At 39.5% G+C, this 288,358-nt stretch overlaps 10 protein-coding genes across 14 annotated transcripts in view; 2 read left to right on the top strand and 8 right to left on the bottom strand.

Moving 5' to 3' along the window:
- The window catches only part of cbln18 (cerebellin 18), a 3,038-nt gene extending 1,009 nt beyond the window's left edge, over window positions 1-2,029 (bottom strand). Inside the window, exons 1-3 of the mRNA XM_063017372.1 lie at window positions 1,984-2,029; window positions 1,711-1,890; window positions 387-518 (exon numbers count right to left, since the gene is read on the bottom strand). Coding sequence (XP_062873442.1) covers window positions 387-518; window positions 1,711-1,890; window positions 1,984-2,029 — 358 coding nt within the window. The remainder of the gene's footprint in view (window positions 1-386; window positions 519-1,710; window positions 1,891-1,983) is intronic.
- A 3,099-nt stretch (window positions 2,030-5,128) lies between these two features.
- Window positions 5,129-8,738, bottom strand: cbln20 (cerebellin 20). The gene is made up of 4 exons (XM_063017370.1): window positions 8,732-8,738; window positions 8,410-8,514; window positions 6,795-6,935; window positions 5,129-5,556 (listed from the first exon to the last, which is right to left on the bottom strand). Exons 1-4 carry the CDS (start codon window positions 8,736-8,738, stop codon window positions 5,129-5,131), a joined length of 681 nt encoding a protein of 226 aa, XP_062873440.1.
- Window positions 8,739-45,631: 36,893 nt separating this feature from the next.
- On the bottom strand, window positions 45,632-56,344 carry ftr86 (finTRIM family, member 86). Its single transcript, XM_063016287.1, is given in 10 exon segments — window positions 45,632-46,117; window positions 46,803-47,005; window positions 48,116-48,169; window positions 48,268-48,372; window positions 49,741-49,833; window positions 49,937-50,096; window positions 50,960-51,193; window positions 51,949-52,078; window positions 52,080-52,575; window positions 55,923-56,344. Coding segments are annotated over 9 exon segments (1,776 nt in total). The 5' UTR covers window positions 52,541-52,575; window positions 55,923-56,344; the 3' UTR covers window positions 45,632-45,781.
- Window positions 54,321-60,976, top strand: nudt8 (nudix (nucleoside diphosphate linked moiety X)-type motif 8). The gene is made up of 5 exons (XM_063016289.1): window positions 54,321-54,347; window positions 57,436-58,125; window positions 58,741-58,873; window positions 60,248-60,325; window positions 60,440-60,976. The coding sequence occupies exons 2-5, from the start codon at window positions 57,437-57,439 to the stop codon at window positions 60,632-60,634; spliced, it is 1,095 nt and encodes a 364-aa protein (XP_062872359.1). The 5' UTR covers window positions 54,321-54,347; window position 57,436; the 3' UTR covers window positions 60,635-60,976.
- Window positions 60,977-63,152: 2,176 nt separating this feature from the next.
- On the bottom strand, window positions 63,153-71,516 carry mfrp (membrane frizzled-related protein). Its single transcript, XM_063017369.1, has 13 exons — window positions 71,472-71,516; window positions 71,274-71,379; window positions 70,112-70,246; window positions 69,023-69,178; window positions 68,472-68,691; window positions 67,610-67,740; window positions 67,009-67,134; window positions 66,362-66,438; window positions 65,681-65,829; window positions 65,447-65,577; window positions 64,816-64,950; window positions 64,158-64,285; window positions 63,153-64,071 (listed from the first exon to the last, which is right to left on the bottom strand). Exons 1-13 carry the CDS (start codon window positions 71,514-71,516, stop codon window positions 63,847-63,849), a joined length of 1,764 nt encoding a protein of 587 aa, XP_062873439.1. The 3' UTR covers window positions 63,153-63,846.
- Window positions 71,517-73,235: 1,719 nt separating this feature from the next.
- Window positions 73,236-88,034, top strand: si:ch1073-280e3.1 (complement factor B). Its single transcript, XM_063016761.1, has 19 exons — window positions 73,236-73,326; window positions 74,960-75,163; window positions 75,291-75,527; window positions 76,480-76,665; window positions 77,409-77,582; window positions 78,352-78,450; window positions 79,021-79,157; window positions 80,305-80,443; window positions 80,548-80,682; window positions 81,116-81,220; window positions 81,908-82,045; window positions 83,000-83,130; window positions 83,219-83,345; window positions 84,119-84,266; window positions 85,644-85,720; window positions 86,430-86,518; window positions 87,270-87,402; window positions 87,495-87,544; window positions 87,696-88,034. The coding sequence occupies exons 1-19, from the start codon at window positions 73,269-73,271 to the stop codon at window positions 87,867-87,869; spliced, it is 2,541 nt and encodes an 846-aa protein (XP_062872831.1). The 5' UTR covers window positions 73,236-73,268; the 3' UTR covers window positions 87,870-88,034.
- Window positions 88,035-88,373: 339 nt separating this feature from the next.
- ece2b (endothelin converting enzyme 2b) lies at window positions 88,374-156,730 on the bottom strand. Its single transcript, XM_063016351.1, has 19 exons — window positions 156,456-156,730; window positions 116,740-116,826; window positions 113,449-113,593; window positions 112,715-112,930; window positions 105,074-105,198; window positions 102,678-102,824; window positions 101,556-101,618; window positions 101,092-101,280; window positions 97,732-97,874; window positions 96,111-96,225; window positions 95,903-96,013; window positions 95,357-95,455; window positions 93,873-93,950; window positions 93,645-93,748; window positions 92,333-92,443; window positions 92,172-92,239; window positions 91,891-92,081; window positions 90,534-90,629; window positions 88,374-90,133 (listed from the first exon to the last, which is right to left on the bottom strand). Exons 1-19 carry the CDS (start codon window positions 156,486-156,488, stop codon window positions 89,957-89,959), a joined length of 2,298 nt encoding a protein of 765 aa, XP_062872421.1. The 5' UTR covers window positions 156,489-156,730; the 3' UTR covers window positions 88,374-89,956.
- A 7,738-nt stretch (window positions 156,731-164,468) lies between these two features.
- Window positions 164,469-176,800, bottom strand: LOC134334615 (E3 ubiquitin-protein ligase TRIM50-like). Its single transcript, XM_063017016.1, has 6 exons — window positions 176,374-176,800; window positions 172,967-173,062; window positions 166,864-167,094; window positions 166,383-166,405; window positions 165,869-165,999; window positions 164,469-165,037 (listed from the first exon to the last, which is right to left on the bottom strand). The coding sequence occupies exons 1-6, from the start codon at window positions 176,779-176,781 to the stop codon at window positions 164,469-164,471; spliced, it is 1,458 nt and encodes a 485-aa protein (XP_062873086.1). The 5' UTR covers window positions 176,782-176,800.
- Window positions 176,801-181,097: 4,297 nt separating this feature from the next.
- Window positions 181,098-213,051, bottom strand: atp1b3b (ATPase Na+/K+ transporting subunit beta 3b). The gene is made up of 7 exons (XM_063016330.1): window positions 212,813-213,051; window positions 193,417-193,545; window positions 191,380-191,478; window positions 188,133-188,320; window positions 187,744-187,794; window positions 183,646-183,732; window positions 181,098-182,049 (listed from the first exon to the last, which is right to left on the bottom strand). The coding sequence occupies exons 1-7, from the start codon at window positions 212,916-212,918 to the stop codon at window positions 181,882-181,884; spliced, it is 828 nt and encodes a 275-aa protein (XP_062872400.1). The 5' UTR covers window positions 212,919-213,051; the 3' UTR covers window positions 181,098-181,881.
- Window positions 213,052-219,549: 6,498 nt separating this feature from the next.
- On the bottom strand, window positions 219,550-282,396 carry tfdp2 (transcription factor Dp-2). 5 transcript variants are annotated; one of them, XM_063016675.1, is made up of 14 exons: window positions 282,338-282,396; window positions 257,255-257,318; window positions 257,042-257,093; window positions 249,452-249,540; window positions 242,301-242,431; window positions 240,920-240,967; window positions 239,942-239,974; window positions 231,092-231,254; window positions 228,229-228,375; window positions 224,867-224,935; window positions 222,666-222,817; window positions 222,289-222,455; window positions 222,149-222,191; window positions 219,550-220,768 (listed from the first exon to the last, which is right to left on the bottom strand). In XM_063016675.1, the coding sequence occupies exons 2-14, from the start codon at window positions 257,264-257,266 to the stop codon at window positions 220,648-220,650; spliced, it is 1,227 nt and encodes a 408-aa protein (XP_062872745.1). In that variant the 5' UTR covers window positions 257,267-257,318; window positions 282,338-282,396; the 3' UTR covers window positions 219,550-220,647. The 5 variants fall into 5 exon arrangements, with proteins under 5 accessions (XP_062872745.1, XP_062872744.1, XP_062872746.1 ...); XM_063016674.1 differs by having other exon boundaries at window positions 282,260-282,381; XM_063016676.1 differs by having other exon boundaries at window positions 219,550-220,765; window positions 282,260-282,381.
- Window positions 282,397-288,358: the final 5,962 nt, after the last annotated feature.

Below are 288,358 nucleotides of genomic sequence, written 5' to 3'. Positions count from 1 at the left end.
CACAGCTGTAATAAAAAAATTTCTTCCCTTTCGCCCTTGGTGGTGCGTCGCCCGATTGCCCTAAGGAATGAGTCGCCCCTGAATAGGACTCCTGTATTTTTAAATATTTCACTTTAAACTCATTGCCCAACAGTTAAATTAGAATTCAAGAGAATAAAATCACAGATTCTTCTTTTTCTTGCATTTTACAAAATGTCACAACTTTTCTGTAAATGAGGTTTGTATTTATTTAATTGGCTAATTGCAGATTCTCTGTTGCTGGTCTACTTGCATACTGGTCTACTTGGTTTGACAAAAATGCAACAAGAACAATAAAAACCATAAGGAGCAAATGCTTTACTTCATATTTTGTTTTATAGTGTATTTTAAGAAGATGCTGTGCTCACCCATTGCTGGATTATAACCATAGCCTTGGTTAAGTGAAACGTTCTGGTATGAAATAGACACATTTTTGGTAAAAGGTCCAAAGCATCCAGTTGTCGATGCCAGTGTAGCTGCAAATGCTATGTTACGTTCACCTGTTATAGATAAAAGAACATTTAATCTTTCAAAATAATGCGACATAAATGGCAACTCCAATTTGGAATCTGGATTCCCGCTACAACACCATCTGGATTTCAAGTCCTTTCAATTTCTTTCTCTTTAATAATCTGTTTATTGATTTATTAATATTTTGTGACCAAACACCTTGGTCAGGGTCATGGTGTGTCCACAGTCTATCCTGAAAACCCTGGCCTTAAAGTTGTAATAGACAGAGCACAAGCCTATGGCATCACACAGTTCTTCATATCCTATTCATTGAGTCTTATTTAAGTTGAATAAACTGTCTGTTAAGTTCTGTGTTGACTACAAAGCTCTGCTTATGTTCTCAAGAGCCTGTAATTATTAAGCCCCTGCAAATCTTACTGATATCTTTAAGCAAAATAGCCCCTCATAGTTACCTTGTTTAGTAAACACAGGACTTTTGTTAAAACAGACTGAAAATGTTTAGCTTGGCATGTTTGAATGGTCTTTATTAAATGTACAGTACAATTTGATATTTGACTACTGATTATGTATTTTACATGTTTTAGTGTTCTTTTTAATTGTAGACTAAATGTGACCAAACTTTAAGTTCTGGTTCTTATTAGGTCTGATAATCTGATGTCAATCGAGTTGTAGCTGTGCCCTGACAGCCAAATGTGATTGGTTAATTAATTAATTGCTGTCATTATACAGTAGTATGTTGCCTAGTTAACAAATACTTATTATATTTTTAATATATTTTATATCTATGCTGCTATAAAAAACCCTATGCTGCTAACTGTATATCAGTGACCCCACTTATCATTTACTCAGTACCATGTACAGGCCATCACTACACTGGTCTCTAGTCTAGTCTCCTTTAATTACTTTTTAGATTAGAAATGTCTTTTTGTATTTATTGTACTGTTTTTTGCACTGTGTATTGTATTGTCCTGTACTTTTTCTTCTATGTGGCACCCTGCTCCTGGAGGAACGTTGTTTTGTTTTAATATGTACTTGTATATAGCTGAAATGACAATAAAGCCTCTCTTGAACTCTCTTAAATAAGTGAACATACTAAAAAAGTTATATTATAAATAATAATGACATTGATCTTGATTCTGTTGAGTCAATACATAGCCACACCATGTTTATTCCAGTTTACATGCAGAGGTATTTGGACTAGTAAGAAAGAGTTACCATTACCTGTAACATTCTTGATCTGCCCACTGAGATTGTTCAGGTCTTTCCGAAGCTCCACCATGCGCATAAAAGTGGATTCTTCCAGCTGGAACAGAGGTGCAGCCACACAACAGCAACCTCTCGGTTTATTGTATGCACACTTACAGTCCCATTTTTCACAGGGTAAACTCCCTGTCCAGTTCTCTAAAGAAAAAAGTAAAGATATTATAGAGTGTAACTTTTTTATTTGACAATTAATATGATTAGTAATTAAATAATATAAGAAATGTAGTTCACCTGCGGCCTGGCGTACAATTTCCAAGTAACTGTTGGTTTGAGCCATTATGCATGGCCACAGAGTGCCGAGCAGGACCAGAACTGCTAGTGGAGCTATCTTCATCTTCTTCATCACTGGTATACAATGACAGGAATATTCCAGAATACACAAGTTACAATTCTGCTACAATATGTGTTTTGCATAACAAGTCCAGACCTTAACTCATTTAAGATAATGCTGTATGACCTGTTCTTAAAAGTATAGACAACCACTATTATTGCAATTGTATTTTTTCCAGTACAATGCTTTACAGTGATTTAATAGAAAAATATTTGTATAGATTTTGATCATGTGCATGTGTATATTTATGTACTTACTGTAATCTGAAGAGCTGTTGGTGTTGATGAGCTGAAGCAACTACAGAATCTGTCTGTCGATTGTTATTCATCTCTGAGAATACCTGGTCTTATGCACTTGGTCTTGTTAATAAGAGTCCAGTCTTTGTGCTAACTGATAGAAAAAAACACATAGGTGAATGCAGAAACATTAAACCTGTCCAACCCCTTACTGTGTCGAACATCTATCCAATAGATTCCTGTCAGCAGTGCACAATGACTATTTGGTGGGTCTATGCTTTTAGTCCTTGAATTTGATATGTCTTATCAGGATATGTAGGCCATGTTATCTAGGCTTTTTTGTCTATTTAAGAATTGCAAATAAAAGAATGGGTTCACTTTTTGCTGCTGTCACAATGATTAGCTTTATCGCATGATCATCATTTTAAGTGCTGCGGAAGGTGCAAAATTTATTAACCTGGTTCTCAGATCAGGGTGGAGTGATATCAATGGTTCCCAAATGTAAGATACCTATTCATATAGAGCATCTATTTCTTATGTAATAAACAATAGGATAACCTTTTACTAGGATACATTGCATGGGATTTAGTGTAGTTTATTTAGTGCTATTATTTAACTAAAGTAATTTGCCAAACATACTTTAAATAATTGAAAATGGCTAGGAGCAACAATAGCTAGTCAATTAGTCCTATAAACTTACAAAACCATACTGCTGAGAGCTAATCTATCTAAAAAATTTTGTTCTTGGTTTGCAAAATTTACTACTAAGTTACAAACTATCTTCTAAATCAATGTTGAAACAAGAACAGTTTGTCAAAGGCTTAATGAATCACTGTACCAAATGGCAAGTGTCAATGAAAAAATGGTATAAGCTTTATAGCAGCAGTAAATCCTGCATTTCCTGCATTTTATTGGCTTTGTACTTGTACTATGCACAATGACAATAAAGTTGAATCTAATCTAATCTAATCTATAAACATGCCATGCAAGCATTGGTTGAAGTAGAGTAAAGCATATCACAATTGAACTGGAGCAGTGGAAACACATTCTCTCACAAAAGATCCTCTGACAATCTGATAGCTGAATTTGTTTTGGCGGATGGTTTCCAGGCCATCTACCTGAATGCAACGTACCAACTGTAAAGTATGGTAGAGAAAGAATAATGTTCTGGGGATGATTTAATGATTTGGGTTATGTTCAAGTAAATTGTAATGCCAACATACAATGACATTTAACAGAGTTGTGTATAGATACTGTATATAAATATATAGATATATAGAATTGGATTGGATGGTCATACTTATGGAGGCCTTTTTGTACATGTTTATTGGTAAAAGACAAGACAAAGACAGAAAAGACCAGGAGCAAACTAAGCTAAGCCAATGTTATGCTAAACTAATGCTAATCTAATGCTAAACATGGAACAGACCCCTACACTATTTAAACCATAAACTATTAAAAAAAAGAATGCTAACCCCTAAGCTGTACAGCACATGGCTGTGATCATGGCAGGTTAAAAGAATCGTTAGTGTAGATGAATCACGTGAGTCATGTACCCTTTTGTACCTCACTCAAGGTTTTAATTCCAGGCATAACATCTTAATCATTTTTTACATTTATTTTTATTTACCTAAGATGTGCAGCTAAAGTCAAAAGTTTAAATAAATGTTGTATGTTATAGCACTCTTAAGATTTTAATGATTTCTGAAACTGGTGGAACAGAAAGTTTTATAATGTTATTTAACTTTGTGTCATGGCCTTCTGATTCATTGTTAGTGACAGCTTATGACTTATGACAGCTCATATATTTTATAACTTCTTTAAATTTTATACAACTGTAAGGAATAGGTTTAACAAACACAGAGGAAAACCATCAATGGTCTCAGAGATTAAAATTTAGTAATATATATAGTAAAAATATATAGTAATATAATAATAATATAATAATTGATCATTTTTAATATTATCTACTCATAATTTGGAAATCAACATTTAACAATAACACAGATTAGGCATAACATTATGACCACCTTCCTAACTCACTGGTCTGCGGCTATGCAGCCCCATACGCAATAAACTGCGATGCACTGTGTATTCTGATACCTTTCTGTCAGAATCAGCATTAACTTCTGCAGTCTGTTGGATCGGACCACAAGGGCCAGCCTTCGCTCCCCACGTGCATCAATGAGCCTTGGCCGCCCATGACCCTGTCGCCGGTTTACCACTGTTCCTTCCTTGGACCACTTTTGATAGATACTTACCACTGCAGACCACTACACCCCACAAGAGCTGCAGTTTTGGAGATGCTCTGACCCAGTCGTCTAGCCATCACAATTTGGCCCTTCTCAAACTCGCTCAAATCCTTACGCTTGCCAATTTTTCCTGCTTCTAACACATCCACTTTGAGGATAAAATGTTCACTTGCTGCCTAATATATCCCACCCACTAACAGGTGCCGAGATGAAGAAATAATCAGTGTTATTCACTTCACCTGTCAGTGGCCATAATGTTATCTTATAAGCAGAATTATAAATAAGAAAAGATCTTTTTTATATTTCTTTTTTATTTTAATTACATTTTAATAAACACATTTACTTGGTTATCACTAACTCATACAAACATTTATTGCAAAACTATTTAAAAAGAACAGCAAAGGTAAAGGAGGATGTCTATTTACATATACTGTTCGACTAAAAGGCCAAAAAACAAACAGATGATTCATTTATTACTGGGGTGCCGGTACAATAATATGATTCTAAAAGAATCCTATAAGAGAAAAAGTTTAGTGTTATACATAAATGGACATTTTTTAATCAGTAGCATAAAGCAGGAAGCCACTGAATGTATTAAAGTGACTGTTGTCATCGCACAGGGTACAGGTGGCAGGAAGAACCACATCAACCTTGTCCCCAGCCTGCAACTGCACTGCCAGGACGGTGGTGGCGCTATCCTCCTGGTCCTGTGTGTTGTACTCGTTGAGTGATGCTAGCACACGGCTGTTCTTGCGTAGACGCACACAAGCAGCTAGGAGAGCCCCAGGGGCGCCGGCGTCGCTGTACACCGTGAGAGCCAGTGCGTAGACCCCTGAACGAGGGGCTGTGAAGACACCTGTGGTGATACTGTAGCTCTCGCCTAAATTAATGAACACAGACTGGTATTTCACCACAGTGTCGTCCCGGGTGGAAGTCAGGCATCGACGAGTGTCAGTCAGAGCCACTGAGAAGGCACTGCGGCTGGCTGAGCAGAAACAGAGAGACTAGTCAGTTGCTAGAAGGAAAATCATTGTATGCACCAATATTGTGTGTAGCTTTAATATTGTAAGTAAAGCTGGTAGGGTTAATAGTATATGGACTATATTTTTTTCACAGAAAATAATTTTTCACTTTCATATGGGACTTTGGCGCATAGCTTGAGGGTCCTGGAAGGGTGCTATTAACTTTATCTTCAGTCACTGTCTTTAAAAAGTTTGGCATGTTTTCTTCATGTCTGTACAAGTTTCCTCTGGTTTACCTATTACCTCCTGAAAATGCAGTTAGATTGACTGGGTACTACATTGTTCTTGGGTTTGAATAAGAGAGTAAACAGGTAAAATGTGTGTGACCAAGGTTTATATCTTCCAGACCAACCACAGCCATTATCAGAATTAGGCTGTTATTGAAGATAAATGAATGAATAAACAATAGATTGACTTGGTAGTGTTCAATCTGTGGTTATGTGTAACTATCTTGTCGTGTGGGACTGATAATGCATTAATGCCAAGGAGAAAGCATTAAGTAACTGAACATATATAATACATAATAATGTATGTTATTGATGTATGTTATGTATGTGATGCATTGTTATTCTATAAGTTTTACTCATTTGCACGGGTGGGTTGGCTATTACTAGTATTAGTAGTACAGCCTTTACTCCCCACGTGCATCAATGAGCCTTGGCCGCCCATGACCCTGTCGTCGGTTTACCACTGTTCACTCCTTGGACCACTTTTGATGGATACTGACCACTGCAGATCGGGAACACCCCACAAGAGTCGTCTAGCCATCGCTCAAATCCTTATACTTGTCCATTTATCCTGCTTCTAACACATCTTTAAGGATAAAATGTTCACTTGCTGTCTAATATATCCCACCTACTAACAGGTGCAGTGATGAAGAGATAATCAGTGTCATTCACTTCACCCATCAGTGGTCATAATGTTATGCCTGGTCGGTGTATGTATAAACACTTTCATATCTTTATATTTTTGAAAGCTGCTGTAAAGTTGCACATTTTCCCCTGTGGGATAATAAAAGGCTATCTTATCTTATAAAAATTAACTACAATATTTTCTGTGTTTCTGTATTTAAAATGAATGTCTGTAATAATCAAACCATAACAACAAATATTCCCATTTTGATGTTAAAATCTGAGGTATTCCTATAAATGTGGCTTAGGGATTAGGTTCGGCTGGAGAAGCTAAGAAAAAGCACACTCACCGCGCACATTATTCAGAGCAGTCTGAGCTTTTTCCAGACCCCTCTGCAGCTCCTCCAGAGTCAAGTTGAAGTACTGCTCCATTCTTGTCATCTGTTTCTGCATCAAGCAGCAGCCACAGGTCTCCGAGTCCGAGAGACAAACTGCAGATGGAAAATAATGATGTTGATCGTATATATATAAAATATATCAAATCTACATCCAAGTGGATCAATCTAGTCCAGTCTAGCTCACTGTTTTGCTTAATTTATTGACATTATTACTTCTTTAATTAACATTAACATTTTACATTTTCAGCATTTAGCAGACGCTTTTATCCAAAGCGACTTACACAATGAGTGGAACATGATGAGCAATTGAGGGTTAAGGGCCTTGCTCAGGGACCCAACAGTGGCAACTTGGTGGTGGCGGGGCTTGAACCGGCAACCTTCTGTTTACTAGTCCAGTACCTTAACCACTGAGCTATCACTGGCCCTTATCAAATTAACACATTTGATATGCATTAGAATGAAAATAATTTCAGGCATTTTGCATCAGTCTCTTTATTCTAAACAGGGTCGTGGTGGGTCCTGTTAAATGGAAAACACTGGATGCAAGACAGGAATACCCTGGACAGGGCACCAATCCATCGCAGGACTTCGGCCATCCGAATCCCAAAGTGGTCACAAGGATAGTAGATATTTTCTGAGTTAGTGTAAAATGTTTCATACATTTTAATTGTAATTGTATAAAAGTATTTTGTCAGTTTATGACATTAAATATAATAAAATTGTCCTTAATTCTAATGAACAAATAACATTTTTCAATGTTTCATGCAAGGTAGACACCTAAAAGATCATATGCTCTAAGTGGTATTACAGTGGCACTTTGTAACTCAACGTCTCCTAAACTCAAAATCTTTGAAACTCAATGCCCTTCGTCGAGAAATTTGTACCCTTAAACTCAACGTTTCCCTTAAACTCAACGTGTGTGTGACTGCTGCTTTGTTTAGCGCTCGACTTGAGTGGTTGGTAAAACGACATGCGTCAAATTCACTCCGAAAGCTCCACATGTATGTGTTCAGCTGTGTTTCTCCTGTTTCACTTTTACACTTGTGTTACAGCTCGGGGTGCTGAGAAATTGTAAGAAGTAAAGAGCAGGTTTTATTATTATATTTTTAATTGATTTTTAACTGTTTTTTAATTGTATTTCAGTGTTTTTTTTTTTATATTATATTTGTGTTATTCTTAGTGTATAAGTGTCAAAAACAACCCCATTATTTTACATGAGCCTAAAATATATGCAGTTCCACAGGACCATGGAACGCATTAACAGGTTTCCCGTACATCCTTATGGGAAAAAATACCGCCTTTTAAACTACCAGAACCAATTGATGTTGAGTTTCAAGGTACCACTTTATTTATTTTGTGTCATTAAAGATTCTGAAAGATTAAAATGTATTATTATTATTACTATTATTTTTTTAAATTATTTATTATTATTACTAATATTTCAAAATTAATCTGAACACTGAAAAAAACTAAACAAAAAGCAAAATATAATGCATTAATCACACTAAAACCTTATAGATTATTTCATAATTAATTATTAATAATTGTTTTTCTTTTATTATTTTACCATTCTCTGCGCTGGGGTCAGGCTGACTCGGTTCGTTAGGGCCATTCCAAGAGTATGTTGTGTCATTTGCAAAGGTGCAGCCAAGCAGGCACAATAACACGAGACCTGAGTTAGAAAAAAACCCACAATAAGACCAGAAAGAAAACTGAAAAAAGGGTAACAATTACTATACCAAGTAATATAATTCCAATATAATTCTCAAATAAACATCATATCATTTAATTAAAAACTGGATCATTAAACATGATCTGAGCACAGATCACAAATATATGTTTGTTCACAGGACGAGCATTTGTTCATGTTCATCAGGTGTGTTTCTTACCTCTCATCCTGCTGTGTGCAGATGTTCTCCGTCAGTGATCTGTATATGAAGAATGGTTCCCTTCAGATTGTTGTGGCTTGTTTATAAAAGCTTGGTTGGGTCCGCCTCCAGCATTTTTAGGTTAGATGATGACCTCTGTATTTTGTACCAGTGTTGTTAATGGCATGTGGGACTTTTGTTGATGCTTTTCGACTTCTCAGCTGCATTGTGTTACAACCATTGTTCACAGACAGCTACACCCATCTATTGGGAGATGTCCAATTACTTATATGCTCACAACAAAGCATTAAAGAAAATGAAAAGCTCAGCAGGCTATTTGAGCTTGTAGGCCACGGAACTCCTGCTTTTTCATTGATTTGAAATTAAATCTGAGCATATTGTGGCAGTGTTTTATACTGTTGTGCAGCTCGAGATCACAATGTAATCGCAAGAAATTTAACAAATTCTCAGTGATGCTTTCAGGGCTTAAACGCAGCATTGTAACTGATGGACCATCTGAATTCTTCTCTTCAGCTTGCAGAAGTTTGGAAGACTGCATTGCCATGTATGAATGTTTAGCAAAATAGTCAAAAATAGTTTCAGGTTTTCCTTTGTGATCTATTGCTTCAGCTGTTACTATAACTCAAACTTTTAAATGGTTATATGAGCACTATAATAATACTGATAATTCATTAATCACGATCACAGTCATCCAATGCTGGTAGTCAACAAGTCAGAACTTCTAAATTAATTATTATGTTATTAAAGCTCCAAGTACTCAGTAGCAAAGCACACTTCTAACAATAGTCCACTGTACTGAAGCTATAGATTGACTACTGTAGAACTAAAAACCTTAGATTTCAACCCTAATTGAAACAGGATGACTGTTTAAAGGGTTTCCAAACACTCCCAAAATATAATAAAGTAAATATAAATGAATTTTACTTTGAAGTTAATGGGTTCTGAAATATTTTGTTTTAGCTTAAAACATTGATTTTACAATGAAAAAGTAAAATAATAATAATAATAATAATAATAAAATTAAAAACTAAACAAATAATTCAAATCATTAATAGCTCTGTTCTCCACAGTTTTTAATTACTTAAATATTTATTTATTTATTTATTTATTAGGGTTGTAACGTCATGTTTTACACTTTGGTTACATTCATGACAGAAACTGTAATTACTCGTAACACAAGATTCATCCGTTCACAAATTTAATGTCAAACACAGTCACGGACAATTTTGTATCTCCAGTTCACCTCACTTAAATGTCTTTGGACTGTGGGAGGAAACCGGAGGTTCCGGAGGAAACCCACACAGACACGGGGAGAACATGCAAACTCCACAAAAAAGGACCCGAACCGCCTGACAGCACCTTCTTGCTGTGAGGCGACAGTGCTGCCCACTGAGCCACCCGTGCCACCCCAATGACTTGAAAGAAATAGTAACGGGGGGAAGAGTTATTATAACCCTCTCTAATGTTAGTTCGAATAACACAGTCTGATTGGTTGAAAACTGACAACTCCCTGTCACCTGTTTATAGAATACTAAGGATCATTTAGAATATGATCAAAAGGAAGATTGATGGTCTTCAGCCATCAAACAATGCCAAACTGCTTGTATTATTGCAACAGGAGTGGCATAAAGTCACCCAAAAGTAATACAAAACACTGGAAGATATGATTAAAAACTGGGGTTATTCCACCAAGTCTTCCTATGTTAAATCATCAATTTTGTCTTTTTAAAAATATATGAACTTGTTTTCTTTGCATAATTCAAGGACTAAAAGACTGTATTGTTATTTTAACCAGTTGTCATTTTCTGCAAATAAATGCTCCAAATGATCAAATTTTTAATCAGAATTTGGGAGAAATGTCAGTAGCTTATAGAATAATAGTTGAATAACTGAATAGCTTCATCCTGGTCTGGGTTGCGGCAAGTACAGGTTAACTGGGAAAATATGAAACAGGGCATGTCCATCACAGCTCTAAAGACCCACCCACAACAGCAGGTCTCTGGCTGGAAGACAGCACATATGTATACGTACAGTGTATCACAAAAGTGAGTACACCCCTCACATTTCTGCAAATATTTCATTATATCTTTTCATGGGACAACACTATAGACATGAAACTTGGATATAACTTAGAGTAGTCAGTGTACAGCTTGTATAGCAGTGTAGATTTACTGTCTTCTGAAAATAACTCAACACACAGCCATTAATGTCTAAATAGCTGGCAACATAAGTGAGTACACCCCACAGTGAACATGTCCAAATTGTGCCCAAATGTGTCGTTGTCCCTCCCTGGTGTCATGTGTCAAGGTCCCAGGTGTAAATGGGGAGCAGGGCTGTTAAATTTGGTGTTTTGGGTACAATTCTCTCATACTGGCCACTGGATATTCAACATGGCACCTCATGGCAAAGAACTCTCTGAGGATGTGAGAAATAGAATTGTTGCTCTCCACAAAGATAGCCTGGGCTATAAGAAGATTGCTAACACCCTGAAACTGAGCTACAGCATGGTGGCCAAGGTCATACAGCGGTTTTCCAGGACAGGTTCCACTCGGAACAGGCTTCGCCAGGGTCAACCAAAGAAGTTGAGTCCACGTGTTCGGCGTCATATCCAGAGGTTGGCTTTAAAAAATAGACACATGAGTGCTGCCAGCATTGCTGCAGAGGTTGAAGACGTGGGACGTCAGCCTGTCAGTGCTCAGACCATACGCCGCACACTGCATCAACTCGGTCTGCATGGTCGTCATCCCAGAAGGAAGCTGACGCACAAGAAAGCCTGCAAACAGTTTGCTGAAGACAAGCAGTCCAAGAACATGGATTACTGGAATGCCCTGTGGTCTGACGAGACCAAGATCAACTTGTTTGGCTCAGATGGTGTCCAGCATGTGTGGCGGCGCCCTGGTGAGAAGTACCAAGACAACTGTATCTTGCCTACAGTCAAGCATGGTGGTGGTAGCATCATGGTCTTGGGCTGCATGAGTGTTGCTGGCACTGGGGAGCTGCAGTTCATTGAGGGAAACATGAATTCCAACATGTACTGTGACATTCTGAAACAGAGCATGATCCCCTCCCTTCGAAAACTGGGCCTCATGGCAGTTTTCCAACAGGATAACGACCCCAAACACAACCTCCAAGATGACAACTGCCTTGCTGAGGAAGCTGAAGGTAAAGGTGATGGACTAAACCCAATTGAGCACCTGTGGCACATCCTCAAGTGGAAGGTGGAGGAGTTCAAGGTGTCTAACATCCACCAGCTCCGTGATGTCATCATGGAGGAGTGGAAGAGGATTCCAGTAGCAACCTGTGCAGCTCTGGTGAATTCCATGCCCAGGAGGGTTAAGGCAGTGCTGGATAATAATGGTGGTCACACAAAATATTGACACTTTGGGCACAATTTGGACATGTTCACTGTGGGGTGTACTCACTTATGTTGCCAGCCATTTAGACATTAATGGCTGTGTGTTGAGTTATTTTCAGAAGACAGTAAATCTACACTGCTATACAAGTTGTACACTGACTACTCTAAGTTATATCCAAGTTTTATTTCTATAGTGTTGTCCCATGAAAAGATATAATAAAATATTTGCAGAAATGTGAGGGGTGTACTCACTTTTGTGATACACTGTATATGTAATTTACTGGCACTATTAGAAAAAAGATGCCGATAGGCCTATTTATCATTCGCTTTGTATAAATCAAAGCAAGACGGTGAGTCTTGTTTTTTCATGTTTTGTCTGCTCAACTTCATTAGTGTGATTGCCTATGGGCAAGCACACTATTGTTATTCAAAAGTCATATTATTATTATAAGTGTGATTGCCAAAAGGCAAGCACACTATTGTTATTCGTTTTTTAGTGTGATTGCCAAAAGGCAAGCACACTATTGTTATTCGTTTTTTCGTTTTCAATATATTATTATTATTCCACCCGTTTTTGGTCCGGCTTTCTTCGTCCGCAATTTTCCAGATATCGACCCCGTTCCAGCGCCAAATCGTCCGGCCCATACGGGAATGGACTGCTTGTATACAGCTTTTGGATCGAACCAACACTGTGCCGACAGTGCCTGTTTTAAGGTGCCCGTTTTGCCCCATTGACTCCCATTAATTTTGAAAAACATTTCGAGCTATCAACGCTATTCCAACTCTTCATCGACCGAGTCATTAATTAGCGCCCAAATCCAAAGAATCATTTGCATATGCCCATTTGTGTGGCATTTATGCCCGTTTTTGCCCAAATTTTTGGATACAAATCTTGACACTTTTGGGGTTCCATAATACACACGTAGTGATGACTGTTCAGAAGAAAAAACATGGCCGCCGACCCGAAAACGAACTTATTTTGGTCTGTAACTAAAGTATTAGTGATTTTTTAGGTGAAAACGCTACACAGAATGAAATTATAGGCAAGTTACTTTTGTTGCCGGTGGTTTAGACATTAATGGCTGTATATTGAGTTATTTTGAGGGAAGAATAAATTTACACTGTTATATAAGCTGCACACAGACTACTTTTCATTGTGTCAAAGTGTCATTTTGTCAGTGTTGTCCCATGAAAAGATATACTTAAATATCTGCAGAAATGTGAGGGGTGTACTCACTTTTGTGATACACTGTACACGGCCGGGCTGCTATAGCCAAACCTTTGGTCACTCGTGCCAATGCCAAACGGTTTCAATGGTGCAAGGAGCGCAAATCTTGGGCTGTGGACAATGTGAAACATGTATTGTTCTCTGATGAGTCCACCTTTACTGTTTTCCCCACATCCGGGAGAGTTACGGTGTGGAGAAGCCCCAAAGAAGCGTACCACCCAGACTGTTGCATGCCCAGAGTGAAGCATGGGGGTGGATCAGTGATGGTTTGGGCTGGCATATCATGGCATTCCCTTGGCCCAATACTTGTGCTAGATGGGCGCGTCACTGCCAAGGACTACCGAACCATTCTGGAGGACCATGTGCATCCAATGGTTCAAACATTGTATCCTGAAGGCGGTGCCGTGTATCAGGATGACAATGCACCAATACACACAGCAAGACTGGTGAAAGATTGGTTTGATGAACATGAAAGTGAAGTTGAACATCTCCCATGGCCTGCACAGTCACCAGATCTAAATATTATTGAGCCACTTTGGGGTGTTTTGGAGAAGCGAGTCAGGAAACGTTTTCCTCCACCAGCATCACGTAGTGACCTGGCCACTATCCTGCAAGAAGAATGGCTTAAAATCCCTCTGACCACTGTGCAGGACTTGTATATGTCATTTCCAAGACGAATTGACACTGTATTGGCCGCAAAAGGAGGCCCTACACCATACTAATAAATTATTGTGGTCTAAAACCAGGTGTTTCAGTTTCATTGTCCAACCCCTGTATATGTATATACAGTGTATCACAAAAGTGAGTACACCCCTCACATTTCTGCAAATATTTTATTATATCTTTTCATGGGACAACACTATAGAAATAAAACTTGGATATAACTTAGAGTAGTCAGTGTACAACTTGTATAGCAGTGTAGATTTACTGTCTTCTGAAAATAACTCAACACACAGCCATTAATGTCTAAATGGCTGGCAACATAAGTGAGTACACCCCACAGTGAACATGTCCAAATTGTGCCCAAAGTGTCAATATTTTGTGTGACCACCATTATTATCCAGCACTGCCTTAACCCTCCTGGGCATGGAATTCACCAGAGCTGCACAGGTTGCTACTGGAATCCTCTTCCACTCCTCCATGATGACATCACGGAGCTGGTGGATGTTAGACACCTTGAACTCCTCCACCTTCCACTTGAGGATGCGCCACAGGTGCTCAATTGGGTTTAGTCAATCACCTTTACCTTCAGCTTCCTCAGCAAGGCAGTTGTCATCTTTGAGGTTGTGTTTGGGGTCGTTATCCTGTTGGAAAACTGCCATGAGGCCCAGTTTTCGAAGGGAGGGGATCATGCTCTGTTTCAGAATGTCACAGTACATGTTGGAATTCATGTTTCCCTCAATGAACTGCAGCTCCCCAGTGCCAGCAACACTCATGCAGCCCAAGACTATGATGCTACCACCACCATGCTTGACTGTAGCCAAGATACAGTTGTCTTGGTACTTCTCACCAGGGCGCCGCCACACATGCTGGACACCATCTGAGCCAAACAAGTTTATCTTGGTCTCGTCAGACCACAGGGCATTCCAGTAATCCATGTTCTTGGACTGCTTGTCTTCAGCAAACTGTTTGCGGGCTTTCTTGTGCGTCAGCTTCCTTCTGGGATGACGACCATGCAGACCGAGTTGATGCAGTGTGCGGCGTATGGTCTGAGCACTGACAGGCTGACCTCCCACGTCTTCAACCTCTGCAGCAATGCTGGCAGCACTCATGTGTCTATTTTTTAAAGCCAACCTCTGGATATGACGCCGAACACGTGGACTCAACTTCTTTGGTCGACCCTGGCGAAGCCTGTTCCGAGTGGAACCTGTCCTGGAAAACCGCTGTATGACATTGGCCACCATGCTGTAGCTCAGTTTCAGGGTGTTAGCAATCTTCTTATAGCCCAGGCCATCTTTGTGGAGAGCAACAATTCTATTTCTCACATCCTCAGAGAGTTCTTTGCCATGAGGTGCCATGTTGAATATCCAGTGGCCAGTATGAGAGAATTGTACCCAAAACACCTAATTTAACAGCCCTGCCCCCCATTTACACCTGGGACCTTGACACATGACACCAGGGAGGGACAACGACACATTTGGGCACAATTTGGACATGTTCACTGTGGGGTGTACTCACTTATGTTGCCAGCTATTTAGACATTAATGGCTGTGTGTTGAGTTATTTTCAGAAGACAGTAAATCTACACTGCTATACAAGCTGTACACTGACTACTCTAAGTTATATCCAAGTTTCATGTCTATAGTGTTGTCCCATGAAAAGATATAATGAAATATTTGCAGAAATGTGAGGGGTGTACTCACTTTTGTGATACACTGTATATATATATATATATATATATATATATATATATATATATATATATATACAGTGTATCACAAAAGTGAGTACACCCCTCACATTTCTGCAAATATTTCATTATATCTTTTCATGGGACAACACTATAGACATGAAACTTGGATATAACTTAGAGTAGTCAGTGTACAACTTGTATAGCAGTGTAGATTTACTGTCTTCTGAAAATAACTCAACACACAGCCATTAATGTCTAAATAGCTGGCAACATAAGTGAGTACACCCCACAGTGAACATGTCTAAATTGTGCCCAAAGTGTCAATATTTTGTGTGACCACCATTATTATCCAGCACTGCCTTAACCCTCCTGGGCATGGAATTCACCAGAGCTGCACAGGTTGCTACTGGAATCCTCTTCCACTCCTCCATGATGACATCACGGAGCTGGTGGATGTTAGACACCTTGAACTCCTCCACCTTCCACTTGAGGATGCGCCACAGGTGCTCAATTGGGTTTAGTCCATCACCTTTACCTTCAGCTTCCTCAGCAAGGCAGTTGACATCTTGGAGGTTGTGTTTGGGGTCGTTATCCTGTTGGAAAACTGCCATGAGGCCCAGTTTTCGAAGGGAGGGGATCATGCTCTGTTTCAGAATGTCACAGTACATGTTGGAATTCATGTTTCCCTCAATGAACTGCAGCTCCCCAGTGCCAGCAACACTCATGCAGCCCAAGACCATGATGCTACCACCACCATGCTTGACTGTAGCAAGATACAGTTGTCTTGCTACTTCTCACCAGGGCGCCGCCACACATGCTGGACACCATCTGAGCCTAACAAGTTTATCTTGGTCTCGTCAGACCACAGGGCATTCCAGTAATCCATGTTCTTGGACTGCTTGTCTTCAGCAAACTGTTTGCGGGCTTTCTTGTGCGTCAGCTTCCTTCTGGGATGACGACCATGCAGACCGAGTTGATGCAGTGTGCGGCGTATGGTCTGAGCACTGACAGGCTGACCTCCCACGTCTTCAACCTCTGCAGCAATGCTGGCAGCACTCATGTGTCTATTTTTTAAAGCCAACCTCTGGATATGACGCGGAACACGTGGACTCAACTTCTTTGGTCGACCCTGGTGAAGCCTGTTCCGAGTGGAACCTGTCCTGGAAAACCGCTGTATGACCTTGGCCACCATGCTGTAGCTCAGTTTCAGGGTGTTAGCAATCTTCTTATAGCCCAGGCCATCTTTGTGGAGAGCAACAATTCTATTTCTCACATCCTCAGAGAGTTCTTTGCCATGAGGTGCCATGTTGAATATCCAGTGGCCAGTATGAGAGAATTGTACCCAAAACACCAAATTTAACAGCCCTGCTCCCCATTTACACCTGGGACCTTGACACATGACACCAGGGAGGGACAACGACACATTTGGGCACAATTTGGACATGTTCACTGTGGGGTGTACTCACTTATGTTGCCAGCTATTTAGACATTAATGGCTGTGTGTTGAGTTATTTTCAGAAGACAGTAAATCTACACTGCTATACAAGCTGTACACTGACTACTCTAAGTTATATCCAAGTTTCATGTCTATAGTGTTGTCCCATGAGAAGATATAATGAAATATTTGCAGAAATGTGAGGGGTGTACTCACTTTTGTGATACACTGTATATATATATTCGAGATAAATACATCATGCTTTATACCAGCCCAGCTTCGATGGTGCATGGTGTGAGTGTGCACTTCTGAAATCTAGAAAAAAGCACCACACATTACACACATATTCATATTCCAATGTGTATGTAGATGTTTTGTGCTTGCATATAACCTGTCCCTGTTTTTCAGAAACTATCCAGATGTTTTACACCTTTACAGCTGTGTGTGCGCAACTGGACTGGTTTTATGGGTTTGGTATAATGTACATATGTGTTTTTTCTTAACAACATAGTTTTTTTTCACAGTTTACAAAAAAACAAAAACAAAAAAAAATAGAAAAACAAAAAAAAACATTGTTATAAAGTTTTTATACACCTGTTCTGTGTTTTTTTTCCTTATTTTGTTCTTATTGGTAACATTATTATGCATGCTTTCGGTAAATGTGTATGCAGATGACTTGTGTTTGTAACCATGTCTTTGTTTTTTAGAAACTATCCAGATGTACTGCACCTTTTACAGCTGTGTGTGCAGCTGGACTGATTTTGGTATAATGTACATATGTGATTTTCTTAACAAGATTGTTTTTTACAGTTAACAAAACAAAAAAAAACACCGTTATAGAGTTTTTATACACCTGTTCTGGTTTTTTTTTCTTATTTTGTTCTTATTCTTAACATTATAATGCATGCCCGCAGGAAATGTGTGTGTTGTAGTGCCTGGTTTCTATTTTTCAGAAGTTTGATGTGCACCATGTTAGCTGGTCTGGTATAAAGGATGTAGAGTGTTATGTATTCATTTAGAATATTCTGGTAACGAGGGCGTGAGCTGGGATGGACAGTGATGATAAACAGACATAAAAGCTTGATATTCCTCAATGTAGGATGAATGATAGCTGTCTAGAGTCTGAGTCCATCATATATACATTCGAGATAAATACATTATGCTTTATACCAGCCCAGCTGCCATGGTGCAGCAGTGTGAACTTCTGAAATCTAGGAAAAGGCACCACACATTACACATTCATATATGTTTATACACCTGTTCTGGGGTTTTTTTCGTATCTTGATCAGGTTTTGTATGTGTGTGTGTGTGTGTGTGTGTGTGTGTGTGTGTGTGTGTGTGTGTGTGTGTAGATGTTTTGTTCGTGTGTGCTTATAACCTTTATTCCAGAAAACATCCAGATCGTGTACACCATTGCAGCTGTGTGAGCAACTGGACTGGTTTAATAGAAATAATGCATTGTTGTTTGCTGTTAATAGAAAATGCACCCACTGTTTTAATTGTTCTATGTTTGTTAATGTTCTTTCATGCTCTAAATAGATTTACAGTTTATTATTCTTGCAGGTGGTGCCTGGTTTTTATTTTTTGTTGATGAGAGTTTTATCTACAGAAATATGTTCTGAGGGCAGAGAGAATAATGACTGTATTAGAGTAATAACCAATTCTTTCTGACCTCAGAACACATTTCTGTAGGTAAAACAACCATGTGCCTATTTTTCAGAAGTTTGATGTGCACCATGTCAGCTGGTCTGGTATAAAGGATATAGAGTGTTATGTATTCATCTGGAATATTCTGGTAACAAGGGCGTGAGCTGGGATAGACAGTGATGCTAAACATATATATATATATATTCAAGATTAATACATTATCCTTTACACCAGCCCAGCTTTTATGGTGCAGTGTGAACTAGGAAAAGCCACATAATATGCCTATAAATGTACTGTATATACCTTTCTATTCTATTCACTATTTAACAGTTGTGGAAAAGGTTGTTATTGTAAGCAATAAAATGTTACAATTATTTAACTGTGCATTTGTGGTTGTGTGTCTTTATGTATAAAGTTTTAATGACATTAAGTATTTCAGAGTTATTTAACATTTATGTTCCGAGTTATGTATCATTCACAGTGAATACATATGTGTACTGATTTTAAATGATTCATGATTTATCATTTAGATCTGTCTGCATGGGTGATTTTGTGGTTCATGGTGCCCCTGTTGTGTATAGTTACTACAATTTAGTCTAAAGTTTACTTTTATTGGGTAGCTTATATGTTGTTTCCAAATTACTTCATTAAAATAAATAAGTACATAGCAAAGGTGACTATACCAAAAATCAGAGAAGAAAGACATTGTTATGTGTGGAACAGTGAATAATTTAGTCATGAGTTCCTCCTGATCATGGAGTATACTTATTCTGTCTTATTAGCTTTTATGCATTAAAAGAAATGTTGACATAATTTCTATGGATTTAATAAAGCAATAAGCCACGAGAGACTGCGATTTTATCACGAGGATGACGTTTTTGGCATGACGCGAAGCGGTCTCGAGTGGCTTATTGCTTTTATAAAACGGCGGTCAACATAAAATATAATAAATACAACAATGTTTAATTCATAAATGTATTTATTGTGTATAAACTTACAATAAAGCATTCTTCCGCGATGCCAGGTAGTTCCTTAAAAGTGTTGCTAGGCAACATGAGGGCGAACATAACATTCACTTTTACTTTTCAGTGGTGTTTGTTAGGACAAATCTTTTAGTTCAAGAGGTCCTGAAGAAAGCATTCAGAGAACCCAGAAAGTACTCTTCAGAAACACTTTATTAAGTGTAAAAAATGATCTGTGAATATATGCCAGAGCTAGGCCGATCGGCGCTCTTTTCTCCTGCAGTCTAGAAACACAACCACCAAAGAAAGAGAGCCCGCCTCTGAGCGCGCCGTTCTTTTAAACTAGTCTAGGCTCCTCCTCCGCCGCTGCTGTTGGAGCCAATGAAATGTGCTAAAAAGCCCAGGGCTCCGCCTCCCCCCCCCCTCGGTAGGAGTCAGGGAGGGAGCCTGGCCGGCGCCATTTTGAACAAAGGAAGCATGCTCGGCGCCATTTTGAACAAAGGGAGCACGTGGGAAAAATGCCGTAAAACTTCCCATATTGACTATGTTTAATAATGATGTTTAATAATGATGTTATGTTCCGAAAAACCTAACATGTATTAATATGGAATAATGTGAGGTGGTTGTAGGTGTGCATTTATCGGGGATTTTACAACGGCTTCGAACGCGGCTCAGCCAATCAGATTTTAGGACCGGAACTATCCGTTTTATAAAGTGTATTTTATACTGGCTGTTGAGTAGTATTAGCAAATCCATGGATTGTAATCTTTAAAAATGTCATTACCACAGCATGTGACTACCAACAAATAACCTGTTGATGATAAAGACCCATAATAATGGTATTTTCAGTTTCAGTTATCAGTAACTTCTAAAGTCTTCAAAATTAAATAGTGTGATTTTTATAATCAAATTAAAATATGACTATTGAATGTTAAGTGGTTTAAAAATCCTTCTTATAAAACGGATAGTTCTGGTCCTTAAATCTGATTGGCTGAGCCGCTGAGCCACTCGAGACCATGCGTTACTGCTATGATTTTAGCATGGGGAAAGAAGTTTTAGGCACTCCGCTTCGCGTCGTGCCAAAAACGTCATCCCCATGATAAAATCGCAGTAACGCACGGCCTCTCGTGTTCTATTGCTTTATTATAAAATGGATAGTTCCGGTCTTAAAATCTCATTGGCTGAGCCGCGTTCGAAGCCATTGTAAAATCCCCGATAAACTCACACCTATGACCACCTCACATCATTCCATATTAATACGCCACTGAAAAGAAAAAGTTAATGTTATTTTCGCCCTCATGTTGCCTAGCAACACTGTTACTCAAACTACATTGCGTCGCGGAAGAATGCTTTATTGTAAGTTTATACACAATAAATACATTTATGATTAAACACTGTTGTATTTTATTATATTTTATGTTGACCGCAGTTTTATAAAAGCAATAAGCCACTCGAGACCGTGCGTTACTGCTATGATTTTATCACGGGTAAAATCACAGTAACGCATGGCCTCTCGTGGCTTATTGCTTTATTATACAACAGTTAGTTCCGACCTTACAATCTGATTGGTTGAGAAGCGTTCTAAACGTGCTGATATTCGTGATAACGGCACTTTTCACACCACAATGGTATTACTCCGCTGACGCGTTGCCAGTAACGACAAGCTTCATGCACACAAACGCGCACGCAGGCGACACAGCCTTTTTTTTTTTCCCGGTCACGTTTTAAATCCGTTATCTGATACACAATCCAGTGCACCGTGTAGGGAACATAAATCAATTGTGTAATTCACTATCTAGTGCACTACGTAGGGAACATATATCCGTGATCTGATACACAATCTAGTGCACTATGTAGGGAACATTAATGTGTTTGTAACGCGAACAGTAAGTTAAGCCCTGTTAGGCAAGGGCAAGCTGTAGCCTAGTGGTTAGGGTACTGAATTAGTAAACAAAAGGTTGCTGGTTCAAGCCTCACCACTGTCAGGTTGCTGCTGTTGGGCCCTTGAGCAAGGCCCTTAACCCTTAATTGCTCAGATTGTATACTGTAACTGTACTGTAAGTCGCTTTGGATAAAGGCGTCTGCTAAATGCTGAAAATGTAAATGTAAATGTTAGCAGCTCCTAGTAGTTCTGTTTTCACCTATATCCTTTGGTGTGTGCGAGAGGTTTTTTTATTTCTTTTTTTTTCCCTTCGGAGGTTCTGGTCTTCTTCTTCTTGTTGTTCTTACCTCCCTGAAATGAGTTTTTGCAACTTGGGATGTCTGCTTTGTAGTGTTAAACTTTATATTTGTTGTGGAACTACTTTTTGGCGGAAGGTATTGTCAATATTAAAGCAAATTTATTATGAAATTCAGGGCTTCTTTGATTTATTTTTTTTCTTAATTTTGTAAAAACTAGCCGCTCAGGTGGCGCAGCGGTAAAAAGAAATGCGCTGCAACCAGGGCTGGATTCTGAGAAGCGTGGTATCGAAGCCTTGCTTTACCGGTTCGAAGCTGAGTGGCTATATGAGCAACGATTGGCCGGTTGCTCATGTGGGGGGTGGGACAAAGAACCGGATGTGGGTCTCTCTCTGTCAGAATGCGATTGCGTTCTCTGCCGGCTGATTGGAGGCGCTTACACAGAGATGGGAGAGGGTGCCCTTAGGGTGTGTCTCTCTGCATGCAACGCTAGGTGGCGCCAAACTCGTCAATGTGTGGGTGGCAAAGATGCATCTGGCTGCTGCTCGTGTTTCGGAGGGGATACGGGTTAGCTTCAATCACCTTCGTCAGGGCAGGGTTCGGCATAGACAGAGAGAAAGCACGATGCTAATTGAACAATTGGATGCGCTAAAAGGGTAGAAAAAGGGGGTAAAAAAAATAATAAAAAAAATTGTAAAAACTGTTGTATAAAAGCAATAGAACAATTATCAGCTGTGCTTTTGAACATACAGAAGTTTTTACATATACATGGTATGTACACGGCCTCTGCAGAGGAGATGCTGAGTGACTGTATCAGTATGGTAATGCAGTGATACATCAGTAAGGTAATGTGAGTAACAATAGAGATGTTGCTGCTTTATATAAACGGTGGTTTTGTTTATCATCATTATATCACAATTACATTTTAATGTTCATGTGAGATTACAGTGAGCGGCGTTTCCTACTGCTGCACCGCAATCACACTCACATTTTCTGCAGGAAATGCACATCTCTAGTTATTATTCCACCCGTTTTTTGTCCGGCTTTCTTCGTACGCAGTTTTCGAGATATCAACCCCGTTCCAGCGCCAAATCGTCCGGCACATACGGGAATGGACTGCTTGTATACAGGTTTTCGATCCGCCCACCCGTTCGCCTGCCACGCCCGTTTTTTTAGCGTTTTTTGGTCCCATAGACTTCCATTCATTTTCAAAAAAAATTTGCAATATCGACGTCGTTCCAACTCTAAATCGTCCGGCCCGTTAATGACACCGCTTCTTGAAGGAAGCTTTAGGATCCGCCCGCCCGTTCGCCCACCACACCCGTTTTTTACCGGTTTTGGCCAATCTTTCTGGCTTTTTTTCCTACAATTTTCGAGATATCGATACCGTTCCAACTCTAAATCGTCCGGCCCGTAAATTACAACAATGCTTGTTCACAGCTTTTGGATCCACCCGCCCGTTCACCCGCCACGCCCGTTTTTTTGTCAAATTCACTTCAATTCATTTGTTGGAAATTTTGAGATATCAACGCCGTTCCAACTGTAAATCATCCAGCCAGTTAATGACACCCCAACTTGAATACAGCATGGGCATACGCAGCCCCGCCCGAATGCCACGCCCGTTTTTTTATATTTTGAGATATGAACACCGTTCCAACTCTAAATTGTTTAGCCCACTGATGACACCCCGACTTGGATACAGCATGGTGATACGCAGCCCCGCCCACCTGCCACGCCCGTTTTTTATATATTTACAGATATCAACGCCGTTCCAACTCTAAATCGTCCGGCCCATCGATGACACCGGGACATGGATGCAATTTTTGGATAGGCACCCTCGCCCTCGCCCGTTTTTTTTCAATGTCGAGATATCAACGCCGTTCCAACTCTTAATCGTTCGGCCCACTGATGACACCGGGACATGGATGTAATTTTTGGATGGGCACACCTGGCCGCCCGCCACGCCCGTTCCAGATATCCAGATATCGACGCCATTCCGACTCTGAATGGTCCGGCCCGTTGATGCCGCACCCGGCTTAGAAACGGCGTTGGGATACGCGCGCACGCCCGCCCGCCGACCACTACACGGCAATCACACTCGCATTTTCTCCGGAAATGCACTCTCTAGTTTTATTTGTTATTATACCTCAATTCCTGCATTTCAGGCCTGCAAAACATTCCAAAAAAGTTGTGTATATATATATATATATATATATATATATATATATATATAATTTGGGTATGATTTAAGTACTTTCAAGCCATGATTTGCTTCAAATTAACTCAAAATTTAAAAAGAATGAAAACTTTTTAGTCAGTATATTAGGTGTTTAAACTGTACAACAAGGACACTTGTGTGATAAGATAACTAGTTAAAAAACTCCATTATTAATATAACCCTTGGCCACGTGGTTAAACTGTGAGTTTGAGTGTTTGTACATGACTGTGATCATTTACAGTGTACAGGCTTTAACAGCTGTATTAACAGTGGAATCTGCTCAGTGCAGCAGCTACCTTACGGAACATTGTGCACAGCACAGGTTTTACTCCGGGAAAAACAACCTGAAAAAAGCCGACATCAAACCTAAAGAAACAAAGGTTGTAGCCCAAAATGTTCTCATCACACCAAGAAGAACAAAAGAGGTAGATCCTCGAGAGGAGTTTGACAGAAAGCTTGATGCTCTACTGGATTCTGAAGTGGAGAAAGACGGTGAGAAGGACCTGTTTAAAACAAAAAAAGGGACAGCTCCTCTCCCAACTTGCAGTCCTTTGCCGATCTGCAATCCTCTCCCAGCATGGACAAAGACTGAACAAGGATCAGAACGTCGCATCCAGAACAAAGCTGATACAGATCAGCACAGATTTAACTTTGGGAAAAACAACCTGAAAAAAGCCGACATCAAACCCAAAGAAACAAAGTTTGTAGCCCAAAATGTTCTCGTCACACCAAAAAGAACAAAAGAGATAGATCCTTGAGAGGAGTTTGACAGAGAGCTTGATTCTCTACTGGACTCTGAAACTGAGAAAGATGGTGAGAAGGATCTGTTTAAAACCAAAAAAGAGACAGCTCCTCTCCCGACATGCAAACCTGATGGTGAGAAGGACCTGTTTAAAATAAAAAAAAGAGACAGCTCCTCTCCCGACATGCGCAAAGACTGAACAAGGACCAGCGCTTTGCATCCAGAACAAAACTGATACAGATCAGCACAGATTTAACTTTGGGAAAAACAACCTGAAACAAGCTGACCTCAAACCCAAAGAAGCAAAGGTTGTAGCCCAAAATGTTCTTATTAAATCAAAAAGAACAAAAGAGGTAGATCCTCGAGAGGAGTTTGACAGAGAGCTTGATGCTCTATTGGACTCCCTTTGACCTCAAAGCTCTGTGCACTGGTGGGCTAGCATTTCTGACTGATGTGGCACCCAAAGACCTTCAAAGTGAAGAAATTATACTCGGTCAACCCTCCACCCTATTCCTGAATGAACCTTAAATTTTTCCAGACCAGTTGCAGACCCCTTTTAATCTAACACTTCTTTTGCTGATTTCATCAATATATTATTCAATAAAATATAAAAGAAATGACTGTTGATTGATGACTGTTTATTGTGATTATTACTGAAAGTACGAACTGGTAGAAAAGTACAGTATTTAAACTAGATCAACCTGAATAAAAGCAAACAGTGAAACACCTTAAAATAGAAAACACATTTTCTTACGAATAAATAAAAATACAAAATGAATTTGAAGAGTCATTATTATTATTTGTTTGTTTGTATTTTAACGTCATGTTTTACAATTTGGTTACATTCATGACAGGAACAGTAGTTCACAAGTTTATATTGAACACGGTCTTGGACAATTTAGTGTCTTCAGTTTACCTCACTTGCATGTCTTTGGACTGTGAGAGGAAACCGGAGCACCGGGAGTAAACCCACAAAGACACAAGGAGAACATGCAAACTCCACAGAGAAAGGACCTGGACCACCCTACCTGGAAATCGAACCCAGGACCTTCTTGCTGTGAGGCGACAATGCTACCCACTTAGCCACTGTGCCGCCCTTATTATTGTTTAATAAAACACACAATTCACGATTTTTTTAAATTATTTAATAAGATTGAAACATTTCTCTTTTTATATGGTGTTGCACTGGCCTAGACTGCACTAACACTCTTGATGCATCTTTGTTCCAGAGTGGTGATAATGTCATAATATGGTTCTTATATATATTAAGCTGAACACTCATCACATTTACTCATTACACTTATCAAAGATGCCAGTGAGGTTTTCTCATAAACATCAACGAAAGATGTGATACAAAAGATTACACCAGCCAATTGCAGAAATAAGGTCAGCAAATCCACATTGGTATTTTATTTATTATCTCTGCCTATATAAATTATGTTTGACTCTCTTTATTCGTTTGAGTCTCAGACATTACAGTGCAGGAGGGAGATCATCTCTACAAACAATTATTTGGGTCAAATCTTTCCATATGTTGACCAAGTTTCCACTTAGCATATCACCCAAGAATGAACGAAAAACAGGTCTGCCATAAATTAGAAGCTGCTGGAACATGCCAACGTCCACAGTCAAGTGAGCGTTACATTAACATGAGCTTCACCGGCCAATAAAGAAAAACTACTGTAAATGTGTGTTGATTATCTCATTGACAAAAAAGCCTTCTGGACAGGAGTAGTGAAATGAGATGGATACACAGGTGATTTACCTGGTGGAAATTGCTGCTGTTGCACATCTGGTGGTGTTGATGGCTTAAAAAAAAAAGGTCAATTCTCATTAATGTTTTGCTTTGTTTGAATACCTCATGTAGAGCAGCTGGTCATAGGTTTCCTGCCATTACCTCTTCCTGTCATTTTCGCCTGTCTGACCTGCTGGTGCAGTGCAAGATTGCATTTAGTGATATCCCCCACACTTTTTCTTTCCCTGGTGGATTCGTAAGCCCCTGTAGGTTGTCACGTTGGACCACCCACAGCTGCAGCGTCGGAAGATTTTTTGGTCATTAGTTGCTGTCATGCTGGTCAGATTTGTTATATTTGTCCATTCTCTTGATGAATGTATGGGCTGTTTTGAAAACAAAGATAAAGTTGTTTAGACACAACGAACAATAGGATGTAATAAGGTGAAGTATTCAAAATCTGTAAACCAATGGTGGTGGTAGCAGAATGCAACAAGGTACAAGGAAAAAAGCACTCCAAAATAAGTGGTTTTGTAAAATGGTTATACAAACTTTCCAAAGTTTGACCTTAAACATACAGATAATACACTGATCAGCTATAACATTAAAACCACCTCATTGTTTCTACTCTCACTCTCCATTTTATCAGCTCCACTTACTATATAGGAGCACCTTGTAGTTTTACAATTACTGACTGTAGTCCATTTATTTCTTTACATACCTTTTGAGCCCTCTTTTACCCTGTTCTTTAATGGTCAGGACCACACAGGACCACCACATTTACTTAGGTAGTGGATCATTCTCAGCACTGCAGTGACAATGACATGGTGGTGGTGTGTTAGTGTGTGTTGTGTTGGTATGAGTGGATCAGACACAGCAGCACTGCTGGAGTTTTTAAATACCATGTCCACTCACTGTCCACTCTATTAGACACTCCTACCTAGTTGGTCCACTTTGTAGATGTAAAGTCAGGGACGATTGCTCATCTATTGCTGCTAGACCTTCATCAGTGATCACAGGTTGGTGGACTATTCTTAGTACAGCAGGGACAGCGAGGTGTTTAAAAACTCCATCAGCATTGCTGTGTCTTATCCACTCATACCAGCACAACACACACTAACACACCATCACCATGTCAGTGTCACTGCAGTGCTGAGAATGAGCCACCACCCAAATAATATCTGCTCTGTAGTGGTTCTGGGAGAGTCCTGACCATTGAAGAACAGCATGACAAGGGGGCTAACAAAGCATGCAGAGAAGTCAGTAATTGTAGAACTACAAAGTGCTTCTATATGGTACGTGGAGCTGATAAATGGACAATGTGTGTAGAAATGTTATTGGTGATCAGCGTATGTGGACTGTATGGAATACTAACCCTACGTCTAATGTTCACACTGGAAGTGTAATCATCACCTGTGGCCATTTGCTTGCCATGGTTTAAATGCACCAAGCAAAAAAAAGACAAATACCATGCCAGTACAGCGTACTTTACCGTATCAGAACAATCTGATCAAAAAACAGATTCCTTCTCACACAGTTTTTCACCACAAATGGGAAATTGCTTGTCTATAAATTTCACTTCTGAGTAGTCCATCACTGTCTGTGCAGTCAACATGAATTGGCAGAAGTTTGTCAATATGACATTGTGTTTCTCTTTCATCTCTAGTAGTAACTACTATGAATTAACCAAAAATGGAGTGTACCACTTTCTGGGTGTGGAGGTAATGCATGTACCACTCTCCTCAATGCTCAGTTCCTATTGATAATAGCCATATTGCTACACTTCTAACTTCTAAGGTAAAGTTTGTTTGACTTTTTTGCATCACTAACCCACTTTGCGTTGCTAATGTTTGCTCTGGCTACTGTTGCTGGAAATTTCCAGCTCTAATTGAAAATCAATGACAACCGGTCGCTTGCATGGCAGCTGGGCTGGGTAACACATTTGGTTGAATACCAATTCTGCCAAGTAAAGTTGAATATGTAACCAACCATCTCTACACTCACTGTCCATTTTATCAGCTCCACTTACCATATACAGTGTATCACAAAAGTGAGTACACCCCTCACATTTCTGCAAATATTTTATTATATCTTTTCATGGGACAACACTATAGACATGAAACTTGGATATAACTTAGAGTAGTCAGTGTACAGCTTGTATAGCAGTGTAGATTTACTGTCTTCTGAAAATAACTCAACACACAGCCATTAATGTCTAAATAGCTGGCAACATAAGTGAGTACACCCCACAGTGAACATGTCCAAATTGTGCCCAAATGTGTCGTTGTCCCTCCCTGGTGTCATGTGTCAAGGTCCCAGGTGTAAATGGGGAGCAGGGCTGTTAAATTTGGTGTTTTGGGTACAATTCTCTCATACTGGCCACTGGATATTCAACATGGCACCTCATGGCAAAGAACTCTCTGAGGATGTGAGAAATAGAATTGTTGCTCTCCACAAAGATGGCCTGGGCTATAAGAAGATTGCTAACACCCTGAAACTGAGCTACAGCATGGTGGCCAAGGTCATACAGCGGTTTTCCAGGACAGGTTCCACTCGGAACAGGCTTCGCCAGGGTCGACCAAAGAAGTTGAGTCCACGTGTTCGGCGTCATATCCAGAGGTTGGCTTTAAAAAATAGACACATGAATGCTGCCAGCATTGCTGCAGAGGTTGAAGACGTGGGAGGTCAGCCTGTCAGTGCTCAGACCATACGCCACACACTGCATCAACTCGGTCTGCATGGTCGTCATCCCAGAAGGAAGCTGACGCACAAGAAAGCCCGCAAACAGTTTGCTGAAGACAAGCAGTCCAAGAACATGGATTACTGGAATGCCCTGTGGTCTGACGAGACCAAGATAAACTTGTTTGGCTCAGATGGTGTCCAGCATGTGTGGCGGCGCCCTGATGAGAAGTACCAAGACAACTGTATCTTGCCTACAGTCAAGCATGGTGGTGGTAGCATCATGGTCTTGGGCTGCATGAGTGTTGCTGGCACTGGGGAGCTGCAGTTCATTGAGGGAAACATGAATTCCAACATGTACTGTGACATTCTGAAACAGAGCATGATCCTCTCCCTTCGAAAACTGGGCCTCATTGCAGTTTTCCAACAGGATAACGACCCCAAACACAACCTCCAAGATGACAACTGCCTTGCTGAGGAAGCTGAAGGTAAAGGTGATGGACTAAACCCAATTGAGCACCTGTGGCGCATCCTCAAGTGGAAGGTGGAGGAGTTCAAGGTGTCTAACATCCACATCCTCCGTCATCATGGAGGAGTGGAAGAGGATTCCAGTAGCAACCTGTGCAGCTCTGGTGAATTCCATGCCCAGGAGGGTTAAGGCAGTGCTGGATAATAATGGTGGTCACACAAAATATTGACACTTTGGGCACAATTTGGCCATGTTCACTGTGGGGTGTACTCACTTATGTTGCCAGCCATTTAGACATTAATGGCTGTGTGTTGAGTTATTTTCAGAAGACAGTAAATCTACACTGCTATACAAGCTGTACACTGACTACTCTAAGTTATATCCAAGTTTTATTTCTATAGTGTTGTCCCATGAAAAGATATAATAAAATATTTGCAGAAATGTGAGGGGTGTACTCACTTTTGTGATACACTGTATAAGCACTTTGTAGTTCTACAATTACTGACTGTAGTCCATCTGTTTCTCTACATGCTTTGTTAGCCCCCTTTCATGCTGTTCTTCAATGGTCAGGACTCTCCCAGGACCACTTCAGAGCAGGGATTATTTGGGTGGTGGATCATTCTCAGCACTGCAGTAACAATGCCATGGTGGTGGTGTGTTAGTGTGTGTTGTGCTGGTATGAGTGGATCAGACACAGCAATGCTGCTGGAGTTTTTTAACACCTTACTGTCACTGCTGGACTAAGAACAGTCCACCAACCAAAAATATCCAGCCAACAGCGCCCCATGGACAGTGTTCTGTGACCACTGATGAAGGTCTAGAAGATGACCAACTTAAACAGCAGCAATAGATGAGCGATCGTCTCTGACTTTACATCTACAAGGTGGACCAACTAGGTAGGAGTGTCTAATAGAGTGGACAGTGAGTGGACACGTTATTTAAAAACTCCACTCATACCAGCACAACACACACTAACACACCACCACCATGTCAGTGTCACTGCAGTGCTGAGAATGATCCACCACCTAAATAATTCCTACTCTGTGGGGGTCCTGACCATAGAAGAAAAGGGTGAAAGCAGGCTAAAAAAAAGTATGTAGAGAAATAGATGGACTACAATCAGTAATTTTAGAACTACGAAGTGCTTCTATATGGTAAGTGGAGCTGATAAAGTGAGTGTGACAGTGAGTGTAGAAACAAGGGGGTGGTTTTAATGTTATGGCTGATCAGTGTAGTTGTGCTAGAGGGTGTTTGATAGCAGTTAAAAGCAAACAGTACTAGGGTGAAAAAGCAGTAAATACTTGCAATGCTATTGAGGTTTTTGCCATGATGTGTATTCCAATGGTATTATTGTCATGGATGAAATCAGTTTTCTCTCAGGTATTAAACAGTAAAAGTTTAAAAATATGAATTGTATTGTGTTATGTGGGTATTTCTTGATACAATAAAATGCGTTTCAGAGAAATTTGATAAATATATTAAAAGCTATTGAGGTTTAAAAAAAGGCTAAATACTTGCAATGCTATAGAGGTTTTTGCTATGATGTGTATTCCAATGGTATTATTGTCATGGATAAAATCATTTTTTTCTCAGGTATTAAACGGTAAAAGTTTAAAAATATGAATTGTAGTGTGTAATGTCGGTATTTCTTGATACAATAAAACGGTTCTTTAGAGAAATTTGATGAATATTTTAAAAGCTATTGACGTTTAAAAAAGGCTAAATACTTGCAATGCTATAGAGGTTTTTCCTATAATGCACTGGGCCATCGCTGCAGAGATCTGAGTTCAAGTCTTAGCATTGCCACCAGCTTGGAGAGGAGCTTAGTTACGATGATGTGTTGTGTCTTAAGAAAGGACAGGTGGATACTAATTTACCTCTCCACTGATGCAACAGTGACTCTTGTCTGGTTAAGAATACTGTTCAGGGCAAAAACTTATTTAAGATGAGTACATTTGTTACTTTACCGTCTGCTTTGTCAGTGTCATCTCCAAGTAGTTAGGGCTTTCATGAGTCTTTGAAGAAAGAGTAGATTTGTAATCTTCATTAGACCTGCTGAAATACCTATTAACACTGTTCCTGTCCAGGGTAGACTCAGAATGCACTGCAAAAAAAATGACCTTCATTAAGTGGTAAATCAAATAAAAAGTGCTACTCCTTAAACAATGTTTACTGCAAAATCACTTTCACCACAAGGATCTGGTCACGTCTAAATGATCAATCGACATTTACAGATCAGTAATTATGTAAATTAATAGCACACTATTTTCATACCTGTCTGTCGGGAGGGAGCTTGCAAACCGGCAAGAAATGGGCTCATCACTGAAGACTGGGTATATGGTGCTCTTACATTTGCATCATTTACTACATAAAGAAAATTCATATTTCATTGTGGTTAATTACATTTTTCTGAGAGTATTATTATTATTATCTGTCTTAGGGCCCTTGAAATTGTCCAAACCTTTCCATTCAGTAGCGTCCACACTTAAATCCTTAAGGAGGCCGGCATTATCCTGCACCAGGAGGAACCCAGGGCCTTTTTGGGCGTTGTCTTGCTGTTGCCTCTCCGGTGCACCTGTTGTCACTTTAATTTGCACCAAAATAGATTAACTTGATTCACAATCATTTATTTTCTTTCACTGTTCATAGATGCAGGCGTAATCTGAGTAGCTAAATAATAAGCAAGCGTACCCTTACAAATTCACTCCAACTACTACTACTGTGCCAACCTACTGTATGTGATTTTATATTATGTAACTGATTTGTCTTTGTTTACTGGTGTCTTTAAATTCCTCTAAATATAAAAAATTTTTAATAATAAAAAAGAATGTACAGAATTAAACAACAATACCTTATCAGTAATGATGTAATTTAATAGCACACTATTTTCATACCTGTCTGTTGTGAGGAAGGTTGCAAACCGGCAAGAAATAAGCTCATCACTGAAGACTGGGTAAGAGGTGTTTCTGCTCTTACATTTGCTTCATTTACTACATAAAGAAAATTAATATTTAATTGTGGTTAATTACATTTTCTGCATTTTTAGACATTAAATTTGGCTGCCTTAATGAGAGTTAATTTTTGAAAGACTAACCCTGATTTAAAAAAAAAATTAAAGTTTTAGGGTTGAATTTAATAAGTTAAGTTCCTGAACATTTATCTGACTTACTGTATCTAAATTACCATGAACCTGAATTACCATGAACCTGATATTATTATTATTATCTGGCTCAGGGCTTTTGAAATTTGCACCAAAATAGATGAACTTGATTCACAATCACTTATGCCTCCTAACTGGGTAGATGGATTACCCTGAAGTTTAACTGCTGTTGTGTTATACTGTGATGATTCGGTGTTCCCTTCATTTCTTTAAGGAGTGTACATGAGCAGAATGTAAAATGTGGAATTTAAACTCATATTTTTGTATTAAATAGAGTAATACTGCTACTTATTTGTTTATATTTAAAGGATCTGGACACACTAAAATAAATTTTTTGGGCAGTGAGCAGGCATTGGATTAAACTCATAGAGTGTTGTGTTGAGACAAAAAGATGCAGGTACGTTTCTTTATTCCATTGAACAGATCTTCTGTACCCTTATTTTAAGAAAAATCTTAAAAAAAAAAAAAAAACTTTAAATCCTGTAGAACCAGATTTTGTTGCTGCTTTTTGAATTTGTCTCAGTGAGTTTCATGTTTGGTGGTTATTGTTTAAATTACAAAATAAATGTATTTTTTGGAGATTTACCTGATTTTGCCAGATTAACTGAAGACACCTGATCCACTACTGTAGGAAGAGCTGTGTTTTTAGATTTTCTGTTCATAGATGCAGGCATCATCTGAGTAGCTAAAGAAAAAAGCAAGTGTACCCTTTGTGTTTACTGGTCTGCCTTACAATTCCTCTAAAAATCTAACAATTATTAAAAAAAAAAAAAGTATGTACAAAATTAAACAACAAAACCTTATCAGTAATTATGTAATTTAATATCACACAATTTTAATACCTTTCTGTTGTGATGAAGGTTGCAAACCGGCAAGAAATGGGCTCATCACTGAAAACTGGGTAAGAGGTGTGTCTGCTCTTACATTTGCATCATGTACTACAAAAAGAAAATTCATATTTAATTGTGGTTAATTACATGTAAACTGCTTTTTTAGACATTAAATTTGGCTGCCTTAACAAGAGTTCATTTTTGAAAGACTAACCTTGATTTTCTGATCTGACTTACTGTATCTAAATGACCATGAACCTGAATTTCCATGAACCTGATATTATTATTATCTGGCTTAGGGCCTTTGAAATAGTCCAAACCTTTCCATCCAGTAGCGTTCACACTCAAATCATGGAGAATTGGAATCTTGTGGAACTCTCCACACTTGTTCTTTCCTTGGTGGATCCGTAAGCCCCTAAGTGTTGTCACCTTGGACCACCCACAGCTGCAGAATCGGAGGATCTGTTGGTCATCAGCTGATGTCATGCTGGTCAGTCTTCCTTTATTGCTGAAAACTGAAACAAAAATGATGTACTTAAATTACAAAACTATTTGGATTGTTTTTATTTTAACTGTACTGGTTATATTTTAAACATTCATTTGAGTGTGTAAATGCAGCTGTAGGCTGTTCTGCTTATTTACTTCTTTTATTATAGCAGTGCAACGCTGGCAAAGTCTTACAAGTGGATTCAGAAAGCATTCAGACTCCTTGACTTTGATTGATTTCCTTGTTGAATTGTAAATTTGATTGTTAGAATTGTTAGGATATGAAAGATGGATAGTCTGTGGCGCCACTTGGTGGTATCGGATGCACTAATACATAAAGTCCCAATTCTCAATTGGATTTGGGTCTGGGGAATGTGAGGGCCAGTCAATTGCATCAATGCTTTGATCGTCCAGCAATTGCCTACACACTCCGGCTACATGAGGCCGGCATTATCCTGCACCAGGAGGAACCCAGGGCCTTTTTGGGGGTTGTCTTGCTGTTGCCTCTCCGGTGCACCTGTTGTCACTTTCATTTGCACCAAAATAGATGAACTTGATTCACAATCACTTATTTTCTTTCACTATTCGTAGATGCAGGCGTAAGCTGAGTAGCTAAAGAATAAGCGTACCCTTACAATTTCATTCCAACTACTACTACTGTGCCAATCTATGTGATTTTATACTATGTAACTGATTTGTATTTGTTTACTCTAAAAATATACCAATTTTTTTTATATCAAAAAGAATGTACAGAATTAAACAACAAAACCTTATCAGTAATGATGTAATTTAATAGCACACTATTTTCATACCTGTCTGTTGTGAGGAAAGTTGCAAACCGGCAAGAAATGGGCTCATCACTGAAGACTGGGTAAGAGGTGTTTCTGCTCTTACATTTGCTTCATTTACTACATAAAGAAAATTCATATTTAATTGTGGTTAATTAAATTTTTCTGATATTACTATTATCTGGCTCAGGGCCCTTGAAATAGTCCAAACCTTGCCATCTAGTAGCGTCCACACTCAAATCATGGAGAATTGGAATCTTGTGGACCTCTCTACACTTGTTCTTTCCTTGGTGGATCCGTAAGCCCCTAAGTGTTGTCACCTTGGACCACCCACAGCTGCAGAATCGGAGGATCTGTTGGTCATCAGCTGATGTCATGCTGGTCAGACTTCCTTTATTGCTAAAAACTGAAACAAAATGATGTACTTAAATTACAGGACTGTTTGGATTGTTTTTATTTTAACTGTACTGGTTATATTTTAAACATTCACTCGACTCTCAATTTTATCTTTTTAACTGTAAGTCTTCTGGATTTGGGCTCCTATTCTTCTATGCAATATGTTTCACCATCAGTAATTTTTTTGCACTGAAATCTTCACTATTCAGCATGTGTAATGTAAGACGTGGTGGAATATTAAGTGAATTAATTATTGGGATCAGTTCAGGAAACAAAGTTGGAGTCTGTAGCAAAGGTAATAGAAAGCAGGCAAATACATGCAAGGGCTGCTGGTAACAGGGCAGAAGACATGACTAGAGGGCTTGCTTGAACTGGCAATGGGTGAAGCAATGTTCAGCAGGAACCGGTTGGAGAGAAATGCAATTGGAATGTTGACACAGCTTTGCCAAACCCACTGGGCAGATCTGTACTGTATCTTGAATTAAGAAATAAGTTGTACTGTAAACCTGTATATGTATATATGACAAATAAAGGCATTATTATTATTCCTGTGGAAGTTGGACTTAACCCTTATGACAGCATACCAGCCAACATGATGTTATTTTAATTTTACACAACTGCATTTATTTACATCACACTGCACTTTTTATTATTTACCTGATTTTGCAGTATTGGCTGTGGGCTCCTGATGCACTGCTGTAGGAAGAGCTGCATTTTTAGGTTTTCTGTCACTCTTTATAGATGCAGGTGTCATCTGGGAGGCTAAAGAACAAGCAAGTGTAATGTTCTCATAGCAAATTTGGTTCTTTTACTTTTTACATCCAAGACTAGTGCAAACCATACATAGCCCCAGGTACAGGTTAATTAAAAATAATTACAAATATTTAATTGTGGTGGAGGAGGCACTGTGATTTAGAGGGTAGCACTGTTGCCTCACAGCAAGAAGGTCCTGGGTTCAATTCCCAGGCAGGGCAATCCCGGTCCTTTCTGTGCGGAGTTTGCATGTTCTCCCCGTGTCTGCGTGGGTTTCCTCCAGAAGCTCCGGTTTCGTCCCACAGTCCAAAAACATGCAGTCAGGTTAATTGGAGACACTGAATTGCCCTATAAGTGAATGGGTGTGTGTATGTGTGTCTGCCCTGCGATGGACTGGCGTCCCATCCAGTTACTGTGTGCCTTGCTCCCATTGAAAAGCTGGGATAGGCTCCAGCATCCCCCCGTGACCTTAATTGAATAAGCGGATAAGAAAATGAATGAATGAATGAATAATTGTGGTGGATTACATTTTCTGCATTTCATACAGGTATGCCAAATTTGTTTACCTTTATGAGAGTAAAATTTCCCTGATTTAAAAACAATAAAGCTTTTAAGGAGTAATCTAATAAGCATTTGATTTGACATTTTCATTAACCTAATATTATATACAACAGATATAAATAAAACAGTTCTTGAGGCACCCTACCTGGTTCAGGGCCCTTGAAATTGTCCACATCTTTGCATTCAGTAGCAGCCTTATTCAAATCATGGAGAATTGGAATCTTGTGGAACTCTCCACACTTTTTCTTTCCTTGGTGGATCCGTAAGCCCCTAAGAGTTGTCACCTTGGACCACCCACAGCTGCAGGTTCTGAGGATCTGTTGGTCATCAGCTGATGTCATGCTGGTCAGATTTGATATGTCCATCGTGCCTTTTTCTTTATTGCTTAAAACTTAAACAAAATTATGTACTTAAATTACAAAACTATTTAGATTGTTTTTATTTGAACTGCAATGGTTTTATTTTAAACATTCACTTGAGTTTGTAAAAGCAGCTTTAGGCTGCTGATGCACTGCATGCATAAGCTATAATAATATAATAAGCTATACGACAAAAACTGGGTGCTTGAATTGCAAAAATAGAAATATAATATGTTCTGATTAGTCATTTTATACCATATTTATCCATTATGATGGATTTATGATTGATCCAGTGAGTGTTTTGAGGGCAAGCCGTAGCCTAGTGGTTAAGGCACAGAACTAGTAATCCAAAGGTTGCTGGTTCAAGCCCCACCACTGCTAGGTTGCTGCTGTTGGGCACTTGAGCAAGGCCCTTAACCCTCAGTTGCTCAGACTGTATACTGTAACTGTAAGTCGCTTTGGATAAAGGCGTCTGCTAAATGCTGAAAATGTAAATGTAAAATGTAAATGTTTTGCATAGTTGTTAGTGTATTGTCAAGCATGTTGTGGTGGATATGGTTTTACTTGAAAAATACTGGCCACACTTTTGTTGTACAGATCATGCAGTTACCTTTAAAATCCTCAAGAGTTGATCTGATCTCCAGCTGTGTACTTCCAACAGATTCTACTCCACTCTCTAAGACAAGAGTCTAACGTATGACAGAAAAGGAAGCATTAATCTACATTTGAATCCTCTCACCCAGTCACCTAACAAAAACAGCTTTCATAGCCCAACTTGATCATTTTAACTGTAGTTACAAACACAATAATCACTATGTGGTTTATATTCTGTAGTTGCCTGGTAGCTAATTAAACAACATTTATATTGACTTGCTTACTGAGAGGGCTGATGTGTGGCAGCACCACTGCCCCTAATGCCAAGTTCACACTATACGACTTTCCAAGTCGTCAGGTCGCTGTACAGTTCACACTACACAACTGGATCTCTTGTAATCGGGAGTCTTTCAAGTCTTTGTGTATTTCACACTACACGACTGATCTGCGACAGGGGGTTTCACACTACACGATCTATCACCACCTGGAATCTCAGACGAGCTTCTCTGGTCTCCCAAACTACGTTTTGTCACGAAAACAAACGCAAGAAGTGACGAGGGGTTTAATGATACCACGTCCAAAAATGCACATCAACAAGTAGCGAGAGATAAAAGTTTGTGCGGTAATATGCAGTGTAAGATCAAGGAGAAAAAAGAAATGAATCTGAGTGAATTTGGCTACGTGACCGGCAGGGATTGTTTTGTTCTATAGAGAGTTGGAGGTTAATAAATATTTTTGCAATGCAATGTTGGTGTTATGTTTTGTAGAGAGCGATAAGGTCAGAAATACTGTATAAAACGTGTGTGTAAGCCGATGTATTCTGATATAAACTATATTATGCCTCTGTCCCACCTTTTCACACTCCTACCCCTGCGTTTCCCCTCACAACGTATCTTACGTTCTCATTGGCTGTTCGACATAGCACTCATTGCCAGTCGGGCAACTCAGATTCAGATATCTGACATGCTAGAAATCTCGCTTCGGTCAAGTGGTTGGGTGGTTCACACATAGCGATCGAGAGTCAAGTTTCGATTGCCGAGCAAACGCGAAGTTGCTCCCGAGCCGGCAAATCTAGCGCCAACCAGTCGGCAAGCGAAAATCAGGGCAAAAATTGTGTAGTGTGAACTAGGCATAAGTGTCAGATAGATTGTGGGAAATGATGTCAGAAATACCAGGTCAGGATACCCTGATCTAACAAAGTGGAAAACAGCCACACGAACAGACATTCTTGGGAGTTTGCAGGAGCTTTGCAGCTAAGTAACATTTGGTATTGGTATCTGGGTAAATTATGGTTTGAAATGCTTGTTCAGTATTCATTTGGATTAAAAATTCTAAATTATAACCAGTGATGTCAACTATATGGCCATATGTATGTGGAAACCACATCTTAATAGAGATCCCATTCCAAAAGACTCCACTCTTCTGGGAAGTCTTTACACCATTTGTGCCCATTAAGTCAAAAGAGGAGTTATGAGGTTAGACAATGCAGTTAGGCCTAACCTCATAACTGCTCTTTCAACAATGATGTTAAACAATGATTAGGTGTGGTTCATATCATGTTTATTTAAAATTATATTTACAGAACTATAACTAGATTTTTTGAATATACACCGATCAGCCATAACATTAAAACCACCTCCTTGTTTTTACACTCACTGCCCATTTTATCAGCTCCACTTACCATATAGAAGCACTTTGTAGTTCTACAATTACTGTCTAGAGTCCATCTGTTTCTCTACATACTTTTTTAACCCCCTTTCATGCTGTTCTTCAATGGCCAGGACCACCACAGATCAGCTATTATTTAGGTGGTGGATGATTCTCAGCACTGCAGTGACACTGACATGGTGGTGGTGTGTAAGTGTGTGTTGTGCTGGTATGAGTGGATCAGACACTGCAGCGCTGCTGGAGTTTTAAAATACAGTGTCCACTCATTGTCCACTCTATTAAACACTTCTACCTAGTTGGTCCACCTTGTAGATGTAAAGTCAGAGATGATCACTCATCTATTGCTGCTGTTTGAGTTGGTCATATTCTAGACCTTCATCAGTGGTCACAGGACGCTGCCCACAGAGAGCTGTTGACTGGATGTATTTTGGTTGGTGGACTATTCTCAGTCCAGCAGTGACAGCATTGCTGTGTCTTATCCACTCATACTAGCACAACACACACTAACACCACCACCATGTCAGTGTCACTGCAGTGCTGAGAATGACCCACCACCCAAATAATACCTACTCTGTGGTGGTCCTGGGATAGTCATGACCATTGAAGAACAGCATGAAATGGGGCTACAAAGCATATAGAAAAACAGATGGACTACAGTCAGTAACTGTAGAACTACAAAGTTCTTCTATATGGTAAGTGGAGCTGATAAAATGGACAGTGAGTGTAGAAACAAGGAGGTGGTTTTAATGTTATGGCTGATCAGTGTATTTTACTTTCAATGACGTTTTATTGATGTATTTTACTTTCAAAGGGGTTTTTGGTTGTGAGATAGTTCTTAAGCATGTACTGTATATTTAGTGACAGTTATTACAATATGATATGAAGTTCATCAACTATTACAGATATAATAGTTATATCTGTAATAGTTGATGAACTTCATATCATATTGTAATAACTGTTTCCTGTAATATTATATCTGTTCTGTTTCCATTTTTCCCAAAATAAAAAAATGACCCATAATAATTGTCACCTTGTAATCTTGAAAATCTTTTGATATGGTTTGAATGATCTTCTCTGTATCCTGAATACTTCTTTGCTTTTGCTGGTTACCAGAAAACTGACATGTTAATAGTATGTAAATTTTAGGTAAGCTAAAACAAACTATGATTGTCAAACGATTCATACATACTGGCATACTTCATTAATGCTTTAAGTTAAAATGTCATTTAAATTCATTTCTATCTACTGATGGTTGATTTACATTTTAAAAAAGAGATGCAGATATTATGCACATTTTTCAGCATACCTACTTTCACATTACAATTACTTGCTGACATAAAATGAAACTAAATGATGAACTTAATATTTGAATTAGTTGCTGTAAGAGGTCTGTCAATAGTTTATTATCAATGAATAATGGTCAGTTACTAGTTAAAAGAATTTCACCAAATCTGCAGCCTCAATAATAAGTAAAATGAGTTACCTCATTTCCTTCGTCTGGTTGCACCATCTGGTGTCCTTTAAACTCCTTGATGCTACATGTATTAGACCCAGCTCTGGATTCAAAAGTTGATGTAAAATCATTCTCTTTCCCCGCTCTCAGTTTCTTCTTAGCCCATTTCAGCATGGTGCTTGTGTCCAGAGATGGTGTTGGGCTGAACACCCATCTGCATTGAGGACAGGAGTAGAAGCCCTTTGTAAAAGTATTATCCTGATACCTCTGGGTGCACTGGAGGCAGTCATTGTGGTCACAAGTTTTAGCAGGGTCATGCAACGTTTCCAAACATATGGGACATAAAAGATCCTTCAAATAGGAGTTAAATGAAGCCATTACATATTTTTGAAGATCACGGAACAAATCTCTCTGTAAAGACAGGCATTGAGCTTTGAACAATGGGTGGAGTCGACTACAGGTACCAGGGGTGGAGCTGATGACTGGTACATTGGGTGGAGTTACAGTTCTTGCAGTTAATGCAGCTTCCTATTAAAATCCCCAAAGCCGATCTGATCCAAAACTCAAATGACTCTATGTGAAAAATTTCCCAATGTGCAATACCACCAGATTCTCCAAACAGAGAGACAAAAGTCTAGCGTGTATGACAAGTTACAACACGATACTCAATGTGGTTTATATTTATGTAGTTGCTGGGTAGCTAAACCTAAAACTACATTTATATTGACTTGCTTACTGAAAGGGCTGATATATTTAGCAGCAACACTGCTTCTAAGTGTCAGATAGACTGTGGGAGATATTGTCTCTGGATGCAGTCAGTGTGACCACAAGTAATTTAGCAACATCATGCGACATATGGATCAGAAAATCCTCTAAATAGTATCTGGATAAAATATTATATATTTTTTTAAAATTACAGAACAAATCACTCTTTAAAGGACAGAATCTGTGTGTTAACCTTGGGTGGAGTAAATGACTGGTATTACAGGTCTGGTAGAATTTTTGCATTTGCATCACAGGATACCTATTAATAGTCTCACCTTTTTAAACAGAAGGTCACATACAGTGGGGCCAAAAAGTATTTAGTCAGCCACTGATTGTGCAAGTTCTGCTACATAGAAAGATGAGAGAGGTCTGTAATTTTCATCATAGGTACACTTCAACTATGAGAGACAAAATGAGAAAAAAAAAATCCAGGAAATCACATTGTAGGATTTTTAAAGAATTTATTTGTAAATTATGGTGGAAAATAAGTATTTGGTCAATAACAAAAGTTCAACTCAATACTTTGTAACATAACCTTTGTTAGCAATGACAGAGGTCAAACATTTCCTGTAAGTCTTCACCAGGTTTGCACACACTGTAGCTGGTATTTTGGCCCATTCCTCCATGCAGATCTCTTCTAGAGCAGTGAGGTTTTGGGGCTGTCGCTGGGCAACACAGACTTTCAACTCCCTCCACAAATTTTCTATGGGGTTGAGGTCTGGAGACTGGCTAGGCCACTCCAGGACCTTGAAATGCTTTTTACGGAGCCACTCCTTCGTTGCCCGAGCGATGAGTTTGGGATCATTGTCATGCTGGAAGACCCAGCCACGTTCCATCTTCAATGCTCACACTGATGGAAGGAGGTTTTGGCTTAAAAGCTCACGATACATGGCCCCGTTCATTCTTCCCTTAACACGGATCAGTCGTCCTGTCCCCTTTGCAGAAAAACAGCCCCAAAGCATGATGTTTCCACCCCCATGCTTCACAGTAGGTATGGTGTACTTGGGATGCAACTCAGCATTCTTCTTCCTTCAAACATGACGAGTTGAGTTTTTACCAAAAAGTTCCATTTTGGTTTCATCTGACCACATGATATTCTCCCAATCCTCTTCTGGATCATCCATATGCTCTCTGGCAAACTTCAGACGGGCCTGGACATGTACTGGCTTAAGCAGGGGGACACGCCTGGCACTGCAGGATTTGAGTCCCTCTCAGCGTAGTGTGTTACTGATGGTAGCCTTTGTTACTTTGGTCCCAGCTCTCTGCAGGTCATTCATCAGGTCCCTCCGTGTAGTTCTGGGATTTTTGCTCACCGTTCTCATGATCATTTTGACCCCACGGGATGATATCTTGCGTGGGGCCCCAGATCAATGGCCTTGTATGTCTTCCATTTTCTTACAATTGCTCCCACAGTTGATTTATTCACACCGACCTGCTTGCCTATTGTAGATTCACTCTTCCCAGCCTGGTGCAGGTCTACAATTTTCTTCCTGGTGTCCTTCGACAGCTCTTTGGTCTTGGCCATGGTTGAGTTTGGAGTCTGACTGTTTGAGGCTGTGGACAGGTGTCTTTTATACAGATAACGAGGTCAAACAGGTGCCATTAATACAGGTAACGAGTGGAGGACAGAAGAGCTTCTTAAAGAAGAAGTTACAGGTCTGTGAGAGCCAGAAATCTTGCTTGTTTGTTATTGACCAAATACTTATTTTCCACCATAATTTACAAATAAATTCTTTAAAAATCCTACAATGTGATTTCCTGGATTTTTTCCCCCTCATTTTGTCTCTCATAGTTGAAGTGTACCTATGATGAAAATTACAGACCTCTCTCATCTTTCTAAGTAGGAGAACTTGCACAATCAGCGGCTGACTAAATACTTTTTGGCCCCACTGTAACAATTCACCTCTTAACAGGACAAAGTTTTATACAACAACATGATAATGATATTGCAGCTAGGTAATACACCGCTCAGGTGGCGCAGCGGTAAAGTACGCTAGCGCACCAGAGTTGGGGTTTCGAATACATCGTATCGAATCTCAGCTTTGCCTTCCGACTGGGTTGGGCGGCAGCATGAACAACGATTGTCTGTTGTTCAGGATTAGGGGTAAAAAGTCGGATCATAGGTCCTCATAACTGGTGTAATCTGTACACAGTGCCCGTCGGTGTATGAACTGGACTCATGCAGGTGAAAAATGCAGTCTGTACTGACTGTACGTGCCGGAGGGGGCGTATGTCAGTTGAGAGGCGTCCTTAATCAGCGGTGAAGGGTCGAATCAGTATAGAGGACGCAATCAGGGTAATTGGACATGACAAGATTAGGGGGGAGTTTATAAGTTTTCCTAATATAATTTGAATTTTATCTTAACATAAATAGTAAGGAATAACATTATTGCTAGGTGGTTGCCCTGGTTTCATTTACATTTTCAGCATTTAGCAGAAGCTCTTATCCAGAGCGACTTACAGAAGAGCTTCCATAGTAAACATTACATTACTCTAGTTTAAGTATACAACAGTCCAAGAACACAAATCTGCTGAAACCCTGTTAGAACCAGAGTTGTTAGTAAGTAGGTACATGTCAGCTTTAGTGTTTAGTAAAGAGGTGATGAAGGTTTTTAATCGTTTCTTAAAGATAGCAAGAGACTCAGATGTTCGGACAGACAGAGGAAGTTTGTTCCACCACTTGATGCATGTCATCCTCGATTCCTGGATGGAGGATCAAGTCAAGCGAGACTAGTGGCTCGGAGGTTGTATGGTACAAAACGCGGTTTGATTAGACCTCGAAGGTAACTTGGGGCTGGTCCATTTTTGGGTTTGTAGGCGAGCATCAGTGTTTTAAACTGAATGCGTGCAGCTACAGGAAGCCACTGAAGAGAATGCAGCAGTGGGGTGATGTGGCAGTGTTTAGGTTGGTTGAAAACCAGGCGAGCAGCTGCATTTTGAATGAGTTGAAGGGGTTTAATAGTGGACATAAGAGCACCTGCCAGGAGGGAGTTGCAGTAGTCCAGCCATGAGATTACACGTGACTGCACAAGAATCTGAGTGGCTCCCATTGAGAGAAATGGGCGAATCTTCTTGATGTTGTAGAGGAGAAACCGGCACGATCTTGTCATGTTGGCTACATGAGAAGAGAAGATCAGCTGGTTATCCAGGACAACACCAAGGCTTCTTACATTATCGGATGGTTTCCAAGGGAATTGGTAGGTAAGTATTTTTATGTTAATCCAGGTGGTTGCTTGGGTGTTGCGGAATGGTTGCTAGGGTGTTGCTAGGTGGTATTTTAAGATGTTTATTGTGTGATGTTCCTAGGCGGTTGGTGTAGTATTTCAGGTAGTTGCTAGGGTGTTGCTTGCCAAGTGCTATGACATTTTAGGTGGTGGCTATCGTGTTTAGTAGTTGCTACAATTTAGCTACATGTCATTGTTGTATAGCTGGTGGTTGCTTAGGTGTTGCAAGCTAGTTGCTATAGTATTTTTGGTAGATACCATTGCATCCCATGTGGTTACTGGGGTGTTGTTAGTGTACCTTTATCCTGATAAAATAGGAGGTGTGTACTTACTTTGGCACCCAATTTATTTCTAGGGAAAAAATTGATAATTCAATGCCATCCGACAGGCTGGGCGGCTACATGAACAACGATTGGCTGTTGTTCATATAGGGTGGGAGCCAGAGCCAGGACCTCATAACTGATGCAATTACAACCTCTGCTGGCTCCTGCACAGAGTCGAGGAATAACGCGTTGATCAGGGTGTGGCTCTCCGTACACAAAGGTGATCCACATATGAACTCACTTCGTGCAGGTGAAAAGATGCAGTCGGCTGCTGCACACGTGTCGGAGGGGGCGTGTGTCAGTTCGCTCTCCTCAATCAGGAGTGGAGATCAGCATCAACAGAGAGGAAGCGTAATGCAATCGGGTTATTGGATACAACTAGATTAGGAGGAAAATTGGGAAAAATGCAAAGTTACAAAGTTTATATGTGAACATCATACTCTCTATACATACTCCATATTTCACACTCACCCCTAGGAAGAGTTTAGAGTAGCCAATTCATATAACGGCATGCTTTAAAAGGTAGGGGAAACTAGCAGACGTGAAGGTAATTTTTGGTTTTATTATGAAGATAATAAACTAGCAAACACAACATCAATCAAGCAGGATCACAAATTATCAGCTACCAAAAATGGTTTTGTGTCGATCCAAGACTTAGACGTTAGCCTGTGTTAATCTTCCTCTTGCAATATTCAGTCAAGCTGGCAAACGGTGATGGTGCAGCCTGCTCCAGACCAAAAACGGAAACCAGGAAAGAGAGCTCCACTGAATGTAGTCTCTACACAGCAGATCTGGTGGGCTTGGTTGTGAGAGATTCTGTAAAAAGCCAGCACTCCTGCCTGCTGATCCAGGTAGACCCCAATCCGTCTGGCTTTAGGAGAAGCTAAAGCCGTCTCCTTTCCCGCGTGCCATAATGAGAAAGCCGTACCAGACCAATACAAACTCCACGAGTGCTCATTATGACCAAGTCTGGAGCGGTCATCTGATGCAGAGCGGTTCATGTCTTTATATGCCACGCCGATGGTAACCTGCAGAGAAAAATAAACTATGACGTAAGTCACATGACATCTTGCTAGCCTTACCTATAATACTTCTTAGACTTAAGTTAATTTAAGATCAATTAAATCAGACCATCCAACTGTTACCAAAGCAACAATTTTTGTTGGAACATGCTGCTGCCATCAGATTTCATTGAAGCACCGGTGGTATCTTAGTGGGTGAGGTACTGGCTAGAGTAGTGATCAGAGGATCATTGGTTCATGCCCCACCTCTGCTAAGTTGTCAGTGTTGGGCTCCTGAGAATTTCAATTTCTTGCACTGTGTTGGTCATGGGCGTGCCGCTCAGTGGGTAGCACTGTCGCCTCACAGCAAGAAGGTCCTGGGTTTGGTCCCCAGACAGGGCGGTCCGGGTCCTTTCTGTGCAGGGTTTGCATGTTCTCCCTGTGTCTCAGGTTTCCTCCCACAGTCCAAAAACATGCAGTGAAGTTAATTGGAGATACTGAATTGCCCTATAGGTGAATGGGTGTGTGTGTGTGTGTGTGTCGACCCTGCGATGGACTGGTGCCCCTTCCAGGGTGTTACCGTGTGCCTTGCGGCCATTGAAAAGCTGTAATAGGCTCCAGCACATAAAAATAAAAATAATGCAAAAATAACCAAACTCTTAATTCTTAGTGTAAAAACTAATTTATAATTGGTAAATTTTGGTTACAGTACCTTCTGTCCAGTCCATTCCACTTCAAAATAGTATGGGCTTCCTGCTAAGGGCTCCTTACACAGCACCTGCCTCCAGAACAGGAAACGATCAGGGTGCTCTGGGTAGTTTTGATTCTCTGCACGGAGAGTGGCTTTGCGATCTTCATCAGACAAACGTATGTGACGATAAACACTGTTCCTGTCCAGTGTAGGCTCAAAACGATCTGGGAAAAACGTTTTTAATACAGCAAAACATTGTTAATCACTACATACTGAAGAATCACTTTTTCAATAAAGAATGACATTTCACTTTTGAAAATGTATTAATGTATATAAAGTATGTTATCTATGTCTCAAATAACAATTTATTCCAGATGGGTCATTTATGTACAAAGACCAAAAACCAATATAGGTGTAACGGTTTATGGTCAGAGTTTTATTGTAAGTAAAGTTGTTTAATTAGATTCTACTCAGATACCAGTAGGAATTCGGTGCTTTCTGAAAATTTCATGCAATGGGCACTAAGCTTTACCAAGGTTTAATGATACCGCATCCAAAAATGCACATCAACAAGTAGCGAGCGATCAAAGTTTGTGCGCTGATGTGCAGCGTAAAATGAAGGAGAAAAAAATAAATGAATCTGAGTGGATTGGGCTATGCGAACAGCATGAATTGTTCTATAGTGAGTTGAAGGTTAATAAATATTTTTTGCAATGCAACGATGGTGTTATGTTTTGTAAAGGTCAGAAATACTGTAAAACTTGTGAGTGTCAATGTATTCTGATATAAACTATATTATGCCCCTGTCCCAACTTTTTACACTCCTACTCTGCGTTTCCCCTCACCCCGTATCTTGCATTCTCATTGGCTGTTCAAAATAGCACTCATTGCCAGTTGGGCAACTCATATCCAGATATTTGACATGCTAGAAACATTTTTTCAAAGTAGTTCACACATAGCGTTTGAGAGCCGAGTTTCGATCCAGAGCCGGCAAATCTAGCTCCGACCAGTCAGCGAGCACAAATCAGGGCAAAAATCTAGGCACTAGGCATGTGAACTAGGCATAATTCTATTTTAAATCCCCCCATCCCCCGGTCCATGAAATTTTATCTTATTTGACAAAAAATAAGATGCAAAAAAGGTTGGGGACCACTGCAGTAAAGGATATTTAAATAAACCTGATTGTCATATGGAACGATTATAGATTATGCTTTAAAACCCTTAGTCCTATTATTCCCTTGTTAGGACACACCTGCTCAAATGTGTTACATTTAGTTTTATTTTTTTTAATGTGATCCATGTAAGCAATTACTTAAAAAAAATGACTTCCTTACATTTAAGCATTTCCTCCCTGGTTTTAGGTGCTGGGTTTTGCTCACTGAATGAGGCTGTTGAAAAGAAAGCAAAATAGATATGATCAGTTTACAAAACATAATTCATTTTAGATTACTCTCATAATACTGCATTTTATATTTTGCATATTTACCTGAGTTTGCAGAATTGACTGTAGGCTGCTGATGCACTGCAAAAGGAAGAGCTGTATTTTTAGGTTTTCTATCACTGGTCCTAGATGCAGGTGTCATCTGAGTAGCTATAGAAAAAGCAAACTTAATTTATTAAAGCATATTGTGTTCATTGTCATTTCCAGAGAACGGCAGACAAAGACTGTTTATAGGCCCAGGTACAGGTTTGTTGCATTCTTGATCTAAAGTGTTTATGCTAAATAAAAAAAATCAAGAGAATGTATGATTTACTCAAGAACTGGTTCAAGTACTGTTAACTTACTGTTTCTTATTTATTAGTGCTCACACTGATATGCCAACCCAGTTCACATCACACCATATTATGAAACTAACTAACCCCAAATACAGATTCGTTAGGACATATTGTGCAAATGTAACTGACAGAAACACAAGGAATTGACTTTTACTGTTTTTATCTGACCAACATTATAAATATAACAAATGTTAAATCTGACACCTGCAAGAAACTTTAATAGTGGCAAAATAAGAAATTTTAAGTTACAATATTTTTAAACATTTCACAACAAGCAATGATTTGTTAACAGGAAAAGAAAAGGAGGATCCACTGAAGGCACAAGCTTTGCCAGCAAAGATAGGCTGTTCAATTCATTCTCAAAGCAATATTGTAAATAATTTATGTCTTTTGCCATCTACAGTGCTTAATATCATGAAAAGATTTAGAAAATCCAGACAAATCTCAGTCAATGTATGGCAAAATCCATAAAACACTGTTGAATATACACTGATCAGCAATAACATTAAAACCACCTCCTTGTTTCTACACACACTGTCCATTTTATCAGCTCCACTTACCATATAGGAGCACTTTGTAGTTCTACAGTTACTGACTGTAGTCCATCTGTTTCTCTGCATGCTTTTTTAGCCTGCTTCCACCCTGTTCTTCAATAATCGGGACCCACACAGAGCAGGTATTTAGGTGGTAGATCTACAAGGTGGACCAACTACGTAGGAGTGTCTATTAGAGTGGATAGTGAGTGGACACGGTATTTAAAAACTCCAGCAGCGCTGCTGTGTCTGATCCACTCATACCAGCACAACACACACTAACACACCACCACCATGTCAGTGTCACTGCAGTGCTGAGAATGATCCCCCACCTAAATAATACCTGCTGTGTGGGGGTCCTGACCATTGAAGAACAGGGTGAAAGTAGGCTAAAAAAGCATGCAGAGAAACAGATGGCCTACAGTCAGTAATTGCAGAACTACAAAGTGCTTCTATATGGTAAGTGGAGCTGATAAAATGGACAGTGAGTGTAGAAACAAGGAGGTGGTTTTAATGTTATGGTTGATCGGTGTAAGTGCACCTTTGGGTCATCATGAAGTACTTTTGTCGGTTAGTTTTGTCAGTTTCAATATTTAATAATAATATAGAAATAAATGCTTTAATGAAATCAGTAATGCTAAATTACTTACCTGTTTGTTCTGAGGCAGCTTGCAAACTGGCAGGAACAAGACTCGCCTCTGAAGCTTGAGCATTAGTTGTTTCCTCTCTTCTCACATTATTCACTACATAAAAAATAATAAAAATAAAATATGACTACTGTAACATGTTCCCTGCTGTATATATTCTGGTGTACAGGCAGACATGTTGTATTGAACAGAGTCTTACCAACTTGAAAGATACTGGCTAAGCTTTTTTTGCAAAGGTCCTGCTGCTGCTCTTTAAAATTCCCAAGAGCCAATCTGATCCCAGAATTCACTGAGTCTGTGTGGAAACTTTCCATCTTTGAATTTCCAACCGGGTCCATGCCATTCAAAGTAGCGACTGTCTAGAAAAAGGTAATATAATAGGCAGCATATATTTAAAGTTTTTCACACTATAATAATAATTTCATTGCATGATTAAACATACACTGACTAGGCGTAACATTATGACCACTGACAGGTGAAGTGAATAACACTGATTATCTCTTCATCATGGCACCTGTTAGTGGGTGGGATATTTTAGGCAGCAAGTGAACATTTATCCCCAAAGTTGATGTGTAAGAAGCAGGAAAAATGGGCGAGTGTACAGATTTGAGAGGTTTAACAAGGGCCAAATTGTGATGGCTAGACGACTGGGTCAGAGCATCTCCAAAACTGCAGCTCTTCTGGGGTGTTACCGGTCTGCAGTGGTCAGTATCTATCAAAAGTGGTCCAAGGAAGGAACAGTGGTAAACCGGCGACAGGGTCATGGGCGGCCAAGGCTCATTGATGCATGTGGGGAGTGGGGAGTCCGTGTGGTCCAATTTAACAGACGAGCTACTGTAGCTCAAATTGCTGCAGAAGTTAATGCTGGTTCTGATAGAAAGGTGTCAGAATACACAGTGCATCAAAGTTTGTTGCTTGTGGGGCAGCAAAAGGGGGACCAACACAATATTAGGAAGGTGGTCATAATGTTATGCTTGATCGGTGTATATGAAATGTCTATACAATTGCGATCAGAAATGTTATTGCACTGTAGACTATTTATATGCATATATATTTATATTTAGGATATATGGCACTATACAATTACTTAAAAATGTGGTTATTTACCCACCAGTGCCAGTTTGAACCACATTAAGCTAATAGATGGGTGCCAGTCCCTGTTAACATCTAAAAAGTAGTCATCTTAGTACTAGTAAAATATCTGGAGCAAAGTTGCTCTTACCTGAAGGAACTGAATGGAATCCTGCATGTCAGCTAGTCTGTTTAGTTCCTCATGTTGTTTGTTTAGCTGGCTGATCTCTAGCTGTAGTTTACAACTCTGGTTTTCCATTAGATTGTAAGATGAGGCCTCATAGGCTTGGAGAAGTTCCACCACCTGGGAGCTCATCAACTCCATGTTCTTCATTACTTCACCAAAGGTCTCCAGATTTTCCCTCTGCAGTTCCTGAATAGTGGTCTATAACACAAGTAGCAATGGTTTAACAATGTAAGCAAAAGCTAGTTAAAGCTATGTAACCCAGTGGTGGGCAAACTACGGCCTGTGAGCCACATACTGCGAGTTAGGCTGTTTGATCCGGCCCGTTGAGCATTTACAAAATTGTCCTTTAGAGTAGGGCTTGCAAACTGATTCACTGAGTCAACGAGAAGAAACGACTCTTTTGAAACGGATTATTCATTGGAATCGAATTAGGGAGCTGTGCTCTTATCTATGGTAAAGATTCATTCGTTTTGCTCACTCTATTTCATTACGGTGTCGTGTTCAAACAACTCAATGAATCAGTTCATTTGTTAAAGAGATTCAGTTGTGGTCCAGGCCTTGATAAACAGATGTATAAACCAATCAAAGCTTCATTACAGTTGATTCCACTAGTCTGTGCATTTCAAACACTACCGATCTTTGTTAAAGTCGAGTCTATCGTCTATACACACAGACATTTCATTCTTTGATTACTTCACCCCCCATTTGCTACTGGTTCAGCCGGTCTGTCAAATTTTGAAACCCAACGTGGCCCTTCAGCCAAAAAGTTTGCCCACCCCTGATCTAAACAAATTATGGCCCCTTGTCGTATCTTGAGAAATCATGCCCCCTAAATACAAAAAAAAAAACTGACCACACTTAAATTCTAGAAAATGCTAGAAAAAGATGAAAAAAAAAAAAAAGATGAATGGGATAATTAATTATATATATTAAAAGTATTAAATTATTCTTACCTTATGAGCCTGAAAAACTTGTGGTAGAGTTTGAACGAGCATCTCTCTTTCTTGAATATTCCGTTGTATTAATGCCCTTTTTTGCTTCAGTTCTTTCTGCTCAAAAGAAAAATGAGTAATTAATAAAGTACATTTCACTCAAAGTACATTCATCACAAACACTCTGTTTATCACGGCTGCAATAGAATTCCAGTACCTGCTGGTGTAGTGGACATAGCTTGGGTGAGGTGGAAGGAAGTTGAGGATATAATCCACCCTGCACTGAGGCACTTCCATCAGCTCCTGCAGCTCCATCAGACCAGACCTGTGCTTGATGTGGCGAATCTATGGATATACCCATAGGTTTTTCCCCCACTTTCAGTTTCTTCATGGCCTCAATTAGCATGGTGTTTCTGCCCAGAGAGGGTCTGGGGTTAAACACTTGTCTGCATTGAGGACAGGAGTAGGAGCCCTTTGTTGAAGCTTTATCCCAATGCTTCTGGATACACTGGAGGCAGTAGGTGTGCCCACAGGGAATGGTAGCAGGGTCGCGCAGTATTTCCAAACAAACAGGGCATGAAAAATCCTCTGAAGCAGAGCTGGATGAAGCCATTATAGGTTTCTGAATATCACAAGACAAGTCGTCTCCTGAAAAGACAGACTTATATTTTCAGCCTAAGTGGGCAGAGTCTCAGACTAGTATAACAGGTTTTGGAAGAAGTTTCCACTTGGGGAGAATGTATTCATAGTCCCACTGGTTTCAATTGACTTTAATGATGTAGTCTAAGAGGAATTCAAAGAAGGTTGAATGACTGGTTTTGTCATCACCAAGTACCTTATTTACATGTGGATTTATGTATACTTAAGTATGCATTGTAAGGAAGACACATGGCAGGTACATACTGTCATACAGTGAATTGAACTGAGACATGTGGTAAGTCACAAAGTTTACAGGGGTATGTTTCTAATAAAAATGAGCAATGTCTGGAATTAGGATAGTTATACATGTACAGTGGCACATCAGACCATCCGGAGAAAGTTTATACAGGATCAGATTAATACTTTTATATTGCTAAATGTACATTTTGACAGAGCAGTTTCTGATGTATTATTGGAAAACCCACATTAAACCTGTGGACACTGTCTTATTTATTTATTTGAGAAATAAAGTGCCCCCCCCCCTAAAATGCCAAGTTTTTGTGATACAAGATTTGAAGCACTCAAGTGGGCAAAAATTACCAAGTCAAAATGTGTTATGCTGATAGATTCATACCAATCCACCCCCACACCAAACACAATATAAATGTATTTGTCTTGGTCTCATTTTTTTATCTCAAAAACCGGTCATTAAAACGGGTGAGAAGACTTTGGGTGTGTTCGAAAACCTAGGGAGCTCTCTACATAAACAGCATTTCACGTCATCCTGTGCGCGCTCCCGAGAAGTAGGCTGTTCGAAATCCTAGATGCCTTAATATGCTCTCTAGTAAGGTATCTTAAAATTTCAATGCTATTTTGACTCAAGAACGAGTGAGTATCCGATGCTGCCTTAGTGGTGGAGGCAATTCCAGCGTTCAATGCGGTACAACTTTTCTCACAATTAAATAAAAAACATGGCTGACGGTGCGGAGAATGAACGGAGTTATTTTCGAACGTAAATAAATAATTATTGATTTTTAATTTGCATAAACTTGTACAAGTGTCATTTATTTGCAAATTCGGGCGTGTTAGCAAATGTAACCGTTTTCGGTACACAGAGGGAGATGTTAGTTGACATGCTAGCGCATTGTGCCACCTCATCCCATTGGTTTAAATAGCATGAGGCTAACTGTGTTAGCTTAGTTAGCAAAATCTGATGTTATCGCTGTCTGAGTAGTGCGTTCGAATCCTTTCTACTTAGGCAGCTGCCTATGTAGACAGTAAGACAGCTCACTAGGTTTTCGAACACACCATTTTTTTATATCCTGTGAACATAAACCAGTGGTCCCCAACCACTGGGCCGCGGACCGGTACCGGTCCATGGGTCATTATTACCGGGCCGAAAAGAATAGATAAATAATTAGAGATCACTACAAGAGCAATAAAATTTCCAAAACTCTTCGGGTGTTATTGTCCCCAATCACCACTAGGTGGGAGCAGTGTCTTGTTGCAGCGAAAAAAACCTTAAGATTTACACGGATTTTCCATTCTATAGTTATTTTATTTTAAATCCCCCGCACCCGCAGGTTTGTGAAATCATGTCGTATATGAAACTGGTCCGTGGTGCCAAAAAAGTTGGGGACCGCTGACATAAGCAGTCTTAAGTTCATGTGTTCAAAATACACTGTGTGAACTTTGTATTACTCAACGCACAAAACGGAGTATTGATATATCTGGCAACCTTGACAGTTACCGGAACAGCTTGGTGTTTATTCGTGTTCAAGGTGAGTGACTGAAGTAAAACAGCTGTTTATTAGTTTTGCTTTTACGTCAGTTTGATTTTTATATGTAACGACGTGTTTGTTTAAAAATGCTACAGATAACGATCGCTGTTAGACCTGTTTATTTTTTCTAGTGCTTTTATTGTGCCGTTATGCTAACGCTAACAACAGCTTAGATTGTGGGTTATATTACTGGAGTAATATTTACTGTTTTATTTAATGTTACAGTTAATGTCGATGTAAGGTGAAACATGTAGTCTAGATGTAAACACCACTAATCATCTTTTGTATCTAACAGATTAAAGTACCGATGTTAACACTAAATCCGCTACTGAAACTGTTTTAGCGACTTCTATTAATGAAATCAACAATTCCTCTTGAATATGCCGATAATCATTAATGTTAGTTGCTCGAAGTAACCTTTAATAGTTGAATTCATAACCATGTCACCAAGTGTGAACATTTTGTTCCGGTTGGTGTTGTGTTGTGAGTCTTTAACAAGAGTCGATTCTCTGATTTAATATATTCGAAATCTATAATCGATTCTAAAGCTTTGGAGTCGATTCTGCTTAAAATTGATTCAACTCAGGTTTCCTCACAGAATAGGGATTTGTTTTCTCTATCTGACATGATATTTCGAAACAAAATACACGTAGTTTGGAAAAAAAAACCTGTTAAAGATTAATTACATCTTAAAACTTTCTACACAGCAAATCTACAAATAACCTGTTATTTAAAAAACTATATTTTTAGAATACCTAGAATACAATTATAAAAGTATGTTTATAGTTTGGACAAACGTATGTTCTGATAATTAAATGAGAAAAAAAATACTTGTAAAATCATCAAAATCCCACTGATCAGCCATAACATTAAAACCACCTCCTGGTTTCTACACACACTGTCCATTTTATCAGCTCCACTTACCATATAGAAGCACTTTGTAGTTCTACAATTACTGACTATAGTCAATTTGTTTCTCTACATACTTTTTTAACCTGCTTTCACCCTGTGTCCACTCACTGTCCACTCTATCAGACACTCCTACCTAGTTGGTCCACCTTGTAGATGTAAAGTTAGAGACGATCGCTCATCTATTGCTGCTGTTTGAGTTGGTCATCTTCTAGACCTTCATCAGCGGTCACAGGATGCTGCCCACGGGGCGTTTTTGGCTGGTTATTTTTGGTTGGTGGACTATTCTCAGTCCAACAGGGACAGTGAGGTGTTTAAAACTCCATCAGTGCTGCTGCTGTGTCTGATATACTCATACCAGCACAACACACACTAACAAACCACCACCATGTCAGTGTCACTGCAGTGCTGAGAATGATCCACCACCTAAATAATACCTGCTCTGTAGTGGTCCTGTGGGGGTCCTGACCATTGAAGAAAAGCATGAAAGGTGGTTAACAAATCATGCAGAGAAACAGATGGACTACAGTCAGTAATTGTAGAACTGCAAAATGCTTCTATATGGTAAGTGGAGCTGATAAAATGGACAGTGAGTGTAGAAACAAGCTTTAATGTTATAGCTGATCAGTGTAAATACACAACAGACAATATGGAACAGGCACATACCTCTTTCTTCTGTAGAGCCACTTCTTAAGCAGTTTTCCCTCTCCAACACACCAGATTCAATTTATCATAATCAGTGGAATAGTTGAGTCAGGTGTTCTTAATGAATGAAAATGAGAAACATTTTGACATTATACAATTGTTTACTGTAATGGTGTAGTAAACATGAAGCTTGGAAGTTTGGAGGAAAAAGAAAACACCCCCTTCTCTAAAAGAGGCTGCATTAGATTATTAGTTAGAATTAGATCCACATGCAAACCAATCATAGATTAGGCTCATCAGACCTAAACACAATGGCACACCCAAGGATAATTTGGCTTTCCAACTTTCTAGATGATTGCTTACACCTTTTGACCAGGTACATGCCAATACAAATCCAAAAAGCTTGATTGATATCAGATTTGACACTTTTCAATGTAATTTATGGTGAAATTGACTGTGACAACATGGTTCTTGCACACAGCAGTTGTCTTAAAGCATTTTGCAAACTTGCATATGACTTCCCTGTTAATTTGTAATGAGGACCTCTTGTTACTTTGAGAATATCTTGAGGCCCTGATATTGGTTAAAAAACTGACCACAATTAGAATCATTAGAATGGAAAACAGTCCTGGTAAAATACAGGTTTGTTTGTTTGTTTAAAAGGGTTTTAACGTCATGTTTTAAACTTTGGTTACATTCATGACAGGAACGGTAGTTACTCATTACCCAAGATTCATCAGTTCACGCAAGGTTATACTGAACACAGTCATGCACAATTTAGTATCTCTAGTTTACCTCACTTGCATGTCTTTGGACCGTGGGAGGAAACCAGAGCACCCAGAGTAAACCCATGCAGACATGGGGAGAACATGCAACATGCAAACTCCACACAGAAAGGACCTGGACCGCCCCACCTGGGGATCTAACCCAGGACCTTCTTGCTGTGAGGCGACAGTGCTACCTACTTAGCCACCGTGCCGCCCCTAAAATCCCCATTAAAGGATTTTTGGATCAAAACATTTTGGATTACTATATGTTAATGTTTAATCATCTATTATTAAATAACATATGAATAATGACTCCGGGTTGATTATACATTGTGTTTTTTGGGTCAAATTATCATTAAATTACATATATAACATTTTTCATTTAAAAATTAGTTTAGACTAAAGATAATCCTATTTTATTTGAAGCAGTATTTAAAATATTCTCAGAGACAGTGGTAGCTCATTGGTAAAGGTACTGGACTAGTCATTGGAAGGTCCCTGGTTCAAGCCCCACCACTGCTAGGTTGCCACTGTTTGGGCCTTTAAGCAATGGCCTTAACTCTCAAGTGCTAGGATTGTTTATGGTCACAATCGTAAGTTGTATCTATCTATCTATCTATCTATCTGTCTGTCTGTCTGTCTGTCTGTCTCACCAGATTAAATGTATCTGTGAATACATTACTTCACAGGGAGCGTAATTAACAAAAACAAGCTACAACTTTTGTGGAACTCAATTTAACTTAATTTATCTTTCATTTTCTAACCAGGATGTTTAGAAGTCCTCACTTTTTAACTTCAGCATGCCTACTGGGGACCCATAGATCACTGCTTATGACCTTCAACTCTCACAAACCGAACAAAGGAAGGCCAGCGTACAATACTCTGTCTAGACTTTTTTGTCTGGTCAGCAGGGAGACAGAAAAGCAATGGAAACAGCAGCATATACTGAAGCCATCAAACACATGTAACAAACTGTCCTCTGTATACTACTTGAATGACACTTTACCAGATCGTGTCAATCTGCGGAACTCTAATTGTTTACTATTTAAAAAACAGATAAACAACAACAGAAGATATGCACATACATTGACCAAAAGCTTAAAGCACAATATCGAAAATCAGAAGACCTACCACACCAGCATAGGCCAATTATTTAAAGGCAATCCACTGTGGACTTACTTTAAAGCAGGATGGAGTCAACATGGACCTCTGGTATCTCAAACCTGTGGTGTGCACAAGAGAATTCCACAGCAGGTAATTCGCGAAGACTGCCTATCTGCCGAGAACAAGGCACGCTGCCAGGTTCTTATGCAGCCCAACCCTGCACTGTATGAGAAGAACACAGGGAAGAGCTGTGCAGCTGTGCTTGTGTCTTTGTGCACTGTAGGAGGCGAGCCATCTTTCCTCTTCACCCTTAGATCTAGCAAACTGAGGGGGAGACACAAAGGTGATGTAAGGTATGTTGCAGAACAGTGGTTTCTAAACTGGTGGCTGGGGACCCCATGTTTTTACATGTGCCAGTTGTATATCTTCTATAATGTGGTATTTTAATACATTTGAAATGTAAATTATTTTACCCAAATGTAGTCAGTTAACATGGTGTCTAAAATTAGCTTTCATTTTGCTACAATTTTCCTCCTTATTCAACATATACAATTCCCCATTACAATTACAACCGTCTGTATACAGTATATGCCACCTAAGGTGAGTGTTGCAGGCTAGCAAACACCTTCTACAACACAATGCCAGCCAGCAGGAGATTCCTGTAGTGCCTTAATAAACACAGTAAAACTTGCTATTCTCTTTGCATGTCTCCTTTCATCCCATCGTGCCAGCACTTCGACTGAATAGCAGGCTTTCCAGTTTCCTTCCTCAGACATGGCTTATTGCATCTGTAGACCTCCAGACGTGAGACCAGGTCTCCACAGTGGTGGGCTTGTGTATTAGACATACTTGTTAGCAACATCTATCTTGTAGCTCTAATGCAAATCTAAAGATCACATTTAAGGTTGGCCAAATTGTGCATTCAAACAATGTTTATATTTGAAAAACTTACCTCCTATATGGATCAGTTTTGCAGGGGGGAAACAAGACCAGTCCGACAGGAATGTTGTGGAAACGGCTCTGCGAGAAGCCAGGGAGGAACTGGGGATCACAGTTAGTGAAAATGAAGTGTGGGGGGTTCTAAAGCCATTATCTGATATGGTGAGCATCCACTACAGGTTTTTTCATTACACACTAAAGGATTATAGCCACTTGGTGTTTTCTTTGGAACCTAACTTATTTTAGGTATAGCCCCATTTCCAAAAAAAGTTGGGACAGTAAGTAAAATGTGAATGAAAACAGAACAGTGATTTGTAAACTGTCATATGTAGACATTCCATTGGAAACAGCACAAATAAGAGATATTAAATGTTTTACCTTTTAACCTAATTGATTTTATAGGTATATGCTTGTTTCATGTCAATGTTGGAACAATCTTAAATAGGTGAAGCTGTTATGATTGGGTATAATAGGAGGTTTTTGGGCAAGGGTGTGTCACAGTTTGCTACTTGCTGCAAGAGCAAACAGTCCAACAGTTTAAATAAAACATTTCATCACGCAAAATTGCATGGAATTTGGGAATTTCACTATTTACAGTCCAAAACATTATTACAATATTCCGAGGGCAAAATACATAATCAGTATTAAATGGCCATGACCTTTCATCCCTCAGATCGCACTGCATTAAAAGCTGCTACTGTGATAAATATACCCACAGGCTCAATAGTACTTCTAAAAGACTCTACTACACAAAACTGCATAAAGCGGCACCCAGAAACACCTCCTTGTTTCTACACTCACTGTTCATTTTATCAGCTCCACTTACCATATAGAAGCACTTTGTAGTTCTACAATTACTGACTGTAGTCCATCTGTTTCTCTACATACTTTTTAGCTTGCTTTCACCCTGTTCCTCAATGGTCAGGACCACCATAGAGCAGGTATTATTTGGGTGGTGGATCATTCTCAGCACTGCAGTGACACTGACATGGTGGTGGTGTGTTAGTGTGTGTTGTGCTGGTATGAGTGGATCAGACACAGCAGCGCTGCTGGAGTTTTTAAATACCGTGTCCACTCACTGTCCACTCACTTAGATACTCCTTCCTAGTTGGTCAACCTTGTAGATGTAAAGTCAGAGACGATCGCCCAAATAATACCTACTCTGTAGTGGTCCTGAGAGAGTCCTGACTATTGAAGAACAGCATGAAAGGGGGCTAACAATGCATGCAGAGAAACAGATGGACTACAGTCAGTAACTGTAGAACTTCAAAGTGCTTCTATATGGTAAGTGGAGCTGATTAAATGGACAGTGAGTGTAGAAACAAGGAGGTGGTTTTAATGTCATGGCTGTTTCTACATGATCTGTGAACCTGAATAGGAAATTAATTGCCAATTAATACTTAATTAATTGCTAGTGATTATTAACCTACAACCTCATACTGCTTAAGAACTATGCAGATAAGTATGTCTACATTAAAGAACTTAGTGATAATAAACAAGTGCACCATCACATGAAAAAAATGTGCTTTTTTTTAGTCAGGATTGAGGATTGCTCCTGTACTGGCAAACCTCGGGCCACTGGAGACTCTGACGCTCCGTCCGAACCCAAGTGAGGTAAACGGTGTTAAAATATTAATCCTACGTAATAATTATGATTGTTATTGTTTTAATATTGTTAATTATTGTTGATTTCTTGCTTTGTTTTGCTTGTGTCTTTGTGTTCAAAAGGTGGAGGAGATCTTTACCCTGACTGTAGCTCATGTGAGCAACCCTCAGAACAGGGGCTACACACATTTCCGCACTGGCAATCGCTATGGATTCACTCTTCCAGTGTTCCACAATGATAAGTACAGAGTCTGGGGGCTGACAGCAGTAGCATTGGACTATACACTTAAACTCATCATGCCTGAGGAGCAGCTCTAACTCTTCAATCAGCTATTTACTCCGAGGAGATTTGGATTAATTGGTTTGTTGGTTTGTTAGTCAAGGTAAAATATTGCCATGGTTACAGTCACTGCAATCATGACCTGCTGATGGAGCAATTGGTTTTTGTGTTTAATGATTTTAAGTAGATACTTCAGGAAATGCTACATTGCAGTAATGTAAGCCATGGAGCCACTGTTGGGCCTTTGAAAGCTGAGGTCAGAGCACAGGGTCAGCTTTTGCACTGCGCCCCTGGAGCCGAGAGGTTTAAGAGCCTTGCTAAAACAAGCTAGTTTATGTGATAAAAGAATTTTATTGTACTATACACTTGTGTATGTACAGTGTATCACAAAAGTGAGTACACCCCTCACATTTCTGCAGATATTTAAGTATATCTTTTCATGGGACAACACTGACAAAATGACACTTTGACACAATGAAAAGTAGTCTGTGTGCAGCTTATATAACAGTGTAAATTTATTCTTCCCTCAAAATAACTCAATATACAGCCATTAATGTCTAAACCACCGGCAACAAAAGTGAGTACACCCCTAAGAGACCACACCCCTAAATGTCCAAATTGAGCACTGCTTGTCATTTTCCCTCCAAAATGTCATGTGATTTGTTAGTGTTACTAGGTCTCAGGTGTGCATAGGGAGCAGGTGTGTTCAATTTAGTAGTACAGCTCTCACACTCTCTCATACTGGTCACTGAAAGTTCCAACATGGCACCTCATGGCAAAGAACTCTCTGAGGATCTTAAAAGACGAATTGTTGCGCTACATGAAGATGGCCAAGGCTACAAGAAGATTGCCAACACCCTGAAACTGAGCTGCAGCACAGTGGCCAAGATCATCCAGCGTTTTAAAAGAGCAGGGTCCACTCAGAACAGACCTCGCGTTGGTCGTCCAAAGAAGCTGAGTGCACGTGCTCAGCGTCACATCCAACTGCTGTCTTTGAAAGATTGGCGGAGGAGTGCTGTCAGCATTGCTGCAGAGATTGAAAAGGTGGGGGGTCAGCCTGTCAGTGCTCAGACCATACGCCGCACACTACATCAAATTGGTCTGCATGGCTGTCACCCCAGAAGGAAGCCTCTTCTGAAGTCTCTACACAAGAAAGCCCGCAAACAGTTTGCTGAAGACATGTCAACAAAGGACATGGATTACTGGAACCATGTCCTATGGTCTGATGAGACCAAGATTAATTTGTTTGGTTCAGACGGTCTCAAGCATGTGTGGCGGCAATCAGGTGAGGAGTACAAAGATAAGTGTGTCATGCCTACAGTCAAGCATGGTGGTGGGAATGCCATGGTCTGGGGCTGCATGAGTGCAGCAGGTGTTGGGGAGTTACATTTCATTGAGGGACACATGAACTCCAATATGTACTGTGAAATACTGAAGCAGAGCATGATCCCCTCCCTCCGGAAACTGGGTCGCAGGGCAGTGTTCCAGCATGATAATGACCCCAAACACACCTCTAAGACGACCACTGCTTTATTGAAGAGGCTGAGGGTAAAGGTGATGGACTGGCCAAGCATGTCTCCAGACCTAAACCCAATAGAACATCTTTGGGGCATCCTCAAGCGGAAGGTGGAGGAGCGCAAAGTCTCGAATATCCGCCAGCTCCGTGATGTCGTCATGGAGGAGTGGAAAAGCATTCCAGTGGCAACCTGTGAAGCTCTGGTAAACTCCATGCCCAGGAGAGTTAAGGCAGTTCTGGGAAATAATGGTGGCCACACAAAATATTGACACTTCAGGAACTTTCACTATGGGGTGTACTCACTTTTGTTGCCGGTGGTTTAGACATTAATGGCTGTATATTGAGTTATTTTGAGGGAAGAATAAATTTACACTGTTATATAAGCTGCACACAGACTACTTTTCATTGTGTCAAAGTGTCATTTTGTCAGTGTTGTCCCATGAAAAGATATACTTAAATATCTGCAGAAATGTGAGGGGTGTACTCACTTTTGTGATACACTGTATATATGACTAATAAAGGCATTTTTCTTTATAAGTAACTTTGGAAAACCATGCTTATTTGATGATTGTTGGGTGGGATGGGTGGTTTTAAATGTCAAAATGACCAAAAATCTATTTTTAAATCACAGACTACAGTACATAATGGCTTTCAAAGATTTTGATACACACTAGTACAGGGTTTTTCAAACGCTGGGTCGTGAGAGAAAAATAATTATAATAAATCAATTTTAACAGGCACATAAACACAAAATGAACACTTACACCCCCTGTGGAGGCTTCACATTACATATTTACCAGATTGCCACCAATCTGTTCGTGTTGCCTGGGTTGCGGTAAATATCAAATTGTGGGTTGCTTGAAAAAAAGTTTGAAAAATGCTGCACTAGTGCATGTATCCTTTTTTTCCCTGTAGCACAACAGGCAAATAGCCTTATTATAGGCCAGTTCTCTCAGGTTAAGCGCCAGATCCACTCTTAACTAGAATAAAGCAGTTACTGTAGATGAATAAATAAATACCACAGTGCACATTGGTGGGGGCACTGCATCGTTTTTTGAACTTTATCCACCTTCTATAAGTATTTTATAAGTATAAAATGATTTACAATAAACGTTTAGGATCCACAGTCAGTATAAACAGTACCGGGCGACACGGTGGCTCAGTGTAGCACTGTCACCTCACAGCAAGAAGGTCCTGGGTTTGATCCCCAGGTGGGGCGGTCCGGGCCCTTTCGGTGTGAAGTTTGCATGTTCAAGACAAGGGGCTTGTCTGTGTGGGTTTCGTCAGGGAGCTCCGGTTTCCCCCCTACAGTCCAAAGACATGCAGGCAGGTTAACTGGAGATACAAAATTGTCCATGACTGTGTTTGACATTAAACTGGTGGGGCGGCACAGTGGCTAAGTGGGTAGCACTGTTGCCTCACAGCAAGGTCCTGTGTTTGTGTGGCCTCTTTGTGGAGTTTGCATGTTCTCCCCGTGTCTGCATGGGTTTACTCCCGGTGCTCCGGTTTCCTCCCACAGTCCAAAAAAATACAAGTGAGGTGAATTGAAGATGCAAAATTGTCCATGACTGTTTGACATTAAACTGGTGAACTGATGAATCTTGTGTAAGAAATAATTACCACATATGTCATGAATGTAACCAAAGTGTGTAAAAACATGACAGTAAAATCCTAATAAATAATAAACAGTACCACCATAAATCATGGAAACATCTGTCCTAGCAGTAGTATATTTTAGGGCAGCGAGCACTGTGTATCGCCATGCAAGTGAGGCAGCAGCTGGCAGTTAAAGGGCCAGCTTAAGCTAAAGAGCTCCACATCGCGAGCGCAGTGCTGTTCTGCTGCAGAACACACTGAGCTACATGGCTGCAACACTCCACCCTGAATGCTGCACTGTGGTACGAATAAAGCACACACAAGCTGGCGCAAGGGCTCGTAACAGTCCAGATCCATTAAAACCTAGCAAAAGAGCAAGATAAAGGTACATGAAGAAAAATGTTAACGTATGTAATTATCTAAATACAGAAAGTAATGTCATTGTGTACCTTGTATTGCAGAAGCATGTGGGCAGCTTCTCTCTGATCAGCAATTGAAAGCCATATGTTGGGGAAGGATGTAAGGTTATAGCTTAGACCTTGGCACATCTCTACCCAAAGAGGTTCACAAGATGAAGCTATGCATAAAGAATAAACAGTGAATGAATATAAAGCACATGTTTCTACATACACTGTGGACACCTGGTTAAGAGATTGGACATCCAGTTTAAAAAACATGGACAGTAATATACAAGGGTTTTTCAAAAAGTTTCCGCACTAACTCTATTTAACTCTATTTATTAAGAATTAAGATCAAATTACATCACTTTTCTACATAATCACCTTTCAATGCATTTTTCCCAGCGTCATAAGAACTTTTTAATGCCATCAGCAAACAATGTTTTTAGTTGAGAGCATAGCCACTGATGCACCGTTGCTTTCAAATTATCATCCCATGAAAATCTTCTTCCCCTTAAAGCTTCTTTGAGCGGTCCACAAACTTGGAAATCAGATGGCGCTAAATCCGGACTATAAACTCTCTCTCAGTCTCTCAGACACGACCAATTACTACTCCTCCCGCCCTCACCATTTCCAATGAAAATATGAACGCAAATATGCAGAAACTTTTTTAAGATCCCTGGTAGTTGTTCTTAATGGTTGTTCTTACTAAAGGAAGGGTAGGTCGCATTGCTGCAGTTTTGTTCGTCTGCACCATCTGTGCAGTCGTTCCAGCCGTCACAGAGCCAGTCTTGGTGCAGACATTCCCCTGTGGTGCAGGCAAACTGATCAGGACTGCAGCTTCCTTCACAGAGAACATAACAATAATATTAATAATAACGCAATCATTTTATTTTTAGGGCCGTCATGGTGGCTTAGTGGGTAGCACTGTTGCCTCACAGCAAGAAGGTCCTGGGTTCGATCCCCAGGCGGGGCGGTCCGGGTCTTTTCTGTGCGGAGTTTGCATGTTCTCCCCGTTTACTCCGGGAGCTCCGGTTTCCTCCCACAGTCCAAAAACATGCTGTCAGGTTAACTGTAGACACTGAATTGCCCTATAAGTGAATGGGTGTGTGTGTGTGTATGTGTGTCTGCCCTGCGATGGACTGGTGTCCCGTGCGCCCATTGAAAAGCTGGGATAGGCTTCAGTCCCTAACTGGACAGCAGTTCCGAAAGAGGTGTACTCTTGTTACATAATTGTCTTTTCATATGATGTAATATTCCTATTATTAATTGTTTATTGTGTCTAATTTAGTTATTATGAATTGATGGGACATCCACATACATCCACAAGCAATACTCACTTTGTAAGACAGCGATGACCTGATAGAAGGCATAAAACCCACTGTCAGCAACACCTTCATCAGCCACAAAGACCACAGTAAATACAGGCCCAGACGAGGTCAGGACAGGAGGAAGATCTGAGCCACAGTACCTACAGCACTCGTACAGCAATATGACACACATCAAGCCATGTCTCAATACATTTCAACAATAAAATCTTTATCTTTTTTTTTTTTTGGACATATCCTTCTCACCTCCCTAGCACACTGCCATCTTTAGCACTGGAACTGTCATGCACCTCGACGTAGTCAAACTCACAGTTATCTTGAGTCTCCAGGCTAAAGTTGTGAAAACTTAATCTGATAAGTTGACCTTCCTCTGCAAATATTTGCCATGTACATCTCTGAGCAAGAAAAGAGGACAAATCAGAATGATTGAGTGAATGATTTTTCACAGTTTACCACTGGTTGGTTGGTCACCTTGTCTCATGGTGTGAAATGAGTTGCTTGAGTTAAGCCCTGGCAAACCAGAGACAAGAGAAATATATAACTCTTTTTCTCACAAATAACAAACCCTCCTATAACCAGCTTTATACATATCAGTGGCTTGTTTAGACCCAACCTGCAGAATTATAGTGTATAATTGCTGTTATATCATTTGTCAAAATTACCAACCATCAACCAGTTTTGATCTTGATTTGTTTAAAGATGTTTATACTTGCAATCAAATTAAATTAGGTTAATATGGGTGGCACATTGGCACAGCTGGTAATACAGGAACCACACAGCACTTGGGTTTAAATATTGCCACGTTCTGGTCACCATCTGTACATAGTTCCCTTTGTTGTATCCCGTATATGATCCCATCAAATATTAAAAGTATAATTAACTATAATGTTTAAAATGAATCAATAACGTTTACAGGTGTTATTTTACCTGCTGGTTAGGATACGGCTTTGGGTGATTTGGACTGGACAGTGAACCACTAGGACCGGTCTTCTGACCTCCACAGTCTAGTCAGTAATACAAAAGATCAAGAACAAGCAGTTGTTAGTATGGTTTGCTATTTTTTTTTTTTTTTTACAACTGGCTGCTCTAAATTATTTCTAGGCATTAATAAGTGAGTGAGTTCGTTATGGCACGCAATAGACTGACTCCCTGTTCATGCCACTTTGCCCTGCACCTAAGGTTTCATAGTGGGTTCTAGACCTACCACCACCCAGCACAGGATTTGTTTGTTTGGATTTTAACACCATGTTTGAACACATACTTGTGTTATTTTATGGCATGATCTGTATTATGATTAAGTCTGCTAATTGTATCTTGTCTTTATTTTTTGGGTCCATTTTTATTTTTATGGCTATGAGGTTTTAGGATAGACAGTGATGATGAATGAATAAATAAGGAATATAACATTAACTTCTAAATAAGTTTCCAGCATTTTCTTTAAATAATTTGTAACCAGTCTGCTAGCACCTTTAGTGGTTGAAATGCCTAAACACGTTACTCATGTCAGGCCAACAGTTCACCCTCCTACCACATACGTGATATTCTAAATAAATTGTGAAGTTAAAAGCTCTTACTATTGTGTTCCTGGCTGCAGTTGGCTTCATCTGTTTGGTCCAGACAGTTTGGATGGCTGTCACAAACAGACACAGGTAACAAGCACCTGCCGCTGTCACACATAAACTCCTCTTTAGAGCAGCTTTCTGGCAAAAAAAACACACAATACAAATAATTATCATCCAACAAACCTCTTCTCAATGGTTAAAATACTAGACTAGTAATCAGGAGGTTGTTAATTCAAGTCCCACCACTGCCCTTAAACCTCAGTGACAACTGTCATTTGTCACTCTCAAGTTTCTCATTTACATTTACAATGTTGGCATTTAGCAAATGCTTTTTTCCTAAGCGACTTACAGTACTGTGACAGTATATATAGTCTAAGCAATTGAATGTTAAGGGCCTTGTTTAAGGGCCCAACATTGGCAACCTGGCAGTGGTGGGGCTTGAACCAGCGACCTTTTGATTACTAGTCCAGTACCTTAACTGCTAGGCTACAACTGCCCTACAACTGCCTTTCAGAAGTTTCTGGTAATGCAGAGTTTTAAGTAGAGTCATAAGTCAACTGAATTACTGTTCTAATAAGGCATTATTGTGTAACGTAATGCCTGGTGTACTTACTTTGCCACAGAAGGATGGCATGATACTGTGCAGTGAAGCCATTGCCGCCGATACTGCTGTCGGATCGGAACGACACCCATACAGTGCTGCTGTTTGTGTTTATTGTGGGGGGAGCCACATTGCCACAGTACCTAGCAGGAAAGATTTTAAGGTAATTATTTTATTTGTAGTTTATTTTTACAGTTAAAGTGCTAAAGTTAGAATACCCCTAAAACTTAAAAGTCTTCATTTAGATCATCAGATGGCTTTTAGTGGTTCAGGTTTTATCGATGCTCTGTCATTATTACAAGAAATAACACTGTGATAATGATATACTGTAATGGTGACAAAACTTTAATTTTCTTAATTCATTAGAAATTTCATAATAACTTGTATTTACTGAAATTTAAGGATTGTAGGTTTTATGGTGTGGTATGACCTGTGGTTTAAACATGTTGGTTTAAGAGATTAGTTTTAGCTATTTGTTTTGGAAAATATGTGTTTAAAGGGTGTAAAAAAGTTTCCTTTGTATTAAACAGACATCAGCCTTGTATGACCTACCTTATATTAAATATGTGCCTATGGATCAGCTAAGCTGTAATATTGCCCCTTGAATATTGGGAGTCATTAGGGAGTCAGAATATTGGAAGTCATTTGCCAATATTTATATTTGTTGATTCTTTTTGACATATTATTTCTAAAAACTGGAGAACCCATGATAAACTTTAATTTGGTTGGTAATCTAAAATTTCTTATCACTCTTTAAGAAATATTTATATTGTATTGAAATAGCCATATTTAAATGTACTACACAGATTACTACATGAATATAGTACATATACAAGTATAATGTTGTAAAGACAATTATTCGATATAGACCGACCTACTGACTGTAGTACTTTGCTCCATTTCTTCTCTAAGCTCCAGCCAATCAAAGAGGCATGGTGATGGTCCCTCGATCGCCAGGAAGGAGATGTGGAGCTGGACCACATACGGGTGAGACACCCTTATCACCCAGACACACATAGAGTCAGGAGGGTATGGGTTGGGGTGGTTTGGAGAGCTAATAAGGCCCTCTGAATCAGTCAGGACTCCACCACACACTGCAGAAGGAAAAGTACATCCTAAGAAACAAGTGAATCTGATAAGCAAAACGTTTTTCTAAAATTAAGAATGGTTAGGAATTGTGGCTTGCTGTTTATCATTAAAATGACCAAATTACTGATATTATAGCTGAGATAACAACAGCCTATTAGTAGTAAAGTCAAATCACTGTATGCCAATTTAATTTATTTGTATTTAAGTGTATTTAAAAAAAAATCATTAAAGAACAGAATGGTTTACAGTGGATCAGAAAAATTTATATTAATCATGACCTTATTCTCAGTATTGGATTGGTGCATAGTTCAAAGTGTTTAATGTTCAAAAGCTCACCTTTAAAGGGGGTGGACTCTTGCTCAAGACTTGGAGCTAGTGAGCTGTATTCAGGAGAAAGAATGGTAAGATTTGGGACTGGAATCTGTGGTGTAGTATCTCCACTCCATGAGTTTTGAGACAACATTCTTTCCTCAGACTGGTCTCCATTTATGTCTGTAAAAAATGATATATTGTAAAATATAAATATTAAAAATAGTCATATTTTCAATGATAATTATAGTTTTATATACTGTATATACACCAATCAGGCATAACATTATAACCACTGACAGGTGAAGTGAATAACACTGATTATGTCTTCATCACGGCACCTGTTAGTGGGTGGAATATATTAGGCAGCAAGTGAACATTCAAAGTGGATGTGTTAGAAACAGAAAAAATGGGCTAGACGACTGGGTCAGAGCATCTCCAAAACTACAGTGTCCAAGGCAGGAACAGTGGTAAACTAGCGACAGGGTCATGGGCAGCCAAGGCTCATTAACGCATGTGGCAAGTGAAGGCTGGTCTGTGTGGTCCGATCCAACAGATGAGCTACTGTAACTCAAATTGTTGAAGAAGTTAATGCTGGTTCTGATATAAAGGTGTCAGAATACACAGTGCATCACAGTTGCAGGGCTGTTTTGGCAGCAAAAGGGGGACCAACACAATATTAGGAAGGTGGTCATAATGTTATGCCTTATCGGTGGAAATCTGTGTGTGTATTAAATAATTAAATTAAATTAAATAATTAAATTTTATTAGTTAAATAAAATAAAAATAAAGAAATTATTAATCAAATTTTATATATATATATATATATATATATATATATATATATATATATATATATATATATATATATATATATATTTAAATTAAGAAGAATGCATTAAATAATAATGTAATTTCTTACTAAATAATTTAAAACAAGAAATATTAAAAAGAGAGATTTCCAATGTTTTCACTGATCATCTTAATTGTATTTATATTTGTAAATATAAATAAATTTACAATTTGATCATTGCAATGCAGTCAAAAAAAGAACAAGAGGCATAATTAAGCCAGCACTATCTCATCTAACACATTCAACAAATATTACTCACTCACGTTGGAGTACAAGAACTAATGTGAGGGCCAGGACAGCCAACAACAACAGAGCAGCTGCTATAACCACCAGCGCTCGCCAGCTGCACCGCTTCTCCCTCATACACACCACACACAGACTGATCACGCTGCAGTCTCCTGTAATATCAAAGTCAACAAGCAAGTGAAGTGAGTACATATCAGAGGTGGACAAGTCAGACGCTTACAGTTCCTAAAGTGCTAGGGGTTTAAACTCGCAACAAAATTTTTATTTACCCTTCCATAAAGACTGAATCATAGGTCAACTGCATCAACAGATGTTGCTGAAGTGTGCACATAATTGCACCTAACCATTTTTTTGTTGTTAATATGCTACAATCAACTGAGTGTGTAATTTTATAAAACACACACAGTATTTTATTAGTTTTGTCAATGCCATATTAGTTTTACAGCCATATACAGTTTTACAACTAGTAAATATGAGGTTAATAATTAATCTTAACAAGTGTAATTTCTTAGTTCTTTTTATACTTATGAAATATGTTTCTGGAGATGGGGCTGGAGCTTTGAAGATAGCTTCCATTACAATTCTCAAGTTCACCATTACTCCACAAGCTCATCTAATAACCTCCATACCGCATACTTTAGGACTTCACTAGGTCAGTTTGCCATCTCTTACCGAGGACCTATAATTTGGAACAACCTACCAACTTATCTAAATAAATGTAATAATATCAGTAACCTAAAACCTTTTTATTTTGTTGTTTGTTTGTATGTTTTGTAGTTATGTAATTTAAGAACTCTCACTTTTGATTGGTATGTTTTATATACATATATGTATATATTTTGTTTCTTTTTTTTATATGTTTTTTTTTCTTGAGGGAAAGTTTGTTTATATAAGCCGGCTTTTTTTTTACTTTCCCTGCACATTTTTTTTGTATCATTATGTTTTCTTTCCTTTTGTGTTCATATGTACAAATGAATAAATAAAAATAAAAATAAATAAAATAAATGTATGATTTGTCAAACACAGTGCATACTGGTGTTAACCATTAAAGGTCATTATGAAAATATGGAACTTTTTCTTTGAGGTTATATACATATTGCATAGTAGGGTGTTTTAAACATAAGAAGATGTCATACCTTATATGTTTTGTTGATATAGTTTATATTAACGCTTACTTACGAGTTCCAGAAGATTTGGTAGGTTCTGGGGATATGGCAACCATAAACACTTCTTTCATTTCATCACACTCATTGTCTGGCTCAAATGCTGGATTGCAAAAAATATTCTGGCAAAGTGAACAGAGAAATACAGTAATATTGAGACCAAAGGAACTTCATGGTCCCCATCTTAAATATATAAATTCAAATTTATTCTTACCTTAGACAAATCAGTGTCGTGGATGGACTTTTTAGATTCCGCCATTCTAAATTTAAAATAATGTTTTATCCATTCTTTAAAAGCAGCAGAGTATAAAAAGAACTAGTTCCAGTAGGAGAATGTTGTTAAATGTTAGTTTTAAGATATTTTAATTAGACATGCAGTATTTAGTAATACATCTTGCAGAAGGTTCTGTTTGGGAGAGTATGTTACAACAGAAGAAGTAAAGAACCCACCCAAAATCCTCCACAAAGCCAAGTCAGCTGAGAGGACTGAACACATGGAGAAGGGAGTTTAAGCATGGTGGGGCAGCTACAATGCTACCAAGGATCTTTCAATACTGACCACACACACATATTCACACACACATTGCTGTTTTGACTGCATACAGCTTCATATTAACTTGCAAATGTCATGTAATTCGTGCAGTCGTCACTTTTCTGTAACTAAATAATTAGGAAAACACAAACTCTCACCGTTTTTCTTTCTGTCTTTGACAAAGAGGTCAGTGACTTCTGTTAAACAAGAATGTTGATTATGAGCCAGTACATTTTTTCCAACATCAAGCTGTAAATATTTTTGACCAAAGAAGTATGTGTTCTAATTGTTTAGTCACAGTAAAAGAACAGTTGCAGAAATAAATGAAGTCCGGTTACTGCTATATCATATATCTCTTAGAAATGTACACCGATCAGCCATAACAGCCACCTCCTTGCTTCTGCACACATTGTCCAGTTTATCGGCTTCACTTACCATATAGAAGCACTTTGTAGTTCTACTATTACTGACTGTAGTCCATCTGTTTCTCTGCATGCTTTGTTAGCCCCCTTTCATGCTGTTCTTCAATGGTCAGGACTCTCCCAGGACCACCACAGAGTAGGTATTATTTAGGTGGTGGATCATTCTCAGCACTGCCGTGACACTGACATGGTGGTGGTGTGTTAGTGTGTGTTGTGCTGGTATGAGTGGATCAGACACAGAAATGCTGAAGGAGTTTTTAAACACCTCACTGTCACTGCTGGACAATAGAATAGTCCACCAACCAAAAATATATCCAGCCAACAGCACCCTGTGGGCAGCATCCTGTGACCACTGTTGAAGGTCTAGAAGATGACCAACTCAAACAGCAGCAATAGATAAGCGATCGTCTCTGACTTTACATCTAAAAGTGAACCAACTAGGTAGGAGTGTCTAACAGAGTGGACAGTGAGTGGACACGGTATTTAAGAACTCCAGCAGCGTTGCTGTGAATGATCCACCACCTAAGTAATACCTGCTCTGTGGTGGTCCTGACCATTGAAGAACAGCATGAGGAGGCTAACAAAGCATGCAGAGAAACAGATGGACTACAGTCAGTAATTGTAGAACTACAAAGTGCTTCTATATGGTAAGTGAAGCTGATAAAATGGATAGTGAGTGTAGAAACAAGGAGGTGGTTTTAATGTTATGGCTGATCGGTGTGTAAATACTGTACAGATAAATGTATTTGGCCAGGTTTGACTACTACCAAATAAAGTGTACCTAAAAACATGCAGCTTTGGGTAAAAACAGCAGGTTTAATTAAAATAAACTCAGTATTAAACAGTCCTTTTTTATTTGTTAAATAATGTGATTTCACTTTCTTTTTCGTTGTTTGAGGTAATTGCACAATGTTATTTTTTTTACATTTCCCATAAAAACAAGTTGCTCAATCTCATTTTTATTAGAAGTTAATGTTTAATCGCTCATCAAATACACTGCACACAATTTATCCATGCTCTCCACAGCAGAGACTAAGTTAACTGGAGACTGTTTACGATGTACTTCACTACTGCATGTCTTCTAATTTTTGGTTTGCACATTTCTACTGGTGAAGGTAAGCACTGCAAAATACAATAATGTCTTAAGTCTTAATCCTTTGCATTGCATTTTACATTGCATGGGACAATCATCAGTAATTGTAGAGAGAACTTTTGTATAATTTGTTTGCTGCATTTGTTAAAACATAATGCAGAGATCTTCAAACAAAAATTTGGAGCAATATATTAGTCAAGTCAAGTCAACTTTATTTATATAGCGCTTTTTACAATATACATTGTCTCAAAGCAACTTTACAAAATCCAGGACCAACAGATACAAAAACCCCTGTTGAGCAAGCCGAGGGCGACTGTGGCAAGGAAAAACTCCCTGAAAATTACAGGAAGAAACCTTGAGAGGAACCAGACTCAGCAGGGCCCATCCTTCTTGGGTGGCCTGGAGGATACTTTAAATAAATACACGATTTACACAAATCATACAAACACAGAATTAAATGATCTAAAAGTCATAACTGGTAATAAATAGATAAATAAACAATTAAATAATAATAGAGTTGTTATCCGCTCTAGTCTTCAATAAAGTCTGTAGTGATTTCTTGTCGTTGCAATTACTCCAGACCAGTCACATCTGACAGGAGCAGCATCGTTGTCCCGGCAGTCTCGACTTTAATCCTTAACCTCGGCGGGTAAACAGGTTTCCATCAGAATGCCCTCGGGGTTAAACAACAGAGAATGTAGTTAATAATGTACAATGCTAGTTGACAAACAGTTTTACAGAGAGTTTTAGACTCCGGCAGCCCTAATTATTACAGCATAACTAAAAGGGAGCAATATGTATAGAGCAATCCGTACATATGTAAATACAATTACTGGCTTTTGATCAAAAATTTTGCGCCTGTTTAGTCTAACACAGTCCTTATACGTATCTTTGCTCTCTGAGAGATAATTTACATGAGTGTTTGGTAATTTACATTTGCAGCATTCAGCAGACGCTATTCCAGCAAATCAGGGTGCAACTTGGTGGTGGTAGGGCTTGAAGCGGCAACTGTTTGATTACTACTCCAGTCCCTAACCACTGGACTAACACTTAATAGTATTAACATATGCATCTCCAACTCCAACATGCAATCCATCATCCAGCTACTTCAGCCATGTCCACCCACCTTTGTTAACAATATATGTATCAGGTAGAGCAAAATAGCAATACATCAATGTCAGATGCTATAGCAGCAGTAAATGTAAAAAATAATTAGGTATAGGTAATTGTTATTGCACAGTGCATTACCGGTGAAGTAATAAATAAAATAAAATGCCTGGTGTTAAATACTTGAGTTATTGCACATAATAAAAGAGTAGCAGCATGATGTAGGTATTTCCATCCATCAGCCAGGTCCATTTAAAGTACCTTAATTACAAATTAAAGTATTGTCATGCCATGTCCACCCACCTTTGTTAACAATATATGAGTCAGGTACAGCAATATAGCAATTAGTCTATGTTAGATGCTATAAGAGCAGTATATAGCTGCTGTGTTTTTCTTGTTCAATTGTTTAACAGTACTGTCCTTGGGGCTTAAGTTGCATTCTGTATTTCTGAATAGGTCATTCACAGTTTGTATGTTTTGAGACATTTTTGGACAGAATCATTTACTGTCCTGTATTTTTGAAAATATTTGATTCTTTTCGGTTACAGATTACTATGACTATGGGGAACCAAAAAACTGCGAAAAGACAGAATCCATCATAGGAGGTAGGGTGGACTATCCCAATGGAGTTGCAGTGGGCAGTGAGGTAACCTATCACTGTAAAGATGGATTTAAACCCTACCCAGTCTCCAAGAAAATCTGCAACTCTGAAGGAAAATGGGAGCCAAAAATATCGAGGGTGATATGTGAAGGTCAGACTAAGTTATGCATTACCTAAAGAAGTGTTTTCCTGTTTATAACAGTACAATCTGTGTTATTATTTGCTTATCATTTTTATCAAGTTTTATTAAATGGAATTTGTAATGATGGCTCAAATAGAAGAAGACGATTATGAGGATTATGATGAAACACCCCAAAAGAACTGCTCTCTGGCAGAGGTCATAAATGGAGGCCATGTGACCTATTCCAATGAAGGCCTGGAAGGCAGTGTGCTGACATATCACTGTGGAATTGGAAGCTACCCTTATCCATTCAGAAGAAGAGTATGCCAACGAGGCGAGTGGTCAGTAATGGTACTGCCTAATGGCAAGAGAGTGTCCACGGCCACCTGCAGAGGTATGCTTCAAAAGAAACCATTTGCAGTATAAAGCAGGGCTGGCAGAAGCATATTTGAAACACATGGCTATAATAAATTTGAATGTAAATCATGTGCAAATATGCAAATGCAAAATAAAATTAATTACAAATTCTGACCACAAATTTCCCCAAGGAGACCTTTTTTCTGTAAACCCCTTTTCAGAAAAGTTGGGACATTTTGTACGAAGCAATACAAACTAAATCTTACTTAATGTTTCAGCTGAACAACTTATTATTTTGTATATTTTTAATTTGATGTCTGCACGGGCAACCATACTTTAATGTGTGTGACTTCTGAGTCCTCAAACAGCATTGCATTAGAAACTATACTGAGATACATATAGCCTCGTGGGCTCTGGTCCTTCAGTACTCCAGAAAACTGTTGTCAATTAACACAGCCTACAGCTACTTGGTAAACACAACAGAAAATAAACTTTATAATTTAAAGTGTACCTCTGGTACAGTTGATGTCCTAGCAAATGGCAGGTAACTGTAATAACTACTTTGGATTCAAAACAGTATTAAGACCCCTTGGCTTTCTGTTCTAATTTCTTTTGGATTTTAAATGGATGTAACCGTGATTTTGTCCATCAGTTTACAACACTAGTTTACTAAACTGTCCTAATAAAAGTTTTTAGACTTGTTATTAAATCTTTAATTACAGTTGCAAGTCTTCTTGGATTTGTTTTTACATGCTTTACACACTTGGATTCATTTAGACAGTTCATTCTTCATTTAACTAAGCAGATCCTATCAAGCTGTCAGATTGGAATATGAGCATGTGTGAACTGCCATTTTTAGGTCTTATCACCCTATGTTTAATAGGGGTTAAGTCTAGGATTTGGGTCGGCCATTGTTTAATGTATATTAGGGTATATTAAAAATCAGAAATGACTGAATACATTTTTAAGTTTTCTGTTGCTATTTTCAGAAATTCTTTGCCCAGCACAACTTAAGCTAGACAGTGGAGAATTTTGGCCTAAAAAACAGTGGTTCAAGGTTGGAGAAGAACAGAGATTTTCATGCAAGGAGGGCTTAACACTGCTTGGTTCAGCACAGCGGAACTGCACCGAATGGGGTCACTGGACTGGTACCACACCAGTGTGTAATGATAAAAGTAAGCATCCTTTAGGTATCTGTGAAAACTAAATGTACTTTTTAAATAGCCAAACATTGTTTTATATTTAAATTCACAGTTTTACTTAGATCCCTGTCGGTAAGATGTATCAAAGTGATGAGGTGCAATGCAAAGTGCACCAAGGCTGTTGCATAGTGTAAGAAAACGGTAAAAACAGGTCATCAATATGGCAGACATGCTATTTAAGTCAGAGAAAAAAATGTTTTATAGCTTATAAAAACACAATAATGTAGGCCTTGTCAAAATGTGTAACTGTATTTTATTGTTTGTGTGGTTAATCATGGTCCTACATTAATCATATAATAATTTTGACTGTGCTGAATGAAATAATCCAGATATTTTAAGGTTACTTACTACATACTACTATTATCAGAGTTGCCAAATTTGTGTTATAAAACCAGCTCAAAAAGGCTTGATGAAAAACAGTATTAAAATTATGTCCTTTACCAACATAATTATGAACAATTTACCTGAAAAAGGGAGAAAACAAGTATTCAACCACTTAAAATAATTATCAAACCATCAATGGTTTTATCATCTAGATTATGTGTACTGTACACAAATGTCAAACATGTGCCTACAAATATTATTACAATGTATCAATTTTGCCAAGAATAGTGGACAAAAACTAATCTGCCAACCAGATTTGTGCTGGCTTTTTAATACTCTTTATTAACCCTGACTTTAGGGGGTATATAAATGGACTCACTTACTCCTTTCAGGTGACTACTGTGGAAATCCAGTGACTCCACCAGGAGCGCTGCGCTCTGGAGATCGCTTCCGCATTGGTGACAAAGTGAAATACAGCTGTCAATCTGGCTTGGATTTACTTGGACCTGAAGTAAGAGAGTGTTTGGATTCCAAAGAATGGAGTGGACCTGTCCCACGATGCCAAGGTAAATGGCATTTAAATGGCAAAAAAAAAAAAAGGTACACTACTGCAGCACAATTTGAACTGTGTTAAAACTGACATACAGGCCGCGCAGGTGGCGCAGCGGTAAAAACACACGCTGTTCACCAGAGCTGAGATCTCGAATACATCGTATCGAATCTCGGCTCTGCCTTCCGGCTGAGGCTGAGCGGCTACATGAACAATGATTGGCCTGTTGTTCAGATAGGGGCGGGCCTAAGCTGGATGGGGACTCTCTCTCAGACTAGTGCGATTACGACCTTTGCTGGCTGGTTGGTGGTGCCTGCACGGAGATGTGAAAGGAGTGCGGTAGAGGGTGTGTCTCTCCGTACACAGCACTGTACTGCACTGCACTCGTCAAGTGTAGGTGATAAGATGTTCGATTGCTGTGCATGTGTCGGAGGGGGCGTAGAGCAGCCTCGTCCTCTCCAATCAGAAGCAGGGACCAGCACTAGTGAGAGGATGATTGACGGGCAGAAACTGGATGCGCTAAAAGGGGGAGGGCAAAGGGGTAAAATACAACAAAAAAAAAACTGACATACAAAAGCAGGTCAGTTAACCACTTAACCAGTCTGGCGTTAAAATTTATTTTAAAAAATTAGATTTTTTGAATTAATAAGAACTAATTAAAAGGCATCTAGAGTATTGACTTTCAGGAAGGCTCAATTTTGTTTTGTTCATTCAATTTATAACACCATTAGCTTATCTATAAATGATCTATGATAATGTATGATCTATAAATTATGTTTCCCCAGCTCACTTTGCATTCGATTCACCTGAAACTGTGGCTCAGGCTATGCATGGCTCTTTGTCTGTTGTATTGGATGTTTTATCCCCAGAGTTCAAAATGAAAGGTAAGCCAGTACACACAATTTTTTTATTTCTATTTTTGGCTGGAACATGGGTAACACTGTCGACAGCCATGCAAACTTTATATAATTATGGGTTTTGGAGACAAATAAAGAAGCCCACGTCACTGCTTTTCTGTGTACGTGGAATCAGCAAGGACATTGTTAACCATGTTTTTTTTTTTTTTTAGCTTTTAATTCTAATAAATGTTCAAAAGAATGACAGTAAGTTTAAAATAAGTACTAAGAACTTAATAATAACTTTAATTTAATTGTATAGCTGTTCTGCTGTCTTGGAAGCTACATCAAATTACAAGCTGTACATTAAAAAAGTAATACCACCATTAGAGAGGACAAAGCATGAATATTTGAAAATAATCAAATATGAATATTAGCTCAAATGATTATAAGCTTAAATATTTATACCAGGGGTGGAATACCTAAAATCCCGAAATTACCAAAAAAAAAAAAAAAAAAAAAAATCACAGTTATTTCCCCAAATATTGAATTCTGAATACTAAAAACAACAGTTGAAATAAGTACTAACATTTAATAATGACTTATTTTTTAATCAAGCTCAGCAAGATTATGGTCGAACCTTGAAAGTAGCAGATGGTCGTCTCAACATTTTCATCCTGATGGACACGTCAGGAAGCATTTTACAGGATCAATTTGAAAATGCAAAAAAAGCCACTGCTAACCTTATACGCAAGGTTTGTATTGACGTACAGTAAATGTTTTACATACAGTTTATTCATTCTGCCATAATTTGTATACTAACCAAACACAACCTGAACAAGATGAACATACTGTAGATTTCCAAAGAATGAACATTATGCAACATTACCTATGATTTAATCCTGATTTTGTTATTTTTAGTTATATTACTGACGTGTCGTTTTGCAATGTTTTACAAAAGTATTGTTGTGGCTTTACACATAATGCAAGAAATATTTGCTGACGATGTACAAATAGCAAACCTTGATAGTAAATGTACTTCAATGCTGGTTTTAATTACACAGTAAAATAGTTTGCAGGGCGGCATGGTGGTACAGTGATGGGGCAGTGATAGCTTAGTGGTTAAGGTACTGGACTAGTGATCTAAAGGTTGCCGGTTCAAGCCCCATCTCTGCCAAGTTGCCACTGTTGGGCCCCTGAGCAAGGCCCTTAACCCTCATTTGCTCAAAATTGTGTTGTCATAACTGTAAGTGGATTGGTTAAATGCATCTGTTAAATGCTGAAAATGTAAATGTACAAGTGGGTAGTGCTCTGGCCTCACAGCAAGAATGGCCTGGGTTTGACTTCCCAACCAGGGAAAAGGTCACTCTCTGTCCATAGAGGTTTCTCCGTCTGATCAGGTTTCCTTCCAAAAGTCCAGAAACATGCAGTCAGGCCAATTCGAACTACTAAAAATGCCCCAAGTGTAAATGTATGTGTGAATGTGTCTGCCCTGTGATTTCCTGCTTTTCACCAAAGAATCAGACCTACCGTGAATCTGATCAGGACAAAGTAGTGATAACAAACACAATGAATGAATAAATGAATTCATAGTTAGCCTAACATAATTAGTCGAGTTTGCTAAAAAGCTACTTGATATCAAACAGTTGCCTTCATCAAACCTTTCTAGACTCCTGAGCAAGAAGGACCATGGTTAGAGAATACTCAGGCAGAACCTGTTGGAGGAACAACAATCTCTGCAACTTATGTCGCAGCAATAGTCGGCTAATGTAATTTACTGCTGTGTCACCTGTGCACCCTTAGATTAGTTATAAAAAAACATATTAAATGAATATATCCAGTTGAAAGATCTATCTTGTATATTGTTTTCTTGTTTTTTTACCAACACTCATTTTTTTGCAGCTGAGTAGCTACGATGTTCAAATGAAGTTTAATATAATTTCCTATGCCACTGAGCCCCGGGACATTATAAGAATTCAGGACTATGGCAGTGATAATGTGGAAATTGTCCTGAACAAGTTAACTGAGTTCAGTCAAACAAGTATGTTTCTTCTTTATTTAAACTGCATGGTTTAACACTTTTAACACTTAAAACATGTAATTTAGCTTATTGTTTAACTGATATAATTATCTTTTTATGCATAGCACATGGCCGAAAGACTGGTACCAATCTCTATAAAGCGCTCTACAAGGTATATGAACAACTGTCCTTCCTCGGTGCAAGCAAAAAGGAAAAATACTTTAATGAGACTCAGAACGTCATTCTCATTGAGACTGATGGTAATCAAAGGCTAATACATCACAACTTTATTTATGATATATAATGGCTAACTGTTTTTAGCAATGATGACTTACTATATTGTCAAGCACTTTACACTTTTTAATTGTTCTTTGTCTTCCCTTAAGTAAAGTACTACCTGAGGTAGCCAAAATAATATATACTGTATACATATAGAACATAACCCTCAGCTTAGTTTGACTATAATTTGGCCTATTTTACTAGTTAGAACATAATTTGCAAAAATAAAAACATAGAATATATTGAGCTGCTTGATAACCTACTGATGTATTTTAGATGTGTTTATAAACTGTTCTGTGTCTAACAAAGCTGTTTTTAAGATTTGCAAATAATTTATGGCATTCAGATCACTCTTTGTGGGACAATCTGTGTATTTATACATGCATATTTTTATTTTCAATTATAATTTTTTAGGCTATTCCAATATGGGAGGGAGTATAGAGCATGTTTTGTGTATGATCCGTGAACATTTGGGTTATAAATGCAGATCATTTGATAACACACAAGAGGATCTCCTAGGTAAGTCTAATTTAAAATAAATTTGTTCAATACAAAAGTACATCAATACTGTTGGTACACCTAAAGTAGCCAATACATCATAAATATCTATTACTAAGGTGATGTTTGATGGTAAACAGACTGAAGGCAGTGAAACAATGAATCAGTTCTAGCATCTTCTTTTTTAAAGCAGAATCAAAAGCACATACTGCATAGAATGTTTTCATAGCTTTTCAGTGCCAGTATTGTTCTGGAGTTGTGTTCATTCAATGTAACAATGAAGGTTACACCAGCGCCACTGCAAACATACTTTAAATTATTTACTGAAGATTGTTTTACAGATGTTAAAGGAAAATGTTTATCCTTTTTAAATGTTTATCTCTGTATGTTTTTAATTTACTAATAAATATATTATATATATTATATAGAGATTATTAATAAGTGGTCCTTACATAGAAAGACCCTGCTCTACGAAATAAGATTAAATGCTTTTCAGAAATTGCCTTTAAAATGTAATATGCTTTAACCAGAAGATTTAAGTTGAGAAAGGTCAGGGATCATATATATATACTGTATATAGATAGAGAAAGATTCATTTTAATTGTGTCTAATTGTGACTAATTGTGTGTGTGTGTGTGTGTGTGTGTGTGTGTGTGTGTGTGTGTGTGTGTGTGTGTGTGTGTGTGTGTGTGTGTGTGTGTCTTTAAGATATATATGTGTTTGGCATTGGAGAAAATGTTAAGAAAGATGAACTAAGAAACATAGCTTCTATGAAGATGAGAGAGCAGCATCTGTTTATTTTGCACACTTACAGTGACCTTGGAGAGGTGTTCAACAGGATGATCAGTATGTTAATCTATTGTTATTAAAATAGATATGATGCTTTTTATATTGGTTTTATAGGTAATGTATTATTTCTTTTGCAGCTTTTGGTGTATATTTACTTAAATATTATTAAACTTTTTTTATCTTTAATAAATATATGTGCATTATATATTTAATGTATTATTTGGCCATTAACAACTTGATATTTAAGAGAAACAAAATTTAATAATGAATAAAAAATTACAATGCATTTCTGCTATACAGTCTTTTTGTAGTTGTGTTTTACAACATACAGTAGTTAGTGAGTGTTGTAATTGCATTAAGATTTTTATATCCGCTGTGAAAGTTTGTGTAATGTTAAAGGTGTTTATAATTGCCCAGTAATTATTAACACACAAAAAAATCATTGGACTAGAATAAAGAAATGTAAAACATGCAGTTTAGTTAAAACATCAAGGTTGTATTTCAGAAGTACATTTAGGAATCTACATGTAAATGGGGAAAATGTGGTAGTTCAATTTCAACCTTTACAGCAAGAAATACATAATCTGTGCTTGGAATGAAATAGTGTAATGTTTATCCATGTAACTTTGACATAGCTGTGCCATTAAAATATTTGATTCCAAACGTGTCAATTTAAGAAGTAAAATGTAATAAAACACATTTGTTACTTAAAGATGTGATGATTTTAACAGTTATTTAATTGGATTATCCAGTGTTTGTTATCACATTCCCTGACCTTCTACCTTCACTTAAAACTTTTTATGCCCTTGATTGTGATTGGTTATACTGTATGGTTGATATATTATCTTCAACATGATCATTCTAAACCTAACATCATTTATAATATTTATGGATCGAATTAAAACTCTAAAGAGGTATCAAATCCCATTTTTAAATATGTGCATTTGCAATAGATCCTTAGTGACATATCCTTAGTATATAACCGATATACCAAATCTGTCTCTGTTGAAGATGATTCTGCTGTAACCAAATGTGGAATGGCTCAAGAGCTTGTTTACCCAAGAAAAACTCCAGAAACCCATGAGGATACTGAAGCACCTCAGCCTGCTTATACCAGACCTTGGCATGTCAGTGTTTACTGGGTAAGTGCACATGGCCAGTTTTCGCAGTTAGTTGACTTAAACTAACCAACTTTAAACTAAAAGACTGTTCATTTTTATGTTTAACCAGAAAATGAGGCCATGCAAGGGCTCCATTTTGACTGAGAACTGGCTGATGACAGCTGCGCATTGTCTGATGAAACTGACTGATGGGTTTGTGGAACATGCCACCACTAACGAACTACACATTGAGCATGGTCTGATTTTGTTTTTACTCAAGCAACCATTTATAATAATTCATAATAATTTCCAGTTTTAACTGGATGACCACTTTTATGACTCAGTAGTTCTTAATAGATACTGACACCTTTTATCCACAATAATTGGTCAATTGAATCTGATACAAAAAAATAAAGGTGAACTTTCTAGTTATGCAATTAATGGCTAGGCGTCCATGACTGGCTGTGTATTTGAAATATTCGAATCCCTAACCCTTTCTTCACATAAATAATTAGGAATTGTATAACTTTAACTTAATTTTTAAATGAGACACATTTGCACAATTTCATTAATGTAAGAAACTTAAATTTTACCTATTTTTGGCCAGTGTTCTACATATACAGTGAAGACTGATTAATTTGGAATTTGGCATGTATCTTTTAAAATACTCCTGACCACCAGTGTCAAACAAATCTGCAAGATAAAATTTTATAACTATTTATAACTATACTTGTAATGATTTTTAAATGAAAGCAACACATTCACTTTTAGGCTCATTTGCACTTGATGTACCAACAATATTTAAACACTTTTTACATTTACAAACAGAAGTTTGTAAATGTCAGTTTTAACTGCTAACCTACATGTACAAGGCAAGACACTTACACAGGTAGTTGTGTATGACTATTCTTTTAATTTCCTAAAATAGCTCCAAAAGATCGGCTGTTGCTTGCTTTAAAAATGCTTTAATGTAATATTAAACATCGAGAGCTAAAAAAAACACTGAGCAGCCTATTTTCTTGTGTCTTAGGTGAGGGTAAAGCAGCAGCCTCATTGCTAATCATTCATCCGCAGTTTGATGTCAGCGGACTCAAGGACAAGAACATCAAGGAGTTTTATGACTATGACATTGCGCTCATTAAAGTGGTCAATAGCATTAAGTTGTCCATAAAGGCAAGGTAGGACTTTACACATACTATAAACCTGAATTATTAATGGGTAAAAAGGTCGTCAAGCTGTGAAAATTTGAGTAAAATCTTTAATTAAAGTTCATTTAATAGGAAATGCATTTTCTTTGTTAATACAATGCCAAGATAGGGATTATTAACTATAGAAATAAAATAAAACAAAGGTGTGTTAGAAATCGTTCATAAATCAGGCAACATTCCTTCCTGGAAGAGGACACAAGTGTTTTGTTTCCATTCACAGTAAAGAGGGACGGTTGAGAGGCAAAAACAAAATGTCCAAAGATTACAGTTTTGAGGAAGATGACAGCATTTTACAGTCACCAAGTCTCTAAATCTATAGTTAAATGTTTCCATTATACATTTCATTCATATATCCACTTTTCACTGTCTAACATCATCCTGGTTAGAGTTGTAGTGGACATAGAGTCACTTAGGAAACACTGGATGCAGAGTGGGAATAAACCCTACGTTACATTTATGGCATTTAACAGACAATTTTATCCAAAGCAACAGACAATTATGACTGAATGCAATACAGCATGAGGTTTAAGGACCACAGTAGCCTTTGTCATGGTTATTTTAGCCCCTGACCTAAACCCTAGTATAGAAACCTGTGGGGAAAGTTAAAGAGAATAGAACCTGAAGCTAGAAACAGAATAGAAACCTAAAGCTCAGAGGATCTGATGATATATTTTTAATGGAGTAGGGCTTTTAATGTTATAGCTATGTTCTCCACTCTTATAAAACATTGTAATGTTAATGCATGTGAGGTCACTTTTGAAAAATCTAAAGGTTGCTGGTTCAAACTCCACTACTGCCAGGTGGCCACTGTTGGGTCCTTAAGCAAGGCTCTTAACCCTTAACTGCTAGGATTGTATACTGTCACAATTGTAAGTCACTTTGGGTAAAAGAACCTGCTATGTGCTGTAAATGTATATTGCTAACAATAATGTTAATGTTTATTTTGTCAACCAGAGGTTACATCCATATATGGAAATATTAAGAAACTACCATTTATGCCATGCTTTACATAAAAAAAATCGACAGTCTGTAAGGTCATATCTTACAAATGTACATTAGGTAGAATGTTAGGCTGTACCTACATTATCTCAAGTGATCCAGGTCAGCTGTTCAGCTATTCATCTGCTAAATGCTGTAAATGTAAATCCTGCTGAAACCTGTAATCAATAACGAGGCTATACAGAAAAAGAGGGCTCAGTTTTTACTCAATGTCAGAGTAGTTTATTGGATTATTACGGTATGGATGTAGAAGAAGCACAATTTAAAACACTGACTTAAATATTTTGTCTTTGTCCATTTATAATTCTGTTTAAAACAAAGTATATGCTCTTTTGTTGTGTTTAACAGGCCTATTTGTTTGCCATGTACAAAGGCTTCAAATCGAGCTCTCAGACTGAATCATGACTCTACTTGTGAGAAACACAGTAAGAACTTATAACAATGTCAAGTAAGATGTTTTAGCCACACCCATTTCTAACATATAAAAACTGAATTATTAATAAACTGCTTTAATTTGCCACAAAAGGGAGTGTAAACCATCAAAGCTGCAAAAGTGTGGCCAAATTTATATTAGTGGGAAGACCACCAAGCTCAAGTCAGATGTCCACATACTTTTAACCATATACTGTATGTACAGAGAAAAATGTCTTAGAACATTTTTGGGTCAGCACAGCTGCTAGATCAGTTTTGGTGTGTCTTTCTTTGGTGTGTGTATACACATCTTTGAAAATGAACTGAGCTGATGGGACACTATTATTTCCAAAGGATATCCATTCAAATAGTGTTAGGCTGATGTTAGTGCAGAGCACAGTCCTCCTAGATGGGGGCGCTGTCATCTTGAAAAAGAACACTCCTATTAGAAAAGAGATGTTTCATCATGTTGACCAGGTGATTAGTCAGAACAGTCGGGTATACACCATACCCTGCGTTCACTCACTTGGTGACGACTCATCTGGCCATCTTTGTAGATTATTACTTATAGGCTTTGCACCACTCTTCAATCACTCATCATTTATTACCCAGTTTAACTGGTCCAGCTGATATATATAAAATAAAATATATATAAATAAAAATAAATACATGATGTGCATTATATGAAACCATATGGTTGCTGCTGTGTATCTGTATGAACAGAAAGCGCCCTGATTGATCCGAAGGAGACTCAAGCCCACTTTATCCGTCAGGGGAAAATCAGATTGCAGACCCACATCCAGTCTGAAAAGGTGAATCATCTTAAAACATATTTCCAGTACACTACATCGGCAAAATGATGTTACCAGAACATGACCTTGGTTGATGTGATGAGGATCATTCCGAAACAGTTTGGATCAGTTGCATAGTATTGTATGCACTAGCTTTAAGTTTTTCTTCCTTTACTGAAACATGCTATCAAAACAGCCAATAGGCTGCCATGATTTAACCATCCAGTTTGCCTTTTATTGCTTCAGAGTCTTATGGCAGCACACTTTACAATACTCCAGCAGATGCCAGGCATCATTAGGGTTGACTCCTTCCCGATTTTCCTTCTTTTTAATCTTTCTCCCGGGACACTAAATGTCCCAGGTTTCAATAGGCTAGAGTTGCTGTTGTTAGACATCCCGTTGTTGCTTTCCGTGTCTTTTTTTTCATAAGGCAATTAGCTGCCCAAGTGTCCGAGTTGTGGAGTGAGGAGTTAACCAACAGTGAATTGCTCTGTATCTATTATTCCTAGCAATATGTTCTGATGTGTCCAGTTCATAGGTGGGCATCACACATTGTGATCTTAGGCTTGTGTAGGGCTGCTCATTCATGTAAACATAAAACTCCTGAAGACGTTTTTTATGAAGATGTTGCCTAAAGGCCACTGAGCCCTGCTGTATGCCTGATTTTACCCCCAATGTTTATCTATGGAGATGATTTCCCAACCCTACTAGCATTAAATGTAGCTGAAACTACATAATATTACTATTTAAGGACGTCCATTTACCTTCCCAGAGAGTAGAATGTATGGAGCAATACAAACCAGCCTTGGCTTCAAACAACCTGGTCGCTCTGACAGACGTGATCACAGAGAGATTCCTGTGTACAGGGGGATCCACAAAACACAAAGACGATTTTACCTGCAAAGGTTTTTAAAAACACAAAAAGTTAAACACCAAACATTTTATACACACAGGAGGCCATGTAGATACAATACAATATATTTGTAATACTTTACAGGTGATTCTGGAGGTGCACTCTTTCTTCGCAAGGCAATGCGCTATTTTCAGGTAAGTCATTTAAAATAATAATTTGAAAAACTGAAAATCAGTAGTAATGAATATAGCAGTAGTAAGAGATACAGCATTGCTGGCTAAATATTTAATATAATTTTTTTGGACAACTTTTTATTACCCTAGTTTTTGTTCTTTTATGTTTTAGGTGGGAGTGGTGAGCTGGGGGATAAAGTCATTGTGTAACTCTACAACCAAGGTTGTTCCTGACCCTCCCAGAGATGCCCGTGATTTCCACATCAGTGTGTTCGCCATTATGCCTTGGCTTCAACAGCATCTGGGCAAGGAACTGGAATTTCTACCTTTTGGAAACCTTAACTAAGCAAAAAAATATAAAAAATCTATACTAAAACTCTGTTCTGGCATTTAATTTAACATTTCAATGAAAACTAAAAACCGAGCCAGTGTGAAAAATACAATGATAACTTCTTATCAAAAAGCTGCTGTGTCCTGCTGTAATAAATACCAATAAAAATGAATTCAATTATTTAGATTGTAGAAGTTGACACGCCTGGTCAAATACAATGTTTCTAGGTTATACAAACTTGTTATACAACATGTTTAATTAAGCAAAATCATTGCTCATTTGCTTAATTTAACAGTTGTTAATAAACGTCCTGACCTATTTAATATTTTTTTAATAGTTTTTGTAGATTAAATGTAAATGTATTCATTTATTTTTATTTTTTAATAACTTGATTAATCTCCTGGAAAACAAAAGGGGAAAAATATGAATCAAAAGACACAATCATCAGGGTTATTAATTACATAACATTTTTCCTATTTCTCATAGCAAAGTTATTGACGTGAATAACAAACAGAGAAATGTTTTATAATATAGTTTTTATTTGAGATTCTTTGATAGCTTTCTATGCATTAAGTTGCACTATAGGCTGGGCAGAGCGTCCTCTCATAAATCCTGTTGGAACCATTAACAACGTACTTTTATTACAAATTTTTAAAAGATTTTTTACCTCATAAACTGCAGTGCCATTTAAACATAAAACGTCAGTCAGAGAAATGAACACTTAGTGAATTAAATAATGATGCAACATCACAGCATATAACAAAGGAATATGACACCTAAAAATGAACTTTACCCGAGTGAAGAAACTAAAGTAAATGAGAATACTTCTGCTAATGGAGAATTTTCTTCATGACACATGAATCAGAAACAACTTGGAACTCTTTGCTATATTGTGGTGATTCGGCAATTCTGTGTAAAGTCTGTGTAATTTTAAATCTAAGCATGTAAACATTTTCTTTCACCATGAATAACTCAATGAGGAACAATAGTGCTATGATAGTGCTAGTCCTGCAACCCAGACAGGATAAAAAAAATAGCCAATACACCTACTGCCATGTACTCATGGGTGAAAGAAAATGCCAAACTGGCATTTATAGTGTTTTTTAAAAAAAAGATTCTAATTGTGTTTAAATCACCTTAAATCACCTAAGCAGACTAAACATCATTTTGGTTCAAACAAGATGAGACAAATTTAGCATAACTTATACAAACAAAGGCAAAACAGACACAACAAATTTGCTAACACACACAGGTCAGATAAACATCAGAGGTCGTGACCAGTGTGGAACGAAAACAAATGTTTCAACAAATTCTAACACAGTAAACAAATGAAAAAACCCAAACATTCTTTGGCAAAAGCAGTTAAGAACCAGGTCACTTTAACTTTGTCAACATTAAAATAAGCTAAAGACAATATACACAGGTTGGATGGCACAAGTACTGGCTGTCCGATCACAAGTAACCGACAGCCTCTTTCACCCTCTTGAAATCTCAGTTCACAGATTTTCTTTACCCCCCATAACACTTCCTTGCCCTCGGCTCTGAAATGAAGCTCCTTTTCCTTTCCTAATGCTTCCTGCGAGGTCTTTGAAAAAGCATGGCACTTCCCGTGAGGTCAAAGACAGAACCAAATGTTTCCTGTGAAATAAAAAAAAGAACGAGGCACTCTCTCACCGAGACATCGCAGCGATTTGTCTTTTCTTCCTAGAGACCGAGACTTGACCAGATGTAAACACCACATGTGGCACAAAAAACACACAAGCCAAAAAAAAAAAAGATGACAGGCGATTTTTCTTCATCCTCATTGTATCCCACTAAAGTTCAAGTGCAGCGAATAATAAATAAGACAGCTCCAGTGGGAAGGGCGCTTTTGTGGGCGTGCACAGTTTAGGAACCGAGTTGCTGGTCCAGCACATCACACTCTGTGCATCTTCCACGTTTCAACTCAAACCATCAAAATATCAGCTTCATATCAAACAAGATATCGTTTTACGAGAAAAAAATCTAAAGAATAAGAAAAAGTCCAGTGCTTGAGAAAGATTATCCATCCATCGGACCAGTCAAAGTGATGCACGCCAGTGGAATTTGCACCCTGCCTGCACTTACCACACCTCACAGCGGTGGCCTGAGTTCATAGGTGAGCCCAGAGGGCACTGGAAATGCTCTGCAAACTCGGGCGAGTTGGACAGCGTCCCAATAACACGATATTTGGGTGGGCTGTGAGGGTCTGTCATTAAACCCTCATGAGCGCTTTCTGGTGTCCGTACTGAACACCAAACCTGCACCAAAAAAACATAAGAATGTTGGTTAAAGTTTTGATGCTTCCGTTTACTACATAATTGATAGCTGGCAGTGGTAGCTTAATGGTTAAGCTAGACTAGTATTCAAAAAGCTGCTGGTACAAGCCCCACCATCGGCGTGTTTCCACTGTTTGGCCTCTGAGCAGGTCCCTCAACCCTCAATTGTTCAAATATTTCTATAAAGAATTAATTGTCAATAATTGTATTAATTTCCCCAAATTATGTACATGTTGTCACTATAGGTGTAACAGCTATGAGTACTTGTGCACAATGATCCTAAGAATTAGGGATATATAGGGATTCTACTTTCAAATAAAGAACATTCAACCTGATGCACCTAACTGGTGAAAGAATAGGAGATTAACTGGTGGCCTCATACCTGTGCAAACCCCACAAAGAAGAGTTGGTCATTGGTCAGATTGACAGCTGGAAGTCTTTTCTCCACTCCGTTCTTCCTAACCCATGACCTGTAGGCCTACAAGCACAACAACTTTTCATTAACAAATCAACCCATTATTAAATTAAACATCTCTCAAACAAATCTCATATTCTGTCATACCTAGATCATTATATGCTAGAAGAGATCAAATGTAAATATATTGTACATTTTATAACAGAATTAATGGTAGTCTGGGTGATATAGGTATTAAAAAAAAGTTAAAATCATTTTAAACTGTTGATCTGAATGTTTTACTGTTACTGTTTGACTGTGGTATAAATATAAGGTGACACAAAAGCCAACATCAACACTAAACACAACATAAATCCTGGTTGAAGATTTGCTAAAGATGGTAGCACTTAGGGGGTCAACAAGAATCCAAATTCATAATTATATGTCACCTGCAATGCAGAAAATATTTATAATGTGTGCAAGAACAAAGACTTTTCTTTTATGTAATCATGAGCACCTGGAGTTCAGTGACTCGATCCTCAGAAATAGCTAGATCTAAACCCCACTGGTGAGCTTAAAATGAGAGTCCATAAAAGAAGTACTAGGCGCCAGAGCATCCAAAAAGATTTAGTATTAAAAATGGTACAAAAGGCTGCACAGGTTGGTTGGTTGGTTGAGGTTTATCGCCATTATAAGCTCTGTATTTAGAGCCATCTCTATGGCGTGCCATTTGTATGTTTTAAAACATTCATATTAAAAAATATGTTAAAACCATTAAAGGGGTTTTAGGATACAGAGATATATGTTGTTTACATGTGCATCAAAACTGTAGAGGTTCAAATTACAACAAATGTTTCAATTTAATGCTTTTCAGAAATTTTAAAATTTTTAAATGAGTAGTTTTAGGTCGCTCAGGTGGCGTAGCTGTAAAGACACACGCTGGAACCAGAGCTGGGATCTCAAATACATCGTATTGAGTCTCATATTGTGGGTTAGCTTTGTTCTCCTCAATCAGAGCGGGGATCGGCATTGGTGGAGAGAAAGCATGATGCAATCGGGCAATTGAACAAAATGGTAAATACTACTGGCTCATGTTACGCCATACAATTACAAAACAACATAACAGAACAGACAAAAAAGTAATTATGTTAATATTAATTACTATTGTTTTACTATGTAAGAAGAAACAGATAATTGCTGATCATGTTTTGAAGATATTTGGTCATGCACCCATATAAAAATTCAATTATTTATATAGAAAAATACTGATTGCCTGTAAAGAAATCAAATTTGCTTGTCAACAATTTAAAGTTTATTAAAAAAATTTTAATAGAAAAGAACTTGCATGATAGGCAGCCTTTAGACCTCCATTATCAGCGATGTTTTCACCCAGGGTTTGTTTTCCATTAATATGCTCTCCATTGATGGTGTACTGAGAGTACTGATCCACCATACACTCAGTTCGGTTCTTAAACGCCTCCACTGAGGAATTCTGCCACCACGGTCTGAGATTCCCATCTTTGTCATACTCTCTGCCTACACACGAAAACAAATATCAGTGACAACTTGTGTGTTTGGTGGTGTGTATTTACTTAGCAGTGTGTGTTTGTGTGTGCATTTACCCACCCTGGTCATCAAAAGCATGGGTAAGCTCATGTCCCATAACCACACCGATGCCTCCGAAATTCAGCGCTCTGTGAAACAACCACAAATTTAACTGTGTAATAACTCAGAGTTAACATACTGCATAAATGTAAGGTACTGAGTACAACAACACACTGACTTACTTGGGGTGGTCACGGGCATAGAATGGGGCCTGGAGGATTCCAGCAGGAAAGACGATTCCATTCTTGGTGGGCATGTAGTACGCGTTTACAGTAGGTGGCGTCATGCTCCATCTATAAGTTTACATAGACAAATCGACAAAGCACTTGCATTAGACCACATAACTAGGAAAGTTTTAACTCATCCCACACACAACACAGGTTTAAAAAAGTAAATACAATATTAGTACTGTAATAATATGTATTAAAAACAGTATGATGTGGATTGGGACAAAGCCAGAAAAAGTTACTGGCTTATAGTGCAATTGATAAGAACAAATAACAAAATGCTGTTACAAAAAAGCAAAAATATGCCAAAAGGTTACCAGTGTATATTGTAACTGTGTTACAGTAAATAGAAAATAGATTTCTAGCACTAGTTTGGATAAGTGTTAGTAGTGCGCAATTTGCTTTTCCATCATAAACACTTATGGAAATGATTAAAGCTTTGTCTCTGATTATTTGAGACATAATTATGCCAAGATAATTATGCCAAGACGTGTGCCATTTTAGTAATACATTTAAACTAATGCTGGATCATCACATTTATACATCCATGCAATATTGCCCATCATTCACACTTAAATCAGAATTAACAGTGCATTTTTGACAGTTGCTGAAAATTTCTTTGTAAACACAGTGCTGTTCTAAGCTAGTCTGGACAAACACACCAGCAGTGTTATACTGAATAAAAATGTAAAATTTTAATCACAGCAAATACTGATGAATACAAAAATATAAATCAAACATTTCTCTAGATTTTTCCAAATTTGACATTTTGTAAATTGCATTAATTCTTTGTGATAACTTTTTAACCTAACAACTGTAGATAGAAATTGTAATGTTTTGGCTGACCCAACTACTTCTATGTGGATCTAAGTCTTCCAAGTCTTGGCTTATTGCTTTGTGTCAAACTTTGTGAGAGAACTGTCATTCATTTCACAAAAACACTTAATGCAAGATTGTTTAGGTCTAAGATTAAATTTTAATAAGAACTTTATAAGATTAAGTTTTTCACCATCTGCCATACAAACTAGTTTAGAGAATCTAGAAGTTTCTTCGTTTGTGTAGGCCAAAGCCAGAAACCACTGTAGAATGTTTGTGAACTGAGCTCTTACACAGCGAATATAATTGATGTGACCATTCTTGTTTTTTTTTATTATTTTGTATTATTGTATTGCATATTCCTTAAACCCTTAAAATTGTCTCTAGCTTTGTTTAGTTCATTTTTTTTATTTAAAATTTAAAAGACACTGACACACAATGGAAAACTCACTGATCCTTGTTTGGAGGCTTGCGCAGTTGGTCTGCCATCACTCTTGCAGAGAAATTGTAGAAGTTGAGCATGTTCTGGAAGAAGTTATCATCTGTCACTTCGTACTGCAAACACATAAAGTATTAAATAAGTACATTTGTTTTCACATCATTAGATTTTCCCAAACATTTTCTATTTTATATTCAACTAGAAAAGCTTATACATGTGATTTAAATTAAGTATACTCACGCCATCATATACATCATCAAGATCTTTAGGATCCAGGATGAAGTCTGGAAAACCGATCATGTCATAGATGGCATCAGCCTTTAAAAAAAGGCAAGGCAAGTTTATTTGTATAGCACCTTTCATACACAGTGGCAATTCAAAGTGCTTTACATAAAGAAAACATTAAAAGCATTAAAACAATCCTGAGATCTACCTCAGGCTTTTTTGCAAACATTTAGTTACAATTAAAAGAACATGACATTAAAACAAGAGAGTGCTTTTAAAAAAAAACTTGAAAAAGAACAAAAATGTGATCTGTTATTAAGATAAATCAATGATGTAAAGAAACTAAAATGGAATCACAGATTTAGAATAGATTTACATTTCAGATGTCAACCTTTATATGCATACAACTTTAGACAGTTTGGGGAAGATTTCATAAATATATGCTAATTCTTATTTTAATGCCTGCAACATCTAACAGCTAATTGTCTGACCTTCTTATAATCCACTTTCTGTACTCCACCAATATTTGGATTTTCATAGTTGTTTACTTTGTGGTTCATTGTGTGGATCAGAGTGGTTGTTTTGGAAGTAATTAAGAGTTTTGGTAAGTAATAAATAGGACATGAACCTATTTATATATTTTCTCCAGAACAGTGCTGGCAAAGCAAAGATAAGGGATAAATTCTCCTCTGGCCATCTCAGAAAGACTGTTCATGACCCCTCTCAATAGCAGACCTATTTTTGTGGTTCTTGGATTCTGTGTCTATTCTGAAAATGTTACTTTCAGTATAATGAGACCACTGTTCCATGTACTTTGTACTTGTACAGCTGTTTGTAAAAATGATTCTGAGACCTGAAGTGGGAAAGTGAGAAATTAAAAGGCCATGCCACAAAATTAAATGACATGTACAGTAAATTTCGACCCCTGGACTTTTTGTGCACTTTGTGTTGTGGATTTTATTTTAAATGACTTTAAAGGCTTTTAAAAACTGAAATTTCTTATTTACAAAAGTATTCAGACTCTTTGCTGTGGCACTCCAGATTGTGGTCAGATACAGCCAGTACAGTCTTTAAATTGATCGGACATAGTTTGGAAAGGCTTTCACCTGGGTGTAATGTCTCACAGATAATGCTGTATTGTCAGAACAAAAAAAAACAAGCAATGAAGGCATGGATCAGGGCAAGAATATAATAGCGGCCACTACTGAGGAACAGCATATGACAATCTGTTTGGAGTTTGCAATACAGCATGTAAGAGACTCATGATGAGGGGATGAGAGGGAAAATAATTTGTGGTCTGAAGAGATATAAATTGAATTCTTTGGGTAAAAAAAAAAAAAAAGACTACTACTTCTAGTCCATTATCTACCATTATGCAGACTTGAGTTCAGAAGTACATACACTCATATTGGATTTATTTATTTATTATTATTAGGGTACACTTACTTTTTAACCACAAAGCATTTATTTGGGTTTGGACAGTACATGTTTATATTTACCTTATCCTTGGCAGCTTGTCGTGTCTGATCGTCCATCCAGTTGAGGTTGTCCAGTGCGTCTTTAAAAGCAGTTCGAATCTCATTGATCATTCCCTCTGCCTGTACGGAGAAAACATAAGTCATATTTTTTAATTTTTTTTTTAGCTCTGGATGTGTTGATCAATGATCACTTCTTATGTATAAAGGGGAATGGTATGGTGAAACTGGTAAAATGTTAGGCTTGATCAGCTGTGATGTACTTCTATGAAATTTATAACATATGATCTAGCAGTACTGGAGGACGCAAGCCATAAGGAAGACATACACACTGGGCTACAGCAGTTCTTATCCCCCAATTCACATACACACACACTCACTTACTAGGGACAATTTAGAAAGCCTATTTTTTATTTTTATATCTTGGTGGAGAGTACATAGTGCTTGAATGCCAATAATTTCAAAACTTTTTATTTTATAATAAAAAAGACTACAAAGCTAGGGTTACTCGGTGCACTTTAATGGTTGAATATAGAACTAAGGTCCATTCTGGGCCTCAGCAATACTCACAATTTCTTTGCTGTGCTTGTCAAAGGTGGCTTTAACAAAAAGCGCACCCAGAGCAAAACCTAGAGTATCATCAGTGTTCCCAATGCACGTTTGCCAACGAGGAGTACACGACTGTATATAAAACATATCAGATGGTTAGTATGTAGGAAAACATACACTGGTCTAATTAAAAATGATAAATGACATTTAACAAAGTTTTCTGATTTACTTTTTTGGTGCCGTAGAGACTTTCCAGTAGCTTATCCTGGGCATTTTCAAAGCGCTGATCGAGGCTAGATGCTCCTTTTTGCACCAGATTCCAAATCATGTAGTTATTTAGCAGACTGCATTAGAGAGAGAGAGAGAGAGAGAGAGAGAGAGAGAGAGAGAGAGAGAGAGAGAGAGAGAGAGAGAGAGAGAGGAAGAGAGAGGAAGAGAGAGACCAGAGCAAAAAAAAAAAAAAAATACGGCAATATTTCTCAACCTTTTTCAACCAGTAATGCAATTTTAATGACACATAATTATCAGTCCTAGCCACCACCAAGTGGAGTTACCCACCCGTTACTGTACGTAAGTATATATAACCCATTATGGACAGCATATGCATGAGTGGAACTTCACAACTAAGCGAATCTAAGTTAATAAACTTAAGATTTTAAACTACAACCCTTTTTATTTAAACTACAATTTAAAAATCTTATTTTCTTAAAGAAATGGCAGGAATAATTTAACTAGAACTTACTGTTTGTAGGAGAAAATAGCTAACTGCTGTTGGGTCATCTAGTTAGGTTTATGTAGCTTTACAATGTATAATGAAAAGCATGTGGAAACCCTTTCAATTTTTAAGTTCAGGTGTGGCACAGTGGCTCGGTGGGTAGCACCGTCACCTCACAGCAAGAAGGTCCTGGGTTCGATCCCTAGACGGGACAGTCCTTTCTGTGTGGAGTTTGCATGTTCTCCCCGTGTCTGCGTGGGTTTCCTCCGGGAGCTCCAGTTTCCACCCACAGTCCAAAAACATGCAGTCAGGTTAACTGGAGACACTGAATTGCCCTATAGGTGAATGGGTGTATGTGTGTGTATGTGTGTGTGTGTATATGTGTGTCTGCCCTGTGATGGACTGGCGCCCCGTCCAGGATGTTACTGTGTGCCTTGCACCCATTGAAAAGCTGGGACAGGCTTTTGTCCCCCCCCCCCCTCCCAGTTAAGAGGTTTGACTGAGTGACTGAGTGTTTCAGACATGCTCTTTGTTAAGAGGTGTATTAAGTATACATATGATTCTGACTTTGTGGGAACAGTTTCCTGGTTCAGCATGATTGTTCCCCTGTGTACAAATTAAGCCAAAGGCTTGCACAGAGCCCTTATCGGAATGCTACTGAATAACTTTAGGATGAATAGGACAGTCGATTGCAGTTGGGATTAACTGGAAGTCAATAATACAACTGACTTTTTTCCTAACATTAAAGCTTGGCTCCTTTGACTAAATGAGTGAAAATTCCCACAAAGACACTACAAAAAGTGTATAGTAACATCAAAGGTTAGTAATGTAAATGATCTATAGTTATGTAAATGATTTTGAAACTGAATGTCCAACAGGTTCATAACCAGTCGTATATATTGAGATTATTTTTTTTATATTTTGCAATCAAATTGGCATGACAAAATAAAATCAGAAATGCATTTTGGATGATTTGGCCTAAAGAGAGTAATGTTGACCCTGAAAGAAACCAATTTAATTTGTGGCCTTCAGTGCGGTAGAAAAAGAAAAAAATAATCAAATGTAATGTCAGGGTTAGGGTTGGGGTTAGGGTTAGGGTTAGGGCCTGGCTGGAGTCTCAGACACATGTGCATACTTGTGATCAGTCTTGTTGATGAGGTCTGACACCTGCTGCAGGTATTCCTTGGCATACACAACCACAGGCTCCGTGTCATTCAATTCCAGGGGTGAAAGAGTAGCAGTAAGGTAGTCCAACCAATCCACAGCAGGAGCCAGTGCCTAAAGAACAGATTAAAAAAAACAGATTTGCCACTTTGTATTATGCAAATAAAATATTGCTGCTTAAATACTAAAAGTGTTCATTATTAGTCATTTCTTTACGCTCTGCAATAATTTGTGTGGAACGTGCATACATTTGAGGAATGTTTTATATATTTATAGTTGCAAGATTGTGCTACAAAAGGTCAGGTTAACTTCTTTTCAGTCCAAAAATCAACAAAATGTATTTTAACTTAAACTGTTTTGCAGGGCAGCGGGATATTCCACTAGAGCACTAGCAATGGGATTCTAAACTCTCCAAGTTCAAATCTCAGCTCTGCTACCAGTCAGCTGGGTGCCTTCTTGCAGGAACAATTGGCAGTGCCAGCAGCAGATGAAATTGGCCACTAGTCTGCTTTGTAAGATAAGACTAGACTAAAAAAGAAGGTGGGGTCTTCGAAGCTGTGTAAGGATCCTGGTAATTGGCTGAGGAGCCTGTACAAAAGTGGAGGAATGTGGAAATCTGTGAGTGAGTTTCAGTTCATGAGACAAATAAGTGAATAAGCAAATAAGGGGACAGAGGACAGTGGACTGTGGACTGTGTTGGGCAAGTATCCCCTCCGTGGACATGATTGGTGTCCTAAGCAGTGGAAGACTAATTGGTTACACTAAGAGAAATATGTTAGATATAAATAATGTTAGAATAATAATAACAATAATATGCATGTTATGCAAAGTATTAAATATTCCAAACTTTTTAAAGTAATTAATGAAACTTTTGCCAAAATCTAAAATGTATTAAAATATAAATAAATAAATGATTAAAATGTCAGCTCAGGAACAAAGCCACTGTGCTTCTAAATCACATTTCATGAATTCAGAAAAATGAGGTCTGGTGAAACGCCCTTGGCAAATGTTAAGCGCTGATTTATGAAACTCAGTGCTCAGTAAAGCAGCCTCTTCACTCTGGCCTTCATCAAACACAAAAAGTTCAAAGCTTTTTGCAGAACGGCTGCCAGCTCAAAAAACCTTGTTTTACTGGATGAGTTCTGTTAACAATAAGACAAAAATCACATTAAGGAACCTTTAAAGCTATCGACTCATGGATCACGCTCAGAGAAGCAGAGACATGTAGCCGTAATGAGCCATCTCTGTTCTGTTCTGTGCTCTCGCTCATCCTCCCTCACTCACTCATACAGATCATAAAAAGTTTTTTTTATGTTGCTTGGCAACCGTTGCTATAACAACAAGCAGGCCTTGAAAAGGGTGCTGGCAGCGGGCTGAATGGAGAGGATGAATCCTGCAAATAATGAACTGATAATGGCAGATTACAGAGGAAGGTGTGAACAATAGTGCATCTGCTGAGGAGACAATAAGAGCACATGATGAACTGTGGATAGGACAAAATGTCTTATTTCTAAGAAACCGGTCAGGGTAAACAGTGAAGCTTGGGTTTAAAGGTGGTTTGAAAAAGTCACTCTGAAACGAACATCAGAACTCTATATTTACTTACTCAGAGACTGTAAAGTAAACTAGTACTGGCAGGATTATTCAGTTTATCTCACAACTGTCTTTTACATAATTGTAATTATTCAGTATATTATTTTATGCTGTGTTTATTATACCTTTATAATACTAAAAGCATTTATTATTAAGGTTCGAATCACACAGGGGATTGTGGGGGCTAAAGATCTGGCCATCCCAATCAATACTTGAAAGGGGGGACTCACTAGTAGGCTAAACTGTAACTTCAAGCTAAATTTAGTAACTAGCTGATGTTAGCATTATCAAAATACACCGATCAGCCATAACATTAAAACCACCTCCTTCTACGCTCACTGTCCATTTTATCAGCTCGACTTACCATATAGAAGCACTTCTATATTTCTACAATTACTGACTGTAGTCCATCTGTTTCTCTACATACTTTTTTAGCCTGCTTTCACCCTGTTCCTCAATGGTCAGGACCCCCACACTTAGTAGGTATTATTTGGGTGGTGGATCATTCTCAGCACTGCAGTGACACTGACATGGTGGTGGTGTGTTAGTGTGTGTTGTGCTGGTATGAGTGGATAAGACACAGCAGCACTGATGGAGTTTTTAAACACCTCACTGTCAATGCTGGACTGAGAATAGTCCACCAACCAAAAATATATCCAGCCAACAGTGCATCGTGGGCAGCGTCCTGTGACCACTGAGTAAGGTCTAGAAGATGACCAACTCAAACAGCAGCAATAGATGAGCGATCGTCTCTGACTTTACATCTACAAGGTGGACCAACTAGGTAGGAGTGTCTCCAGCAGCGCTACTGTGTCTGATCCACTCATACCAGCACAACACACACCAGCACAACACACACCAACACACCACCACACCACCACACCACCACACCACCACCATGTCATCGTCACTGCAGTGCTGAGAATGATCCACCACCTAAAGCATACATAGTCTGTGGGGGTCCTGACCATTAAAGAACAGGGTGAAAGCAGGTTAAAAAAGCATGCAGAGAAACAGATGGACCACAGTCAGTAATTGTAGCACTACAAAGCACTTCTATATGGTAAGTGGAGCTGATAAAATAGACAGTGAGGAGACAAGGAGGTGGGTTTAATGTTATGGCTGATCAGTGTATAGTTGACACAATCTAATTCAGAAACAAAGAGCAATAAAGTGTATTAAACAAGCTAGACAACCAGGTACATTAACATACAGTGCCTTCTCTGGCTTTCGCAACTTCAACCTTAATGAAAATGCAACCAATAATGGAGGTAAAAGAAGGCAGACGAGGCGAGAAACTAGCTGATCCACCCCCCATGCCCCCCCTCCCATTTGTCACTGTATAATTCGCACTCTGAACAGAAGTGTTATTATGCACGCACACTTAACACATAAGTAACTTACTGAATATCACAAAACATCTTTAATTTTGCTATAGCCAATCGGCATGTATTAACTTATTTGTACAGTGTTACAGTTACCGTCTGTATACTGTGGTGTGGTTACTCTTCTGTCCAACAGTCCTACTTGGTGTATAGTAGGTTTGTATGCAACCTCTGGTTTAAAGTAAATCTTCGGAAGATGCTGTGCAATCCAAAGTATCTTGCCCATTACTGTTAAGACTAGGTCTGATTCTATATCCTACTGAAAATTATGATTTTAAATAGCACTTAATGGGTGACGAATAAACAATAGTTGCTATCAAGGCTGATTTACAGTTTGTTACTCAGGCACACACCTGTAGCTCAGCAATGGTGATTTTATGATAGATTTTCTCCTCGTCCCTGCGCTCATCCTGGGGAACAGTGATATTGGCAAGCGCCGTCTCAAAGTCCAGAATCTGCTGCATCTGGCTCTGAGTGGAGTTTTTTTCTCCTCCCAGTAATAAGCCCAGTTCAACCATGTAGTCCAGATATGCCTTCAAAACCTAAACACACACACACACAAATTGAGAAACAAACGTGAACTACTCCACCAGGTTGGTAATAATTTAATTAAAACTATTTTTAACCTTATGCCATGCACTGCTTCTTTATTGTATGGATGACTGCCTGTCATGAGTCAGGCATCAGTATTTAACGTGCAATTATACATAGACAGCTGTGAGTAAACCCACACCCCAATACTATGCATATGCAATATGGAAATGTTAACCATCTGTGTACAGTCCTTTCAATTGTTCCACAAAAATTTGAATCCTACCTTTTCATTAGTCTTATTGAGGTAATAGTCCCGGGATGGAAGGAAGAGCCCTGATTGGTCAACCTGGAAACAAAGGTAAACAAACAAAAAATAAGTAGTTTAATTTAACACACCCTCAACGTGTTACCTGGGGTTTATATAGCTACAGCAATAGAGTAATACACCTGTTATATCTCCCTGCTGCCTTTTTATAAGCTCTCACCAGTATGTTCTCACCTGTGATGCCTTTTTTACTTTGTTTTTTGACAACCCTTTGTTTTTATTGTCCTGGGCTTAGTCTAGTTTACTGTACACACATCTTTAAGCCTAGTCTCCTAGTTGTGTTTCTTGTTCATAGGTCCTTTGTTTATGCTCACTGGCTTATCTTCAGTACTGACCTACATTTGTTTTCATTCATTGTACAGATTATAGATATTCCAGTACAAAAGTTATGACCAGTACGTTAAACTATGTCTGGCAGCTATTTTTTCCGGCTGTCGGGCGTGCCTGTGTGGGTTTGGTTTAGATGAAACACAAGTCTTTTCATTTGTACAGCCCTTGTCTAATTGGCTAAACACAATCCAGTGGTTTTTAACTACTCCTCTTCAGGAAGTGTTTTATCTTGATCTGGTTTACAGTGGGTCCAGCACCACCAGAGGTACACCATAATCAGCCTATCACTTAACTGTTCACATACTTACTCACACCTAAGGACAATTTTAAGCAACCAATACATACCTCACATGTGGTAACCATAGAATGAACACAGGAAGAACATGTTAAACAGCTCACAGACAGTAACCAAAGGCAAGGTTCGAACCTAGGGCCACATTGTCGTGCCACTATGCTGCCAACAAAAGGTTCGGAGATGCATGCTATGCTGTGTTTGCTCCTCCACTGCTCGAACCAGCACCTCCACCAAACAGCAGAAGTTGCTGTTGCACCTAGCCAGGTTGGTAGCACTGCTGGGACTCTTACATGGAAGCTTGATCTCCCCATGGGGTGGGCTAGGGCATTAGACAGCTATGCCTGATGGGCATTGAAATATGACCTTCCTTACAGTAATGCACTGGGATGGAATGTGGGGTTGTGGTGGAAACACCTGTGTAAGTCATGCTTAGACTAGGTTAGATTCAAGTGTACCTGAATGACATTGCTGTTGGAGTTTTTGGGGTCCACGCTGACCCCCACAGTGAAGAATGGCTGAGCTCTGTATGGACCTGACACTGTCTTCAGCACCTCCATGAAGTTATCCTTGTCCCAGGGTTCGGTAATGTTCCAACCTCCAGTCTGAAAAGATCCAGAGCATTAACAGCACAGCATTCTGTATGAATAGGTGTATAAATAGGACTAGTTTGTCTGCCGCTCATTGAAAAGTACATGAAGCAAGCCTCTTGCCAAAGATGGAAGAAAACGTCTGCTGTCCTTTTGTCCTAAAAGGAAATATGTCTGAATGGACATAATTACATGCTACTATTTTTGGCATAGTAGACATTAAGTCAATGGTGATATAAGATACGGTTGACTGATTCGGCTGGTGTCATTCATGTTCCATATTTTTAATGTATCATAGATTACAGAAAAAATGTCCCTTTGCTTTATTGGCGAACTATTTACTTTACTTCACATGGGCACAGAAACGTTGCAAACTATAATCAAGGACCAACAAAGAATTAGAAGGTCATGCTGTAATAACAGAGCATTCTACAACACTGAATTAATAATAATGCCTTTCTGTATATACATATTTGTTTTATTTTATTTATGCATTTTCTCCCCTTTTTCTCCCTTGTCGCGCGTCCAATTGCATCCTCTCCAACAATGCCGATCCCTGCTCTGATTGAGGAGAACGAAACTAACCCATGCCCCCTCCGACACGTGGGCAGCATGCTGTATGCATCTTATCACATACACTTTGAGGAGTGAGTGCAGCTCACCGTTGTGTACGGAGAGACACACCCTGACAGCACTCTCTTCCCCGTCTCTGTGCAGGCGCCGTCAGTCAGCAGAGGTCGTAATTGCATTAGTTATGAGAGAGACCCTATCCGGCTTAAGCCCACCCATATCTGAACAACAGGCCAATCATTGTTCATGTGGCCGCTCAGCCTAGCCGGCAGTCAGAGCTGAGATTTGATATTATGTATTCGTGTTTCCAGCTCTGGTTCAGCGTGTGTTTTTACCGCTGTGCCACCTAAGCGCCTGTATGTATATTTTTAAGTCAGCACATAAAAAAAAACTTTATAAAAGCTTTGCGCTGTTGTACTTTAACCTGGAACGTACTGTAGTATGTTAGTATCATTCAGTTACAGAAAAATAACAGTTGCAACTCGCCAAACACAAGTTTATGCCTTCAACTGTATTTATCATAAAGCATTTGACTTTGAAAAATAAAATGGGCACCCGGGTGGCACAGCAGGATATTCCTGGAGATCAGTGCATGACTCTCCATGAGCTAGACTGGTGTCATGCGCAAATCCCCCAAAGTATGAGCAAATAAGAATGCAGAATAAGAACAAATAAGAACGTGGACTGCATACGCGTCAGAGGGAGCATGTGTCAGGCAAATATACCCTCGTTCAGGGTCCCCAGCAGCAGAGAAAATGGGAGAAAATGCATAAAAAGCAAGATAAATAGAAAAGGATTAAGTAAGACAGAAGTAAAACTTGAATAAAATAGATTTTAAAAAATACACTGGTGATTTACAACTCCAGATATCTAAGGGCTGTGGAGACATAGTGGTTAAGGTTCTGGACAAACCAATCAAAAGTTTAAAGGCTCTGGAGCAGGGCCCTCGCCTTCCAGCTGCTTGGACTGTACCCAGAGTCAGATGTTTTGAATAGAAGAGTCAATTGTATGAATATAAATGTAGGTTCTGAAAGGTTTCTGGGTTTCCTAAGCTAGCTATGGTGAGTCACTGAGAAGACGTATCAGTTCTGCACTTCAGTTACTTATCAAGCCCAGCTTCGTAAACTGTTTATTCTACAGCGGGTAAAACTTTAAACCAGGATGTGCTGCGATTTTACTGGACTAAACAGACTGTTGGATGACACTGACAAACCACCCATAGCTTGCGGATTTGCTTATAAGTCTGTGCAATGTTATGTGGGTTTCTTTGCATCCTTTGTCAACCAACCTGAGTGAAGGTAATCATGTTATAGAAGACAGCAGAAATCCAAGTCAGTTAAATGTATCTCTCTCCTGAGAATACATGCTATATCTAAAGAGAGCCGAGCCATGTTATTCAATCACTATTACACCGCCAGTACAGAGAGAGAGAAAGAGAGAGCGAGGATAGTGACAGCAACCATCACAATATTTCTAGACACGCTTCTGTGTGGGGAAAAAGCTTTAAATTAGACAAGTGCACTGCTATTTAACACTCCCCGATGAAGAGTACAAATCACTGAAGAGAAGCAGTTTTACAGTCCACTAGGCTAAAAACGGCTGACTAAATGAAATGAGTCTTGCCAGTCAATAGCTAGTATATTCATTGCAAGGTCAGTCTGGATTCCTTGGAAAAAAAGGGGCAGAAAACATACCTTAGCAATGAGGTCGATGAGTGGTTGGGCTCCCAGCTCCTCGATGCGCTGTTCATTCAGACATGACAAGTAGTAAAACTGAGCTTTCTTCTCCGCTTCACTGCTTGAGTTGAAGGTGCCGTTTTCTAGAGGACAAACAGATGAGATGAGCAGATGAGATTTGTTTGTTCAGCTGGCCTGGCTATGCCAGTGCTGCACACAGAAATATGTTTATTGTGGTTTCATGGCATTTAGAGACATGTCTTACTCCTCACGACAATCAACATGTGAGGAGTAAGACATGTATTGAAAAAATTGAAGAGTCTATTTAGTCTTTTCCCCTGGATCACCACACGCTCCCTCCGACACGTGTCCAATCTGTGGCCACTTCTTATCACCTGCCAATGATGGGTTCCTAAACAGAGCTGTATTGCGTACGGAGAGCCACGCTAAGCTCCGTGTGACTACCCCCACTTGCTCAGACCAGTCCCGGAGATCACACATCGCAGCGGCAGCAGCAAGCATAAACACTGTTCAACCTTCCCACCCCAAAAATTAACAACTGTGTTTGTGTGGATGCTCATCCAGGTCAGTGGCTCTGCTGAGACTCCCAGTGGTGAGTTAGCGTGTTATACTGCTGTGCTACCAGAGTGGTAAAAGAGTCGGAAAAATTTATTTTACTCGTACTTGAACTTTATCCTAAATAGATTGTGGACAATCAAGGTACTTTTTGCAATTGATAATTAAGCATGGAGTTTTCTATTGGTTAGCACGCTTGCTATCCAAATGTATCTTTTTGTCTAGTTTCTGTTACATTATGTTGTCACTGACTAGAGCTGAGGCTAGACAAAACTGCAGGGATTTTCTTATGTTCTTACATTTCTTGTGACGTCATGGATAAGTCCTTGCTAAGCAATTTGAGCAGGCTAATCACTCCAAAATTCCCCAATTATATTTAAAAACAGCTAATTTAGAGTAAAAGTAAAGCATATAAATGTCTCTTTTGGCCAAGCTGGTGTTTTCTTTAATAACAGACAGAGAGAGAGAGAGCTCAGTGACCCAGTGGGATTCATCTCTGAGGTACACAAGCATAACAGCATGACGGAGAGGCAGCTCTGTGGTTAGAGCAAAGGGTCATGGGACTGCCTGCTGTTTTCCTCCAGGACAACTAATAATCCTTGATTGGTTCCCAACAAGACAAAACACTGTGCAGAAAAAGAAGGCTTAGTGAGCAATCATTAATCACCACACAGTGGAAACGTGTATTGTGGTCAGATGAATGAGCATTTCATGTCTTTTTTGGAAAAAAATGGACACCGTGTGCTCCGGATCAAAGACGAAAAGGACCATCCAGACTGTCATCAGCAACGAGTCCAAAAGCCAGGGTCTGTCATGGGGACATGTCAGGACTGCAGGCAGGCCAGTCCAGTACCCGTACCCCCTTCTTCTGCCGCCATGCCTCTGTAATGTATGCAGCATGTGGTTTTGCATTGTCTTGTTAAAAAATGCATGGACGTCCATGGAAATATGACATCTTGAAGGCAGCATACAGTGGGGCAAAAAAGTATTTAGTCAGCCACTGATTGTGCAGGTTCTCCTACTTAGAAAGATGAGAGAGGTCTGTAATTTTCATCATAGGTACACTTCAAGTATGAGAGACAAAATGAGAAAAAAAAATCCAGGAAATCACATTGCAGGATTTTTTAAGAATTTATTTGTAAATTATGGTGGAAAATAAGTATTTGGTCAATAACAAAAGTTCAACTCAATACTTTGTAACATAACCTTTGTTGGCAATGACAGAGGTCAAACGTTTCCTGTAAGTCTTCACCAGGTTTGCACACACTGTAGCTGGTATTTTGGCCCATTCCTCCATGCAGATCTCCTGTAGAGCAGTGATGTTTTGGAGCTGTCGCTGGGCAACACGGACTCCACAAATTTTCTATGGGGTTGAGGTCTGGAGACTGGCTAGGCCACTCCAGGACCTTGAAATGCTTTTTACGGAGCCACTCCTTCGTTGCCCGAGCGGTGTGTTTGGGATCATTGTCATGCTGGAAGACCCAGCCACGTTCCATCTTCAATGCTCTCACTGATGGAATGAGGTTTTGGCTTAAAATCTCACGATACATGGCCCCGTTCATTCTTCCCTTAACATGGATCAGTCGTCCTGTCCCCTTTGCAGAAAAACAGCCCCAAAGCATGATGTTTCCACCCCCATGCTTCACAGTAGGTATGGTGTTCTTGGGTTTTTCTTCTTCCTCCAAACACGACGAGTTGAGTTTTTACCAAAAAGTTCCATTTTGGTTTCATCTGACCACATGATATTCTCCCAATCCTCTTCTGGATCATCCATATGCTCTCTGGCAAACTTCAGGCGGGCCTGGACATGTACTGGCTTAAGCAGGGGAAACACGCCTGGTACTGCAGGATTTGAGTCGCTCTCGGTGTAGTGTGTTACTGATGGTAGCCTTTGTTACTTTGGTCCCAGCTCTCTGCAGGTCATTCATCAGGTCCCTCCGTGTAATTCTGGGATTTTTGCTCACCGTTCTCATGATCATTTTGACCCCACGGGATGATATCTTGACCCCAAGGGAGATTATCAATGGTCTTGTATGTCTTCCATTTTCTTACAATTGTTCCCACAGTTGATTTATTCACACCAACCTGCTTGCCTATTGTAGATTCACTCTTCCCAGCCTGGTGCAGGTCTACAATTTTCTTCCTGGTGTCCTTCAACAGCTCTTTGGTCTTGGCCATGGTTGAGTTTGGAGTCTGACTGTTTGAGGCTGTGGACAGGTGTCTTTTATACAGATAACGAGGTCAAACAGGTGCCATTAATACAGGTAACGAGTGGAGGAAAGAAGAGCTTCTTAAAGAAGAAGTTACAGGTCTGTGAGAGCCAGAAATCTTGCTTGTTTGTTATTGACCAAATACTTATTTTCCACCATAATTTACGAATAAATTCTTTAAAAATCCTACAATGTGATTTCCTGGATTTTTTTTTCTCATTTTGTCTCTCATAGCTGAAGTGTACCTATGATAAAAATTACAGACCTCTCTCATCTTTCTAAGTAGGAGAACTTGCACAATCAGTGGCTGACTAAATACTTTTTGACCCCACTGTATGTTGCTTGTTGTGGGAATTCAAAATAACCCTTAAAGATTGACACAGACAACCGGGATAGTGATAAAAGCAAATAATCAATTTATTACTCAGCTGAGGACCAATCTCAATGCAAATGCTCACACAGCTTTACAGAGGAGAGAGGTGACTACTGCCTTCCCTATCACAGTATTTATACCCCCCTTTACTGCCTCTTCAGGCTAACTCTGCTCAGCAACCCAGCTCAAGGTCAACTTTCCACACTAAACTTTATCATTTTAGAAGAATGGTCAGTTTGTTACTAACACGGCTGTGTGTGTGTGGGTGTGTTATCAGTCTTTGGAATTCTGAAACCTTCAAATGTCTCTTCTACCCCTGCTAATTAAACTAAGAAAGCAGAAACTTATGAGTTTAATGCAAATAACTAATAAAATATAAAATTTCTAGTCACATGCTCTAAGATCTCAATGTACTTTTCTGAATTAATGCTGCCATCACAGAAATGTAAATGACCTTTGCCAAGGGCACTGACATGAGACAAGTAATCAGGGGAAAAATTTTTTGTCTCTACGTCATACGGGGTAAGAGATATAGACCTTAAAGTTTGGGGCTACGCTATAGAACCACCATCAGGCCAATCGAGCTGAGCTCGAGCACCTAAGTAGTACGAGGGACTACTATATGTTGACCAAGTACAATGTCTGTATGACTTACGGTTTGGTCTGTGCGTTTGGTTTTATTGGAAAAGAAGGACGAGGAGAAGAACTAGAAAAAATCTGAACAAAAACTATAGGGTTTCAGCACATTAGAACCCCTAATTAACATTTTCCACACTACTGCTTTACTGTGATACATTAGCAAGACAAACCTGTTTGTTACTGGTATTACACTGATGGGCACCATATGCTATATGGAAAAACAGAATCCTAACATCCTTTCAGTGAGGAAACATTTAAACCCACCAGCACATCTGTCTGATCACCTGTTTTTTGAGTATTTTTTCCATGTCAATCATCACTAATTCATGTGCTTGTAGAATAGAACACGAACATTATGTTCGAAGCCAGCGGCAGCTGTTCTTTCCAGATCTCATCTCACTCCCTCTGCTCTTGTGTAATCATGTTAATAGACAGAAGGCAGAATATTCCTCTAATAAATTCCGCACAGTGGCAGGCCAATTACCGGTCAGCAGGTACAGCCAACTGAAGATGAGCCGGGGGGAGGGGAGAAGATGCAAAGATGAAAGGGAGCATGAGGGTTTGCACCAAACTGGAGTGCAATTCAATACTGAACTCGCAGCTTTACTGATATTTGCATGTTTTTTGCTTGTTCAAAAATGACAATGGACGCAGCCCATCAGCTTCCATATGTTTCTTAATCTCCAAGCAAGCATAAGGTACCGAGAGTGCACGTGTCCAAAACACTCACACATCCCTGAGTACTTAGTACAGTAGACCCTTGACTTACGAATTTAATTGGTTCCAACGGGCTGTTCTTAAGTCAACATGTTCATTAGTTAAACCTATTTTTCCCATAAGAAATAATGTAAATACAATTAATCCGTGCCAGACCTCCCAAACCACCCCCTTACCTAACATTTCTAATGTCTTACATGGTCTTTTTTGTTATAAATACAAGTACATTTTCCCTTAAATCTTAAATAATAGAATATACATTCCTGTAATAAACAATAATAAACAACAATACACAGTAGTACTGTCCTGTACATAAAAAACACACATCACAATTCAGTACAGTACGTGTGCTGTACCATACACCATAATACATTTCCTTCTTTTTTATAAAATGTATCTACCAGAAACAACAATAACTCTCATATTTCTCTATTATTTCCTTCTTTATTTTAAGTGTTGTATTTTGTAGGTGTAATTGCACGAAAGAAAGAATACTTTACTCAGTGGACTTCCTTCTTCTCTCTCACTCACTGTGTATCAGACAGAGGGGACAGTGACAGCTACTGCAGCAGGAGTAATTATACAACACAACAACGCTTTCTCTGCAGCTCTTTTATATATTTACAGGTATATATATATATATATATATATATATATATATATATATATATATATATATATATACAGTACAGGCCAAAAGTTTGGACACACCAGCCAAAAGTTTGGACACACCTTCTCTTCAATGTTTTTTCTTGATTATTTTTATTTTCTACATTGTAGATTAATACTGAAGACATCCAAACTATGAAGAATTATGTAGTGAACCAAAAAGTGTTAAACAAACCAGAATATGTTTTATATTTTACCAACTCTACCTCTGCACAACCCAACTGATGGTCTCAAACACATTAAAAAAGCAACAAATTCCAAAAATTCACTCTAGACAAGGCACAAACATTCATTGAAAACCATTCCAGGTGGAAACCTAATAAAGCTGGTTGAGAAAATTTCAAAGAGTGTGCAAATCTGTCATTAAAGCAAAAGATGGCTACTTTGAAGAATCTAAAATATAAAACATATTCTGGTTTGTTTAACACTTTTTTGTTTACTACATAATTCCATATGTGTTCCTTCATAGTTTGGATGTCTTTAGTATTAATCTACAATGTAGAAAATTTAAAAAAATTAAGAGAAACCACAGGAATGAGAAGGTGTGTCCAAACTTTTGGCCTGTACTGTATATATATATATACAGTGTATCACAAAAGTGAGTACACCCCTCACATTTCTGCAGATATTTAAGTATATCTTTTCATGGGACAACACTGACAAAATGACACTTTGACACAATGAAAAGTAGTCTGTGTGCAGCTTATATAACAGTGTCAATTTATTCTTCCCTCAAAATAACTCAATATACAGCCATTAATGTCTAAACCACCGGCAACAAAAGTGAGTACACCCCTTAGTGAAAGTTCCTGAAGTGTCAATATTTTGTGTGGCCCCATTATTTCCCAGAACTGCCTTAACTCTCCTGGGCATGGAGTTTACCAGAGCTTCACAGGTTGCCACTGGAATGCTTTTCCGCTCCTCCATGACGACATCACGGAGCTGGCGGATATTCGAGACTTTGCGCTCCTCCACCTTCCGCTTGAGGATGCCCCAAAGATGTTCTATTGGGTTTAGGTCTGGAGACATGCTTGGCCAGTCCATCACCTTTACCCTCAGCCTCTTCAATAAAGCAGTGGTCGTCTTAGAGGTGTGTTTGGGGTCATTATCATGCTGGAACACTGCCCTGCGACCCAGTTTCCGGAGGGAGGGGATCATGCTCTGCTTCAGTATTTCACAGTACATATTGGAGTTCATGTGTCCATCAATGAAATGTAACTCCCCAACACCTGCTGCACTCATGCAGCCCCAGACCATGGCATTCCCACCACCATGCTTGACTGTAGGCATGACACACTTATCTTTGTACTCCTCACCTGATTGCCGCCACACATGCTTGAGACCATCTGAACCAAACAAATTAATCTTGGTCTCATCAGACCATAGGACATGGTTCCAGTAATCCATGTCCTTTGTTGACATGTCTTCAGCAAACTGTTTGCGGGCTTTCTTGTGTAGAGACTTCAGAAGAGGCTTCCTTCTGGGGTGACAGCCATGCAGACCAGTTTGATGTAGTGTGCGGCGTATGGTCTGAGCACTGACAGGCTGACCCCCCACCTTTTCAATCTCTGCAGCAATGCTGACAGCACTCCTGCGGCTATCTTTCAAAGACAGCAGTTGGATGTGACGCTGAGCACGTGCACTCAGCTTCTTTGGACGACCAACGCGAGGTCTGTTCTGAGTGGACCCTGCTCTTTTAAAACACTGGATGATCTTGGCCACTGTGCTGCAGCTCAGTTTCAGGGTGTTGGCAATCTTCTTGTAGCCTTGGCCATCTTCATGTAGCGCAACAATTCGTCTTTTAAGATCCTCAGAGAGTTCTTTGCCATGAGGTGCCATGTTGGAACTTTCAGTGACCAGTATGAGAGAGTGTGAGAGCTGTACTACTAAATTGAACACACCTGCTCCCTATGCACACCTGAGACCTAGTAACACTAACGAGTCACATGACATTTTGCAGGGAAAATGACAAGCAGTGCTCAATTTGGACATTTAGGGGTGTAGTCTCTTAGGGGTGTACTCACTTTTGTTGCCGGTGGTTTAGACATTAATGGCTGTATATTGAGTTATTTTAAGGGAAGAATAAATTTACACTGTTATATAAGCTGCACACAGACTACTTTTCATTGTGTCAAAGTGTCATTTTGTCAGTGTTGTCCCATGAAAAGATATACTTAAATATCTGCAGAAATGTGAGGGGTGTACTCACTTTTGTGATACACTGTATATATATATACAGAGAGAGAGAGAGAGAGAGAGAGAGAGAGAGACGGTCGGAGTCAACTTGTTCGTGATGTCACGTGTTTCAAGAATGTCGGTTCGTAATCAGTTCGGTTCGTAAAGTTGAAAAAGATCGTTCGTAACCTGAAATGTTCGTATAGTAAACTGTTCGTAACTCAAGGGTCTACTGTACATACTTTAACATTTACTGCATTTTAAATGCAGAATGCAATTTTATTATTTAAGATATTTTACCTAGCAGATGTTTAAGCATGGCCTGATTCTGATCCCAGATGCTGTTAAAGGTGCTCCAGCGTGAGCGTCCATCAGGAAGTGGGTTTTTGCGGATCCAACCACCACATGCATACTGGTAGAAATCTTGACAGGGGTCGACCGTGCGGTCTAGAGCCTCGACTATCTTGCTAGATACTGTGACACATGCCTCTGTCAGACACAGACCACATGATGGATCTGTGTAAAAGGAACACAAGTCGTATTAACTACACTTCACTGTAATGAACACATTTCATATTTATGAAGTACAAACAGTCCTACAATTACAAAATTTTAAGAACAAATTAATAATTAGCAAGAACCTTATGAAAATAAAAGGCACTCTGTTGGAACGTATCTCCGTGCGTTATTTGCTTTACACACAAACAATGGCCTTATTTACATTAAGTGTTATTTACATTACGCAACAGTATCGGATCGGATTACATGTTTTCTTCCTTCCGATATCCGATCCAGTGATTTGGGCCAACATCAGACAGATACCAATACCGAGTTTCTTATTGGTGCCAGCCCTACTATATATTTTAAAACAGTAATAGTTTTAGTACCACTATGAACAGGTGATAATTGCTGGGATAAAATAACTTTAACAGTTATAAAATGTATTAATGTTTTTCATTACCCAAATTTACATGCTTACACACTTTACACACCTCTCAGCTGTATTCTGTACACTGTATATGTAATTGGCTCACCTCTGTTGAAATGAACTCCCAAAGTAATGACACATGCAAACAGTGCTAATAGAGATGCAATGAGCAGAGCAGCTAGCACCATCTCCAACTGAGTCCTCCGTCCCAATCCACCGAACAGCTGGATCCCACCTTTCCGAAAACCCACCTGCGAAACAAATACTACAGTAAGCAATAAGTATGCTATTAAGTGTTATTTACAAAATAAAGAAGCTTATGTTTCAAGATGCAAATAGGAACCATGGACATTTCATAAGGACATGTATGTATGTTGTTATTACGCTGCTAATTAGGGTAACGGTGGGTCTGAAGCATCACTCGAAACACAGAGTGATGGTAGGAATACACCATAAGTGGGGATCAGGTGGCACACCAGAACTGATATTTCGAACTCCGGTTCAAATCTCAGCCTGGCATCTATTCAAACAATAACTGGCTCGTCCATCAGTGCCAAAATACGAATCGGGTGATTGAATGCAACCAGACTGGGAAAAAAAAAATTGGGTGGAAAAGTATAAAAAAAATAGAAAAAAGGGAACAAGACACCAGCCTGAATGTGCATCTAACATTAAATACACTACTTTACTGGATGGTAGTAAAAAAATAACCTTCCTGACTCATGTCCCTACAACATGCTTTACTACTGGTATGTCATTCTTATGTGTGATGTAGTCGCAATATATGCTACCTGAAAATGTGTGAATGCTGAACATTAATGTGAAATTCTACAGGTTTGTGAGGCAGAAACTCAGTTGCCACGTTCCACGGCAGATTCTGAGAACATGAAAACTCCACACAGAAAGAACCCTGGCCACCCATCTGGGGTATCAAACTTCCAGGGAATCAAAACTTTCTTGATTTCACCTTTTGCTGTGAGGTGACAGCGCTACACACCACGCCGCCTGTCGCATACCTAATACTTCATTAAATTAATGTCTGTCGGCACCCTGAACTCCTCGGTTCAAAACTCGGTGTTGCCACCGGTCGGCTGGGCGCTATTTAGCGAGCGTAATTGGCAGTGCCTGCAGCAGACACGTGAGACAGACAGACATACAGACAGATGGACAGAGACAGACAGATGCAGACAGGTAGGTAGACAGACAGATAGGCAGACAGATAGGCAGATAGATAGATAGATAGACAGACAGACAGACAGACAGACAGACAGACAGACAGACAGACAGAAAGATTGACAGATAGATAGAAAGCCAGATAGACAGACAAACAGACAAGTGTTGATAGATAGATAGATAGATAGATAGATAGATAGATAGATAGATAGATAGATAGATAGATAGATAGATAGATAGATAGATAGATAGATAGATAGATAGATAGATAGATAGATAGATAGATGTTAAATAAAAATAAAATATGAAATTACATACAAACAATTAGAGCATGTACTTTATGAGCAACTAAAAGACAAGGTTAATTTTAAATTTCAACACCAGTTTATTAAACCCAGGATGCTCAAGCTGCTCATGGTTTCATTCCAAAACCAAAGGTGATTATGACCTTGCTCAGAAGACTCTGGGAGGGGTAAATTATTACTCTGTTTAGCTTAGGATCAAATCTTGCTATAAATCTTTGCAACAATATTTCTCAGGTATCTTCAGTTCACGACATGTGGTTTGTGTTAACTATTGTTCCTTCTTTTATACAGAATTATTTATAGGTGTTTTTTGCAGAAGTGGAAATTAACACTAAATAAACCTTGTGACATGTTAGTCAGTAGTCTGTGTTCTGATTCCCAAACATATTAGACTGGTATTATGTTTATTATGCTACCATGCTTGCTACCAAAGGCCCTTAAAAGATGCAGTTGTAGTTGTAAGTTGACCTATCATTTACTTTGTTGAGGTTGTTTACATTTACATTTTTAGCATTTAGCAGACACTCTTTATCTTACTTAGGGACAGTGGTAGCCTAGTGGGTAGATCTTTGGGCTATCAACCGAAAGATTGGCGGTTCAAATCCAGGCTCTGCTATGCAGCCACTGTTGGGTCCTTGAGCAAGGTCCTTAACCCTGTCTGCTCCAGGGGCGCCATACAATGGCTGATCCTGCGCTCTGACCCCAGCTTCCAAACAAGTTGGGATATGCGAAGAAAGAATTTCATTGTACTGTACATCTGTATATGTATATTTGACAAATAAAGTATATCTTCTTATCCAGAGCGACTTACAGAAGAGCTTCCATAGTAAACATTATCTTACGCAAGTTTAAGTAGACAACAGTCCAAGAATACAAATCCGCTGAAACCCTGTTTTGTTTTGTTTTTGCAGAAAAGTAAATGTCAGCTTGAGTGTTTAGTAAAGAGGTGATGAAGACAGCAAGCAACTCAGATGTTCGGACAGACAAGGGAAGTTCGTTCCACCACCTGGGTGCCAGTACAGAGAAGAGTCTTGATGCTTGTCATCCTCGAGTTCTGGGTGGAGGATCAAGTCGAGCGAGACTAGTGGCTCGGAGGTTGCGTGGTACAGAGTGGGGTTTAATTAGACCTCGAAGGTAACTTGGGGCTGGTCCACTTTTGGCTTTGTAGGCGAGCATCAGTGTTTTAAACTAAATGCGTGCAGCTACAGGAAGCCAGTGAAGAGAACGCAGCAGTGGGGTGATGTGGCAGTGTTTAGGTTGGTTAAAAACCAGGTGAGCAGCTGCATTTTGAATAAGTTGTGAGGGTTTAATAGTGGACATAGGAGCACCTGCCAGGAGGGAGTTGCAGTAATCCAGCCGTGAGATTACAAGTGACTGCACAAGAATCTGAGTGGCTTCCATGGTTGTTGTTGTTGTTGTTGTTGTTTAATTCTTAACGCCATGTCAGCTGGTTTGGCTATCATCATGACTAACTAGTAGTCTTTAAAAGTCAAAGTGGTGGGTCAATTTGCTTTCTTAACAATCTGTATAGTGGTTATAGTGATTATGTAACAATGTGGGTATAGAGTTTTAGTTGTTTTTTCTTTATCTTTTCTTTATATGGTGTTTGTAAGTGTAAGTGGGAGGGTACTGAGGTGAAAATTTCCCTGTAGCTGTTGGTTCTGATGGTGTCAATCTGTTGGCATGAATGGAAAATGTGTTTTATTAAAGTTTTTGATCCACAGAATGAGCAAGTGGGGGCTTATATCCCAATAAAGTAGAACTATACAGAAAAAGGTCCATCAGTCCACTGACTGTTGAAGAAAAGGTTAACTAGAACTAACTAGGACTAGGAGTAAAGTTCCCACCTCAGATTCTGTATGAGACATGACACTGTTAACTTTTGTGATTTTCTGGATGACCCCAGACCTCTTACTGACCTCTACGCTGTCAGGAGAGACGGTTCCATCGGCTGGAATGTCCGTCCCCTCCTCCTCCTCAAAAGTTGCACGCTTGTAGTTAGACATCTGTAGAGAGATGCACAGTTTTGGTCATCATTTGATCATCAACCTTTAAGTAAACTGACAATAGGAAGAATCAGAGTCATGCAGCATCATATCAGTTGAATACTCTTGAAGGACAGAACTTTCAGTTTATTCTTTAAACATAAATTAGAAGACATCTGAGATTTCGTCTGGTGTTAATTTACATGCACTAAATATCTTTTTTTTTTTATCTAAGCCATGGATAATGCAGAGCTCACATTTGCAATATTTATTTGAAACTGGCCCAAGCAATTACTGAACAGCAGGAAACACTCGAAAATTGTATTGTTCACTTAGCAACACTGCTGTGGACCCAAATCGAAAACTGAAAGGCATTTTTACTGCACAAAGAATGAGAGAGGTACAGTGTATCACAAAAGTGAGTACACCCCTCACATTTCTGCAAATATTTCATTATATCTTTTCATGGGACAACACTATAGACATGAAACTTGGATATAACTTAGAGTAGTCAGTGTACAGCTTGTATAGCAGTGTAGATTTACTGTCTTCTGAAAATAACTCAACACACAGCCATTAATGTCTAAATAGCTGGCAACATAAGTGAGTACACCCCACAGTGAACATGTCCAAATTGTGCCCAAATGTGTCGTTGTCCCTCCCTGGTGTCATGTGTCAAGGTCCCAGGTGTAAATGGGGAGCAGGGCTGTTAAATTTGGTGTTTTGGGTACAATTCTGTCATACTGGCCACTGGATATTCAACATGGCACCTCATGGCAAAGAACTCTCTGAGGATGTGAGAAATAGAATTGTTGCTCTCCACAAAGATGGCCTGGGCTATAAGAAGATTGCTAACACCCTGAAACTGAGCTACGGCATGGTGGCCAAGGTCATACAGCGGTTTTCCAGGACAGGTTCCACTCGGAACAGGCTTCGCCAGGGTCGACCAAAGAAGTTGAGTCCACGTGTTCGGCGTCATATCCAGAGGTTGGCTGTAAAAAATAGACACATGAGTGCTGCCAGCATTGCTGCAGAGGTTGAAGACGTGGGAGGTCAGCCTGTCAGTGCTCAGACCATACGCCGCACACTGCATCAACTCGGTCTGCATGGTCGTCATCCCAGAAGGAAGCTGACGCACAAGAAAGCCCGCAAACAGTTTGCTGAAGACAAGCAATCCAAGAACATGGATTACTGGAATGCCCTGTGGTCTGACGAGACCAAGATAAACTTGTTTGGCTCAGATGGTGTCCAGCATGTGTGGCGGCGCCCTGGTGAGAAGTACCAAGACAACTGTATCTTGCCTACAGTCAAGCATGGTGGTGGTAGCATCATGGTCTTGGGCTGCATGAGTGTTGCTGGCACTGGGGAGCTGCAGTTCATTGAGGGAAACATGAATTCCAACATGTACTGTGACATTCTGAAACAGAGCATGATCCCCTCCCTTCGAAAACTGGGCCTCATGGCAGTTTTCCAACAGGATAACGACCCCAAACACAACCTCCAAGATGACAACTGCCTTGCTGAGGAAGCTGAAGGTAAAGGTGATGGACTAAACCCAATTGAGCACCTGTGGCGCATCCTCAAGTGGAAGGTGGAGGAGTTCAAGGTGTCTAACATCCACCAGCTCCGTGATGTCATCATGGAGGGGTGGAAGAGGATTCCAGTAGCAACCTGTGCAGCTCTGGTGAATTCCATGCCCAGGAGGGTTAAGGCAGTGCTGGATAATAATGGTGGTCACACAAAATATTGACACTTTGGGCACAATTTGGACATGTTCACTGTGGGGTGTACTCACTTATGTTGCCAGCCATTTAGACATTAATGGCTGTGTGTTGAGTTATTTTCAGAAGACAGTAAATCTACACTGCTATACAAGTTGTACACTGACTACTCTAAGTTATATCCAAGTTTTATTTCTATAGTGTTGTCCCATGAAAAGATATAATAAAATATTTGCAGAAATGTAAGGGGTGTACTCACTTATGTGATACACTGTATTTTTACTAGGGATGTCCCGATCACGTTTTTTTGTTCCCGATACCGATCCCGATTATTAATTTTGATCCCGATCCGATACCGATTCTCAAACCGATACTTGTATTTTCTAGACATTGTCTAGATAAGAACTGGATAATACTGTTCACACAGTGCACACTTCAAGTACATTACAATTATTCAAATTAATCCACTGTATATGTTTAACAACTAAATAGCTCTGCAGTGCTGAAGGGAAAAATGCTGCATCCAAGCTATTGCTTAATGTTTTTGTATTTTTACAAAATCAATCAAAATGAGTGAGATAATTAGTTTTACTTTAAACTTTACATTCAAAGAAAACAAATGTTTAATGCAGTGATACACTAAAAATGAACAGAAAGCAGCTTAACTTGAATATAAGAAAAAAAGTTACTTAAAAGCATTACAGTAAAACCTGAATACCAAAATAAAATGGAAAGGCTCTTTTGTTATGAAGGAAAGCCAGTTCTTAAAGTGCTTGTATTGTGACAATGGTTTGATGGACGTTTGTACGTGAGTGTGTTTTGACCCTTTAGGCTTTCCATAGAACATGAAATAGCGTGCTTGACTCAACTGTCGGCTATTCGGTACCGTAACAGAAGAAGTTAATAAAGTGTTCTGCTCCCGACAATATGTGAATATACTGTGCATTTATTTCTTTATTAAACGAGTGCATTCACTACGTTGTTTCGTAAACCGGTGTGATCCTTGACTCACACACCAAATAAACAGTAAAATTCTACAGTAATGAACGTAGCTCTGCTACCACCGCCTCGTGAAACGCTCACACTGCAGACGTTACACTTCACTGTTGGACTTGTTTTACTTTTCAATTTAAAGTATTTCCACACAGCGGACATGCTGACGTAACACAAAAGATCGGGATTAAGATCGGGTTTAGTAAAGCCGATTCCGATCAATTAAAAAATGCCTTGATCGGATCATCCCTAATTTTTACAAATGTCACTTTACTTTTGGTACTTAGTCCGTTTTCCTATTCTTTAGCACTGTACAGATCTTACATCGTAAAAAAGGCAATTAAAACTTTTAAATACTAAGCTCACTAATGCCTGAGACTGATGCTTGACAGATAGACAGACATATGGATACATAGACAGATAGACAGACAGCCAGATACATAGGCAGACAGATAGATAGAAAGACAGGCAGATAGAGACAGACTAACACAGATATAACACAGATCTTCTTCTTTTCCTTGGCCTTTGTCCCGTTCGGCTGCGGGGTCGGCTCTCGGCAGATCATGATCCGCCTCGAATTGGCACAATTTTTACGCCGGATGCCCTTCCTGACACAACCCTCCCTATTTTATCTGGGTTTGGGACCGGCACTGCAATGCACTGGTCTGTGCATCCAGCGGCTAGGTATCTATAGAACAATTCAGTGTTTCAAATTAGCCTGGTGGCATGTTTTTGGAATGTGGGAGTGAACACGGGGAGCACATGCAAACTCCGCACAGAAAGGACCCGGACCGCCCCACCCGGGGATCGAACCCAGGACCTTCTTGCTGTGAGGCAAAAGTGCTGATGGATGGATGGATGGATGGATGGATGGATGGATGGATATAGATATATAGATAGACAGATAGATAGATTGATAGACAGACAGACAGATAGATAGTGAGACAGTCTGAGATAGTGGCCATGGCAGAGTAAACAAAAGTGAAACAGCATGTATTGAGACAGTGTTTTAAAAAGGACACAAAAACACAGCAGGTTCTCTCTAAATTTAAAAGTAAGGTCATGCTAATTAAGCTTTGATGTTCACTATTCATGTGTATACATAATTCAAATGAAAAATGAGTTAACATTTTGCATGACTGATGCTTCCTGTGTTCTCTGCACAGCAAGCAACCTGCACACTTATATAAAACACATTTATTATTTAAACGATCAAATTAGCAATAAAAAAAATATTAGAACATCGCTAGTTTGATGAGGAAGCTCAAGGTGATTATGAAAGAAGATACATTGATTCTTTTTTTTTAGGTTGGGTCAAAGTTGAAACAAGCAAACTGCTTGGAAACTGTTTCGTCAATATACACAGACATTGCAGAATTTCTGACCTGAGGTGCAGATTAACCACTTTTCAATCTGTTATTTTATCTAAAGTCAAAAAGAATGGCATCACTAAAGCATTCCTTATTTATACACTTGCTAGCCTAAACACAAAACCAACAGACCAAAAATCCACACATGCAATTTGACACCTTGCTTTCACAAAATCTGTTCCAACCTACAAAGACCAGCTCTGAACTGTACACACGTGTGTGTGTGCGTCCACTTTGCATGACCTTACAACTGTTTTTTTAAATCCACTGGCACAAATTCACACAGGCACACCTTGAAATCTTGTATAAAACCTTTCCTTTGCCGCTCAGGTGGCGCAGCGGTAAAAAGAAACGCGCTGCAACCAGAGCTGGATTCTGAGAGCGTGGTATCGAATCCAGCTTTGCTTTACCGGTTCGAAGCTGAGTGGCTATATGAGCAACGATTGGCCGGTTGCTCATGTGGGGGGTGGGACAAAGAACCTGATGTGGGTCTCTCTCTGTCAGAATGCGATTGCGTTCTCTGCCAGCTGATTGGAGGCGCTTACACAGAGATGGGAGAGGGTGCCATTAGGGTGTGTCTCTCCGCATGCAACGCTAGGTGGCGCCAAACTCGTCAATGTGTGGGTGGCAAAGATGCATCTGGCTGCTGCTCGTGTTTCGGAGGGGATACGGGTTAGCTTCAATCACCTCCGTCAGGGCAGGGTTCGGCATAGACAGAGAGGAAGCACGATGCTAATTGAACAATTGGATGCGCTAAAAGGGGAGAAAAAGGGGTAAAAATTTTAATAAAAAATAAAAAAATTAAAAAAATATATATGATAATAAAAATAAAAAAAATAATAAATAAAAAAAAACCTTTCCTTTAAGAAAGAAGCAACTTGGGATGTCCAACAAAACTGGACAGATGTTTGTATAGTGTATAGTGTGTATTTATATTTGTGTGCGTGTGTGTGTTTACATACTAGTTCTCCCACACAGTGTATAAGACTGATGACTAACAAAGATCGTCAAATACAAGCGGATGAACATCATTCAAACATTTACAGTCTTACACAACTTTATTTCTTTAAAGAGATTTGTCATGCTAAGTTTACACTTACAGTAACAAAACTGACCTTAAACATACACACTTGCAACACGAAACAGAATAATATAGCCCCCCTAACACCCATGAATCTTTTCTAACTTACCAGTCACACACTTCAGTCAGTTCCAGTAAAGCTACACCTAATAATAAAAGCAGAAGTGTACTTGCAGCCTTGTTACTTCAGAACAAGCCAAGTTGTAGTGAAACGAATGAGGTCCAGACAAAGTCAGTGCTCCCACTCTCTAGCCACTGAAATATGAGCAGAACAGATAAAGCACACTTCCTAAAAAGACACTCCCCTCCTCTCTCTGTGGAAACAGACCAACCTAGACGTGCTAAGGAGACAGATATCATTGCCACCAGTATCCACAATGTTGCACTCCTGATAGACAATGTAATTTCCGAGTGCTTACTCATATGCTATCAGGTACAAATGTATAACCTATAGCAATGCTGTTTAAAATAAAGTGACAACATGAGTAAATAAGTAAGGTCAGATTAAAAATCAAGTTATTTGGTCACAATGACTAGAAGTAGGATTGGAGAATGAAAACCTACCCAATTAGCCACCGTGCCGTCCCAGTATGTAGGTAGAAGAACAATTGTCCATAAATGTAAATTACATAGAACAGTGGTCTCATATGGTCACCATATACTGAAAAACATAGTTAAGAACTGTTAAATGTGTACTGTAAACTGAAAGCCACTGGAATACAAATGTCACTGTCCATAATCAAGCTAGTTTTAAATGACCATGGGCTAAAGGGCTGCCATCTGAAACTGGGACCTAAACACTTAACTGAAGTGACCACATGGTCGAATAAGTGAGGTCAGATGAAAGATCAAGTATGTTTGGAAAAAAAAAAAAGGTCAGATATACCAAGCAACACTGTACCCACTGTAAAGTGTGGTGGTTGTATTTTTTGTCCTATTTAGAATTTTAAAACTGCGGAAACTTAAAAAAATAAATGTCTTAGTTCCACTCATTTAGTCCCAGAATTAAACATCATGTTTTACACACTTTGGTTAATGTCAAACACAGTCACGGACAATTTCACAATTCACAATTTCACAAGTAACTCCAATTCACCTTACTTGCACGTCATTGGACTGTGGGAAACCAAAGATCCCGGAGGAAACGCATACAGACATGGGAGGAATATGCAAACTCCACACAGAAAGAACCCGGATCGCTTTACCTGGGGATCAAACCCAGGACCTTCTTGCTGTGAGGTGACAGTGCCACCCACTGAGCAACCGTGCTGCCCCTTTAGTCCCAGAAAAAAGATCAGTTGCAAAGGTCATTTTAATTACATGACTGCCACGGCATATGTCTCTTATGAGTTGTTATAAACTTCAACTGTGTAACAATAAAAGTATGAGTTTTTTTATGCTAAATAAATATTTTATAAAATAAATATTTTATAAAAATTATGTCTTTCAGAAACAATTCTTGTGGAAATGAACTTAAATCATATCTGCCATCTGCCAGACTTCCTTTCTGTTTCTCATTTGCTTATTTTTTATGTCACTATTTATCTTTGGCCGGTTTTGTTTGACAATTTCAGCTCTACGTGAAAGGATTTAAAGAGAAAATTTACTTCTGGGAGCAGAGCCAATGAAAAGCTGCGCAATCTATCAACTGCTGACCATCACATCCACTGTCAATGTCACTTAAAAAAAAAACTGTTTCTGCAAATTTTTTGCAAAGCTCTTTACTCCTGATGACGCTTTTCCTTGCATTTTCAGTTCCTTTCGGCACTTCAGAATCTTTGTTTATTTCTCTCTCTGCTTCTTTTATGTTTTTCCGACCCCCTTCCTGTGTCTCTCGTGGGAGAAAGCTGGTGTGTGACTCAATAATCGGTTCCTGTTTAGTAAATATTTCTGCAGAGAGGGATTCTCAGAAACACCCACAAACATTCACTACATTTATTGAAGGCCAACAAACAGCAAATTACTCCACATAAAAGCAGAAGCAAATAAGCAAATCTCATGTCCCTCGTCTGTACTTCTTCCCCTGACCTTATTCTCTTTTCCTTTTATATAAAATGTTTCCTTATCTTCACGCATCAGTATGAACTGATGGAACTGGTTACCAGACACTCTTGGATCTCAATAGTAAGCTTTGATTCTCATAACTTAAGCATTCTTGGATTTTAGCAAATGAATTGGATTTGATTTTTATATCTGTGCTGGTGTTTAAATACAGCTGGGTATGGAGGGGTTTCCAAAAACCATGACTTGAAGGTCATTTTTACACTTGGTACAAATACTCTAGTCAATGGGTGTGTTCGAAAACCTAGTGAGCTGCCTTGCTGTCTTACTGCCTACACAGGATTCTATTAAGCCATTGACTTATAAGGCATGTTATTCGAAAAACGCTATTTAAAAAGCGATTCCATCAGTTTTCGCTAACTAAGCTAACACAGTTAGCCTCATGCCATTCAAACCAATGGGATGGGGTGGCACAATACACTAGCATGTCGACTAACATCTCCTTCTGTGTACCAAAAACGGTTAAATTTGCTAACAAGCCTGAATTTGCAAATAAAAACACTTGTGCACGTTTATACGAATTAAAAATCAATAATAATTTATTTACATTTGAAAAGAACTCCGCACCGTCCGCCATGTTTTTTCTTTTTCTGTGAGAAAAGTTGTGCCGCACTGAATGCTGGGATTGCCTCCACTGCTAAGGCAGCATCGGATGCTCCCTCGTTCGAGAGTCAAAATAGTGTTGAAATCTTGATACCTCACTACAGAGCAAATTAAGGCATCTAGGATTTTGATCAGCCTTCTTCTCGGAGCGTGCGTGGGATGACATAAAATGCTGTCTATGTAGAGAGCTCTCTAGGTTTTCGAACACACCCTATATCTGGATTTGAGGGTGCAATTGGTGGATGGCATACTCACATCATGTTTGTTTTACTGCCACATCTTCATGTACAAAACTAAAGTCAAGTTGACTGTTCATAACAATAATAATAATTTAAAAAATATTAATAATAATAATCAATCATTTTATTTATAGGCACCTTTCAGGGTACTCAAGAACACTACAGATTAATTATGGTAGATTAATACACCATATATAGAATAGAAACAGAATAAATTACAATGCTTGTCTATATGTAGAAATTATAGAAAGGGTGGATAGAGTAGTATTGTTGGGTAGGTGTAAAAGCAAGCTGGACAACATGGGTTTAAAGAGAGGTACACACAGAAATAAAGAGGGAAAATATTCCATAATTGACATAAAAATGATCAATTTTTTATTGGGAGGAACATAGCATGAGGAGCAGACAGCAATTGAATGTCAGAGGACTGAAGAGTGAGCATAGGTGAGTATGGATGGAGAAGACTGGATAGATAAATAGGGCCAGACTATGTATTGGCCTAAAGACCAGATAAACAATTGTATACTCTATTTAGAAACAAACAAGGCACTAATGTCGATTTTTGAGTGTGGAAATTGTATTTCGATGGTTGTGTGGGTAAGAACTCAAGGAGCCGAGTGCTGCACATATTGCAACTAGTCAAGTCTAGAGGTGACAAAAAAATCTCTGGATCATCTGTGCCATCAAATGACATCACCAAGGGGGAGCATACAGTCTATTTCCTCGGCTGCTCCCGTTAGGGGTCGCCAGCGGTTCGTGATCCGCATCATTGATTTGGCACAGTTTTTACGCCGGATGCCCTTCCTGACACAATCCTCCCTATTTATCCGGGCTTGGGACCAGCACTACAATGCACTGGTTTATGCATCCTAGCTGCTAGGTACCTATAGGACAATTCAGTGTCTCCAATTACCCTGGCTGCATGTTTTTGGACTGTGGGAGGAAACCGGAGCACCCGGAGGAAACCCACGCAAACATGGGGAGAACATGCAAATTCCACACAGAAAGGACCCGGACCGCCTCACCTGGGGATCGAACCCAGGACCTTCTTGCTGTGAGGCGACAGTGCTACCCACTTAGCCACCGTGCCGCCCAATGGGGAGCATACGGTATATATATTAAATAACAGTGGACCAAGAACTGAGCCTTGGGGAACAACACAAAAGAAGCAGGACAAATCTATTATGACAGGACCTATCGATTATGACTAGGGCTGTCGCGGTGAAAGAATTTCCCCTTGCGATATTCAGCCTGTCTTAATATCGCGGTATGCGGTGATATCGACTTTTTTTGTTTGTTTTTAAAAATTACTTAATTTATCTGGATTTTAGAGCTATATTAATTGCTTTATAATGACAAAGATGAGACAGCTTTAAGACCAATGAAATGCGTGTTTAATGTTAAATACAGAGCAGGGATGCGCGTCTTTTCTCTATTAAAAAAAGGTTTAAATTGAGCTTCTAGCCTAGGCTAGATATGCACTGTGAAACGAAAAAAAAAAAAGAGTTTAGGCTAAATATTTTAAATGCACATCTAATCAAAATATGGTAAAAAATTTTTTTTACTAAAGAATAAAGTCTGTAAGAGTTTAAACCTGCGTTATCATGCGCGCTAGAAGAACCAACATGTTCACCTGATGTGGTTTAGAGAGGATCTGAGTGGGGTAGTGATGTTCCCGGCGTTACCGATGTTGCACTAATACACACGTACTGTACCTGCATGCGACTTTACACAGCAGAGGAAATCTAGCCTGGTTATCGCGCCACTATTAACTATCTATTTAGTAGGTATAATTAACATAACAATAAATACTACATTTTAAGTTATTATTTGTTTCAATACATTTTTATTCAATGAAAAAATTCATTTAAATCATTCCAGCAAGCCAGCAAGAGAATATTTGCAGGCTGCAATGCCATATTAACCGTCATTAAGTGTTTTAGTACGCCGAGGCTGTTTAAATGTAGTCTAAATTACAAGTATTTTATTGAGTGTGAACTCAATTTAATCATTAATAAACTTGCCTATAATTCATGTTGCGATTGTTTACATTTTAAAACAAAGCCTGAAACTCAGCAGCAACCGATGCGAACAGTTGGCAGGAAAATGACGCTCTTAGCTCATTTTCATTATGAATTTATTTAACATTTATTATGCCCGAATGTAAGCGTAAAACAAGATGGACCCTGCAACAACAACAAAAAAAGAGAAGAAAGAAAGAAAGAAAAAACGTGAATATCGCGGTGATGCGGTTGCTTGGCATGCCCTGCGGTTGGCTGGTCTATACCGCGATATTTCAAAATTGCGGTTAGCGCGACAGCCCTAATTATGACAGTAAATAACAATGTCAATGCCAAGAACTTTTTCCAAGTCGTTGCAGGAGTATGTTGTGGTATTATGATCAAAATATCATCTAGCACAACAAAAACGTTCTATAATGCAGAAACTTTAATTTTCAGATTATTGCTGCTAGTATTTTTATGTATCTTTTGTTCTTTCTATTATTTTAGCTGGGTGCTTAATTAATTAGTTATTTTCGGTCATTGGAGGAAAGCCTTGGTCAAAGTTAAGATATAGTAGTTACTCATGTAAAAGCCAACCTCTGTATTTACCCTCATTTAATACCCTACTTAAAGCACATGCACCAATAATTCATCCCCCTTGGTCTTTAATAAATCAGAGCAGTTGCACTGTGGCTCAAAAGTGGTTTCACACATGCACAAATATAACGACCACAATGTCCAAAAGGACTTTGGTCTAGAAAAATAAGGCAAGAACAAAAATAGCCCAAAGGACAAAATGTACTTATTCTGAAGCAGTGTTGAATACTTGAATAATTCATTAAACAGTGTTGAATAATTTTCGTTGGCCAGAAAGTGAGACATTACCCAGAACAGCTTGGATTTAACAAGCAGTTTCAGCTTCAAATGTATTTTGGCATTATTTTGTTAACCGGACAAGAGCATAGTCATCAATGTGACACAAACTATCCTGTGACCCATCATGCCCTGTGGAAAGCTACACCGTCAGAATAGGATTGTTCCATCATGTTGACTGCATTGATTAATTGGCTGACAATTTAATTAGCAGATGAAGAGTTGCTTGTCTGTTCGTCAGTAAATATCGCACAAGCATCATTTATTTTGAACGTGTGCTTTCAACTACAATTTAGCATTATTTCTGGATGTCAAACAAATATAAATGAAATGTCGTGTTACAGTTCCTTTAAAACACCATCTGTTTCCTAATAATGCTTCATTCTAAAGATATTCAAATCTATTCCTCTTGCTCTCTAGATACACAATCAAGGTCAGCTGAGACTGCTTAGCATTTCATTGTAGTAAAAGAGAAGCATCATAATAAGAGAATTAACCTATTGTATCATGTTTATTTCTTCATGCATTTTGTCAGGGACCATGTCCAAATTACATTAATCTCACAGAGCATAGATGCAATACACCAGAGTTAGCTAACAAGCTAATTTGCAATTGCTGATATCAACTTTTCAATTTGTAATACACCCATCTTAAAGCATATGCACTAAACATTAAAACCACCTCCTTGTTTCTACACTCACTGTCCATTTTATCAGCTCCACTTACCACATAGATGCACTTTGTAATTCTACAATTACTGACTGTAGTCCATCTGTTTCTCTACATACTTTTTAGACTGCTTTCATCCTGTTCTTCAATGGTCAGGACCCCCACAGGACCACTACAGAGTAGGTATTATTTAGGTGGTAGATGATCTCAGCACTGCAGTGACACTGACATGGTGGTGGTGTGTTAGTGTGTGTTGTGCTGGTATGAGTGGATCAGACACAGCAGCACTGCTACTGTTTAAATACCGTGTCCACTCACTGTCCACTCTATTAGACACTCCTATTTGGTCCACCTTGTAGATGTAATGTCAGAGACGATCACTCATCTATTGCTGCTGTTTCAGTTGGTCATCTTCTAGACCTTCATCGGTGGTCACAGGACGCTGCTCACGGGGCGCTGCTGGCTGGATGTTTTTGGTTGGTGGACTATTCTCAATCCAGCAGTGACAGTGAGGTGTTTAAAAACTCCAGCAGAGCTGCTGTGTCTTATCCACTCATACCAGCACAACACACACTAACACACCACCACCATGTCGGTGTCACTGCAGAGCTGAGAATGATCCAGTCCTGACCATTAAGGAACAGCATGCAAGGGGGCTAGCAAAGGATGCAGAGAAATAAATGGACTACAGGCAGTAATTGCAGAACTACAAAGTGCTTCTATATGGTAAGTGGAGCTGATAAATGGACAGTGAGTGTAGAAACAAGGAGGTGGTCATAATGTTATGGCTGATCGGTTTATGTTTCATAATTTACAGTGGTACCTTGTAACTTGACGTCCACTAAACTCCACTTCGTGGAGAAATTTGTACCCTTAAAATCAACAAGTTCAGGAATAACATTATGACCACCTTCCCAATATTGTGTTGGTCCCCCTTTTGCTGCCCCACAAGCAACAAACTGCGATGCACTGTGTATTCTGACACCTTTCCATCAGAAGAACCAGCATTAACTTCTTCAGCAATTTGAGCTACAGTAGCTCGTCTGTTGGATCGGACCACAAGGGCCAGCCTTCACTCACCACATACATCAATGAGCCTTGGCCGTCCATGACCCTTTCGCCGGTTAACAACTGTTCTTTCCTTGGACCACTTTTAATAGATACTGACCACTGCAGACCGGGAACACTCCACAAGAGCTGCAGTTTTGGAGATGCTCTGACCCAGTCGTCTAGCCATCACAATTTGGCTCTTGTCAAACTCGCTCAAATCCTCACGCTAACCCATTTTTCCTGCTTCCAACACATCAACTTTGAGGATAAAATGTTCACTTGCTGCCTAATATATCCCACCTACTAACAGGTGCCGTGATGAAGAGATAATCAGTGTTATTCACTTCACCTGATAGTGGTCATAATGTTATGCCTAGTCGGTGTACATGAAAGAACACCAGGTACATTTTCAATGCTGGTGGATTATTAAAACCCACTAAAGTCTACAGTCACCCTGAACTGAAAAGATTATAAATAAAGCACTGTGCATTGTGGGCAAATTTACACAGCACAAATAAAAGCCTAACACACTCCACACTCTAACACTTACTGACATTTGTAAATAGTTTACATTGTCATCTCCAACTAAACTCTGTTGAAATATGCAATCTGGTTCATTATGATATACTGTATTTATGTCACTTTAAACAGCATAGCTTACTCAAATTGTACTCCAACTATGTTTAATTAAGCCTCCATAGGGGTTTTAAAGTGCATTTTAGAAACAAGACAGTAAAAGTGTGACTGCAGCTTAAGAAATGAGGGAAGTGTTGAGTTTGGTATGAGACTTTCATTATCTGGAAAGCTTTACCACTAGATTTTGGCCAGGCTGTAATGTTTGGAGATGAGGCCTATCTGTGTTTTAAATCATTCCAAGGATCTTGGATTTGGTTCTGTGAAGAAAAGTCCAGTTCTGTCTACAATCCCCAAACCCAAAACCCACAACCCACAACCCACAACCCTAAAATCCACTAATTGCTTGTTTTGATGGATTACAACCAAGATTAAGATCTAGAAAAAAGTGTGACGGCTCTAAACAATAGCATTGCTCCGTCTTGTCTCTCTCCTGATCTGACTGAGCATGCCCTAAGGTTTCCACAGCAACAAAGAAAGCCCCTCACCCCCTCCCTCAACTCGAACGTTAGTGAACCAGGCCAGCGCAAATTAAAGCAACGTGTTCCGCGTTCTCTCCCAGGCAGCCGCTGCAGCTGAGGCCGAAACATCTGCAGAGGGATCAGTCTGTCCTGTGGGGTCTCCAGTGCGGGAACAGAGGAGCATGTGCACCACGTTATGGGAACAACCGACCGCAAGAACTATTAACGTGCGTCAGAGCAGAGTAAACACTAACCAGATGACGAGGCCTGTAGGAGTGCAGCGGTTCCCGAGTAATAACGAAGAGGAAGCCGAACAGAACAAACGTTTCCCAGCACATGTGCATCAGTAACGCTAACAAGCTGCAATTATAATTCATAAAAGTCCATTTTAGGCTTTGATGTAAGATGGCGCACGTAAGCAGGCTGGCAGCGGAGGGATGAGATTTATTCAAGATTTACAGTAAAGGCACAAGATGATTGTTCTCTAGAACAGCTGTGGCAAAATCAAAACAGAGGTATTGCTGTAAATACCATCTGCTTCCAAATACAATCCAGGAATCCTTAAAAGGCAGGGGGACATATGGTTCCCATTTTAGGTGATCGTAAGCCTAGGAACAAGTACGTTTATGACTCATGCAAGAGTGCTTTTACAGCTGAGGGATACAATAACATTGATTTATTCACCTCTGATAGCTGCTTCTTCTCATGGCTGTGGTGGGTCCAAAGACTACCTGGATACGCTGGGTTCAAGGCAAGTATACACCCTGAATAGAGCACCATTGCAGGACATGACTTGTTCACCCGTCCACTTAATCACTAGGGTCAATTTACAGCAAGCAGTCCACACTTAATTCATAAACTGGGAGGAAACCAGAGTCTCCAGAGAAAACCTCTGCACATATAGAAAGAACACATCATTCTCATCATTCAACGACCAGACGAGAGGATCAAAACCCAGGTTCCAAAGACCCTGGTGCTGTGTGGCCTCGACACTACCCTTCACACCACCATGCTGCCATAAAGCACCATGCAATAAAGCAATCCAGTTTATTAATAGGCAATAGTATCAATATCAAGGTTGAGACTAGAATGAAAGGCTGAATTAAACACACCTTTATCTGAAAGACTGGCACATTTCGTGTTTGTGAAAGATAATTAAACAGCACCATCACATTTCACATTCCTTGCTTGCAAAGTCAATGTGGTAATTGAGAGAATATCAGCGTGACACCAGTCTTAGGATCAGGAAATCAGACACTTTTAATTATTTCTTCTTAATTTATACAGTCTATGAAAATACTGGTAGGTGAATGTGTGCATAAATTGGATGGATGGATGGATGGATGGATGGATGGATGGATGGATGGATGGATGGATGGATGGATGGATGGATGCCTTTATTGATCCCGAAGGAAATTAGAGTCCCAGTAGCATTGTGCATCAAATCAAATACACACTATAAAGAAAAAAAATTACAACAATGAGGGATCAATAAAGGTTATACAATAACCATGGGTCCTGATCCAGTAACCCTTTGAGGCAAAGGTCAAACTCTGTTTCCAGCCGCTCAGGTGGCGCAGCGGTAAAGTACGCTAGCGCACCAGAGTTGGGTTTCTAGATACATCGTATCGAAACTCAGCTCTACCTTTCAGACTGGGTTGGGCGGCAGTATGAACAACATTTGGCTGTTGTTCACGGGCTTAGGAGCATGGGTCAACTGGCACCACTGCGGCCCCTGCTGGTTGACTGACGCCGCCTGCACAGGGCTGAAGAATAACATTGAGGGGGGTGTGACCCTCCGTGCGCAGTGTCTCTCGGTGTATGAACTCAGCTCGTGCAGGTGAAAAATGCAAGTCTGTACTGATTGCGTGCCGGAGGGGGCACAAGTCAGTTGAGTGGCGTCCTCAGTCAGCGGCAAAAGGGTCGAATCAGTATAGAGGACACAATCAGGGTAATTGGACACGATTAGAATAGGGATAAAAATTGGGGGGAAAAAGTATGAAAAAAAAGAAAAAAAAGAAAAAAAAAAACACTTCCAAGGACTCCACACTGAATGTCAGCAAGTGTTATAGTACTGTATAATACAATATAGTAATTATTAAATAATTAATGCAGCCGTTCAGGTGGCGCAGCGGTAAAACACGCTAGCACACCAGAGCTGGGATTTCGAATACATCGTATCGAATCTGCAATTTCCTTCGGCTGCAATTTCCTTCGGGATCAATAAAGTGTTATCTTATCTCTATCTTATCTTATCTCAGCTCTGCCATCCATCTGGGCTGGGCGGCTACATGAACAATGATTGGCTGTTGTTCAGAGGGTGGGTGCAATTACGACCTCTGCTGGCTGATTGATGGCGCCTGTGTATTTGAGGAGTTGGGGAATAATGCCATGCACAAGGCTGATCCACATATGAACTCGCCTCGTGCAGGGGAAAAAAGGCAGTCGGTATACTGCACACGTGTCGGAGGGGGCGTGTGCCAGTTGCGAAGCTCCTCAGTCAGCAGTGGAGGGTTGTATCAGTAGAGGTGAAGCGTAACGCAATCAGGGTAATTGGATACGACTAGATTAGGGGAGAAAATTGGGGGGAAATTGGAGAAAAAAAATTTTGTGCATACCACATTGATATACATTGATGTACATTCATTAACTGTCTGTTTTACCACCCATTTATCCTATTTAGGGTTGCAGTGGGTCCAATTCACTGGGTGACAGTTAGGAAACACGGTAGCTCATATACTACAATTGGAACAATACAGTGTATCACAAAAGTGAGTACACCCCTCACATTTCTGCAAATATTTCATTATATCTTTTCATGGGACAACACTATAGACATGAAACTTGGATATAACTTAGAGTAGTCAGTGTACAGCTTGTATAGCAGTGTAGATTTACTGTCTTCTGAAAATAACTCAACACACAGCCATTAATGTCTAAATAGCTGGCAACATAAGTGAGTACACCCCACAGTGAACATGTCCAAATTGTGCCCAAATGTGTCGTTGTCCCTCCCTGGTGTCATGTGTCAAGGTCCCAGGTGTAAATGGGGAGCAGGGCTGTTACATTTGGTGTTTTGGGTACAATTCTCTCATACTGGCCACTGGATATTCAACATGGCACCTCATGCCTCAAGAACTCTCTGAGGATGTGAGAAATAGAATTGTTGCTCTCCACAAAGATGGCCTGGGCTATAAGAAGATTGCTAACACCCTGAAACTGAGCTACGGCATGGTGGCCAAGGTCATACAGCGGTTTTCCAGGACAGGTTCCACTCGGAACAGGCTTCGCCAGGGTCGACCAAAGAAGTTGAGTCCACGTGTTCGGCGTCATATCCAGAGGTTGGCTTTAAAAAATAGACACATGAGTGCTGCCAGCATTGCTGCAGAGGTTGAAGACGTGGGAGGTCAGCCTGTCAGTGCTCAGACCATACGCCGCACACTGCATCAACTCGGTCTGCATGGTCGTCATCCCAGAAGGAAGCTGACGCACAAGAAAGCCCGCAAACAGTTTGCTGAAGACAAGCAGTCCAAGAACATGGATTACTGGAATGCCCTGTGGTCTGACGAGACCAAGATAAACTTGTTTGGCTCAGATGGTGTCCAGCATGTGTGGCGGCGCCCTGGTGAGAAGTACCAAGACAACTGTATCTTGCCTACAGTCAAGCATGGTGGTGGTAGCATCATGGTCTTGGGCTGCATGAGTGTTGCTGGCACTGGGGAGCTGCAGTTCATTGAGGGAAACATGAATTCCAACATGTACTGTGATATTCTGAAACAGAGCATGATCCCCTCCCTTCGAAAACTGGGCCTCATGGCAGTTTTCCAACAGGATAACGACCCCAAACACAACCTCCAAGATGACAACTGCCTTGCTGAGGAAGCTGAAGGTAAAGGTGATGGACTAAACCCAATTGAGCACCTGTGGCGCATCCTCAAGTGGAAGGTGGAGGAGTTCAAGGTGTCTAACATCCACCAGCTCCGTGATGTCATCATGGAGGAGTGGAAGAGGATTCCAGTAGCAACCTGTGCAGCTCTGGTGAATTCCATGCCCAGGAGGGTTAAGGCAGTGCTGGATAATAATGGTGGTCACACAAAATATTGACACTTTGGGCACAATTTGGACATGTTCACTGTGGGGTGTACTCACTTATGTTGCCAGCTATTTAGACATTAATGGCTGTGTGTTGAGTTATTTTCAGAAGACAGTAAATCTATACTGCTATACAAGTTGTACTCTGACTACTCTAAGTTATATCCAAGTTTTATTTCTATAGTGTTGTCCCATGAAAAGATATAATAAAATATTTGCAGAAATGTGAGGGATGTACTCACTTTTGTGATACACTGTACATAGATATACATTTTCCCAATGTTAAATTCAACATATATTCAAAACATAACAATTATTGCATTTAACTAAGAAGTTTTGTTGCTGTAGAGGATGTGTTTAATCAACAAAACACTATTTTTGACCGGGGGTGTCCAAATTTTTGCATGAAACACGCTAGCACACCAGTGCTGACATCTACCGGCAGCCCGGGCACCTATAAGGACAATGATTGGTGCAGGGGATTCTCATAACTGCTGCAATTACGACCTCTGCTGGCTGATCTATGGCGCCTGCACGAAGAGACGGGGGATAATGGAGATCGGTGCACGATACGGATCTCCATCTGAGCTTGCCATGTACATGTGAAAAATAAGCAGTGGCTGCTGCACATATACCGGAGTGGGAGCATGTTGGTGCGTCCCTCCTCGGTCAGAAGTGTTTACAGAAAAACTGTATGTTTGTCATAACGCTCATCAATATGTACAATTATTTAAAATGAAAAGCATGAAGACCATTTTAAAATGGTTTCAAAACCTCACCCCCCTAACATATTTAAAGGGGGTATGTGTGTACACATTTGTAAAGGCACAGAAGAGAAGTGAAGAGTAGCAGATTAAGAGAGACAGTAAGGGGGGGAAGACGGTGAGAAAGAGGTAAAGTTTTGTCTTGCAGGGGAAGGGAGAGGTTTTCCCAAGTTCCAGGAGTGGTGCTGAACTTTCTCTGCACAAAACGTAATTGTTTGAAGTGGCTTCCTGAGAAGTGATTTTAAAAGGAAGCAGTTTGGCGGGGGCAGGCTGGCAAAAAGCACAACCTCTGGCCAAAATGTTACAAATACCATAAACTTAAGTGCCCTAAAACTACCTACTGCTCAATGATCACTATAAACACACGCAGAGGGCTGGAGAGATGATGCACACACAGACAATCTGTATTGCACCATTGTTTAAGTGTGAAATCTTAAAGCTAAAGCATACAAGACATTGCATTGAATTGTGTCTCCATATCTGGAACAACAGTTTGGGGAAGGCTTGTTTTTTTCTGTTTCAGCATGTCCTGATACAGAAAATAAGGTCCATAAAGAAATGGTTTACAAATTTTGTTGAGGAAAACCCGGTCCAGCTTGCCCTCCTCAACCCTCCCTAAATGATTTGGAACAGATCTGAATGTTCCATGTGTCAAAATCTATTAGATGCTTTTCCAGGAGAAGTGATAAACATTCGTTCATGTTTAAAAAAACAACGAGCTCTTTAAGTTTGGCTTAGAAAGAAAATTGTTACACACAAACAAGCTAAATGACCTTCCTTCATCTTTGGATAATAGAAGTTCCTCTGTTTGAAAAAGCGTAGCATACACAACTATGTCTTTCTCTTGCATCGTGTACATGCGCACACTCACACGCTCACCTTTCTTAACCATTAGATAATAAAAGTGTATTCATACAGGCATAGCATACACAGTTATAACTTTGCGCTCCTGTCCACATCACACTGTTGTCTCTCATCACACTCCCTCTCTCCCTCCCTCACACACACACACGAGTATAAAAATATACGGTTCAGCTGCACATCATCTTAAGAACTGACCTGCAGTAACCTCCGCTCTTACACACACGCACCATCAGAGAAGCACAATCAGCACTCAGTAAACACATCATTAATCACCTGCACTTCATTTATCAACACCGCGCTAATGAACTGCCGCTACATGTTCCAGCGTTTCACTGTTGTATTAAGGTCAAACACGTCCAACACTACAGCTACATCGTTACTATGAGGGAATAAATTGAAAAGAAAAGGGAACAAGCAAAAAAATGAAAAGCAGAAAGTGTAAAATGGTCAAAATAAAAAAATATATAATAATTCCATAATAAATAACATGAAAAACATTTTTAAAATTAACATTTTAAAAGAAATTAAATTTCGAAAGAAAAAACAAAAAAACACAAATGAAATAAAGTAGAATTAAATGCATCCACAAAACATATGGGGAAAAATTTAAATAAAAATAAAATACATGACAAAAGGAAACCCAGAGACAAAACATATGGACTATGAGAGATCCAAAAACAAGGAAAGAAAAAGCACTGGCCTGAGTACACAGTGCTGACACGAAAAGGAAGTCGGGGTTTAGCAATCTCCCTTTCCTCTTTTCTTCAATTCATGACCTCTTTTCTCACCCCAACAATGAGACCCCGTCCCACACACATAGACTCACACACATACACACTACTAATCCCAGGAGCAATGTAGCTGTGTATAATGCTCACATTTTTGTTCAGGTAAAATCGAGAGTATAGACAGGATTACTGTACTCAGCATTATTTTGTTCAGTCAGCTCACCACTCAATCAACTACACCCAAACACCCGGATCTGCAAGCAAACTCCAGAGTATAAAAGCAAACACAGGTCCTCCTTAGGTACCTACCAATCTGCATTTCCTCCCCAGGTAGATGCATACATACTTAGCTACAGTTTCTCCCCAGGCATCTACAGCCTCTCCTCAGGTATCCACATGCTCACAGCTTCTTCTATGGTACCTACCTACCAACCCCTCCTCAGGTTCTCACTTACTTACTTACCTACCTACCTACAGCTCCTCCCCAGGTACTTACCTGCCTATCTACAACTCCTCCTCATGTTACTACCCACCTACCTACCACTCCTCCTCAGGTACCTACCTGCCTACCTACTTATCTTCATTAGGTACCTACCAATCTGCATTTCTTCCCCAGGTAGATACATACATACTTAGCTACAGTTTCTCCCCAGGTATTTACAGCCTCTCTTCAGGTATCTGTATGCCCACAGCTTCTCCTCTGGTACCTACCTACCAACAACTCTTCCTTAGGTACCTAATTATCTACCTACAACTCTTCCTCCTCAGATTCCTACCTCCCTACAACTCCTTCTCAGGTACCGACCTACCTACCTACCTACCTAAAAGTCCTCCTCAGGTTACTACCTACCTATCTACCTACAACTCCTCCTCATGTTACTACCTACCTACCTACCTATAGCTCCTCCTCAAGTACCCATCCACCTACCGCTCCTCCTCGGGTACCTACCTACCTACCTACGACTCTTCCTCAGGTTGCTACTAACCTACCTACCTACAGCTCCTCCCCAGGTACTTACCTACCTACCTACAACTTCTTTTCAGGTACCTACCTACCTACAACTCCTCCTCAGGTACCTACATAGCTTTCAGTCTTCCTCGGGTACCTACCTACCTACTTATCCTCCTTAGGTACCTACATACCTACCTACCTATAGCTCTTTTCAAGTACCAACAGCCAACAGGTCCTCCTGAGGTACCAATCTACCAACAGCTCCAACTCAGCCACCTACCTACAGCTCTTCCTCAAGTACCTCCCTACCCACAGCTCTTCCTCAGGTACCTACCTTACAACGGGTCAGCAAGCGATGTATAAAAAGTGCACTGCTGTTGATCTCTGCACTGCTGCTGGTCATAAACATAGTAAGCAGAAAGCCTTGGGAAAGCGAGAGCTAGTTTAAATGAGCCAGTGTGGGAGCAAAAGAGTAAGGGAGGAATTGTGGGAGGGACAGAGGGAGGGTAGATACATGCCTGCCAAAAAACAAATGAGTCCCACTGAAGAAGAAAAAAAAGGAGTTACAAAATTGTGAAATAAAAGGGTTTTTTTTAATTATCATTAAATGTTTTATTACTTTAAGTTACTCTGTACTAAATGATGTTTTAGATGGTACTGAAAGTGTGGACAGCTGAATACTTTGTCCACATGTGCTTATTAAATCATCCCTTTCCAAAACAATGGGCATTAAATAAAGGGACATAAAAGAAGGTCTGCATTTTACCGTTAAAGACCTCAAGTGTTCTGCCACATCCTTTCCACTTTCAGCTATGATTATTACTTGACTGAACTGCCTTGCAGTCAGTCCAATTCGGTTCAAAGATTTTGTTACTGTTAGTGCTCTGTACAGAATGTACACAATGAAGTTCTTATACACCAGACTCGTACCATTTCTTTAAGGACCTCACATACACAAGGGCAAATTCTCTAGAATGTTATTGTATTTAGCTGTATTAGGATTTTCCTGCCCTACGCTGAGCTATTAAAACAGGGCTGTACAATTATTCTTTCTCAACAAAACTTTTTGGCTTGCACTGTGCATTTGGCTAGATAGTGGTCAGCTTTGTCAGAGGAGATTTGTCAAGCAACCTGCAAGATGTTTAAACAGATCCTCTAGAGAATGTTTTTGGAGAAGTTTTTACGCAAGTCACCCCCTTTGTGTGGTCAAGGATATATGTCATGGATCTTTTGCAACAGTCTTATCCTCAGACTAAATTTTGGACCAAATACCACATTGTTAACCCCCCCCCCATGTTCTATAAACATGCTTTTTCAAAGATACACAGAGAGACAAAATTATGAATCTTACATCATCACCAACCTAATAAATAACACTGTGGCATGGTCTCCAAATTCTTAGTAAGTGATTATGACTGGTGAGACACAACTGTTCCATGTACGTTTTAATCCATCACATAGTCAGTCAGAAAAGATTCTGTGATATTTATCCAAGTAGTAAGATGATCTCCAAAAACCACAAACATGAAATAGAGGTGTCTGAAGTCAAGCTTACAATCATTATCAGCTTAAAGGCAACTGTAGAAGAAAGAAGCTCTTGTTCCTGCTTTTACTGGTCCATTTGATCAACAACTAATTTTAACCAAGCTTTGGAGCAGCGGCTTTTTTGTTTTGCTGCAGCCTCTATGCCTACTGTGGTGTTAACATTTAGTGGCTTACCATTCAAGAGCATACACCGATCAGCCTTTTAATAACATTAAAACTACCTTCTTGTTTCTATTCTCAGTCCAGCAGTGACAGTGAGGTGTTTAAAAACTCCATTAGCATTGATGTGTCTTATCCACTCATACCAGCACAACACACACTAACACACCACCACCATGTCATTGTCGCTGCAGTGCTAAAAATTATCCACCACCCAAATAATACCTACTCTGTAGTGGTCCTGGGAGAGTCCTGACCAGTAAAGAACAGCATGAAAGAGGGCAAACAAAGCATGCAGACAAACAGATTTACTACAGTCAGTAATTGTAGAATTACTGCACAGAGTGCTTCTATATGGTAAGTGAAGCTGATAAAATGCACAATGTGTATAGAAACAAGGAGGTGGTTTTAATGTTATGGCTGATCAGTGTGATCTAAAAATTTCTTTACTTTAAAAGGGCGCTGTTCCTTCTATGTGCAATATATGGCCAAATAAATGACTAATTAGTGAGTTTTGATGTTTGTCACACTATAAACAGGTAAACAAAATCAGTAACGAAATAAATTTTACGCTTTTAACTTTGTGGAACGCTTTTCTCTTTCCCACTGAACACCTTTGGGATTAACTGGAATGTTAATTGTGAGAAAGTCTTCTCGCACAACATCAGTGCCTGACGTCACAATTGCAAATGAATAAAGCATTTTATGAAGCAGTTCTGCTTGTAGCCAATGATACAAGATCACAAACATCTTCATTATCTAACAAATCTGCAAAGGGCCACAAGTTTTCTCTTAGTAATTTAAGAAACACTTCACAACATAATGCTGCCACCACCATGCTTTACAGTAGGAATGGACTATTTTAGGGGTGTGCTGTTTGGCTTTTTTCAAACACAGCACTTAGTTCAGTCTAATACTTTTAATCTTGGTGTCATCTGATGCTAAACCTCTTGCCAAATAGCTTTAGAATATTTAAGGGATTTTTATTATAATAAAATTGAACCCACTTAGAAAATAGGCCTCCAAAGAGACTTTCAGTGCTTTCCTACTCTGCTATATTAGTCTTTCTTTAGATACTCAGCCGTGATTATTTCAGTGTCCACTGACGCAAAATATCTTTGACAAAGGCAGTCATGACAACAGGAATCCAGGTCAGTGGTGTTGCCTTTTCCTGCCAAGAGGAAAACGGACCCCGAGATTGTGTGTGCATATATAATTACTAGCACCTCTTCCATCATCTGAAACCATTTAACAGAGCTCACAGTAACATCCAACATTCTGCCACTGTGCATAACCTGTAGCGCACAGATACACACCGTCCAGACAGCAAACACCTTTTCCAGTCTCCCTCTATCTCAGCTATTCATAAAGACTTCTTTCTGTTTGCCTTTTAGAACTAGAAGTGTTAGCATGCATCTTCCAGCAGAGGGGGCTTCCATTAGAGCGCATCAAACAGAACACTTCATTGTGGACGTACAAAGGGCCATTCTGCTCAGCGCTCACAGGCCAATGTGTCCCGATGCAGTTAGCCATTCGGACACACTTCACACAGACAGTCTGCACCACAAACCAGCAAGCACGCCAAGCAAAACTCAGCACAGAGCGCATCTTTTGTTACGGAACCATATGGGTAAATTCAGTAAAACAGTAGTACACTTTCTGAAAGAGTACAGCTTTAACATTAAGATTACGCCCTTTCATAACCCCATCTTTGTATATCATGTGATTACAAATCATGTGATTAGATGATTACATTTGTAATCGTGTTTACAGATCATGTGTTACAAATTACAGAGCAGTTGTAGCCTAGTGGTTAAGGTACTGGACTAATAATCAGAAGATTATTAGACAGCTGGTTCAAGCCCCACCACTGCCAGGTTGCCACTGTTGGGCCCTTGAGCAGGACCCTTAACCCTCCATTGCGTACATAGATTGCTTGTATACTGTCACAACTGTAAGTCGCTTTGGATAAAAGCGTCCACTAAATGCCGGGAATGTAAATGCGATCATGTTTAACAGTCTCAGATGGTAATGTGGCTTATTTGTTCTATAATGTTTAATTTCCTTGTAGCTATTTCCTGTAAACCAGTTCCACAGTTGTTTACTGTATTCCATTGACTTTGCATAATTAGAATTTGACTCACATTGTTTTCCACCGTAAAATACATTCTGTGGTAGTAGCAGGACTGATACTTTCTGGCCTCGATCATAATTAGCTTATATAACATTAGCTGGGTTCATGACTATGCTGGTATGGGTAGATCTTTTAGGACTTTTAACTGTATTTTCTCCAGTGTACAGACGTTGAATAAACCCAAATAAGAACTGCTTTGGTAGGGAATTCTAGGGTCATGTTCATGTCATTCAATCTAAATATTATCTCTGATAGTTTAATAATCGTAGTTTATAGTGTGCACTGTATACACTTATTTACTTTTTTATTAAAATTTTAACATTATGTTTTGCACACTGGTTAGATTCATGACAGGACGGGTAGTTACACGATTCATCAGTTCAAGTATTTAATGTCAAACACAGTTACGGACAATTTTGTATCTCCAGTTCACCTCACTTGCATGTCTTTGGATGAAGATGAGCAGATCCTTGACAGGAGGAATGCTGGTTCGAACGAGGAGTCAAATTTGAAGAGGGAACGACAATCCCTGAACCGAGGGGGGGGGGGCTTTCTCTCTATCTTACAATGCTGTGAGTGAAGCTATACCCCAATCATATGTGAAAGGCACACATGGCCATTGTAATTATTGAACCCTCGTCATGCAATGGGCCAGTTTCGGTCGTTATGCATATTGCCTGCATATAAGGTTGGGGTATTCACCACCAGCTCAGACTGAAGTCGTCACTTGGATGAGTGATGAAACGTATCTCTTCAACAAACTTTGGGCCAGATGTACTGATCCAACTTTGTGGATTTGTTCACCTGGATTATTAAGCATGCATAGAGAGTCTCATTAAGGTGTGCTTTCATGTCTGTGTACAACATTTGAGAACTTCCTACTTATGAAATCAACAATCCAAGCTTCAGGGTTCCTGACATTTAATTTGTTGCTCTTCTGAGTAAGCATATCACCAGCCTTATTCCTGTAGCAGTCAGGTCAGGAGGGTTCATGTTAAAAACCAATCTTATTTTCTATATTATTTCTGTGTATGTGTCTGTGTATGGATCAAAATGACTATCATTACCTTCTGTGAAGATCTATGGGTATGTGTATGTTTGTATACCTCTTTGTATAAAGATTCTGTGTTCATTATCAAACAGAACATCAGTACAGAGAGGGATTGTGCATGTGTGTGGGAGACAATGAGATAGAGCAAGAGAGATGTAAAAAAAAAAAAAAAGACAGAGAAAATCTCTCCTGAAAGGGAGAATGATGTAATTCATCTGCGTAACAAGGATACCGAGCTCTGCACATGGTTCGGAAAAGGAAGGAGGGAGGAAGTGATGGAAGAGAGATGGAAGGAAGGAAGATAGAAGAGAGAAAGAAATATTGCACAAAAAAAGAACAAATGTTGAACCTCAGAGCAGGATGGATGATTATAGAAGAGAATATCCATCATTTTACTGACAATGTCATTTACATGAAGTAGTTTCTGCTATTACGGTTGTTGTGTTTGACACGAAGATTAGCTTAACAAGAAGGAAGCGCTTATTACTCATATTAAAGCCTATCCCAGCTTGTCAATGGACGCAAGGCACACAGTAACACCCTGGACGGGGCACCAGTCCATCGCAGGGGAGACACACATACACACACACACCCATTCACCTACAGGGCAATTCAGTGTTTTGAACTGTGGGACGAAAGCGGAGCTCCCGGAGGAAACCCACGGTCAAATGTCTGAGTATACAATTACTAACTGTAAATGAAAAGTTTCAGAAATAAACAGTTTAGGATTTAAAAATTGTGTACCATTTTTGCAGTGCTAATTGTGTGCTGACATCATCTGCCGCAGGGGTGCCCAATACATTGATCACAATCAACCAGTCGATCGCACAGTGCACGCTGGTAGATCGCGCCTCATTCCAACAGGTCAACGTGATTGATATGAAATGTGTCCACTGTTTCATTAATTTGTGGTATGTTACCATAGCTACGGCTCAGCCCGCCTAAAGCAATGCTAATCTAGAACGTTTTCATTCATCAGTAGCCAGTTTGCACCATTTTAGCATTTTTCCTTTTGTAACCTACACTGCAACATGCAAACTCTGCACAGAAAGGACCCGGACCGCCCCACCTGGGGATCGAACCCAGGACCTTCTTGCTGTGAGGCGACAAGTGTTACCCACTTAGCCAGCGTGCCACCCCTAACCTTTTAATTCTCATACTTATTTTTGTTTGTTTCTATCTTTTGTTAAAAGCTCAGGCATGTAGAAATGCGTCTGCCACTGAACCTGGATTCCAGACCCACCCTGAGAGCAGAATGTACTGTATTTTATTTCCTTTCTGTTTCTGACCCTCTATGCTGATATACTAAAGAAAAAATAAATAAAACAATGAGTGACCACAGAGACAGAACAGGATAGAGAACAGAAATAAGGTGGAGGTGTAAGAAATGAAACTGGCTTCTTGAAAAAAAGTCTACAATTGTAAGATGGTTTGGGCATGTGAAGCGAAGTGATGAGTTATATCAGGAGAAGGATGCTGAGCACAGACACGCTAGACAGGTGGAGAAGAGGAAGGCCAGAGAGGAAGTTTATGGATGTGTTGAGGACATGCAGGTGGTTGTTGTGACAGAGGATGTCCAGGACAGGAAAAATAGAGAGGAATGATCAGCTGTAGCAATTCCTGACTGGAGCAGCTGAAGGTGGTGATGGTGATTCATAAAGGAATTTTATCACTAGATTAAATCATGCTGCATTAAACTAAACTAATTATGTTGCTTTTAAACAGAGTGCATTATGAACGTCTTAATAAGAGGAATTTAAAAAAATAGTATGATGAACTACTGCAAGTCACTCTAGATAAATGCTATAAACATACGAGGGTTCTTCAAAAAGTTTCTGCACTTTTTAAACTCTATTTATTAAGAATTTCACAAACAAATTGCATCACTTTTCTTTGTAGTCAGCTTCCGATGCATTTTTTCCAGGTTCGTACACACTTAAAAATGGCATCAGCAAAAAATGTTTTTGGTAGAGTGCATAGCCACTGATGCACCGCTGCTTTCATATTATCATCACATGAAAATCCTCTTCCACTTAAAGCTTCTCTCAGACACGACCAATTACTACCTCCCGCCCTCACCGTTTCCAACAAAATATAAAATAGCAGAAACTTTTTGAAGATCCCTCGATTTACAACCCCAAACCAGAAAAAGTTGGGACAGTATGGAGAATGCAAATAAAACAAAAATGCAGTGTAAATTACATTTACTTTGACTTTTATTTGATTGCAGACAGTTTAAATATTTCATATTTCATGTTTTATCTGCTCAATTATATTTCTTTTATTAATAAACCTTCATTACTGCATTTCAGGCCTGCAACACATTCCAAAAAAAGTTGGGACGGGGGCAATTTAGAGCTAGTAATGAGGTGAAAAAACTAAATATTGATGCAATTTTAAACAGGTAATGTCAACAGGTGATTGTAATCATAGCTTGGTACAAAAGCAGAATTCAGGAAAGGCTGAGTCTTTGATGAGCAAAGATGATCAGAGGAAAGATCGGAAGGGATTTGCATATTTCTCCCTCTACAGTGCATAATATCATTAAACTATTCAAGGAATCGGGAGAAATTTCAGTGTGTTAAGGCCAAGGGTGCAAGCTTAAGCTGAACGCCTGTGATCTTTGATCCCTCAGACGGCACTGCATCAAGAACCGCCGCTCAACAATAGCTGATATAACCACATGGGTGAGGGATTACTTTGAAATATCTCAGGTTCATCTTGTCTGACATCAAATAAAAGTCAAAAGTATTTGTTTTTTCCATGCTGTCCCAACTTTTTCTGATTTGGAGTTGTATTTAAAATAACTTTTAATTCATCTTTAGCAATACACTGAACATCTTTTCCAAACTGAGATATTTACTGATTGTTGTCACATAAAACTACTAAATAATTCTGATTAAAAATCACCAGTATATATAAAAATTGTGTCAAAATGTTAAAACTAGGTGCTGGAAAGGTTGAAATATGAAACAATTGCTATGGATAAAGATTTTAAATGCATGTCATGTTCACGAATGCAGGATTTAAAGATACCAGCACATAAACAAACTGAGCTGAATGTTAGCAGATAATAAAAGTCATGCCAGTTACATCCTCATTTTTGGCAGCAGGCACTTTAGCAAACAAAACACAATACAGGAGAAAAGTGCCAGACAGCCCGTCTCACACTCTCATTCTCACAACTCAGATAAATGCCTGATTTCTGTTTAATTTATTTTTAAATGTTCACTCAAATGTTTACTATGTGAAACTGTAAATAGCTGTAAAGTTACACATTATATAACCAAACGTGTGTAGACAACTCATGAGATGCTAAGACTTTCCAAACCATGGCATTAATATGCCCATTCAGTCATGCGTCATAGTTCAGTCAACCGTTGACAAACAGTTATTGATTAAAATAAATTGGCAAAACTTGCACCCCTAGTTTAAAACCTTAATAACAAATTGATTGGACAGTGGACCTTATTTACCTTGCGTAATGTCCTTGGCCAGTCTTTAAAGAACAATGTCACATTAGGGTCTATTTTAGTCCAGTCATTGCCAACATCATAGCAGCCAAACACACTACAATAAAATAAACACCACCAATTGTATGTTCACAACACTTATTTTTCAGTGAAGTAGATGGTAAGTGCAAGTAAATGCAGTAGATGTGGTAGACTACTTTCAATGAGCACTTCATTAGGAACACCTTTACATACATTAAAGCTACACCTATCATACAGATGAGCTTTGAGCTTACTCAGTTACTGACCATAGTCCATCTAGAATAGAATTGAATAGAATGCCTTTATTTGTCATATATACATATACAGACCTACGATGCCCCTGTAGCTGAGAGGGTTAAAGGCCTTGCTCAAGGGCCCAATAGTGGCTGCATGGCAGAGCTGGGATTCAAACTCTCAACCTACCTTTTATGCCAAGTTCACACTACACGACTTTCTAATTTGTCGGGTCGCTGTACAGTTCACACTACACGACTGAATCTTTTGCACTCGGGAGTCTTTCAGTCGGTGTGTATTTCACACTACACAACTGAACGGTGATAGGGGGTTTCACACTACACGATCTGTCACCAACTGGAATCACAGGCGAGCTTCTCTGGTCTCCCAAACTACAGTTTTTTGGGGATTTTTTACACAAAAACACACGTGAGAAGTGATGAGAGGTTTAATAATACCACGTCCAAAAATGCACGTCAACAAGTAGCAAGCGATCAAAGTGTTTGATCAAGGAGGAAAAATAAATGAATCTGAGTGGATTTGGCAACAAGAACAGTATGGATTGTTCTATAGTAAGTTGGAGATTAATTAATATTTTTTGCAATGCAGTGTTTGTGTTTTGTAGAGAACGATAAGGTCAGAAATACTGTAAAACGTGTGTGCGCCGGTGTATTCTGATATAAACTATATTACCCCCTGTCCCACCTGTTTACACTCCTCTCCTGCGTTTCCCCTCACACTGTATCTTGTGTTCTCATTGGCAGTTCGACATAGCACTCACTGCCAGTCGCACAACTCAGATCAGATATCTGACATGCTAGAAATCTCGATCCGGTCGCCAAGCACTCGGCGAGCCGGTCAGATCGAGTTGTTGGGTAGTTCACACTTAGCGATTGAGAGCCGAGTTTTGATCGCTGAGCGAACGCCGAGTTGCTCCAGAGCCGGCAAATCTAGCGCCGACCACTCGCCGAGCGAAAATCAGGGCAAAAATCGTGTAGTGTGAACTAGGCATTAGTTGATATCCCAAAGCTCTACCCACTAGGCTGTCACTGTCCACTGTCCCTCACTAGACTTAATTTATTAATGGGAAAGGGCCCCCATAGGACCCACCCTGACCAGATTATGTTTTGGTGTCGGATCATTCTAAGCAGTACAGTGACACTAACATCATAATGGCATGGTATTCTGTGTTGTTCTGGTATTTAGCAGTAGCAGCCATGTTGTTGGGATTTTTAACCACCTAGTTGTTGATGCTGGAAGAAGAAAAGTGCTCCAAGGGCCCCTACACAAACAATGATTGGCTGTTGTTCAAGGGGGGTCCTGGACAGGACCTCATAACTGATACAATTTCAACCTCTGCTGGCTGATTGATGGCGCCTACACAGAGAGGGGGGATAATGCGTTGATTAGGGTGTGGCTCTGTGGCTCAGACACAAAGCTGATCCGCATATGAACTCGCCTCGCGCAGGTGTAAAGATGCAGTCAGCTACTGCACATGTGTTGAAGGGGGTGTGTGTTGGTTTCGTGTCTCCTTAATCAGGGTGGAGATCAACATCAGTAGAGAGAAAGCAGATTGGGAGGAAAATTGGGGAAAAATGCAAAAAAAGCCAGTCAGTACTTACGTTCTTTATACTTATGTGGTCAAGTTGATTAAAATGTACATCCTTATCAGGTTAGTGTGAAGAGACAATGTGTGTCTTCTTCTCAAACTGCTCCATGAGTTCTGTGTCCATACACTAGACATCTTAGCCTAGATTTAAGGTTTAAAGGCCTCGCTCAGGGACCCAACAGTGGCAGCTTAGCAGTAATGGGGCTTGATTCTGCAACCACTGTGAACAAGGCACAAATTGTAACTGTAGGGCAAACAACTTCAGTCTGTTCACAAAGGTGTAGGACATCACCCGGAGTGTGTGAAGGTGTGAAGTTCGACCGCTGAGCACATTTATGTACAGACACATGTACAGATGCATACACACACACACATATGTGTACAGACGTGCACACACACAGGAAAGTGTGGCCCTCTCCCTGCACTCACACACCCTTAGGCAGGATGCACCAGCCCTCCCAAGCCCTGAGCAGCCCTCGAGGGTCAGGCAGGGGTCGAGGAGAGAAAGAGCACTCCACCTCCAGAGAGCTCTAAAAGCACTCTTTCCCACACCACCACACCCAAGTGGAGCTGCACTGACGAGAGCGTTCGGCCGGTTTGTCTCACAGTAGCAATGGACACAAATTGAGGATGTGGAAGCAAAGGCCATATGAGCTCAAAAGAATGGGGTAGTATAGCCTCGCCAAAAACTATAAAAAACCAAGAGTGTTACTAATCAGGAGAGTGGACCTTTTAAAAGAGGGGTGTGGCTGCTCATTCAGACCTTGTGTATCCACAGAACAAAGCTGATTTAGTTAATCAACACTTTATTATCTATCAATTTATGCACACTCCACAGACTAGTCCTAATAAGGGATATTATGATCACAGTTATACACTATAATGCAATATTTAGCACAAGTTATAGCTAGAATGGTAAAGACTGTACCATTTAATTTAACCGGGCACTCAACAGACACTTTGTCCATGTCAAAGGGAAGGGAGGCCAGAAAGGGTATAGCAAATATGGAGAAAGCAGCCAGGTCCTCAGTTTGTGCTGAGATTCTCAGCTAGTCCTCCTCAGCTAGTCATGCCATGATGCAGCCAATAAAGATCACCAATGAGCAAAACAGCGTGAGGCCTAATTACACCGACCAGGCATAACATTATGACCACTGACAGATGAAGTGAATAACACTATCTCTTCATCACATATGTTGGTTGGGATTTATTAGGCAGCAAGTACACATTATATCCTCAAAGTTGATGTGTTAGAAGCAGGAAAAATGGGCAAGCTTAAGGATTTGAGTGAGTCTGACAAGGGCCAACTTGTGATGGCTAGACGACTGGGTCAGAGCATCTCCAAAACTGCAGCTCTTGTGGGGTGTTCCCAATCTGCAGTGGACAGTATCTACCAAAGGTGGTCCAACAAAGGAACAGTGGTAAACCAGCAACAGGGTCATGGGCAGCCAAGACTCATTGATGCACGTGGGAAGCGAAGGCTGGCCTATGTGTTCCGATCCAACAGATTGCTGAAGAAGTTAATGCTGGTTCTAATATAAAGGTGTCAGCATACACAGTGCATCTCAGTTGCAGGGCTGTTTTGGCAACAAAAGGGGGACCAACACAATATAAGAAGGTGGTCATAATGTTATGCCTTATTGGTGTATTGTAAAACAGCTATCAAAATGTACAACTTTTTTTTCTCATATTAAAGGTATTTATTACATAATTTGGGTTAATAGCCCAATTCCGAGCACACAAAAAAGAAGTGCTAACCATAAAGTCAAAAATGTCTTTTGTTTCACCCCCAAAGCTAGTTTTGAAAAAAAATAAAATAAATAAAACGACCTATGATATTATGGTCTCTGTCTTATGGAGACTCCATCCTCTTTCTAAAAGACTGCCTTCCGTTAACAAAACTCGCCCTGCCATTAGCCATTTCCCAGTCCATCTGTTACTGCCTTTAGTACCAGACATTACCTACATGGACCTTGACATGGACTAATAAAGCTTATCTGCTTTGGCTGTGCACAAGAAACAAGAAATCACGGTATAAACAGGACAACACAAACTACAAAGCAAACAGTAATTTTTCATGTCCTGTTTTATTAAGAGCTTCTCACTGGCTGTCATCAGCTTTTGCTATTATCATTAACAATTACATTCACAGCATTTCGCAGATGCTTTAATCCAAAGCGACTTACAATTGTGACCAAATACAAAGGCCCAAAGGTGGCAATTTGGTGGTGGGGGTTAAACTGGCAACCCTCTGATTACTAATCCAATACCTTGACCACTGAGCATTTCCACAGGCATGTTATTAATATTCTGTCAGATAATGAAGTTATGAAAAATGGCCCTATAGCTATATGAGCACTAATCTATCTGATTTACAGCACTGACAGCTCTAACTGAAGCTCTTCTACCATAATTCACTCGCTTTTACAAATCCATAACATAAGGGAAGTATTAGTTAATAATTAATAAAAGTTCTTTTATTGAAGTAGATTTTGGGCCATTTAATAAACATTAACGCACAATGCATTTTGTACAACATGTTCATAAATTCTTCAGTAAAATATCTTTGTAAATTAAGAGTGAAATTGATGTTAAATTTTTTGTTACGTGATACCATAAGAAGTGGCATGGTGGCACAGCTATTTTCTATGCTACCCCAGTGTCTGTTTACGTTTTCTTCATGTACTTTGGGTTTCTCCCACCTGCCACATGTAGAGGGTGGTTTGTCTACACTAAACTGCTCTTAGTTTTGAGAAAGTGCATTAGTGCATGTTGCCTTCTGTTGTACTGATAGTCAGTCCTGATTTCCTGCCTTGTGCCCAGTGTTTCCAGGTGGCACTGGAGCCACTGTGACCAAGTCCAGGGTGAAGCGGCTTGAAAAATAAAAGAATGAATGGCACCAAGGTTACTGTGGGTCTAACTGCAGGATTTTTAATTTACAGTACTGTTCCAGTGTTGGAAAATAGGAATGGTAATTTAGTTGTATTTAAAGGCTCAGCAAAATAAACAAGTAACTAGCTGAACAGGAAACTCTGTCAGGGATCGAAGGCATGGTTTAAATTTAATGTTCAATTCTAGGCACAAGAAACATTGCAGAGGCAACAAATAGAAAAATCTTGATTTTTAATTTATTAGGACGTCATGTTTTACACTCTTTAGTTACATTCATGACAGAAACGGTAGTTACTCATTACACAAGGTTCATCAGTTCACAAGTTCAATATCAAATACAGTCATGGACAATTTTGTATCTCCAATTCACCTCACTTGCATGTCTTTGGACTGTAGGAGGAAACCGGAATTCCCGGAGGTAACCCACGCAGACATGGGAAGAACATGCAAACTCCACACAGAAAGGATGAAAGAAACCTTAAGATGTTTTACCTAAGGTTTCATATATATTGACAATCCACCAAGGTTACCTGCCAATTAAAAGACCTTGATCAACAGTGTCGAATGCAGCACTAAGATCAAATAAGATCCGGACAGCACAGTTACCAGAATCCACAGTAAGTAAAATATCACCTTTAACACGGCAGACAATGCACATGAACGCACAAGAAGTCATTGCTCGAATATTGCCACCCTAAATCTTAAGTAAGCTTTGTTGCTAAATACATGGACAAAACAAAAAAAGTTTTGTTGTCAGATGAAACGATAACTTGGCTCTCAGCTCTCCTCGGCCGCCATGTGGGTGGTACAAGTGACAAGTGAGAAGTCTTTGTCTGAGTAAATAAATATCCAACCAGAATGCCAGAACCTCGTTAAAAGTAGAAGCCTATTAAAAGTAGCTGATTAACACGAAAGGATCTAAATAATGTACCAAATATTTAGTGTGCTTATTCTAAAAATAAGTGTTCTTAGACAAAGACATGTGTTCCAATTATTCAGTCAAAAGAAAAAAGGTCACAGACTGCCATGACAAAGTTATCCCTTACAGCTGTATGTGGCTACACTGATATCGGGGGTGCACAGTCTGTGACACTTTTAAATATGTTTTGGGCTCTTCTATTCTTTATTTATTATTACTGTACAATAATAAAAAGGTTCTTTATATTCATAGACCAAGTACCACCCCTAATCAAACCAAAACGTACCTACAGGCACTACCTACAATTTATTTTACACAGAAATACACTTAGGACTCAGGAAAGAATTCCAACCATGGATGAGCTGTATTATGTAGTCATTTTCACACCAGCTAACACTAGCAGTGCTATGTTTCAGACGGCTAGCCATTCTCCCTACTGTAAACAGGTGTCCAGGCCATCAGAGCTGACATAATTCCTGCTGGCATCTTGTCGCCTTTTGCCATGACATCATTCTTGTTTTCGCTCGGGCATTTATTTTTCTGGCAAAAATGGTAGGTCTTGTATAATTGTACAGACCTCAGCCATGTCACCACGCCTATACACTACATGTCTATGCTTATGTGCAATACATTCGACTGCACTTGATTATTTTTATATCATATACGACCTCCTTAAGTTTAAGAACATACCTCATCTGTGACTGTAACTGTGATCTCAAGGAAAACAAAGAACTGGGATTTATTTAACCACACACACTTAGTACAATATTTATTTATCCTACCAGCTTTAAGCTTGATAAGTGTTCCAACATTGCTCTCGGCACCAGACACTTTATTATTTTGCTAGATTTGTAGTTTATAAGTAGGGCTGGGCGATATGACCATTGTATCACGGTACTACTAACACTACGGTATTACTGGGACTTTTTATATGTCTGTGGCTTATTCTACTGTCATAAGTACATAGAATATAAAAAGATTTAATTTCACCATGTACAGTGTATCACAAAAGTGAGTACACCCCTCACATTTCTGCAGATATTTAAGTATATCTTTTCATGGGACAACACTGACAAAATGACACTTTGACACAATGAAAAGTAGTCTGTGTGCAGCTTATATAACAGTGTAAATTTATTCTTCCCTCAAAATAACTCAATATACAGCCATTAATGTCTAAACCACCGGCAACAAAAGTGAGTACACCCCTTAGTGAAAGTTCCTGAAGTGTCAATATTTTGTGTGGCCACCATTATTTCCCAGAACTGCCTTAACTCTCCTGGGCATGGAGTTTACCAGAGCTTCACAGGTTGCCACTGGAATGCTTTTTCACTCCTCCATGACGACATCACGGAGCTGGCGGATATTCGAGACTTTGCGCTCCTCCACCTTCCGCTTGAGGATGCCCTAAAGATGTTCTATTGGGTTTAGGTCTGGAGACATGCTTGGCCAGTCCATCACCTTTACCCTCAGCCTCTTCAATAAAGCAGTGGTCGTCTTAGAGGTGTGTTTGGGGTCATTATCATGCTGGAACACTGCCCTGCGACCCAGTTTCCGGAGGCAGGGGATCATGCTCTGCTTCAGTATTTCACAGTACATATTGGAGTTCATGTGTCCCTCAATGAAATGTAACTCCGCAACACCTGCTGCACTCATGCAGCCCCAGACCATGGCATTCCCACCACCATGCTTGACTGTAGGCATGACACACTTATCTTTGTACTCCTCACCTGATTGCCGCCACACATGCTTGAGACCATCTGAACCAAACAAATTAATCTTGGTCTCATCAGACCATAGGACATGGTTCCAGTAATCCATGTCCTTTGTTGACATGTCTTCAGCAAACTGTTTGCGGGCTTTCTTGTGTAGAGACTTCAGAAGAGGCTTCCTTCTGGGGTGACGGCCATGCAAACCAATTTGATGTAGTGTGCGGCGTATGGTCTGAGCACTGACAGGCTGACCCCCCACCTTTTCAATCTCTGCAGCAATGCTGACAGCACTCCTGCGCCTATCTTTCAAAGACAGCAGTTGGATGTGACGCTGAGCATGTGCACTCAGCTTCTTTGGACGACCAACGCGAGGTCTGTTCTGAGTGGACCCTGCTCTTTTAAAACGCTGGATGATCTTGGCCACTGTGCTGCATCTCAGTTTCAGGGTGTTGGCAATCTTCTTGTAGCCTTGGCCATCTTCATGTAGCGCAACAATTCGTCTTTTAAGATCCTCAGAGAGTTCTTTGCCATGAGGTGCCATGTTGGAACTTTCAGTGACCAGTATGAGAGAGTGTGAGAGCTGTACTACTAAATTGAACACACCTGCTCCCTCTGCACACCTGAGACCTAGTAACACTAACAAATCACATGACATTTTGGAGGGAAAATGACAAGCAGTGCTCAATTTGGACATTTAGGGGTGTAGTCTCTTAGGGGTGTACTCACTTTTGTTGCCGGTGGTTTAGACATTAATGGCTGTATATTGAGTTATTTTGAGGGAAGAATAAATTTACACTGTTATATAAGCTGCACACAGATTACTTTTCATTGTGTCAAAGTGTCATTTTGTCAGTGTTGTCCCATGAAAAGATATACTTAAATATCTGCAGAAATGTGAGGGGTGTACTCACTTTTGTGATACACTGTATATAATGAAGGTTTTGTGTACTATAAGCTTTGCTTAGCCCCACAAAATGACGCAATATATGATGGAATCAGTACACGTAAAACAGCTGCAATAAATACAATTTTTATTGTTTATTTAATATTTAAGTACTGTACAATTACCCTTAGGTCTCCCTTTAACAAATAAAATGTAGTTTGCAAATTCCACCGTACAACTTGACCACTGGTCTGTTGTAGAAAAAATGGACAACTTATCTCCAACAATATATCTCCACTTCCAGTTTGCTTATAACGTTGGTTTAGCAACTGACCTGAAGTATTTTCTCCCCATAAGACATACCTGGAATCCACAGTTTTAATTATTGCTCTGAAGCCTTCTTTCTCGACTGTCTATAGAGGAATATTATATGATTTGCCTACTGAAGCCTACAGCTGTTGTATTAACTGTATTAACTGGTATGAGGAATGAAAAACTGTATACCGAATGTATTGTCATACCACCCAGCTCTATTTATAAGTGTTTGATTTTAAAATAATTTACCTTTAATTAAGCGTTTACAGTTACAGGTTTGCATGAACAACGATTGGCTGTTGTTCAGGGTTAGGGGTAAAAAGTCAGATCATAGGTCCACACAACTGGTGCAACTGCGGCCCCTGCTGGCTGACTGATGGCGCCTGCACAGGGCTGAGGAATAATGCTGATGGGGTGTGGCCCTCCGTACACAGTGTCCGTCGGTGTATGAACTCGACTTGCACTTGCAGGTGAAAAATGCAATCTGTACTGACTGTACGTGCCGGAGGGGCGTATGTCAGTTGAGAGGCGTCCTCAGTCAGCGGTGAAGGGTCGAATCAGTATAGAGGACGCATTCAGGGTAATTGGACACGACTAGATCAGGGGAGAAAATTGGGGGGGGGGGGGGGGTAATATAAAATTAATAATATTAATATTAATATTAATATTAATATTAATATTAATATTTTTTAATATTAATTATTTAAAAAATTAATAATGTTTACATTTTACATCGATTCCTTTTTATTTTATATGCACTTGTGTGGTCCAGTGTTTCATCTAAGTGTGACCCTGCTGTCAAAGAGGTGAGGAGGAGTGGAGAGCCTCTGATTGAGGTGATTGAGGATGATATTGCCATGCAGCATCTGTATATACCAACACACCCTCACAGAAACAGTGAAACTCGTACATCCAGTCTCCATGGAAACCGTGTCAATCATTTTCCACTTCAAACAGCCTGGCTTTCATGTGTAGCCAAGTAGCCAATAGTAAGCGCAGATTGCAGGACTGGATGCATACGCGGCCACCAGAGGAAGCGCACCTTTAATCACAACGTGTTCAGACTCCTTTACTAGCAACAAGTCAATTCTCCCAAAATAGATCTAAATTAAAAGAAAAATTATGTCTTAAGAAAAATAAAAAAACACGGCTTGGAAAAATCTGAACGAATATTATGTAGTTCGCTCTGCTCTGAAGCCCCGTGCCAAGCAAGATACATCAACAAAACATGAGCGTTCCTGTGCGTTGGTTGTCTGTTTTCATCCATGTGACAAAGTTAATGTTCAGATTTAGTTGTGATCTGTTATTTACAGCCTAATCACGTCTGTGAACTGAAGCAGGCAGGAAAAAACAAACAAGCTACGCGATGTGTTCAAGCTGCAGCGTTTCTGTCTCATGCATATTGACGAGCCAGAAATCATCTGGGCTTGAATACAGGAGGTCACGATTGCTCGGACCCGTGTTAGCTGTTCGTCTGCTTTAAACACGGCAAATCGGGCCACACACGGAGAACATGTGCTTAGGAGAATGAAGCGAGAGGACTCACGTTATTGCGCAGATCCTGCAGAGCTACACTCATGGTGCAGACACAGATCCGGGGAGAAGAAGCGAGCGGGCGAGGAGCGCTTCACCCTCCACCTCTGCATGCATGCGGCTTCACTGGCCGGCGTGCTAAGCCATGTCTTCTACCAAACTCAGCTAAAAGAAACGTGCAGAACGCATGTTTGTGCTCCTTATTCAAGCTCAGTTCAGATCCAGAATGCAGGCGTGTTGTCAGTACCTATCAGAAGGCAGCTGGTTTGGTTTTCTCCTCTTCTCCTGCTTCCGACTCGCTGTTGTGCAACATACGCTGATAGCTGGGTGAGATCACTGTGATCACCCTGCATACACTCTCCCTCCCTCTCTCTCTCACACACTCTCCCTCCCTCTCTCACTCATTTACTCACTCCCCCCCCGACTCTCATCACGCGCCCTTGTCCACACAACACGCAGCACGTGGGTCAGGTGGGAATCCTCATGAAGACCACACCCATTCATGGTGTCATTACAAACCTAAACAATTCATCAAATTAATCAATTTGAGCTGGCTATTTGCCCTGGTCAGGTTCGCAGTGGGTCAGGCACCACAGTGGATACCCTTTAGATAAAGCAGCATCCAAAATAAAAAATCCAAAAAATCATTAGTTTATTCATTTATTAATTTTCACTTAGTGCTAAATCCTGGTTATAGGGTTACAGATGCAAACTGGAACTAAACCCAGAACAGGGGACCTAACTTCTTTGCCCTGGTCAGGTTCGCAGTGGGTCAGGCACCGCAGTGGATACCCTTTAGACCAGGGATGGGGAACCTCCGGCCCGTGGGCCGTACACGGCCCCCCGCTCAATCAAATGTGGCCCGCCATATGTGTCCTAGATTTTATTGTCTGGGCTTTATGCAATTAATTAAACTTCAGACGAGACAACAGACATAACAAATACGAGTTATGACACGACGTCATTGCCCCCAGATATTCCACAGCTGGTCAAGACCAAACATTCACAACCATCACATTGAAATTATGATAAGGTAAGTCTGAGATCAAATATAAACACCACATACCATCAGCATTATGTATTTATGAAGCCTATATTATCTGGCTGTATGTTGCGTCATTGTAGTCTGTGGCCCGTGACCAGATATGTAATTATTAATCTGGCCCTCAGTGGGTAAAATGTTCCCTACCCCTGCTTTAGACAAAGCAGCACCCAAAATAAAAGTCATTTACATTTTCAGCATTTGGCAGACGCTTTTATCCAAAGTGACAGTATACAGTTTGAGCAACTGAGGGTTACGGGCCTTGTTCAAGGGCCCAACAGTAGCAACCTGGCAATGGTGGGGTTTGAATCGGTGACCTTTGGATTACTAGTCCAGTGCCTTAACCACTACGCTACAACTGCCCTAAATCCGAAAATCATTCTTTTATTCATTTATTAATTTTCACTTAGTGCTAAATCCTGGTTATAGGGTTACAGATGCAAACTGGAACTAAACCCAGAACAGGGCACCTAACTTCTTTGCCCTGGTCAGGTTCACAGTTGGTCAGGCATCACCGTGGATACCCTTTAGACAAAGCAGCACCCAAAATAAAAATCCATGAATCATTCATTCATCCATTGTTAACAGTGCGTACGATTCACTGGGTGAAAGGTAGGAAACACCCCGGACAGGTCGCCAGTTCATCACAGGGCAAACAAAAACACACACACACATTTACACACTCACAATAACTTTTAGTAGCTCCAATTAACCTGACTGTATGTCTTTAGACTGTAGGAGGAAACCGGAGCACCCAGAAGAAACCCAAACGGACATAGGGAGAACATGCAAACTCCTTACAGAAAGGACCCTGACCGCTCCACCTGGGAATCAAATCCAGGACCTTCTTTAAGGCAACAGTGCTACCCACCAAGCCACTGTGCCACTTATTAATAAATCGGTACACTGTAAAATGCTGTACAGGTACATTTTGATTCCAAAGTAAAAGCAACGTAGGCACACCTTGAAAGGTACGATAATGGCCCATTAAGAAAGACTTTAATGGCTTGTTGGTGCTGTCTAATGACTAGAACTAAAATGTAATTAGTTATGTGAAAAAGTAGTCCCACTCTCATTTCATTCATTATTGCCACGCTGAATTATTTCTATTCATGAAACAAAACATGATATTACACCAAGGGATCTTGTGTAGAAACATATTTTGTAAAGCATATATTAATTCATTTAAAAAACAATGTCATTTAACACTTATGACTAATGTCATCCTTGTTAAAAAGCAACAGCTTAGTTAAGAACTGGCTGGACCCCTCTAAGCAGCAATGGCCACACTTATACTTGTATTAATAGATTTTAATCCTCATTGTGAAGATATTTAAGACAATTCAGAATTATTTTTATGTACCCCTAATACCTTTGAAAAAATACTTTGAATAACAGCCAGGAAAACCTTATGTTTGGGGCACCAGAGAGCCCAACTGGCCAAACTTTTTATGATGACCTCTGAAGATGACATGACAGGTTTCTTGGATACTTCAGATCTATTTCCACACATTTCTTTGGAACGATTCATTACCCCTAACTAACCAAACCGCACCAAGAATCAGGAAAGTGACTGGTGCTAGTCAGGATCCACTGGGCAAATGAAGTAATGTCTGCACAGCCAAGGTAAAAGTGAAGCACTTCAGAAAGCCCAGTCCGAGTTAGGCTGTGAGAGTTTGTTGTTCATTTGAAAATATATAGAATGCTTGTTTTTCTTGAGTAATGAGTCAAGGTTAGGTTAGTCACAGTGCTGTGAAAAAGTCCCTCTCCTGATTTTCTCTCGTTTTGCATGGCTGTATCTAGCTTCCTCATGTTTGTACCCAGTTGCTCTTCAGATAAAAGACTAATGACCTAAATTCTTTGGATTCTCTGAAGAGCACAATTATGGTTCCCTGAAATATGGCCTGAATCAACAAAGCATCCTTGGCAATCACACTTCCACAACTATGTTACATTTTACATTTTCTGCATTTTACAGTGGGAAGGTTCCTGCCATTTAAAAACATTCCTGTCGTATCAACAATTGGGAACACAGACAGATCCTAACATTACACAAAGCTAGTGAGTGAAATCTGTTTATTTATAATTTTACATCGATATATTGGATGGTGTGTCCATGCCTTTTAAAAATTCTAAATTCCTGCAGTAATTAAGCCTGGGTGTGTATAATCTAATTTGTCTACTATGTAGACAAGAGCACTTGATACTGAGTGTTTTTATGGCACTGTGAATTAGTTAGGACCTCTAACTAAGAATTAAAACATGTACCCTGAGAGGTACCACCCCAGTGACAGTGTTTATACCCTGCCATTCTAATTATTATTATAACTTAAATCTAATATTCATTCCTACCAGTTGCAGTAGATTGAGAAGCTGGATTTATCAGAACATAAACTAAAATAATTGCCATTCTGTTCAGACAGACACAATGATCGGATGTTCAGTGACTAAAGTGCTTCCAACCCTCATTAAACATTTAAGGACTTGCACTTCACTAACAAACCTGAACAATATCTGATTATATGGACTAAATCACCTTAGTAGATGACCTATTGATTTCTCCACTTTAGTTAGCTACAGCTAAACAGACAATTAAAAGCCATAAGTTAGACTGACATGAAAGTTACTGTTAAGTGGTTCTTTTATTCCTGCATGTTCAATTTGACATCTGTATAAGCAAAGTTTCCAGTTAAGTAATTTAAGTAATTCTTTTACTGTTAAAACAAAAGAAAGAAAAATATATCTGACAACTAATAAATGAACTATAAATGTATAAAAATACAAGAATATTAACATGTAGGTTAACTGGATAGAACTACAATTATGCTGAGTTTGATATTACCATGTATTTAAATATAACCTCAACCAAGTAGTCCTAGAGATTCACATCTACTAAACTACAAGTAGTCTTAGAGATTAGCAGTAAGCCTGCCTTAGCTAACTGAAGAGCTCTGGTTGGGCTATACTGCTTAAGTAATCAGACAGATGTAAGAGCTAAGACATGCTCTTTGGAAAATGGTTGGTACTGGAGATGTCAGAAAAATGTTTGTATATTTGAACAAAACCAGTATTGCTATGAAACTTCAAAAATAGGGAGCAAAATATTGAAACTGATATTATAGTAGACACTGATTCATTAGAGTTAAATATTTATTTGAACTGAGTACTTCTTTTTGGAGGGGGGACAGCTGTGTTTGGGAGGTGTGTGAATTTTATATATGACTAAACATAATTAATACCTCAGTAGAATAATGTCACTGTTACTTTTGATCTATTATGGCTTGTTAAAACAGAGGTTGATTTTCTTTATAGCGAGCATCCAAACCATTTGTGCATCCACTCTCATTAGTGCCAGAAATGCAAGGTCATGAGACAGATAGCTTTGTTTATAGGCCTGTCTACTGCCATCAGCTAAGCTCACCTTGAGTAAGATCAAGGCCTACCAGGAACTGGAAAATCACTTCCACACACAGAAATACAAAAACACAAGCAGAAAAAAATACAAACAAAAACATATTGTATCCTCTCAAAGGATTTTCATGTTTATTCATCTCTCAATCAAACAGTGGTACACAAAGTATGACCCTGAAAAGTTGGGTACAGTGGGTCTAGAGCCTACCCCAGAAATACTGGGCTTAAAACACGACACCCTGGAATAAAGCCCATCACAGCATGTTTTATGGTAAGAAGAAATCGGAGGACTCAAGAGGACTTGGGAAAAGAAAATCAATAGTACTCATACTCAAATAAATCCCAAGACTGTTTGCAGCAGGGCGGCACGGTGGCTGGGTGGGTAGCACTGTCACCTCACAGTAAGAAGGTCCTGGGTTCGATCCCCAGGCGGGGCGGTGCGGGTCCTTTCTGTGCGGAGTTTGCATGTTCTCCCTGTGTCTGCGTGGGTTTCCTGCGGGAGCTCCGGTTTCCTCCCACAGTGGAGACACAGAATTGCCCTATAGGTAAATATGTGCGTGTATGTGTGTCTGCCCTGTGACTGGCGCCTTTGTCCAGGGTGTTACTGTGTGCCTTGCGCCCATTGAAAAGCTGGGATATGCTCCAGCACCCCCCTGTGGGTAAAGAAAGTGAGTGTTCGTAGCATCAACACAACCTGCATGGATACCTTACTGCCTTCTACTAATATGTATTCATTCTTATTATATGTATTTTAAAGGCTAATTATGTAAAATGAATGCATATATCGTAATTGATTTTCAATTTCTAAAACAAGATGAATCAATTTTAATGCTGTCGCCTCACAGCAAGAACTGCCTGGGTTTGATTCTGTCCTGTCTGTCTGAGTTTGCATGTTCTCCCTGCATACATGTTGGTTTCCTGCAGGTTCTCCAGTTTCTTCCCAGAAGTCCAAAGACATGCAGTCCATGTAGGTCACCTGTAGATACTAAAATTGCCGTAAATGTGTCTGCTTTGTGATGAACTGGCAACCTGTTCAGTGATTCCTAACTTTCACCAAATAAATCAGACCCAACCAGGATAAAGTGGTGGTAAAACAGACAATGAATGAATAGAATGTTTTTTCATTTATAATCTTATTACAGGCATGCTAATAAATATGCAAATCAAATAGAAGGCATGGGTGCCAGTCTGTAATTGTGCCTATCCACTACACTGTCTGTATGAAATGTAATGTTTGTAATGTAATAACTGTGATTTCTTTTTGTGTCTTTGTGGTGGCAGCAATAGGTTCTGAAATAAACACTGGGTTAGAGGCATCATAGTTCCTAATAAAAATCCTTTTCACACATTATGACCTATTATTATGGCTTGTTATCTTTTTATTTCCAATTATTTACACTCTGTAACTTTGATGTTCTGTACTGGTCATATTATCACCAAGGAGATGAGCTGAGGCGTTGTCATAGTATTACCATAGCAACTCTTCCAGCCTGTTGGAGGTCGCTGATCCATTATTCCCACAGAGAGGATGAGTGGGTGGAAAGAGGGAAGGTAGAAAAAACACTGGGCCTTGGGGGAAGGTCTCGCTTGTTCTGTTAATATATTGATCGGTGTTTCATTCTGAATATCATTGAACTGCTATGTGTTTGCTGTTCTGTTTTATCCAGATGAGGATTTGCTTACTACATTGATACATACAAGATGCTTTTATTTAAATGTCTGAGTCCTTTGATTTATTTATGTAGTGAAAAAGCTCCAGCTACGACTGTAAGTCAAAGTGACAGCTGATCAGGTAATTTAATGTTCTGGGTAAACAGAGAATCCTAAATACATCCTAAATAAATTCAGGAAATATGACCACATTACTCATATTCTGATTTACAGTGGTTTCCTAAAACAATTCACATCGATTTTACATTTCTACCTGGGTTATTAAAGTAACACTACAGCAAGATCTAAAAATACTTAATAAACTTGAATAAAGGGCGGCACGGTGGCTTAGTGGGTAGCACTGTCGCCTCACAGCAAGAAGGTCCTGGGTTCAATCCCCAGGCGGGATGGTCCAGGTCCTTTCTGTGCGGAGTTTGCGTGTTCTCCCTGTGTCTGCGCAGGTTTCTTCTGCTCCCACAGTCCAAAGACATGTAATCAGGTTAATTGGAGACACTGATTTGCCCCATAAGTGAATGTGTGTGTGTGTGTCTGCCCTGCGATGGACTGTCCAGGGTGTTACTGTGTGCCTTGCACCCATTGAAAAGCTGGGACAGGCTCCAGCACCAGAAATCGATCAGTGCTTGTATAATGAACAACCATTTTTGTTCATGCTTTGTCCACAATAGGATAGCAGATTCAATCTTCTCCTGTCTGTCTGTCTGTTTGTCTGTCTTTCGTTGTAATACCTTTAAATGGACAAATGCATACATCAAAAAAAACATAAATACATGATAAATACTTACAACCTAAAGTTGCTTTGATGCGAATTTGAGATTTTGTTCTCTCACTCCAAGGATGAGGATGTTTGTCTAGGGAGAGCAGCTCAAACTAAGCATAATGTTTGGCTGCAAAAGTTTTTACTCAGATACTTAGAATATGATCTATCTGACAATCTGAATCTGACAACACAGTGTCCTTTGGGTTAAGACATCTTATTTTAAAATCTTTAAATTTCCATTTTTACCATAGCAAGCACAATGAATACAACCATTCAGAGTATATTTGCTTTATTCCAAACAACTGAATAGTATTAACCATGTTTCACCATGTAACAGTTTATTTTGTAATAGGCTGTAGACACTGTAATATTTCACACCGAAATGGCAGGTATCCTTTTAAATATATATTTAAGCTTAAATAATATTGAGTCATGAATGTGAAATAATAAAAAGGTGAATCAAATAGAAAAAAAACTAAGAACTAAGATTGCAAATTCATTAAATTTGAAATCTTAGTCTAAAATAATACATGGGAATAGCTTTTTACAGCTTTTATTTACTAGTATTTGTTAGAAATTGCTTTTCATGTTGAAAAGTACTTAATTTGGTTGAGCTTAAGTTGGAATACAGTTTTTACACTTTAGTCTACAGTAATACAGAATGAAATTTGGGCCCTTATGGACCCAGGTGTCCAAAGTGTGTCCAGTCAATTTAAAAAGCAACAAGAGGACTACAGTTCTAGACACATCTCAAGAATAATTAAAGCAAACAGGATACTTCTGACAGGATACTTCTGTGCATTTTTATTCATATTTAACTGCATAGTCAAAATACTTGTGTGTAAAATTGTGGAAAGGTGAATAGATGTTTTGAAACAAAAAACCTAAGTGTATAAATTATTTTTCCCTTGTTGTATTTACAGCTCCCTAAATGATTACATGCCATGCTGTAAAGATATAAGGTCAAGTCGTAAACTATATCATTTTATGTATGCATGTTCAGCACTTCCTCCATTTATGATCTACTGCACCACAAAATGAATGACTGAACCATAAGACAATTATAAATTAAATAAAATAATTCTTTAGATTATTTTTTTTAGTTTTGATTTAATTTAGTTGGCAAAATCTAGTGTGATTTGGCTTTATGCCTCAGTGACTGACTGAGGCAGACAGACTGGCAGATTGTTGGCACCGCGCTCATGCCAGCACACATCAAACAGCGGGTAAACTTTACCCTGCAGCTCAGTCTGATATGAATAAATGAACCCGAGCTCGTCAGGACTGTCAGCATTATAAAATGTCATCTCTCCTTTCTCATAGTCCAGGAAAAGCCCCAAACGATGTGGCTGTGTCGTAAGGGGAAGAGTAACGCGAGGACCGGAGCTGGAGGAGAAAGCCTCATACAGCCGTCCCTCTTTCAGGCCAATCAGCCACACCCCACCCTCAGGGCTTTTAGGAAGCTTACTCTTACGGCAGGTGGTCCCTTTGATTAGTCCCAACCGCCACTTTGTTTTCCGTCCTACCTGGACCTCCCAGTAGTGTTTGCCTGAAGAAAAGCCACGACCGGCCAGCACACAATAGCTGTAGCTGAAACGCTCAGGGTTGTTGGGCAGGCGGTTGATAAGGACACCACACTCCACGCGGGTGTTGTTTTTACTCAGCTTTAGCAGGGGGTGAGCAGTGAGAGGGTCAAATTTTAGACATTCGGGAGCTGTCAAATGAGCAGAATGAGTTAAGGCATTATTATAAAATATTATAAAATATTATAAAATGTAACATTTTTATTTGACATTTACAATCAACTTTTTCTTTTACAGTTGCAAGAAATTGTTTGTGACCTGTTTGTACTTCTGCCATATACGCCATGCAAATAGACTGTAATAATTGAAAAACGAATATATACGCAATAATATAACACATTTTTTAACATGTTCATTAATTATTATGACAGTGGTAATCTAGTGGGAGTTGAGAGTTCCAATCTTAGCTCTGCCATACAGACACTGTTGGGCCCTTGAGCAAGGCCCTTAACCCTCTCAGCTCCAGGGGCGCCATACAATGGCTGACTCTGCGCTCTGACCCAAGCTTCCAAACAAGCTGGGATATACAAAAAAGAATTTTGTTGTACTGTACCCCTCTATATGTATATATGACAAATAAAAGCATTTTATTCTATTGTTATTATTGGAAGGCTGAAAAAAGCAGGTGAACTTCATGTATAATGCTCACAGGATCAATGGACAATATGATTAATTGTTCACATGGAGTAATTTTGGTACTCTTGTCACTCTCCATGTAAGTTCCAGCAAAGATCATCCAAAGAGCACAACAAGAAATTATTCTGGGAGGTTATAAAGAAATAGGGGGCATGAGGGAGGTAAGCACAACAGCAAAAAAAAACCTTTACAACTTGCTACATTTTGTGTATAAAAAAAAAAAAAAATGTATGCCTATTCTCCACTGTTAGGCATGACGGAGAACGTAGCATTTAGGAATGTCGTGGTTTTGAGTTGCTAAGCTGCTTCAGGGTTTGGACACTTACCTGGTAGAACTCTCCTGTGTAAACGCTTCCATACTGCAATCTTGACATCACTGTGATTGAAACCTGGTTTGAAGCTAACAGAGCTGTAGGTCCTCTCCTTTCTCTGTTCCTTTTGTTGGCTCTCTCTTAGCCTGGACCAACACATAATATATATATAAATATGTCCATGCTAAGCATCTCTACTGTCAAATTATTAAAAGTAACATGAAACTACCCTGGAAACTACTAGTGTAGAATATCACTCAGGTATATCTCAAGATTCAAAATTGTTACAACAATCAGTACTATTACGACCCCCTGAGTGCTGATGGTTCTTTCTGAGAGATAAGTCTTTTAAATTGGCAAGATATATCTGTGGAAACTAATAAGAACCGGTTTCATTGTAAAGAAGTCAGAGACAAATTCATACCAAACCCCTGGTAGAATATTCGTGAAGACTAAATTCAGGAATAGGCCTACTTCATACATTCAGAAACCTAAACATCTATAGTTTATATACTTTAGAGTTGCTTACCTTGGGGCAATGGATCCATATTTCTGTAAAAAAAAGAAAGAAAAAGACAAAGATAAAGATCAGAAAAACAAAACTTAACATTTTAGAACATTTTAAAAGTGCATATGTAATATAAAGGAATTTCTTCTGGCCCAGCAAATATGTTTATTTATGTTACATGCAGGTAGTAGGCAACATCATGTAACACATAAGGTCCCTGACCTATAAAGTGACAAATGTAAACACAGATCTCCACACAAATGCTCCACCTGGGAATCGAACCCAGGACCTTCTTGCTGTGAGGCGACAGAGCAACCCATCAAGCCACAGTGCCACCCCCATACCATTTATTTACAAAGAAACATAAATACATGTTTATCCTGTCTATAATGACACTGATTATCTGGTATTTATGGCTACACAGACTCATAAACACCATTCTTTATGTATTTACTGTATATGAACTCAACCTCTGATTCAAATACATCCTATTCTTACTCACAGTGATAAAGTCCAGATGACTTTCATTACTCAGAGATTCAAGTATGTTTTCAGCTTCCTGAAATTTTGTCAGATGTTGGCTGAGTTGGTCAGACTGGACTTGGATGGAGGAGATAAGGGTGGAGGTTGTGCTCTCCACTTTCTGCATGAATCTGGCCTCCTCGAGCTCCACATAATGCCGTATCTCTCCAAACTCCTTCCGCACCACCCACTTCAGCACATCAGACTCGTTCTAAACACAGAAATACAAATAAGAAACTCAACTCATCCAATATGATGGTGTTAAAGATGGTGTTAAAGATTTCAAGTACATGTAATCTTCCGGTGTAAAATCTAGTGAAAATGCTTGTAATTTGTTTTGTTACTAATTAAAACTAAGCTTTACAACAAGACTTTACAACAGAAAATACTTTTTGCCCCTTTTAATGAAATGTGATGTTAATGACTGTTGTTGATGTTAAAAACATACAAAATTGGACAATGCACTGTTATTTACACACTTAGTAGAGCAGTGGTTTATAACGTTTTTATTTCCAGGACAATTTCTGGAGGCAGTTTATTTAAAATACAGTTTTGTTTTAGTTTTGGTGCTGTAAATTGTTTATGTTTATTATTTAAGGTATGTATTTTCGTGTTTTTTTGTATTTGCTAAGTAGAGACAAATATTAGTAAAATATAGTTGGCGGGGTAAAATAGTTTTTAAAGCGACAGACACATTGAAGAAAAAAGGTCATTCTGGACAACAGACAAAATAAAATCAGCAGCCACAATGGGCGGAACATGTCATGAAGCTTGACTGGTCAATTTTACTGTCATTGGCATAAGTGGATGACCAATTATCAGCATTTTCTAGAATAGCAGAGGCAGCAAAATTTTGATTCTTTAATCTAACCCTTCACATTCCAATACAAAGGGAATAGGCAGATATGAAGAAGTGATTTGCTTAGATTTGTATTTGTTTAAATGTTAATTGTCAAATTATGAGTAGATAAAATACAATTAAAACAGCTTACGCTTTAAATATTATTTTTTAGAATATCTTGAGAGTGTAGAGAGTCATGACTGTTCCCCTCTGCTCTAAATGGGTCACAAACAAGCTGGGAATTAGTCGCGGATGTAGTATTTAATGTTGTGTTGTATATTAATTTATCTTTTATTTGTCTTTATCTGATAATGGTTTATGTACGTCTGGCACAACTAGTATACACTGGCTGTAAGTCGAGAAAACCACCTACACAATGAGCTAATCTATTAAATAGTAACACATTATCATGTTTCATCACCAATATAACATTTTTAAACAAATATTTATACGTGTCAGGCTAAATTGAATCGTAAGATGTTTATTTATTATGTACTGTACTTTATTCCACATGCTAGCTCACTGCGGCCCTGAACTTCATGTATAATGCTCACAGGTCCAATTAACGAGAAAAGAAATGGAAAAGCAGTCCAGCAATAAAATCACTTGCACAACAGGTGGAACATGTCATAAAGCACACTCATTTTGAGGTAAGATGTGATTGGTAAATTTTACCGTCATTTGAAATTTGTCTCTCATTTAATTATTATTATTGCTTGTCCCTCTGTAAAGTTATAGCTGGACAACCAATCACCAACATTCAGTAACAGTAATAGGCAGATATGAAGAAGTGATTTGCTTAGATTTGTATTTGTTTAAATGTTAATTGTCAAATCATAAGTAGATAAAATACAAGTAAACAATAAAATACAATTATTATTTTTTAGAATATCTAAGTCCCTCTCTGAGAGTGTAGAGGGCCATGACTGTTCCCCTCTGCCTTAAATGGGTCACAAACAAGCTGGGAAATAGTCACGGGTGCAGTATTTAATGTTGTGTTGTAGATACTTTTATCCTGTATTTGTCTTTAGTAACCACTTTATCCTTTATTAATAGATTAGCACATACACAAGGAGCTAGTCTATTAAATAGTAACACATTTAGTCACAGCGTTTCAAGATAACATTTTTAAACAAATATACGTGTCAGGCTAAATTGAATCGTAAGACTGTTATTTATTATGTACTGTACTTTATTCCACATGCTAGCTCACTGCAGCCCTCTAGTGTTCTAATTGGGATACACATCCTGATTTCTGTGAACACGTTAATAAAAGACATTTAGCACAGTAAATAAACAGCGTAGCTTTTGTTCATAATGTCACTATTAACATAGTTCATGTTTAGGTCTTCATTAGGTTATAAAAGCAGAACAGTCAGAGGTCTACAGAACACTGCTCATTTTAGAGGCAACTTTTAAACCAAAAAACATATGTACCCTCAGGTCCTGTTGTTGTGTGTTGTCTGAGTGTTGTTGTGATTATACAGATACTTGTTTGTATAATGTGAATGTCTGTAGTGTGTACTATTACTTTTGACTTTTGATTTATGTAACTTGCTACTGAGGCCTTAATTTCCTTTGGGATTAATAAAGTATCTGCCTGTCCGTCCGTCCGTCCATCCATCCATCCATCCATATATATACCGTCCATATATATATATATCCAGTGGTGTACAAAGTACTGGAAGGCCATACTTGAGTAAAAGTACAAGTATCTTACCAGAAATTTACTGTGATAGAAGTAAAAGTCACCTTTTAGAATATTACTCGAGTAAAAGTCTAAAAGTATCTGATGTTTAATGTACTTAAGTATCAAAAGTAATTTGATATTACATGTACTTAAGTATTAAAAGTAGAAGTAAAAGTAAATGCTGTTAGTATAAATGGAAGCGGTCATTTTAAATATAAAGATTGTTCTTTTAAGCCTGTAAACCACCTTAACAATTAACCTGTTTTCTTCCTTTCATCTGAACATGATTTGTGCCAATTCATAATCATAATCAACTGTTGACGTCACCTGTTTAAAATCATGACATTATTTAGTTGTTTTTTTAACTTATTACTAGTCCTAAATGTTCCTGTTCCAACGTTTTTAGAATGTGAGTCGATGTAAATGTAAGAAACACTGCATCTATTTTATTTGCATTTTCTATACTGTCCCATCTTTTTATTTGGGTAGTATATTTCAATAACAACAAAATAATTTTGGCATAATTAATCTAAAGCAAAAAAGAGAGTTTAACAAAACGTGTGGCACTTTTATCCCTTTAATGATCTGTTCAACCATTAATTTAAATCAAAATATTTGAGTAAAATAAGCTGTATTTAAATAATCTTTTTTGGAAATGGTAGGTAGATATCTGAACAATGTTAATGCTAATAATATGAAAAAACGCTGATGCTGCAGCTTTACTTTGTTAATCATTGTTAACTTACATCAGTGTGTTGGAGCTTCTGAAATGTCCACATTTGCGTGTGTTTGGGTGAACGACGCACTTTTAGAAAACTCCGATAGCTTTTAGAGAACGTGGAGTAAAAGTGAAAGTTGCCAAAATTTTTATACTCCAGTAAAGTACAAGTACTTCAAAAAACTACTGAAGTACTGTAACGAAGTATTATTACTTCGTTACTATACACCACTGTATCCCATCCATCCATCCATCCATCTTGCTTTGTGCTTTACTGTGAATCTGTGAATGTTCTTTTGAGCTCAAAAAAGGCTTAGATTTACTGCTAACTGAGCTCAGTCAGCCTGCTACACATAGTAGGATAGATTTACAAGCTATTTAACCAAGTATAAATCTATTTTTATAAATCTAGATTAGCAATAATCAGTAAAGTGCTTTAGCATATTTGTATTTTATTCCAGATGTTTTGTTTTAAATGTCAATAAAACTGACTGTAAATCTAACCTCTTTTCATTTTTTAAAGGCAGATGCTATTTGCACCCTGGTGTAAGCAGCAAAGTGTACAATTTACACCCTGGTGTAAACAGCAATTTATACTATTTACACCCAGGTGTAAATATCACTATTTTTTATATTATTTTCAGATTGTATAATATTTTCAGATTGTATTATTTACATTATACATTATCTACACCCAGGTGTAAAATAGCAATATATATTGACATGCCAAAAGTCTTGGTACAGGAACTAGTATCATGTTAGGTACCCCTTTAGCCTGGCTAAGTGCAGCAGGCATTGGTTCCACAAGTGGACGGAAATATCTGGAGGGGTGTTGACCCGTGCCATCTGGATACCCACCCACAGGTCAGTGGTATTTGTAGGTGCAGGATCTCTGGTCCCTCTATGACATATTCCCAGTACATGTGACACTGGATTAAGGAATGTTAAATGTCCCACCCGTCTGGTACCCACAATATTGCCTCACTCAAACGCCAATAATTTGCATCGCCTTGCCATGAGCACCAGTGGTCAGCCTTACTCACAAGATAATACCTCACAACTTATACAGATATGGGCATTTCCAAGCCGTCCCCAGATAACGCCACTTCATGATCAATTTACTGCTATCCCTTGACCTTTAGCATGTCCATGTATAGTGTTTATATATTGTTGGTAGACATGCGCAGTTGAGTTTGTTTGCTCTTTTTCTTTTTGGGGTACGAATAGCTGTACTGTGTGGGGAATGCTATATTGTTGGTAGACATGCGCAGTTGAGTTTGTTTGCTCTTTTTCTTTTTGGGGTACGAATAGCTGTACTGTGTGGGGAATGCTATGTGTACCCGGGTGCAAATAGACACTCCGTTTTTTAAAACGTTTTCCATTAAAAGAACAATTTTAGACTGATGTATGCTAGATGTGCAGTGGAGTCTTCTTGTAAGTACATTTTTGATTTTGTAAATGTCCATTATGTACACCGATGAGGCATAACATTATGACCACCTCCTTGTTTCTACACTCATTGTCCATTTTATCAGCTCCACTTACCATATAGAAGCACTTTGTAGTTCTACAATTACTGACTAACTGTTTGTTAGCCCTGTTAGCCCTGTTCTTCAATGGTAAGGACTCTCCCAGGACCACTACAGAGCAGGTATTATTTAGGTGGTGGATCATTCTCAGCACTGCAGTGACACTGACATGGTGGTGGTGTGTTAGTGTGTGTTGTGCTGGTATGAGTGGATCAGACACAGCAGCGCTGATGGAGTTTTTAAACACCTTACCTGAGACAAGTCCACCAACCAAAAATATATCCAGCCAACAGCTCCCTATAGGCAGCGTCCTGTGACCACTGATGAAGGTCTAGAAGATGAGCAACTCAAACAGCAGCAATAGATGAGCGATCGTCTTTGACTTTACATGGACAGAGAGTGGACACGGTATTTAGAAACTCCAGCAGTGCTGCTGTGACTGATCCACTCATACAAGCACAACACACACTAACACACCACCACCATGTCAGTGTCACTGCAGTGCTCAGAATGATCCACCACCCAAATAATACCTGCTTTGTAGTGGTGCTGTGGTGGTCCTGACCATTGAAGAACAGGGTGAAAGCAGGATAAAAAATATGTAGAGACACAGATGGACTACAGTCAGTAATTGTAGAACTACAAAGTGCTTCTATATATATAAGTGGAGCTGACAAAATGGACAGTGAGTGTAGAAACAAGTAGGTGGTTTTAATGTTATGGCTGATCGATGTACATGTAAACTCAAAAGTTTATACAGATTGTGACATCCTAAATTTAAAAAAACAAAAACAAACAAGTAACATCGATTTTAGTACTTTAAGACTCAAATGAAGCTTGTTGCTTATCATTGGATTAAGAAAAAGCAGACACAGGACCTTCTATCTTGCATGGCAGTTACTAAGCTCATGCCAATGTTAAATGCCCCTCATGTTCATATATGTGCAGTCAAACTAGCCCAAATAAAATGCCACTACACTAAAATGTACACTACAACTTTGTACACTACTAAATAATAAAAAAAACTGTAAAATTCCTTTTTTTACCCAGCAAAATAAGAAGTGATTTAGTCACAGCGATTTAGTCACAGTCATTAAACAATTGCAGATGTTATTGAAACCCCAGGACTGAAAAACAAAGAAGCATATGCAAACTTTGACTTTAGCTGTATTGATTCTGCTTTATGACAGAGCATGACCCAATGATCTAGTAACTCATTTGAACATCGTAATCTAATTATGAGCAAAACTGGAAGAAACTGTTTACTTGGCAGATGGAATAAATAAATAGAGCAATAGATCTTACTGTAATGCGAGACTTGTTGTAGGCCATTTTACAAATCTGCTCTTCCAGCTTTCTCTTCTGGGTCTGGAACTCAGTCATTAAAGATGAAATGTCCTCCTGAGAGCAAATAATAAATAAATGAAAATGTGCAGTACATAAATACACATTACTGCATCTCAATTTCATTAAGATTATACTGTAGTTCTTGCCATATGCAGTAAATGAAAGCAGCATTGTTATTGCAGAACTGTAGTCAATAAGGTTACGTTAATGTGGACCAATAATGAAAGGAAATTAAATTAACATGCTGAAAATCCAATCACAGTAGCAATAAAATGATTCTGGGCTTATTTTATTGAGCAAGGTTTCCTGTCATTTCCAAGCATAAATGACAAATTTGTATTTAGGTACAGACACAAGCTTTTGAATGACTGTGTATTGACTTCATGTTTATAATACTCATACTCAGTCTCATGAACCTGTAGGAGGTCAAATTATCAAATATTTGATTCAGCTCAAGTCCTAAAACAACAGAATGAGGGACAAAATAAAAGGCTAGGTATTCCTGGGTATTTGCTATTACTATGTAGTCTTTTTTAATAATAATAATAATAATAATAATATTAAATAATATTAAAAACTATAAATATATATATATAGTGTTTAATATAATGACTGTTTTTAATATTTTAAATATGTTTTTATTTATTTGTTTAGGTTAATAAATATGTAATAATAATAAAAACTTATTCTGGTTGGTAACCAGATTTCTTTTTTTTTTTTGTAATTGGGTATTCAGTGGTAACTTTACCATTACATTCAAATAAACATACACCGATCAGCCATAACATTAAAACCACCTCCTTGTCCATTTTATCAGCTCCACTTACCATATAGAAGCACTTTGTTCTACAATTACTAACTGTAGTCCATCTGTTTCTGTGCATGAATTGTTAGCCCCCTTTCATTCTGTTCTTCAATGGTCAGGACTCTCCCAGGACCACTACAGAGTAGGTATTATTTGGGTGGTGGATCATTCTCAGCACTGCAGTGACACTGACATGGTGGTGGTGTGTTAGTGTGTGTTGTGCTGGTATGCATGAATCAGACACAGCAATGCTGATGGAGTTTTTAAACACCTCACTGTCCCTGCTGGCCTGGCAATAGTCCACCAACCAAAAATATATCCAGTCAACAGTATGGGCAGCGTCCTGTGACCACTGATGAAGGTCTAGAAGATGACCAACTCAAACAGCAGCAATAGATGACGATCGTCTCTGACTTTACATCTACAAGGTGAACCAACTAGGTAGGAGTGTCTAATAGAGTGGACAGTGAGTGGACACGGTATTTAAAAACTCCAGCAGCGCTGCTGTGTCTGATCCACTCATACCAGCACAACACACACTAACACACCACCACCATGTCAGTGTCACTGCAGTGCTGAGAATAATCCACCACCTAAATAATACCTGCTCTGTGGTGGTCCTGTGGGGGTCCTGACCATTGAAGAACAAGGTGAAAGCAGGCTAAAAAGGTATGTAGAGAAGTAAATGGACTGCAGTCAGTAATTGTAGAACTTAAAAGTGCTTCTACAGTGGTGTTCAAAAAAATAGCAGTCCAACACTATTAACTTGATAAATCACTGTTTTTAGTAGAAATGCTATTTCTACATATCAAAAATTTTACTTGAAAGTGTAGTAGAGTAATGAAAACAAAACAAACCCAACAATTAGGACATGCATGCCACTCATTCTGAGTAATTGAAGCATTGATTAAAAGGGGGTTGTTCAAAATAATAGCAGTGAGGAGTTCAGTTGGTGAAGTCATTCATTCTGCAGAAGAACGAGTGTCAATTTTGGCCCTTATTTAAAGTAGGAGGGTGGCAAATGTTGCACAGGTTGGTCATAGCACATTTCCTTTTGAAATACTGGGTAAAATGGGTTGTTCCAGACATTGTTCTGATGAACATCGTACTTTGATTAAAAAGTTGATAGTAGAGGGAAAAAACATACAGGGAAGTGCAGCAAATTATAGGCTGCTCAGCTACAATTATCTCAAATGTCTTGAAGTGACAACTAAAATCTGAAAGACGCAGAAGGAAGCGTGGAACTACTGTTCAATTGGATCGAAGAATAGCCAAAATGGCAAAGGTTCAGCCAATGATCACCTCCAGAAAGATCAAGGAACATCTGAAGTTACCAGTAAGTACAGAAGATGATTAAGTGAAGCCAATTTACCAGCAAGAACCAGCAAAGTCCCATTGTTAAGAAAAAGACACTTCCTGAATGGGTTCAAATTTGCCAAGGAACACATTAACTGGTCCAAAGAGAAATGGCTCAACATTTGTGGACTGGTGAAAGCAAAATTTTATTTTTTTGGTCTAGTGGCCGTAGACAGTATGTCTGACACCCCTTGAGCACTGAATTCAAGCCACAGTACACTGTGAAGACAGTAAAGCATGGTGGTACAAAATGATGATATGGGATGTTTCTCATACCATGGTGTTACGCCTAGTTATCACATACGAGGGATCATGGATCAATTTAAATATATCAGAATACTTGAGGAGATCATGTTGCCCTATGTCGAAGAAGAAATGTGCTTAAAATGGGTGTTTCAACATGACAATGACCCAAAACATCTTGATTACAGACAAACAAGATTGAGGTAATAGAGTGGCCAGCACAATCCCCTGACTTCAATCCCAGAGAGAACTTGTGTTCTGATATCTGAAACGCGTTCTTTTGAGGCAAAACCCAAAATTGCAGAAGAACTGTGGAATGTAGTCTAATCATCCTGGACTGGAATACCTGTTCAGAGGTGCCAGAGGTTGGTCGACTCCATGCAACACAGATCTGGGAAACAATTGTAATGCCACTAAATATTCGTTCAGTAATTTAAACTAAAGTGAAACCTCAAACATTTTTAGTTTATAGATACATTTTTTGAGAAAAATGCTGGCACTGCTATTTTTTTGAACAGCCTAATATTCATTTTGTTAATGTTTTGATTTAGAATTGAAAGTGTAGTATTTTCAGTGCATTTGCATTCATGGAAATAAAAGTTATTAGAATGATTTTGTGCTTTATTCACTTTTTTTAAATCACTGCTATTTTTTTGAACACTACTGTATATGGTAAGTGGAGCTGATAAAATGAACAGTGAGTGTAGAAACAAGGAGGTGGTTTTAATGTTATGGCTGATTAGTGTATTTTATACATACATATATAAATTAAGAATTGTCCTTTGGCTTTTTTGTTTATTTTGCTTTTTTTCTTTCTCTGCAAAGTCAACATGTCAAAATCACACATATACTAGAGATGCAATACTGAACCTTTAAAAATATATTAACATGTAAAATTGCTTCATTTTTCTTTTAGAAACTTTGCAGGCTCAATTATTTCCCCTAATAGCCCAGGCTGTACCTTCATACGACTGTAGACGCTGCTGATGGGGGTGACCTTATGTGCCCGATGGCCTCCAATGCTGCCACACAGTCCGCAGATCAGTGCCTGGTCCTCCTCACAGTAAAGACTTAAGGGGTTATGGTGCTGGTTGCATGTCTCTGGTGGCCCGTGCCCAGGTCCACTGATCTCCTGCAGGGCTTCCACAATGCGAGCCAGTGCCACGTTGGGTGGAGAGTTGTCAACATCCACAGCACAGCGGCATATGGGGCACTGGAGCTGGCCAAGTGGGTCCATGGTTAGTGAACGCACGCAACCTCGACAGTACGAGTGACCGCATTGCAGCATGAGAGGTTCGGAGAAGACTTCCAGGCACACAGGGCAACGAAGATGCTCTTCAAGAGACTGTAGACTGCCACGTCTGGCCATCTGAAAGTCAGATCTCCGCAAGGGTGTTGAGTGCAGGGTCCAAGAGCGAGCTCAGAGAAGGCAGCAGGCCCATAAAGAGCATTTAAAATAAAATAGTCAAGGATGAAGATGACTGGACAAAGATTCTTGGATTCTGGAAGAGAGGCAAATTGTAAGCTGATATCTCAATACCGAGGTCTGAGAGGTCTTGTTTTTCTGCTCTTTTCATCAAGATATACTCCTTCGGTTGCTGTTCTTTCTTGAAGTGGCCACACAAGCTAGCCTTTGTTTAATGGAATGATGTTATCAGTCACATGCCAGCTTTAAGATAAGACTTGTTCTCACCTTGTTTTTTAAGAAATCAAGTGCAGTTGTTTCCAGTAGTGTTATTATATCTTTAACACTCCAACTAACTCATGGATTCTGGCTTTTCAGGGCATAAAAGCAAACTCGCCAACAAACATTAGAGGTAGAATGGGTCAATACTGAGCAGCTAAGTAACTGGCACCATTACAGGAAGACTGTACTACTGTTTTACTGTCCCAGTCAACTGGTATTGTAAAAAAACATCTAAAAGCAGCACAGCAGTGGGTCACACTAGTTCTTGTAGAGTGGCAAGACATGTTCTTGGTTGCAACACTCACAACTGAGTTCCAGATACAGGCAGAACAGGAAGGTTTATTAAGGACTTAATGGTTTGGATTTTGAAGGCCAAGCAGATGTACAGAACATGCCACACATTCCATGTGAATGGGCAAGGAAGAATAGTGCAAAGCACAATGCCATTGGACAATAGAACAAAGGAAACACTTTTCCTAAAGTGTTGAACTATAACTCATCGTCAGGGATTTTGATAGATATATCAAGGTTTGGCATATACCTCATACATACTGTATCTGCACAATTATAAACCCATTAAGACCCTATGTATAGTTAATTACTTTATATATCTACAGTATAGTTATTATAATAATAATAATTATTATTATTACATATTTACCTATTACCATTTTTATGCTTATTATTATTATTATTATTATTATTATTATATTGCTATGTTTATAGACCTAATACCATATATGTAAATAGTTATAGTTAGATATTAGATATTCTCAGTTTTTTACCCAATGCTACTATTTGCACTTCTGGTAGATGCTAACAGCAGTTCGTTGCCTTGCACCTGTACTGAGCAATAACAATAAAGTTGAGTATGTATGCCTGTCTGTCTGTCTGCCTGTCAAAGATTTCTGTCCCATGAAACTGCCCCCAACGCACAAAACATGGTCCACAATAGAAGGGTTTGTTAAGTGTGTGGAAGCATTTTACTGACCTGCGCAAAACTCATAACCTTGAGTGACCTTCACTTTTGGAATTAATTCAAAAAGCCAAGCCGTGAGCAGAAGTAAATCCCAACAGTCATTTTTCTAAATCTAGTAGACGCCATAGTCACTTCAAACATGGGTCACCTTCAGGGGTTGTAACTTTATCAGAAACACTAAGCCATGCCACATCCACTTCCAGTGCCTGATTACATCGGCTACAGGCTTTTAACTCACTGTACTAATGCTTCTGCTATCAAAGAACAGTTGGATTAAACTTCTAAAAACAAACCAAGAATTGTTAGGAAGTTCAGACACAAAACATTTTGTCCTGTTTTCTGGATCTAAACCAGTCCCACTTGCAAAAAAAAAGCAGGGCAACAAAATGTTTAGCAGAAATATTCATCCCAAAGTCTTGTTTCTAACCACTAACCCCCCCAACCCCATTTTCAAAGCTAATACTCTAAAGCAGGAGTGGGCAAACTTTTTAAAAACTGGGTTTTAAAAAATTGACAGACGGGCCAGACAAACGCCAGACTCATCCCATTATGTGCACGTTTACACATGCGTGAATGTGATTTTTTGAATGTATGTTTTATTATTTTTTATCTTTGATTCTACTTGGTGTATTGCCGTCTAAACAAAACCAATTCAGTGTTTAAAGCAGCACTTTCAACATAAGTTAATGGTTTATGTGTGACGATTTAAACCAGCCAAGTGGTTAGATCACGCTAGTTTAATAGGTGACTCCAGATGGGTAGTAGGGCTCAGTGAGATGGCAAATGTAACGAATAGTGGTGGGCAGATCGATCCAAATATCGAAAGTATCGATACCAACCTTGGTATTGGAATCGGATCGATACTAGCGTGATGGGATCGATACTTTAGTTTCAGTTTTTTCTCCGCTACATTCAAAACGTTCCTCCAGTTTTATCAAAAAGTAGATGCGTATGTGTATACAAACACCACTCTTTTACATCTAACATGCACACTTTGCTTTATAACTCTTTTAATTAAATTTTTTTTTTTAAGTTTTAATACATTTGTTCTCCAGTTACAATGTTGTACTGTACTTTGTTTTAAGCCAGAGAAGAATTGCAGTAAAAGGAATAAATTTAGTTTTATTTATTATTGTTTATTTATTATTGTTTATGAACAACATCCTTTCACAAAAAATTTTTTTGACATTCTTTAATATTTTGGTGGTTTATTTATCAAAAAGCCAGAGAGTGCAATGAGAGGGGGAATTATGTCTTCTTATTATATAATTGTTTCTTAACAAAAACCTCAGACTTATTTATTATTTTTATTCACCTAAAAACTGTAGTTGGTTTTCACATGCACATGATTAACTAATTAACACAAAATAATATAGTCGTCAAAGCATATTGTTGATACATTCAACTCATAAATCATGACACACTGCTCTTCCCTACATGAAAGTAAATAAGCTGCTTTAAAAGTAAAAAGTATCTGTATCAGTATCGGCAATACTGGCCCTGTATTTACTTGGTATCGGATCGATACCAGATTTTGCAGTATCGCACACCACTAGTGACGAATGAATATCTGTGTGTAGACCAGATCGTCCCGGCTTTAGCAAAGGTCGATAGTTTGGCGTGCGCCATCTAGTGGAATCAATTGAAACGCAGGGTACTGCAGGAAAAAGGTGAAATTAATGCGATTTTAGGACAATTTTGTAAATCCTCAGCGGGCCGGAACAAAGACTACAAACTGAGGTGGCATCTGGAGCACTTGCTGTGTGGTGGTGGTGCCACCTAGTAACAAAAGTTAAAATCTAAACGTCTGTAAAGAACAAAATACACAACAACTATGCTGCCTTTTAAATCCTTCTCGGATACTACAATTTATAGGTACGACTTGATGCGTATTGAAGTTGTATTGTTAGGAAACTAGAATTTTTTGACAATGAAAGGAAATTATGCTTACTACAATAAAACGTTCAACATTTGTAAATTACCCAAGCATGTAATTGTTATCATATTTTATATTATAGAATATTTTGTTACTATTGCTGTCACAATTATTCAACCCCTACATAATATTGCTGATCTTAAAAACTACTGCTAGTTAAACCATTAGTAACTCAATAACAAGCCCTAACTTGCTTTGATGTGTTACATAAAGACTATTTGGCCAGGAAGACCATCGACACAAACCAGTATGAATATTAATAAGAATCATATATATATATGTACATACATATATACACTGATCAACCATAACATTAAAACCACCACTGTCCACTGACTGTAGTCCATCTGTTTCTCTACATACCTTTTTAGCCTTTCACCCTGTTCTTCAATGGTCAGGACCCCCACAGGACCACCACAGAGCAGATATTATTTAGGTGGTGGATCATTCTGAGCACTGCAGTGACACTGACATGGTGGTGGTGTGTTAGTGTGTGTTGTGCTGGTATGAGTGGATCAGCTGAAGTTTTTAAATACTATGTCCACTTACAGTCCACTCCTACCTAGTTGGTCCACCTTGTAGATGTAAAGTCAGAGACGATCGCTCATCTATTGCTGCTGTTTGAGTTGGTCATCTTCTAGACCTATCAGTGGTCACAGGACACTGCCTATGGGGCACTGTTGGCTGAATATTTTAGGTTGGTGGACTATTCTCAGTCCAGCAGTGACAGTTCATCAGCATTGCTGTGTCTTATCCACTCATACCAGCACAACACACACTACCACACCACCACCATGTCAGTGTCACTGCAGTGCTGAGAATCATCCACCACCTAAATAATACCTGCTCTGTGGTGGTCCTGACCATTGAAGAACAGCATGAAAGGGGGCTAACAAAGCATGCAGAGAAACAGATGGACTACAGTCAGTAATTGTAGAACTACAAAGTGCTTCTATATGGTAAGTGGAGCTGATAAAATGGACAATGCGTGTAGAAACAAGGTGGTTTTATATACAGTATATATATATATTACACATTTTGAAAAGTGATTAGTCATTAAAGCATTTCGTAACACTACTGCAGTCATGTTTAAAATCTCCTTTATTTCTGTTTTTTTTCCATACAGCTCTTTAAGGCATCTGCACAAAGTACAGTTTCTGCAGAGGTTTAAAAAAAATCACTTCCCTTGGACGACAGATGGACTAAAGACGAGGTTAAAAGACATTTTTTTGGTCTCCCCCTCCCTTTAGTAACATTTGTCATTCCTTGAAAATCTTAAATTACAATTCTTATTACATATATCATAACCTTGAATTTCTTACAGCAGTCAGACAGTGAGTGGTGATACAGGAAAAGTGTCTTTAAAATCCATTAAATATGTACATAGACTTCACATCATGGCACTTCCAGACACGCGCACGCACGCACACACACAGCAGGCTGCACAACACTACAGGAGGGAATAGACATAAAACTGGATGATCTGACACTAATCTATTTACAGATCCCTGCTTACTGCACGATGTCTTTAGCTTTGTGTCTTACAAAGATGGCTTACAGGAGGCTAAATGTGCACTTATTTGTATTTATTCCTCAGTAAAAGGGGGAAAGGGGAAACAGGAAGAGGTGTTAAAATTAAAAATCTAGATTATATAGCGCACCGATTCTATTCGAGCAGCCCTGGCCCTGTTCTAAACCTACCTCCAGAGTACAGTACGGATAAACGGTGACTTCTGCTAAGGTGGTGGAAGGTAGACTGACATGGCTGGAGCAGGGGGACTGGCTCATAGAACTGTGTGAAAGGAGAAGAGGATTGGGAAAGAGGTGTGACTGATGAACATCGTGCAGCTCCAATGAACAATCCGGGCTACTTGGTCACTTGGATGCGGAAGGTGACCCGACCCAGGAACTTGTCGCGTTCGTCGTCGTTGCGCAGGTCCGAGCCCTCCACCTTGCACTCGATAGTCAGGGGCGTGTTGTAATCATTCTCAGTCAACAGCAGTTTCACGGCCACCAGTGGCTGTGTGTAGTTAGGCTAGGGGAAAAAACATACAGAATATAACATATGACGCAACGGTAAAGAATCAGAAGAGCTGGAAGCCATGAACACCGTGATGTGTATCAGATTCCTGTTTTCTTCTCAAGTCTTTGGAGGCCAACATAAAAAATGAGGGTTTTTATGTTTGTAGGAAAACGTACAGCCCTTCACTTCAACATAAACAAAGTAGTCAATAAAATAAATTGTATAATTGGTAAAATAAGACTATTTGATTGGGCTTTACAGTGTATGGATTAAACTAACATTCATTTTGCAAAGTCCTTTCTTTTAAGTAAGTCCAATTGCCCGAATGCATCGTGCTTCCTCTCCACCAATGCCGATTCCCGCTCTGATTGAGAAGAACGAAGCTAACCCACGCCCCCTCCGACACGTGGGCAGCATGCCGTATGCATCTCGTCACCTACACTTTGACGAGTGCAGTGCAGCTCAGCACCGTGTACGAAGAGACACACCCTGAGAGCACTCCTTTCTCATCTCTGTGCAGGCGCCATCAATCAGCCAGCAGAGGTTGTAATTGCACTAGTTATGAGAGAGACCCTATCCGGCTTAATCCCACCCCTATCTGAACAGGCCAATCATTGTTCATGGGGCTGCTCAGCCCAGCCGGATGGCAGAGCTGAGACTCGATACGACGTATTGGACCACAGCAGATCATTCTTGTCTGCAGACCTGATTTGGCTCAGTTTTTACACTAGATTCCCTTTCTGAAGCAACCATCCTATTTTTATCTGTCCCGGGTTTGGGATAGTCACTGACAAGTGCACCTCCCAATAGTTCCTAATAACATGGAACCCACCCGCCTGACAAAACAGCTCCGACCTGCCAGGACATGGTCCTCACAAGCCACATAAAGGAGTCTGTTATCTGGTGTTAACTCCCAATCCCCATAGCAAATGTAGCTGCTGATCCTGTTCTTATTTGGAAATTGACAAACTATGCTACTCTTGCTAAGAGGAAAAACAGCTCCATTGCCAATTGTTCTCACTATCAGCTAGATTTATTTTTGCTAAACTTGAAAAGATTAGTTACCCTCATTCGCAATTCCAAAACTCAACCGTTTTCCTTTGCCATACTGTCATTTATAGTATAAACCTTCTTATTAAAGCCACATTTAACACTGTGTGATGATTAAACCTAGTTTTAATGGTACATTTCGAGTATAACGCTAAACTTGCAGAGCTAGATTTTGCTCTAAATGTCTATCGGTCGAATGACACAGCAAATGAACAAGGAATATTAATGATGTCATATTTTAGAGTAGCAGTGTATTTTGTTATTATTTCCATGCAGACCCCTACATGATATCACTAATCATAGAACCTGCAGCTAGTTGGTGCAGGACTACTGGACTGGGTGGGTGGGGTTGCGTTGGACAAATGGAGGGAACGGAGAACAAAAAGTTTTAAATGTTTGTGTTAAATCTAAATACGGTGATATTAAAAAGGACCAAATATGGCAATGGTATTTATAGGATACAAGCATCAGTAAAATGTTTAATATTACACATATTACAAACACTAAAGGTACTTGTTTTTATTACCTGTATGTTGGTAATTTTGCTGAGGTACTTACATGTGCTTTTTTGCCATAGTAGGGGAAATACATCTTGTCAAAGCGGCCCTCAGCTGGGAAATACTGCATCTGCAGAAGAGTGTCTCTCTGAAACAGGACACAATAAAGGAAAAGTAAAGTCACATGCCTGTTTGAGGAAGGCATTTGATGTAAACTGCGCTGTTGCGTATGGCAAAGGCACTCTTCTCTTACCAGTAACATTATCAATAGTAAAAGCTCCTGAGAATTAAGTATGTTTAACATAATATCTTACTGGCATTTAACTTGTTTAGACAATTTAGATAAGCATATTTTGAAGTGCTCAGTATCAGAATTTCAAGAACCAAACCACATTAATCATGTTTATATGAAGGACCTACATAAACAAAATCTCTCCTCATCCTTTATCATCCATAAGATTTATATAAAGCTGCTTTGTACATTTCAGCTGATCTGTCTTCGTCATGGTATAGGCCAAACCCTACAACTGAGCTATCTAACTGATTATAAATGTTAGCAAGGACGACAATTCTTGGCACAGCAGTAATGCATATGGTAGTCATGAACTGGATGCATCATGGTACTTCAGTGTTTCTGGAATTTTAAACAACTCACCACCACTGCTGGTTTAAAAATAGCCTGAAAACCAAAATATTCAGCTGAAAGAATTTTGTGGCCAGAAACTGATACTGATAAAGGACAAAATGATGAATAACACAAATAGAGAACAGACAAGAAAAGCTATAGGATCAAATGTAAATCAATAAGCAAATCAGTTGTTCTGAGTCAAAGTCAACTTGAAGCAGAAGAATACCAGTAAAAATACCAAGCAGCATCTGTGTATCATATTCTACAGAGTTCCTAATGAGGGTAAATTAAAAGAAAGGTGGACTTAGAATGTGCTGAAAGTTTAAGTTTATTGTTAATGTCACCTTGACTCAACACTATATGACCAAAAGTAGCGACACCTGATGAGCTTGTAGGACATCCTAATCTGCCATCGTGGTCATTCATATGAAGTTGTGTTGTGTATTGTTGTTTAAACAGGAAGAAAAGCATATATGAGGTCAGGCCCTGATGACTAGCAATTAATGTTCCAATTCATCCCAAAGGGATTCAATAACAGAGAGGTCAGGATTCTGTTTCTTCACACCAAACTAGTCAAACCATGGGGGCAAAGTCGTGCTGAAACGAAAAGGGCCTTCCCCAAACTGTTGACAAAGTCAAGCATATAATTTACTTAATCTAATTTATGTAATCCATGCTTGTGGATAAAAGTGTCTGAACTCAATAATTAGGTGTCTACTGCACTGAATGACCAGAAAATAAGTGAAGACATAAAGAAAAAACTAAAAGTTGATGCTACAAATGAAACAGTTCATCCAACATTTTCCTAACATAGGGTACATCACACATCATCTTGTTCAACAGCCAAGAATTGTAATACTAATTCAGATTTTTTACTTCACCATGGTTCCATTGTTTTTTTTTTAAATGATTCCACCTGTAAGTGTTGATGTACATGAAATGAACCATAGCAGATTAGAATTCATTCTAATGGTCATTCAAATCAAGCAATACAGTTGGTTCATTGAAACATACCAGGCTTGGCTATGCAAGCTTTAATGAAGCATTAAAGCATTAAAAGCAACCTACAGGAAATCAAGCTCTTAGTTTCTAACACTGTTAAGAGGCACAATAGTGAAAACAGGGGAGCAGCATGAGGAGAGCCCGTTTTCTGAATAATGCACCTTCCTGTTGTCCTTGTATACCTTCAAGGGTTTCCTACAAGTGAGAGGTGAGGGTTTACTAACTAATGCTTATAGGAGCAAGGTGTTTAAAGCCAAAGGGGGCATTAAAATGAGGGGTTGTTTAGTAAGGATGTAGGTTTGCCGATGGGTTCTTGCTATTTGAAATAAACAGGCACTGCCATGGGATGTAACTCCTTTTTATATAAGATTTCATTTACTCACGTACTGTATGTCTATTTTTAGGAGCAAATATCTCCAAATGCCCCATATGACAAAGCAATTACGCTTATTTAAAAAAAAAATCCTACCTCTTGTGTTAAAAAAGAAATAGACTAATTGATATTATTATCAATTTGGATATAGTCCCAATTTCTATATTTTATAATTTGTATGCATCAGGATTGAATCTCAGGCTGTATTCACCATAACCTACTACATACTACTCGCATACTAATGGGGTCTCAAATCAGTATGCAGTACACAGTATGCGACCAAAATAATACTTTCCAGTATGCAAATGATACCCGGACGACAGCGAAAGTTACCAATACACGATCAGAGCTATCTTTGTAGGTTACTGCATCCAGTCATGCAACGTGGCCAGTTTTCGACAAGTTGGTGGAGCCTTTAAACGTTTGTGTGCCCTGTAGTATGCTTTGCTTTTGACGCATACTCAGTACTATATTGCATACTACTACGTGGACCAGTATGCAGTACACAGTACACATTGAGTGCAGTATACAGTATGTAGTATGCTATTTCGAACACAGCCTCAGCAGTGCTATTGGCCAGTTGGACATCTATACAGACATGAGAGGGGTTGGGGTGAACAGCCTAGCCATTGGGAGGGGCACTTGTCAGTGTGCTCTCATTTAGATTTTCGGCATTTAGCAGACGTCTTTATCCAAAGTGACTTACAGTTGAGAGTATACATTGCAAGCAATTGAGAGTTGAGGGCCTTGATCAAGGGCCCAACAGTGGCAAGCTGGCAGATGTTGGGCATGAACCAGCGACCTTTTGATTACTAGTCCAGTACCTTAACTGCTCAGCTACCCCTGCCAAATCAGTTATGGAGACCAAAATTATCTGCTGTGGCGACCTCTTAATAAGGGAGCAGCCAAAATAAAGAAAAAATTCTATGTATCCATATGGTTATTGGCAGATATGTATGCAAGATATACAGGATATTCGCATCTGCCCTTAACTGATATGTCAGTGTATCCGTTTTCTATTATGTCAGTTAGTTTTTTCCATTTCTATTACCGTTATTTCTATCACTATTATTCCTGTAAGTGCAATACAAAGGTGCAGTATGTAATATATTATTCATATTCACATTAATATATTATATTCATAATAATATAACAAACTACAGTACTTGTTTTAAAAAAGAATCCCTTCGTGTAAATAACTACACACTATGTGTGCAATGTCTAGCAGCTCCAGCAAGTCTGTATCTTATGTTTTTAACTTTTTAAAGTTATTTTCTTCTGTTTTTACCACCCTTCTCTTGTATTGCTGTAACAACTTAATTATTTTAAGTGGATCAATAAAGTCTTAACTTATTTTATCTTCTAACTCATCACTGTCTTCAATAATAATTATTAAAAGCACATCACCAACAACTTTGTTAGTCTAAGCATTGTTTCACTGATCTATATAATAAAGTATTTGTCATTACTGTGACCATTCAAGTCAAACTCTAACCTTGATTGGTTTCTGTTTGGGCCAACTTCATTGGATTTTTCAAAGCGCATTGGAAAATCACTTAAATATAAAAGTTCATCACTGAATTAAATGCTGGAGCACTAGCTAAATGCAATAAGCCCTATCCAATTGTTATGCTATTTTTTCCAAATAGGTACAAAATGTCAATGCTCTGCTGTGGGAAAATTGTATTGTGAGTGCATGAGGTTTTCTTTTTTTTTTTTTTAAGGAAAAGAAAGGCTAAATAGGGACGTCAAGGGGAAAAAAACTAGCGAGTCTAACTCAAACCTGTATTGGGCCTAAGATTTTCATTAGCTGGATGTTTGAAGGTATACAGCACACTGTGTCTTGCATGAGGGAAAAGTGAAGTGCCAGACACGAGCAGTACAGGATAGGAGCCGATACAGAAGCAGCAGAGTTATGAAGGGGTCAGAACAAGGTCCCTGGTGACAGCAGGGAGGTTGGGCCTCAATTCTTACCACAGGCGAACTGCCAATGCCAGAGGCAGCATGAAGAGAGACCATATACAAACAGGTGATTGAACAACAGGATGAACACACATGCTGTACATAAAGTATTCATAAACAACAACAAACATTTGTTCCACACATGGTTTACTTCCATTTGCACAGACATACACACCCAGGGTGGTAAGCATTACCTTGGCAGTGCAGTTGACATATGGATCTCCTCGGGGCAGCAGCCCGATTACCTACACAGAACAGAAAGAGAAAACACACACACACAAAAGAAACACAATCAATTATTACACAATTATTCTGCATGCATGCTTACTTTCCAAAGCTGTTACATGAAACACACTATATGGCAAACACTATGTTAACATTCCATCCAAAAAATTATAGGCATTAACAGTTATACTCCAGTGGTAGCCTAGTGGGTAAAGCTTTGGGCTAGCAACTGAAAGGTTGAGAGTTCAAATCCAAGCTCTACTATGCAGCCACTGTTGGGCCCTTGAGCAAGTTTATAAACACGCTAAGTCACTTGTATTCCTACAAGTGTGTGTGTGTGTATAAGCTGTAGACTCACCCGGTTTATCTTGATCAACACACAGGGCTGACCGTCGGCATAGCCAAAGTTTCTATCAGCCAGTCCCGAGCACTGGCGAAGCTCGCTGCGTTTAAACTGGCAAACCTTTTTCTCTTCCTCAGTGTCCTGTTCAGTATAAACGCCCGATTGACATAGTGCATTTTGTTCCTGCAGCGTATCATTGTACTCTGTCGTGAAGCCAAAATAAGAGAGGATTAGAAGCGTAGCTAGCAATAATTAGCACATATTATTACATCTCTGTATTACATACAGTCAGCTCAAGAACTATCCAGGCACATTTAGTAAAAATGGGTAAAAGTAACGTCATTAAAAAGGACTTTGTGGTTAATTAGCCTTAAAAAAGGAGCTAAAGTTATAATTAGACACCCCCGCAGGCAGTACTTTTTACAAACTCTTTTTGGAGAATCCAGAGGAGCATAATAATACATAATCTTAGTACATTATCTATCCAGATCATTTTGCCTCTTTGGTCCTTTCTCGTAGACTTGCCAGTTAAAAATCACACCACTGGCTTACCATAGTATTGGCTAAGAGCACTTGGATGCTCACGACCAAAGCTTAAGTCTGTGGTCTTCAGAAAAGCTTTGTCTGTATTTGAACCAAGGTTTTTAATTACTGTCCTGCTAAGTAAACCCAGTTTATACATTTTAAATTACCTGGTACTTCATGGAGTCATTTAGTCATAATTTCATTTACATTTTCAGCATTTACCAGACGCTTTTATCCAAAGCGACTTACAGTTGAGACAGTGTACAATCCAAGCAATTGTGCGTAGCAAACTGTGTGTGGGGCTTGAATCAGCAGCCTATCGATTACAAGTCCTGTCCCTTAGATCACTGAGCTAACACAGCCCACTTGTAATGTAACAAGTTCCTATTGCCTATGTAATAAAAACTACTTAACACTAGTGATTCAAGTCATGTTTCTTTCTTTTTACTTCTTTTAACAGTTTTCAGCCAAAAGAAATTCAAATTCTATCAAAATGCTGAAACTCACAAGGATAAATGTAGGTTATATGCCAGCATTTCAAACATAATACTAAAATATAATATTATAAATAAGCCCTGCAATTAATTGGTGCCATATCCAGGATATTCCTGACTGGTATTTGTTGGTGAAACTGGACCTGTCAGATCCTGATCAGGATGAATGTTTGATGATCAATTAAAAAAAGAGAGAGTTAAAAAATAATCACATATATCACCAGATCAGAAAGATGAAATAATAGTAAAAAAAAAAAAAAAAGGATTCTGCTTTGTTCATGTTTCCAGGGGTGCTATTAAATGTGGAAAGGACTGTACTTAGATTATACAAAGAAGACTGTACTTTGTAGCATTTAACCATTTGCATAATACAACCCCTGGCAAAAATTATGGAATCACCACTCTTGGAAGATGTTCTTTCAATTGTTTAATTTTGTAGAAAAAAAAAAAAATCACAGACATGCCACAAAACTATCATTTCTCAAACTGTCAACCCTCTGGCATTAAGAAACAATAAAAAAAGAAACAAATATAATAGTTGTGGTCAGTCACAATTGCTTTTTTTTTAGATCAAGTAGAGGAAAAAAATATGGAATCACTCAAATCTGAGGAAAAAATTATGGAATCATTAGAAAACACTGCACCATTATTACTTTGTTGCACCACCTCTGGCTTTTATAATGGTTTAAACTCTCTGAGGCATGGAGTTAACTAATGACAAACAGTATTCTTCATCAATCTGCCTTCAACTGTCTCTTGCTGTTGCCAGATCAGCTTTGCAGGTTGGAACCTTGTCATTGACCATTTTCTTCAATTTCCACCAGAGATTTTCAAATGGATTGAGATCCGGACTATTTGCAGGCCATGCCATTGACATTATATGTTTTCTTGAAGGAAAGTTTTCACGTCCTTTGCCCTATGGCAAGATGCATTATCATCTTGAAAAATGAAGTCATCATCACCAAACATCCTTTCAACTGATGGAATAAGAAAAGCGTCCAAAATTTCAATGTGGACTTTGGCATTTATTGAAGACCATCTCCCCTGTGCCTTTACCCGACATGCAGGCCCATATCATCAACAACTGTGGAAATTAACATGTTTTCTTTAGGCAGTTATCTTCATAAATTTCATTGGACAGACACCAAACAAAAGTTCCAGCATCATCACCTTGCCCAATGCAGATTCGCGATTCATCACTGAAGATCACTTTTCACCCACAGTCCACGATTGCTTTTCTTTAGCCTACTTTAACCTTGTTCTTTTCTTTTTAGGTGTTAATGATGGCTTTTGTTTGGCTTTTCTGTATGTAAATCCCATTTCTTTTAGGTGATTTCTTACAGTTCAGTCACAGACATTGACTCCACTTTCCGGCCACTTGTTTCTCATTTGTTTTGTTGTGCATTTTCTGTTTTCAAGACATATTGCTTTAAGTTTTCTATCTTGATGCTTTGATGTCTTACTTGGTCTACCAGTATGCTTCCCTTTTACAACCTTCCCATTTTGTTTGTACTTGGTCCAGATTTTAAACACAGCTTACTGGGAACAACCAACATCTTTTGCGACATTCAACAATGATTTATCTTCTTGAAGGAGTTTTATAATCCTCTCATTTGTTTCAACTGACATATCTTGTGTTGGAACCATGATTCATGACAATCTGCTTTGTGCAACAGCTCTCCGAGGTGTAAGCACTCTTTTTAAACTGAAGAATAATTAGCAAATCTAATCTGCTGCAGATGTTTTGTTTTTAAACTGCAAATTACAGAGTGATTCCATAATTTTTTCCTCAGATTTGAGTGATTCCATATTTTTTTCCTCTACTTGATCTAAAAAAAGCAATTGTGACTGACCACAACTATTATATTTGTTTCTTTTTTTTATTGTTTCTTAATGCCAGAAGGTTGACATTTTGAAAAATGATAGTTTTGTGGCATGTCTGTGATTTTTTTTTCTTTCTACAAAATTAAACAATTGACAGAACATCTTCCAAGAGTGGTGATTCCATAATTTTTGCCAGGGGTTGTAATAATAATAATCTGCTTAAGAATGGAACTTATCACCTCACTGGAATGTATGGGGTTACCAAACCTACAACCGCTCATCTTTGTTTCGTTTTTTTTAACAGAAACCGTTTTCCGCCTGTTCAATTACAGACTGTAAGCTTGTTAAGCCCCTTCTAAAAGCTCCCCTAGTTTTCTTATAATCAGCTCATGTAGTTTTGCCCATTTCTATATACTTACGCTGCAGGAAGTTCTCCAGACCATCGACAAACTCTTTGTACTGCTTCTCGTCCGAGCGGTTTACTTTGATTTCCAAAAACTCGGGCCTGATCATCACACCTGTAGACAAAGCAGTGAGAGAATTGTACATAATTCACCATACTCCGCTTCATCATATCTAACAGCATACAAAGAATCCAAATTTAATTCAGATAATAGACCAATAATATTTGCTGTATGCTCACGAGCCATTTTATTGTGTTTACCTATCTTGTACAAACATTAGCATTGGCAAGCAATTGGCAAGTTTATGAGCTACAGCTACCATATAGTGGGTATACAATTACTGTCCATCTGTTACACTGTAAGCTTTGTCACCTCCCTTCACCCCAGCAATTAATGAAAAAGAACAGCCACATGACCCCCACTGTTCAGAGATCATTTGGGTAATGGACCATTCTCAGCACTGCAATAAAACTATAATGCCAGTAAATAATGTTTCTACTTGCTGACCTTTTATCCAAAGCCACATACAAGTGTGACAGAATATAATGCAAGCAGTTGAGGGCTAAGGGCCTTGCTCAGGAGCCCAACAGGGGAAAATGGACGCTCGTGGGCTTTAACTGGTGGGGCAGCGACCTTCTGATCACTTGTCCAGTACATTAACTAAGCTACCACATATTGTTTTTGCAAATTATGTGTACTGCCTTTTAAAATGCTGATGGCCCTTCCATATCCATATTCCCCATCAGCACACTTTTGCTCTGATCAAAACTTCTAAGAGTAGGCTACCCCAGGCATGGCTGGTAGAAATCTGTAATGGGGGAGTCAAATGGCATTAATAAACAACTACAAAAGCATTACATTAGAATAAGACCTCAGATTTATCCCACTTTGTGTTAACTGAAATATAAAATATAAAATCTATATTCTGAAAGTAATCCAAGTGCATTAGGAATAGAATTTAAAATGCGAGAAAGCAAGAAGAATGTCATTAGCGACTACTAAGTGCTTCAAGCATTCAATCACTATTGGTTTTAGATAAAAAGAATGCCAAATGACTGCTGTCTAATGGCACACATGAAAAAAGTAAAATAACAGGAGTGGAGTCCAGCTGTTTTTCCAAACGAATATGCACACGTACAAGATTCAGAGTTACAGTTTATTATGCATAGAAAAAGAAACCTATTAAACATTGGAAAAAAATAAAAAAAGACAATAGATTTCTTTTCTGTCTACATCCCTTCTCGGTCAGAGAAGCGCAGCAAGATTGAAATTGAATATGACAACACTGGGTGAAAAAGGAAAATGAATGATAATAAAACAAGACATGGGTGAAGTCACCAGACACCTCTTTGGACTGATTAGGGGCATATTCTTAAAAAAAAATTTAACCCTCAGGGGGCAACATGCTATATGCGCTTTGTTTTTTTTTACCATTCTTGCTAAAGTCTTAACTAGACAGTAGAAGAAGGAAAGGTGCTGCCTTTCTTCCCTTAAGCATGGCCAGTGTGTTTGTTGCTCCCTGACTGGACGGGAAGAACAGCCAACCACTCGCATCTGGTCTTCATAATGGTAGGATAGTTCATTAAACCACTGCACCACCAACCTACTCAAATTCGTAATAGGTTTAAATATAATGGCTTAAATGTAATCATTAAATTTAATAACTTCTGGGATCATTCAAAAACCTTTTGTCTTTTAAAATATCTGAGCCTCCTACCACAAGGTAAGTGCTCCAGAAATGTTATTATTATTGATGCATTTTACTTGTTGTAGATGTGAGTGTTTAAAAATACAATAAAGATGGAAATGATCACTTAATGGATCTTAACAGGTTCTCCTCCACACGCATTAGACTAGAACCAAGTCATGGAGAACAGATGCATGCTTTCTATCTACAATTTGTGGAAGAGGACCCAGAGACCTTAGTAAGAGGTAAACACCTCCAGTTATGTTAATTTAACCATACTGTCGTCTGCACACCTGGCTGATATGGCATCCCTTTAACATTTCAAGTGTTTTAATAACGTATAAAAATGATGGTAAAGACGTTACCTGGGTTTGCCACTCGATCCCTGTACTTGGGAATGTGATCATCCAGTGTTTGAAGCATCACCCACATGGTGAGGGAAAACATCCCGGCAAGAAAGCCATAGAAAGCAACGTAGAAGAGAAAGATCAGTGCTGAAAAGACAGAGATAAACAAAGCATTAGTTTTTGAAAGTACAGTTTGGCCTTTTTCTAGGTCTATTGTAATTATAAAAGCTGGTAAATAACTAGTTGAATCAGATCTTTGAGCAGGAAATGTCCAAATTCTTATGGCATTTAGCCCTTCAGGAATGAAGATGGTGACTTCTGGTTTACAGTAAGTGTATAAATGCTTACACACATGTATCCTGACATATTGGTTGTATATTTTAGGTAATCATGCAGGGTTGCTAATGGATTTTTGAGTTTGTTTTAATTGTGAATGCCAGGTCATGCAAGATCATGTTGATGCCAGTTGCCTGGCGAATATTACTGCAATTTTCAGAGTAGGCAGACAATTGAGATACGATTGGAATATTAAATAGTTTCAAATACATTTAACAATATGAAAATTAAGTATTTAAGGGTGATCCGGTGGCGCATCAGTGTAATACGCTGGTCCAACCAGCGGAGAGTAAAAGCTTCAGTCTTAGTGTAAGTGTTGCTACAGATCTGGCCGAGAACAAAACAGGTTGGCTGTGTCCAAAGGGAGGGTTTCTCCTCATTGCTGGTGCAACAGCAACTACTGCTGTCTGGTCAAGGTGTTAGCACGAGTAGTGGAGGCTCTCATGGGGCACAGTGTGGCGGTTTGTATGCGGTTCAGTTCTCTGTGAGAGGGGGCGAGGTGACGAATGTTAGCCTGCATTCACATGATGCATGGCAAAACTGTGCCATGGTTTTCTATGGAGACACGGTGCCACTTAATTTGCCCCTGAGCTCCCTTGAAGCATCAAGCACCGTGCAGATTTACCACTTTGAGGCACGGTTTTTACCGCTTGCTACTGCAAGCAAACTTCAATCTAAATAAGCTTGAACCAGTTTGCTGCTGACCTTTTCAAAGCACCACCATGAGAAGAATTGTTTGAGAGACATAGTTAAAAGTGAAACATATAGAGTAGGAGGAGTTAACTGATTTTTATTGTTTGACAAAACCCTGAACTGTTGTATTCCACTTTAAACTTAAACCATGGCATTGCAAGAAAAATACGACATGGTGACTACTGTAAACTGTAATTACTGTCAATATCGTCAATATTGTGGTTTGTTTTCAAGCTTGCCGCTCAGCTGCACAGACCGAAGGAAAGGCGTGTACGCCACTGTCACCAGTCCATGCACTAAACAAAGCGCAAACCACTTAACATGTGAAAGCAGCCTTATAGACTCGGCCCCTTCTGTCAGGACGGGGGTGGTGCAAGGGCCGGAAGAATTACGATATATTTAGTACATTATATTCAGTGTTCAATCATTTTTGAAAGTATTTTGCCCAACTCTTATAATCACCACCATCATGTTAAGTGTATGTGAAAAATGGCTGCATCACATCAACATAAGAAAACTACACATCTAAAGTCTATTTTTGTACCATATGCTACAGCTGTTCCACATGTTATTCTTTTTCATGTTATGGATTTACTGGGAGGGAGATTACCAGCACAAATAGCCAGTCAGTCACCCCCTCTTTTCAGATTGCAGCTCATTTATTATCAATGGCCGGCTGATTGTGGGTGAATCAAGGCAGGTTGTGCCCTATTTTGTATATAAATGCTTAGATGCCAAGAAGCAAGCCTGTTACTTCATCCCTGTACAACCTAATGCCTATTTAAAAAAAATCATCATTATAAATACGGGTGCTCCAAAACTTGTGGTTTAAGCAGTCTGGCCACACTTCACCCCCTAAACTGCTTTCACCCTACAGTCACACTAGTCCTGAAGAGTTAATGTTGGAGCGTTTGGGTGGCGTAGTGGTCTAACAAGCTAGCTAACCACTGCAAAATGTTTGAGCCAACGAGATCAAAATCTCAGGACTGCTACTGACCTGGCAGAGCCATTACTGAGGGAGGGAAAGTTGGATAAGGCTTCTCCTCACGCTGTTATGATATGCGATCTCAGAGGTCTGGGAACCACTACAAGCATGGTAAGGTTGGTGCGGGGTTGCGAGCCACATGGAGCGTAGTGTGACTGTACATGGTACGGCTTTATGCAGGGACTAGGGGAAGTCTAAGGGGGTGCATATGCAACTCTACTTGGGCAGAACGGAGGTGGTGCAAGCCGCAGTGGAAGTACAATTAGGAATGACTACACTGTGTGGGGAAAAAGTTGATGGTAGGATATGAGACCATTTTTAAAAGTAGTGAAGGTTTATTGTGTAGAGTCTATGGTGTTACATTTAGTAATTTGGGAGGCCATAAAAGCACTTGCTACATCATCCAAGACTAGTATCGTTTAAACAATATGTATGAGGTATGATATAAATCTGTCAACAAGTTCCAGATTTGCAGCTCTTGCCATGACCCTACCCCAAAACCAGACTGCGAAAATGAACAATTTATAACATTGTCAGGAATTTGTGCATGTTTATCCCCAAGTCTGGATGAGTCTGTATACTTCACATATGTCAGGTATAAATATGTGTGATAGCTTAATGTCTGGAGGTGATGTGGTTAAAAATTGGAATGCCATTTTTTTGATATTAGGGTTTTATGAACTGTTGAATTCCTGAAAATAAAGCCCCTACTATCTGGCTACTAGGGAACTAGGTTGGTTGCTTAATCTTATGTTGGAATTTCACATTTTAAAGCTCTAATTTGGCCTCTCAGATGGAGAATGGTAAAAACACACGCTGGAACCAGAGCTGGGATCTCGAATACATCATATCGAATCTCAGCTCTGCCTGCCGGCTAGGCTGAGCGGCCACATGAACAACGATTGGCCTGTTGATCAGATATGGGCGGGACTAAGCCGGATGGGGTCTCTCTCTCATGACTGGTGCAATTATGACCTCTGCTGGCTGATTGACGGCACCTGCACAGAGAAGAGAGTGCTCTCAGGGTGTGTCTCTCCATACACGCCGAGATGCACTGTGTATGGAGGTGATGTCAAAATGTAGGTGATGAGATGCATACGGCATGTTGCCCACGTTCTCCTTAATCAGAGCAGGGATCGGCATTGGTGGAGAGGAAGCATGACGCAATCGGGCAGTTGGACGCGCTAAAAGGGAGAAAAAGGGGAGAAAATGCATAAAAATAAAAAATAAAATAAAAAAAGCTCTAATTTGAAGAGCCTGTTATAGTTGATAAGCTATTTTTAAAATAAGTCAAGTTACAATGTTGTATTTTTTGTTTTTCTGCATCCCAAACATAAATCTGTTTATCAGTTACGGTACTGAGATTCTGAGTACGATTCAAAAACAACATTGGTAACAGTCGGACCATCTGACACCCAGACATCACACAGTTCACTCTCTTACCGTCATACACACTCACTCTCACGCACTCACACAAACACACTCTCACTCTCTCTCTCGCTCTGTCTGACCCTGGTATTCAGTGTTTGTGATTGCTTAGTTTAGGTGTTTGAGGAATGAGGGGGAAATCCCCAAAGACTGATTTTGGTAACACTAGCCTAAGCTAACTGTATGAAAAGCTAATCTGACTGCTCATAACCAAACAATATAAAAAATAATGATCAATATTCTTGAATCTGCAAGGTTTACACCAATTAAATGAAACACAAGTCTCACCAAAGTGCTGTCAGTTATGTGATTTACGACACCGCTGCCCAAACCCAATTACATCCCGTTTGCTCATTTAGCAAAGCCATTTAATAACCAGATGTTAGCAAAGAGCAAAAATGACTAGATCTGAGCGATGAAAAATAGCCTTGTGGGTGAAAAGAAAGGCTGGGGTTACATATGGCTGCATTTCTTCTCTGCTGATATCTGAGGTAGACTGCTGCTACTATAAATAGCATGTGAGGGAGGACAGTTTTATAAAGGCGCAGCAACAGCCTGGAAAAATTAGACCCACACACAGTGGACTGCTTCCTGCCAGAAGAACCATCTCAGATGACTGCATCAGCACCGTGGGACTGGGAATACAAATGAACAAGCATCATTATTATGTTCCTCATTCAGCAGGGGTTAGTTTGTCTCTGGGTGCTCAGATATAGAATTTCATTCATAGTGGTTAGAGGTGGCAAAAGTGAAAGGAGCAATAATCCTCTAATTACACACCCATCAGCCATAACATTAAAACCACCTCCTTGTTTCTACACTCACTGTCCATTTTATCAGCTCCACTTACCATATAGAAGCACTTTGTAGTTCTACAATTACTGACTGTAGTCCATCTGTTTCTCTGCATGCTTTGTTAGCCCCCTTTCATAGGGTGGTGGATCATTCTCAGCACTGCAGTGACACTGACATGGTGGTGGTGTGTTAGCGTGTGTTGTGCTGGTATGAAGTATGGAGTTTTTAAACACCTCAATGTCACTGCTGGACTGACAATAGTCCACCAACCAAATATATCCAGCCAACAGCGCCCTGTGAGCAGCGTCCTGTGACCACTGATGATGGTCTAGAAGATGACCAACTCAAACAGCAGCAATAGATGAGCGAACGTCTCTGACTTTACATCTACAAGGTGGACCAACTAGGAAGGAGTGTCTAATAGAGTGGACAGTATTTAAAAACTCCAGCAGCGCTGCTGTGTCTGATCCACTCATACCTGCACAACACACACTAACACACAACCACCATTCGTCACTGAAGGCTGAGAATGATCCACCACCTAAATAATACCTGCTCTGTAGTGGTCCTGTGGGGGTCCTGACCATTAAAGTACAGGGTAAAAGCAGGTTAAAAAAGCATGCAGAGAAACAGATGGACTAGTGTCAGTAATTGTAGAACTACAAAGTGCTTCTATATGGTAAGTAGAGTCGATAAAATGGACAGTGAGAGTAGAAACAAGGAGGTGGTTTTAATGTAATGGCTGATCAGTGTTTAAAACACTCAAATTAAAGCTAGAGTATGACTGAAGTGTTTTATGCTGTATGCGTATGACTTAAGGTGAAGCATTTCTCTCTCTCTTTGTTACATAATTTAGGTTTTAAAACAGAGATTTCTTTTGTTAAACTAAAAATATGTAAACCTTAAATGTGATGTTAAATTATAGGCATAAACACACTACTGAAAGGAATTTATTAAACAATGGCTGCCAAATCATTTAGTGTGAGCACAAACCAAAGCTATGAATTTAACCCAGTTTCTGAAATCATAAAATTGACTTTCCAACCCAAACCACCCCAACCGGAAATTAAGAGCAGATTTTGGTTTATTAACAATGAAAAGGCAGCTGGTTTAGCTTTTAAACAATAGACTGGATTTTAAATGTAGTGAGAAGGAACAGATCGCTCCATTTGTATTGTAGTTAAACGTTTCTGTTTAATTAATGCTAATGCTCTCGGTTAAACTTATTAACACAAGGTTTTGGAATGGAGATGCAGATTTGACATGTAATTTATTAGCAGAGAGAGAGAAAAACCTCAAAACCACTTCCTTAACAGTGTTCAAAACAGAAAATAAGTACACCATTTAAATCTGCACCATTTAGCACTTATCCAAAGCGACTTTCAACTGCTTCAGTATTTGTATTCAAATTGTCATAATTGTAAGTCAAGTGTCTTGCTCAGGGGCCCAACAGTGGCAACTTGGCAGTGGTGGGGCTTTAAAATAAAGCATTCTTATTACTAGTCCAGTATCGTAACCACTGAGCTTCTGTACTATGTATTTATTACAGTATAATCTGCATTTTAAAAGTGACTCAGTCTGGATTTTGTTAGATTTTAAAACAGGGTATAAAAAAAGCCAGTACTGGAATTTTTCTGGCAGCGGCAGAGGTTTGCTCTCTGGCACTGGCTCAAACGACAAATTCAGCAGATCACTGGGCTGCATATTTATTTGGCACAATTTGTATGCCGAATGCAATTTGTGGCAACCCTTTGATTTATCCAGGTTTGCGAGTGACACTAAGGGAGCCCTGATTGAACTGATGTTTCTCCTCATTGGCTGGGTTTATGTAATGCTACATGCCTTCTCTATTCATGTGTCCAGTCTGGGATTTGAATCCCTGTAACTCGGGCTCTGCTGTCACCAAAAACATCACATGCCGTACTTCTCTCATGATGTCATGGTTCTACTGTAAAGCAAAACACAACAGTTCAGGGTTTTTGTGAAACTATAAGACGCAGTTCTTCTCCACCATTTCTGTGCTTCGTTTCTGACTACGCAATATACATGATATGTCTCATGACGGTGATTTGAAATTTCAATTAAACCAAGCATCAAATTCAGGTGGTGCTCAAGATAGTGCAGCACAATGGGACAGCCTGCACGAGACCGGTTCTGCCGTGTATCATGTGAAGTCTTTATCTTACTAATGTTGGTTAACAGTTATCTCGTGAACAACAGTAAGATAAACACAGTGAGCAGAACCAGTTCAGCATTCCTAGTAAAGATTAAATAGAGTTGGAAACCAACAGTTTTTTTATACAAGAGCTAACTAAACATGTTAATAAAAAAGATGTGAAGACGTGATAGCAAATATCCAAATTGAATTACTCTACACGTCAGAATCCATATTAACAGCTTAACCTTTGATTTTAATGCGTACATCATTTAATGCGAATGTAAATTGTAACCAATGAAATCCATCGAATTTTGCCATCTAACTGAATAATTAATAAGAAAATCATTAAGAATAATTAAGACAAACTGAGACAAAAATGTAGAAATATTAGCACCAGGATCCAAAAGTAGAAATATTAACGCCAGGATCCAAAATTCTTACAGTTTATAGTATTAATAGTATTTTTTTTATTATTACAGAGCCACTAGAAAACATCTATAATGCCAAAAGAAGTAGTACTTTCTTTCTGGTGCTGTACAAAAGTGCAATTTATTAGCATTTAAACTGGTTTCACTGCTTAAACTAAATAATAACTCATTGCACAACTTCAGAAACGGTTGCCGCCATCAATAATAAATAAGATAGTCATTAACATTGGCATACAACTGCAAGCAGTTAAAGGTTATAGATCTTGCCCAGGATCCCAAACAGCAACAACTTGGCGGTGATGGGTCTTAAACCAACGACCTTCTGATCTAACCACTGTGCCATCACTAAGCTATAAAGACAACATAGGTTTAAGAAGAGACTAAGAACAGACACAACACTCTTGTATTTCAGCTTTGGAAGCTGGGAGCGGGACCTGATCTCTGATCTGATCTTAATTGTCTTTATCTTACCATCAGCTGAATTGTTTGCATATAAAAGCATTTTAAAGCAGGACTTATTATAAGCTGTTTTCCAGAAAAGCAGAACATGAATTTTATATTATCCATACAAAAGCATCAAGAGCATTTAAGGACCCTGTCGAACACAAAAGGAATCATTATTCACACACCATACACTGGTTCATTACTCTAATTACTAATTTAATTGGCTCTTAGAGGAAAGCAAACAAGGTAAAACAAATAAGGGGGAAAATACAGGTAAAGACTGTAATTATATTAAGATACACTACATGGTAAAACACCACAACCTTTATGATCTAGGCAGACTGATAAAACAACCCAGGTTTGGTCAATGGCAAGGAAAAACATCCCGACACAAATGCATAGTGCCACATGTACATTTATGGTTTGGTGTGGGCACCTTAGCACCAGTAAAAAAGGGGTTATAATGCTGAAGCACACAATAATAATAAAGTTGCACCAAATTACCAAAAGTATGTGGACACCAGGAGTTTAATGGACATCCTGTTCCAAACCATAGTCTTTAATATGCATTATAATTACCCACTTTCTCCATTGCAACTGAAACAGGCCAACTGTTTTGGCAAGGTTATCTGTGGGAATTTGTGCCCATTTAGTCAAAATGGTATTTTCATTGTCAGTCACTGCTGTTGGACAGGAAGGTCTGGCTCGCAATCAGTGTTCCAATACATCCCAAAGGTATACAATGGAGATGAGTGGAGTTCTACCACACCAGCCTCGTCAAACCACGTCTTAAATGACCTCACTGGGTGGCACATGCTGCAAACAGAAAGGGTCCTGGACAGTGGTAGATTAGTGGTTAAGGTAACAGACAAGTGATCAGAAGGTATAGGGGTACCAATTCATTAAAACTGTCCTATTTGGAGAGTGTTGCATTGCTACTGTTGCTCTCAGCTTGCACAGCAGGGGGTTTGGGTACTAGAATCTGTAAAGCTTTTTTAAAACAATGTCTATCGTAACAAAACACTATACAAAAACATTTAATTTGATACCAAATTTGTTAAACTGGATGTGACATGGGTGTCCACATTCCTTTGTTCATGTAGTACATTAAAAGCAATAAAGACAGCTCTGTTCTGATTTGGGTTGCCAAATTAATTATTGATCTCTGCCACTTGGTAGAAACCAAAACAATCATAAAAATAAAAGAAAAATTCCTTATTTAGTTGCCAGGCTGGCCCACTAACTTATAAAAACATCACTTAGCATGAATTCTTGTGCCACTTGGCTGTGTGCAGAACCATCAACAGGCTGGAATATGGGGCAAATTAGCTACAATAATAAGCCAATATTTTCGGTAAGCCAATTACTTTTTATGACAGTATCTGTGGCTTGAACACACATGCAAATGTCCATGGCAAAAACAAAACACTACGTTTAAATTTTTAATGGTTTTAGTTGGAACCCGTTCACGTCAGTCCTGTAAATTTCCAATACCATTCGTGAAGCCGCTACTGCCCATTTAGAAGCTCTCCATTATAAGCCCTTTAAGAAGCATAATAAGTGAGTCAGTGCAGTGAAAGCAGATCTAGTGTGCACACAATTGCTGAAAATCAAGAGAGAGAGAGAGAGAGAGAGAGATAAAACCCCAAACACAAGCCAATCACCACACATAATGTGGTCAAAAAGTTTCCATTAAGTTGGAAATAGATTTAATAACCATAATACTGTGATTTCAGGCTCTTTAGTGGCTGCAGTGTTTTACTCCTAGATATCTGGCCTTAAGTCCACTCAGCAATTTTGGGATACATTGAAATGATCAGCCTTATTGAACCACAATTATGCTGTTTGTTTATCAAAAAAGAAGTTGTTAACTGTCCACTAAACAAGGGAGCGGGCAGTAAAAGTGCAGAACTGATGGGTATAAGTGCACTAGACATTGTAAATACAAGTAGCAAAGAAAGCTCGACAAAAATTATTGTAACAAATCACAAGCTATTTAATGGGTTTATAATGGTGTGTGTGTGTGTGTGTGTGGGGGGGGGGGGGGGGGGGGGTGTGAAATACATAAAAACAAACTACAAAAAGCCATTTTACTCAGTGTGTGCAAAAACACATGCTGGTGTTTATTAAGAAACACTATAAACTGATCATAACAGAGCATGTGAAACCACCGCACCACTCTCAAAAAAGCGGTTTGTTTCTTTTGGTAAGCCGCCTATCCAACTCGCTGCAGCCCGTGTTTCTCTCATCAGGTTTGCACGGGGCTGAGCAGCGTGTCTGGCACATGTTTTGTTTGTTACAAAGTCGCTGGTTTAAATGTTGGCGCAGCGTGCATTATTAAAAATATCCGATGGGGTTTTTCCAAATAGAGCCCAGGAAATGTTTTGCTTATTTAAACTCTGGTTGTATTTACATACACTAACAAGAATAAAAGAACCATCACTTTAAAGTATTGTTCATTCTGTTTTGTTTTCCAAGTTATTAAAATTAAGCCTAGTATGTGATATTAAATGTTTAAAATCTAAAAATTTAAGCCTTTTCAAAGTCACTTAGGTCTTTATGATGCTCAGTTAACTCAAGTTAACTGGTTAATTCATCATGTGTACTATATATGAGCAACTACCATCAGCCCAACATTTAATATATTCCTGACTGTGACGAACACAATAATTGGCGCCCAGGTGGTGCAGCGGGATATTCCGCTAGCACACCAGCACAGAGTTCTGAGTTCTCCGGTCGGCTGGGCGCCATCTAGCGGGCATAATTGGCAGTGCCTGCAGCAGATACTAATTGGCCACCGTATCTGCAGGGTGGGGGCCGGACTATGTGTGGGTGGGTTGGCACTTCGTACGCTGTGTGAAGACCCTGATTGGCGGAAGTAATGCCTGTGCAGAGTGCAGGGGCGAGAAGAGGAGGGCTGTACACGTGTGCTCTCCTCGGGTGCAATCTGGTATCTCTCAGCAGCGGAAGACAAAACTGAGTGAGCTAAATCGAGAGGAAAATTGGGAGAAAATGCGTGATAAAAATAAATAAATAAATAAACAAACAATTATTACGTCATGATCATTGCCCTCGACATTTATGGGTTGCGGTCCCGCTGTTTTAGCTCGTCAGTCTATATGTTCAGTTTGCCATTGCAATCCAAAACAATAGGGTCAGTATTAGAGAAACAGTTTTACACCAAAAGGGACAGTGGTACCCTAGTGGGTACAGCTTTTGGCTACTGTAAGTCATGAATCAATCAGTCAGAAGGTTGTGGATTTAAATCCCCGCTCTGCCAAACAATAAGACATTCTCACTTCCAGTATATCACTTCACCCCAAAAGTGTTGGATGGGAAATATTTAAATATATGGGAAAGGCTTTACCTAGACTGTCGCAAGCACTTAATGCTTTAAAACTTTTTAAAATCATGCCACTCTAGATCTGTGTAAATCCTGCGTACTATTTAAGCGCTTTACTTTCAGAAAAACCATTAACATTGATTGCCAGATTTGGTTATTCATTTGAAACCTCCAAACTTTAATCCAATTTTTGAAGCATGTTCCCATCACATCAAGCTCACCATTTCCAGTCTGTACACCACTTTGATCTGTCCCAGTCCACTGGGAGTGAAAAGTGGTCAGGGCCAAAATTCAGGCCAAAGAGAAAGCAAGATCTGGCCATTAACTCAACAAGCCTTTCATTCCTTCAATACTCATCACTCTCAGCCTCTCCCTGGTGAGTGTTCAGAGTTAAAAGCTCTACAGCCATGACAGTTTTTCCATTACTCTGTCACGACTGACCCACACTGAGAACTGTGCTACAGTTGCAGCAGGAACGTGATGTAGGAAAGAGCATGACGGAATGAGTTATGCAGACACGTCTTGGCTCGATGGCGGCACGGTGGCGTAAGTGGTAGACTGGGTGCCAAACAGCACCATGAATCCTGAGATTGTCTGTAAAGAGTTTCGTACATTCTTCTTCATGTCCACATGGGTCATCTTGCAAAACATGCAAAAGGTAGATTGGCAAATTTAAATTGTCCCTAGTTGTGCATAAGTAAACGTATTGAGTATCACCCTGCAATGTTTGATGTCAGACCTGCTATGACCCTAACCAGAATTAAGGAATTAGTTAAGCAATAGAACATGAGAGGGAGTGTGTTATCGCGAATAACATCATGGCTGTGATTTGGTCGCAGGCACGAGCCAAAGGCGATTGAGGTAGATCATCAAAGCCGTGATGTTATTTGCGATAACACACGATCTCAAGTGTTCTATTGCTTTTATACAACAGTTTTTACAAAATAAAGAAAGAAAATAAATCAAAGAAGCCCTGAATTTCATATTAAATATGCTTTAATATTGACAATACCTTCCGCCAAAAAGTAGTTCCACAACGAATGAGTTGCTGCTATGCAACTGTAAAAATTCCCTACCCTGCCTTAACACAGTAGGCTAAAAAAGGCTTATAGTTTAACACTACAAAGCAGACATCCCAAGTTGTAAAAACTCATTTCAGGGAGGTAAGAAAAACAAAAAGAAGAAGGCCAGAACCTCCGAAGGGAAAAAAAAAGCGTTACAAATACATTAATGTTCCCTACATAGTGCACTACATCGTGTATCAGATCACGGATTTATGTTTCCTACATAGTGCACTAGATTGTGTATCAGATCACGGATTTATGTTTCCTACATAGTGCACTAGATTGTGTATCAGATCACGGATTTATGTTTCCTACATAGTGCACTAGATTGTGTATCAGATCACAGATTTATGTTTCCTACATAGTGCACTAGATTGGTTATCAGAGCACGGATTTATGTTTCCTACATAGTGCACTAGATTGTGTATCAGATCACGGATTTATGTTTCCTACATAGTGCACTAGATTGTGTATCAGATCACGGATTTATGTTTCCTACATAGTGCGCTAGATTGTGTATCAGATCACGGATTTATGTTTCCTACATAGTGCACTAGATTGGTTATCAGATCACGGATTTATGTTTCCTACATAGTGCACTAGATTGTGTATCAGATCACGGATTTATGTTTCCTACATAGTGCACTAGATTGGTTATCAGATCACGGATTTATGTTTCCTACATAGTGCACTAGATTGTGTATCAGATCATGGATTTATGTTCCCTACATAGTGCACTAGATTGTGTATCAGATCATGGATTTATGTTCCCTACATAGTGCACTAGACAGTATATTAGACAATTGATTTATGTTCCCTACACAGTGCGCTAGATTGTATATCAGATAACTGATTTAAAACGCGATCTGGAAAAAGGCTGTGGCTGCGTGTGCGTTTGTGTGCATGAAGCTTGTCGTTACTGGCAACGCGTCAGCGGAGTAATACAGTTGTGGTGTGAAAAGGCCGTGCTGTTATCACGAATATCAGCACGGTTAGAACGCTTCTTAACCAATCAGATTGTAAGGTCGGAACTAACTGTTGTATAATATTAATTAACACGAGGCGTGTCTTAATTTATCCATAGTCATTACTATAAATCAGTCAAAATGCTGCAGCAGAAGCATAAGAAGAATGCCTTTATTTGTCATATATACATATACAGACGTACAGTGCTCTCTTCACGTATCCCAGCTTGTCTGGAAGCTGGGGTTAGAGCGCAGGGTCAGCCATCGAATGGAACTTCTGGAGCAGAGAGGGTTAAGGGCCTTGCTCAGGGGCCCAACAGTGGCTGGGATTCATACTCTCAAGCTTTTAGTTGATAGCCCAAAGCTCTACCCACTAGGCTCCCACAGTTACCACACGGTTGGGTATGTAATAGCAGAAAATGCTGGAGAAAAGCAGACCGATAATGTAACTGCGTTCATAATTAAGCCAGTGGAGAACTCAACCCATTTTCAAAACACAAACATTAAATATATGTATTCTGTTCCAGAGGCATTATTTTTTTTGAAGACACCCTTATAGTTTAAAAACAATGTGCACATGTACTTTACCCTTAGGAGCAGCTCTTTTCCCTACAGCACTCAAAAAAGGGTTTGCAGCTGTATACTTTTTTCTATTTCTGAAATTCTGCTGATTGTTGTATCTTTTGGTCTGCATATTGGCCATCAGATGTTTTGCATTTTAAGTAAAAATTTAAACCCTGACACATTCGAGTGGTACAGCGGCCTATTAAGCTAGCCCACCACCACTGAGATCCGGATTCAAATCTCAGAACAGCTATCGGCCGTCTGGAAGTCTACACATACATGTCTGGGGAAGGTGAGGATGGGGAACGGCCTAAACCCTGTGATGGATTGACACCCCGTCCATGGTATTCCTGCCTTGCAAAGCAGATCAGACATGGTCTGATTAAAACTTCCCTCCCGTCTTAATTTAGTTTATAGCTGCACATCAGTACGGTTTGGCTAACAGCAGTCAGTCACAAGGAAAATGTATTTACATTTCTCTAAATATCTTGACTTTTTCTTCATAGATTGAGAACTGAGATGTCATAACTTTGCTTAACAGAAAAAGAAAAGGCTAGTCAAGCTAAATTTAAATTCATTTGCTTCCCAATGACTTTACCAGAGGCACTTGCCAGTCGGAGGAGTTACAAACAGGATCAACATGTCAAAACAGTCTGAAAAAATGTGCAGCAAATCAAGAGTGATAGCAGATGGAAAGATAGATGAGTAATAGAAGAGAAAGTTAAAGCTGAACTTAAACCTCTTATTTATCTGTAATCTCTAGTTTAACAATAAGACATTGTCAAAGAAATGACATATTTATTTAAGCTGAGTATAGATTAAATAAAACACCCCACATCTCTGCAATTGTACTGTTGCGCCCCTGAATGGTGCAGCAGTCTACTACGCCTGAGCAGTCCTCTGTACGTGCTCAGGCTCTTATATGAATCTTATATGAATCCACGACTGGCCAGCAAAAAGATGCAGTTTGACAGATTCTGTAAACATCTCAGTCCTTACTGAGAATAACCTGGACAGGGCACCAACCCATGGCAGGGCTTCAAATGCACCCCCTGCCCCCAACGCCACCCCTGACATTCGAATCCGGATCTCAGTACAGGTTACTAAGAAGCAGAGGAGGTCTACTTTTACCACTAAATACTGGCTTGGTGGCTGCCAGTTTTTCTCATAGCTGAATTGATGCTGTTTTACAGTCATTTTATAGTGATGAGCCAAAGCAATAGGACCACCCGCCTAGGATGCTGTCAAAACAGCTCTGACCTGTCGAGACATGGACTCCACAAGACATCTGAAGGACAGCATGTCCTTCAACTTCTGTATGTTGCAAAATGAATCTGGATGTCCACATAATCTTGGACAAAACAAGATTTATCAGAGCAATTGTCTTCCTTGCATTGGAACACCTACCAAGTAGATGTAAGTTTCAAAGCCTGCTTGTCCATTGTAGAAGCCTGACTTAAGCTGACTTGTACTTATTTACTAACATCTTGTTCCATCCTTTTCCATTTCCAAAAAAAACCAAAACACTTTGGTTCTAACAGGTTGAGAAATGAAATGTTCACTTTGGAAGCACTTCTGTAAGTCGCTCTGGATAAGAGCGTCTGCTAAATGCTGAAAATGTAAATGTAGAAACTTTCAATAGTAAAAGGGGTTAGCATGAGCACTTTGATGGTCCTGCGATGATGCAGCCCCATACACAAAAGGGTTTGATGCACTGTGTTTTAACACATTCACCTCATCACCAGTATTAAAAAAATCTGCAAACTGAGCCACAGTAGCTCCTCTGTTGGTCCGTTCCAGACTCCACTGCCTTCATATCCTCTGGTATCAATAAGTCTTGGCTGCCCAACAACCATTCATGGCTGTCCCTTTTCAGACTACTGTATCTGGGTACACATAAGCACCATTTGTTGTTTCGAAGATACTTTAACCCAGGCCAAAATTATTTAGCCTTACCAAATTTACCCAGGTCTTTATGATGTCCCTTTTGGCATTCATCATATGTACTAGGAGTAATTGTTATCAACCCAACATTTATTATATTCCTGACTGTGACAAACAATTATTGCGTCATAGTCATTGCCCTCCACACTTATGGGGGTTTGGTTCATCAGTTTACTGCTGTAGTTTGCCATTGCAAACATAAGCAATATTCAGTCAGAAACAGTTACACACCAAAAGGGACAGTGGTAGCCTAGTGGGTACAGTTTTGGGCTCCTGTAGATCTTGAATCAATCAATTGGAAGATTATGGGTTTAAATGCCAGCTCTGCATTTCATTGTACTGTACACATGTTTATATGTATTTATATTATATATTTATAATATATGTGTCGAAGGTGTCGAAGGTCGATCCAGCACAACACTACTATCTCCTTCAAAAGAATTGGAATACACTCTACTGGAAGTGGAGTATGACCTGAATCATGTGGACATGTGACCAAGAGCTTGTTGGACCTGTCCAGACCTTCTGCGTTATACTCCATCACAGAACAAAAAGAAGATTTAAAAGCTCTGACAACAAAGATTTGCAGGGTGGGTGAGTGTACAAATCAATATCACTAGCTAAATTAAACCAGGCATGATTTAACCAGAAGAGCAGAAATAATTATTCAGAACAAAAATCAATAAATATGTTTCCAATTAATTACCATAACAACATTAAACTGGGCTGCCTAGAATTCCCAGTCATTTCCGGCAGTTTATTTTATGAAATGGAAAAAGAGAGAGAAGCTTTTAAACACCAGAAAGCAACAAAAAAGCAAGGCTTTAACAGACTGTAAAGCAAGTCAGTGCTACAGAAACAGCCAGAGAGAAGATGGCAGCAGAGCAGAGAAGCTGCAAGAGCATCAGAATGAGAGATGTTAAGCATCTGAAGACATCTGTGCACATCTGTCCTCTCCAATGCGAAAATAATGGGTGGACTGTAGCACATATTCATTCATTCATTCATTCATTTAAAAAAGGAACAGAAACAAGCCATCACTCAAAGTATGCTGCATCATTGCATTATCTTAAGCATTAATAATACTAATTCATAACCTTTCACTTGATCTATCCTGATCTGTTTATACACAATAAGTTTATTGACCATTCAAGGACAAATTAATAAGATGTTTATCTATTTGCCTAAGACTGTAAAGAAATTCCAGTCCAAAGTTGTTGTAATGTAAATTAACTACACACTGATCCAACAGACGTGAGGTGAGAACGAACACTGGGCAGGTTGCTAATCTGTTGCAAGGCAACATAACTTTAAAGTAATTAGTCCACCCGCTCCATAGTTTCGTGAGGTAGAAGAAAACCAGAGCACCCCGAGGAAACACATGCAGCCACAGCATGCAAAACTCAAACAGTGACCAAAGGTAAGGTCCAAACCTGAGTGCCGGGCAAAAACAAAACCAGCTGTGCCATCTTGCTGCCCTTAATGTCTAATACTAAAACCTAAATATTGCTTTTATTTTCTGTCAAGGCTGTCATGTTGTTTTAAATCCAATGTATTGGAATCTTATTACCATATACAGGCAAAGGTAGGTGGACACATGACCATGAGCTAACTGGCGCCTCCATTGCAAAAAAATGAGCAATGATAAAAAGCTTTCCATCAGCTATAGCAACCTTTACGCTTCTGGAAAGCTTTCTTCAGGATGAGTGCACCTTTGTAAATTCTTAATCATTCAGTCAAAAGAGAACATGTCACAGGAAAGGGCTTGAGTCACAATTAATGATTTAAATGATCCCAAATGTGTTCAGTGAAGTTGAGGTCAGGCCTCTGTGCAGGACACATGCTTGACAGATAGATAATAGTATATATTAGGGATGTAACAATACACTCTACCCACGATGCGATGCGATTCACGATACTGGGTTCACGAAATGATTTTTTCAACAAAATTAAATTAGACAAATGATGAGTTTCCTTTTATTATTTTTCTTTAAAAAAATAAAATAAAATACTGTATTTGTGCTTATCTTTTATTTATCTAAATAATGAATGTCCTTTTATTTCTGAGGTAGGTACAAACTATGCAAAACAACGCTGCACATTTCCCCTTTTGTGTAAATTAATATTTATTAAATAAATAAATGAACAATACAAATAAAGAAAGTACCCTCACATAAATACATTTGGCTGGAAAATTCCAAACCTGGCAACCCTGTAGTGCCGTTAACCAGGCGAGGTGAATAGTGCCAGTGCCCTCTGCTATTTAAAGTGAACATCGATTCATTATACATGTAAACCGATTTGAATCGTTACACGTGAATCATTTTTGGTGCATCGTTACATCCCTAGTATACAGTATATAGATAATAACATATGAAGTTGAGTGCTGCTTCTCTCAAAATTACAATATGTCATTAAAAGATTTCATACACAAAACAGATATATAATAAATTACGTTAAACACTTTACCAGCTGTGCCATCTTGCTGTCCTTAATGTCTAATACTAAAACCTAAATATTGCTTTTATTTTCAGATTAGGGCTGCCATGTTGTTTCAAATCCAATGTACTGGAATCTTATTACAATATACAGGCAAAAGTATGTGGACACATGACCATGTATATATACTATATTTGCAATACTGGAGACATGGTGGTACAGCAAGTAGTGTGGGTACCATAAAACATTGAAATCCTGGAACCTAGGTTACTACTTCAGTCTATAAGGAGTGTAGTATGTTGTGCATGCATCAGCGTAGGTGATTCTACATTCCCAAAACATGCAGACTGTAAAAGGGGTGCACTAATGTATCCCTAGTTGTGGATAATTAATTAATCATCACCAGATAATCACCAGAATCCTTTGAGCGAGAAAAGGCAAATACTAAAGCTGAATAAATGAATGACTTGCTGGTAATTTCTGGCAAAATCAACTACTCCTACCGTGCAATAGTCTAAGAATTGAATCATGATCTAGTTTTCCACAGAATTAAGATTATATTACAGCCCAACACTATCCCTATCTAGTCCTACAGTTTATGGGTATTCATGACTCTGATTCATTTTGCTGATTAGGCCTTTAAAAAAACAGGCGAAGCAACTCCCATTCGGTGATGGACCTCCCTGCATTAGCAGCATGGAGGAAATCAGTTTGACCTTGAAAGCAAAGAAGGGAGGAAGCAAAGCGAGGGATGAGGGAGGAGGGAGAGAATCAGGAAACTGAGGCACAGCATCAAGGAAAAACCCATCCTGAGCAAAAGGCAGAAAAGTAGGGGTGCTGCGGCGCTGCAAAGACGTGCCATGTACATTACTGCTGTGCATTTTATTTCACGAAAGCTGATGTACTAATGTAAACAGCCAAGTGATACTTCCTTTATAGCTGGTAACCAGGCAACTAGGATGGAATGATTTAAGAAACTAACCCCCAACCCCCATCATGTAGGATTGTATTCTGCAACACCACAGATGCACTGCAGCTTACATTTAATGGAAAGGAAGACACAAATCAAAGAGTCTCATGACATCCTGGCGTGTGAGTGTGACCTCGGTGCAAACACTGCTCAAAATCATCTGATCCAAATTTTGATGGAATTTTCCTCTGAGGCTTATTTGCATAATTATGCATGCATCGTGTGACGTCACGCCGGCGCGCGCCACTACTGCAGGATCCGTTCCACTTACCACCATGTCAGTCAGCATTTTCGACGTTTCTTTTTTTTTTCATATTGGCTCATTATGCCCTCTATTACCAAAAACCTGACACTGAGACCGTGTCGGCGTTGAAGAAAAACCAAACATAGATTTAATCAAGACTCGTGTAGAAGTGCTTGGACCGCCATACAACCGCAAGCGTTTGCTTTCGTGAAGGTGCGTTCATTAAGCACACCAGTATACAATCAGTCAATTACGAAGTGAATTTGTATAACAATAAGGCAGTTCATTGAACTAATTGATTTATATTTTGCTTAATTAGCAGTTTAATTAGGCAGTCACTAATAGAAGAACATTATGGTTGTGCTTAATCATTCCAAGACGTATGTTTTTATAATGTGTTAACGTTTAAGTGTTCGTTGCAACACGTAATTCCAACGCCGGGTGGTAATTGAACGCTGCGCTTTACCCAACACATACGGGTGCATTACACAGTAGCTGTGGCATTTAATCAGACAGACCAATGACTCAACAAACGTCTATTAAAAATGAAATTAAACCAAATAAACTCACTAAATAATTATAAATAATCCACATTAACGAGCTCTTCATCTTACCCCAGCTACTCGCAGTGCGCCCCATGAACTCTCCAGTCCGCGGGTTGTAGAGAAAATTTTTCCAGCCTGACTCCTTTGCTTCGGGTTTCTCCTCCTTGTTAGCCATGGTTATTTAAAAACTAGCTCTTTTATTTACACAATAGAGAAATAAAAAAACGAAATAGGTTATAAAATGGTCGGAGCAGGGATGTCCGTGTGAGAGAGACAGGGAGAAATGAATAAGCTTGTGTCGGTGAGGTGCTTCTCTCTCTCACCGCAAGCGCTGCACTAGGAGTCAAGCGAGTAGCGTCGGAAGCCGCGCATGCGCACTGGAACAAATTCCGAGGCAGACCTCTGCATCCGAGTGAAAGCATCAAACATCAGTCTGATCTAACACAGCCATGTGTGCTTTAAAGTCTGATGCAATACAGCTTGTTGTTGAATACAGCTATAAGATTACTCGTCCCTTATTAAAAACTAAGACTAAAATGACACTAGGTATACACCTGATTACTTCTAGTATTAAGTTTAAGGTTCCTAAACAATATGAGATGTGCAGCTGAAATCCAATGTATGCAAACACATGCATGGCATGGTGAATTTGGTGAATTTATTAAATAAATAAAATAAAAAATCAGCTACAATTTTATAGGCTGTAGTGAAATATTTACTTTATTCTTATATTTATGTTTCTGAACGTTTAATTAATTATGTTTACTCTTGTCATATGAATAAAGGCATAATAGTAAAAGGCTTAATTCAAAAATGTTGGGACAGTATGTAAGATGCTCCCACTTTGCCAATATCCAATTTACTGTAGGCTTTCAAAAATATTCTGGGTCAAAACGTACGGACTACAGCTGAAATTATACAATTTGTGGTTTGGAAAGTTGTATAATATAATTTAACTTATAATAATACATTTTATTTATATAGCGCTTTTCAAGATACTCAAAGACGCTTTACATAAGACAAATAATCAAAACAAATACGTACATACACCATACAAATCATAGTACAAAATCAAAATAGTACATCAACATCAAGAATAATTAAGATAAAAACAAAGAGAGCAGCATAAGACAGTTCATTAAAAATTAGCTAAATTATGAGAGAGAACAACAAATATAGAACAATTTCTTAAAATTAGACAGAAACAGGACAGATTCACATGCAATCAGGAAACTGAAAACTTTACAAGTTTTAGGATCTAGGACTTCACATTTCTGTCGTGATCTAAGTATAAAAACTATTAAAAAGAATAGCAAAAATAAAAGCATTTATTTTGTGTTGTTACAAGTTAAATGCCACTCTGAATAGATGAGTTTTGAGAAGTGACTTGAATTTGGACAGGTCAGGACAATCTCGTAGGTGTTTGGGGAGAGCATTCCATAAAGATGGAGCAGCTATGGAAAAGGCCCTGTCACCCCAGGTCCGGTGCTTGGTCCTAGAGGGTATGGACAGTAGGTTAGCCTCAGAAGAGCGAAGGCTACGGGAGGGAATGTGCTGATGGAGCAGGTCGGTGAGGTAGGATGGGGCCTGATTATGGAGAGCTTTGTGAGTGAATAGAAGAATTTTGAATTGAATGCGTTGAGCAACGGGAAGCCAATGAAGTTTTTGTAGAACAGGTGTAATATGATCACGGGAGCGAGTATGAGTAAGGAGGCGAGCAGCTGAATTCTGGATATACTGAAGTTTTTTTAGGATTTTGTTAGATGTACCATAAAGGATGCTATTGCAATAATCAATTCTGGATGTAATAAAAGCATGAATCAAGGTTTCGGCGGCAGAAAAGGAGAGTGATGGACGTAGACGTGCTATGTTTTTTAGATGAAAGAAAGCAGTTTTGGTGATGTGATTTACATGGCGGTCAAAAGAGAGGTTGCCATCAAAAATTACACCAAGATTTCGGATGTTAGAAGACGGAGACAAAGTGTCATTATCAATGGTAATTTGAAAATTTTTTGTGGTTTTTGCCAGGGTTGTAGGACCTACGATGATCATATCTGATTTTTCACAGTTTAATTTGAGGAAATTAGCTTTCATCCACAATTTCATTTCAGTGATGCAATTTGTCAGAGTGGAGTGAAGTTCAGTATTAATGGATTTGGAGGAGATGTAAAGCTGAATATCATCAGCATAGCAGTGGAAATGTAAACCATGCCGACGTATGATGTCACCAAGGGGGAGCATATAAAGAATAAACAAAAGGGGACCTAACACTGAGCCTTGGGGAACGCCTTGGGACAGTGGAGCAATGGCAGAACTACAATTGTTGATATTAACAAACTGTTGTCTGTTTATGAGATATGACCTTAACCACAAAAGGGCAGTACCAGTGATGTTGACAGAGGATTCAAGGCGGGACAGAAGAATGGAGTGATTAATGGTGTCAAAAGCTGCAGTAAGATCAAGGAGGACGAGAATATTAATTTGTCCAGAGTCTGAGGAAAGAAGAAGGTCATTTGTGACTTTGAGGAGGGCTGACTCAGTGCTGTGCTGGGGGCGGAAACCAGACTGAAATGATTCAAATAGATTATTGGAATTTAGGTGATCTTTGAGCTGTGAGGCAACAACACGTTCCAGTATTTTCGACAGAAATGGAAGATTGGAAATGGGCCGAAAGTTACTCATAATGTTAGAGTCAAGTCCAGGTTTTTTAAGTATGGGAGTAACAGCAGCCAATTTGAGTGATTGAGGGACTGAGCCAGAACTAAGAGAGGAATTGATTATCTCTGTGATAAGTGATGAGATAACTGGAAAACAACCCTTAACAAGTTTTGATGGAGCAGGATCCAAAACACAAGTGGAGCTTCGCATCCCTGTTAAGATCTCAGATAGGTCCAAAAGAGACACAGGTGAGAACTGAGACAGAGGCTGGGTAATAAATTGAGATGAGATAGGCGGAGAAACAGAGATGACAGGGGAAACTGTCAGAAAATTGTGGATATTCTCAACTTTTGTTTGAAAAAATGAGAGGTAAGAGTTACACTTGTCAACTGTAAAGGAATTGGTAGTATTGTCAACTGGTTTGAGAAGTTTATTTATTGTGGAAAAGAGAGTCTTAGGATTTGTTGATCCAGCATGTATGAGTTCGGAATAGTAAGTGGATCGGGCTGCCGTAAGAGCGTCTTTGTAATGTTGAAGATAATCAGAATAAATCTGATAATGTACTGTTAGACCGGTTTTCTTATAAAGTCTTTCAAGCTGGCGTTTACGGGATTTCATTTGGTGAAGCTCAATTGTGTACCATGGTGCGGAATGACTAAATGAAACAAATTTGGTTCTCAAAGGAGCCAGCTCATCAAGACATGAGGCGAGTATGTCATTATAGTAATCGACAAGGTCAGATGAATTACTAGACAGTACAGGACAGACAGACATCTTTTTAACAAGAGAATCTGAGAAAGCAGAGGGAGAGATATATTGAAGATTCCTGAAGGATATTTTACGTTTAGCTCTAGTGATGGGCCTAGTGACCTCAATGTCCATGATGATTGTCAAATGATCAGAGACAGTAAGGTCATGGCTGGACGGCTGATGAACTAGGACACCAGTAGAGCAGACAAGGTCAAGAGTATGACCTTTTTTATGAGTTGGAAAATGTATATGTTGTGTGAAATTAAAACACTGTAACAATTCCAAAAATTCCCTGGCAAATTTACAGTTGTTGTCATCAATATGGATGTTAAAATCACCCATAAGCAGTACAGAGGATGAGAGGGCACTAAGCTGGGTTAAAAAATCTGAAAAATCAGAGAGAAAGGAAGCGTTTGGCTTTGGCGGACGATAAACTACAGCAGTGACCAGAGGAGTAGGCCCTGACAACTTGAAAGCCAGGTGTTCAAAAGAAAGAGCAGCAGGAAAAGACAAAGTGGTTATTTTAATATCATCCCTATAGACTGCAGCAACACCACCACCTCGCCCTTCCATACGAGGTTCATCAATATACGAGTATCCCATTGGCGTGGTCTGATTTAACATAAAATAATCCAAGGGTTTATGCCAAGTTTCAGTGAGACAGAAAAAGTCTAGTTCACTGTCAGATATAAATTCACTAAGTACAGTACTTTTTGTGTTGAGTGAACGAACATTAAGCAATGCCATTTTCAAGTGGTATTGTTGTGTAGTTGGCTGTGAGGAACGAGGAAGAGAACGGAGATTTGCTAAGTCCACTCCGCGTTTCCCATCCCACTCCGTGGACAGCGTTGTCATGGAGACTACACCGCTACTGGTGTGCAAGGCAGCAGCGCTCTGATGACGTGTTTGCGGAGCGACAGTGCGCACGGCTGACCAGAAGGATGGAATAGCGTTACCGTTTCGAAGATAAACAAGCTTTCTCCGGGAGCCCCTGTGAATATAACGAGGCCGGCGAAGGAGTCCAAGCTGTTTGATGACTGAAATACACGATGGAGTAGTGCAGTTGTTGAACTTCCTCAGCTGGTCAACGGAATAGTTCAACATCGTGCCGATCCCAGGAAAACTCATCCACCGTTCACCACCGGCCGCAGACGCGATGTACAGTAGAAAGAACAAAAAGTATCAAAAGCACAAATAAAAGTATCAAAAGTAACATAAAAGAAATAGATCCACAAGGTGTGTAAAAAGATGAAAACGAAAAACGATAAAAATACAATAAAATACGGTAAAATACGGTAACGGTAGCGGCAGCCAAATGCGCCAGCGTCCACCATCACCATGGCAATCGATGCCATTGTTATAATGTTATAGTCAATCATAATAACTTGTTAGTGATTATGAATAAATAAAGCTAATTTGAATAATCCCAAGGGTCGGGAAAATCCAAACTCTCACATTATGCTGGGAGACAATTTGTCCAGTTGGTCATATGCAATACAATAAGTAACAGTAACAAAATGCTGCTACGCAAAAAAGAACCAATTTATCCTTCCTGTTCTTGAACATTGGTCAAGTGCCTTTCAAATGTTAAACCAAAATCTTTGCCTGACTGTGGACAGTGACACGTTTTATCAATTTTTAATCCATACCAGTTAAACTTGTATAATCAGTAACAAAAAATAGGCCAACACAAGGTTAAATTAATTTTAGATCAAAATTGATGAGTGATTAAAAATCCTAAAAAAGGCAAACAATATTATAAAGCACAGGATTCTTTATGTGCTTTTTGAGGTTAGCAGTTGTTTCCTCCTTGCTGGCATTCCATAAATCCATTTTCTCCTTTTTTATATTGTGAAGTCATGAAGGTTGCTGTTCTTTGAATGTTTTGTTGGAAACTTTTCTGCCTACATAGATAAGTTGTCATTTGGCTCTAGAAAACATTTTAGCAGGTTAACCACACCTGGGTAAATTCACTCTTGCAAGTTTTCTTTAATTTTAGATAGTAACTTTTTACTGTGGTTCAGTGAAGTCAAATAGTTTTATAAAAATTAACCATTAGATTCCATAGTTTTTTTCTCTGTAGAATGATTTTTTTGTGACATGACACATAATGATACTAAACAAAACCATTATAAGGCCCAGGACCTCATTTGTGCCAATAAAATATTTTACACACTATGACACCAATTCCAATAAATGACTTGTAAGTGTATATTCATTTGGGTTCAAATTAAACCTGAAGTGTTTAATTTAATCTTAATTGATTTAACAATTTAATCTGGCAAACTAGTTGATGGTGTGTAATTCAGCACGCACTACAATAGTGTGGTTTCATAGACGCATAGTGTGTGTGCTTGTCTGGCCTGCCAGCAATCCAGATTAATCTCTATCAAAAATCGATGGCACATGATGAAAAGGTGAATCAGAAAACAATGACCATGCAGTCGGTGAAGTCTTGCTTCTCAAAGTCTTCCGCTGCTGAGAGATACCAGATTGCATCCAAGGAGAGCACATCGCTGTACACCTGTCGGAAGAGCCCTCCACTTCTCGCCCCTGCACTCTGCACAGGCGTCTCTTCCGCCAATCAGGGTCCTTACACAGCGTATGAAGACCCACCCACCCACACATAGTCCGATCCATTTAATTAATTGTGTTTACTTCTGTCATATGTGTAAATGCGTACTTTCAGAGATTCCCAGGTGGGGCGATTCGGGTTCTTTCTGTGTGAAGTTTGCATGTTCTCCCAGTGTCTGTGTGGGTTTTCTCCAGGAGCTCTGGTTTCCTCCCACAGTCAAAAGACATGCAAGGGAGGTGAATTGAAGATACTAAATTGTCCATGACTCGTGTTTGACATCAAACTTGTGAACTGATGAATCTTGTGTAATGAGTAACTACCGTTCCTGTCATGAATGTAACCAAAGAGTAAAACATGACGTTACAATCCTTAAAAATAAGTAAATTGAACTGTATGTAAGATGCTACCACCAAAATCCCCCTAGAGCTACCTATGCCAATTACACTGGAGAACAGTATAACTTAAGATTTGTTTTTAAATAGTACTGATCTCATCTTAAAGATCTTTAAGTTATCTTATTTAATAAGTTATCTTATGTTAAAATTAAGTTCATGATACATTTTGCTGAAATGTGCACATGCTTATTCCACTTTATGATATTGCAAAACACACTGGCAAGATTTGATGGCTCGGTCTTTTGCTGGCAAAATCAAACAAAGTAACCCTACGTTAACAGTCTTGACACCCCCTCGTCCATAAACATATCTTTTTTTTTACTTTACAGACACTTTCACATAACACCAGTAATCATGCTTGTTCCGTTATGAATAAAGTTGATCACGACTAGTCGTACATCAGAAAGATTAACTGCAGACACACAGGATTAACCAAAATTATAGGTTTATAAATGTGTATATACGTACACACATACACAGTTCCATTTCCAAACCAAAAAAGGAACCATCAGAAACAGTACAAGTAACAATATTCTGCTTGGCTTTCAAATTAGATTCCAGGTTAAAAATGTTGACCCGAGTGGGTCAAATGTCCGTGGCACAGGCCTTTTCATATACGCTATGAATTTCTAGCAAAAATATAATAGGCATTGGTAGAAGATGCTACTCTACACATCACACATACAAAAATCGCTTCAATCCCTGTCATGGTGTCTTCTCAAGCCACATGCATCCCGACAAAAGGGCCTTCTGTTAATTCCACCCATCCCCAATCCCAAACCCAACTGATTCTGAAGTGGTACATGGCAGGAACAAAAAAAAAAAAGTAATGCACAACAAAACTGGTAGGAGTAAAACATTTCCATGAACAGTTTCTTTCTTTTTAAAGGCGTACACAAATTCCTCTCAGTTGATGAACACGGAAACGGTTGGAGCATTGGTTTGTTTGACAGCACGTGGGGATGGGAGCAAAAAAAACGTCAAGTATGAGATCTGTCTAAACTGTCCAGAACAATTTAAACCGATTTCATCTTAAAATAGGACAACAATAAATACAGTGAAATTTTATTTAAACGAAAGTGTGTTTTTGAGGCAGTATGGAAAATGCTTAGGATTTGAAATTTCTGCATTGTGCAACCTTTATTATCTATCGCCTGGGTTGAGGCGTAGCGGCACACTTTAGCAGAATAGCACCAATAGCACACAAGTGACCAATTCTCCAAGATGCAAGATCCATCAGTGTGTGTCTGTGTTTGTGATAAAGGGGAAAAAACGATAGATAAAACAATAGCTAGGTGGATATTCGGATCAATAGCTAGGTCGATAGCTAAAGGAAAAGATGGAGAATGGGTAAAGCAACAGACAGAAGGATAAATAAATGGGAGTGTGAGGAATATTGCATTTTGAGCAAGTAAATGCTCATTTCCTGTGTGATTCCACCTGCAGATTGGTGGAACGTCAAATGGAGGGTTAGCTGCCCAGTTTCAGAAAAAAGTGAAGATTAGCAGTTGAGTAACTTAAAGAGTTCATTCTGGAGAAGAAGGTTCATCGTCGTCGTCATCGTCTTCATCATCTTCATCTTCTTCTTCGTTAAAGGAGCTAGGCGTCGGACCACGGGACTCTGAGGTGTATGAAGGGGTGGTGCTGCTGTAATAAAGAAGGCAAGTGAATGCATTATCCAAAATCTCAGTCGAGTGTTATTTAAGATGTACTGTACAGTCAAAGGTTGGGAGACATGCAGGTCATGACAAGGATGGAATTTTCTAGATTGCTGCTGCTTTTTGCATTTTTCCCAATTTTCCTCCCAATTTGGTTGTATCCAATTACCCGATTGCATTACGCTTCCTCTCTACTGATGCTAATCTCCACTTCTGATTGAAGCCAATCGTTGTTCATGTAGCCTCCCAGCCCAGCCGGATGGCAGAGCTGAGTTTCGAACCAACAAGTTCGAAATGTCAGCTCTGGTGTGCTAGCTTGTTTTACTGCTATGCCACCTGAGCAGCCATGATTGTTCATTTATATGTTTCTTCTGGCTTAATAGAATGATTATTAATTTTATAATGCAGTTCTTGAATGTCATTTAACTCTGTGCCACAGCCCTGTTATCATGAGTCGGAGGAAAGGTGTGTATATATACACACTGATCAGCCATAACATTGAAACCACCTCCTTGTTTCTACACTTACTGTCCATTTTATCATATAGGCGCACTTTGTAGTTCTACAATTACTGATTGTAGTCCATCTGTTTGTCTGCATGCTTTGTTAGCCCCCTTTCATGCTGTTCTTCAATGGCCAGGACTCTCCCAGGACCACCACAGAGTAGGTGTTATTTGGGTGGTGGGTCATTCTCAGCAATGCAGTGACACTGACATGGTGGTGTTGTGTTAGTGTGTGTTGTGCTGGAGTTTTTAAACACCTCACTGTCCCTGCTGGACTGAGAATAGTCCACCAACCAAAAATATATCCAGGAAACAGCACCCCGTGGGCAGCGTCCTGTGACCACTGATGAAGGTCTAGAAGATGACCAACTCAAACAGCAGCAATAGATGAGCGATCGTCTCTGACTTCCTACTACAAGGTGGACCAACTAAGTAGGAGTGTCTAATAGAGAGGACAGTGAGTGGACACGGTATTTAAAAACTTTAGCAGTGCTGCTGTGTCTGATCCACTCATACCAGCACAACACACACTAACACACCACCACCATGTCATTGTCACTGCAGTGCTGAGAATGATCCACCACCTAAATAATATCTGCTCTGTGGTGGTCCTGTGGGGGTCCTGACCATTAAAGAACAGCATGAAAGGGGGCTAACAAAGCATGCAGAGAAACAGATGGACCACAGTCAGTAATTGTAGAGCTACAAAGTGCTTCTATATGGTAAGTGGAGCTGATAAAATGGACAGTGTAGAAACAAGAAGGTGGTTTTAATGTTATGGCTGATATACTGTATATATATACATAAATACACATATATATCAGTAAATTACTGATGTTACTTATGTTGGAGAGTGGTTGTAGTACCTTGTATGGTCGAGAGGGATTTTGTTGGATTTTCTGGCCATGCCTAAAAAGAAGACAAAACAAAACCCCACATAAATATGCTTTAATTATCTAAACATATAAAAGTCCAAAACAAAACAATGACTAAATGAGCAGCCCACCTGTGACGTAACTCTCCATGGATTTGGGGACGAGAGACTTGGCCACACTGAGGTTCTCTGAGGTACATTTGCCATTTTCCAGGCCCAGAGACATTCCCATGCGCTTCAGAACCTCAATGTCATCGTGGATCTCGAACATGTTGTCGAAATTAAAGAGGTATTCACATCTGTAGACATAAGAAGTGTGAGAGATATTAGACTAAATAACTTATTTGCACTCACTATTTAGCCTGTTCACTGATTTGTTTAGCTAGTTTTCCTATTTTCAGAGCTTACATTGATTAGACAGACAGATAGATAGATAGAATCCTAATTGATCCAACCAAGATAGCTCAGATAAAGTGAATAAGAAGAACATTGTCACTTGTGCATCATACTTGTCACTGGAGATGGAGCAGTCGATGACTGTGCGTACGTCTGTGTTGAGAATGATGAAAGGGAGCTGAATGATGGAGCCCGGTGGAGGTCGAGACTTTGTGGCAGCCTCGTTTGCCTGGTTCCTCTTCACTAAGTTCTTAAAGGCTATCTGCTGCTCGGAGGAAAGAACACAGTGGTCAGAACATCAAATAATTGCATCAACACACACACACATACAGTCCTCATTGTATGTTCATAGAAACAAAGCAGATCGAACCAAATCAACATGTATAAAGTCACAGTAGTGAGACACTACAGCATATGTGAAACTTGATAGAAACAAGACGTGCACTTCAAAATCAAGGGTAAATATTTACATGCACTTGCAAGGGACACTTGTTTGATAAAATGGCATAGCTTTTTATTCCAGTAAAAAAAATTATACACTTTTGACCCAACAAACCCATAATAAGACAAACTGTACATATGCAGGTGTACAGTACAATGAAATTCTTTCTTTGCATATCCCAGCTTGTTTGGAAGCCGGGGTCAGAGAGCAGGGTCAGCTATCGTACGGCGCCCCTGGAGCAGACAGGGTTAAGGGCCTTGCTCAAGGACATAACAGTGGCTGCATAGCAGAGCCAGGATTTGAACCACCAATCTTCCAGTTGATAGCCCAAAGCTCTACCCACTAGGCTACCACTGTCAACAAACAGTGGATAAACTCATTAAAGTACACAAATTAATGTCACTCCCAAAACCACAAGGAAAAAGCTTACGTCACTGAAAACCCAATATCCCTTGCATTGTCTTCAACTGCAAGACCCCTATGTGTTTAATTTAGGTATTAAAAGCCCAGTAGACAGTATCTTTAATCATCATGGTGTGTCCAGCTAGCACTACCATACCTCTACATCCAAGAACCACTGCTAACTTAACATGGCCACATGTATGTGAACAAATGAGAATGGCCTTGCCGGACATCCCATTCCAAAACCACAGGCATAAATATTGATGTTGCCTTCCCCATTTAGTCAAATGAGTATTTATTTATGAGGCCAGGCACTAATGTTGGACAAGAAGGCCTGCATTACAATGTGCACAGGAGCCCGGTCATTCTGGAAACGGAGAAGGTCTAGCTCAAACGGTTGCTACAAATTTAGAAGCATAATTTCTTTTATATAACTGATGTCATACACCAGTCAGTAATGAGTGTGGCTGCGCCCAGGTGGCGCAGCGGGATATTCCACTAACACACCAGCACCAAGTTTCTGAACTCCTCGGTTCGAAACTCGGAAATTGCCACCGGTCGGCAGTGCCTGCAGCAGATACTAATTGGCCTCCGTATCTGCAGGGTGGGGGCCGGACTATGTGTGGGTGAGTGGGTCTGTGGCGCTGTGTAAGGACCCTGATTGGCGGAAGATACGCCTGTGCAGAATGCAGGGGCGAGAGAATGCTGTACACGTGTCGGAAGAGGCGTGTACAGCGACGTGCTCTCCTTGGATGCAATCTGGTATCTCTCAGCAGTGGAAGACAAAACTGAGTGCGCTAAATCAGGAGGAAAATGGAAGAAAAATGCATAAAAAAAAGTAATGAGTGTGGCTAAAACACCAATAATTGGGGGGTGTTCACATTCTTATGGCCATATAGAAAAGATTACTGCAGGACATTAAAAGCAGCTCAATATTTAACATTGATAAAGCTGTGGTATGGGATGTAGGACATTTAGGTGTGTTCAGACTGCAGAAAGAATTAAGCCCGTATAGTGGTCGATAGGTGTGGAACGTAATTATTATTCCCTAGACTCACAGATTAAAGTAGACAGGTTTTTATTACTTTCTTTTGTCTCCAGACATCATGCATACTCATTTTGAAATGCATCCAAGATGGCATTGGAATGCCATTCTTTCTACTCACAGCCAGTAGGGCCAATTATACTGTCTGACTCCTGGCCACATATAGCTACGGCTATAGAATAATCAGGGCTTCAAGTTGCAATCTGCTAATGATAGGGCAAATGCTTTACTCCCGGATCAGGTTTTTTTTTGTATGTAATGCCTCATAGAATTGGTTTTGTTTTACAGGGAATACTGGTGGAACTGGATTTTAAGAACATCAAATAAAAGTTCATATTTTAGGACAATCCCATTAAGTATCCATGCTCTAATGTTGTCATAGATTAAGATTAAAGTATATTATTATAAACCCAGTTGGTACAAACCTGTAGTATAAGCTCTTCTAGCTGGCTTTTCTTCTGTCTGATTCTTTCCAACCGCTTCTGCTTCTCCAACTGCAACACAATGATAGAATTAAGCAATAGAACACGAGAGGGAGTGTGTTATCGCGAATAACATGACGGCTGTGATTTGGTCGCAGGCACGAACCGAAGGTGAGTGCCGTAGATCATCACAGCCGTGATGTTATTCGCGATAACACACGACCTTTTGCTTTTATACAACAGTTTTTACAAAATAAAGAAAGAAAATAAATCAAAGAAGCCCTGAATTTCATATTAAATATGCTTTAATATTGACAATACCTTCCGCCAAAAAGTAGTTCCACAACGAATATAAAGTTTAACACTACAAAGCAAACATCCCAAGTTGCAATAACTCATTTCAGGGAGGTAAGAACAAGAAGAAGAAGAGGGCGAGAACCTCCGAAGGGAAAAAAAGAAATAAAAAAATCTCTCGCACACACCAAAGGCTATGGATGAAAACAGAACTCTTAGGAGCTGCTAACTGGGCTTAACTAACTGTTCGCGTTACAAACACATTAATGTTCCCTACATAGTGCACTAGATTGTGTATCAGATCATGGATATATGTTCCCTACATAGTGCACTAGATAGTGAATTAGACAATTGGTTATGTTCCCTACACAGTGCGCTAGATGATTGTGTATCAGATAATGGATTTAAAACGTGATCGGGAATAAAGGCTGTGTCGCCTGCGTGCGCGTTCGTGTGCATGAAGCTTGTCGTTACTGGCAACGCGTCAGCGGAGTAATACCATTGTGGTGTGAAAAGACCGTGCTGTTATCACGAATATCAGCACGTTTAGAACGCTTCTCAACCAATCAGATTGTAAGGTCGGAACTACCTGTTGTATAATTATGAATTATGAATCAGCCCAATTGCATTTTAAACTTTATTTATTATATAAATGTTGATACATAATATATTGTTAAAACACATGAAAGCCAGTGTGTGTATATACACCGACCAGACATAACATTATGACCACTGACAGGTGTAGTGAAAAACACTGATTATTTCTTCATCACGGCACCCATTAGAGGGTGGGATATGTTAAGCAGCAAGTGAACATTTTATCCTCAAAGTTGGTGTGTTAGAAGCTGGAAAAATGGGCAAGCGTAAGGATTTGAGTGAGATTGATGAGGCTAGACGACTGGGTCAGAGCATCTCCAAAACTGCAGCTCTTGTGGGGTGTTCCCGGTCTGCAGTGGTCAGTATCTATTAAAAGTTGGCCAAGGAAGGAACAGTGGTAAACCGGCGACATGTGGGAAGCAAAGACTGACCTGTGTGGACGAGCTACTGTAGCTCAAATTGCTGAAGAAGTTAATGCTGGTTCTGATAGAAAGGTGTCACAGTTTGTGGCGTATGGGGCAGCAAAAGGGGGACCAACACAATATTATGAAGACGGTCATAATGTTATGCCCGAATCGGTGTATGTGTGTGTCTCAAGAGATTTGTGTCTCACAGGACATTGTGCTAACACAATGAAAAGGTGGGTAATGCCTCAAGCCCTTCACTCCCTCTTTGCTTTACCTCTAAGCCTCTCTCAGTGCTATCTGTTCACACATGACAGTACCAGATGTTTCCAGATGGCCAATTACATACAACCCAAGAGTGAAGACAAAGGCTGTGTGCAGTTCTTGTATAAATGATCCTTCAAAAGACTGTATTATCTCCAGGCCCTCAACGGCTTTTCTTTCTTTTTGAATTGTACCATTATTTAATGCTAGAAATAAGAAGTCCATGTTTTTTTATCTTTTCTTTGATTTAGAACATGACCACAGTTATTCAGAGCAATAAAGGTCCTGTTATACCAGAATGTCATCATTCACCGTTCTTTCCAAAGTGAGTGTGGGTGGCAGAAACTGAAGAAACTCAGCCAGAAATGGTCCGTTATGGCCTTTTTAAAATAGTTTAGGCTATAATGCCTATAAATAAGGACCAGTGCCCATGGTTTCAGATTGGGATGTCCAGCAAACACAGGAATACACAATGAACCAAACTAGGACTGGGTCTGACAGTTAAATTCATGTTTTTTTTTTTTTTTTTTATATACTGTACATTTTACATAACTTACCCTACGTCTGATATCTGTTCCAGATTTTACTCATACTACAACCGACCTACTAACATGAAACAAACTATACTTGTGCAATGCTGCACTGAAGCCACAGCGGAGATCAAAACAGCTCTGAGTGGTTCTTTTACAGGTTCACTCACAGGAAGTAATGCTGTGTTGGTCACAGGAATGTAAGTAAAAACATCTAACCAACAATATCAGGCAGAAACCTTGCAGTATAATAGTATATATATATATATATATATATATATATATTTATTTTTTTTTTTTTTCATTTATGCATTTTCTCCCCTTTTTCTCCTGACTTCATTGCGTATCCAATTAACCAATCACATTACGCTTCATTTCTACTGATGCCGATCCCCACCGCGATTGAGGAGAGCCGAGACTGACACACACCCCCTCCGACATGTGTGCAGTAGCCGACTGCATCTTTTCACCTGCACGAGGAGAGTTCATATGCGGATCAGCTTTGTGTGCGGAGAGACACACCCTGATCAACAAGTTATCCCTCGACTCTGAGCAGGCGCCATCAACCATCCAGCAGAGGTCGTAATTGCATCAGTTATGAGGAGTCCCTATCCGGCTCCCACCCTGTTTGAACAACAGCCAATCGTTGTTCATGTAGGCGCCCAGCCCAGCTGGATGGCAAAGCTTAGTTTCAAACCAATTAGTCTAAAATGTCAGCTCTGGTGTGCTAGCGTGTAGTATAATAGTTTTAGTATAATTACAATACAGCTAACCTATGTCTATCTGTAGCTCTGCAGTGAATGGTTGGTTCTGGACTATTGATCAAAAGGTTGTTGGTTCAAACCCTACCACTGCCAAGTAGCCACTGTTGAGCCCTTGAGCAAGGCACTTTATTCTCAATTGCTTGCATTGAGGTTGGTCACCAAAATACAATGGTTACCTAAATAAAATCACTTTAATGTCAGTGGCTTGGTCCTGGCAGAAAGTCCTGGGTTTGATTCCCAGGTGGAGCAGTCTGGGTCCTTTCTGTGTGGAGTTTGCATGTTCTCCCTGTGTCTGCATGAGTTTCCTCCAGGAGCTCTGGTTTCCACCCACAGTCCAAAGACATGCAAGTGAGGTTAATTGGAGATACAAAATTGTCCATGACTGTGTTTAACTTATGGAGCTTGTGTAACCAGTAATTACCTGTGTTGTCATGAATATAACCAAGGTGTGTAAAACATGACGTTAAAATCCTAATAAATTATAATAAGTACTGCCGTTCCTCCAAACTCACCTCTAGGTTGCGACATTCCTGTGCTGAATTAGTGGGCAGGCCAATCCAGCGAATCTCCTTCTTCTCTTTAGAGATTATGTTCATGGCCATCAGTACATTCAGTGCATCATACACACGCCTGCGGATGTTCTTCTGGTCATACGCCTGCTGCTTGCACACAAACAATTCACACTTATTAAAATTTCCCACATTATAACAATTTCCCAGTGGCACAACTGTGATTCTGGACAAAGTCAAGAGATAAAAAGCTGTTCTGTGGATGGTGGTGGTGTAGTGTCAATCATGTCTACCCTATCAATCAGGGCAACATTAGCCAATCGAATGTTTGAGAGTTTGTTTATATGAAGCATTTTAAATTAGTCTGAATTCCAGGCTCTGCTAATATGTTGAAATCAGCAATAACTCATCTAGAAGAAGCACCCCCTAAATCCAGCCCCAACACCACCAGAATCCTGAGGAGCTTCCTGTCCCCACTGCTAAATCTGTTTTAATTGTGGTTTTAACATTCCAAAAGGAGTAAGGAGATTAGATTCAGGCTTAGGTGACATCAGGTGTCCGGTCAGAACTAATCATGAATAGCAGTCAATACACACTGTACTGACTGCAACCCCCACAGCTAACACACCAGGGGTGTTGCCAGACCCAATTTGTAAGAACACAGTCTCAGTAAAACAACAATTGCTGCATTCCAGCATAATGATGCTGTTAAAACGTGTAAAAAAAAAAGGACACTATTTTCATTTATATTACTGTTGATTTTAACCAAAAAATCTTTTTGACAAAGCAGCTGCATCACTGATCACATTTACCACCATGTTTCTTCTACCCTAATTCTTCCATAATTAAATATTAGTCTGCACTAGTTGTGAGCTGGAATGCACTAACAATTCCAGCAATTGTTCTTTACTGTAACAATGATCTGTAGATAAACACAGATTGTGCACTTCTGATCCCAACAACAGTAACTAGGACTTTTAAACAAAAGTGCCACATTTCACAGCAGTCATAAAATGACACTCATAAATCGAATGATAGAATAAATGAAAGCTACGATACATAGCACAGCCTACCACAATAGTTGAATGTAAACCTAGAACATCCAGCGATGGTGCGAGGTTACATCTCAAATACAAAAATTATTGTCCGTGTTTTGACACACCCTTCTCTGCATCCATAAAATTGATTGGGAATTTTCCAAACTTAGTTACCCGAGTCATGTTTTTAGCTGCTTTAGACTTCTTGGATGTCTTGACTAACAGATTGCTAACTAAATTGCTGTAGGATTGCTAGGACTGCCTCATAGCGCAAATGAACCAGTAAATGTGAGGCACTTGAATAATATGTGAATGTAAAATGTTAAATCAGCGGTCCCCAACCTTTTTTGCACCATGGACCGGTTTCATATAAGATTTCACGGACCAGCGAGAGTGGGAAGATTGAATAATATTGCTTACAAACGGTGTAAAATGAGCTTTTTCCGCTGCAACGAGACGCTGCTCTCATCTAGGGGTGAAAACTGCTTTTCTAGAGATCTATAATTATTCATTCTTTCTGTGCGGCCCGGTAATAAATAGCCCACGGACCGGTACCGGTCCGCAGCCTGGTGGTTGGGGACCACTGTGTTAAATGGTTAAAGACAACCTTTTTTACTATTTTGTTTATGCATTTTACCCTTTTTCTCCCAATTTAGAGTAGTCAATTCACCTTCCGCTGATGGAGACACCGCTCGTGTCCGATCAGGGTATATTCGCCTCCGACGCGTGCTCAGTACACCAACCCCTTTAAATTCGCCCACACATTCTGTGAATTCGAGCATGTGGCCAGTATTTGCGATCTCCGCGCTCCTCTACGTCCTGTACAGGCGCCTTGGGGTACTAACCAGTGTCCTTACACAGCGTCAAAGACCCTACCCATATTAGTCCGGTATTTTACCCTCCCGGCAGACTTTAAATGGCCAATTTTATCTGCTGAGGGCATTGCCAATTATGCCCGCTAGAGGGTGCCCAGCCGACCTGTAGCAGAGCCGAGGTTCGAACTCGGGAGTTCAGAATCTCCGCACTGGTGTGCTAGTGGATTATCCCGCTGCGCCACCTAGGCACCCTACAGACAATCTTTACATTTTGAATTTCACAGTAAATTGCATATTACACTGGAAAAGGCTCATTTTGTGGTCTGTGATGTGATTTTCATGGCCGTGAATTAGGTAGGGCTTTGGCAATAACAGCATGTGGACCTCTATACCCAAGTCATCTTGTGTTTTCATCACTGGGTGCAGGTCTGCAGTGAGGGTAGACATTTCTATATCAAATGCTGCAGAGCTTTTTTCATTTTTTGTTTGATTTAGGGGGTAGACAGGTCACAGGGAGTAACAAAGAACAATATGTTGAATAGCTGTTGAAGGGGGTGGTGGTCATGGGATGAGTAAATAAAAGGAGACAGAAAACAAGGAGTGTGGCTCATATATATTTTTTTTGTCTTGTCCTATTTAACATGCACTGTTTGTCTAAAACTGATTTCTTTAGTTATTAAACATCCAGTATATAATATGTAAGAAATTAAAATCAGTCGTATAGTAGTAGATATTAGTAGCAGGTATAGGGATTTATGCTAATCATTTTAGGGGAAGAACCTGGTAAAATTCAGCTTTAACTCCTCGACTGCTGGTCTAGTTTTAGTTTTTCTAAATAGTTATCTATTGGTTACTGTCAAATTCGCTGGAAACACTGACCCGGTTTCACCTCTGTACTGCTTAAGCTAAAATGAATGTGACCTCTGTGTATCTCAGCTATATTGAAAGCATGAAACACATCACAGGCAAACAGTAACCGGCAGAGCGATTCTACACAGGAGACGTGCTACTTACCGAATCTGTAGAGGCTAAGTTGCCAGCGTGGGTGAACTCGGCTACCAGCTCATCCGCTACCTCGTTGTAAGACGTGGTGCCTTTCTTCTGCACCTTCTCACACACCTTCATTGAGAAGTGTCGGAGCCCCTTGCCTTTCTTATCAGCCCTCTTCATTTTTTTACTGCACACACAGGAGCAATATCATTTATTAACCTGATACGGTTGTACACTGTATGGCCAAAAGTGGACATCCTGTCTAATTACACCAATTAGCCATAACATTAAAACCACCTTCTGGTTTCTACACACACTGTCCATTTTATCAGCTCCACTTACCATATAGAAGCACTTTGTAGTTCTACAATTACTGACTGTAGTCCATCTGTTTCTCTACATGCTTTTTTTAACCTTGCTTTTACCCTGTTCTTCAATGGTCAGGACCCCCACAGGACTACCACAGGGCAGGTACTATTTAGGTGGTGGATGATTCTCAGCACTGCAGTGACAATGACATGGTGGTGGTGTGTTAGTGTGTGTTGTGCTGGTATTAGTGGATCAGACACAGCAGTGCTGCTGGAGTTTTTAAATACCATGTCCACTCACTGTCCACTCTATCAGACACTCCTACCTAGTTGGTCCACCTTGTAGATGTAAAGTCAGAGACGATCGCTCATCTGTTGATGCTGTTTGAGTTGGTCATCTTCAAGACCTTCATCAGTGTTGGCTGGATATTTTTGGTTGGTGGACTATTCTTAGTCCAGTAGTGACAGTGAGGTGTTTAAAAACTCCATCAGCACTGCTGTGTCTGATCCACTCATACCAGCACAACACACACTAACACCACCACCATGTCAGTGTCACTGCAGTGCTGAGAATGATCCACCACCTAAATAATACCTACTCTGTAGTGGTCCTGACCATTGAAAAACAGGGTGAAAGCAGGCTGTGTGTGTGTGTGTGTGTGTGTGTGTGTGTGAGAGAGAGAGTGTGTGTGTCTTGTCAACTTTGACAAGATGGGCATAGGGGAACTTTAGTAGCCCACATAAAGCCATGACTGTAAACCCATTAAAAAAGATATGATTAGGAGTCAAGCCCTTCCTTTAAACTGAGCAGGCACAAATTCCCACAGACACACTCTGAAAAAGATTTTGACCATATATTATGTATGTTTATAGCATGTTACATACGTAAAATGTATAATGGGAAGCAGAGTACCCAGAGGGAACCTTCGCATAAGAGAACATGCAAGGCATTTCAAAGACAATGACTGAAAGCAAAGATCAAACCCAGGTCCTTAGCAACCATGTTGGTGTTGGCAAAAACAGAAAGTGTAAAGTGTCTGGGTAGAATGTTGGGCAATCAGAACAGCTTCAGTGTACCTTGTACTAGATTCTACTAGTCTTAAGAACTGTACTAAAGAAAAGATAAACCACTTTTTTTTAGCAGACGCTTCCCTCAGGAGATGTTTGATCATGTACGCCATGTGTTTGTATCTCCAATTCACCTCACTTGCATGTCTTTGGACTGTTGGAGGAAACCGAAACTCCCAGGCCGCTCCACCTGGGAATCAAATTCAGGATGAGTTCGATGAGTAGCACTGTCACCTCACAGCAAGAAGGTCCTGGATTTGCTTATCCATCAATTTTATACTTATTGAACCATTTAGTGCTGCTCTTATGGCACAGCAGTCTAATACACAAGCCTATTACAGTCTGGCTGTGTCTGAGGGAGGGAAGGTTGGATACGGATGCACCACACTGTCACTGCAACTCATTCTGTCTATTTGAGGCACCAGCATGAACGGTGGAAGACTTGCATGGTGTTTCATACATGCTGAGACTCTCTTGTGGAATCCACCAATGACCGGTGAAAAGATGCGGCCAGCAACACAGCAACGTGTCAGAGGAGGCGTGTAAGCCAGTGGCAGGCAGAGATCGTCAGAATGCACCGGGGGGGGGGGTGCACTAGTACCCTGTGCATAGAAGTACTATCATCCTTAAAGATACAACTCCAATAAGAATAGAAATGCCATCTTAAACACGGTTCAGGTCCTGCGCCTACATTTATCAGCTCATCCATTCGAGAATTTCCTTTAATCTGTCAGCACTTTGGTTCCATTCCTCCTGCATGGCACTGATACACTGCACTGCACCTGACCCACTGCATGCTGGTACACATTTCTCCACATTCTGTAGAAAATGCCAGCAAATGGCAGAGAGGGAACATGTGTAGGAGGAAGCTGAAAGAAATTGCTCACATGCAGTACTGACGAATTACATAATCACCTCTCATGAATTCGCCTGGGATGTGAGGAGGGGGGACAAAAAGCCTCTTCTGTACTCGTCGAGGGCGCCGTGATGCCAGATGTGGGTCAATGGATGGGAAAGAGGCGAGCTATTCTGTACCTGAGCAAGATCTTTGTGCCATTATACAAGTGTTATACCAGTGTGACTTGCACTAGGCTAGAAGCACAGATAAACACCGTTTGGGACCTCAGTAGTGAGTGCAGTGTTCATTACTGGGTTTCAAACTGCCACTTGCCATTTTAAGCAGTGTTAGCACAGACCTAGAACTGTTGTTTGGGCGCTTCATAGCTTGAAATATTGAATCACCAATATACTATATATCCAAAATAGTGTTATACCAGTGTGACTTGCACTAGGCTACAAGCACACAAAAACACCAATGGGGACCTCAGTAGTGAGTGCAGCGCTCACTACTGGGTTTCAAACTGCCATTTGCCATTTAGGCAGTGTTAGCACAGACCTAGAACTGTTGTTTGGGAGCTTCATAGCTTGAAATACAAGATACCATATATCCAATATATAGTATATATACCACCAATATAATGGGTTTTGTGGATGCCAGAAAAATCATAGACTACAGAGTAATGATCATTTGGGATAGTTTTTGTCCTAATAATTTGACGATCATGACAATCTAGTACCAGTTTGGGGAAAGCCTATTCCCTCCAACTTCACAAAGTGAGGACCATAAAGAAATGACCTGCTGAGTTTGGTAAGAAAGAACTCAACTGACCAGCAGAGCTTGGCCCAAATCCATTCAATACCTTCAACTATAGATCATTAGCCATGTTTTTCCCCTAGTCTCTCCTAAATTACAATTTGCCTAGCAGTGAGTGACTCTCCATATGCGAGACTGAACCCCATATGAACTTGCCTCGTGCAGGTGAAAAGATGCAGTCGGCTACTGCACACGTGTCAGAGGGGGCATGTGTTAGTCATGACTCTTCTTAGTCAGGAGTGGAAGTCAGCAGCAGTAGTGAGGATGCAAACTTAATAGGGTAATTGGATATGACTAAATTGGGAGAAAAATCATGTGCTTCCAAAGTTTGAAGAAGGTCCTTTGAGTGCAGTGTCAAGCTCAAGCCATAGTAGTTTGGTGTGGAGGGACTCTAGTGGCCTGCACAGTCCAGAGCTCAACCTTATAAAACACTTTTTGGTTGAATTGTCAACCGCAAGCCAGGACTTCTCATCCAACATCAGTGCCTGATCTTTTGACTGATTGCTCCTAAATCTCAGGGAAAGGCTTTACACAAAATATGAATGTTTATGGTGTGGTGTGTGTGAATGTGTGTCTGCCCTGCGATAGACTGGCAGTTCTATGATAGTTCAGGGTGTTACTGTGTGCCTTGCGCCCATTGAAAAGCTGGGATAGGCTCCAGCACCCCCCGCGACCCTAATTGGATAAGCGGTTAAGAAAGTAAGTGAGTGAGTGAATGCTTATGACTTTGGAATGGGATGACCAAGCAGATGGAAAGATGTCCACATATGGTGTATAAATGCCACGTTTGGTTGTTTACAGACATCCCAAGTCTCCCGGAAGTTCCGGGAGTCTCCCGCATATACATAGCGGCTCCCTGATGCAACACACACGCGCACACAGGCGACACAGACTTTTTCCCCCGATCGCGTTATCTGATATACAATCTAGCGCACTGTGTAGGGAACATAAATCAAGTGTTTAATATACTGTCTAGTGCACTAAATAGGGAACATAAATCTACAATCGAATATACAATCTAGTACACTATGTAGGGAACATAATTAATTATGTAATACACTATCTAGTGCACTATGTAGGGAACATAAATCCGTGATCTGATATACTATTTAGTGCACTATGTAGGGAACATACAGTGGGGTCAAAAAGCATTGTCAGCCACTGATTGTGCAAGTTCTCCTACTTAGAAAGATGAGAGAGGTCTGTAATTTTCATCATAGGTACACTTCAACTATGAGAGACAAAATGAGAAAAAAAAATCCAGGAAATCACATTGTAGGATTTTTTAAGAATTTATTTGTAAATTATGGTGGAAAATAAGTATTTGGTCAATAACAAACAAGCAAGATTTCTGTCTCTCACAGACCTGTAACTTCTTCTTTAAGAAGCTCTTCTGTCCTCCACTCGTTACCTGTATTAATGGCACCTGTTTGACCTCGTTATCTGTATAAAAGACACCTGTCCACAGTCTCAAACAGTCAGACTCCAAACTCAACCATGGCCAAGACCAATAGGCAAGCAGGTTGGTGTGAATAAATCAACTGTGGGAACAATTGTAAGAAAATGGAAGACATACAAGACCATTGATAATCTCCCTTGGGGTCAAGATCTCATCCCGTGGGGTCAAGATCTCATCCCGTGGGGTCAAAATGATCATGAGAACGGTGAGCAAAAATCCCAGAACTACACGGAGGGACCTGATGAATGACCTGCAGAGAGCTGGGACCAAAGTAACAAAGGCTACCATCAGTAACACACTACGCTGAGAGGGACTCAAATCCTGCAGTGCCAGGCGTGTCCCCCTGCTTAAGCCAGTACATGTCCAGGCCCGTCTGATGCTTGCCAGAGAGCATATGGATGATCCAGAAGAGGATTAAGAGAATATCATGTGGTCAGATGAAACCAAAAAAACTCAACTCGTCGTGTTTGGAGGAAGAAGAAGAACCCAAGTACACCATACCTACTGTGAAGCATGGGGGTGGAAACATCATGCTTTGGGGCTGTTTTTCTGCAAAGGGGACAGGACGACTGATCCGTGTTAAGGGAAGAATGAACGGGGCCATGTATCGTGAGATTTTAAGCCAAAACCTCCTTCCATCAGTGAGAGCATTGAAGATGGAACGTGGCTGGGTCTTCCAGCATGACAATGATCCCAAACTCACCGCTCGGGCAATGAAGGAGTGGCTCCGTAAAAAGCATTTCAAGGTCCTGGAGTGGCCTAGCCAGTCTCCAGACCTCAACCCCATAGAAAATTTGTGGAGTCCGTGTTGCCCAGCGACAGCTCCAAAACATCACTGCTCTAGAGGAGATCTGCATGGAGGAATGGGCCAAAATACCAGCTACAGTGTGTGCAAACCTGGTGAAGACTTACAGGAAACGTTTGACCTCTGTCATTGCCAACAAAGGTTATGTTACAAAGTATTGAGTTGAACTTTTGTTATTGACCAAATACTTATTTTCCACCATAATTTACAAATAAATTCTTAAAAAATCCTACAATGTGATTTCCTGGATTTTTTTTTCTCATTTTGTCTCTCATAGTTGAAGTGTACGTATGATTACAGACCTCTCTCATCTTTCTAAGTTGGAGAACCTGCACAATCAGTGGCTGACTAAATACTTTTTGGCCCCACTGTAAATCCGTTATCTGATATATAATTTAGTGCACTATGTAGGGAACCTAAATATGTTAACTAATACACTACCTAAAGCATTATGTAAGAAACATAAGTCTATTATCTAGTACACCAAGTAAGGAACATAAATTCTTTTCTAATATACAATCTAGTGCACTATGTAAGGAACATAAATCTATTATCTTTCACACTATCTAGTGCACTATGTAGTACACATTAATGTGTTTGTGACGCAAACAGTTAGCTTAGTAGCTCAGTTAGCAGCTCCTAAAAGTTCTGTTATCACCCATATTCTTTGGTGTGCGAGAGATTTTTTAGCTTTCCGGGTGTCCGGGTCAGGGGGTACCTCCCTGAAATGAGTTTTTGCAACTTGGGATGTCCGTGTTTACATTGTTTTAGCCATGCAGCTACATTTATGATTAATTTAAATAAAAGAAATAATATAGGACGTGTACACCATCCATTAATAGTACAATGGGCATCAACGGCCCACCATAATGGCCACTAACGAATCTTCCAGTGCAAACATGATGTTGGAATGAACATCCATGCATTACGGTTTCTCTCTTACACTTAGAGGAAGCATAAAAATAAAAATCTCTGAGCACACTGCAGTAGCGGTAAATTATATAACTCCCTCTCAGTGAGCTCAGCAGAGCAGTGGGGGTTGGAGTGCACTCGCAGTGGCTGCTGAAGGTTCCTGATTGTCAGCGCAGATTAGTTCCAGGCGCCGAGCTCCCGATATTGGCTGCGACGGGAGGACGTAAACGCAGGACGTGCGGTACCGTGAGGGGGAGGCCGTTCCGAGCCCGATCGGTAGAAGACGAGTCGTGGCGAATGCATGTGTGAACGTGTGAGAGAATGCGCTCGGCAACACGCACGTTTTTTTCCGTAGCAACAGCAGCTCTGGCAGCTCTGGGCTCCTGTGAAGAGCTGAAGAAGTGCAGTTTCAGATAAGGGGGGGAGGGGAAGACTGAGGGAAGCATCTGACCTTTCACGAGACGACGCGTACTGTATCTGCGTGTCTGTCTGCGTACAGCTAATGCGTGCGGACGAGGGAGAGAGGGGTGCAGCAGGATGCGTTCGTGCCCTGCATATGAAGGACGTGCATGTGAAAACTCTTAGATGTGTATGTGATATGGTGCAACCTGTAACATCAGCAACAACGCATGAAAGAGCATCAAAACCCATCTCAGAGACGTGATGCATGCCGTGAATCATTACCTGGGTCTAAAAGCTGAAATGGTCACCACACCAGCACCAATTAATCCTACCCATAAATCAATACACCTCTGCAGTACCTCAGCAGGGTACGTGTCTGGGATGCGAAATTTGTACCTTCACTTTCTACATTTACATTTTCGGCATTTAGCAGGCGCTTTTATCGACCCGACTTACAGTTATGACTGAACACAATTTTGAGCAAATGAGGGTTAAGGGCCTTGCTCAGGGGCTCAACAGTGGCAACTTGGTGGTGGCGGGGCTTTAACCACCAACCTTCTGATTACTAATCCAGTACCTTAACCACTGAGCTACGACTCCCACGTTTTAAGCAGGATTTTCCACCTCGTTTTTAAGGCGTTACATGGGCAAGCTCCATCATATATTTCAGAGTTACTTAGCTCTTACTCGGGCTCTAGGTCTCTGAGATCGTCAGACCAGTTACTGCTGGCTGTTCCTCGGTCACGACTGAAGCTGAAGGGTGACCACGCCTTCTTAGTCGCTGCTCCAAAGCTATGGATTAGTCTTCCACTGAATATTAGGTCTGCTCCCTCTCTTACAGTCTTTAAATCAAGACTGAAAACACACTTTTTTAAATTGTCATTTAATTCTTAAGTATTGTGCAATCTTGTTAAGTATTTATTTATGTTTTAGTTTCTTGAATTGCTCGGTATTTTATGTTTGTATTGTACAACACTTTGGTTGACTGTCATTTTAAATGTGCTTTATAAATAAATTTTACTTACTTTTACTTACTTACTTAAATACACAGAAACCCAGAAAAGATGACAGCATGGTGTCCGTTTTACTCTCACTCCAGCCTCTCTCACCCAGGATGCCTTACAGCAATGTTAGCACCAATGGCTAGTTAAATGAAGAATGCCTAGTTTCCTAAAAAGTCTATTTTAAGTCCAGGCCATATGTATCAGATCTATTTTGGGAAGTGCCCGTCCAGTGTCCAGTTTCTATATTTGGTTTGACGTAGGAAATCTTACTAATTTAAATGTATCTGATCGAGTTGGTTTTTAGAACATGGGGCACTATAGGAGATCATGCTTCACTGTCAATATGGTTTACAGGAATGGCATTAAAGGCCACCTCACTTCCTAGCAGGAACTGTGTGCGCCATGTGGCACCACGTGTATATTCCTTGGTCTTATCGTCTTTTTCCTACAGTTGGGCAGATATCATATAGTTTCACTATTGTCATATCTACTCTACATTTATCATTATTATTGCTCTGAAGACTGTAGAGTAAACAACCTACTTGCCTGCTAACGAGTGTGTTAAATCTACATCATAGATAAATGGTAGTTATGTAGTAGTTTAAGGAGTTAACGGGGCGTCCGGCTGGATATTCCACACACAGTACACAGTAACACCCTGGACGGGGCCTCCAGTCCATCGCAGGGCAGACACACACACACATACACAACCATTCACCTATAGGGCAATTCAGTGTCTCCAATTAACCTGACTACATGTTTTTGGACTGTGGGAGGAAACCGGAAACCCACGCAGACACGGGGAGAACATGCAAACTCCACACAGAAAGGACCCGGACCTCCCTGCCTGGGGATCGAACCCAGGACCTTCTTGCTGTGAGGTGACGGTGCTACCCACCGAGCCACCATGCCGTACGCATACACTAAACTAAGATTTTCTTTTGTTGCATTTTAGCTTCATTACATCTCATTCATTGCAGCGTTGAGCTTTTCCAGATCTATCAATATCTTTCACCCTGTGCCCATTTTATTACATTTGTGTATTTTGGACCTGTGGATTTGCGCCTATTCAGTAAAAAGAGCGTGAAAGAAGAGAGTGTGCAATCCTGCCTAGCATCTGAGCGACTGAAATCCTACAATCACTCCAATGAAAAGGCACGTCGTCTGCACCCAGGCATTTCTCTTTTCCTTTCCGCCAGGCACGCATTACCACAAAGGACAATCCAGATCAATATGACTGCATCATGAGTGCAGAGCCTCACCTTGACGAGGAGTCGCTTGAACACAGCCCATCCCTGAAATACAAACACAAACGGACAATGAAATCAAACATAATCATTATTATTAATTATCTGTATCTAAAGGCACTATATATGCTTTTACTGACTAACATACACAATATGACCAAAAGTATGTAGACACTCATTGTTAATATTGAGTTAAAGTGTTTGAGCTAATTCCCCTAAACATGACTGTGTCACAAGCTTGGTGTGAAGAAACTCCAGTGGTCTGACCTTAACCTTCCCATGGAACACCTTTGGGATGAATTGGAACACTGATTGTGAGCCAGGCCTTCTCATTTAACACCAGTGCCTGCCCTTACAAAAGCTCTTTTTTCAGTGAATGGGCACAAATTCCCAGACACACTCCACATTCTTGGAAAGCCTTTCCAAAGCAGTGAAGGCGAGGGGATGGGAGGGAGTGACATAGGGTGGCATATGGTGTATAGAACAGACAAGCAACACAATAAGCTTCAATATTACTCTTATTATAATACAGTTACTCAAACATTTAATAACACTGTTTAGAACTTAGGGCTTACAATGGAATGCCTTTAAATGTACACTATAATGCAATATCCTAGCTCGTTTGGGAGCTGGGGTCAGAGTGCAGGGTCAGTCACTGTATGACGCCCCTTTGAGACAAGATTGTTAAGAACCTTGCTCAAGGACCCGACAGTGGCTGCATTGCAGAACCAGGATTCAAACCCACAAGCTTTCAATCAAGAATCTAAAGATCTACCCACTATGGGTACTAAGTACTTGGTCTGCCATCTTTAAAGCCATTTTCTGATGGGAATTTTTCTTAGAGTTCAGTATTACAAGTTTAGCATGTTTTCCTCTTTCCTTTATGAAACCTATTACTTTTCAGTAAAGCTGATCCTAATTCTGCTTAATCGTAGCAATAACTGAAGTACAGTTTTATAAGAAGAATCATTTCTATTTTACAGTGGCGCTTACCTGTCTGAGTAATACGAGTCCATAAAATCATGTGTCCGTTTCTTGTTCCTACAAAAAAATCAAAAAGAAAAGAATAGAAAACGATAACAATTCTTTATCGATAAATCTTGAGAAACATGTTTTGCAGTAATAAGAAAATAATAAAATTCATTAATTTCAGTTTTACTGGCAAAATTTGGTGCAATATTAGGGGTGGACAAATAAAATAATTTAAAGGTCACCAGGCAAATTACTTATTTATTTATTTATTTGGGGTTTAACACGAGTCATTTACTGGCAAAAATGGGCTTTATGTTTCTGTCTGTTTATTTTATCTTGTCTTTACATTTTGGTCCATTTTTATGCCTGCTAGGTATGTTAAAACTGTTCTTGTGTTGTCTTGTGTAAGAGTTTTTTTGAGGTTTCAGGCATGTGTATTTGTTCTCTATCCTTGGTGTATTTGGGGCATTCTGTCACCAGGCAAATAAATCTTTAATTTAATTTACTTGTTAATTCTAATATTTCAGCTGCCCAAAAAACAGATTACAGAAAAAGTAAAACAGCAAAGTTATATTCTATTTATGTATTTCCATCATTCCCTCGCAGTCTGGTCGAATCCAGTTACCGAGTTGTATCTTTAGGATGAATTGGAACGTCAGCCGAGAGACAGGCTGTCCAACAAAGGTGCCTGACCTATTTATAGAACACCACACCAAACTGGTCCAACCATGTCTTTATGGATGTAGCTTTGTACACAGGGGCACCGTCATGCTGAAATACAAAAAGGCCTTCCCCAAACTGTTCCCAAAGTTTGAAACACATCATTTCTTTGGTGTAATTGATTTTATTGCATTTTTTGCAATAGGCTTGGCTGAAACAGCTAAACCTGATAATAAAATGGGTGTCTACATACTTTTTATACCAGATTAGGTCCAAGAACGTAAACTCTACTATTATTATTATTAATATTTACTATATATTAGGATTTTAACGTCATGTTTTACACACTTTGGTTACATTCTTGACAGGACAGATAATCACTGGTTACACAAGATTCATCAGTTTAATGTCAAACAGTCGTGGACAATTTTATATCTCCAATTCACCTCACCTTCATGTCTTTAGGCTGTGGGAGGAAACCTACACAGACATGGGGAGAACATGCAAACTCCACACAGAAAGGACCCTGACTGCTGCACCTGGGAATCGAACCCTGAACCTTTTTGCTGCGAGGCGACAGTGCGTAAACTCTACTACAGGATTAATGTTCTACCAATAAGTCTGATTGTGTGAGTCACTTCCCTCAGCAATCAAACTCTCTGCTCTGGCATTCTGTCTAATCAATCTCGGAATCAATTAGCACTTCAGGTCGATGTGTGAACATGGGGGAGGGAGTACACACCCTGGGGTCCATTCGTTGCCCTCTGGAGGGCATCCTTGTGTTACCATGGTAGCAGGTGTAGTGTGTGGCGTGAAAGGGCTGCCGATGAGGATGCTTCCTGGGTGAGCCACTCTCTGAGGCGTGCTTATGATCTACAAGGAGAGACACAGGCGATAGATACAGCTTAATATAGCATCCAGGGCTTTTCAATTTCTTTGCTCACATACCATAAAAGCTACATTAAAGGAACACACAATTATAGGACGAAAGAGGATGTGTGGGTGCGAGAGAGCGTCTTCATTCACGGGTGTGTGATCCAGCCTCGAGGGGGGTGCAGCCTATAGAGGATTAAGCGTAAGTCACCTTCATGGGGTTTGCCTTCCTCCTCCATTTCATCTCATCCTCCAAACCCCCACCCACCCTCCCTCCATCCATGGTGCTATCTTCACCTCTGACTGTCCCCTCACCTCTCTAGCGTACAGTTAGCTAATGTGTGAGGCCCATGCTGCCGTGTGGGCTTGTAAAAGGAAGTCACGTGTGTCATCGCTACCACGCTAACGAGAACATTAATGGAGTGAGACACACAGACTTCTGTTCTCTACAAACCGAGCTGAATGGGGCAGTCTTTCCTTCTCTCTGCTCCATTTTACCAAGGCTTATCATCCTTCACTCCCCCTGCTCCTAGATCTCCTCCTTGACCTCCTGAGCTCTGTATCATTCCATCAGCGGGCTTCTCAATGAACGGTTTTACCCTATAAATCTCCTCCCCACCTCCTCTCTTCTGTATGTTAATACTGCATAGTCCCAGTGACCTCTACTACCCGCTCCCTTGTTTGTCCTCTACACATCCACACAGCATACATACATACATAATTCATACATAAATCTTGTACAATGTGTACCACGAACAGCAGGCAGCGCAGTGGGTGGAATACTAAGTGATTACACTGCCATCATGTGGCCGCACAGTGTATTGCAGTGGACAAAGAAAAGACAGGGAGTTATAAAAGGGTCTAGAAACCCCTGGTCAAATTAATTGACATGGTAACATCTTTTACAAAGTGTAGTATAGTGTAGTGCGGTGTTTAGTTCTACAATTACTGACTGTAGTCCATCTGTTTCTCTACATACTTTAGCCTGCTTTCACCCTGTTCTTCAATGGTCAGGACTACCACAGGAACACCACAGAACAGGTATTATTTAGATGGTGGATCATTCTCAGCACTGCAGTGACAATGACATGGTGGTGATGTGTTAGTGTGTGTTGTGCTGGTATGAGTGGATCAGACACAGCAGCGCTGCTGGAGTTTTTAAATACCGTGTCCACTCACTGTCCATTCTATTAGACACTCCTGCCTAGTTGGTCCACCTAGTAGATGTAAAGTCAGAGACGATCGCTCGTCTGTTGCTGCTGTTTGAGTTGGTCATCTTCTAGACCTTCATCAGTGATCACAGGAGTGACAGTGAGGTGTTTAAAAACTCCACTCATACCAGCACAACACACACTAACACACCACCACCATGTCAGTGTCACTGCAGTGCTGAGAATGATCCACCACCTAAATAATACCTGCTCTGTAGTGGTCCTGTGGGGGTCCTGACCATTGAAGAACAGCATGAAAGGGGGCTAACAAAGCATGCAGAGAAACAGATGGACTACAGTCAGTAACTGTAGAACTACAAAGTGCTTCTATATGGTATTTATTTTATTAATCACAATGGTTGCTATCGACTAGCCGGACATCTAAAGACATGACTGGCTATGATTGGCTGGGGTTTCCGTCTGGGGTGTGTTGCTGCATTGCACCTAGTGACTCCGGAAGAACCTTCTAAGTGAGGAGAGAGCAGCAGCAGAGGTTTCTAGGTCAGTGGTTAAAAAAAAATTATTCTAAGACCTCCTTGACACGAGTTATGATATTATTCTTACACTTTCAGCAAGGCTAACAAATGATATAGTGATCTGCATCAACAACTGAATTGGAATCTTTCAATGTTGCTGCCTGTTGATTTTTGTATTGGGCAAATCAAATACTGTATGTGTCCATCCTTAAAGACCCAACATTACCTAATGGTAGTTTAAAACAGATCTATATGACATCACAAAAAATCCCCCATATGGCAATAGCCTATTAATTTCCCCGTCTCATCACGTGTGACTCCTTTTACTCTTCTAGTGGTCCTCGGCCCCCGGTTGAGATGAACCAATGTTCTAGATGACGAGCACCTATGATGTCATTACTACTTTATCCAACAGAGGGCGCTGCTCGTTATAGCAGTTTTATCGTCTGCACATTGATTTTCTTTTACTACGTGTAGTCCCTATACTATGGCAAATCATTGCAAATACTCCATAATAGTGTTCTACTGTTATAAATATATAATGTTTTATATATATATATATATATATATATATATATATATATATATATATATATATATATATATATATATATATAAACACACCATATAGAAGCACTTTATAGTTCTACAATTACTGACAGTAGTCCATCTATTTCTCTGCATGCTTTGTTAGCCCCCTTTCATGCTGTAGGTATTATTTAGGTGGTGGATCATTCTCAGCACTGCAATGACACTGACATGGTGGTGGTGGTGTGTTAGTGTGTGTTGTGCTGGTATGAGTCGATAAGACTTAGCAGTGCTGATGGAGTTTTTAAACACCTCACTGTCACTGCTGGACTGAGAATAGTCCACCAACCAAAAATGTATCCAGCCAACAGCGCCCCGTGGGCAGTGTCCTGTGACCACTGATGAAGGTCTAGAAGATGACCAACTCAAACAGCAGCAATAGATGAGCGATCGTCTCTGACTTTATTAGACAATCCTACCTAGTTGGTCCACCTTGTAGATTTAGACGGTGAGTGGACATGGTATTTAAAAACTCCAGCAGCATTGCTGTGTCTGATCCACTCATACCAGCAAAACACACACTAACACACCACCACCTCTGTAGTGGTCCTGTGGGGGGTCCTGACCATTGAAGAACAGCATGAAAGGGGGCTAACAAAGCATGCAGAGAAACAGATGGACTACAGTCAGTAATTGTAGAACTACAAAGTGCTTCTATATGGTAAGTGAAGCTGATAAAATGGACAGTGAGTGTAGAAACAAGGAGGTGGTTTTAATGTTATGGTTGATCAATGTGTGTGTGTGTGTGTATATATATATATGAAATATGTAAATTCATGAAAGGTTGCTAATCATCAAACGTCTTCTGCTAAGCCAACTTTAGCTTTTAATGTATCAGTTTATTTGTTGTGGACTAAGTTATTAAATAATCCCCTCATTCATATCCTAATAATCTTTTGTCCAAATTAGCATCTCAGTTTTAAAATGAAAGAGAAAGAAAAACAACAAGGAATTAAGAAGATACAGTGAGGAGTAAGAAGTAAAAATAAGATTTTAGGGATTTGAAAGTCACTAAGGGTGTGTTCGAAAACCTAGGGAGCTGCCTTGCTGTCTTACTGTCTACATAGGCAGCTGCCTTAGTAGAGAGGATTCTAATAAGTCAGTGACTTATAAGTCAGGTTATTCGAACGCATTACTTAGATAGTGATTCCATCGGGTTTCGCATTTCGCGTTTAGCATCTTGCCATTAAAACCAATGGATTGAGGTAGCACAGCACGCTAACGTCAATATAACATCTTCCTTCATTTACCGGTAACGGTTCAATTTCCTGACAAGCCCGAACTTGCAAATAAAAACACTCGGTACAACTTTATACAAGTTAAAAATCAGTAATATTTTATTTACATTTGAAAATAACTCCATTCTTTTCTCCGCCCCGTCAGCCATGTTTATTTTTCTGTGATAGAAGAGCACCCGACCCGCAATGAATGCTGGGATTGCCTTGATCACTAAGGCAGCGTCGGACGCTCACTCGTTCTTGAGCCAAAATAACATTGAAATAATAAGATGCCTCAGAAGTGAGGATTTTAAGGCATCTAGGATTTCGAACAACTTCCTTCTTGGGAGCGCGCACAGGATGACGTAAAATGCTGTCTACGTAGAGAGCTCACTAGCTTTTCGAACACACCCTGAGTATGAGGAACAGTAAAAGAAATTCTATGATAATAACATTAAAAAAGCATTTTAATCAGTACTTTAAAAATACCAATGTAAGGTAATCATGGGTAAACAAGTCACTATCACACTGTACCAGCCTAGTGCAAGCTCATGTTTATAAATCCTCATTTATATCAATGTTTTATGTAGGGCTGCAACGATTAGTCGACGTAGTCGATAACGTCGACTATAAAAATTTGTTGATGTGGAATTTCATTGTCGACTAGTCGTTATTGATGCAATGCACTAAAGGGACTGCAGGGGGCGCAGCATCGCTTCCGTGGCGCAGCGGGGAGTTTATGAAGACAGAGAGGCAAAGATAAAGAGACTGAAACTTTCTAAAGTATTTCAGCCAAAATAACCCAAAGAAACGAGCTGGACGCAGACATTACAGACAGTGTTGCCAACTTAGCGACTTTGTCGCTATATTTAGCGACTTTTCAGACCCCTCTAGCGACTTTTTTTTTTCTTAAAGCGACTAGCGACAAATCTAGCGACTTTTTCTGGTGTTATTGGAGACTTTTGGAGACTCGAACGTGAAAACACACATTGTTCTGCAGTTACTGTCCTCAACGAGCAGCGGGTCCTGCCATGAGCCCCTCCCCCTTCCCAAAGCACGTGCGGTCAGTATCACAGTCAGTGTTGCCAGATTGGGCGGTTTTCCACCAAAATGAGCGGATGGTGGCCCCCAGGTGGCGCAGCGGGATATTCCGCTGACGCACCAGCACCGAGTTTCTGAACCTCCCGGTTCGAGGCTCGGTGTTGCCACCGGTCGGCTGGGCGCCATCTGGTGGGCATAATTGGCAGTGCCTGCAGGGTGGGGGACCGGACTATATGTGGGTGGGTGGGTCTTCATGCGCTGTGTAAGGACCCTGACTTGCAGAAGAGACGCCCGTGCAGAATGCACGGACGAGAAGAGGAGGGCTGTACACGTGTAAAGAAGGCGTGGGGCAGCGGCGTGCTCTCCTTGGATGCAGGTCTGGTGTGCCTGTTAGCAGCGGAAGACAGATTGGAAGCACTAAAAATTGGGAGAAAAATTGGGGAGAAAATTCGGAGGAAAAAAATAAAAATAAAAAATGAGCGGATGGCAGGTGGACAAAATTTGGGCTGGTTTGTAATAATTTTGGCAGCTTAAAATATAAATAAAAAAAGCTATTGCTAAAGCAGGTGGAATATAAATAGGTCTCCCTTCTCCCTACCTTCTCCCACCACATCCAACCCGTTGTCAAAAGTTTGATTGACAGGTTATTCTTTCCAGTCCAAGACACTGTTGCCACGCCCATCAATACAGTGATTCATATGTTAGACAAGTGATTTGAGTTGAATATGAAGGTAAGCAAGTCTCATATGTACGAGAGGTTGAACTTTCATTGCTTGCAAGTTTATTTTTATTTACATGCAAAGGGTTGTGTCCTAACAAATAATGCATTTTACAAACTTGGCAGGCTACTTTAAAGACATGCAAGCAAAAAAAATTTGTCCTTTATAATGTATAATTACTGATCTGTACATTTTAAGATATTAATTTGTAGGTCATGATGGTTTAACTGGTTTATTATTTGTGAAATGCTAAACATCATCTGCTTATCCTGTGTTTTGGGCGTTTTTTCATGCATTTTGGCTGAAAATTACTGTCGCAATCTGGCAACCCTGCTCAGAGTAGCTCAGTGTTGTCTTAAAAAACAAAAACAAACTACGAATCAACAGAAGAACGTTCATCTGTAGTTCTAAACATATTTAGGGTGTTTTTACCCACTTTTTGTCTCTCCCACGATGTTATTCCTCTTCTACACCGTCAATTACACGCAAATTGACCTTATGCAAATTAGGCGATGACGTCATTTAGCGACTTCTAGCGACTTTTAGGACAGCCAATAGCTACTTTCCTTACTGAAGAGTTGGCAACACTGACTACAGAGCAGAGTTGTGGTTTCACGCCGGCACTCCGGTGAAACGCCTTGCAGCTGTGATGAGCAGCGTTATTACGGTAAGTTTTTACACCGCTTTGTGCTTTAACCAACGTAGTTCATGTTTGTTAATGCTAGAGTACCTGTCGGAAAACTTTCTAAGAGTTCGCTATTTTTCAGGTTTGTTTACTAGCTAACGCATTAAGTGCAATAGTTAATCAGTCATTTATATGAGTAACGTTATATAACTTAACATTATAGCCTAACGTTACCCTGTCTCGTCTTCCATATTTTTTGCTCTCGTTAATAAGAGCATTCATTCTAAATAATAAGCCTCCTCCACTTAATGATAGCTAGTTAGCTCAGCAGATAATTCAGTTAAGATATTTAACCTGTTATGGTTTAGTTGGCATAGCCAGTACACTATTAGTAATAAACTATGATACATAGCCTTCAGTTTGTGATAATTAATACAGCTTTCTCTTTTGCTCTTTCCATTAATAGCACTAAGCAATGGAGTGTGGATGAGAAGAGAAGAGGTTCATGCTCCCCTCAGATGGCTGAGGTCTTCACAGACAGCATTCACATGTTTCTCAACCACATGTTATAAATGTTTTTGACTTCCAGAGTGATAACTTCTGAAACATAACAGTTTCTAATGCTGTCCAAAGCTTTCTTATTTCATAGAATTTTTTTTATTGTGATTGTGTATTAATGTTTCAAATATATTTAATTAAACTATCAAGCTTAAGTTTCATATTCATGTTTCATGGGTCATTATTTTAATTTGATATTGGAACTTAAATTACATAACAGGGTTTTATGTTAAGGCAGAGATGGAGGGTATGACATAAATAATCGCTGACTAATCGACTAATTTGCTTGTAGACAGGTTTTATAAATGAGGCCTGTGTAAAAAAAAAATCAGCTTTATTTTTATGCTTACTAAGTTTGCATACATTTCAACACATGCAAAACCTTTATTAATAAGTGCCTCAGTCAATTATTTTAGCACCAGACTTGTATTATTGTTGTGCTACTGAAACACTAAAATTAGCCTGCCAACTGCCACATCCTTCTTTACTCAAGCTTTTATACCACCCAAACATTTGCATAGATAAATATAACAGTTTTTCTTCAATAGACATTTACAAGAGATATGGTTAGTGCAGAGGACTCACCATTGGTGCTCCCACATTTGAATTCACTGCTCCTAAAGTCAGTTTACTGACAGGACTGTAGTTGGATGATGCTACAAAGGAAATGTTACCTGCAAACAGACAACAGAAAGGACTTACATTGTAAATCAATGCTGCAAATAATACATATAAAAGCAGTATTACACTTAATAAATTAACTATCGTTCTAACATTTTGACAGTGCATTAGTCTAAGTGCCTGGATATGTGATTGACAGTTCTGTGAGCTCTCATAAATGTGTTGGTAAAATTACAAATCGCTTGTAACGATAACCCGAGACGACTTTTACAGATTAAACGTCAGAAATATGGTGCACCACGTCTCAAAAGGGCATCTTTGACCAGACATGTTCATGTGTGGGTGGTTGTGTCCCAACAATAAAGAAAAGGCTTAGTGTGTATCAGATGAATATACGCAGAGTCGTTGGATGTGACGTGTTCAAAGGGTCTGGGTGTCTGAATGGGAATGCAAATCCCTGTTACATATGAATGCCAGGCAATGCAAATGGGCTTTAAGCATGCAGGACAGAAAATACTATACACGTAGTGGTTACGGCATCAGATAACACCAGACACCCACACACTACACATTACTGGATGAATGTCATCCAAATATGCTAATATTGCTAACAATGAAGCAAAAACTGGCAGAGCCAGGCCAAAAAACACTATACATCCCGTTTAACAACCATAGGCATTGTATTAGAGTTGTATCGCCCCTCACATTTTCATCAACCGCTTTACCCTGGTTAGGGTTGCGGCACTTGGCACAAAAGATGACTACGCTGTACTTCATCTTCAATAATTGCTTTAACCAGATCAGGGTCAAGGCAGGTCCAGCAGGACTCTAAAAACACTAGACGCAAGGCAGACACTCACCCATTCACTCAAAGTGTGCAGAAAGTACTAAAAACTTAACTAATGTAGCCACATTTGGATTTGACTGTAAAAACATGGTGCTTAGTTTGTTTACACGCAATTTCATAATACAATTTTAATACTAAATACATGTTAATCCATTTTAAGTCAGTTGTGTAAATGTTTCTGGTTTTGAGAACATTGGTGGGTGTACAATTACTGACTGTAGCTCCTCTATCAATAGAAAGGGACTCCCATTAACCAAAGTTACTGAGTGAGTGACTGCTTCTTGACAAAAGTCGCAGTTGGTCTGACACTACCTGGCAACACTGCATCAACACACACCGATGTATTTACCCTCACAAAGTCACCCAGTTCCATTCAAAATCTGAGCTGCACCAAGGTCTTCAAGACCCATGTTACTATGCCAGACTCAATTTATTTAGCATCACCACAATGCCATCTATATTTAGTAATAGCGTAGCTCTCTGTATGATACAGCTCTGTGTGGGAACCCAACAACAGCAGGTGTTAAGAAGCGGCCCCAGATTGGACCCGTGTCGGAGAGAGTGTGTGTTGATCCAGCTCTTTAGGACTGGGGTTGTACAAGTGGCAATGGATTCATAATCAGGAACTGAAAAAAAACTACATTGGCAGAGCTGACATTTCAAACTCGTCGGTTCAAAACTCAGCTCTGTCATCCGGCTGGGCTGGGCGCCTACATGAACAATGATTGGCTGTTGTTCATACAGAGTGGAAGCTGGATAAGGACTCCTCATAACTGAGACAATTACGACCTCTGCTGGCTGGCTGATGGCGCCTGCACAGAGTTGAGGGATAATGCGTTGATTCAGGGTGTGGCTCTCTGTACACAAAGCTGGTCCACATATGAACTCGCCTCGTGCAGGTGAAAAGATGCAGTCGGCTACTGCACACGTGTCAGAGGGGGCATGTGTCAGTCTCACTCTCCTCAATCAGGGTGGGGATCGGCATCAGTAGAGAGGAAGGAATGCAATTGGGTAATTCGGGAGAAAAGGGGGAAAAAAGCAAGAAAAAGACTACATTGGGAGATAAAGGGGGAAATCTAGAAAAAAAAATCCCACAGCGACCAGCCTTCTGAAAGTGTCTACTGACCAGGTATGTAAAACAGCACAGCCATTACTACACCTACACAGACATTTGGACACATTTGTGCTCAGTGTTTACATGCAAAGTCCATAATATGTCACTCAACAGCACATGTTTATTTACCCAAGACCATAATAGTAAGATCTTAGCTTAGAAAATGCTATTGTCAGATTTATTATTTACCATTATGTGTGCTGTGATTTTACCTGTTGAATACCCTATGCCAGGCATGTGCACTTGTGAAATGTCCAAACAGCAGACAATGATTGTTTAAAGTGCTAAATGGCTAGATGCATCATACTTTAAATTTACCATGTCATGTCATTTCATGCTATTTAAATAGGCAAGTGACTCCCCAAGGTCGGCTGGGCGCCCCCTAGCAGGCACAATTGGAAGTGCCAGCAGCAGATAAAATAGGCCACTAGTATGCTGGATGGGAAAACAACACTGTGCGAGAACCCTTGTTAGTAGCCCGAGGCGCCAGTAAAGAAGTGGAGATCAACATGTGAATCTCCTTGTGTGAGACTGGCCTTATGCATGAAACCACCAAGGTATGGGTGAATAAGAGGGGGTCAGTGAACTGTTCACGTGTTAAGAGGGTGCATAGGACAAATATACCCTCCTCGGGCGCAATAAGGGTCCGCAGCAGCAGAAGACAACTTGGCATAAATGAAACAGCAAAAAATAAATAAATAAATGTAAACACAGGGTAAGTAAAAGTAAAATTTAAAAAAGGTCAAGATACAAAAATAAGGTAAGCAAGAAAATGCAGTAATGTAAGTAAATTATGGTAAGCAAAAACAAAAAAGAAAAATCTGAGTAATGTGTTGTGTTTCCAATTTCTTCTGTTTCTGCAAGTGACACTTATTTGTTTCAGATTATAAAGTATTTTAATTTTAGACAAACATAACCAGAATAAACACAAAACGCTTTTTCAAAACTGTTTATATCTGTTGAAGGAAAAATGCTGGTCAGCTCTACCAAATTCAATTGACAAGTGGGTTCAAATTCACTAGCCACGCCCAGGCATGATTACTACCAGACCTGTTTCATCTAAACATCACTTAAATAGAACCTGTCTGGGTAAAAAGTCTCAAGAAGCAGCACATGATGCCACGTTGTAAAGAGATTCAAGCAATCTAGCAGTCTGGAAAGGGTTCCATAATCGTTGCTAAGGCTCTGGGACTCCAGAGAACCACAGTGAGACCAACATCTCACTTGTATCAGTTGTCAAAGTACACGATTCCACAACAAGAAAGACACTGGGCAAAAAAACCCACAGTGTGTCATCCTGCATTTGCCAAAAATATGTAGATGGCTCTCAAGAGTTTTCATTTCATATTTTGTGGATTATTCTGTGGGTCCCGTCACATCTGCATTAAGCTAACACTGGATTCCACCATAAGACACAAACAGTCAAACATGGTGGTAGCGTGATGGACCCTGGCCGCATGGCTTCCGCAGGAGCTAAATGACTTGTCATAGCTGATGGAACCCTGAATTCTGCTCTCTATCAGAAAATTCTCATGGAAAATGTCTGTCTGCCTGTCAGTTTAGGACCTAAGGATAAACTAAGCTGGGTTATGAAACAGGACAATGATCCAAAGCACACAAGTAAGGGAGAGGATCATTGGATGTAGTCTGCCAACACTTCAGGACATCTACAAGAGCAGAGTGCTGAAGCGCACCAGCAAAATTACAGCAGACCCCTCTCATCCTGGACATCACCTTTTTCAAACACTTCCGTCTGGCAGAAGACTCAGGACAATAAAAACAAACACAACCAGACATGCTAACAGCTTTTTTTCCAAGAGCTGTAACAATTCTTAACCCCAGTTGCTCCCTTGGTTAAATACAGACCAGACAGCACACGGACTGTTAACATGTTACATGTCATACATGTGTGTTCTGTGTACAATTACGTGTATTATTATGTGTATCACCAAAACAAATTCCTTATATGTGTAACATACAAAAAAAGTGATTCTGATTCAACCCCACCACTGCCAGGTTGCCACTGTTGGACCCTTGAGCAGGGCCCTTAACCCTGAATTGCTTGGACCATATACTGTAAGTCGCTTTGGATGAAAGCGTCTGCTTCATGCCAGAAATGTACAGGGGTTGGACAATGAAACTGAAACACCTGGTTTTAGACCACAATAATTTATTAGCATGGTGTAGGGCCTCCTTTTGCGGCCAATACAGCGTCAATTCGTCTTGGAAATGACATATACAAGTCCTGCACAGTGGTCAGAGGGATTTTAAGCCATTCTTCTTGCAGGATAGTGGCCAGGTCACTACGTGATGCTGGTGGAGGAAAACGTTTCCTGACTCGCTTCTCCAAAACACCCCAAAGTGGCTCAATAATATTTAGATCTGGTGACTGTGCAGGCCATGGGAGATGTTCAACTTCACTTTCATGTTCATCAAACCAATCTTTCACCAGTCTTGCTGTGTGTATTGGTGCATTGTCATCCTGATACACGGCACCGCCTTCAGGATACAATGTTTGAACCATTGGATGCACATGGTCCTCCAGAATGGTTCGGTAGTCCTTGGCAGTGACGCGCCCATCTAGCACAAGTATTGGGCCAAGGGAATGCCATGATATGGCAGCCCAAACCATCACTGATCCACCCCCATGCTTCACTCTGGGCATGCAACAGTCTGGGTGGTACGCTTCTTTGGGGCTTCTCCACACCGTAACTCTCCCGGATGTGGGGAAAACAGTAAAGGTGGACTCATCAGAGAACAATACATGTTTCACATTGTCCACAGCCCAAGATTTGCGCTCCTTGCACCATTGAAACCGACGTTTGGCATTGGCACGAGTGACCAAAGGTTTGGCTATAGCAGCCCGGCCGTGTATATCGACCCTGTGGAGCTCCCGACGGACAGTTCTGGTGGAAACAGGAGAGTTGAGGTGCACATTTAATTCTGCCGTGATTTGGGCAGCCGTGGTTTTATGTTTTTTGGATACAATCCGGGTTAGCACCCGAACATCCCTTTCAGACAGCTTCCTCTTGCGTCCACAGTTAATCCTGTTGGATGTGGTTTGTCCTTCTTGGTGGTATGCTGACATTACCCTGGATACCGTGGCTCTTGATACATCACAAAGACTTGCTGTCTTGGTCACAGATGCGCCAGAAAGACGTGCACCAACAATTTGTCCTCTTTTGAACTCTGGTATGTCACCCATAATGTTGTGTGCATTGCAATATTTTGAGCAAAACTGTGCTCTTACCCTGCTAATTGAACCTTCACACTCTGCTCTTAATGGTGCAATGTGCAATTAATGAAGATTGGCCACCAGACTGGTCCAATTTAGCCATGAAACCTCCCACACTAAAATGACAGGTGTTTCAGTTTCATTGTCCAACCCCTGTATATGTATATTTTAAAGGAATAAACTGCAGTAGGTTAATGGCAAGGGTTTAAAGTGCATGGCAGCAGATTATGTGCATTAGACAAGGCTGCAGCAGGCAGCAGAAGGCGGGTTAGGCGGCAGCAGAAGCATGTTTCAGAGACTCACTCTATAGAAACAATGAGTAAAGCTTCATTAGAATACAGCTGAGCTTCAGTCTAGCACAGTCAAAAGTGCACACATCATGCCTAGATCTAGACATTCACAATGAACCAAAGCCTAAATTACAACTTTCTGTATGTCAATAAGTCTGATATTAGCAAAAAGTGGAAAAAATTTAACTACATGACAAGCCGTGCTCCTGCAAGTCCAAAACAGAGTGGACGCTTACTACTGACGTCACTTACACACAGCAGAACATAAGAACAGAATATAAGAACCAACAAGAACCTGACATAGCTAACAATGTTTTAATTTCTTTACCTGCTTGTTTTTGAAGAGGAATGAGCAGTACATCCATACCTTCTACCTTTCTTTTTCTCCCCGCGGTCTGCCTCTTTTTCTAAAGTTCACCACTCAAGCTTCATTCCCAACCCCACACATACACACACAGCGTAGACCACTCCGCCCCTCCCCCAAAACTTGTTGCTACAGAGGAACCAAAATAGGGGTAGGGGGAAAAAACTTGGGATTCAAGAAGAAATCTGGACCCACTTCATGAAGAATGGGAGCATTTATTTGCCCAAATGGCATTATTCGATATTCGTATTACATTATAGAAAATGCACAAAATAAATTATGCATTGGCATGTATTGGTATTTGAAATACAATGTTAAATGTCTATAATTAAATTTACACAAATTAAATTCAAATTCTACCCAAAAACAAAAAGGGCGCCTCTCCTAAAGCTAGTCTTGTCCACGGAAGCTTCTAGCTCTAAGCAACTACTGTGTCTGTACTTTTGCTACATTAAAAACATTTAAAAATTACAGTATTGGCACTTCATTACCGTTGATGGTGTGAGCAGTTACACTATATGCCCAAAAGTATGTGGACACCCAACCTTGAGCTTGTTGGACGTCCATCCTATTTTCAAACTACATTTACATTTTCAGTATTTAGCAGACGCCTTTATCCAAAGCGACTTACAGTACTGTGACAGTATACAGTCTGAGCAATTGAGGGTTAAGGGCCTTGCTTAAGGGCCCCACAGCAGCAACCTGGCAGTGGTGGGGCTTGAACCGGTGACCCTCTGCTTACTAGTCCAATACCTTAACCACTAAAAAATCCAGAGTTGAAATCCCCAGCAGTGCTCCTAGCCAGTCGGGCATCTACATATATACATGACAGTAGCTCTTTCAGGGGAAGACGGGCAAGGCCCCACAATAAAGACTGCAGGGAAACCGGACCCACCGTAACCCTGATCAGGATAAAGCGGTGGTAAAACATGAACATGAAATGAAATTAAATAACATTTATCACGGTTTCATTACAACATGAAAAAATGATTAACTCATATTACATGAAATTGTGACACTTCTGCTAAGCTCAGATTATTTCTTTTGAAGTCATTTGAAGGTCATAACAATAAAACATTACTACTAATAAAAAAAAAAAAAACGGCTTAGCATCCCAGCAACATGCAGATCAAATTCTACAACTACAAAGAGGGAGGCATATAAACAAACAAACTGCTTGTGTAATCACATTGAAGTTAATGAGGCATGTCTACACAAGCTACATGTAAAGGAAACCCCCTTTTGGGGGTATGGGGAGTGGAAGATTTGACCCCCGGTAGTTTTTTTTTTTTTTGTAGTTATTATTTATGATTTGTTATGAACAGGCTTTTGTTATAAGCACATGGCTCCTCCAGGTTCTAACAGGCTTAAAGACTGTAGCACCTCCCCTTATACACACTGTTTGTTTCACCCCTTAAGTTTTGGACATTGCTTGGCAAGCACACAGCAGTAAACAACACGTACACAAAAGCACACACCCAACATACACACACATCCTGATTTAAAAAAATTCCAATATGCAAACTAGAGACTGGTACTAGAACCTGAGTACCTAAATACTGGAAATGCTTTTCATAACATAAGTGAGTATTTCTCTGTGAATCTGTTCCCAGATTCCTGTCTTGCGCCCAGTCTCTTCCCGCTCTTGCTGGAGAACCAAGATAAACGTATTTAAGCTGTGCCATATGGCAAAGAAGAACTTACCATTTGGTAGGTTCTGATTAAAGAATGCCTTTAAATCGAGAGTGGTGCCAATCTGAAAGAAGAATAAGTGATCATTAATCATGTGTTAAATATGTATTATTGAAATACTATTAAATATCAAATCAAATTATCAAATTAACAAATTATTATTAAGGTGTTTATGGCCTGTGCACATTTTTAATGATCATTTGGAATCAACATGCTAATACTCACCACATTGGCCATTACGTGATGATGGTTAGTTCTAGTTCTCCAGCTCTTAAACTTGTACAAGCTCCTGTACGAAGAAAGACAAATGTGCAAATGTCAGAAGCAAATCTGTCAGAAAAATCAAGTCAACTTAAAAACGCAACTTAATAAAGAAAATACTAACAATGCTAATAATAATAAGAAGAAAAAAAGAAGAGGAAAAATAATAATGATGATAAGGATAATAATGATAATATTAATTAATAATAATCATAATAATAGTTATTATTATAACACTTATAATAACAATAATAATATTAAGAATGATAGGAGTAATAATAATGAGGATGATGATAATATTAAGAGATAATTATTAATAATAATAACATAACTATTATAATAAAAATAATAACACAATATAAACTAGGGGTGTGCTATATCGTATCGTTCACGATAATACCGGTATAATTTTTAAAACGATAAAAAAAATCCCATATCGTAATAATAGCGATATTCTGCGTTGTTTACGTAATGACGTCACACAGCTACGCAAATGGCGTATGTTCGTTACATGCGTCATTTGGGCACAGCAACGAGTATGGCGGAAAGCGGCTCTGCAGTTGAGGAGCTCGTTCCAAAAACTCCAAGTCCACCATAAATTAATCTTTGGCAACCCAAACCCCAACCACCGCTTTGCCGGCAACTTTTTTGTGGAAGTATTTCTGCACGCAGGTTCACACAGGGACGCAATTCAACAGCGCACCTCCACCAAACAGTTCAGGAATACTCTTAACATTAATGTCCACCAACAACACAGAAGTAGTACTACTGCTTAGTACTACTGCTACTGTACTTAGTTGTAATTGTGGCGCGCTACGAGTAAAGGTGCAACCGGGTTCTGCGCGTTCCAGTGTTGCCAGATTGTGCGTTTATCCGCCAAATTGGGCGGATTTTGTTGGGAAACAATTTAATAGCAGTTAAATAACACTTCTATTTAAAAGAAAATATTCTGTTTTAAAAAGCTCCAGCATTGAAGAAGGTTATTAAAAGTAAAGTCAATTTTCAGTGCTGATTTGGCTTAATAGTGTTGGTCAGTCTGTATCATATTGTTAAAAGAAAATTAAAATGTGTTTTCCATGAATTCACGCTGGCATGTTCTGGGGTTCAATTGAGTGTCATCATTACACACAAGTTGGCAGCCAAATGATAAAGTATTGCAAAGGAATATCTTTGAAATTCTTCCTCATAATGTTAAGGTTGCTATATATATATATTTTTTTACTTGTCAGGGAAAATGAAGAGAAAAAAAGCTTAGTAGTATGCGGGTCTTCGTGATGTAATTCTACATGGCACTCACTGCCTGTATAGGTAAATGAGTGAGTGACCACATAAAAAAAAAAGGTATCAGTTTCTGTGCGACCCCTGTGTGAGCAATGGTCTCAGTCTGGCCACCCCTATGGAAATTGTCTGACTTCGCCATTACATTATGTTACATTATTTTTACTGGAAAGACGAAATAAAGAAAAGTGTGCGTAATTCTTACATATTTTTACAATGTGTTAACTTATATTAATTCTAAATAAAACCTGAACATTATTTTTTTGGCAATAGTGTTTTCTCAAAATAAATAAAATATTTTTCAGTGTTTTGTTATGTCGCCAAAAATATCGTTATCGCAAAAATAACCTGAAATATCATGATATTATTTTAGGGCCATATCGCCCACCCCTCATATAAACAAATCATAATTGTTATTATTACTACAACAATTATAATAACAATAATCAATAATAATAATGACAGTAATATTAATGATAATAATAACAAAACAATAATATTAATAATCATAATAATTATGATAATTATATTAATATTATATATTATATTAATACAGTAATAATAATGATGATAATAATGATAACAATAACAATGATGCCGCTCAGGTGGCGCAGCGGTAAAGTACGCTAGCGCACCAGAGTTGGGTTTCTAGATACATCGTATCGAAACTCAGCTCTGCCTTTCCGACTGGGTTGGGCGGCAGTATGAACATCGTTTGGCTGTTGTTCAGGGTTAGGGGTAGAGTCGGAGCATAGGTCCTCATGACTGGTACGACTGCGGACTGAGGAATAACATTGAGGGGGGTGTGACCCTCCGTGCGCAGTGTCTCTCGGTGTATGAACTCGGCTCGTACAGGTGAAAAATGCAAGTCTGTACTGATTGTGTGCCGGAGGGGGCACAAGTCAGTTGAGTGGCGTCCTCAGTCAGCGGCAAAAGGGTCGAATCAGTATAGAGGACACAATCAGGGTAATTGGACATGACTAGAATAGGGATAAAAATTGGGGGGAAAAAGTGGGGAAAAAATAGATAATTAAAAAAAAAAAAATAATAACAATGATAACAGTATTAATAATCATAATTATTATTATAACTATTATAATAATAATCATAACAAAAATAACAGTATAGTAATGATGGTTATATTTATAATATTAATAATAATAATAATATTAATCATGATCTAACAATAATAACAACAATAATAATAACAATCCCCATCATCATCTAGTCACAAAAAGTTGCAGAAATCATTGAAATCCCAAGACTGTCATGTCATACATGACCTATAAAAGTGTATTTAAACTGTATTAGCATGCTGGTGTATGTAACTGTAGCTACACTGAATATATTCCCACAATGTATTTATAGTCAATTTACATCATTACATAAAAAAACAGCTGCAGCAACTCAAGCAAAGAAAATAAAAACAGGCACTGTTCTGCTACATTTACATGCATGATTCCCCAGTTAAGATGTATTTGCATGTTCTGGTCACTGTAACACAGTCTGGTTTTAATAAAGCATACATGATGCACTTCATGCCCTAGGCTTATGGATAAAAACCGATAACCAACAAAGAAATTATTGTTTTAATCCATCCTGTTGGTTAAAAACTTATTTAAATACATTTCCAAGAGCTGGACGTTGGTTTAAATTAAAAGTGGAGCTAAAGATCTCTAGAGATCCAGATGCTGATTTGTAACACACCCACCCACACCCAAGTGTTTCTTCAGAGCATCCTGTCTTCTGTTTAATGTCCCATTCATAGTTCCTCTGATTGCATCCATACGCCTTCTTGCTAGCTGTCCTCGTCCTCTTTTACCTTTAACCCTTTCAAGGATAATTGTCTTTTCCAATGAATTCAGCTTTAAAGCTTCAGTTTGGTTATCTGGGCTTCATGTAAATAGTCAGATTCAATTTGATCAAGAATTCATTTTTGGTCTTCTTTGCCATTGAAGACCAACGTCTTCACCAGTACTAAAGTTCCCCCACTTTTTTTATTGTCCAACTTGGACATCCATAAGGAGCCGTGAAATTGATGGCATTTGCCATGTTGGTTGTATGGATGTGGTTACAAAGTTAAAAAGGAAAGACTTTCAGGGCTGTAACAAGGTTGTTATGCAACCTTATGTAGTAACCATCTAATAGCAGTTTTGCAACATTTAAGTCCACCTATAAACATTTACATTTTAGACATTTAGCAGATGCTTTTATCCAAAGTGACTTACAATACTGTGACAGTAAGCTGTCTGAGCAATTGAGGATTAAGGGCCTTGCTCAAGAGCCCAACAGCGACAACCTGGCGACCTTTTGATTACTAGTCCACTACCTTAATCATGAGGCTACAACTGCCAAACTACAAATTTATGGCACAGGGCAGAAACTGTGATCCAAGGTAACTTACAATTGCAGCAGTTCAAGCAATTGAGGTTTATGGGCCTTGCTCAAGGGTCCAACAGGGGCGTAGCTTGAACCAGTGACCATCAGATGACTAGTCAATACCGTAACCAATGAGCTACCAGAGCTCCAAGTTAGGAAGGGAGTTCATATATGTTAACATTTTTAAAACGTACAGATGAATGTAACTTAACCAGATATTGCTATCGTTATTCAACTGTAATGCATATTGATGTCCAATAACATTAATGGTTTGAAATTATACTGTTACAGTTAAAAATTGTAAATCTAATCAAAGAAAAAGCAGTATCATTAAACAGTAGCATGATAAGTGATGGCTGTAGTAGTATAAAATAAACCGTTATACCCTGAAAGAGCATAAAATAGTCATTGTGTAAGTGATTGTACTTCCCAGTCTGTCCGATATTTCTCTTTGTTTTTAAGGGGGATTCCACAACAAACAGCTATGTGACCAAATAAATAATGCTGACTATAAAGTCTGGTAAAGAACCAATGATCCTGGCTGCTCAGATGGCACAGCTGTAAAAAAAAAAAAAAAAAAAACACACGCTGGAACACCAGAGCTGGGATCTCGAATACATCATATCGAGTCTCAGCTCTGCCTGCTGGCTGGGCTGAGCAGCCACGTGAACGACGATTGGCCTGTTGTTCTGATAGGGGTGGGATATTAAGCCGGATATTGCATAACTAATGCAATTACGACCTCTGCTGGCTGACTGATGGCGTCAGAGACGGGGAAAAGATTGCTGTCAGGGTGTGTCTCTCCGTACACAGTGCTGATCTGCATTGCACTCGTCAAAGTGTAGGTGACAAAATGCATACGGCTGCTGCCCACGTGTCGGAGGGGGCGTGGATTAGGTTCGTTCTCCTCAATCAGAGCGGGGATCGGCATTGGTGGAGAGGAAGCATGACGCACACGGGCAATTGGACGCTCTAAAAGGGAGAAAAAGGGGAGAAAATGCATAAATAAAAATATAAAAAAGGACCAATGATCCTGAACTTGTTTTTGAAAGTTTAAACATACAATATGGACATTTTAAAGAATTGTGAGCTTAAAAATGTCTTTGGTGGATAAAAGGTTAATGGACGACATTTTTCTTCTTTCTGCATGACTTTCTGTGTGACGTTTTATGCACACTGCAAGTTCTATAGTGAAATAGTTTAGTGAATTTGCACAGATGCCTGACCTCAATCCTACCCTGCACCTCAATCCTACCCTGACTTCAAATGCCAACTGCCTCACTAAAGCTTTTGTGGCTAAACAGATCAAATCGGCCTGTTTTTGAGTATGTGATGAAAATGTAACCAGCTGCAGAATATATTATCCCTAAAGTTGTAAACAACTTGCTATACTTCAGTCACTTTGTGCAGATCGTATGCACCTGCTGACTGTTTGCGAGAGGCTGCACACCTGCTGAAGTGTCACTGGCGGGCTTTTATTTTCTACATATGTTTAAGTGGTGCCGTTACTGATAAGAGAGAACTGCCAGGAAGTTTCTCTCTAGAGGACCTGAACAATGAGAAACTACAGAACTAGAACTGGAAATGCTAAAATGGTTTTGCTAAACATTGATATAAAACATACACCGATCAACCATAACATTAAGACCACCTCCTTGTTTCTACACTCACTGTCACCATATAGAAGCACTTTGTAGTTCTACAATCATTGACTGTAGCCCATCTGTTTCTCTGCATGCTTTGTTAGCCCCCTTTTATACTATTCTTCAATGGTCAGGACTCTCCCAGGACCACTACAGAGCAGGTATTATTTAGTTGGTGGGTCATTCTCAGCACTGCAGTGACACTGACATGGTGGTGGTGTGTTAGTGTGTGTTGTGCTGGTATGAGTGGATCAGACACAGCAGCGCTGCTGGAGTTTTTAAACACCTCACTGTCACTGCTGGACTGAGAATAGTCCACCAACCAAAAATATATCCAGCCAACAGCACCACGAAGGCAGCGTCCTGTGACCACTGATGAAGGTCTCAAAGATGACCAACTCAAACAGCAGCAATAGATGAGCGATCGTCTCTGACTTTACATCTACAAGGTGGACCAACTAGGTAGGAGTGTCGAATAGAGTGGACAGTGAGTGGACACTGATCCACTCACACCAGCACAACACACACTAACACACCACCACCATGTCAGTGTCACTGCAGTGCTGAGAATGATCCACCACCTAAATAATACCTGCTCTGTGGTGGTCATGTGGGGGTCCTGACCATTAAAGAACAGGGAGAAAGCAGGCTAAAAAAGTATGTAGAGAAATAGATGGACTACTGTCAGTAATTGTAGAACTACAAAGTGCTTCTATATAGTGGAGCTGATAAAATGGACAGTGAGTAGAAACAAGGAGGTGGTTTTAATGTTATGGCTGATCGGTGTTTACTTGCATGTACATTGGGTATATTACATAATAAATCCATACTAGTATATGTAGTAAAACAGCTCTACAGTCTTACTCATTTCACAAAAAATTCATGGAGGTAAAAGGCTAAAATTCATGGAGGTAAAAGGGTATCGTCAAATATCAAACACTAAGCCAGGTTCAGTTCAGTACTGAAAAATTAAACAGCTATCAAGAAAGCAGAAGAAAGAATGACGTTCAAGTTTAAATGATGAGCGGGTTTATTGCTAGCAAGTTTACTTTTTCTTTTGTTTTTTTTCTTGACTTTCTATATGAAAACAAATTGTAATATCTGTTTATCTGAGTTTCATTCTTTTTAAAACCTATACTTTAGGCCGCTCAGGTGGCGCAGTGGTAAAACACGCTAGCACACCAGAGCTGACACTTCAAACTCGTCTGCCATCCGGCTGGGCTGGTGTGGAAGCTACATGGACAACGATCGGCTGTTGTTCATACAGGGTGGGAAGCCAGATAGGAACCTCATAACCTCACAGTCGAGAAATAATGCATTAATCAGGGTGTGGCTCTCCGTGCACAAAGCTGATCCGCATATGAACTCGCCTCGTGCAGGTGAAAAGATGCAGTCGGCTACTGCACACTTGTCGGAGGGGACGTGTGTCAGTCTCGCTCTCCTCAATCAGAAGTTGAGGTCAGCATCAGTAGAGAGGAGCATAATGTTTGTTTGGTAGGATTTTATCGTCATGTTTTACACTTTGGTTACATTCATGACAGGAACGGTCATTACACATCACAAATGATTCATCAGTTCACAAGTTTAATGGTAAACACAGTCATGAACAATTGCATATCTCCAATTTCCATAATTGCATGTCTTTGGACTGTAGGTGGAAACCAGAGCTCCCGGAGGAAACCCACGCAGACACGGAGAACATGCAAACTCCACACAGAAAGGACCCAGAGCACCCCACCTGGGGCTTGAACCCAGAACCTTCTTGCTGTGAGGCGACAGTGCTACCCACTGAGCCACCGTGTATGAAAACAAATTCGTTTCTGATAATTTGAGTTTAATTCTTTTTAAAACCTATAGTTTAAACCAGGGTTTTATTAAAAATGGGTCGCAGAGAAAGACAATAAGATAATAAGCTACAAGGGCAGTTGTAGCTTAGTGGTTAAGGTACTGGACTAGTAATCAGAAGGCTGCCGGTTTAAGCCCCACCATCGCCAAGTTGCCACTGTTGGGTCCTTGAGCAAGACCCTTAAACCCTTAATTTCTCAGATTATATACTGTCACAACTGTAAGTCGCTCGGATAAAATGTTGAAATGCAATGTAAATAAAAAATCTTAACAGGCACACAAACACGCAATTAACTTGTACACAAACGCCCCCTTGTGGAGGCTTTATGTTACATCTTGTAAATTACAGTGGGACCAGAGTGGCAACGTTTTTACATTTGCGACATTTATCAGACGCTTTTATCCAAAGTGACTTGCAATTATGACTAGGGATGTAACGATACACTCTACCCACGATACGATGCTATTCACGATACTGGGTTCACGATACGATTTTTCCCCGATTTTTTTTAAACTGAAGACAAATGATGACAAAGTTACCTTTTATTATTTCTCTTAAAAAAAGAAAAGAAAATAAAATACTGTATTTGTGATGATCTTTTATTTATCTAAATAATGAATGCCCTTTTATTTCTGAGGTAGGCACAAACTATGCAAAACAATTTTGAATTAAGCCCAATTTGGCTGAAAAACCCCGAATTTGGCAACCAGGAGTATGGCGCCAGTGACGTAAACAAGGCGAGGTGTATAGCGCCAGCGCCCTCTGCAGTTTAAAGTGAATATCGATTCACTTTACATGTGAAATCGATTTGAATCATGGAATTTTTGAATCGGTTATTAACTGTATTGTGGTGAATCGTTACATCCCTAATTATGACTCAACACAACTGAGGGTTAAGAGCCTTGCTCAAAGGCCCAGCAGTAGCAACTTAGCAGTGGTGGGCCTTGAACCGGCAATCTTCTGATTACTAGTCCAGTACTTTATTTATTATTACAGTTTAATGCCATTTCCAACCAAGCATTTCCAAAACTACAGAGGATAACATAGATACCGTACACTATGTTACGTTGAAATTCCAGCCAGTGTGTGTGTGTGTGTGTGTGTGTGTGTGTGTGTGTGAGACAGAGCGAGAGAGAGCGCATGTCACCGGCCGGTCTTGCCGAGAAGAGCCATGGGAGAGGCATTAAGCCGACAGCTGGTGAACTTGCCTGCGTCGGAGGGGGAATAAGGAATATGCACTCGGCAGATGAAAAGACCCTGCTGCCCCCATATCCCATCAGCCCCCTGCCGGAGTCCCACATAAAAGCCTTTTGTTTGGCGAGCGAGAGGCCGAATAGAGGAAGCATGGAGTCCTTTAAAGTTGCCGGAGTTCTCTGTTGTTCTCTAGGTCTTCCTTTCTTTTATCATTCTCTAAGAGAAAGTCCACCCCCACATGTGAGTGAGTGGTGAACACAATGGCTTGAGGGCATGGCACCAAAAGGACAGCACGCCTTAAAATTACTTGTTGCTGAGTAAGAAGTGAATGCAGGTGTAATGCTAACCGGCACAGGCTAAACGCAGCCTGTCGTATTGTGCGCTACTGACACACTTTAGAACACGGATGTCCAAACTACGACCCACGAGCCATTTGCGGCCTATTACCATTTTTGAAACCGTTTTAAAAAACATTGCAGCTCCAAAGAAACAAAAACTAGACAGTGGGTAGTGGGTATGTTTAGATGGATGGATGGATGGATGGATGGATAGATAGATGGATGGATGGATAGATGGATAGATATCATGCTAATGCATGATAGGAGGTCTCCAGCAGCAGAAGACAAATTGACTATGCTCAATTGGGAGAAAAAGAAGAGAAAATGCATAAATAAGAAGATTAATGCTGGGTGATCAGTGATCTAACAGGCTATGACACCACTGTGGAGTGTTCGAACTCATGAGTCGAATCTCAGGAGAGCCACCAACCTGGCTGGGCAGCCACACAAACACAACTGGCCACGTTTGAGGGAGTAAAGGACGAACAGGGTCTCTTTATGCTGCCCACGTGATATGCAATCTCTGGTCTGGGCAGGTGCATGGGGGGGGGGGGGGGTGTAGCTTAGCATGGCTCTCTGTATGCGATAAGACTCTGTGTGGGAACCCAACACTAGCAGGGGGATAAGAAGTGGTGGTAGACTGGACATGTGTTGAATCGGGAATAGAAATGACCAGATTGGTAAAAAAGTGGAAACAATACAGAATTCTGTTTTTTTCTATGATAGCATTAAGTTAATATTATTAACCTAAAAGCTCTTTTGATTGTCTATCCAAAGGACACTGTCCCAGTATGACCGGGTTTAGCTAGAAGGCTAAAACAAACCACTGATATTAAAGAATACTATGTCTACTATAAAACAAAAAAAGCTCACTGTTGTTTTGGGGTTGCTTTGTTGTCTCTGGCACTAGAGGCTATAGGTTTTGATCTAAACCATAAAATCTGGTAATATGGTAAGCTTTAAACCATACAGTTGTGAGAGGACATCACCAAATTGTAACCCTAGCCTAGGCTAAACTGAAGATTTAGAAATAAAGGTTAAACCTGCCTTAACCTTTTAAACTTCAAACTGACCAGGACTGCCAAAAATTCCAAAGAACATTCCAGGCTATTTACAGTATTGCCAAATTCTCAAATCAATGTATCTGTCTTGCATAAAACACTGACTAAAAGCTACTGACCTGGAAGAGGAGACTCTGTTAGAGCTGCTAGAGAAGAACAATACCAGAAGAACAAACCCACTGCTGGGGGTCGCACTCTGTTAATCACTACTGAACTGAAGAGCGGGGGGTTAAATTTACGTTAAAATACACTACACCGTACAAGATAAGCTTCACAAAACCTAGACCTGGATTCCAGTTATTCATTCAATGCAAGGTTTAACATTGATTGGTTTGCTGATTGTTAGAAGCTAACATGCACACGCCGGGCCTTAGAGATCAACGCTGTGTTAAAACCAAGCACAGATCCACCCCACAGCTCACCCGGAGTGTAAACGAGTGTGTGTAACGCCCAGGGAAATAGTGCCATATACAGGGAATATTCCTGCCAGCCTGAACCAAGTGTTCAGGTTCCAGTCGGATTCATTCATTCATTCATTCTCATGTTTTACTACGTCTTTATTCTGCTCAGGGTCACAGTGGGACCGGCTGTAATGCAGTAACGGATCCATCTACACAGGACAGGACGGGACATTTCATCCCGCCTCAGACGTAGCCAAGATCCGCTGAGATTCAAGCCCGAGATTAGCTATCTTATCGCTGCGCCATTCTAGCTTCTTCTAAGGAGTTTGACCCTACAAAGAAGCCAAAAACAAAATTATTAAAATTTTTGGATGCTTTATTTATTACTGATGCACCACTGCTTTCACATCATCATCACATGAAAATCTTCTTCCCCTTAAAACTTCCAAAAAGGTGGAAATCAGATGGCGCTAAGTCCGGACTATAAGCTGTCTCAGTCTCTCAGACACGACCAATTACTACTCCTCCCGGCCTCACCGTTTCCATCGAACATATAAAAGTGTGGGAACTTTTTTTTTGTTTGTTTTTTATAAATTTTTACCCCTTTTTCTCCCCTTTTAACGCATCCAATTGTTCAATTAGCATCGTGCTTCCTCTCTGTCTATGCCGAACCCTGCCCTGACGGAGGTGATTGAAGCTAACCCGTATCCCCTCCGAAACACGAGCAGCAGCCAGATGCATCTTTGCCACCCACACATTGACGAGTTTGGCGCCACCTAGCGTTGCATGCGGAGAGACACACCCTAAGTGCACCCCCTCCCATCTCTGTGTAAGCGCCTCCAATAAGCCGGCAGAGAACGCAATCGCATTCTGACAGAGAGAGACCCACATCCGGTTCTTTGTCCCACCCCCCACATGAGCAACCGGCCAATCGTTGCTCATATAGCCACTCAGCTTCGAACCGGTAAAGCAAGGCTGGATTCGATACGACGCTTCTCAGAATCCAGCCCTGGTTGCAGCGCGTTTCTTTTTACCGCTGCGCCACCTGAGCGCAACTTTTTGATGATCCTTTTTACTAGAGTATTTCCTGTCGTTATAAACCTAAAGTGGGCTACCTATGTGTTGTTCTGACCATCTAAATGAAACAGACTCTTTTTAACTCCTCAAGTTATGCATCACTACGTCATTTAAAATGTTTTTCCAGTAATTATTTTCAGTTAATACCAAAACCACATGTAAACCAGCAGTCTAAAGAAAAACAAAATATTTTACTGGCAACTGCATGCATGGTGGAACAGCAGGTAGTTTTGGTCACTGCTTCTGCAGAGCTTGTGCTCATGTGCATATTCATTCCTAAATAATGTATAAGTAAATAAGTCCAGGGTGTTCTCTCACCCTACCGGTGATTCCAGGACAAGCTATAGATTTCCTCCAGATGACAAAACCATTACTAAATATTTCCTCTTTCAGCTGTCCCTAAACTTTTTGGGGGACTCAAGTAGCACAACGGTAAAACACACTAGCCCTAGAATTTCTTTATCGTTCTAGGCATTGTACTTCATGTCCTTTCTTGGTGTATTTGGGAGTAAAAAGTAGGGTTAAGGAGGGGGTCATAAAAATATTACACCCCTAAAATTGCTGGTTTTACCCAAATATTTTTTTTTTTTAAAGATGATAATTGAAATACAATCAATTGTTTGGGCTGTATTTCTTTTCTTTTCAAGCCAGAAAGCTAAATAACTTCCTGTAAATTCCTTTAAGGTTGTATTTTTTACAAATATCATCAAGAAAATCCCAAATGTGGTTATGAATTGGAAGCACGGATCAATTTCTCCAAAGCTTCATGAACCAGCACCAGTACTGGCAACCTGCTTGTAGAAAGGGAGTATGCGATGACCCTTACTCTCTCCACTCGATGACCCCTTCCATCTGTCATCAGTTCAGCACCGTCTATTACCATGACAACCGGGTCACCTTGCATGATAATAAGACAGTAGTGAGCGGGACGGTGTGCACACACACTGTGTTTACAGGCATATTTGTACAGATAAGGTTTCATACGCTGTACAAGCTTTCAAAATCTGCTTACTGAAATTCAAATCTGTTCACATCAGCGAGGAGGCAGCTGAAGCTACTCTCAAAGCTCCGCTGGCACCACAAGCCATTAATGTGATAGGGCGGGAAATCAGGGGCCTTCACCTCAGCAGGCTGGTTCGGTTTGGTTTGGTTTGGTGTTTAGTTTGCCCTTTGGGCCATGTTCATGGCAGGAAAGGTTGTGATCAGTCTTTTATTTACTTGTTCCGTTTGACTTGGAGAAGTTGTGTCTGTTGTCTATGTATGTTCATTTATATGTGTTGCTTCAGTTTTGTTATTTACTTTTTTAGGAATTTTAGGAGTGTTGTTGCTTTTGTATTGGTAAATAATTCCTTTATGGTTTTTGCTGGTAAGATCTGTTGTCAATCATGGTCATAAATGATACATTCCAGCATTAAATGTTTTATTGTAATCTGTGTTTGGCATGGTGCGCAATATGGGACAGCTTCGCCTTTTATCAGGTACATGTGTGTTAATCTAGTGTGTCCAATACAGCATCTTGTGTACACTGTCTGGTCCCAATGGTTTTCAAGGTAGGTCTGCATTTTTCCCCCAATAGTGGGATTAGCTTCGTATAGTTTAGAATTCTGGTGTGTGTTCCAGTTGTTTTGCCATTTGTCCTTGATATATGAGTTTATTATAGGTTTGATGTTCACTGGTGGGATCTGGTATGTTGAATCCGGTATGCATGTGGCTTTTTTTGCTGCCTGATCTGCTCTCTCATTGCCCAGGAGCCCGCAGTGTCCTGGTATCCAGCATAAGATGACCCTCAGCAGGCTGACGGAACAGTGTGAGATTCATAGAGGACAGGGGAACGAGCTGAAGGACAATAGGTTTAGGTCAAGGCTTACAATATATCATGTACTCAGGAAGACTGAGAGGTGGTTGAGTACTAGCACTAAGATTCTTTTACCAGCTGTGCATGCAGAGTCTCTAAAGATACCTTTTTATTATTATTATTTATTAATTTATTTTTAAAAATGTAGACATCATGTTGGTTGATCCAGAACATTAATTCATATTTAGGGCCCTACTAAATTCACGGGAAAATGTGCTTCATTTCACTGACCTAGTTTTTCAAAAATCACAGATTTGACATATTTTTACAGAAAAGTGCTACATTTCACGGCAGTCATTAAAAACACTCATAAATTTAATAATAGATTACATGGAAGCCACAACACACAGCACAGCCTACCTTAACGGTTGATAAAACTAGAACCTAGAACGACTGACTGTAAATCCAGCGTCAGTCTCAAAAAAACAAAAGCACCCCCCTCTCTACAAAACAGATTGGGGTAACAGTTACAATGGCTGCGTCCGGAATCGCATACTTCCATACTCAATAGTACGCGAGAGCGGTTAGTATGTCCGAATACATAGTATACATAAAAAGGTACGCGAGAAGTACCCGGATGACCTACTTCTTGGGCAGCCATGTTTGAGTATGCAAGCGATGGTCCACTAATGTATCCCATAATGCAACTGGAGCTGCGTAGGAGTTCGAAGCGAAAGAAGAAACAAGAAAGATAGCGGAAAACGGAGAGACGAACAAAGAGACGATAAATATCCAAAATTTTGGCGGTAGGGTTTGTAATGAGTCTGTAACTATGGTGATATTACATCATCACGTCCTCACGTCATCACTTGACGTTGGTAAGATGGCGGATGTAGTACGTAGCGGTGTTGTGTGCATACTGCACACTTCTGTACTGAAAGTATGTACTTCTTTACCGGCCGAGTAGTTCATACTTCCTCCAGTCTAATACGGACTCTGTAAGTGTGCGATTCCGGACGCAGCTAATGCTTAGCCTAAATAAAACTTGGAAACAGTGAAAAAAGGGAAGTGGTTAGGCAAAAGAGAACATTTTTTGAAAGATGGATGATTTCATATCCTTTAGCCTATGTGGTAGCTGCTATCCCATTGCAAGAAAAGTTAAGCTTACCTACATCAATTGGTATGAATTGATGAGCATTTCAGTTGGTTTTTGGTGATCACTTGGTTACATAATACCATTTTGTATATATACTGTATATGGAATCTACAGTGTTGAATATAGGGTTGGGCGAGATGACGGTATTGCTGTATACCGCGGTATTTAAAAATGCTGACGGTATTTAAAAATGTGAAGCGCCAAATTTCTGCTTAAGGTCCACCTTGAAATCTGAGACTTTAAGACCTGCGCGCATCCACAATAAGGGAGGGGCGGGAGTTGTAGGCGGTTGGAGCTCACCGATTGGTTGTGGGGGTGCTCACTTTTTGAGGCGATAACACAAAAGCTAGGGAGCGCTCTACATAGGGTGTGTTCAAACACCTAGTGAGCTGCCTTGCTGTCTTACTGCCTACATAGGCAGCTGCCTCAGTAGAGAGGATTCTATTAAGTCAATGACTTATTATAAGGCAGGTTATTCGAACGCGCTACTTAGACGGCGATTCCATCGGGTTTTGCTTGCTAAGCTAACAGTTAGTATCTTGCCCTTCAAAACCATGGGATGGGGCGGCACAACGCGCTAGCATGTCAATATAACATCTGTGTACCGAATACGGTTACATTCACTGACAAGCCCGAACTTGCAAAAAAACACACTTGTGCAAGTTTATCCAATATAATATTATCTCTGTGTGTGTGTCGCGCTCACTCTTCGCGATACTCGGATTTCGGATTTGAATTCCGACAATAAACAGCTTTTATTATGACTGATTAATTGCCCGTACTGACGTGAAGCAGAATTGGTGTATTACAGCCAATAAGAACGGCGCAAAAATGAAAAGAACATATAAAACATATATATAACGGTTCCCAGAGATGCGACTCGGTTCATTTGAAAGAGCCGTTCAATAGAATCGGATCGCTCGCGAACGACCCATTACTAAAAGATGGGGTTGGAAGCCAATAAATCAGAAGACTCTTGGATAAGTTGGTGTTCGAGTCTACTGTTAGCATGAGTAATAAGGTTGCTGGTCTGGTTTAGTAAGACCATTGTTGCACAAAAATGAAGCCCTATGCAAACGCCTAATAGTAAACAACCAACAACCACCAGAGAAAGTCTTATAGGATCAGTTAACAAACAGCAGCCTGGGTAAGACATTATTTTTAGTCCACTCTCACGCAACAGGAAAAGCTCTACAGATAACCTGATGTAGCCTCCTACCAGGATAATTTGTTCCTCCGTTTCACCACAAGGACAATTAGATCACACACGTCTGTGCAGCCAAGAAACCCAACACTGGAATGTGTAATAAAACATGAATGGAAGTTATGTTCTGCCTCTCGGTGTTAGCTCAGATGCTTACACACATACAAAGAACAGCCCGGAGTCCTCGGGGATGGGTAACAGTGACAATGGAGTACACAGCCCTAAGCATAACAGCTGTGAAATGGCGCCAAAAGGGACGCACGTCTTTCCTCTGGCCTGCTGTCACACACACATGAATGCACAACCCACGCTTTACTGAATCTGACAGGGCAAATTAGAAAAAAACAACATTTAAGCAGCTGGGTCAAAATACTGCGCAATTCTGCTTCAAAACAGTGACAGTTTCCTCCATCTGTAAGCATTTGAACCCGTTCCCGAAGTGCTAAGTACTATAAGTGGTGGGCACCTGTCATACAAGGACTATAAGCTCCTGGTGGGGGTCTGGTTTTCCCTCGCCTTTACACCGGGGAGTAAATGAGCCGGCCGGCCGCAAAGTATCAACAGATGTCCGACTCGAATCTGACAGTCTGCAATCCAATCTCAGCACACCAGACTTAATCCAAGCGAAATGCATTACAGCCATAGTGCATATATGGCTCAGACCCATCTCCAAATTTCAAGACTGTGATCACCCGAGGCCAGAAAAGCAAGAAAGCCAAATTTAATCGGGTTTGGGATCAGCTTGTGTATACTTTGTGGTAATCCAATGTGGGTTTACATGCACTTAAGTAATCTGATCGTTTTAAGTGCGGAAATCTGTTTGTGATGGAATTATCAGCGCACGTGTGAGCACGGTCATTTGATTCGAGCGGTCATCAGAGACCAGCAAAGCGCTGATTAAAAAAAAAAATTTCAATTATGTGAGCTCAATTGTGGTCAAGTAATCACGTTATTCAGGGCATAAAACGATCATTGTCACAATTCTCAAATCACACTTTGCAAGTGCACGTGTCCGGAAACGCCTCTGATGCCAGGCACCGTTCTTTTGAGACAATATGACTGGTACTAACAGTTGTGTAGAATGAGTAAATACTGGCATGACTATACTGGCATAATACATGGAACTCCAGCATGTAAACAGTAAAGCTGTCTGCAGCCTAATGGAGACCAGTCGGAGCTCCGTTAGCAGTTTACAGTGGGGGCATAAAGTGCACCAGTTAAAGTGCTTCTACTTTGTTAATATACGAGGGATCTTCAAAAAGTTTGCGCACTTTCAGGAGTAGGAATAGTAATTGGTTGTGTCTGAGAAGAGCTTATAGTCCAAATTTAGTTCCATCTGATTTTCACCTTTGTGAAGCGCTCAAAGAAGCTTTAAGGGGAAGAAGATTTTCATGTGATGATGATGTGAAAGCAGTGGTGCATCAGTGGCTATGCGCTCAACCAAAAACATTTTTTTGCTAATGGCATTAAAAAGTTGGTACGACGCTGGGAAAAATGCATCACAACATGACTATGTAGAGAAGTGATGTCATTTGTTTTTAAGATTCTTATTAAATAGAGTTTTAAAAGTGTGGAAACTTTTTGAAGAACCCTCATATTTCCTACATTTTCATTCATTTTATCCCAGAATGATTATACAATATTCCAAAGAGCATCTTGTAACATTACTGAATTCTTGGTTCTCAGTTTCCAAGTGCCCTATAAACGCTTAATGGGATTTAGGTCAGGTGACTGTGGAGGAAAATCCATGACAGTCAGCACTCCTTGTTCTTCTTTGGTCTTCTTGTAGTTGTTGCAAAGCTTTGAGGTTTATACAGCAGTATATTTTAACCCATCTACTACAGCACTAAGTGGCACGTTACATTTATGGTGTCACTGTTGTGGTTTGGTGCACATCAAACAAGGACTGCAACTACTCCTTTTCAAAACAGAGTAAAAGCTATTATAGAAGTAGATGGCCATGAACTTCATGGCCTATTGTTTTTTATACTAACACAGCTAAATATGAAATTGCTAATTAGTTGTCTTGGTCAAGATCGAATGAACTGAAACCGAAATCTTTCTTAGTTGGTATTTTTGGTCTACATACAGTACACCATATACAATACTATGTACCCAAGTGACGACTATAAGTGGCTATAAGTCATGGCACAAAAGTTCCAGAATAATGTACATCAATTACTTAAGGGAAAAGCATGTCAGATGCATGAATGACTGCAAGCTGCAAGACCATGATAAGTTCGTAACAACATCGTGGGAAATAAAAGCCAGTAAAAACTGTGGTGGTTTTATGAGAAACAATTTACATTGTAATAATTTATTAGTGGAAAACATGAGTGAACATAAGTGCACAGTGGAAGGTTGACGTCTAACATTAAACCATGGCTATTACAGATGGCCAATAATTGTAATGGATTAATTTATTCATTCAGTCATGGTGGCTACAATTCACTGGGCAAAAAAGTAGGAAAAACCCTGAACAGGTCACCAGTCCATCTAGGACAATTTTGTATTTCAAATTAACCTGACTGCACGTCTTTGGAGTGTTGGAGGAAACCGGTGCACCCGGAGGAAACCCACATGGAAATGGGGAGAACATGCAAACTCAACACAGAAAGGACCCAGATCGCGCTACCTGGGAATCGAACGCACAACTTTCTTGCTGTGAGGTGACAGTGCTACCCACCAAGCCACTGTGCCGCCCATTTTCATTGTGAATGTACTGTATATGGTGCTTATAAAAACTGTGTAATAGGCGTACTGCTTTGTTGAACACAAGTGTAGCAACCCAGGCACCAAACAGAAAAAATACAAACACAAAGGTGTTCAAAAATTCTCAAAATTCTAGAAAACACTAGACATTCCATTTCTACATTCGAGAATATTTTGACAGATGATTTATTAAAGCAGTCTGACAAATTGTCCAACACATTAAACGAAAATACGCTCCCTGGGTAAGAATCAACAGGCAAAAAAGCTAATGCAACTACAGCGGTACCTTAAAACTCAACGTCAATTGGTTCTGGGACTGGCATCGAGTTTAAAAGGCATTGAGTTTAAGGTATTTTTTCCCATAAGGATGTATGGGAAACCTGTTCATGTGTTCCATGATCCTGTGGACTTGAATATATTTTAGGCTAATGTAAAATAATGGGGTTGTTTTTGACACTCATATAATGTAAAAACACTTAAATAAAAAGCTGATTCTTACAATATCTCAGAACCCCGAGCTGTAACACAAGTTTATAAGTGAAACAGGAGAACAATCCAGCTAAACACAGATACATGTGGAGGTTCCAGAGTGAATCTGACGGTCATTTTACACAAATGCAGATTCGTCTCATATTCACACTGTGATGTTTTACCGCACCGCTCAAGCCGAGCTCTAAACAAAACGACCTTTCATTGTTAATTTGAAATGAAATAAATACATTTTTAAAAAACAAACGGAACCCATTGAGTTTAAGGGAAACTTTAAGTTTAGAGGTACAAATTTCTCGAGAAAGGGCGTTGAATTTCATAGATTTTGAGTTTAGAAGACATTGAGTTACAAGGTACCACTGTATTCCTATGAGGTCTAATATTAAGACTATTCCAAAGAAATGCATAAAAACCATTTGGTAAACTGCATGTAAATTAAGATGATAAACTGGTCAGACTAGTAACAGTGCCAGAGGAAACTAAAACTCAAATATCTGCTTAAAATAGCCTGTGATGAATATGGAAAATCATCTTATTGATTTTAAGTGCACGTTAATATAATTTCTTTATGTCCCTTTCAAACTTTGTATTATATACAGAGAAAAAAACACTAGATGGACATCTCTGAATCCCACTTGCATCTATAACAGCCTCCAATTTTGGAATGTCTGGGTAAATTTGGGCCCATTTGCTCAAACGAACATTCGTGAGGTCCAGGACCAATGTTGGACAAGAAGATGATTACCTTCTAACTCATCCCAAGAGTGTGCAGGCCACTGGAGTCCATCAACATCAAATTCTACAAAGCATTTTTTAATAGTGTCTACTAAAAGTACAAAAGTGTCTACTAAATGCACAAAATGTAATTCTGACTTTTGACTTCTGGCTAGTGTTTCTTCAGAGCATCCTGTCCTGTCCTGTTTGGATCTCCAGGTTTCTTAATGTTTTAATAGACCTCAGTTTGTCAACAAATTGTTGCCACAAGGTTAAAAGCTAGTAATTCATGTTAAATAAATGCAATAGGTATGGCTGAAACACCTAAACCCAATAAATAGGAAGACAATAAAACCTGTTCTAATAATAGCAACTAAAAAGAATAAAATAGCAAGAGGTCAGACACAAAACACTTCAGACGACTGAACTGGGCACTTTCTAAAGGCCTGAAGCACAGGCAAGAGGTCAATCAAGCCAAAATGGTCAATAAAGTCCTCAAGATGCAATTTAACAACATACAGTCTTTCTCTCAAACAATACAGCTTTTGAGGTATTTGCTTTGGTCCTCGAATGCAATTCAAGTCACGTGGTATAAACAAATAATTTACTCAGACCCAACAGCAGTCTTTTCTTACAACTCTGACTCACAAGTCTTCAATCAACAACCTCAATGTAGCCTGTTTTAGTGTAATCAAAAACCTCTAGCTGTTTTTAGTGAAGGGTGTGTTGTGTATTTTGATTTACTGTGTAGGGTGTAACCTGTATGTCACTCTTGTTTTTAAAGTTGTTTGCTGGAGATAATCTGCTTTTTAATCTATCATGCATTGAGGATCATCTGGAGAATCATGAATGGAAAACAGTATAACTAAATCATTGTACAGGTATAGCTATACAAGCCACCACGGTATAGTTTAATACATCATGTATTTGTATTAGGGGTGCAAATGTTGACAATTTCTTCAAACTGATTACCGTCAAACTTACAGCTAACTAAACATGCTAATCATTATTAATAGAGATGGAGTCAAGCTTATCCTAAAAACAGTTGAATGGTTTTACATTTATACTGAAGCATGATGCAAAATATTCACATCATTTAAAAGGATAAAATAATAATAATAATAATAATAATACAGTTGTACACAGATCTGTACTGTACCGTTTCTTGTATGATCCAGATGTGACAAATCAAATGCAAAACAACACATCAAGCCTAAGGTAACCACAGCTGGAAAAGACTGGAACAAATCAGTCTTGACCCAACATGTGTATTTTAACTGCAATATACATTGTGGTAGCTCAGTGGTCAAGGTTCTTGACTAGTAATCAGAAGGTTGCCGCCGGTTCAAGCCTCAACACCGCTACTGTTGGGCCCCTGAGCAAGGCCCTTAACCCTCAATTGCGTTCAGTCATAGTTGTAGATCGCGTAGATAAAAATGTCTGTTAAATGCACAAAATGTAAATGTAATTTTGACTTTTGACTTGGACCATTCATTGTTCCTCTAATAGTATTCATCCAAACTGTTGCTGTCTGTCCTCTTCCTCTTTTACCTTCACCTCTTCCAAGCATAATTAGCTTTTCCAGTGAATTGGCTCCTCTCATAATGTGTTTTCTCATAAAAGTAGAGCACTTCTGTGGTTAACCAGATATTTGTACTTTAAAACGATTGAATGTAGTGTTCAGAAATACACCGCTCAGCCATAACATTAAAACCACCTCCTTGTTTCTACACTCACTGGCCATTTTATCAGCTCCATTTACCATATAGAAGCACTTTGCAGTTCTACAATTACTGACTGTAGTCCATCAGTTTCTCTGCATGCTTTGTTAGCCCCCTTTCATGCTGTTCTTCAATGGTCAGGACTCTCCCAGGACCACCACAGAGCAGGTATTATTTAGGTGGTGGATCATTCTCAGCACTGCAGTGACACTGACATGGTGGTGGTGTGTTAGTGTGTGTTGTGCTGGTATGAGTGGATAAGACACAGCAGCGCTGATGGAGTTTTGAAACACCTCAATGTCACTGCTGGACTGAGAATAGTTCACCAACCAAAAACATCCAGCCAACAGCGTCCTGTGACCACTGATGAAGGTCTAGAAAATGACCAACTCAAACAGCAGCAATAGATGAGCGATCGTCTCTGACTTTATATCTACAAAGTGGACCAGCCAGGTAGGAGTGTCTGATAGAATGGACAGTGGGTGGACACGGTATTTAAAAACTCCAGCAGTGCTGCTGTGTCTAATCTACTCATACCAGCACAACACACCACCACCTTGTCAGTGTAACTGCAGGGCTGAGGATGATCCAACACACAAATAATACCTACTATGTAGTGGTCCTGTGGGGGTTCTGACCATTGAAGAACAGGGTGAAAGCAGGTTAAAAAGATATGTAGAGTAATAGATGGACTACAGTAAATAATTGTAGAACTACAAAGTGCTTCTATATGGTAAGTGGAGCTGATAAAAGGGACAGTAAGTGCAGTAACAAGGTCAGTGTATATAGCACTCTCTACCATAATCATCGCCCTTAACTGTCACACCAACTGAACAATGTTAAATTCCTCAAAGCGAGTTAAAGGCAATTTACAGGCGTGTTACAGCTGTTTTGACAGCTTAGTGAAACACTTTCTGGTGGTTTTTCACTTTATTTGGCTGTGTTTTTTAGAGCAAGCAAATGTTTTTGGCTTCTTACTTCAGACAATCCTTTACAACTGACATAAAGATCAATAGAGAGAAATGTATAGAACAGCAGTTTGCAAAGCCAAATACCACGTGACGACAAATTTTACCTGGCTTGCAGGTTTGGTTTGGTGTTTAGTTTTTAACGCCATGTCTGCCCTTTGGGCCATGTTCATGGCAGGAAAGGTTGTGATCTGTCTTTTATTTACTTATTTCATTTGACTTAGAGAAGTTATGTCTGTTGTCTATGTATGTTCATTTATATGTGTTGCTTCAGTTTTGTTAATGACAGGAATTTTAGGAGTGTTGTTGCATTTGTCTTGGTAAAGAGTTCCTTTATGGTTTTTGCTGGTAAGATCTGTTGTCTTTCATGGTCTTAAATGATACATTCCAGCATTAAATGTTGTATTGTAATCTGTGTTTGGCATGTTGCGCAATATGGGACAGGGCTTGCAGGTTATCCTATACAATGCATTTAGAGATGGACCACAAGACTTATGCCTACTCTGCACCTGCAAACTATCAAACCAAGAAAATGCTCAGTTTATTACCTTCCCCCTACTTGTAAACAGACCTTGTTATGATCTTTAGAAACTGCTGTAGGTCCAGAGTGTCACACCCATCGCCTACAATCTTCTGCAAGAGTTTAAAACCCCCCTGGTCACGTTTCACCTTCTTCTGCACATATGACGGCCAGGCCGGGCGTGACGTCACATTTCCTACAAGCGCTATAGATATATGATAGACGTCGAACCTCACATCAAGGGCAAATCACTTTAATGTCTTAGACATGTCACCATGAGACTGAACTCAAGTGTTATTGTCTTCACCAGACTCGTGTCCACATACAGCACTGCAGCCTGAGCGGAAATGTGCAAACTGCAAAGTTTACAGAATACAGAACAACGCCAGGCTGAAAGAAAGAGCTCTCCCGCAGCTTGCTTTCACTATTGCGTGGTGTGTGCAGCAGGGGACAAACCCAAACATCTACAGTACCTATAATTCAAAAAAAACATAGTCCATATATAATGTTAGCTCTTGCTTCTCAAAGCTCATTTCTGTGCTATGATCATTGGTAATGAATTTTGGATGAAATGCACAGCTTGAAATAGATTCAGATGAGCTTTGAGTTACAGTTTAGACCTAGAACAAGTCACACCTTGGGTTTATGTTGTCATAATGCATACGTATCTACAGTAATAGGCGTTTTGTACCATATACAATTCATAGTTCAATTTTTGTATGTATTACACAGCTTCTATGACACAATTCCATGTGGAAAGTGATGCTGCTGGCTGTAACCGATCTAGCTGACAGTGTTTATTAATTCAGCATTCTCTTTTAGCGTCTCTTTTAACGTCTCTTTTAACGTAATCTTGAATCCACAATGTAATTCTGCGTCACTTTTACCATGCTGGAGGTTTATGATAAGGGCTCTAGATGCACTATAAATGCCAACTATTGGGTACATTGTTATGCAGCATTTAAGAGCCTCACGATTATCTCATTTCCACTTTTTAATTTAAAGTACTGTATTTCAAGTGCACTAGCGTTACTTATTTGGTTGGATACATTAAGCATGTCTAAATTAGATGTTAATGCAGTCAGTATATGCTATTGCACAAATTACCGAAGTACGTCATTAACAATGATTTAAAAAAAAAATACATATTATTTTGGCATATGTAATGAAGTCGTGCTTTTCTTCATTATAGAAATGTAAACGCCTAAAAGACTCGTGTACAACTTTTAAGTCGGGAACGGGTATTTACACTAATTCCGACAGTTCGTGAATGTAGCATAAACGCTCATGTAAAACCAGCACAACATGGCTTTATGTACTGAACCCTGTCACACACCACACAAGCATAGTATGTATTAATAAACAAAGTAGAAATCATTATACATTTAAAACAGCCCAATAATTTGTGTTATGTTTACATATGTTTTCTTATTAGACCCTCTCTAAAAGGCTCAGCTCAACGTGGCTTATTGTGCTGTAACAGAGACCCAGAAACCCTAAATATCTCTTCAGCTTTATAGATCACAACCACTGTGTATTAAAGAAAGACAGGCCTCAAAACTCATGGATCACAACTAGCATCAGGGGTTAAAGTTTATACTGAAGTCAAACAAGTTCCAAAATAAGGATACCTCCCTGACATGATCATCTATATATAGTTAGTTTATAAATACTGTATATTGTCATATTACAAGAATTTACTGCAGAACCCACACACTTCATCATGTGTAATAATACACATATATTGAATCGAGATAATACTCAACAAAGACAATAACGTGATTATATAATACCTAATACTAAAACCCAACTTTATGATGACATGATGTGTTTCTATAGGACAAGTTACACATAATCCATGATTCAAAGCTCTGAATGATAATCATGATTCTAACATGATGGCAGTCTACAGAAAAGCATGTGTAATGGCAACGTTTATAAAGAAGTCAGAAAACTGGCCCAATAACATCACTATTTCTAAATCAAGTTAAAAAAGAACTCAATTGTACTTTTAAAACACACTTTAGCGATCATTAATATACTTTACTTTATACTTGAATTAATATAAGATCATTAATCTACTTTATGCTGGATTCTAATCAGTAGGATAGGCACAGTGATGTCATTGGTCCAGTTTTCTTTTAAACTCTTATAAATAAAAAGCTGTAAGTAAATAAAAGCATTTTTTTGCAAGCACATGGTATTATTAGTTCTTTCTGTTCAGTAAACATGACGGTTCTTTATTCATACCAATGATTTAATCCTTTTAGGCTAAATTAGTTGAATTATTTAGTAGTGAACATGTTATAGTAAGCTACTTGTGTAAGATTTGTATTGCTTGTTGATGTAATTTTGTAGTTTTCATGTTAGTAATATCTCACTAATACAGAACTGCTTTCTACTACTGTTCTCTCACCGTCATTTAAACTTCAGCCACTTATTTAAACCTTAATAACAAAAACGTTCACATTACCTGAAGTCCGCGGCCTTTAAAGCAAATATCCTGCAACTGAACCCAAAAGCAGCAGAGAAAGTGACGACGTGAACTCACTTGTGTTGTTTGTATCTGACAGACTCTGCCGCTCAGCTCGGCTCTTCTTTCTATCTCGGTTCTTCCTGAGTGCCGAACTCTGCACCCAAGCTTGGCGGTGGGAGACGGCTGCGGCCTGTGATTGGTTACACCCGCCTGTGACGAAACACCGAGCGCTAAGATGACTGGATGATCCGCAGCGAGACAGACGCTCAGCGTGGTGAGAAAGCCGGCTAATAAATAAAGACTCAATTCCTACATTAGTGCACTACGTAGAGTATACATGTAAGTCTTAGACGCCCTATCTAGTGCACTGTGTTTTAAATGTAAATACGTTTAGGATTACACCAAAAATATTTAAAAACCCTGATGGCTGAACTGAATTAGCGTAGGACAAAGGGCTGGGTTCCAAACCGCATAATATTAATTGGTAGACACTAATTGTCTCGTTAATGTTCTCGTATACTTTTTAATGCGTTGTATAAAATTCTAGCTAATAATAGGGGTGAGTGTATTATGCATTAATTGGCCAAAAGTTTGTGGACACCAATTTACCTACAGTTAAAGTCACAAGTTTACAGACACTTGTAGGAGACATGTCATGTCAGACTTTGGACTTCTCTGATTCCTGTTCTGTGATTAAATAACTCTAACACAAACCTTTTCAAAATCATTCACATATTTTAGTCCTTAAAGTTTATTGTTGGGTTTCTTTGCTTTTCTGTGATTGAATAATTGTTTTACTAACTTTTCCTTCCATAAAAATATTCACAAATTTGAGTTATTTAAGTTTATTGCATTTTTTTTAAAGTATAACAATATTTACTGGGTTAACGATACAAATACAGCAGCATTTATCATTTGGCCTCCCAATTCCTTGTTAGAGGGTATTACTTTGCAGACAAGTGCACTCAGTACAAAGTAAAATAAAAAAGTGTCTCTTTGACAAGAACAACAGTCCACCAAAATTACCACCATCATGGTCTTTGATATTGCTGTGCAAAATATAAATAAGAACCTTGGTTTTAAATAAGAACCTTTCTAGCACGAGAGCTTCTAAGCCCAGAGCAATGTAAAGCTCCCCTGACATGTAGCTGCAGCTTATTATTAATGGCAAACCTCACATGTGATTATCAAATTACTTCTAACCAGTCAGACAAACATTTGTCATATCTTCATTAAAAAAAACTAAAAAGTTTTAAGAATATGTTGCAATGGTTCAGTTACTAAAAAAGAACTTCTTACATAATTTAATAAAATACTTTAGAAAGGCTTTTCACAAGACTTTGGCCCGTCTACAGATGTTCCACTTTATCCCAAAGGTGTTCCGTGGATTAAGGTCAGGACTTCATGCAGGCCAGTCAGCTCAGCAAATATGTTGGGTATGTTTGACTTCGGGAGTAAAGTCGTAACATTTTGAGAATAAAGTCGAGCAATTATGGACAAGGCTGTGCAACAGGATAATTGCAATTAATCTTCTTGTGGCAAAATGAGGCCTTTAAGGATGAAGTTCTACTTTCATATCAGTTTCACAAATAAAGAAATACTCGTTTTTGAAATGTATGACTTTATTCTTGAAGTTTATGCAGTATATTTACATTTACACTTTCAGCATTTAGCAGACGCTTTTTATCCAAAGCTACTTACAGTTCTGACAGTATACAATCAAAGCAATTGAGGATTAGGAGTACCTTAATCACTAGGCTACAACTGCCCCATATAGTATATACAGTGTATGCATATAATGCATAAAGAGCAATTTTTTAAAGGCACAAAAGTGCTTGTTTTAGAAAGAACACTGTAAACACAGTATGTAAGAAAGCATTTCTCTTGTCACATTGAATTGTGTGAGTAAAAGCAGAGTGACAAACTGATAAGTATTAGTAAAGAAACCACAGGAATTTTGCAGTTTTTGGGGCACACCTGCTCTTTGAATGTTTGCCTGTCCTGGTAGTTGAGGAAACATCACTGACAACAACAAGGTATTTACACATTGTTATTGTTTGACATGCTTAGCCTAGTTTAGAACTTTGTGTTTAGCACATAAACAGAGAAAATGATAGAGAAGATGATTGTGTTCCACAAGAAAATGATAAAAGCTGACAGTAAAGGCCTTAGGAATCAAAGCATTTAAATAAAGCCTATATCATCTAATCTGCTGTGCAGTGTGCGCACATGCATAACCTGAAGGGTTTCACTGAGGATAAAACCAAAGGCTACACAAAACAACATAAAAATATGTTAATATGACTTTTGGCAGGAACTTTTGCATTATTGCTTTATTGTTTCATACTAAACAAGTAAATATATACATTATTCAATCGGTGGTGGAAAAACACATTAATTGAGTACACAGATAGACGTTATACGTTGTAAGTAAAAATAAACATCTATATTGATCTGTATTGTATCATCGACTGCCAGGCTTTAGCTTGATTTTCATATAGCCCGTGAGTTGTACAGAAGTTTGTGCTGCAGCGCCCTCTGGTGGTAAACTTGTTAAACTGTCATACCGTTGGCATAGCTCCTTCAAACAGCTTAATATTATACTCAATCCCATACACAATTTCAAACTTCTACCACAACACATTAGAACATAAAAACCTAATACATGTTGTTTATTTACATTTACCAATGTGCAGTATCTTCCCACCTCGAGGGGTGGGCGGATCAATCCAAATATCGATATTATTGATACCAACGTCGGTATTGGAATAGAATTGATATTAATGTGATGGGATCGATACTTTAGTTTTACTTTTTCTCCGCAACATTCAGCACGTTTCTTCCATTTTATCACAAGCATGCATACTTGCCTATAATATATATATATATATATATATATATATATATATATATATATATATATATATATATATATATATATATTACATTTTTCTATGTTAGGTTTGATGCTTTATAGTTTCTTGTTATAAAACGGATAGTTCCGGTCCTAAAATCTGATTGGCTGAGCCGCGTTCGAAGCCGTTGTAAAATCCCCGATAAACTCACACCTATGACCACCTCACATCATTCCATATTAATACGCCACTGAATAGAGAAAGTTAATGTTATTTTCGCCCTCACGTTGCCTAGCAACACTGTTAATCGAACTATTTTGCGTCGCGGAAGAATGCTTTATTGTAAGTTTATACACAATAAATACATTTATGAATTAAACATTGTTGTATTTATTATATTTTATGTTGACCGCCGTTTTATAAAAGCAATAAGCCACTCGAGACCGTGCATTACTGTTATGATTTTAGCACGGGGAAAGAAGTTTTAGGCACTCCACTTCGCGTCGTGCCAAAAACGTCATCCCCGTGCTAAAATCACAGTAACGTACGGCCTCTCGTGGCTTATTGCTTTAATAAACAGCAATACAGAGTAATGGCTGCTATTAGAAATATCTCATCCACCAGATGTCAGTGCTGATGTATGTTTCAGTATTTCGTGCAGTTTACATGGATACCGTGGTTCATATGATTTACATTTTCACTTAACCTTTATATTACTATTTAAATGTACCAATATATTTAAAAATAAACATTTTTCTTCAGCTTATTCGCTTATCAGAAGCACATACTGTCAAGACTGATGTTGTGTCATATTGAGCAAAGCAAAATGTTAGCTTGTGAAATATGTAGCCTTTGCTAACATGAAACTAAAATAGACCATATTGAACTATAAAATAAATATTATCTGTTAAACTATTAATATTTATTATCTATTAAGCTATAAATAGTTAGTATTAAATACACTACAGGGCCAAAAGTATGCGAACACTGTCATTATTAAGTTCCAAGTGATTTAACCAATTCCCAACTAAGAATTATTTAAAATATTTAAAATAATTCTAAATAAAATACAGAAAAACATGCAACAATTTTCTAAATGTTTTATATTTTTGTTTAGTTTTCGGTCACATTTTTTAGCTTTTTGCATTACAGTGTAAATACTTAATATAATTAGTATATAACAACTTGTGCTGAAAAAGACACCAATTAGCCATAACATTAAAACCACCTTCTTGTTTCTACACTTACTGTCCATTTTATCAGCTCCACTTACCATATACTTTGTAGTTATACAATTACTGACTGTAGTCCATCTGTTTCTCTGCATGCTTTGTTAGCCCCCTTTCATGCTGTTCTTCAATGGTCAGGACCACCACAGAGTACGTATTATTTAGGTGGTGGATCATTCTCAGCACTGCAATGACACTGACATGGTGGTGGTGTGTTAGTGTGTGTTGTGCTGGTATGAGTGGATAAGACACAGCAGCACTGCTGCACCTCACACACCTCACGGTCACTGCTGGACTGAGAATAGTCCACCAACCAAAAATATATCCAACCAACAGCCCCCCTGGGCAGCGTCCTGTGACCACTGATGAAGGTCTAGAAGATGACCAACTCAAACAGCAGCAATAGATGAGCGATCGTCTCTGACTTTACATCTACAGGGTGGACCAACTAGGTAGGAGTGTCTAATAGAGTGACAGTGAGTGGACACAGTATTTAAAAACTCCAACAGCGCTGCTGTGTCTGATCCACTCATACCACCACCATGTCAGTGTCACTGCAGTGCTGAGAATGATCCAGCCCCTAGGACTTCAAGCCTTAGTCCTTTTTTAACCAAGCTTTTTGGCTAGTGTCCTAATTATAGGACTGATCACAATCTAACTTGTCACCCTGTAGACATTTTATATTGCTGTACTACAAATAAGTGCATATTTTACGAAAGGTTGGCTCAGTAATTGTTACATTTTTAATCCACAAAATGAGCCATTAGTACTGTTTGCTAACATAGCAGATTCTTTAAATGAGTTTGAGATGAGCTCCAAATGGAATACATAATCAACGTTAATGAAATGAGGACATTCTTAAAACTTTAAATTTTACAATATTACATTAGCTTGCTTCTATTGCAAACTGTAACATTTCCTAAACCACTACCTAAGGGGTCGCATTTGATGTTTAGATGTCCACAAACGTTTGGCCATTATACCTCATACAATCTTATTATATGTGGTATAATAAGATTTGATAAAAGTTCTAGTTCAAACTGAGCGTAATTTCCTGTTGTGTGTACGCATTTGCTTTTCTTTGCTTGAGTACTTGGGAAAGTCCATTGTGTAAAAGCTGCTCAGTGATCTAATAATATCCTGTAACCTGATAAACAGCCTAAGCATTTACGTCTCTGTTGGGAGTGGCAAGGTGACGCAGCATGTCCTACAATGACCAGGATCTGATCACTACCTTCAGTGACTTATGTGGAATTTGGAATGTTCCTCCCACCTTTTGTATGCTAGTCTTGACCAACCATGACCCTGACCAGGATAAACTGATTACTAAAGATAAATAAATAGATCTCACAGTCCAACTAGGATCTCTGGGTGCTTTTTGTCATTGTTGTGCTGCTTTGCAAAAATATCATTAGCTTATTTTGGCAAGGCATTCTGTAGAATGTAGAAATCTTTGCAACACTGAAGAATTTGCAAATATTCAACTAAAACTCTGCTCGCAAATCAGGATGTTCAACATCATAAAACTTTATAAACCTGTAACTCACACTGTGCTAATATTTGCAGTAGGTACAAAGCAGTTCTTCCCACAGTTTCATGTAAAAGGTTTAGGAATGATCCTGTCTAAATGTAAAATAATGTAGAGCAAACATACTACAGACCAAATCTATGTGAATAAATGTCATTTCAACTTTCACTAATTATTTTATTCCTAAAACCCACTTAATCCTGGTCAAGGTCTGTGGTGGGTCCCGTAGACAAGGCACAAACACACCCTGAAGAGGTAACCAATTAATTGCAGACCAACATACACTCACACACTCACTCTTAAAGGAAATTAGTGTGTGCAATTTACTAATCTGTATGTTTTTGGAGGTAAAAGAAAACTGGAGTACCTGAAAGAAACACAAATGGACATGGGGAACAGTACACAGACAGTAACTGGAAAACAAATATACTGAAAACATGGGACACTAAGTTGGAACATCAACCTGAGATATAAATTCATGGAC

This window comes from Trichomycterus rosablanca, chromosome 20 (genome assembly GCF_030014385.1).
Source record: "Trichomycterus rosablanca isolate fTriRos1 chromosome 20, fTriRos1.hap1, whole genome shotgun sequence".
Classification (NCBI taxonomy): domain Eukaryota; kingdom Metazoa; phylum Chordata; class Actinopteri; order Siluriformes; family Trichomycteridae; genus Trichomycterus; species Trichomycterus rosablanca.
The sequence above is the reverse complement of the archived record's forward strand: the minus strand, read 5'-3'. Positions and strand labels throughout refer to the sequence as shown.

Excerpts from the sequence above, each read along its gene's own strand:
- ece2b (XM_063016351.1), bottom strand. The coding sequence starts at position 156,488 with ATGAGTGTAGCTCTGCAGGATCTGCGCAATAAC. Across the intron at positions 97,875-101,091 it reads TCACCATTGCTGAGCTACAG|GCACTGGCTCCTGCTGTGGA; the intron begins GTGTGTGCCTGA and ends TCTGTTCTTTAG. Across the intron at positions 96,014-96,110 it reads GTCTCTACGGCACCAAAAAA|TCGTGTACTCCTCGTTGGCA; the intron begins GTAAATCAGAAA and ends TTTTATATACAG.
- cbln20 (XM_063017370.1), bottom strand. Across the intron at positions 6,936-8,409 it reads TGACCCCAGCGCAGAGAATG|TTTGTCTCTCGGACTCGGAG; the intron begins GTAAAATAATAA and ends TTCCATCTGCAG. Across the intron at positions 5,557-6,794 it reads TGCTCTGAATAATGTGCGCG|CCAGCCGCAGTGCCTTCTCA; the intron begins GTGAGTGTGCTT and ends GTTTCTGCTCAG.
- atp1b3b (XM_063016330.1), bottom strand. The coding sequence starts at position 212,918 with ATGGCTAACAAGGAGGAGAAACCCGAAGCAAAGGAGTCAGGCTGGAAA. Across the intron at positions 193,546-212,812 it reads GCGCACTGCGAGTAGCTGGG|CACTGATCTTTCTCTTCTAC; the intron begins GTAAGATGAAGA and ends CTGTCTTTTCAG. Across the intron at positions 188,321-191,379 it reads TCTGGAGAACTTCCTGCAGC|AGTACAATGATACGCTGCAG; the intron begins GTAAGTATATAG and ends GCTTCACGACAG.
- LOC134334615 (XM_063017016.1), bottom strand. The coding sequence starts at position 176,781 with ATGGCCAGACGTGGCAGTCTACAGTCTCTTGAAGAGCATCTTCGTTGC. Across the intron at positions 167,095-172,966 it reads ACAACAAGTCTCGCATTACA|AACGAGTCTGATGTGCTGAA; the intron begins GTAAGATCTATT and ends TTCTGTGTTTAG. Across the intron at positions 166,000-166,382 it reads TATGGATCCATTGCCCCAAG|GCTAAGAGAGAGCCAACAAA; the intron begins GTAAGCAACTCT and ends GTGTTGGTCCAG.
- si:ch1073-280e3.1 (XM_063016761.1), top strand. The coding sequence starts at position 73,269 with ATGTACTTCACTACTGCATGTCTTCTAATTTTTGGTTTGCACATTTCT. Across the intron at positions 73,327-74,959 it reads GCACATTTCTACTGGTGAAG|ATTACTATGACTATGGGGAA; the intron begins GTAAGCACTGCA and ends TTTCGGTTACAG. Across the intron at positions 79,158-80,304 it reads CTGCTAACCTTATACGCAAG|CTGAGTAGCTACGATGTTCA; the intron begins GTTTGTATTGAC and ends ATTTTTTTGCAG.
- mfrp (XM_063017369.1), bottom strand. The coding sequence starts at position 71,516 with ATGGCGGAATCTAAAAAGTCCATCCACGACACTGATTTGTCTAAG. Across the intron at positions 65,578-65,680 it reads GATGGCAGTGTGCTAGGGAG|GTACTGTGGCTCAGATCTTC; the intron begins GTGAGAAGGATA and ends CGAGTGCTGTAG. Across the intron at positions 64,951-65,446 it reads GGTCATCGCTGTCTTACAAA|GAAGCTGCAGTCCTGATCAG; the intron begins GTGAGTATTGCT and ends TTCTCTGTGAAG.
- nudt8 (XM_063016289.1), top strand. The coding sequence starts at position 57,437 with ATGTTTAGAAGTCCTCACTTTTTAACTTCAGCATGCCTACTGGGGACC. Across the intron at positions 58,874-60,247 it reads TAAAGCCATTATCTGATATG|TCAGGATTGAGGATTGCTCC; the intron begins GTGAGCATCCAC and ends GCTTTTTTTTAG. Across the intron at positions 60,326-60,439 it reads TCCGTCCGAACCCAAGTGAG|GTGGAGGAGATCTTTACCCT; the intron begins GTAAACGGTGTT and ends TGTGTTCAAAAG.
- tfdp2 (XM_063016675.1), bottom strand. Across the intron at positions 231,255-239,941 it reads TCAAGCGACTCCTCGTCAAG|TAAAAAAATGAAGAGGGCTG; the intron begins GTGAGGCTCTGC and ends CTGTGTGTGCAG. Across the intron at positions 222,456-222,665 it reads TGCTCCATCTCCAGTGACAA|ATGTGAATACCTCTTTAATT; the intron begins GTATGATGCACA and ends TTATGTCTACAG.